The following is a 288,358-nucleotide window of genomic DNA, read 5'->3' on the forward strand; positions in this document are numbered from 1 at the left end:
AACTGAAAGAATGAGTTGAATGTCTCTCATCTTAAATCAGAAGCCAGAAATGATTAAAATTAGTGAGAGAAGGATGTCCAAAGCCTCTTGTACCAGTCAGCCCTATTGTGAGTCTAAGGAAAGGTTACTGAAGGAAACTGAAAGTGCTACTCTTTATTGCTGCCATGGAGAAAGTTGCAGTGAAACTACAGTGGAACTACTAAACCAGCCATTCCCTTGAGCCAAAATCTAATCCACAGCAAAGCCCTCTGTTCAATTCTATGCAGGTTGAGAGGTGAAGAAACTGCAGAACGAAAGCTGGCACAAGTTGGTTCCTGAGATTTCAGAAGCCGCCTGCATAACATAAAGTGCAAGGTGAAGCAGCAAGTGCTAATGTAGAACCTGCAGCAAATTACCCAGAAGACCTAGCTGATATAACTAATGAAGGTGGCTACACTAAACAATATGATGAGACAAAACAGTCTTCTATTAGAAGATGCCATCTAGGACTTTCATATCTAGAGAGAAGTCAATGCTTGACTCCAAAGCTTTAAAGGACAGGCTGACTTTCTTGTTAGGGTCTAACATGACTAGCGACTTTAAGTTGAAGCCAATGCTCATTTGCCATTCTGAAAATCCCAGGGCCCTTAAGAATTATGCTAAATCTACTATGATTTAGCATAATTTAGTGGACTTCCCTGGTGGCTCAGACGGTAAAGCATCTGCCTACAATGCAGGAGACCTGGGTTCAATCCCTGTGTTGGGAAGATCTCTTGGGGAAGGAAATGGTAACCCACTCCAGTATTCTTGCCTGGAAAATCCCATGGACAGAGGAACCTGGTAGGCTGCAGTCCATGGAGTTGCAAAGAGTCAGACACGATTGAGCAACTTCATTCACTCACTACTATGATTATGCACTATAAATAGAAAATTAAAGCCTGGATGACAGCACACCTGCTTACAACACAGTTTACTGAGATTTTCAGCCCACTGTTGAGATCTACTGTTCACAATAAAAGATTATTTCAAATTCAGTACTGCTCACTGACAATGCACCTGGTCATCCAGGAGCTCTGATGGAGATATACAAGGTGATTTATGTTGTTTTCACGCCTACTAACACAGTATCTGTATTACAGCCCATGGATCAAGAAGTAATTTTGACTTTCAAGTTTTACTAAAGAACTACATTTTGTAAGGCTATAACTGCCACACATAGTGATTTCTTTGATGGATGTGGGCAAAGTAATTTGAAAATCTTCTGGAAAGAATTAACTTTTCTAGATGATATTAAGAATACACCTAATTCGAACAGCCATCATTAAAAAGTCTACAAATAACAAATGCTGGAGAGGGTGTAAAGAAAAGGAAACATTCTGGCACTTTGGTGGGAATGTAAATTGGTGCAGCCACTATGGAAAACTAGATGGAGGTTCCTTAAAAAACATACAGTTGCCCATATGATCCAGCAATCCCACTCCTGGGTACATATATAGACAAAACAATAACTGGAAAAGATACATGTACCCCTATGTTCAGAGCAGCACTATTTACAGTAGCTAAGACATGGAAGCAACCTAAATGTCCACTGACAGAATGGATAAAAATGTGGTGTGTACACACGCACACACACACACAGACACAGGATGGAACAGTGCCATTTGCAGCAACATGAATGGACCTCGAGATGATCATACTAGGTGAAATCAGAAAGACAAATACCATATGATACCACTCACACTGGAAATCTAACATATGACACAGATGAACTTATTTCTGAAACAGAAAATTCACAGAGAACAGATTTGTAGTTGCCAAGGGGTAGGGAGGTTGAGGAGGGTTGGATTGGGAGTCTGGGACTAGAAGATGCAAACTATTATATATAGAATGGCTAAACAACAAGGTCTTACTCTATAGCACAGGCAATTATATTCAATAGCCTATAATAAATCATAATGGGAAAAAAACCCAAGAATATTCCTAATTCAGAAAGAGGTCAAAATATCAACATTAATAGGAACTTGGAAGAAGCTGACTCCAGCTCTCCTGGAGGACTTTGAGGGGTTCAAGGCTTCAGTAGACGAAGTGCGTGCAGGTGTGGTGGAAGTAGCAAAAGAACGGGCACTAGACGCAGAGCCTGAAGATGTGACGGAACTGTTGCAATCTCACACTAAAATGGCAACAAAGGATACTAGATGATGCAACAGCAGGGTTTGAGATGACTGACCCCAATTTTGAAAGAAACTCTCCTGTGGGTTAAATACTACCAAACAGCACTGCATGCTACAGATAAGTTGTTCATGAAGGGAAGAGCTGACCCATGTGGCAAACCTCACTGTTGCCTTATTTTAAGAAACTGCCACAGCCGTTCTAGCTTTCAGAAAGTACTCCCCTGATCCATCAGCAGCCATTAACACCGAGGCAAGACTCCCCACCACCCAAAATATTAGGATACGAAGAAGGCTTGAATGATGATTAGCATCTTTTAGTAATAAAGTACTTTAACATGAGGTTTGTAGGGTTTTTTTTCCTTAAGATACGTTATTGTACACTTAGTACACTACAGTACAGTACAATTTTTACATGCATTGGGAAACTAAATAACTCGTTGACTTCCATTACTGCAATATTCACTTTATTGCAATGGTCTGAATTAAACCTACCAGTAACTCTGAAGTGCGCCTGTAGCTGCTGCAGACATACATGGACCTGATACTAAGAAGATGGTATTTCCAAAACTATCCTATCATTTCCTTAGATCAGTAGCTAATTCCCCACCAAGTAGTATATGAAGAGACAAATATAAATTATGATACATCTAGAGAATGAATTACTGCTGGTCTATGAATGTGAGAGTTGGACTATAAGGAAAGCTGAGTGCTGAAGAATTGATGCTTCTGAACTGTGGTGCTGGAGAAGACTCTAAGAGTCCCCTGGACTGCAAAGAGATCCAACCAGTCCATCCTAAAGGAGATCAGTCCTGGGTGTTCACTGGAAGAACTGATGTTGAAGCTGAAACTCCAATACTTTGGCCACCTGATGCGAAGAGCGGACTCATTTGAAAAGACCCTGATGCTGGCAAAGATTGAGGGCAGGAGGAGAAGGGGATGACAGAGGATGAGATGGTTGGATGGCATCACCGACTCAATGGGCATGGGTTTGGGTGGACTCCCACAGTTGGTGATGGACAGGGAAGCCTGGCGTGCTACAGTTCATGGGGTTGCAAAGAGTCACATGACTGAGTGACTGAACTGAACAGTGCCAAGACAAATAGTGGGGTCACAGTCTTACTATTTTGCCATCGAAGATGCTGTATTCTCTGGCTATAGAAGGCTATTTGCTGCCTTCTCTGCCCTTATCTTTTTAAGAGCAATCCTTTGCTCTCCAATCCTTCTCTTCCCCACCCCATTTAGACCAGGTTTTCTTGTATTTCTCTATACTTACTCCTTATAATTTCATTCACTATGGTTTCAGTTGCCTCTTGTACACCAATGACTTCAAAGTCTGTTAAAATCATCTCTCCTCATAAGATACTCTTTAATTAAAAACATCTCACTTAAACTTGGTCATACCAAAAAGTTCTTTACTCATGCACTAAAAACAGAAATTCCTTGCTGGCTTCTGTATTTTATCACCATTGATGTTCATCTCCTCGAAACTGGCTAATATAATCCACTATGTCTGTCTTTCCTTCAGCCCCCACACCTAAGCCACTAATCAATTCTCCAATTATTCCTTTTAAAAACTTTTTGGGCTCCCTTTCTCACCACAGCTCCAGCGAATCACTTCATGCTTACAGATTCAAGCAGCATACACACTGGGTGGGTTGGCCCCAGCTCTAACATCACACTTCCTGAGCTATCTTTCACACAGCTGTCAAAATTTGTTCTTTAACCTAGATGTCCATTATCACGCAGACAGATAAAGGAACTGTAGTACATATACACAGTGGAATATTACTCAGCCATTAAAAAGGAATCCATGAGTCAGTTCTAATGATACGGATGAACCCAGAATCCATTATAGAGTGAAGTCAGTCAGAAAGAGCAATATTGCATAGGAACCTGGAATGTTAGGTCCATGAATCAAGGAAAATTGGAAGTGATCAAACAGGAGATGGCAAATTTTAGCAATCAGTGAACTAAAATAGACTGGAATGGGTGAATTTAACTTAGAGGACCATTATATCTACTACTGTGGGCAAGAATCCCTTAGAAGAAATGGAGTAGCCATCAGAGTCAACAAGAGTCTGAAATGCAGTACTTGGATGCAATCTCAAAAACGAGAGAAAGATCTCTGTTCGTTTACAAGGCAAACCATTCACTATCACAGAAATCCAAGTCTATGCCCTGAGCAGTAATGCTAAAGAACCTGAATGATTCTACAAAGACCTACAAGACCTTCTAGAACTAACACTCCAAAATGATGTCCTTTTCACTTTAAGGGACTGGAATGCAAAAGTAGGGAGTTAAGAAATACCTGGAGTAACAGGCAAATTTGGCCTTGGAGTACAGAATAAAGCAGGGCAAAGGCTAATACAGTTTTGCCAAGAGAACGCACTGGTCATAACAAACACCCTCTTCCAACAACACAAGAGAAGATTCTACACATGGACATCACTAGATGATCAATACCGAAATAAGACTGATTATATCCTTTGCACCCAAAGATGGAGCAGCTCTATACAGTCAGCAAAAGCAAGACCGGGAGCTGACTGTGGCTCAGATTATGAACTCCTTATTGCCAAATTCAGACTTAAATTGAAGAAAGTACGGAAAAATCACTAGATCATTGTTATGATGTAAATCAAATCCTTTATGATTATACAGTGGAAGTGACAAATAGATTCAAGGGATTAGATCTGATAGAGTATCTGAAGAACTATGGATGGAAGTTCGTGACATTGTACAGGAGACCATCCCCAAAAAAAGAAATGCAAAAAGCCAAAATGGTTGTCTGAGGAGGCCTTACAAATAGCTGAGAAAAGAGAGAAGTGAAAGGCAAAGGAGAAGAGGAAAGATATACCCATTTGAAAGCAGAGTTCCAAAGAACAGCAAAGAAGATAAAGCCTTCCTCAGTGATCAATGCAAAGAAATAAAGGAAAACAATAGAATGGGAAACTCTAGAGATCTCTTCAAGAAAATTAGAGATACCACAGGAACTCTTCATGCAAAGACAGGCACAATAAAGGATAGAAACGGTATGGACCTAACAGAAGCAGAAGATATTATGAAGAGGTGGCAAGAATACACAGAAGAACCATAAAAATAGATCTTCATGACCCAGATAATCACGATGGTGTGATCACTCACCTAGAGCCAGACATCTTGGAATGCAAAGTCAAGTGGGCTTTGGAAAACATTACTACAAAGCTAGTGGAGGTGATGGAATTCCAGTTGAGCTATTTCAAATCCTAAAAGATGATGCTGTGCAAGTGCTGCACTCAACATGCCAGCAAATCTGGAAAACTCAGCAGTGGCCACAGGACCGCAAAGGTCAGTTTTCATTCCAACCTCAAAGAAAGGCAATGCCAAAGAATGCTCAAACTACCACACAATTGCACTCATCTCACAAGTTAGTAAAATAATACTTAAAATTCCTCTGAGCCAGGCTTCAACAGTACGTGAACCGTGAACTCCCTGATGTTCAAGCTGGATTAAGAAAAGGCAGAGGAACCAGAGATCAAATTGCCAACATCCGCTGGCTCATCGAAAAAGAGAGCTCCAGAAAAATATTTACTTCTAATTTATTGACTATGCCAAAGCCTTTGACTGTGTGGACAACAAACTGTGGAAAATTCTTTAAGAGATGGGACTACCAGATGACCTGACCTGCCTCCTGAGAAACCTGTATGCAGGTCAGGAAGTAACAGTTAGAACTGGACATGAAACAACAGACTGGTTCCAAATTGGGAAAGGAGTACAACAAGGCTGTATGTTGTCACCATGCTTATTTAACTTATATGCAGAGTACATCATGAGAAACGCTGGGCTGGATGAAGCACAAGCTGGAATCAAGAATTCTGCAAGAAATATTAATAACCTCAGAAATGCAGATGACACCACCCTTATGACAGAAAAGCGAAGAAGAACTAACTAGTCTCTTGATGAAAGTGAAAGAGAGTGAAAAAGTTGGCTTAAAAGTCAACATTCAGGAAACTAAGATCATGGCATCTGATCCCATCACTTCATGGCAAATACATGGGGAAGCACTGGCAAAAGTGACACTTTATTTTCCTGGGCTCCAAAATCACTGCAGATGGTCACTGCAGCCATGAAATTAAGACGCTTGCTCCTTGGAAGAAAAGTTATGACCAACCCAGACAGCATATTAAAAAGCAGAGACATTACTTTGCCAACAAAGGTCCGTCTAGTCAAGGCTATGGTTTTTCCAGTGGTCATGTATGGATGTGAGAGTTTGACTATAGGGAAAACCGAGCGCCAAAGAACCGATGCTTTTGAACTGTGGTGTTGGAGAAGACTCTTGAAAGTCCCAAGGACTGCAAGGAGATCCAACCAGCCAATCATAAAGGAAGTCAGTCCTGAATATTCATTGGAAGGACTTATGCTGAAGCGGAAACTCCAATATGTTGGCCATCTAATGTGAAGAACTGACTCATTCAGGCCCTGATGCAGGGCAAGACTGAAGGTGGGAAGAGAAGGGGACGACAGAGGATGAGATGGTTGGGTGGCATCACCGACTCGATGGACATGAGCTTGAATAAACTCTGGGAGTTGGTGATGGACAGGGAGGCCTCATGTGCTGCAGCCCATGGGGTCACAAAGAGTCGGACACGACTGAGTGACTGAACTGAACTGAGTCAGAATGAGAAAAACAAATATTGTGTATTAATGTATATATATAGAATCTGCAAAGATGGTACTGGTGAACCTATTTACAGGGCAAAAATGGCAATGCAGACATAGAGAACAGACTTACGGACATGAGCTAGCAGAAGGGTGGGCTGAATGAAGAGAGTAATGGAAGGATATATACCACCATGTGTAAAACAGATAACCAATGAGACTCTGCTGTACGACTCAGGGATTCAAACCAGGACTCTCAAAACCTAGAGGGGTAAGACATGGGAGGGACATTAAAAAGGGAGAGGACATATACACCTATGGCTGACTCATGTTGATATATGGCAAAGGCCAACACAATATTAATACTGTGAGGTGATTTTCCTTCAATTAAATTTGAAAAAAGATACACTGCTTTCCTTTACTCCCATTTAGAACAGCAGAGCAGCTCTCTAGTAACTACCCACTCTGTACTGTACCTACTTTATCTCTCCCATTTCCAGTATGTAAAGACACTTATTTCTGTCTAGTTTTCCATCACTGGTTGATCTGCTCTGAGAATCTAATTAACACTGACCTGAATAAAAGAGAAATATAAATCAACAGTCCATACATTTTAAAGCAAAATATAATTTTTTTTTTACTGTTAGTCACTTGGATTAGTATGGATAATGGAGCATGAACTCTGTGGTTAGAAGTGAGGTACTGGATTTTTGCTTATTCTGACTGGCCTTCCCCACCACTGAAACATTAAGAACCTTGGCAACAGGGACTGGGTTTATTCTCTCATTTACTTTTTGCTACTCCACTCTCCTCCAAGCACAGTACCTTTCTTATTCAGAAGTTTGACAGTAACAGAATTTCCCATTATGAACTTAGTTCTCCCAGGGGACATAATAACACACTATAAATAGAAATTTGAATGAATAATAATGACAGATGACAAAAACACTGAAGGCTTTTGAAAACTCCTGTAACCTTTTGCTGTAACTGAATACATTATTCATATTCAAATTTTGTAGAATCTACATTATTTAGTTTTCAGGAAAAAAACCTGTGTTCTGACTCAAAACACTAAATATGGATAATTTTGCATTGAAGACATTGCATAAGGAAGATCAGGTTAAACTAAGTTTAACCTGCTTTTGTAAGGTGAAAAATCAGATTTACTGTTTTGTAACACAACAAAAGAACAGTAAAAATTCCATACCCTTTCAGACAATTCTGCCAATAAATAATAAAACCTTTATACATATTAAATGATACTACACTTTCCTAAATCATTCAATTGTCCCAAATGAAAGTTCTGAGATAGTTTAACAGATTACCAACTGACCTTTGCTCATTTGATGACTCCCCCTCCCCCAGCAGAATCTAGGCTCTGTGAGGGCAGGACATCCCTGCTCTATCCACGCTAGCATAGTAAACCGTGCTTGGAACATAGTAAATATACCAAATGTGTTTGTTGATGCTTTTGATACAAAATTTGCATAGATAGCCCTAATTTTGGAAAAAACAAATCATTTGTAAGGTCAGTAATCTATAGGTGACCCAAAGGGTTTTAAGGGACCAAGTTCAGAGTATGTGCAATATATGGAATGTTTCTGCAGCATTTAGAAAACTGACCTGTTTAGCAGTATTTTATTTCTACCTTTCAAAGATAAACTAATGTTAAGCCTACAAACTTAGTTGTTCCATTAACAAGTTTAGAGTTTTGACAATTATCATCAATATCATAACAAGGACTCATACATTCTTCTTTTAATGGTCAGTTAAAGGAACAGAAGTTTAGTTCTGTTTTCAATTTATTTCACTTCTCTCATGCAGTCGTAAAATACCAGATGTATGGATGCACTGTAACAAATCACAGAATAGATTAAAATTTTTTGAGTCTTATAAGTCACAATTTAAGGCTCATTGTTAGTTTGAGAGATAAAACTGCAAATACTGGTTTCCAAGACAAGGTCATAGGAGTATTTATAAAATACTAACAAACTCTACACTTCATGATTTTAAAGAGGCAGAATAATAGATGAGGATTAAATTCAATGAAAACAGATAAACTAGAATAAAAAATGTTGCAGTAAAAAGTACTGATTCTAAGTTTGCTGCCCCACATCTAAAGATGAGATGACTTTAAAAAAGGAAACATTTTCATAAATAGAGACTTTAAAACTTCCTACTCATAATATCCACATGTGGTAAAGACTATACATTTAAGAAAAAGAACTGAATCAACATGAGAGTTAAAACAGGGTTTTTACACTTTTCAGAAAAAAGTAAAATACCACTGTTTTCTCTAAAAACTTAAACCTTTCTCCAAGTATCCTTGGGGACATGAAAAAGAACTCAAATTTTTTGACTTATTTTAGTAACCCCGCCCCTCCGCTACACACCATTTAAGCACTAGAAAAGTCCATGATTTGCATTCCTAAGCTGCAGTTATTTTGTATGGGAGACAAATGGTGCATTTGCCAAACCCCAGCCCTATTTCTGTTAGCAAGATGCAAAATAAGAAACAACACAAATACTGACTTGGAGGATGACACTGGCCAAGTACTTCACTCTCTCTGTGCACGCATGCTAAGTTGCCTCAGTTGTGTCCGACTGTGAACCCATGGACTGTGGCCCACCAGGCTCCTCTGTCCATGGCTTTCTCCAGGTAAGAATACTGGAGTCGGTTGCCATGTCCTTCTCCAGGGGATCTTCCCAACCCAGGGATCGAACCCGCATCTCTTATGTTGCAGGGTTTTTACCACTAGCACCACCTGGGAAGCCCCTTTAAAGCCTATGAAATAGATGTTACTAACATTCTGTTTTACAGATAAAGCAACTGAGGAACCTACCCAGGCTTACATGCTAGGAGGTGGCAGAGCAGGGATTAGAAATCCAGGAAATATGGTTCCAGAGCCCATGTTCTTATTCACTACAGTAAACTGTCCACTCTGTATCCCTAACCCTTATCTATAATTAATGTACTGGTTCCCATCAGATCGACAGTTCTCAACTGGGACAATCTTGCCCTTCAATACCCCTCTCCCTCTTCCCTGAATCTAACTTAAGGACACCTGGCAATATCTGGAGATAATTCTGATTGTTGTCAACTTGGGGGTGGTATTACATTCAGTGGGTAGAGTCTAGAGATGGTGCTAAAAATCCCATAATATGAGAGGAAAACTCATTATCTAGCACACAACATTTAGAGTGCTGAGGCTGAAAAACCCTAAATGGAGTATAAATTCTAGGAGGGCAGGGTTCTAAGTTGATCTTGGTTGCTGTTCTATCATCAGATATAGAAATTACTTAAGTTTATCTGTTGACTATTTATCTGTTTTTAAGAGCCTAGAATTCAGCCTGGCACATAGCTGGTAGGCAACAAACATTTATTAAGGTACCTGAATTAATGGTGGTGCCCCCCAAAAGGACCAAAGAGATATAACAGGACATAACAAACTGAAGTGATTTCAATGCTCCACAATGCCACTTTTTTCAGATTTAATTTTCTCCCAACGACTATAAATAAAAACAATTCTGCCAAAACAAGTGGGTTAAGTGGGATTTCTGAGAGAACAACATTTTTTTCTTTAGATACATTGAACCTTTAAATACATGGAACTCTGCGAGTTAAATAGGTAAGGAATAAGATTTCTTTCTTTTTAAAATAAAAGCTTCTAAATGTCTCATTCAAACACCAAGTATCTAAGGGATTAACAGACATCCCTAAATTAGATGGTATTACTAATTAACTGCTGATATTCTCCAGCGGCTGGAAAATATTTTGAGAAAGTTTAAGATTCATTTACAGATTTCAAAAAAGAACGGAAATTACAGCACATCTGAGACAAAGACCCATTATATAAAAAGTAGTACTTGAGTCCACTTGATTAAAAGACTTTTATGACCATAAGTGTAACTGCATCCTCTAGTTTAAAAAAATCTGTTAAGTGTAACACCTGCTGAACTATTTTCAATTCTTCCTCCTATACCTCAAAGAGCTACTGAACACTACCCAGAAGGCATACGTTCGTAAGTAATATTGCTTGATTTACAGAACTCTTTCCAAAGGAAAAATTCAAAAGATGGTTATTGGATATTCAAACAATACTAAGAAAAATACCTGACATTTTTCTCTCATCATTTCTGTAATTAATAAATGAGTCTGGCTTGCCCAAACGTTAAATTATGAAACCACACTATGCAAAACGCACCTATCACATTTAAAAAGAAGTTAAACCCATATTTATTTAACTAGCACTGTTAAACATTACACAAAACACATTCAAGTGGCAAGTAATTATAATGCAAGCCCTTGCATGGCAATCCAAATTTATTGAACTACTGATGCTAAGTTATACAAAATTGCACCACTTTAATTAAGGCTTTTAGTTTACATTTGGCCACCTCAGAAGTAGTTGTAACATTAGGTTGGTCAATTTAAATACTGTGGCTCCCTGTTGGATAGACACACAATCTTTACACCCAAACGTTAATGCATACAAAGCAACAAGGCATTGTTAAATAAAACAGCAATAGTTACTGCAACTTAGGCCTTGTGACCAATTACACATGATTAAAATTACTTCCCACATTCACATCCACAGTACTCTTCCACCATTTAACATCTCAACCAAAACGTTACACATGGGAAACAATCACTAACAGGCAAAAATACTAAACCTGTATATTTGGTATTGCAAATACACTTATGCATGAGCAAGCAGGGGATTCACAGTGAGAATCTACAGCTGCAGAAGCCTGAAAATGATTTACAAAAATTGTTAAATCATTAAAAAATTGTTTGAAAATATACACTTCTTGTTGTAGACCCCCACTGTACACACAACTATAAACATTGTTCCCTATGTAAACAAAAAAGGAAACATATAATAAAAGATTTGAAAAGTCTGGACATTTCCTTCCCAACAGATATTAAAGGCAACGTCTTTAATCTAAGACATTATACCGAAAGGACTATCATATTTTAAAGACAAGATCACTGTCTCCACAGGTTTTTTAAAAATTAAAAAAACTATATAGCTGTGTTAATCAAAGCGCTTATTTGTACAATACAATGATAATGACCTTGAATTTCTTAAAAAAAATTACAATAAGCTACAAGTATCAAAGAAGCAAAGTTATCTGGAGTAGTCTATATAGGAGCTCTTTGGACTTTCTTTTATTATGCTAAAATAGTGGTGCTTTTAGGATTTACATTATTGTACTCTCCAATACAAAGTATGGGGTGTGTTAAAGTATACAGTACACCATTTTCATACATGTACAACATTGGTGGATGAAAAATGTCTCTTAGCAGTAATACTGGATTGTAGCCTCTGGTTTTACCAGCTGCATACTCTAGGACTATTATATAAGTAAAAATCTCTCTGTGATACTGGAAAGTGATTAGAATGTGCAAACTGATGTAGTAGGTTTCATCCGCCTCTTACAGGGTACCACCACAGAAAGTCCATTTAAGATGTTGGTAGGTTTAACAAAGTTGGAATGCTGGCACTGTTGAATTGGGCAACAGTTCTTCAGACCTGTCAAAAGGAGAAAATTAACTGAAAACACAGGTTGTAAACAGCACACTAAAGATCAAAAGGACATATTAATACAACAGTGCTAAAGTATCAGAAATAAATATAATACAGGTTCCTATCCTCATCATTACATTATGACCATGTACTATGATTCACAGCAAAGCACGGGTAGACATATTCTGCTGCCTTCCTGAAAGGCACTCAAGTGAAAGCTGAATGTACTTAAATGCAAATTTCTTTGTATTACCTCCCAAAGATTAAAAGCAGGAAAACTAAAAACAAAACCAAAACTCCATATTAAAATTTTACATCAAGTCGACTTGACTAGAATCAAACAGGCAGCAATACTACCAACATGGCTGGCCTATGAGAGTGTTTATAATCCTAGAATTACATCGTTGAGTACAGAATGCACATCTGACCAAGCTTTCCAAGACTTCTCTTCCCTACTCTTCCAGCAAGTGGCTAAAAAGCTGGTGTAGAGAAGTCAATAAAACAAATTTATTTCATGAAGGCTCTCTACAGTTGACAGTTATATAGATTTTTAATTCTATAAAACAGATCCTACTTACTTTAAGAGAAATGTCAGAAAAGGCTGTTATTACACTAAAATCTTATCTAAACTTAAAAGGGTAAAATCAGAATTTATCAGTCTGTCATTTATTTATTTACTTTGGATGATTTTCTGTACATACGCCTGGGCTAAAAAAATACTTCCTTTTTATATTGGTTTTCTGGGAATCAGACTTGCTCCAGAATGTTCATATAGATATGGCTGATGAAATAATTTCCACAAATGCTTTGAACTTTAAGCCCTCGTTTACAGACTGAACGAGTTTCCTAAGTTTTCTAAATCTTAGCAGACTGAATGGAGCAAACTGGAAAGGACAGATGGCAGAGTGAGCTCAGGCACAAGTGTGCTGTTAAGAATGGCCAAGTAGTTGGAAAGGAGAGGATATAAAAAATGAGAAGTTGTATCTCTAAGCACTAAGTCGTAAGTGGAGAGTAGGGACAAAACTCTACAAAACTACAGAATCAGAGTACTATGGTTGTACAGGGTCATTTAACATGGGAAGAAGCAGAGCTAGTCCAAAGTTCCCAACGGTAAGAATACAGTAGAAAAATATGGCTTAATGATACTTGGCAAACAGCAGCTAACAGATGAGGGTTTACCACGTGCCAGGTACTGAACTAACTGCTTTGAAAGTATTAACTCATTTGATATAACTGTTTCAAAAACTATGTTATAGTGATGTTTGCTCAATTTTCCTTTGTGGTCTCATCTCAAGATTGCATCCATGGTTCTCTTTGCCCAGGAACTCTTTACCCTCTAATTTCTACTTATCCATCAGATTTCAACTTAGATGCTCTCACTCTGAGACTTTCTCTGAATCCATAGTTCACATCTGACTGGTTTGGTGCCCCAATTAAATACTCTTGATAGTACCCATAACAGCATAGTGACTAATTATGGACTTTGGCAATCAGTTCAGAGTTCAAATTCTGAGCCATGTACTCAGATCATTAGATTCAATTCTGACTCTGCTATTCACTAACTATAGGGATTGAACAATCTTTCTGTGCCTCAGTTCACTCATCTGTAATATGGGAATTATAATAATTCTGCCACACAGAATTGTTCTGAGAATTCAACTAACATATAGGCAGTACTCTGTCTGCTACATGATGTCAGGGGTTTTAATTATCAGTATCATGCTGCATTTATTCCGCCAACAGCATTTATAATATTTTGCAACGGTTTGTTTGACTTTTACACTAGACCTTTATTAGCTTAAGGCAACAAAGAAGAGAGCAGAGAATATTGATTTTGATCATCACTATGTTGCCAGCACAAACCAGTGACCCACTGAGACGTGAGTGTATACTGGATAAACTCATTTAGAATACTTAAGTGGAATACCTTACTTCTCATGATCATATATAAGTGAAATAATTATTTCAATTACTAGGATATCATATTAACTCGTAAGAAGTAACCATTTGTTTTCTACAACAGAAAACTCTATACTTGCTTTTTTGACCTTTAATAAAGTTGAGGTTAAAAATTAGAGGAAACAAACAGAACAGAAGAAAGGATAAATTAACATACCTGGCTCAGAGCTACAATGCATTTAGTATATTAAAGCAGCTGACATGACGACTTTTTGCGGGCCTTCCCAGGCACTGGAGTTTTTCTGTTAATTTGTCGCACTAGGTCATAGAAGATCTGCAAACATTTATTAGTTTTTTATTTTAAATTGCAGGGAAACCACCACCCCCCCCCCCCACCCAAACTACAAGTGAAAGAGTACAATGAAAAAATTGAACTTTCCATAACTCTTCTCCAGAAAGCAAATATTCTGTTCATTTAAGGAACGAGAGTAAAGCCACGTATTCTTATAATTGTCAAGTGCTTTTCTGTTTATTTTTTGGGAGGGCTAACATCATTCTCCTTAAAGTAAATATTGAGTAGCTGCAGAAACCTTAGTTTAGTCAGAACATTTATCATCATCCAGAGAGAACAATCCTTTACTCTTCTTTGACTCTATGTATTCTTATTCTACAACATAATTTTAAGTTCCTCTTGAATTTGTCATCTTTTATGTAACATTGTTCATACATCTGAGGATTAAATCTGTCTTCCCCACCCCTATTCTTTTCCATCTAATTTCCATCTTCATTTTATGGTAAATTCTACTGTACCACCAGTGTTTAATAAAAGAGGCTCAAATAGTATTATTGCTTGTTAGCATGCTAATTAACATATTTAATTAACTTGGGGTTGTGTTAATACACACTCATTATTTTCCATTAATTCTGAAAGCTAAATTCCAAATCAAGAGTTCTATTACACCATACCTCATTAACATTTATTTTTGATTTTGCAGAGGATTCTAAGAATGCACAGTTGTTCCACTGTCGTGCTAGATTTTGACCTTGTTCCTTTCCTACAACTCTTTCATCTTCCAAGTCACACTTATTACCAACCAGAATCATTGGAACCTAAACGGGTAAAAACAAATAAGTAAATAAATATGCTACATAAATTCAAATCAAAATTCTAAGAGTCAACCATAAGGATTAGTTTTTATTTTATGCCAGAGAAAAACACTAAATTAATAAGGTGTGCTAAAACTGACAGTTAAATATAAAAGCATTAGCAATTAACTTAAGAACTTGTCACATAAATTTTTTAGAAAACTAGCTATGATCTACTTATAAAAGAGGGAGGAGAACCATGAAAATTGTATCAAAACAGACTTTTATTTTAGGCATCCTGAGCAGCATGCAGGATCTTAGCTCCCTGATCAGGGACTGAAGCCATGCCCTTGCAGTGGAAGCACAGACATAATCACTGGACTGCCAGGGAAGTTCCTCATAATGAACTAATTATAGCTTATAGTAAGAAAACACAAAACCTTTTTAAAAAGAAAATGCAAAAGGAAATTTCATAAAAAGTCAACATATTCCAAAATTTTAAAGTGTTTCTCCAAGGGACATAAATAAATTTCAGATTTTCTGGTTTCTTAACAAGTATTTATCAAATAAGTCATTCTCAATTTCATAACACAAAAAAGGAGAAATTTAGAAGGTAGATAAAATTTAAGGTAGAATTTTTAGCTTTTCATATAGTCTATGTTAAAAACCAAAAATTAAAATCATCTTAATTTACTAAACATCTAGACCATATGAAGCATGTTTTTGGACACTACAGGAAAAATAATCCTTATTCTGTAAAACTCCTACTAATCCTTTAGAGATTGGCTCTCTAAAGAAGTTTTGGAAAAAATCCAAACTAGAAAATCAAGATTTGTGGCTTTTTAAGGAACAGATATATAGTATTATACTAGTAAATACCTGTTTAATGTAACTGATCGAAAACCTACAGTAGTTACCAGAGACACTGGTAAACAGCTTTACCAACTAAAGCTGCTAAACTAAAGTATGTTAAAGAAAGAAAATGAAGTCTCTTAGTCGTACCCGACTCTTTGCAATCCCATGAACACTAGCCTGCATCAAGCTCCTCCGTCCATGGGATTTTCCAGGCAAGAGTACTGGAGTGGATTGCCATACCCTTCTCCAGGGAATCTTCCCGACCCAGGGATCGAACCCAAGTCTCCCGCATTGTAGATAGACGCTTTACCGTCTGAGCCACCAGGGAAGCCCTAAGTATGTTAAGGTCCCCCCAAAGGCGTCCTGCTTCAGAAGGCGAGGAAATGAGGATATTTCTAATTGGTGCTCTCAAGCTCTTGAAATAGTTGCTATAATTAAACTATACATAGTACAGTGCTTCTTAAAAGTATGATGCCCAGACCAGCAGCACCAATACCATCTGGAAATATGTTAGAAATGCAAATTTCTGAGCCCTATTCCAGACCTACTGAATCAGAAACTCTCAGAGTGGGACCTGGCAATCTGTTTTAACTAGCTTTACAGGTGATTCTGATGCAAGATGAATTTATATACATAGCGTGACGAGGAATTTTAAAAATCCTTTTGTAGTTTCCTACAGGGTTAAACTCCATTATGGTGTACTTGGAAGGGGCGTGTTACTTAACATTAGAATTGAATATATTTGTTGGCTTTCTTGCTTCTTCTGTCATAATTGCTTGAGATGTGTTCATGTGTTGTTCTGATTCCTATTAAAAAGGCTCTTAAATCTACCAGAACGTCATCTGCTCTATTAGTAATATTTGCCACCAACACCTCTCCCCCTTCTCCACCAAACACAAGATTCAAAAATATGAAGGGAAAAAAACAGGAAGGATATAAATTTTATTTTACACAGGAGGAAGATATTTCTCACTTTTTACATTTTGTACAGTGTTAAAGGTATGTTTTTCGCTTTCAAAGAAAAAGCTTTTGAAAAACAAACTCCTCAAAATAGATGAAGTTTAAATTGGATTTAAATTCAAACTTTTAAATCGGATATCAGCACAATAAGTGTTTGAAAGAAAATGTAGTTATTATGAAGCCAGCTTACATCATCCGTGTCTTTAACTCGAAGAATCTGTTCTCTCAGATCTTGTAAATCATTAAATGTGGACTGTGCTGTGATGGAATAAACTAATGCAAAGCCTTGTCCATTTTTCATGTACAAATCCCTCATTGCTGTGAATTGTTCCTACAGTTGAAAGAAAGAATCATTAAAAAAAAATAATGTTTTGACAGTTAATTTGACAATTTTCAAAGTCTATATTTAGAGCTCAAAGAAGAATGTAGTAGTGTTATGTAACATCTCTTAAAACTGTAGTCCGTGGCTATTTGAAAAATTGGTATTTCAAGAAATAAGTGTTTTATTTAAAAATAATACACCAGAGCAGGCTTATGTGCAGTAAATGCACTGAAGTGGAAATGTCCCATCTTCAAATGCTGCTTGAAGGCAGCTTTTCAAGCCACCATATGGAAGGCACCCAATCGAATCACCATTACTCACAGCTAGCTCACAATGCTCCAGCTCTCCGAGGTCCACCAGCAAGTTACCTACATGGTGACATTTTCCCACACTTCCTCCTTCACTAGACTGTAAGCTTTTGAGTGTAAGAATACAAGCCACGACACATATCAGGTACTCAAACATTAGATGAATGAATACCACACATCCAGAGTAAATCTTCCCTTCACCTTCAGATACCATCAGATCTAGCTGTTCTGTAAATATATTGAAGGATGAAAGGTACTATTCAAAATACTTCACACAGTCACTGAGGAATCTCAGGTATTTCCCACATAATTTAATATATGGATATATAGCCTAACTTTCTTTAAAAGTACTAGTGAAGCTATGAAAATTTTCATACAAATTTTCTACTTATTTCTTCAGTAAATAACCCATGCACACAAGAAAATAATTCAAGGGGATAAGGAAGACAGCTTTAAGACTTAATGCAAGCCTTACTGTTAAATAATGTTTATCTGTAAGTATACCAGCATTTATAAGGCCAACACTGCACAAGCTGTGCATACACTTGGGTAGTGCTTTACATACCGTTCCTGCAGTATCCAAGATTTCAAGCATACACTGCTGTGCATCTACTTCAACTTGCTAGGGGGGAAATTAAGGTAGATCTTCATTTTTTTTTCCTGTATATAAGACTACTTTAATATGTATAATATTAATATGATATTTAAAACAGACACAGATTACAGCAACTTTGATACTAATCTCAAGTAATACATGCTCTAACGAAACAGGAGAAAAAAATAGCTGGATAACTAACGTTTACTGACCCTCAAACTGCACTTAGTGTAAAAACCATGAGTTCTCAATTTAATATAAAGATATCTACAAGATATACAAGCTCCAATCTCAATGTGAATCACTCAGCACTTAATTCTGCAGAGGAAGTAATTTCAAATCAGCTCAAAAAATTTTTATTTAATGCAGTAATAGTTCCAATAATGTCAGAAGTAACTATCTTTATCAATTCTGCCATACTTTAGATATACTTTCCTTTTGCTTATAACTACATCCCCTTCACTATATTGGAACAAAATTTTTGGTAGCAAGGAAGAAGAGCTATCAAATAAATTATATATCCCTGTACCCTTTAAACCTAACATTTCCTAGGAAAAAAAGATACAGATGCAGAAAAAAGAGTAATGCTGCCTCAGAGCTGGGGTCCAGAAAGGGTTCCTAGTTTTGGCAGACTGTGGACACAGAAGAGGAATGGAAACAGTGTCTGCACCGCAGCAAGGGCCAGGCTGGCTGCTTTAAGGCGGCGGGTAATTCTCTCCCTTGTAAATTAAAAATGTCTGCATATTAAGTTTTATTGTCACGTGTTACAGAAATGAACAATAAACTTTTCTACTATTATGAGCAGTGGAATTTTCTCAAGGAGTTGTAAATAGGAAGGTTAGGGAGACTTTTGTACTTACATCTTTATATAAAAAGCAGGGAGCCTGAGAGTCATTCAGTCTTTGGTGGGCAGAAAGAGGGGAGAAACATGGAACTACCCACCTGAAGTGGATGTCTCAACTCTAAAGTCAAATTGTAACAAATTACAACTTGGGGGTCAGTGTAAACTTAAAATTCTTTGTGAGCAAGAAAGAAAGATAAAGCAAGAGTGATTAAGATTCTTGTAAGATGGTAAACATGCAATGCCAGGAAATAATCAGATGTGAGTTCTCCCCACTAATTTTATAAATTAACTCTGCTCCTCATCCTATACTCTATAGACAACATTTAATATTTATTAAGCTAAAAACAATAATTTATGTTTACAGTAAAATTGAAAGCAAAAGCCTTCTAAAGTAACATACCTTCCTATAAGAATCTTCTATCGTAGGATCATATTTTTCAACAAAAATTCCTTGAACAAACTGTACAGTCTGAAAAAAATTAACATACCATTATACTCCCTCAAAAAGAAAAATCCAAGTCTGCACATTCAAAAATATTAATTTCACATAAGTAGTTATACCACTGATAAAAAAAAAAATAACCACAACTACCTTCGAACATAAGTATTTGGTGGGAAAATTACCTCAGAAAGCTTTAAATATTAATAATCATAACGTTCCTTATTGGGTAGGTCTAAATTTAGAGCTCACATATTTAAAAACTGTTAAATGGTTCCTATTTCAGTTTTAGGGCTTCAATGTGAATTTCAGTTAGAAAGTGGCTAATTATTTGGTGAACACACACATGTGCACACTCACAATGCCTCTCCATCACTTTGAATATGTTCACAAATGAAAACACAGTTCATACTCCATTGTACACACTTCTCTGTTTGATCCAAGCAAGTCAAATTCTGTGCTGGGTGTTTATGTGACAAGCACGTGGCAAAGTAAGATGGTCAGTCTATCTTGAGGTGGGGCTTTACTAAACTCTGAACCATTCTCCAAGTTATTTCCCCTAAGTTTCTCCCCTTCCTACCTACCATTGTCAAGTTGTGTCTTCTTTCTTACTTTACTATTTTTTGATATAAAAAAACATGGTGGGACAGTCAAAGGTAAACTTCGAAAAAAGTTTTAAAAATATAGTTATTTAATTTTTATAACATAAAACTTATATTTTTTAAGCCAACTCACAATGAAATGGACCAAAATTTATTTCTATCTTGCTCTGAAATGCAGACAGACATAGACTTGTATGTGCTCAAGTCCAAACTGGGCTTAAGTCCAAACTGTATTCTGGTCTGGAACCCATGTTCCAGAGAGAATATGATCTCCCCAGATACAACTAAAAGTTGTCTAAATTACAAGAAAAAATATCATATTACTTCTAAAATCAATGAGATTTCACCTTAACAAAAAAATAAGCAAAGCCTAACACTCAACAGAAAAAGAACATGTCTTAAGTGTGAATAGCTTGGGTACAGTGAGAATGTCTTACCAGAGCAGATTTTCCAACGCCTCCCGAGCCAAGAACGACTAGCTTATACTCACGCATGGTGCAAACTTGTAAAAGCTAGTACCTTATTAAGAAAAAAAAAAAGAAAGAATTCTTAAATAATATCCTTGCATTCATGTGCTTCTTATATAAATAAAACATTCAAGCATTTATTTAAAATGACTACTATACCATACTAAGATGGAGCATTTCATAAACAAACTTAGTAAATAATGCTACTGGTAGGGCTCTTTATAAAACATCAGAAGAAGGAAATTGCAGAATTCTAGACATGATTCTTAGTCCTACCCTATATTCAGTTACTAGAAAATACTCTATCAAGAAAAACGGGGGTAGGGGGGAGAGGACTGAAAAACTGCATTAAGGGGCATTCTATTGGCTAAAAGATGGCAGTGATATACATGTTATCTCCTTTTCTGAACCACTTGTAATCCTGAATCACAAGTAGTTGAGGTCTACTAAGTACAAGGATATCCCCAATGAACAGCAAATAAAATTCCTGCCCTCAACTGAGCTAACTTTCTGGTAAAGATGAACAGTATAGAGGAGGGATTTGCAAACAAATCCAACTCCCTGTTTTTGCACATAAAGCTTCACTGAAATACAGCCACATCCATTCATTTGTATTGTCTGTGGCTGCTGTCTTGTAATGGCAGAGTTAAGTCCTTATACCAGAAGCTATCTGGTCCACAGAGTCTAAAATACTTACTATTAATACGAAGCATTCATAGAAAAAACTTGCTGGCCTCTGAGATACATAAATGGTAAATGAGTTAGCGGAGAAAGCTGACCAAGTATCTATTACTGAAGTTTGTGTGCCTGTGTGTCTGAGAGAAGGTTGAGGGTGGTGTTTGGATGGGGTGGCAAAGAGACCAAAAACGGTCAGGAATCAAAAGTAAATCTCAAGAACATGAGTGTCCAGACTGATAAAAGTCTACTGAGTATTCAGTATGATGAAACAGGGAAAATCAAATAAACATAAAACCCCAAAGAAACAACCCATACCAAGGCTCATCATTTTAAAATTTTAGCTTACTACTGAGAGGGAAAGAAGATCCTGCAAGTTTCCAGGATGGGGAATAACGTGAGAATACAAAGCTCCCACATTTCTAGAAAAAAAAAAATAATAATTTGCTAGTGGCTATGGTACAAAAGTAGCCACCAGACCAGGCTTTAAATCCTCTTCAATGAAGAGATGACAGTTCTTTACTTATAGTAACACAATACCAGGACTGGTCTGAACACATTTAACCCACCAATAACTATTTACTTTAGTAAATACACTTCTGTGACCAGCCTTTTATTGATACCTGCTTCCCTGGTGGCTCAGATGGTAAAGCGTCTGCCTGCAATGAGGGAGACCCAGGTTCGATTCCTGGGTCGGGAAGATCCCCTGGAGAAAGAAATGGCAATCCACTCCAGCACTCTTGCCTGGAAAATCCCATGGACAGAGGAGTCTGGTAGGCTACAGACCATGGGGTTGCAAAGAGTCGGAGTTCTTTATTTATAGTAACACAATACCAGGACTGGTCTGAACACATTTAACCCACCAATAACCAGTTACTTTAGTGAATATGCTTCTGTGACCAGCCTTTTATTGATAGCCTCTTACTTCTCAGTCAATTAAGAATGGACTCACTTTGACATATTTCTTTGTATTAAACCTCTTTATATGTTCTTTCTTTCTGGTCCATACTCTTGGAAGAAATCCTGTGTTTTATTTATCTGGTAGCTCAGATGGTAAAAGAATCTCCCAGCAATGCAGGAGACTTGGGTTCGATACCCTGGAGACGGAAGTGGCAACCCACTCCAGTATTCTTGCCTGGAGAATTTCATGGACAGAGGAGCCTGGAACAGGGCTACAGTCCATGGGGTTGCCAAAGGGTCGGACACGACTGAGCAACTAACACTACTACTATACGCCATCCTTTGATTTCTCCTTCGGATGCCGTGTTTAATACCAAGGATGACTTTTCAAAAATTTCTCCTTCACTTGTGCCTTTAAATACATGGATCACTTACTGTATTTTTCTCCATTCCTTAACTGGGCGGGGGGGGGGCGGTGGGGGGGGGGCGGTAGGGGGCCCTGGAAGAGACCAAATTTAAAAAATACCAAAAAAGTCAGTTGCTAACTTTCCCACTTACTAGTTCCTATATTTTATTTCTAAACTTAGTGAACTTATCATTTCCATAGACTTCTCTCCAGTACTGGAACACTCCTTAACTTTCGTGAACTGCACAGTTCTTACCAGATATTTCATGAAAAAAGATATAAATAAAAGCTGAACCACCTTTCTCTTTAAAGAATATCCCACATGGTAGTGTGCATTTAATTTATGACAAATAAGTTGTTTTCTGTAAATGTGTAACTGGTCAGGTTTATTTCTTTTAATGTAAAGTCATTTAAAAATAGGATTACTTAGGTGGTAATTCTATTCAGCTCCATGTAGACATTATCCAACCACCCAGACCTACATTAATATTTGAGAAATATTTAAAAATAAACTTAGGACTCTAATGAAAGACATCTTCAAATTTGTGTTTCTGAACCCAGCTAGACGGAACATGGTAACTTTGGGGTCAATAATTTATTAAACAGCATCCCAAAGAGCAAATCAACTAACTTTAACACAAACAGACTTATTTCCCTGAATCTTTTATCCTTTAGGCAGCTGGGCTGTGCCACTTATTGATTCACTTCTTTGCAAGTGTCATAACTTAAAAAAAGAGAGAGAGACTTCAGTGAACACCCAGAAAAATGCCAACAATCAGCAACTGTCTACCTTAACTGATGCTGCTTTTACAGTTGATAATTAATTCATTCCTGCCTTTGAAAGTTTGTGGATCTTTGGACTTTGAAATTCCCTAAAGACTCTGTAAGACTAGTAGTCTGCTCTGATCAGGGCAGGCAATATGAGACCAGGGTATCGTTTCCTTAATTAATCAATAACTTCAGCTATTGAATGGTATTGCTCATTCTTTGATTGTCCACTTAAGATCCTCCTCTGGCATCATTCCAAATGATGCCCTCAGACAAACAAGCGTACTGAATGGGCTGCCTGTGTCCAACTTGTTTGTTCTTAGATTTTCCTATCACATGAGTCAGTAACAACAATGATGGGTGCTCCAATAAGTTCCTTGAGCTCACACTGTTAAATCTGTTATTCTAGGATTTGTACCAAGTAGGTTTTTGTATAAGGCAATTTAGGCTTTTGATTTTGGCCTGGAGCGTACTATTTAATATGTATTTTTGCCATTAGTTCATAATTCTTCAGCTACTTGCTTTGCTTTTTGTTAGTCTACTTGTGCAAAATTTTGTCTCATGTTCTGTTTTGTCCTGAACTGTTTTGTTTACATTCACTGTATAAGGGAGAGCTGTTTGGAATGGATGGACACACAGGTCTGAAAAGCCTCCAGTGAAATTCTAACTGGCCCCAAGCACTAAAGGTTGAAGATGAGTACAATCAGTGACCAATTCAGGCAAAGGTGAGTGATGGGCCAAACTTCACTGTGGGTCACTCACTTTCATGACAGCATTACAGGGTCATGAACTGTGAGGCTGATTATGGGGCACCTTCCTAACTTCTGCTTGGTCAAGAGACCTGAAGATCTGTTTGTAAGAATACATTTGTTAAGAAGAAATTTTTAAACTCTTTCTGTGCTGCTATCATGGTGCACACGGAAGTCCCAGCTGATGCTCTCAAGAGCATCAATAATGCTGAAAGGAGAGGCAAGTATCAGGTTCTTACTAGGCTTGCTCCAGTCAGTTTCTGTGATAATATGATAATGAAGCATGATTACACTAGTGAATTTGAAATCAATGATTGCAGAGTTGAGAAAACTACTGTGAACCTCACAGGCAGGTCAAACAAGTGTGGAGTGATCAGGCCCTAGATCTGAGGTGCCACTGAAAGATCTAGAAAAATGGCAGAATAATATGCTCCTAACCCGTCAGTATGGTTTCACTGAACTGACAACTTCAGCTGGCATCACAGACAATGAAGAAGCAAGATAAAAACACAGGAGAGAAATTCCTGGGATCCTTTTTCTAGGGATAATACAAATATGAACATGCCTCAATGGAAAAAAAAAAATTAAAGCACACTTAGATCATATCATATTCCCTCATAGCTCAGTTGGTAAAGATCCGCCTGCAATGCAGGAAACCCCTTCTGCTTGATTCCTGGGTTAGGAAGATACCCTGGAGAAGGTACAGGCTACCCACTCCAGTATTCTTGGGCTTCCCTTATGGCTCAGCTGGTAAAGAATCCACCTGCAATGCAGGAGACCTGGGTTCGATCCCTGGGTTGGGAAGAGTTCCATGGACTGTATCGTCCACGGGGTCGCAAAGAGTCAGACATGACTGAACAACCTTTACTTTCATTTTCACTTTATATCATATTGAGGAATAATTTACATTCAGTAAACAAGCAGATCTTAAGTACACAGTTAAACGAATTTTGGCATATGGCAATACCCTCCAACCTCAAACACAACTCTCATTAACATTTAAAACACTTCCATTATCCAAACAGTTCCCAATGTATCTCTTTCCAGTTAATTACCCCAACACCATTTTTTTTTTTACTCTAGTGATCTCTCTCTTATTTGTCAAGGCCATACCTTTTCTAGGAAAAACTTCTGTGTCTTTTATAGACTTCCAATATAATCTTGACTCTTGCACTTTCATCGCTAAATTACAAAAATGGGGACTTTGACAACTACAGAGTAACAACAGGACTTATGGCCAACTTTTAAAATGTAAAAATTAACCCTTTCAGAGGAATTATAAACATAGAATAATTATGAGAAAAAAATAACATTCAATAATCAACTCCTCTAATTGGTATTCCAAAGATTCAAAATAAGATGACTAAGACAGCCTTCCTTTACTCCCCTGCTCAAACCTTTGGAAACCTACCCTCCCTGAACCACTGTCTCTTTATACTTCCCAAAATGCCTTTCTATTCCACTTACTCCTTGACCATACCACTGAAATGCACTACTTTTCTTGACAGTTTCTTAGCAAAGAAATCTCTCAAATTGCTAGAGTAGAAGTCAGAGTTGTAGAAACTGAATTTAAAAACTGGTCTAGAATTTAGTTGGAGTTACGTTTAAAGATTTTTCTAAATCTCAGGTAGACGAACAGAAATTTGTTGTAGAATCCCAACTGAATTACTAAGTACTTAATTTTATCATAGAAGAAAGAGATTAACAGGAGGAGGACAGTAAAGACCAGATTCAAACAGTCCAGCATATTTAAAAAGAAAACTGGCCTTGAGAGCAGAAAAATTTAGGAAATATACTATTTCAGGGGTAGACTGCTCAACATTTAACACTGTAAACAAAATGAACACAGGAAACAAAATATATTAACTTCAGGAAATTTTAAAGAGAGACATGTTCTTTCTGTAAATGGTCTAAAGACCTGAACAGGAAACTGAAAATGAAAAATTAGAAAATCTACAATAGTTAAGCATTTTCAGAGATCCTCACAAAGTAAACAAGCCAGAAAGAAAAACTAAACCAAAAGGTTTTTGTTTTCTAAGAAATGGGAAGCTGTGAACGAGGACACTTGTATATACTATAAAACGTAAACATTTCTGGGAATTACATTTCTTAATGAGATGACTAGGGTCCTTCTTTCTTCCCAGTTGCTTCATTTATCCAAAGTATTACTTATTGCTAGGATGAGACAGGTTCACCCATATTACTGCTTTATTAGTAATTTGTTCCTTCTATTTATTATTGATAAAAAGCATAGTATGGATATAGGTAATATTTTCTTTATCCATTCACCAGCTCATGGATATTTTGGTTTGTTTCCAGCTTGTGGAAATTATAAATGACACTTATCAGTTTAATTTTAGTAACACAAACAAGAATTTTAACTGTAGAGCCCTAAATTAACAAGAAATTGAAAACTTTTCAAATCTTCAAGTAGGAAATATGAAAATCATCAACAGACTTTCGAATACAAAAACAGTGACAAAACAAATTTAACTTACCAATAAGCAGCTTTCTAACAAGGAACACTGATAAGAAGGAACCACAAATGAAGTAAGTCATTCTCTTTCATTAATTTTTTTGCCAATATTTCCTTATATGGACAAAAAAGCAAAATATTCTTATTTAAATCCTACTAAATACCAACTCTTGGGATAGTATTTTCCTTAATAATAATTAAAAAAAGCCAAGATTGGAACTAATACCTATTTTTTAAATTTGTGCCTTCTACTACACCAGCTCTGAAAAACTGTTTACAGATTCTAAGCCAAAGATAAAAAGAGGATTTCATTATGAATGCCAACTCCGAATGGTTGGCAATGGCCATTAGTTCAGTTTTTAAAATTTCATGCATAATTTTAAGATAGGTAGAGTTATATCAGAATTTCAAAGGGGTTATGATAATTGTTGTTTGAGTCACTGAAAACAATTGTTCTCATTCACTGAACCCCAAAGAGGGACAATTTTGACAGCACAGCAGAGTGGTTCACAGCATCTACATTTTAAAACCTGATTTTGTATAATCTTTGGCAAGTCATGAAACCTTTTAGAGCTTCACTTTCCTTACAGGGAAAATGGAAACAGTAATGCCTATACGGTAAGGTTGTGAGATGGATATACAAGAACGTAAACTCCACAAAAATGACAATGTTTGTCTTTTCTTAATTCCCCAGAACCTCAAACAGTGACTGGCATATGAAATGTGGTAATTTCCCTCAAGAGTCCTTGCACATAGTAATAATCAGTAAAAGATAGCTTTAAAAATAATTGTAATAGCAATGGTCTGGGCTACTGCTCAATACATGTAGCAGAACTGATGCTCCCTCATCTGAGAATCACTGCTCTACCCTTTTACCTACTAGTTTAACAAAACACTAAGAAAGGAGGAGGACTACTGCTATTCAGTGTTTGTCTAGTTTATTAATAGAAAGTTTCTTCTAGGTAGGCAAAAAGATACAATGCATAGCCTTAAACTATTTTCCAATCATATGTGGGTTTCCATCCTTAATTTAGTCCTATTACTACAACCAGTTTAGAATATGTTAAAGACTAACTGAATTATATTATAAATTTAGCTATACTTACTATATTCCACGGAAATCTAAGAGGCATTTTTAAAATATATTTTAACATCTCTGAAACTGGAATGTATCTTATAGGAAACTCCCGCTGTTAATACAAAATGTAATATATATATTAATATATACTAATCTATCAGTATTTTGAATTATTTTAAAATGTAGTTTTTTTTCTGAGAGTTTTATTACTAATAAGCAGTAAATTTATAATACACAAATGAAAATTAAAGCCAGAAGGTGAAAGAGGAGTCATGGAGTTGTCTTGTAATTATAGCATGTTATTATAACTTAAAAATGGTGAAATCTATTAGAATTATAAAAAAAGGGGGGGAGTATACAAAGGCAGTCAGAAGGTATAAACCTGCAGTTATAAGTACATACTAAGGATATAATGTACAACAGGATAAAACTAACACTGCTTATGTTATATAAAAGTTCTTAACAGAGTAAATCTTAAGAGTTCTCATTACAAGGAAAAATACTTTTTTCTACTTTAATTTTCTATGTGTATAAGACAGTGGATGTTCACTAACTTGTGGTAATCATTTCACAATGTATCTAAGTCAATTCATTATGCTGAACACCTGAAACTTTTACAGCGCTGTACATCAATTTTATCTCAATAAAATCAGAAAAAAAAAGGTGGCCAATATAAACTCAAAAATGCCAAGTTTAGCCAATCACTCAACTCACAATGAATAATAATTATAAAATATTGATAAAAATATTTACTATTCTGTATTACGTATAATGGGCTTCCCACATGGTACAGTGGTAAAGAACCCACCTACCTATCAATGCAGGAGACGCAAGAGATATGGGTTTGATCCCTGGGTCAGGAAGATACCCTGGAGTAGGAAATGCCAACCCACTCCACTACTCTTGCCTGGAAAAGTCTAAGGACAGAGGAGCCTGGTGAGTAACAGTCCATGGGGTGGCAGAGTCAGACAGGACTGAGACTGCGCGCATGTGTGTGCACACGCACACATACTGCATACAATATCCTACATTGACAAGACCCAGGACACACCCAAGGTCAGACATTACTGCCCCTAACTAAGAACTACAAGCTTATACATCTAAAAATCACTGGGGAGGGAATTCCCTGGTGGTGCAGTGGTTAGAGTCTGTCTCGCAGTGCAGGGAACATGGGTTTGATCCCTGGTGGGGGAACTAAGATCCCAGATGCCATGGAGCAACTAAGCCTACACACCACAGCCAGAGAGCCCGCTCGCAGAAACTACTGAGCCCGCGCACCCCAACTATAGAGCCCACGTACCCCAACAAAAGATCCCGCGAGACAACCAGGATCTCATGCACCACAACTGAGGCCTGATGCAGTCAAACAAACAAACAAACCGAGGAAACTTTAAACACCATTACAAAATGAAAGACAGGTGCAGTAAAAAACCTCTTGGCTCTTTGGTTCATGTTGACATTTACTGAAGACCCACTCTAAACCAAGAATTGTGCTAAAACCTGAGAATTAAGAAAATCTAAGAAATGACACCCTCTATCAAGATTACTGTATTATAGCACTCAATATTCAAAAGGCATATGTGAGTACCTTCTACATGTTAGGCTTTGTTCCAGGCAAACAGAATAAAGCAGTGAATAAAATACCTTGCCCCCCAAATTTACAGTTGGGGGGGGGTGGGTTGAGACAAATAAAATCAACATAAAACATGGTAATTTGACAAGTACTATGGAGAAAAAAGTATAAAACTAGTTAAGGGAGATAGCAAGGAATGGAGAGATTATGTTAATCAGGGTGGTAATGAAGGACTTGAAGTCAAAGTACTATTTAGCTCAGTACTCAGTCATTTCAACAAACTGTTATCAAATCCTATTTTCAACAAAAGATTCTATCATCAGGCTTTGTTCTGCTCAGTATTTTTAAATCAACATCTTTGGTGAGATGATGTTCCATTAATTTGTGGCTGAACTTAAATATGAATTTGAGATAGTTATAGACATTTGTTTGGGATCCACAAGAGAGCTCAAGACTTCAATGTCCCTCCTTCCTTTGCTAATTGGGATATAAATGGGATTTCTGGTGGCTCAGACGGTAAAGCATCTGTCTGCAATGCAGGAGACCTGGGTTCGATCCTTGGGTTGGGAAGGTCCCCTGGAGAAGGAAATGTCAGCCCACTACAGTATTCTTGCCTGAAAAATCGCATGGACAGCGGAGCTTGATAGGCTACCATCCATGGGGTCGCAAAGAGTCGGACACAACTGAGCAACTTCACTTTCACTTTTCAAACATAGCTGGTCTTATGAGGTAGCATTATTCAATATGTACAAAATGCCCCTTGGTGATTTCCTTTGCTAACTGTATATAGGAGAATATTCATTATCCTTCACGGTAGAAGAAAATAACACAGGGATCAGGACAGAATGTTCTTGACTCACAAATACTTGGGATGCAGTCCTTAGGAGGGTAATGTCAGAAACATCTGAAGTATTTTCACACTATCTCAGCCCATAGTGACTGTTCCTCTTTCTGACAGGCTGCATCAAATACTTTCATTTCAGTTCAGTCGCTCAGTCGTGTCTGACTCTCTGCGACTCCATGAATCGCAGCACGCCAGGCCTCCCTGTCCATCACCATCTCCCGGAGTTCACTCAGACTCACGTCCATCAAGTCAGTGATGCCATCCAGCCATCTCATCCTCTGTCATCCCCTTCTCCTCCTGCCCCCAATCCCTCCCAGCATCAAAGTCTTTTCCAATGAGTCAACTCTTCGCATGAGGTGGCCAAAGGACTGAAGTTTCAGCTTTAGCATCATTCCTTCCAAAGAAATCCCAGGGTTGATCTCCTTCAGAATGGACTGGTTGGATCTCCTTGCAGTCCAAGGGACTCTGAGGAGTCTTCTCCAACACCACAGTTCAAAAGCATCAATTCTTCGGCGCTCAGCCTTCTTCACAGTCCAATTCTCACATCCATACATGACCATAGGAAAAACCATAGCCTTGACTAGACGGACCTTAGCCGGCAAATTAATGTCTCTGCTTTTGAATATACTATCTAGGTTGGTCATAACTTTTCTTCCAAGGAGTAAGTGTCTTTTAATTTCATGGCTGCAGTCACCATCTGCAGTGATTTTGGAGCCCAAAAAAATAACGTCTGACACGGTTTCCACTGTTTCCCCATCTATTTTCCATGAAGTGATGGGACCGGATGCCATGATCTTCGTTTTCTGAATGTTGAGCTTTAAGCCAACTTTTTCACTCTCCTCTTTCACTTTCACAAGGAGGCTTTTTAGCTCCTCTTCACTTTCTGCCATAAGGGTGGTGTCATCTGTATATCTGAGGTTATTGATATTTCTGCCGGCAATCTTGATTCCAGCTTGTGCTTCTTCCATCCCAGCATTTCTCATGATGTACTCTGCATAGAAGTTAAATAAGCAGGGTGACAATATACAGCCTTGACGTACTCCTTTTCCTATTTGGAACCAGTTTGTTGTTCCATGTCCAGTTCTAACTGTTGCCTCCTGACCTGCATACAGATTTCTCAAGAGGCAGGTTAGGTGGTCTGGTATTCCCATCTCTTTCAGAATTTTCCACAGTTTATGCTGATCCACACAGTCAAAGGCTTTGGCATAGTCAATAAAGCAGAAATAGATGTTTTTCTGGAACTCTCTTGCTTTTTCCATGATCCAGAGGATGTTGGCAATTTGATCTCTGGTTCCTCTGCCTTTTCTAAAACCAACTTGAACATCAGGGAGGTCACGGTTCACGTATTGCTGAAGCCTGGCTTGGAGAATTTTGAGCATTACTTTACTAGCATATGAGATGAGTGCAATTGTGCGGTAGTTTCAGTATTCTTTGGCATTGCCTTTCTTTGGGATTGGAATGAAAACTGACCTTTTCCAGTCCTGTGGCCACTGCTGAGTTTTCCAAATTTGCTGGCATATTGAGTGCAGCACTTTCACAACATCATCTTTCAGGATTTGAAACAGCTCTAGTGGAATTCCATCACCTTCACTAGCTTTGTTCATAGTGATGCTTTCTAAGATCCACTTGACTTCACTTTCCAAGATGTCTGGCTCTAGATTAGTGATCACATCACCATGATTATCTGGGTCGTGAAGATCGTTTTTGTACAGTTCTTCCGTGTATTCTTGCCACCTCTTAATATCTTCTGCTTCTGTTAGGTCAGGACTTGATTATACACTCTTGTTTTGCTTTCTAAGAGGAAACGAAAGGTTGTAGAAGGCAATATTATCTTGTGATTGAAGAGGCTTGGCTCTATTTTAGAAGCTGTAGGTATGTAAACGCCTCCAGCAGCAAGGTGTTACTATTAGGGAATAGTGTGGATTATGGCCAAATAAAGTGAACACTTATACAGCTAAAGTCATTCCAAATCTAAAAACTGTGACTTAGTGAAAACCAACACACTTATTTGAGTTATGGAGATTTTTACTCTGGGCCACCAGTTTCTTTACTTCTGGACTAGATGAACTCTAAGGTCCCTTTCAATTCCAAAATATTGTTACATCAAGTTTTGAAGAATTATAAAGAGAAACAATTTTTTAAAAGTATTCTATAGTTATACTCCTTCTTAATTAGTATAAAATGATATATCACTGTCCACTGAACAACATGGGTTTGAACCATGTGGGGTCCACTTATTTAAAAAAATAAATTTGTATCACACAATTGGAGGTGGGCTGACTCCTTAGGTGCTGAGGGCTGACTGTAAAGTTACACTTGAATTTTTGTCTGAACCTTCACATTATTCAAGGGCCAACTGTGAAATTCTGTTTTGGTAATAAAATTTAATGATAATGTAAATTTTTTTTCCTAACTACATAATGGAGGCTTAATATTATAGACATTTTAGAATTATCTTTCAAATATAATACAGATAAAGCTAAATAAAAAGGCTTGAAACAATAAGGACAATCTTCCTGTTCATTCGCTGTCCTATCTGTCAACACTACTGGGCACACAACCAAGGCAAGATGCAAAAGCCTTCTACATTTTCTTCTCCCTTCTGGCATGCTAGTCCAAAGTGTTTTGTGAGGTCAATCGAGGGTTCTTTCAAACTAATTTAAGATTAGGGCCTAGGCATGAGGTTCTCCCTCAGGAAATATACTTCAACTATCAACCCAAATGAAGAGGTTGGTTGTACAGGATTATACATATTGATTACAAGGATTAAGACTGGGAAGTAAACTATAAAGAAAAGCAAAAGGTCATTGCAAGAGAAAAGTTTGCATATAAAATATGCAAAAATGTGGACTGGGGACCAAATGTCACAGGGCTGACAGATAAAACCCTGAATAAAGGATTCTAATTAAAGATTGCTTTAATTCTATTCTGGATAAAATACAATACACCATCAAACCAAAGCAACTTGGTATATTAATCCAGTAACAAAATTTGTTTCCATAAAGTTACCATGAAAATGCTCGAAATCAAGATTATCTTAAAAAGCAAACACATATTCTTTTTTTTTTTTAATGATGGACCTATGTTTTAATAAACAAAACAACCCTATATTTTAAGAAGGTGAAACCAAACAAGTACTCAACTGACATTTTTAGAAACTTTCCTTAGCCAAGTATGGCCAATTCAGTTATCAATAAGGAAGTCATTTAGATAAGTTTGAGGACCAAAGTTAACTTCTCCTTATACCATAAAAGTAAAAACTATACTACCTTTGCAGTCCAGGGTTGTAAAACATGGATTCCAGAAATAAGAAGATCTAGAAAACTGGCTATTAATTCAATTTACCAGTGAGTTTTCACTGATTTCTAGGCTTGTGTTTTATCTATAAAACAGTGATTCCAATTTTCACAGAGTTAGTAGGCAGGTTAAATAAGAACACATAATGTCTATAAAAGCCTTAAATGTTAGTCATTACCATTTTTATTTTGGTGTTCTCTATTTGGTTCAGAAATGTTTGTCAAATTAAAGGATGACTTAAAGACTAATAATTCATTTCAGCAAAGGAAAGAATATTTAAAAATTTTTAAAGGCCACTAACAAGTTAACTATTTTTAGGTAAAATGCCATGTAAGTTAATTAGTTGTTGACAGATTATCATGAATTCCAATGGAAAATGAATTATACAAATCCTAACATTAAACACAAATTAAGGGTCTTCCCTGGTGGTCCAGTGAACACTCTGTGCTTCCACTGCAGGGGACACGGGCTCAATCCTTGGTTGGGGAACCAAAATCCTGATGCCATGCAGTGCAGCTAAAAAAATACATACATACATGAGATGCTCTGGGCATATATCCCAAAAAGTTCAATTAAAAAAAAATTAGTTTTTTATACTTGCCCTGTAGGAACTGTAACTTCGGTCGAAAAGAAAATGCTCTACAGCAGAACAGTATGAAAACCAACAACTTTTGGGTTCCAGACACTTCAGTTCAGTTCAGTTCAGTCACTCAGTCATGTCTGACTCTTTGCGACCCCATGAACTGCAGCACGCCAGGCCTCCCTGTCCATCACCAACTCCCGGAGTTCATTCAGATTCACATCCATCGAGTCAGTGATGCCATCCAGCCATCTCATCCTCTGTCGTCCCCTTCTCCTCCTGCCCCCAATCCCTCCCAGCATCAGTCTTTTCCAATGAGTCAACTCTTCGCAACTTACCTGCTCTTAACTCTATAATCTTATTCTTTAAATCAGTCTCATTAATACATGTAGAAAGTAGGTTATAGGAAAGTGAAAGAAAGAAAGTGAAGTTGCTCAGTCGTGTCCGACTCTTTGCGACCCCACGGACTGTAGCCTATCAGGATCCTCTGTCCTTGGGATTTTCCAGGCAAGAGTACTGGAGTGGGTTGCCATTTCCTTCTTCAGGGGATCTTCCCGACCCAGGGATCTAACCCAGGTCTCCCACATAAGCAGATGCTTTACCGTCTGAGTCACCAGGGAAGTCAGTTTATAAGAATCAATACTTTAAAAGTGATAGCAACATTTTATAATTCATTTCCATTAAAATATTAAGTCAAAAGGATCTCCAAATAGCTACAGTCAAATTAAAATTCCCTCAAAATTGCTGTGTGACACAGGGAGCTCAACCCAATGTTCTATGACAGCCCAGAGGGGTGGTAGAGGATGGGACAGAGGTTCAAGAGGGAGGGGACATATCTATACCTGTCGTTGATTCATGCTCATCTAAGGCAGAAACAAACACAACATTGTAAAACAATTACCCTCCAATTAAAAATAAATAAAAGTCTACTAAAACATTGGTAATTCAAGCGATTTTCCTATCCTCAAGGTGTTTAGCTACAACCCTCCCTACATACCCCTATCCCACTCCCATTTGAAATTCTGTGATCTTAAACTATAAAGGGCTAAGTAAAAACACTTAACTACTGGTTCCTAAAGTCAAGTGACACTACCTCTCCCACTGAACACTTTCTGGAAGAGATATTTGATTTCTCCTTTCTGCCTCCTACTCCCAAAGTAGTATTTTAGTAGCTAAAGAGGATTACTGTGCCCTCTTCTCACTCTTAAATAAAATTAACTAATTCAAATGTTGAAAGAATCTGGACTAATCTTTTAGACACAATGTTAGAATTCAAAACTCCTGATTAGAATAAAAAAATTTTTAGAGGAAAAATTAAGATGTCCAACCACTAGCTCATACCCTCTCTTAAAAATAAAACATCTGGAGCTTCTGGAACTAAAAGGTCCAGTGGTTAAGACTCTGCACCCCCAATGCAGGGGCACGGGTTTGATTCCTGGTAGGGGAACTAAGATCCTACATGTCTCACAACACAGCCAAAAAAACAAAACACCCTCCCAAACAAACAAAACCAAACAACTACTAACAGGGAACTGCAAAATAAACAGTAACTTAAAAATGAATACCACTGACATGAGAGGACAAATGGAAAATGTCTGCAATCTTACTAATTTTATACTCCAAGAAAAAGGCCTTTTTTGTAAACTAGATTTCTAAATCTACTCAAGCACAGAATTTGCAGACCATCAAACTGTTCATAGCATTTTCTCTAGCCTGACCGTATTTATAACACTTCACAGAGGAAAAAAATTCTTCCTTTCACACTTTTCATGGATTAATATTGTCTGTAAATGAAGCTTATTCCAACATACACTATGATGTGCAATTTAAGCAGTTTCCAGTTTTATTATTGAACTTTTTACTGCAGTTACCTTTCAGTTCAGTACTTGATGACATCTCTGAGAGAATATACTAACTAGAGTATAACTATTAGTAATCTGACAACTGCAGAAGAACCACATAAAGAAATCTTAATAGATTTCTTGTCAATACATGAGCAGGGCAGTTAAGTGAACCAAAAAAAAAAAAAAATCACAAAAAAGGAGATCCCAACAATGTTTCAAAAGCAGGCAAGAATAAATTAATGGGGGCTCAAGATCACCTTATTAGTTTCTACCAGCTGGATTTGTGTCCCCCCTGGTCCCCCAGGTCCTCGGACATGTCCTAAAAATTACCTGTCAGCTTTTTCCCTCTTGCCAGATCTAGCTGTAAATTGTAAATTCTATAGGCATACATAATGACTCAAAGATCTGCTGTGCTTGCCGAACTGAATGTAGGTAATGCAGTGTGGACACTGGCTTTATTATTTGCTACATATCTTAGAATTCCATACATACACATAACTAAGAGGCCTTAGCTAACTATATTTTAAATTGGAAAAAAAAAAACCAAAGGTAAAATAGGAAAATATAACAACAGTTAAAGAGCACAGATTTTAGATCAGATTACCCAGGTTAGAATGTTGGTTCTAACACATATTATTAGCTAAATGATCTTGGTCATGTTATTTAATCTCTCTGTGCCTCATTTCCTCATCTGAAAATGGGAAAAAATAGTACTTCTTTAAGCTAAAAAAATTCAAATAAAGTAACTTATTCCACGTAAAATGCTTAACACAATGGTACTTAAATTTTTTTTATACTATCTAGCTGTCTAGAGCGCTTAAAACCTGAAGCACCTGAAAGGCTTCAAAAGCACACTATAGTATACCAGAAAACCGTATACCCCAGGGAGTTGTCATTTGTCTCTCTTTTTCACCCCATTACCAAGTCTGATCCATTCTACCTTGATGTCTCTGAAATCAATTCCATTCTCTCCACTCCATTACCTCATAAGGGCTCTCATTATTTCTCATGTGGAAAAAGGGGGATACAGGATGCAAATATGAAGGGAAAACATTAATTTATTACACACTTGAATGTTCATGACCAGATGAGAGATGTTAGCTTTAATTGCAAAGATAAAGAGGCAGGGCATTCTAGAAACTTGAGAAAAAACAAATATGACAGCTATATTTCAGTAGCTTTTATATCCTAGAAGATGCTTTGTAAGTTTAGAACTTTAAAATGTTTATAGCATTTGTACTGTGTTAGCTCACAACCAAGTAGAATTTACAGAACAAAACACTATTGCACAGAAGAGAATTGACTGCCTATAAGGATATGCTTAGTCGTGTCCGACACTTTGTGACCCCATAGACTGCAGCCCATGAACCTCCTTGTCCAAGGAATTCCCCAAGCAATAATACTGGAGTGGGTAGACATTCCCTTTCCCTGGGTATCTTCCAGATCCAGGGACCAAACCCACGTCTTCCACTTGCAATGCAAGAGACCTGAGTTCAATTCCTGGGTTGGGAAGATCCCCTGGAAAAGGGGATGGCAACCCACTCTAGTCTTCTTGCCTGGGAAATCCCACAGACAGGGAAGCTTGGCGGAATACAGTCCATAGGGTTTTAAGAGTCGGTCATGAATTGCGAGACTAAACCACCACCAAGGATATGCTAGGCAAGGTTTCCCTAAATGGATACTTAATCCAGACCAGTGGATAGTTTAAGAAACAGGCAGATTCACGGGGAGATGAGGGCATTCTGGGAAAAAAAAGATTAGCATGAGAATTCATTACATCATGAGTACATGGGAAAGGGTGGCAGGTCAAAGAGGATGGGGACTCCTGACCTGTACTCTGTAAGAAACTGAGAAACAAAGAGTTTCCAAGTTGGGAATGAACATATGTGTTTTAAAAGAAAACAGAAAAAGAGTATTAGTTTTCTCAACTCTAGGAAGGAGTTTAGTACAGGTAAAAGATCACAACTTAAGTCAAGATAGTGACAGAAGGAATAAAGAGAATGGATACTTGAGAAATGTCTAAGTCAGAATCAAGAGAACATGGGGACAGACTAGAATGGGTGAGGAAAGGGAAATGAGATGTAGCATGATCAAACAAATGGACACAGAGGAACTAAAGAGCCTCTTGATGAAGGTGAAAGAGGAGAGTAAAAGCTGGCTTAGAACTCAACATTCAAAAACAAGATCATGGCATCTGGTCCCATCACTTCATGACAAATAAATGGTGAAAAATGGAAACAGAAAGAGACTTTATTTTCTTGGGCTCCAAAGTCACAGCAGAGAGTGACTGCAGCCATGAAATTAAAAGATACTTGTTCCTTGGGAGGACAAACCTAGACAGCATACTAAAAAGCAGAGACATCACATTGCCAACTAAGGTCCATACAGTCAAAGCTATGGTTTTTCCAGTAGTCATGTATGGATATGAGACTTGAACCATAAAGAAGGCTAAGCACTGAAGAATTGATGCTTTCAAACTGTGATGCTGGAGAACACTCTTGAGAGTCCCTTGGACAGAAAAGAGATCAAACTAGTCAATCCTAAAGGAAATCAACCCTGAAGATTCACTGGAAGGACTGATGCTGAAGCTCTAATAATTTGGCCATCTGATGCAAAGAACTGACTCACTGAAAAAGATCCTGATGCTGGGAAAGACTAAGGGCAGGAGGAGAAGGGGGCAATAGAATGAGATGGTTGGAAGGCATCAGCGACTCAAAGGACATGAGTTTGTGAGATAGGGAAGGACTCTGTCAAATAGTGAAGACAAGGAAGCCTGGTGTGCTGCAATCCATGGGGTCACAAAGAGTCAGATGCAACTTAACAACAACAAATCTCAATTTTAAGGTTTTATAATTTTAGTTGTAAACCTTTATCAAATGAACTCTGATAGAGTCTTTTGCCTGTTTATGAGAAACAGAAATATGAACAGAAAAAAATGCTGTACTAAACCAAAAACCATTCTAGGCTTAATGAGTTTCTCAGTATAAAACACGCAAGTGACTAGCTTGTATTGTACAACCAACCATAACATATAAAAATTATTTGCCTACACTGTGTCTTTGGACTTTGTCTTTTTCCTCTTTATCTTTTAGATGGGAGATTAAGCACCTTACATCCTATTTCTGATTTCTCTAGGAACAGATACAACTGCTATAGTGACACTATTGCCAGTGTTTATAGTGTTTATTTCATTTTTTTTTAAAGAAAGTCTAGCTTAAAAATAAAATGTATCTATTAAAAATCAACAAAAAACTACTATAAGCAAAACAGGGCAGATTTCTCTCTCATGTGAAAGGATATAGCTCTTCTCAACTTGTAAATGTTCCTGTTTTCTTGTCTTCTCAAGTTTTTTCAACATCCAGATCCCTCTTTACATTTCTACAGAAGATTTAATGTTGGATACACTTGTTTTAAGGGAACAAGTAATTTTTCTACAGCAATGTGGCCCAGGACATAAGCCTGCAAGTCTCACAAGGTGGCAAAAAGAACCATAAAAAGCTAAAATACCAAATGGAGTCTATTCACATTCTTAAAACAAGAAAAATAACAGAAGAATAATAACCAAAAAAAACCATCCCAGAAGGGCGTATTTTAGCCCTCAAATTAAGGACACTATTTAGTGCGTGTCCCAGAATAGTTTCTGTCCCACAATGGCTTAACTGCTGACAAAATTTCTAAGGATTTTTAGGAGCCACTTTAAGTTATACACCTGCTATTAAAGATATTCTCAGCCAAACTCTGATTTACATAACATGAACAGACACAAAAGCTAATTCCAGCACAGGAATGCCTATGCACACATTACCCTAGATGTTTCCTTACAAACACAGTCTCTGTTAATCCATGGTCCAAGCTTCAATCACTTGAAGAGGTAAATTTCAAGCTGCCTTGGACTTTGCTGTATCTTGTTAAAAAGTACATTTAAATAAAGCATTAACCATGTGACAGATGTTAAAAAATTTAGCACTATGTTCTGATAAAGGTACTACATCATACACATATTCCTAAATAGATAGTCAAATGCGTTTTTATTTGAACATTAAAGAATGTCTGTCCAAAATAAGTAATATTCAGAAACTTAACAAAAGCCCAAGTGTCCCAACACCCCTCTCCTCCTAAGCCAATCACCTAGTTACCAGGGATTTATTAAACTGTCCTAACAGTTATAGGGCTTTCGAGGAGGCTTAGTGGTCAACAATCTGCCTGCCAATGCAGGAGACATGGGTTGGATCCCTGGGTCAGGAAGACCCCCTGGAGAAAGAAATGGCAACTCACTCTAGCCTTCTTGCCTGGGAAATCCTGTGGAAGAGGAGACTGTAACCCCGGCAGGCTACAGTCCACGGGTTTGCAAAGAGTTGGACACAGCTTAGCGACTGAACAACAACAGTTACAAGCCAAAAAGACAGCTGCATCATAAAGGGGACTCAGGGTGACCAACAGTCTTGGTTTTAGCATTCCAAGTCTTGTGTCCCAGGAACTTCTCAGTCCAAGCAAAACAAGGTGGCTGGCCACCTTTGCTAGAACACATACTGATAGGAATTTTCTTCCTCTCATGTTTCATAGTTTTAAAGATGTGAAATTGTGGAAGCTTAGAAAAACTCTTGCAAATGTACTACAAAGCTTATCTTTTTTCACTATCATTTTTTTCTCTGAAACAAAACATGGAAATTAAAAGCAAACTGTGCCTAGCAGCACTTGTATGAGCCAAGTTTGAGTGTTTATGGTAACAAACAGTATTTGTACAGCCTTTACAATTTACAATGTATTTTGACATGACTTTTCTCATTTGGATAAAAATCCAAGGAATTTGTCATGAAGGAACAGTGTCCCTTGCTTAAGTAGGAAATTACAGCTTTCATCGAATTAGTATCTGAATACGTATTTAGTGCAAATGATCATGAGGATTACAAAGATGAATAAAACATGTTTGTTCTCAAGAAGCTTACAATTTTCTAAGAAAGATGAGACAAAAATCATGGAAACTGTGAGAAACACAACAATACTATGGAAACTGAGGAAAAGGTCAGGAACAGATTTATGAAGAAGATAGCAAATGACTAAAAGTTTTGGCACTAAGGAAAACATACCAGAGTAAAGTGAAAGCAAAGGCACAGAAGTCAGCAAAATGTAGGAATATGATTAGACTATAAGAGAAAGCACGGTCTGAGTGGATCTCAAGGTAAAGAACAAGACAGTAAAAACAGCGAGAGAGTCTACATACAGTTAAGCTAAAATGAAGATCTCTGAGTACTGGTCAAGAGATCTGACTCCTTTTGTAATCAACTGTAGTGGATATTTTGAAGAAAACTATACCAATATGGAGAAAATTAAAGGCACTTCCCTGTTTTAAAATTTATTAATTTTTAATTGAAGGATAACTGCTTTATGCTTTACAGTACTGTGTTGTCTGCCATACCTCAGCATGATTCAGCCATGCATGTGTGCGCCCAGTCACTCGCGTCGTGTCCAACTCTTCATGACCCCATGGACTGTAGCCCCACCAGGCTCCTCTGTCCCTGGGACTCTCCAGGCAAGAATACTGGAGTGGGTTGCCATGCCCTCCTCCAGGTGATCATCCCAACCCAGGGATCAAACCCAGGTCTCCTGCATCTTCCACACTGCAGGCAGTTTCTTTAGCACTAAGCCCCAGGGAAGCCCCATACATACATCCCCTCCCTCTTGAAGCTCCCTCTCACCCCCACCCCATCCCACCTCTGTTGTCACAAAGCCCTGGTTTGAGTTCTCTGAGTCACCCATCTGGTTTACATGCAGTGTTGTGCACGTCTCCATGCTGCTCTCTCCATTCGCCCCACCCTCTCCTCCCGCCCCCATTGTCCACGGGTCTGTTCTCTATGTCTGTCTCAACTGCCGCCCTGCAAATTGGCTCAACAGTATTGTTTTTCTTGATTCCATATATATATACTTTTTAAATGAATAAAAGGAGTTCTAACAGAAACCAGGATAATACATATAGAAAAGTTCAGCATTTTTTAAAATATGATTAATATATGGCCTACTTTTAAAATGCATGAATTGATCTGTAAGATAAAATCTATTAACCAACATGTTGAAAATCAAAATTAAGAGGTTAGAAGCAATATGCTGCCTAGAGGAAAGAAACTGCAAGAGACTGACAGAAGACACTTAAGACATTTCAGTTTTATTCCACAAGACCGTATGAATACGAAGCAGCTATTACATTCAGACAGAGAAGATACTAGACCCAGGCATCCTAGGCTCCCCCATCCTTTTTACAACAAGATGCTAACTTTCACACTTCACCATCTGGTATCCAAAGCATCCTGAGATTACTATTAATAACACTACCATAGAACATGGCACTTAGGGTACTTGCCTAAGATCGCATCTGTACTGACAAACGAGGCAAATATATGGGGCAGGCCATATTTTTTGGACTTCCCTGAAGCTCAAACAGTAAAGAATCTGCCTCCAATGCAGGAGACCTGGGTTCAATCCCTGGGTCAGGAAGATTCCTCTGGAGAAGGGAATGGCAATCCACTCCAATATTCTTGCTTAGAAAATCCCATAGACAGAAAAGCCTGGAGAGCTACAGTTCATGGGGTCGCAAACAGCCGGATACGTCTGAGCAACTAACACTTATTTCTTACATTTTTCCTCAAGCTGCTTTGAGTATACCTAAAGCGTTAAAGGGCTTCCCTGGTGGCTCAGATGGTAAAGAATCTGCCTGCAATGCAAGAGACCTGGGTTTGATCCCTGGGTTGGGAAGATCTGCTGAAGAAGGGCATGGCCACCCACTCCAATATTCTTGCCTGGAGAATCCCTAAGAACAGAGCAGCCTGGTGGGCTACAAGCTGTGGGGTCAAGAAGAGTTGGATATGACTGAGTGACTAAGCACATAGAAAGCATTAAAAAAATAATCAGTTAAGGCTTAAATACCTCATGGCCAGAGATCTATATATAATGTTAATTGCCCTATAACCCACACTTAACACAGAGCCTGGAATACAAAGGCAATTATTTGTTGAATGAATCAAAACCAGTTTCCAGCCCTAGAGCACAGGTTGGCTAACTCCAGCCCACAGGCCAAATTTTACCATGTCTGTCTTAGGTAAATAATGTTTTCTTGGAACACGGCCATGCAATTGCGTACTGTCTACAGTTACTCATACTAAATCAGCAGAGTTGAGTGGTTGTGACAGAGACTATATGGTCCACAAAGCCCAAGACATTTATTAACTGGCCCTTTACAGAAAGTTTGCTGATATTGTCCTGGAAGAGCTAAAGATAGATCTTGTCTATTAATTCACTGTTGGCAAAAAGGCTTTAGTTCAAACAGCTACTCAAAATATTAATGGCTACCAGGAGTGCAGTTGTTAATAATGATTTGGGACACAAAGGGAAAAGAGTACAGTTCTCAATAATCAATGTCTGTTATGGTTTAGGAAAAGGAGAAACAGGATTGTAAATAAAAAACCTTTGAAAACTTCTGCTATAGAATATTTCATATTGTCTGATAGTTTCACAAAGATGAGTTAGCTGCAAAATAATATGCAAAAACCTCAACAGAAAACCCCAAAAGGAATCGAGAATGGTCCGTGTAAATGCTTAGGACTGTCTCACAAACAACAATTTTGGTTCTGGTATGGTTGATGTTGCTCTATTTTACAACATTCAAGAGGCACCTTATTCACTTGGTCCACAGATTCAGTTGTTTATTTGTAAGGATGAAAAAAAGTATTATTAGGAGAACCTGAAGTAAGACTCCAACATATCCCAAAACTCCATCATGTTTTACATATAAAACTGAAAAGGGTATCTTGGGTAAAGTATATTCTTTACATGTGAAGCTAAATTTGATTTATTAAATCTTCTCACTTTGATTATGAAGTAGCTAATATAATAAACAGCCTAACAGTAAAGTATTCATGCCACTAGGGCTCTGCAAAGTTTTCTTTCATTTTATTTTTAAAAGTTCTTTGTTTCTTGGGCCTATGTCAAGTACTTGTGCCCCAGCTACCAAGGGAGTCTTCAAAACCTAGTACTTGGCATTTTCAGATTGTCCACCAAGACTCATTTAGGTCTGCGTGTTTTCAGATACTGAGTCTCTCTAAAGATAATGTGAACACCCACATCTGTATGTTCATATATGACATTTATAGTCAGATATTATGTTTCTGTCAGATGCAGCCTGGCCAAGGTATTGGCCATACCCTGGTGGGATAGAAAGTAAAGAGCCATGCATTCGATATTTAAGTGGCAAGGCACTGATGGGAATGGTTGGATGGGATGTCACAAGGTCAGATCAAATTTAAATCTTAAAGCCCCTAAAGTCTAGGAGAATTAAGTGATATTAGACCAGTGGTTATCAGTAACCTCTCTCAATATCATAGGAATTGGATATGTGTGTGTTTTTAAAAGTACTGATAATACCTCCTTTCCTCAAGATCCAAAGACCTATATCCCTTTTTTTTTGCTTCCAATTAAGTGTTCAAAATTTAGTACAGAAAGGTCTTTGTGTTCCTGAGGCCTCCAGAATATTTTAAACAGTTCTTAGTCATTCAAATAATCCATTCTTAACAGCTTAACTTCCACACATCACACGAAAGAAGACACCACCACTCCAAAGGGATGACTATTTGGAGGAGTAAGAAGGTTAACAAGATATTTTACTATGTTCCGAGTGAAGCCATATTTTCTCCAAGCCTCCTGAATTTGTGAGTCCAGAATTTAACACTTACACCAAAGGTGCTCAATACTGTTTGCTGAACAGGTTGCAGGATGAAATGATTACATCAACTACAAAGATATCCTCATTAGTTAGGGAAAGTATTTGTTTTCACGCATCTCGAGAAATCAGAAGTGAAGCTCTTTACTACCAGCAGACAGATTAGAATTCAAGTTAAGGGTAATGATTCCGGAACAAATCACATTCATTTCTATGAATGGAAAAATGTCACATTTATTTTAACATAGATATTTAGATTTTATAATACACTACCCCCCACAAGGATAGGAGAACACTTTTTAAATAGAACTTTACAGTCCGTTTCAATTTAAGGCTGAATTCAGAAATAAACCGAATTAGTCTTCTATGAGACAAGGGACAAATGACTACACAAATTTTTATTTCATTTTAGTGTTACCTTCCTGAGATTTTAATGACAAAGCTTAACATGACTGCCCCCAAATGCACTTGAAACCATAATAAGAATGCCATAATTTTAGACTGTGGGTTTATATAATTTGCATTATATTCTAAGTGAAATTTCAAGACCAGGGCACTCCTAATGGAAAATTTCCTAATAAATGTGCCACAAATTCAGAGGAGAAAAATTAACCAACTAGCAAAAGACAGTGGAAGCACAGGTACTTAACATAGTTTTCTCTAATAATGTCATTTTCTTAATCTAAGCAGCAGTTTATGTTAGCTAATGCCCACAATGGTGTATGTAGCTAGCTGTCTAATTTAATAGTTCTTCTTGTTACACTCTAGCCTCCTCAGTTTATTTACAGATGCACTTAGTACCCAGTAAAATAAAGAGCACTTAGACAAATAAAAGGCATGCCACATTTGGAAGCTATAAACAATGCTTACATTTGGCTTTTTCATATATTATTCCACTTACTAGTATAATTATTAGGTCAATAAGCACTTTTTAAAATTAAGTAGCTTTGAAACATGCCTGTCTTGGCAATTATGGATACAAGTCAATATCTTAAAAATAGCACACATGTTTGCATTCTTGGACATTAACATACACCAAATAAATGGATAAAGGCAATGAGGACTGAAGTTAGAGGTAATTAGGCTGCTAGAATAAGGTGAGCATACGTGGAAAACACAAAAAGTGGGCAGGTACTTCTTATGATCAATCCTGAGTTTCAAAGTAGGATCTTCAGATTTTTAAAATTCTTTCCTTGTCAATACCAAGTAATTCCACCAAAGATGTTACAACAGAGATTATGTTAGTCCTACAATATGCCTATTCTAACTTTCTCTTGTGCTCTTAGCTCACAATTAAATGTATTATATAATTCTTAGAAATCTATCAATTGGGAGACAAACTGCAGGGTATAAGACTTTCAAAATCAAAGAAGAAACCTTAGCTAAAATATGAGCTCTCAAGCATTACATTAAAAAAAAAAAAAAAAAAAACTACCACTTTCCAGGCACTAATATATACCCATGAATCTCTACTACTTTCAAACATTTAACTGGACTCAAATTAGGTGGTTCTCCCATACCTTTAAAGACTTTCACACCCTCAGCAGTGCCTTCCACCCTAAGTCTGTGTCAAAATGAACTCCTTGGCAGAGACTGTTTCTATACTAACTGCTTCAAAGTAACATTTTCAGACCCTGACGTCCTCACCAAAGACACAAAGTAATAAATAAAGCCTTTCCAACTATTTAAGACCCATTTCTCACAAAATTTGAAATCAGAAAATCTCTGAAACCTAAAGTTTAATTTAGTGGCAAAACCTGACCTATAGAAAATTTTTATACAGCAAGATTTTACCTAAGCACTGATGTGAAGCTATTTACAGTTTTTATTTATCCCATTTACTGTAATTATTCATGCTTCACTTTAGAAATATTAAGTGCTTGATTACTCTTACTAAAATTCTAAACAAACTTTCCCCAAAGTTCTGAATTCCTAATTACCTGGCACCTAATCTCCTTCTGGAGAAGGGAATGGCAATCCACTCCAGTATTCTTGCCTGGAGAATTCCATGGACAGAGAAGCCTGGTGGGCTACACAGTCTGCGGGGTTGCAAAGAGTCGGACATGACTGAGTGACTAACACAAGGGTTATAGGTAAAGTATTATGGACCTATAATCCATTTCATAAACATCTACTACAGCAAAATACTCCTGAACATACTTTTCACTTTTCTAATTTCTGTGTTGTCTACCTGGGGTTCACTGTTAGTCTAAAACTAACCCCTTCAATGTCATGTACACTCTCACCTCACTTTCAAGGTCATCTTGGACTACTAAAGTCTAAGAGTTTTCACTTCTTCCTTTGATTCTATAAGCACTCATCTATATCACTCATGTGGGTATTATCTGGAACTTCCATTTACATTTTGTGATGATTAAATTTTCATGTCTTTGCTAAGAATCTTTTGTGCATAATAACGCAATTTAATCATAACATACAGTAACTGAGAACAACTAGCTCTCAATTACAGGCAGTCAGATGAATGAGTCCTCAAGAGACAGATGCCCTAAATAATGAGGGATTATAGCTGGAAATAAATGTAACACTTAAAAAAATTCAGTGTAAGAAATAGCCTATGATGGGAATTGATAAGGACAAACCATTGAACACTGTATTCTCTCAACTAAAATTATACAATTTGTCAGACCAGCCATCATCAAAAATCTACAAACAATAAACGCTGGAGAGGGTGTGGAGAAAAGGGAACCCTATTGCACAGTTAGTGGAAATGTAAACTGGTACAGCCACTACGGAGAACAATATGGAGATTCCTTAAAAAACTAGGAATAAAATTACCAAATGACCCAATAACCCCACTACTGGGCATATACCCTAAGAAAACCATAACTGAAAAAGACACATGTACCCCAATGTTCACTGCAGCACTACTTACAACAGCTAGGGCGTGGAAGCGACCTAGATGTCCACTGACAGACGAACAGATAAAGAAGCTGTAGTACATACACACAGTGGAATATTACTCAGCCATAGAAGGAAATGCGTTTGTCAGTTCTAGTGAGGTGAATGAACCTAGAGCCTGTTATACAGAGTGAAGTCAGTCAGAAAGAGAAAAACGAATGCCGTATATTAACACACATATATATACAGAATCGAGAAATATGGTACTGATGAACCTATCTGCAGGGCAGGAATAGAGATGCAGACATAGAAAACAGACTTTGCACACAGCAGGGGAAGGAGGGGGGACAAAGAGAGTAAACACAGCAAAAGTACTCTCAACTCACACACATAGTGATCAAACTTTTACTCTAAAACCATAATTTCTAACTGATAGATAATATTGATTATCCTCTACAGAGGACCCTCTGGTGGACAAGATATATCAGTCACTAAAGCACCATATTGCTTTTCAAAGTGGAGTTTACCACTTTTGCTCAATAGCAGCCCTGCTCCTTAGAAAGAGAACTTCTTAATCACCATTCTCATTCTTTTTCTGTTTTACTTCCTGCCCTTTCACCTCTTAATTGCCTATTATCATTACTTTCATGTAAACAATGCTCTTTTGTATTTAAAAGCTTGCAAATCTAATCTTTTCTTTGTTGGTGGTGGTGGTTTAGTTGCCACGTCGTGTCCGACTCTTGCGATCTCATGGACTGTAGCCTGTGGTCCTCTGTCCATGGGATTCTCCAGGCAAGAGTACTGGAGTGGGTCGCCATTTTCTTCTCCAGGGGATCTTCCCGCCCCAGGAATCGAACCCAGGTCTCCTGCATTGCAGGCAGATGATTTACCAACTGAGCTATGAGGGAAGCCCTTTCTTTGTTGAAGGATGACCAAATACGAGACAGAGCTCTCAAAAAAAAGAGCTTAAGTATAAAAAAGCCTAAAACAGAGGGAATTTCAAACATTTGTTTAGTTAGCAAATAGAACTATATAAGCAATTGCAAGTGGCAACTTTGTGACTCGTTTGCATGTCCAGGACATAAAATATGATCTTCGTATGTTCTCTAATTCAGAACAGCCAGAATGGCTGACCAGTTAATTATTTAATATAGGGCATGAAAGCTTCCTATTAAACTCCCCTACCTTACTGCAGGATTAGCTCATGGAAGCAGAAATTCTAAATACCTAATCCCTGAAACTATTCTGAAGTTATTACCTTTTTACACTTCTCTAAACCACATCATATCCTCTCTCTGATACACACCCTGTTCTTTCAAGTAGTGATGTTCAGACTCAATACTCTGTTTCTTCACAGAACGTACCCATTATTTCCAGGGAAATAACTGGCACTAAATTTCCAAGAAACTAGGTACACTACAGACTATAATTTATGTATCTTACTTCTTTCATAATCTGAAATTACTTGAACTGCATGCAGGTTAGCTTAAAAATCCTTTAAAATTTGGAACAACTCTAAGACACGACTTTTATAAAAATGGTTGTTTAATGAGGTTTGTTCTTAAACAAACATAAAAAAGAAACAACTTTCTTCTAGAAGGTAAAAACATCATTTGTTTTGGAGAACTATCACGTCAAATTCTCAGGTCAAGGAGACATTACTAAGCTCGAAAGGGGAAAAAATACATAGCTTCACTGTATGAAAGCTACTGTGCTGTGCTTAGTCGCTCAGTCGTGTCCGACTCTTTCTGACCCCATGGACTGTAGCCCACCAGGCTCCTCTGTCCTGGGGATTCTCCAGGCAAGAATACTGGAGTGGGTGGCCATACCTCCTCCAGGGAATCTTCCCAACCCAGGGGTCAAACCCAGGTCTCCCACATTGAAGGCAGATTCTTTATTGTCTGAGTCACCAGATGAAAGCTACTACATATCCTAAAATTGTGAAAGACAACTATTAAAAATATATTCAAGGTTATGCCAAAACTTGAATACAGTAACCTATCTATGGTTAAGTCATCAGATGTACAAAACAAGTATTAAAACCAGAAAGTGGCTTAAAAAATTACATAATCTATTACTGTGATCAAGAATTGAATGAGAAGAATTCCCTGTTGGTCCAGGAAACCTGGCAGTTCAATGCCTGGCCCGGGAACTAAAATTCTGCAAGCAGTGAGATGTGGCCCCCCTCCCCCACAAATGTTGAATAGACTGCTCAACAGGAAAAAAAAAAACAAAAAAGAAACTAAACTTGCTTCACAGTGTTCATCTATGGTTCCTATTCTTCTCTTCCCCTACAACAAAAATCTGTTCAATATATTGTAAAGCATGGAAAAATGAATAATAACACACAAAAAAGTAATAACCAGACAAACAGATGGGAATATCTTAACAGCCTTTCAAATAAATGTTGATATTCTCTTTTGATGCTATACCAACCTCTATTAGCTGCAATATACTGGAATCTATAAATAAATCAATAAACCAATAAACCTTTTCAGTAAACCTTGTGTTCTCTTTAAGACTCAGTGGTCTAGCTAGAACTTTTGAAGGATTTCTTATCCCTGCATGATTTTCATGCACTGGTGACTTGGAATATACTTGCTTATAGAGTCATGTCGATCTTCAAATATTGACATATTTTATTACATAGTATTTTAAAAACCATGTTCATTAACATCACCAATATCATCAGAAAACCTTTTTTAAGATATTGAGAAACTGGGAAGCGCCGAGAGTCGTCCGCGGGGGACAGGACGTCTTGGTCCTCATGTCTAACCACGGAGACGTGAGCCTCCCACCCAAAGACCAGGTTAGGGCTCTGTCCCACAGGGGCAGCGCCGTGGAGATAAATTAAATGCTGGAGAGGGTGTGGAGAAAAGGGAACCCTCCTACACTGTTGGTGGGAATGCAAACTAGTACAGCCACTATGGAGAACAGTGTGGAGATTCCTTAAAAAATTGCAAACAGAACTACCTTATGACCCAGCAAGCCCACCGCTGGGCATACACACCGAGGAAACCAGAATGGAAAGAGACACATGTACCCCAATGTTCATCGCAGCACTGTTTATAATAGCCAGGACATGGAAGCAACCTAGACGTCCATCAGCAGATGAATGGATAAGAAAGCTGTGGTACATATACACAATGGAGTATTACTCAGCCGTTAAAAAGAATTCATTTGAATCAGTTCTGATGAGATGGATGAAACTGGAGCCGATTATACAGAGTGAAGTAAGCCATAAAGAAAAACACCAATACAGTATACTAACACATATATATGGAATTTAGAAAGATGGCAAAGATGACCCTGTATGCAAGACAGGAAAAAAGACACAGATGTGTATAACGGACTTTTGGACTCAGAGGGAGAGGGAGAGGGTGGGATGATTTGGGAGAATGGCATTCTAACATGTATATTATCATGTAAGAATCGAATCGCCAGTCTATGTCTGACGCAGGATACAGCATGCTTGGGGCTGGTGCATGGAGATGACCCAGAGAGATGTTATGGGGAGGGAGGTGGGAGGGGGGTTCATGTTTGGGAATGCATGTAAGAATTAAAGATTTTAAAATTAAAAAAAAAAAAGATATTGAGAAACTGTGAAGAGCACAGTTGCTAACTAACACAAATTTTACAAAATTTTAATTTTCACTTGAAAATTAGAACTTTAACCATTGCTTATAAAAACTGTCAATCTTTTCCTTTTAAAGCAACAGGTTCACTTTAGAGAAAATGTAATACCCAAGTCTGAAAAACTTCTTCAGTCTGTCAAGCATTCTTTTAAATAAAAACAGAGTTCATTAAAAAAGTGGCTGATTCAGCTTGCAACTCAAATAATCACACAAATGCTTTCCATAGAGACAACCATTATACTTCCGTAAGGAGTGAAAAAAAAAAAAAGTATTTTAAGCATACTTTCTATTTAGTCATAGTATACTAAAATGATGTGTATAAAGCTGATTCTTTTTTTATCTTCTTCATCAAGTGTGTTTAGGTTTTCTTTTTTCTTTTTTAAAGTGTGGGTATATGGCAATGAAGAATACAGACAATGACTGCTAATACAGTGGGGTACTCTGACCTGATTTAAGATGTCAAGCTTTATCGACTTTTGGTTTTGTACATTGGTACAGCTATCAATACAGTGAAAACGCAAAGGACATCTCAGTATTACTGTAAAAAGTTTTCTACTTGTAGACTCCCTGCAAATGTTGAGGCAATCCCCAGGATTCCTTCGACCATTCTTAGAAAACCACTGAGATAGACAATTTATTTGTTCACAATCACAATTTTCTTCCTTAGTTCTCATTCACACCTTAGTAGGAATCTTAAAAATTAAGTAACCTAATCTTTACTTGGCACTAGCAATGCTAAAGGTGAAGAGAAGCTTTATCATAAAGAACAAAAATACTACCCGTTAGTGTATTTTATAAACATTTATGAATAATACTGCACTGAATCCTTCATATCTCTAAGTAGTATATGCCATCTTTCCCACCAAGGAAGCAAAGAGGTTAGGAAAACTTTAGAAAAGAAGTACAAATTTTGCCTTAAAATTCACTGCACTGGTAAAAATTACAAGTGATATTAATTTTCTTCATTATACTTATCTGTATTCAAAGCACTTTACTGTAATATCTCAAGTTCAACAATTTCAAGAGCAGCACAATAATACACATGTTTATATACCTCATTACTATCCTTTGTTATTATCTGTACAGTACAGAAGTCAGGATTCCTGAGGGATTCCCCAGTTTTGCTATAGATACTGAAGAGCTTAACGATAACTACAAATTTTAGAAACAGCAGATGTAACTATGCAGGCATAATGTAGTCTCACTACAACCTTAAAGCACGAGGTAAAAGTTGGATGCAACATGCACACCACTTTGACACCAAGAAACTATTAATTAAACAAAAAGAGCTTTTATTTATAGTCCTTATTCCCAGTATCTAAGAACTTTTAGAAACTCCATTTTTTTTTTAGAACACAGTGACTTGAAAAATATATTCTAATAAGGAAAAATTATAGAAAATACAGATAATTAGAATTTTGAGTAACATTTTCCATTTCCTCTTTGGAAGCTTTTGCCAAAAACTGCTATTAAATGGACAAAACAGATTTTCTTTCATCTTTGTTTCTTTCCCAGAAGGCAAAGAAGAGGAAAGCAACAGGTAGAAGAAGTGATCCACCAATAGGGCAATTAGTCCACTGTATATTCTGAAAATAAAGTTACTTAGCAAAATGCTAAGTTTTAAACACAGGAAAGAAAACTGTTTTATTAAAAGTACTATTTACTGAAATAAATACTCAAAGCAACTACTGAAAAACTCAAGAAGCAGCTCTATCATGTAGTAAAAGTGATGATTTCAAGAAATCAGTAGTGATCAAAATTATGTACAAGTGATCAAAATTATGTGTAACTGGTTTAAATGGATGCTCTCTTCCTTTAATATCTTTAAGTCTACCTGCTCAAGTTAAAACCTCTCACCATCCACCACTGGACAAGACCACCTAGTGCACGCACAACTGCAAAATTACAAAACAGTCAGGAACCAGTCCAATATGAAATACAAAATCAGAACATTAGATAATTATTCTGTAAGTTTTTAATAGACTAAGATTCTTAACTTAAATGTGAACATATTTCTAGTACTTGAGCACCTCATATACAATTTTAGACTTACTAATATCCCAGAATATTGTTCTACACAGTAAATTCCAGATGGAAATTCTTCAGTTCATATGGCAAATATACACCCTTTTTCTTTTTTAGCCTCAGGGTATCTTGTGGGATCTTAGTTTCCTGACCAGGGACTGAACCCAGGCCCTGTGCAGTTAAAGTGTGGAGTTCTAGCCGCTGGACCGCCAGGGAATTCCCCCAGTATTTTTCCTTTTGGTAAGTAATTTAAATATTATTTAAAACCCTGATACATTTCCTCAAATTGTCATGTCTTTCTTTAATAAGTTTTAAGGCTGGCTCCTTTAAAAAAGTTTAAATATCTTGATCCATTATTGATACAATGAAAAATTCTTTAAGACATTACTGAAATAATAATCAGTTGCTATGTAGCATTTGACTAATATCGGTAATAAAGACACCAGTATTAGGAAGTATGGAGAACTGTATTTCTTTTTGTTAGTGGTGTACTTTAAAAAGTGATTTTAATTTTTTTAAGGCAGCAAAAAGTTCCTGGTAACTTTTCTTCTATAATATAAGATTAAAGGGACTGGTCTTAGAATCCAGTGATCAAATAGGTTCAAACAAACTACAAGATTAAACATCAAGCCAGTCTTCACTGCAAATAATTTCATTCTATTCCTTGTACCTACTGCTTCCATTGTATTCATAAAATTTCCAAAGGACTAATAAACGACTTAAAAGTCTTTTCACCACTTTTAAGTTCTCAAAAGGTAATAATTAGTACCTTTTAGTACTACTGCAAAATATTTTAAGAACACTGAAAAACATTAGGTTTTCAGCACAAGGGCAAGTCATTTGCAGATGTCTAATGTTACAATGAATCATTGCATCAGCCAAAATGTTTCTTAACTTTTTCTAAAAGAAATCCAATTTGAAAAGGGCAACTCTTATTAAGAGTCTTCAAAACTGATAGAAGAAAAAAAAAAATCAAGGCATAAATTTAGTTACAACCTTATATGGTCTTACAAAGTTTACAACCAATCTTTATCAAGATTTTCTATAGACTGAACATGTTACATCACTGCCATAATAGAAGACAGCTTTTGACTATTCAGTTCATAAATACTAAACTACTCCCCAGGTCGGTCAAATCTAAACACTACAGATCAATAACCACTCCCTCTTTACCAATACATAGCCAAAAAACACATTAAGTCTTTGGGAAAATGACACATTCATACCAATAAGATCCTGATATTCAATAATAAAACTGTCTACTTACACTTTTGGAAGAAAAATAAATGACATCTTTGAAAAATTAACCAAATTCTATTTGTATGAGGTCTATTCCCTATTTAATTTCACTGCCTTAATAAACACTGATCAAATACCTACAACAAAAGTCAAAGAAAACTGAACATGGATAATTTCTCACCCAAAGCTTAGACTTTATATTTAAAACAACATGTATAACTAGTTACTATGTTATCAATCTCCGCATCAGCCTTCTACCAATATTGAATTATATCAGAGGACACACTTGATAACACCCTCCTTACATGGCAGCTCCTTAGCATGGGGACTCTTTCACTTTATACAGCTAAGAGAAAATACTGAAATGCCACAGTACAAGATTGCTTTGAGGATAAAAATCAACCTGTAAAAATTAAAATGGCTCCAAAGCTAATGTGGAAATGTTTCTTTTTGAAGGAATACAAAGATCTCTTCAAATATCATCTCTTTTAAATATTCATTAGTTAATATCTAAATATAAATGCTAAACACTATGCACAGGCAAGGTTCTAGGAATGAAGATACAGTAGAGAATAAAACGGGTCAAGTTCCTACCCTCGTGGTACTTACATTTAACAAACCGGTATTATCTCTACGTTAAGATACTATGCCTGTGTTTCAGGGCATACAAACAATACATGGAGTTTATAATTTAGTGGGATAACAAAAAACAGGTAAAGTAACAGACGGGAGGAAGCGATACTTGTCATAGAAGACACGATACTATTTTCATAGGGTGGGGGAGGGTAGGGGTTAGGGGGCAGAAGGAACAACACTGTCATGAACCCACACCACATTTTAAAATAAAGTCAGTTTATTATTGGGTTCTTCAGTTGTATTCCCATACCTGGAACATTAAAACCAAACTGGATACAGGTGTTTCAAAGATTTACTTTCTGGCTTCTTCAGATAAGGGAGTCTCAGAATTTATTATGAATGACAGAAAGAAAATGCAAGTGAAACCACCTTCACAACAATGAAGAGACCAAAAGTATGGATGGGCTCAAATAAGACTATCATTCACGGCTCTGTGTTCTTAAAGTTATTTAATCATTCTGAATATCAACTTCCTCTCTTAAAATCTGGTAATGAAACTACCCAAAGGGTTCTTCTACACTGACTAAGGTACTTGATGGGACGTCTATCCTCTACAAAATGTAATAATTCACCATAAAAACGTCGTATTTTTTCCTCCAGATAGACTGCTGCTGCTGCTGCTAAGTCGCTTCAGTCATGTCCGACTCTATGTGACCCCATAGACGGCAGCCCACCAGGCTCCGCCGTCCCTGGGATTCTCCAGGCAAGAACACTGGGGTGGGTTGCCATTTACTGTCCTTCAAGTCAGCAGGGCCACTGACTAGTTATCTTATCCTTCTAGGCCTCAGTTTCCTCCACCGTAAGTTCAGAGGGTGGGAGTGGATGATCTAAATAGCCCTTTCCGGCCCTAAAAAGTCCCATGACTACATTATGACTCAAATACTATTCAAGGTTCAGTTTTCACGAGTGATACCAGCTTTAAGTTAAATTAACGTCTCCCCTTTTTAAGTTACCTCTTGCTAAGATTTTGTTGAGCAAGTCCAAATAGCATTCTAATTACAAAGAGGATAAAAAAACGAATCTTCGAGTTGAAAGCTTTAAGTTTTATAAGAATTATAAATTATATTTTAGATGTTTATATAGTAGATGCTATGCTACTAGCAAAACAAAAATCCAATCAGCTTGAATTTTAAAATATTAAAATCACAATCCTCATTCAGTGTCAACTTTCTACCCCGTTAAAACGTGATTTCCCATTACAGTAACACACAACTGCTCATCTTCACTCCGAACAAGAGCTGCAGGGCAAAAATGTTGTTCTAAACTAGTAAGAGGGAGCAAGCGAAGAGGAAGCAAATGGTCAGCTTAAACTCAGCAAGGACAGTCTTTTCTCCAAAAGCTATCGGTGTTTTCAGAAGGAAAACTAGGATGGTTAGATTCAATGGGGGTAGTTTTAAACAATATTCATGGCGCTGACAGTGTTAGGATTAGACACACAGAGATGTCCGAAAAAGAGAGGACGACAAACTTCCTGGATTTTCTTTCCCTCTGTAAGAGAAAGATTTCCTCTTCCTGACGATTGGAAAGGCCCCTTTAACAGTTTTTTCTCTTCGCGGTGGCTGCTGCCAGATTAGGTGGGGCTCCCTCCGCTGCCTTCCTCCTGCCACTTCCCGCAACAAATGGAGCAAACCAGCCCGGTTTCAGGCAAACTTTTCCCCTGTCAGGCTCGAGCCCGCAAGGCGCCGGGGAGTGGTTTCCCCCGAAAGCTCTCCGCCCCTGCTCGGGACTGGGGGAAGCTGAGTCTCCGCAAAAGACAACTTTCTGGTTTCCGTTCTAACTTCCACTCACACCCGGGAAGGAACCGAGGCGGCCGGCAAGGGGGCTCCGGGGCGGGGAGATGAGTCTTCCGGCGAGGGACGGCGGGCAGCTGAGAGGCAGCGGCGGCCGCGGCCAGAAAAGAGCAGGCGGGTGGGGGGGTCCTCGGGCTCTCACTTCCTCCGCCATATTTCAGACATTTGACCCCTTCCGCAAAGCGCGCTGTTCCCCCGCGGCGGCGGCTCGTCCCCGCCGGCCTGGGAGGCAGCGCGCTCGCCGCACCGGCGCCGGGCCCCAGCACCACCTGCCGCGCTGCAAGGCCGCCGTCGCCGCCGCCGCCGCCCCGGCCCCCTGACCGTCGCGCGCGCCCCGCCCGGCCCGCGCCGCACCCCATCAGCTCCCCTCCGCAGGCGCCCGGCCCCCGCCCCGCGCGGCCGCCGCCGCCGCTCCCCTCAGTGGCCACGCACGCACTCTGCCAACCTCTCGCGCTGTCACCGGGTGCCCGCAGCCAGCGTCGCCTCACGCTCCCTCCGGGTCGCTGCTCCCGGCGCCACGGCGGTGCTGCCGCTGCCGCTGCTGCTGCCGCCGCTGCCGCCGCCGCCGCCGCCGCCGCCGCCGCCGCTCCGGCTGGTTTACACGCCTGACTCTGGGCGAGGTTTGGCGGTGTCGCCTTGACGTCAGGCGTTCAGCCTCGCTCTCGCTTCCGTCCGCGGGCGGGGCGCGCGGGTGCGCGGCCCGGGAAGGGGCGGCACCGAAGGGCGGGGCGAGAGAGTCGAGGGGCGGGGCCACTCGTGCCGACGCCGGGCCCCTTTCGCCGCGTTTCGTCCTCGGTGTTTCTCTTCCTTCTCCACCTTGCCCTTTCGGCCTCGCCTTGACTTCTGAGACCTTAGTGGGTTTACGCTGGTGCCAAGGGCTTAGAAACCGTCCGAAACTCAAAAGATGCCTTTAGTGCAAACTGTAGTTTAATCACCGACGCCACCAAACAGTTGGTGCTCGCGTATTCCTTTGTGTTGGGGAAAATGGCCCGAGAAGTAACAGCGCTGTTTCCACACCTAGAGCTCCCGTGAAGGTGCCTAGGCCAGGGCACAGTCTTTTTCATTCTTGAAATGGTTTCTCCTGAAAGGTCAGGTGTCTTAATCTATTACAATTCTTTCCAAATTACGCCGTCAAACTCAGTTAATCAATACATAATCCCAAACAACTTTGTACCTAAATCAACTATATGAGTGAAATAAAGCGTGTATTTAAATGCATGACTCGAGCACTCTAAAAGAATTACCTATAGGGGTCCTTATGATGTGACTACTGGGCAACAGAAAGCACTTTCTCTTCCAAAATGCCTCGTTTCAAAAAGGGTGGGGACTTAACAGTGGAATTTACCACTATTAGAGAAAAGGCTAAAATACAACTACCCTTTACACAAGATGTTAGCTTTTATAAAATGGAGTTTTGGTGGACAAAAGTATTCAAACAGCAAAGTGCAGGGAGAATTTGGGATTGGGAGGTCATTAAAGATTTATTTTTGCTTAGTCCATAGTTTAACTGGACCCTGTTATAAAGCATTCTTGAAATAAATCTTTATGAATTTTTATAAATTTGGAAGATTAGCGAAAATATGATTACTTTTACTCTTTTTAAGAATACTAGTAATTGAAAACTAAGTTAAAGGAATAGATAAGAATGAACTATAATTATCCTTGGTTTTTTTGTATGTAAGTGCTTTCTAGATTTTTCATGATTTAGGTTGATGGAATATGTTACGTATTTTGGTTATTTGTTTCCTCAGAAAATCCTTTTAAAATGGAGATTTCAAAGGCAAGTGTCAGAGCAGTCTGTAGGAATTATTGTAAATTCTGAATGAATGAATCACCAATAAACTTAAATTTATTGACCTTTCAATTATTGCAGAAAACTTTGAAAAGTCTGAAAGCCTGAAACTGAGTTCATGGGAGCAATGTTACCTGGCTATACTGCTTTTTCCTTTCTCTCTCTCTTTTTAAACTCTTCGACCTTTGGGCAATTGATTTTCTTTTTTCCCCAGAAAGAGTAGGTTTTAGAAGATTGGAGCTAGAGTTATTTCGAGTTTGAGAGAATATGTAAAATAGTTTAATTAAAATATATTTGTAAGAAAAGAAAAGAAAAACATTTGTTTTCTTCTGTTAGACTGGAAATCCAGGCAAAGATCTTTTAAGCACTGAATTCATTTTTGGGTTTGAGTTCTTGAAAGCTCCTGTCACCTTAAAACCTGCACCATGATATTCCACTGGCAGCTTTAATAAGTCATGCGGGCAAACTGAACTCATCACCTTTGTCACCAAACAAGTTTCTTCTCCTTTGTTAATTATATCATCTTTTAAATTACCTTAAATTGTCTAATTTAAATTAGACTAAATTATCAGTCTTAAATCCTGATACTCCTTTTTCTGCCTTTCCTGAAGCCATCAGTCAATTGGCAGGTCTATCAGATAGTAATTCATTTCTCCCGAGACCGCGCTGTTTGGCTTGGCGTTTCTTCTCAACTCTTGGACTCTGGGGGCACCTTCCTGCCTTGTCTGTGGCCTCCTCTCTATTCCTACTGTCATCCTTTCTACACATTGTTGCCAGATATTACCTTAAAGCTTACTAAGCAAGCCACTCTCTTCCTAAGAGAGTATTCAGTTACTCCCCTGTCCTACTAAAATTAAAATCCTTGTATCTTATTTTTCCCTTCCACTTAAAAATGGCTTACAGTCAGAGTAGACTTCTCATCTTGCCCAGCCATAGTGCTTCCCCACCTCTCCGGTGTACAGAGGTGATTTCCTCTGCTTGGAATGCCCCTTCCTACCTCTGCCCTTCATTCAAGGTCCATTTACTTTCTCCAAGAAAGAGCATCTTTTCTGATAGTTCCAATTTAATGTGGTCTCTTCTCTACTGAATCCCCGTAACACTACTGCTCCCTTTTTTTGTTACTTATTTTCTACCTTCCTACTAGGGCAGTGGCTTGCAAACTTTTTATATAAAGCCAGATAGAAAATATTTAAGTTTTTGTGGGCCAGTTTTACAGCTACTCAACTCTGCCTTTGTTGTGCAAACAGCCATAGGATACATAAAGAATGAGTGTGACTATTTCTAATAAAACTTTATTTATGGATACTAATTTGAATTTCATACAATTCAAATATTTTTCTTTTTAAAAGTATCATTAAACATGTGAAAATTATTCTTAGCTCATGGCTGTAACAAAAACAGATGGTGGGCTGCCATTGTTTGCCTGGCTGTACTCAGGGCCAGCTTTGCAGGCATGTGATAGGGCTCTGTGCTTAGAAAGTCCCCATAATTGTTTCAGTGAGCTCTGATGTCATCATCTTGAAATTTTTAATGATATTTGAACAAAGAGGTCTGCATTGTCATTTTGTACTAGGTCCCTCAAATCATCTAGTGGGTCCTACTGGTACTGGGAGATAAAGTCTATAAGATAAGGATATATATTTCTCATGTTTGGCATGGTGGTTTTCCTCTAATAGGCAGTGATGGATTTTCGGTTCCTTAAGTACTGTGAAACAGTGGAGAACACCAGAGTCAGAGTTCAGCTCCACCCCTTACTAGCTGCATGTGATGGTGGTGCTCAATCATTCAGTCATGTCTGAATCTTTGTGACCCTATGGACTATAGCCCCCCAGGCTCCTCTGTCCATGGAATTTTCCAGGCAAGAATACTGGAGAGGGTTGCCATTTCCTACTCCAAGGGATCTTCCTAACCCAGGGATTGAACCACATCTCTTGCTATGGCAGGTAGATTCTTTACCACTGTGCCATCTGGGAAGCCAATTAGCAGCATAGTCTTGGGCAAATTCCTTAATTCTATCAAGGCATAGTTTTCTCAACTGCAACATGGGGATATATAACCTCTGCCTTACAAAACTGTTGTCAGATAGAGAAAATAACCATATCTTAGCTCCTGCGACTAGACGAAGAACCTCAAAATTAGGTTTCCCCTTTTTAGGGGAAGTGAATTAATAGTGTGCTCACCCATAATTCTTGCTGTATTAAACCTGATATTATATTTCTGATTTTCTATATACTTGCTCTCTTAAATGTTGTACTTCAAATACCATTTATACCTCATTAGTTTCATTTCAATGGTCCACATAAGTAAAGGTCTTATTGCAAATGCAAAATTAAATTTTAAAGAACCTTCACATTTACAACTTTCCTAATTAACAATTAATGATTATTTGCATTAACAAGAGTCATGCTGTTTAACTTCCAATTAAGCATGGTTATCAGTAGCATTGAGAATCATTAATGTTAAATATTATTATATTATTTCATTCACAAATTGATAATATTAAAATCTGATCCTTTCAAGACACTTTGTTACAAGTTTTTCTATTGTGTAAGTGTGTACGTGTGTGTGTGTGTGTGTGTGTGTAATATATGATTATATAAATGCAGTTCTGTTTCTTTGCAACACCCTGCATAGCTGGGGTTGCAGGTTGAGAAGGATAAGAAGGCTGTTTGTTGATACAATAGAGGAAAAACAATGACTTAAATCCCAGGTTAGTTTTGTTCTGTTTTCTTGGTTCATGATTGTGTTTCAAACTCTATGCAGTTATTTTAGAAATTCTAGCATTTAATCATGTGAGAGAATAGGCAAGCATATTAGACCATTGCTATTATAGGAAAACAACTTAGGACTCATACTCTCCTAGGGTAGTTTGTGTTTCTCTAAGATTTCTGGTTTGGGGAAACCTCATACTCATATATCGGAGAAGGCAATGGCACCCCACTCCAGTACTCTTGCCTGGAAAATCCCACGGGCGGAGGAGCCTGGTAGGCTGCAGTGCATGGGGTCGCGAAGAGTCCGATACGACTGAGCGACTTCACTTTCACTTTTCGCTGTCATGCATTGGAGAGGGAAATGGCAACCCACTCCAGTGTTCAGAATCCCAGGGACGGGGAAGCCTGGTGGGCTGCCATCTATGGGGTCGCACAGAGTCGGACATGACTGAAGCGACTTAGCAGCAGCAGTAGCAGCATACTTATATATAAGAAAAATGAGGTAGTTTGGCATGGTTTTACTCTAATAGCTATAACCACTTATTTGTCTCAAGATAGGTTTCAAATTCTGTCTGTACTCTATTTCAGTAGTTGTAGGCTCGACCACCAGGTCTGCCTACACCACGTCAAATAACTCTTAACAGTTCTATAATTTTGTCATTGATAATGTCTATAGTGTAAGGAACAGATTATACTTCAATTTTGTCCCCTTTCTTAAGCTATAGCTGAGAAAAACCGTACAAATGAAAATGACATTCCCAGAGCCACCATGTAAATGAATGTTGAAGCAGAAAACCACTGGAAGAGCCAGCTTCACAAAATTCCCCTTGTTGTGAAACTTTCGAAAGAAATTCAGAAAATCTTCAAAAACCACATAAAAGTACTTTCAGAATCTGGGCTTTCTCCAAATCAAACATCTAATAAAAGTATGCCAAAGATGCCCAAAAGTTAGGTGTCCTCTCAGACGATCATTATGACAGTCCTGGCTTCTATTCTCAATCACTCCCAAGTCCGGTGTATGAATCACATACTTAAGTAATGATGACCAATTCCAGAAGGTTGGTTTGAATAATAATCCATTATATAGATGAGACGGCCAAAGCTTAGAAAGGCAAAGTGACCAAGGCTATATATAAAAATGTGGGTAAAGTTGAAATGTATATCTTAGTTTGCCTACCTTCATCTGGCACCATGCTGCTGAGGCTGCTGCTAAGTCGCTTCAGTCGTGTCCGACTCTGTGTAACTCCATAGTCGGCAGCCCACCAGGCTCCACCGTCCCTGGGATTCTCCAGGCAAGAGTACTGGAGTGGGGTTTGGCACCATACTGTCCTGTTATTCCTTTATTAAGGCTGTTCTTTCAGCCAGAAAATCTCTTCTGTCTCTTTTGTAATTTTCTAAATCTTAGTCATCATTCAAGACCTTGTGGTTTCTTGCTTCTTTGAATTTCCTTAGTAATTATTGTTTTTAACACTCATTTGGTACTTATCAAACATTGCCTTACTTAAATTGCTTTTGTCTTCTCTCCGTCCTGAGATCTTTGAGAACCCAAACATATCTTAATATTTCTTTGTACTTACCAAACTGCTTGGCATCACATATTAGAAATAAAAATGTAGTTTGAGGGAACATCAATCTTGCCAATCTTGGTTGGATTCTCCAAGCTGATCAAAGTGGATTTGTGACCTCTGGCAGTTATTTAACCTTTCAGAGTTTCTTACTAGTAATCTTTAAAATGTACATAAAAGTATTTAAAATATAGTTTTGATATTTTAAAATAAGGGATCCTGTATAAAAATGGAAGTAATATAGAGTAACAATTAAGTGGATTGGTGCTGGAATCAGATTACAAGTTCAAATGGAGTTTCCATTCATCTTAGGGAACTTATTTCTGGTTCCTGTTTTCTCATTTGTAAAAGGAGTACACCAATAGAACCTATGTTATGGTTTTATTGTGAGGATTAAAAGAGTTAACAATGCAAATAGAATAGTACCCACCACAAACTAAGCACTCTATAAATGTTGGCTACGTCATCATGAAAAGATTCTCAATAAATGCTGGTTCGTACTGCATCCTCTGGCACAATAAAACTTTGTACAAACATAGTAAGAGTTCAACAAATGCTTGTTAAACTTTCCTTTTGCTCTTTTTATGACAGTCGAACATGACTTAGTGACTGAACAATGTGACAGTCCTCAGTGAAGGATTGGTTGTGTTCTAAACTTTCTTCACATCAACAGTTTGTAACTTGAAAATATTTATGGAATGGAAACAATGCTATAAAGTTTATAGTGTGGCTACCTTAAAATGTGACTTGATTATTAGAAAAGGTGAGGGAAAAAAAGGCTATTTTAATCCATTGACACTGAAAAACACAGTTCCAAAAGTACTATTTCAGCTGCTACTAATCAGCATTTATAACACTTTACCCTTAATTTTCAAGGCACCTTATTCTCATGGTTTTTTCTCTCCAGCTTTCTCATCTTCCCCTTTCTATTGCTATCCCTTCTTCCTCCTGACCTTTAAGGGTTGGAGTCCCCAGGGCTTGATCCCGGGCCCTTTTCTTCGTGGATACTTTCCTCTGGGCACTTCTAGTCTTTCCTATGACTTTGTATGCTACTTAAGTGCCAGTGGCTCATAGGTCTATATCTGCAGTTCAAACTTCTTTGCTGAGCTCCACATGCATAGAACCAATTGCCTCCACGAAACCTTTCCTTGGCTGACCTGCCCAAACATTCTCTTCCTCCAGGAATCCTCCTATCAACCAATAGTATCAGCTCCCTACAACTGAGAACTATCACTTCCCTTTGCCTTACTCCACAAATCAAATTCTTTACCAAGTCCTGTTGATTTTACAGTTGACCCTCGAATAATATGGGGGTTAGAGCCACTGACCCTCCACTCAGTCCAAAATCTGAGTATAATTTGTAGTTGGATCTCCTTATGAGTTGGGAGGGTCCTCTAGATCCTCAGTTCCTCATGGGCAGATTCACCCAACCTTAGGTACTATAGAGCTGTAGTTTTTACCCTTGGAAAAATATCTATATATAAGTGGCTCAGCACAGTTCAAACCCATGTTGTTCAAGGATCAGCTGTACTTCCTAAACCACTAAAATATGACCACTTTTCTCCATTTTCATTGTCTGGTTCAGTTATGTACTTTTGCCCTTCCTTCCATCCATTCACTAAAAGTGATCTTAATTTTTTAAGAAAACTTTTTGTAATGGAAAATTTCAGTTACACATAGAAGAATTAATGAGCCTCCATGTACACATCTTTCAATTCCAACATTTATCCTAATTTTTGCCACTCTTGTTTCATCTGTCCCCTCTTTTTTTTTTTTTCTGGTTGGAGTAGTTTAAGGAAAATCCTATAAATAATTTAGTATGTATTTCCCACAGATAGGAACATTTAAAAAATATAACCACAATGTCAGTATCATACCTAATAAACTTTTAAAAGATTCCTTAACAAAATATGATCCCCAGGCCAAATTTAAAATTTTCTGATTGTATTCAGGATGGCTCCTTACTGTTGATTTGTTCCATTTGTCATCCAAGCAAGTTCAAACACAATATTTAATTGAATATTATCTTAAATGTTAAATATTATCTTAAATCCTTTTTAATCTCTAATAGCTCTCTTCCTTTTGTTGAATGGATAACCATTTGTGGGTTTTTTTTGTGATGTGCCTTTTTTTTTTCATCTTTTAACTTCTGTATAAATAATATGACTTTTGGTGGATAACTGTGGCAAAATCCTATAGCTTTAGAAAAAAATCCTATAGCTTTGATATCACACATACTTATCTACAAATGCTAGACTGAGAAAATAAGGATCTTCCTTTCACATATTTACATTATGTCAAAAAATATGGAAGATGGATCAAAAACTATTTATTTATCTCAAAATCCAGGTAAGTGAATATACTGCATACTAGAACTTATCTCATTTGCTCCTTTAAAAAATCCTTTGAGTTGGATATTTTTATCCCTGTCTTCAGGTTAAGAAACAAATTGAGAGAGGCTAAGTAAAAAACATGGGACTATGGCCTCAGTCTGAAACAGGGTCAAAATCGAAGCCCCAGACTGTTTCCCAGAGGCTCATGGTCTCTCCATCCAGCCACACTGCTATAGTAATAAAGCAGTGAAAGGTGGTTTCAATAGGGAAAAACTATCAAAAGATAATTCTGGTAGATTCTTCACCCAGCTTTAGAAAAAATAATAAAAGAGTCCAAGTCCTACTTGAGTGTATATCAGGGGGAGTAGATTATTTTGATATAAGTTGAATGTGTATGAGAAAGTAACTACTCAGTGTAATCCCAATGAAAATTGGTAAAAGTCTGATAAAAGTCGAACAGTGACAGAAATAGCCTCCTAAGGGCATTTATCTCTCAGTGCCCTCTTGCTCTTGCTGATTCTGTCCATTTCTTTTTTCTTTTTAAATTATATCCTTTTGCCTTTTTAACACAGACTTTAACATCGTTAATATGCTTATACATTTCCTTCCTGCTTTTCTGTAGACCTCAGAACCACAGCTTCTTTTCACTAGGATCCCTTGCCCCTCCTAACTGTCTCTAAATTCTTCAGTGGCTTGTCATGTCCTTAATGCCTAAGAAGGCATGTCAAAGGGCTATGTTAGCCAAGGGAGAGAAATTATGTTTAAAATGTATTTGGCTTGAAAAATTCTGTTTCACCAGTGTGCGTGCATGTTCCTGCATTTACTCCAGCTGCGAGCTAGCCTGGCCTCCTCCTGCTTTTCTCCATGCTACTAGCTTAAGATGACACAAGAATCGCCCTGAAAAATCACACATTTATAATTGCTTCATGAATAGAGACATCCATAAACAACAAACAAAAAGCAAAGAATAACTGACCGATAGCCAAGAGAAGGAAAGTATTTACAATGTCTTGGTTAATGGGTATATTTCCCAAAGAACTGAAGTGTCAGGGAGAATAGACTATTTTGTTTTTAGAAGCATTGCTCACAATAGCCAAAAGGTGGAAGCAACTCAAATGTCCACTGACATATAGATGGAGAAACAAAATGTGGTGTGTACATACAATGGAATATTATTCAGCCTTAAAGGAAATTCTGAAACATATCATAGGTGAACCTTGAAGACAGTATTATGCAAAAGGAAATAAACCAGCCACCAAAAGACAAATTTGCATGAGTCCACTTATATGCGGTACCTAGAGTAGTCAAATTTATAGGGACAGAAAGTAAAATGGTGATTGTCAGAGGCTAGTGTTTAATGGGTACAGAGTTTTAATTTGGGAAGATGAAATTGTTCTAGAGATGGATGGTGGTGAAGGGTGCAGAGCAGTGTAAAGGTATTTAATGCCATGAAACTGCACACATAAAGGTGGTTAAACTGGTAGATTTTAGGTTACCCAAATTTTACTACGATTAAAAAAAAAACTGTTAAGAAACTGGACTCTGGATCAGAAAACCTGTGTTCAAATTATGACTCCTTCACTTCACTTAGCTTTGAGAATCCACACTATTTCTACATCTTGAGTTTGATTTGCTTCACCTAAAATCTGGATGAAGAAGAGTACATACTTAAATATATGATGGGGAGAGCAACAATTCCTAACTAAACCTGTTTCCTCTCTAAACAAACAAGCAAAGGCTTGTGAGAATTAAATATTTCTCTCTAATATCATTTATATTAATAAGTTGCTTTGCACATAGCACTCAATCAATGTTAGACACTGTAATTTTATGACCATTTATTTACATTTAGCTCACTTTTAAAGATTCTACTACTTCATCGCTCAGTCATGTCAAACTCTTTGTGACCCCATGGACTATATAGCCCATGGAATTCTCCAGGCCAGAATACTGGAGTGGTTAGCCTTTCCCTTCTCCAGGGGATCTTCCCAAACCCAGGGATCAAACCAAGGTCTCCCACGTTGCAGGTGGATTCTTTACCAGCTGAGCCACAAGGAAAGCCCAAGTTAGATGGGTAGATTTTCCTATGGGTTTTGGAAATTTACTCCAGATTTAGATCTCTTAATTATGTGGATCCAGGAAGGTGATTCAGGATCTAGATCAGCTGCAAAGGTAGCTGATCCAGAGATACTGACGAACAGCATGACATTTTGATGAGTTTGCAAAGTTTGGTGGAAAAAACAAAGATTTTGGAATTGTGTTAAAAGTATCCCCTTTATGTTTGGGAAATGAAATTTTCAGCCACTTTCTCTCAGCAAGGAAATAAGTAGCAAGGAAAATAATGTTGATTTTTGAATAATCTGAAACTTGAGATAGTTTTTCAACAGTTTTGTGGCATTTGCTGCATAATCCAAGAGATACTCTCCAAGTTGCAACCATGGGGAAATTTCCTCCAGCCTGGATCATGGCTCTCTGGAAAGCTGGCACTGAGGATACATCTGCTAACTTGAATAATTACAGAACTATAATTGTGAAATGTCTCAATTTTACACTCAGAATTATGATCTCTTTGTGAATCATTTTTCATCTATGTGTGTGTGTGTGTATAGAATAAACAGTAGAAAAAGCTGTGAAGTTGCTGCTTTTGGAAAAGGGTAAACCTGAATAATACAAAGGAGAAAGCGTGCCATGCTTTTTGCAAACAAATCCTCAACACTTCAACGTGACCACTGTCATCATTGCATTTTTAAAATTCTTTTTATTAAAAAACTTTTTTTTTTTTTTTGCCATCACTGCATTTTAAAGATGAGGAAACAGGCTCGGAACTTGCCTGTGTGAGCAGTGAACTGGAATTTAAATGCAGATTGGCGCCAATGCTGTGTTCTTTCTCTCAAACCACATTCTCCAAGCCAGAACTTCTTGCCGCTTGTTACTGTCATTGGAGTTAGTGTGACTAATGGAGCTGCTCAGGTTCTGAAATCATCTTCTGGAGACAACCACTGTCCCTGGATGATTGTGATGGTGGCTCTGCTTGCCAACCCACCCTCTGCTAAGGCGGGGAGCTGCCACGCAGAGGAAGTGAACCAAAGGGCACAATAAAGCCCCTCTCGCCCTGAAATATTTCTTCACCTCCTTCTTGACCTGAAATAGCCACTATTAAAGCCACTCAGTTTGGAAAACAAAAGGGCACTTGTCTTCAGAAAGCCCTAGTTAGAGTATATACCTGGGAGTCAGAAGCAGGCACTTCCAGTGCTTGCTCTCTCTCATTAGCACAGTTTATGACGTAAGCTTGTTGTCTCCTGGAAAGCCTAGAAAGACTACTTCTGGGAAAACACACTTGACAAGCAAGTGTCACCAGTGCCCCAGGAGCCCGGCAGGTCTGGGTAGGGATCCTGAAACCCACATAGTGATGGGGCCGACTGCGGACCCTGGGACAGTGTGGGCCTCAGTCACGGCTGCCTGGGATAATGATGGTCTGTTGGTTGTAAGTAGCAGATACCAGCCTGAGGTACCTTAAGCAGAAAGGGAGCAGATTAGAAGAATAAGGAGGTATCTCGGGGAATCCTAGAATTAAGGGGCAACCAAGTCTCAGGAAATTCCCTTGTGGCTCAGATGGTAAAGAATCTTGCCTGTAATGCAGGAGACCCAGGTTCAATCCCTGGGTTGGGAAGATCCCCTGGAGAAGGGCATGGCAACCCACTCCAGTATCCTTGCCTGAAAGTCTCACGGACAGAGGAGCCTAGTCCATGGGGTTGCAAAGAGTCGGACACGACTTAGCAGCTAAACCACTACAGACCTCAGGAAAAAGGAACCAAGGAAGGTTCTGAGATGACAGTGGTAGTTGGTAGGCGTCCCAGCCTATAGTAATCAGCGACTTTACTTGGCTCCTGATTCCAGTATATCTTGAGCCTCCAGTTAGAGTGAGAATACTGTGTTCAGCTTAGGTGATTGTTCACAGTTGACTTGATCAGCACTGGCTGTGGGGGCAGGAAGGGGCAGGGACCATACAGTGACAAGTTCACACAACAGAAACAGGAACCCTCCCCGTGGGCAGTTTCCAGAGAAGAGGGGCTGGGCTAACACTGTATTAGAGAACTACCACATATTCCTACAGTCGCAGATCTTCTTTGGGGAGTCATTCTGTATAGGGAGTTGCTTAGACAGAACAGTGTGAGGTGGTCAAGAGCGCTGGCTCTGGCGCTGTATTGCCTGAACTTGAATACCAGCACCATCACTACCTGGGCAACTCGCTTAAGTATTCTGTGTGTCTGTTTGCTTTTCTCTAGAGTGATGATAGTAATAGTTTTTACTACATGAGAACATTAGGATTAAATGAGCTAATACCAACAAAGAGCTTAAAACAGTGCCTGGCACACAATAAGCCCTGGATAAATCACTATTATTATCCAGCTTTTGAGGCATCATAATATTCATTGAAATTATCAAATGGGCTCTCCTCACTTTAAAAATACACAGTGGGGCTCTTTTAATATGTAACTTTAAGAAAGAAAGAGGAACACAATCAGATAAACACTTCATTATGAAATATCTATTTGGCTGAAATACCTATTTGGGGACTCAGGCATAAATACAGATGCAACAATATCAGATATCAAGAAAAGAAGTAAAACAAAGGAAAAAAAACAATAAAAGAAAAAATATGGATGAAACATCAAAAGCACAATCCACAAAGAAAAGAATTAATAAATTGGGCTTCACCAAAATTAAAAACTTAGGCTCTTTAAAAGGTGTCATTAACTGATTCATCATGTTCGACAGAAAACTACACAATTCTGTAAAGCAATTATCCTTCAATTAAGAAGTAAATAAATTAAAAAAAGAAAAAAAGAAAGTAGACTAAAATGGTAAAAAAAAAAAAAAGGTGCCATTAAAAGAAGGGACAAGCCAAATACTTCTAGAAATATTTGTAAATCATATATCTAATGAAGAACTTGATTCCAGAAGAAACGAGCACTTAAAATTCAATAATAATAATAGTAAGACAAACTGACTAATTGAAAAATGGGCAGAAGATTTGAAAGGTATTTCACCAGAAGCTATCTGAATGGCTAATACACACATGAAAAGATGCTTGAAATCCTTGTTTTGGGAAATGCAGATTAAAAATCACAGTAAGATACCAATATTAAACTCTTTGGAATGACAGTGATGAAGGGTGACTTTATCAAGTACAGGAGGTGTGGGGAAACTGGAATGCATTCACAGTACTGGTGAGAATATAAAACAATACATCCACTTTGGCAAATAGTTCGGCAATGTCTTAAACAGTAAAACATAAATTTAGCATATGAACCAGCCATTCCTTTCCTAGGTACATGCCTAAGAGAAATAAATAACGTGTTCACACAAAGACTTGTCTAAAAATGCTCACACAATCATTGTTCATAATAGCTAAAAAATGGATCAGGTGGCACTAGTGGTAAAGAACCCGCCTGCCAGTGCAGGAGATATAAGTGATGCAGGTTCAATCCCTGGATCAGGAAGATCCCCTGGAGAAGGAAATCGCAACCCACTCCAGAATTCTTGCCTGGAGAAGCCTATGGAAAGAGGAGCCTGGTGGGCTACAGTCCATAGCATTGCAAAGAGTCTAACACGACTAAAATGACTTAGCATGCTCACATGCATTGGCTCTTGGCAAAATATGGATACAATCTGAATGTCCATTGACTGGTTAAATTGAATGTGGTATTATTATATAATATTATTTAGCAATAAGAAGAAACATATTATTGATATGTGCACAACATAGGTGAATCTCAAAATTACCATGCAAAGTGAAAGAAGAAAGACACAAAAGATTATATATTGCATGATCCTATTTATATAAAATTTCTGGAAATGGTAAAGCTACAGAGACATATAAACAGAACAGTAATTGCCTGGGCTGGGCATGGGAGTGAGGATTAACTACAAATGGGAATGACAGAAATTTTGAAGGTGATAGAAAATGTTCTTAAGCTCAATTGCTGTGGTGGTTGTACAAATGCATGGATTTACCAAAATCATTGAAACATACACTTGTTAAAGGATGAATTTTATGGTACGTAAGTTATATCTCAATAAAGCTTCTTCTCTCTTCTATTCAGTCATTTTGACTGAGTTACCAGTAAAACCTATAGATAAAAATAATTAAGAAAGAAGAAATCTCTATTTTAGTCCAGCATTATTTGCTGAACCTCGTTTGGGCTTCATAATGTTTTATGCCCAGTCCCATTCCATCCCCTCACTGATCCACCCTAGTGTACTGGATTTCTCTTATCAGGACTGGTGACTCACAGACAGTGGAGTCTAAGCATTGAACACTAAGCATTGAAACTTTGGGAGGGAGTCTTTTAAGAACTATATTTACACAGCTCTAGCTATTCCCATTCTTATTTGCTATTGTACAGATTCAGGTATTACTGGGGTACAAGAAATCATTCTCCATGGAAAATGCTGATGTCTAGAGTTGCCTGCGAATACTCTGAAATTTTTCTGTCTCTTCAGTGTGTCATACCGCAGTAAGGGTGACAGGAAGAAAACAACTTTCAGATTGAGTACGACATCAAAAAGGCTTCTCCTGATACTAAAAAAAAAAAAAATCATCTGCTTGATAGCTATTTCCTGTGTCAAACTAAAACTATCAAATGTTTCTGCAGCTATCTGGGGGTTTGTTGTTTATTTCATGCCGATGCCAACACGTTAACACAAAGGACTGGAAGGGAGCAACATTCACTCATCCTCCCATCCATCCATCCATCCTCCCCCCATTCATTCATCCTTCCATCCATCATCTACACATTCAATAATGATTTCTTGAGTTCCAGCTGTGTATCATACACTCTGCTACCAAAGTTTCAAAAATGAGTAAGAAAGACATGGTCTTCACCCTTGCAGAGCTTAAAGTCTTTTTTGGATGACAGCTAAAGGCCAGCATAAAGACATTTTTCCACTTTCCAGGTTTTCTTGGGCTGGTCTTGGTTCCTTCATTGCCTGCACAAGTGGCATTTGTGGTGACTTGGTGACTAGGCAGTACCTCTGACAGTGAATGCAAGGAGACCCCTGTTGCTTGTAATGGTTTTTTACGCATTGGCAGTGGTCACTTTGATGGGCTTTGAAAGGACAGGCTTTGAAGCAGTCTGCTTGTTAATGGCAAGTGCAAAAGTCTTAGGGGTGATCACAAGAGGTCTTTAGGTGGTAGCTGTGGCCTCCAGCACCTCTGCAAATTACATGGAAGTCAAATGAAAGTAAGGATATTTTTAAGTGAAAATATGCCTTCTGTACTTACTTGGAAGTGTATTAGATCTGAAGGTAGCGATGAGAATTATTTATTTCTCAAATACTTCATATTTCTGTAATATGTAGTAAATCGAGATCACTCTACAACTCTGGCAGCATTTTCAGTTTAGTGGTGTGAGGTAGTACCCAATGTCATTATATAACATTATTTTTAGAAGGGGAAATTAAAAACAGTGTGTTCAGTTGGGGCTCTCCAGAGAAAAAGACAGTAAGTAATCACCCAGTTTATAACTAGGATCAAGAGGTAGAGTTCCAACGTTTACTCTGGAAGGAAACAATAAGAAAAAAATATAAAAATGGGACAGTGCTTCAGATAATGTTAGTTAAAACCTCATAAGAACATTGTATTTGCTGGATAGCATTTCTGGTCTAAACTGATTCTGCGTATGATAAAGTCTGAGGCTTCTTGAAGGAAATAATTTGCAGAAAGCCATGGAGTCTGATCTAGTTAAATACTCAGTCACATGGAACTGCTATGATAGTTCCTTTTCTCCTGCATCTCTGGAGATTCCCTCTATTGAAAGTACTTCCTTGTGGTCCGGGATGACCAACATATGGCAGACATGCCCACGCCCAGAGTACCGACTCACTATCACAGTTCTCTCCACTACTGAGCCTAGGTATGTCCTTAGCACCCCGACAAGCCCAGCATCCCAGTCCCCACTAACCAACCAGCTGGAATTAACATGTGAGATGAAACCTACTTGTCATCCTTGGACTAGAGACTGAGAACAGTGGCCTTAACTTTAAAAGGTTATAGTAGGATGAAAATGTGTCTCCTGGAAAGAAAGAGATTGCCTTGACCAGGAGTAAGAGCTTCATTTGGAGAGGGAAATGGCAACCCACTCCAGTATTCTTGCCTGGAGAATCTTATGGACAGAGGAGTCTGGCAGGCTACAGTCCACGGTGTTGCAGAGAGTCAGACACAACCAGGGCAATTTAGCACAAAAGAGCTTCTTTGCTATGAAACTAATTGCTGGTTCTGAAGAATCAGGAAAGAGAGTTTGAGTGAGGAAGACAACAATTATAGTGGCAAGGTGTGGCAGCGTGAGGGGCAGTCGTGGCCAGGAAGGCAGCACGGAGAAGAAGAGTAGGAAATCAGAGAAAAGAGCGGCTTATTTCACAGTTCCCTGGAGTCATGATGATCTGGCCCTGTCTCTCCTTAACACTATCCTGAGAAGTTTGGTGGAGAATGATTCAGGATGAGGGCTCTGAACAGTGAGTCACCTGCAACTTCCTGCCTTACCTGGACTTTTGGGAAGCCTTTTACTAAATAGTGGGCAGTGAGCCCAGCCCCTTCCACCTTGTGACAACTGACAGCACTCTGTTTTGAGGCAAATCTGAGTAAACAGTCTAACCTCCATGTGGCCATCATTCCAGTAAATAAAGCTTTTAGTGACCTCAGAGGTGGTGAGGTTTGTGGTTTTACTGTGAATGGCCTGAAGTCATGTGAGCACAGCCAGGCAAATCTGGGAATGTCCCTTTAAAGTCCTCTGATAAAGTAACTCAATGATGGGGATAACTTTCTTGGCCCATTTAATAATAGAATGATAAACACCTTAAGGCTATCTTGCAAATTGGCACTTTCTTTTTTAATCAGTTTGTAGCCCTGGGCAAATCTTTTTATTTCTTCATTTTCTTTTCTATAAAAAGGATACCTTTCATAAAAGAAAAGTAATAGCAAAATGCATTGAATATATACTGTCTGTAAGACATGGAGGTTGGCCCTGGGGAGTCATCCAAGAGGGAATAAGCAGGGCTTCCCAGTGGTTCAGTGGCAAAGATTTAGGTTGGAAAGGTGTTCAATAAGAGTTGGCACAGGATTTTCTTCTTTTTTATTTTTGATGGTGGAGAAATAAAAGGCTGATTCCACTTGTTCTCTTATGCATTATTCACGGATGAAAAAAAAAAACAGTGAGCTGGTAAATAGTTTGAAATGAATACATATGAGGCTGTGGTGTATGTTTTAAAGTGATAAAGCACTCAACCGCAATACATTAATGCTGAGAATGGTAAAACTTCCACCGACATAAGCCAGAGGTTGGGAACTAGTAACGAACAGAACGAGCAGAATACAGGTCTGACGTCTTTAAATCAAACTGTCTGGTCATTAGAACCAGGCTGCCAGTGTGAAAGAAACTTTAACCTTTTATCATGTTTAGACATTTATTCTTCTTTTGACACGAAGCTGAAGCACTAAGGAATTTTAGAGTAACAAGCTAAAAATAATCTTCTCTAGTCTCCTTTTCTTTTTGACAGTAGGATTCTAACCCAATTAACAAACTGACTTAAAGAAAAATAAATTTTGGTCAGTTTGGTTACTTTTTCCTTCTCCCTGCTATTGAATTTCACTATAATTAGCATTTTAAAAAATCTAACTTTAATCAAGAAAACAAAATTGAGGATGTAGGCTAGAACTTTTATTCTTGATTAATACACCTCTCATCTAATGGACTTCATATTTCTACAGTTTTACACACTTTTTTCCTCCCCTGGAACATGAAGAGTAACCCCAAGAGAAGAGACCCATTAGTAAGAATTCACTAGGTACACCTCTTCCTATTTGCCCTAAACATGAAGCAAATTGCCATATTTAAAATATATATTCTTAGTCTCATCTCACCTGAAATACATTGAAAACAAACAGAAATGGAAGAAATCATGTCACTGATATTTCATTCAAACACTTTTCTAAATTAAGAGTTTCAAACACACTACATAGCCTAATTGTGGTTGTATCATCATTTCTAATGCATTCAAAGAGTTTAAATAATTTACTGTAAACCACATAGTAACTTAAATAGCAAGGCTGAAACAGAGCCCAGAACTGGTGATTTCTGATGAGAAAGGGCACGTCTGCCCTACTGTATAAGATGTCATGTCACAGTGCTTGTCCAACTGTCCACAGCCACAGCCTGCAGACTCCTTTCGCAGTTCCTACTGAGTAGCTGCATTTGATTGCCAATGAAACCTTTACTTCCTCTTCTTATTTGCAGCACTAGACTGGTTCCTTTGTCATCAAAGCTACAGAATGTAAATCTGAATTTTAATGTGTATGATAAATACACAAACAGTATGTTTTTGTTTCACTAAAAGTGTTTCATTTATTTATTTATTTATTTGTGTGTGTGTGTTTCATTTAATTTTGCTTTTGAAGTATTTGATGGACATCATCTTTCAAATTTATTTTTGAAATACTCTCCTGTTGATTTGGAGGTCTGTGGCTATATTCTTTTGCCTTAGCTTGAAGCTCCTCCCTCCCTCCTTCCCTCTTTCTCTTTCTTTCTTCCTTTTTTCCTCTCGTTTCCTTCCTTCCTTTGTGGGATTTCTATTATTTGATAAAAATCCGCTAACAAAAACTTAGAAATCTAATAAGGGTCTCAGATGCTTAAATACTTTCCCTTAAAATGTGACTAACCTTGCTTCACATTGCATTCAATCTCAAGGGTCAAGTTCAGGCTAAATTATTTGGTGTCAAAAACAAAAACGATATCGCAAGTCTATTTACCAAATGTCTGGAGGATAAAGGAGTGGGTGAGGTGCCCTTTCTCTCTCTCTCACACACACACACTGGTAGCTCACTTGATAAATGGTTGGCAATTTTTGTGGTGAATACTCTAGGGCGTGCTATTTAAAACAGACCTTATTTAAGGCTTCTTTACTTGAAGTAGGTCATTCTATATTTTCCAACATTCTGATACAATATTCTCTACAAAATCCAAGGTTTTTAAGGTTAGAAATTAAATTCACTTCATCAAATAATGTGTTGATCAGTTTTTTACTCTAAATCTTTAAAAATTCTTATAGGTGTGAAAGAAATATGTCTTTATCAAATTTCTCTTCTATGTCAGGCACCTTACTCTGGTCTGGCCCCTGAAGGTAGACTTTGTAGGTTGAAATCCAAGTGCCGCCACCCTCACCTGCATGACTTGGACAAATTACTTAATCTTACATACCTTGATTTTGCTATCTGTGAAATGGAGATAATGACAGGACATAGTTCAGTTGTAGTTGTGAGTGTTAATTAGATAATACAGTACAATATTTAGCATAGTACCTGTCCTTAATCGACATTCATTCTTACTGTTGTAGCTACCTATCTCCACTTACATTAACAGCCTCGGTTTTTATTATTACTCTGTGAGACATTTATGTATTTATTTATGCATTTATTTATGCATCTATTTAACAGATGAGTAAATGCATAACCAGTGAAGTCTAGTAACTGACCCCAAGTCTCAGAACTTTGCGCTGAGTTGTTATTTGTGCTTCAACTATCTAGTTCCAAAGCTTATGCATCTCACTGCACTTTCTCCCTCTGCTTATGGACTGTGAATCATTACAGGATATTTTCTATATGATTTTTTAATTTTAGGATAAATTAATAAATTTGAATTTATCAGGCATTCGAACAACTAATTAATTCCTGTTACAGGAATATTTGTGGCTGTTCTAAACTTTTATTTTGTAAGAAAGAAATAGATGATAGAAAAAGTCAGTTTATAGAGAAATTTATCTGAAGAAGAAGGAGAAAAGAGAGGAGGAGAAGGAGGAGGAAACACATATAAGCATATACACACACCAGACATGAAAAATCCAAGGTATATTTCCAACTCGGGACAGATTCAAACCAATCTCTTGCCTCATTTACATTTTGCAAAATTATTTTGAAGGCATCACAATGCGGCTTGAAGAACACAGACTTTGGAACCATATAGAATTCATATAGTTAACTGAATCCCAGCTTAGTTGACTTCAGGAGCATCAGCCTCTGTTTTCTTATCTCTAAAATCAGGGCAATAGTACATACTTCATAGGTTTGTTGAGAAGATTAAATGAGACCGTTTTGTGAAATATCAGGGATAGTGTCTATGATAAACATAATGCTCAGTGGATGTCAGGCTATCATAGCATGCTTGTTGCTCAGTCATGTCCAAATCTTTGGGGCCGCATGGACTGTAGCCCACCAGGCTCCTCTGTCCATGGGATTCTCCAGGCAAGAACACTGGAGCGGGTAGCCATTCCCTTCTCCAGGGAATCTTCCTGACCCAGGGATCGAACCTGAGTCTCCTGCATTGCAGGTGGATTCTTTACCATCTGAGCCACCAGGAAAGCTCATGATGGTACATGCAGCTTTTATAATAATTTTTCAAGATTGTGTAAGAGTCTCAAAAGTCTTAACAGTGTTAAAGGATACTCAATATTAGTGAAATCACAACCTTGTGAAATTCTAGAGATGGATGGTAAATTAGAGAGCTTTATAGTTCAATTACATTGTTTTATGTTTGAGGAAATCAAGACCCAAAGAGACTAAGGGAATTGCCCCAAATCACACAGCTAATTATAATCAGAGTTGGGACTAGAACCTGGCCTCTTAATTAATGGTTGCCCTAATATTTTTAAAGTTCTGAGTGAATGATCATACCACTTGAGCAATAAATTACCAAATATGAATATCTGTGAACAGTTTAGGATTCCAATCAAAGGACATTTATAATAAATTTAGGCATATATTTAATGATAGCTATAATTATTATTGTGCTACATGATAACACAGCATAAATGGTAAGTAGTTCATTTTAGAGTGTCGTATTTATTTTGCACACCAAGCCAACAGAGTGAAAAATAAAATGAAGAGCAGGAAACTGCTCTGAGCGCCTTTTTGAAGACTTGTGAATCTGAGGCTTAGGTAGCTGTGGTTTTCTGACAAAAGGTAGAGGGGCTGAGAGGTGGTTTTGGAAGGAGAAGGGACAGGAAGCACTCTTGAATTCTTCTTCTCTTGGGAGGAGGGATAAGCACTCATCTACTTCTGTATTGATGGAGGAATCGGCCAGTGTTCTCTCCCTCTTTCCCCATCAGTTTCTTGCTGGGATCTGAAAGGTTCAACTGCCAGAACCAATCCTGGTAGAGTCAGAGTCAACACGCAGCGTGGAGTGAAGGACGAGCTTTGTTTTAGCAAAACCTGTTTTCTATTATCGCTGTGTCTGGACTCCCAAAAATTCATAGTCATTGCCCTGATATACTGAGGACCTCCAAAAACACGTGGGTCACAGAGCAGTCCCCCACCTCAGCCACGTGAGGGGACTTGGCTGCATAACTACCCCTGTGGTTCTTGAAGAAAACCCTAGGTGCTCCAGTTCCTTCTCTGACTGTCACCAGGAGTGGAGACCGCCCTGTCTCTACTCTCCATCAGGACTCACTCACATTCGCGCTCGAGGGAAAGGCCCTCAGCTCAAAGCTCTTTTCTCCACAGTGCTTCCCTGCTTCCTATCAGACATTCATCTGGAGGAGTCCCTGAAGCAGAATGTCTATTATTTACACTTGGGATAAATGAGTGTAATTAAAATGCTTTTCGAATTCTTGAACCAAGGGAAGGGACTTCTGAGGAGAATGGGGGAAATGAGAGAGAATGAGCAAGAAGTACATTTTGAGTACTGGGAGTTTCAGGGGAAAAGAAACCTTTACTGGGGGCCCTTGAGGGAAAATTTGGGCAACCAGACAGCAGGGATGAAAGAGAAAGGGTGCCGATAAACAGGGACGTGTTGACGTGCAGAGAAGGAAGGGAGAGTCTAAAGACCAGATTCTTTCTAGGACCTTCCTTTCCCTCCCTTCTGTCTCTTCCTGCTCTTCCTAAGGAAAAATTTAAAAATCTGATATTTAAATCTGGTTGAGTTCCTGACACACATCATTCCTGGAAGGGTATATACAAGTTGCTCACTCAAGGATGATTTGTACAAAGATCTTTGCAGAGACAAGCCCAGGATGGCTCTTGGGCAGTGGGTGAGTCTATGTCTTACAAAAGCGAATGAGGATGTTCTCTGTCTGTGCCTGGGTGCAGTGCAGCTGACTCTGTCACTAACAACACTTTCCCAGCACCTTGCTATTTGGGTGGAATTGGCGCTTATGTTCATTCATAGGCATCGAACTATCTTCCTGATTCAGGTCACTCAGACAGTGTTTGGGTAACTAAGTGGGCAGTTGGGAGAGCCGAGGTGAGCATTCACTTTAGCTCTGCACTCTGGGTCCCCTCTGAGCTTCACGACGTGGGCCTGGTGGCAACTCTAGCTTCCCACAGCTAATGCTACTGTCCTGGCCACCTTGCTGTGACTCCTGTTACTCAGGCTGTCATTTTTACTGTTCTTGCTTTACTCGCCCTTTTCCTGCCACCACGAGGAATGCTGTCAGTGTGAAGGCATTGGCTCAGCTTGGCTGACCCTGGAATCAGAAGAGAGATTTGCCCAAGAAGGCGATGGCTCGTCTTGTTGACCTGGGCTAGTCTTTTAAATGAGGGATATAAATGTAGGTTTTGGAACTGGGAAGACCTAGGTTTGAATCTTAGCGTTGGGTAATCCTGTGACCTTGGGCAAGTCATTCAAAATTTGGAACTCTCTTTACTCATAAGTTGGAGGCATTAATGTCTCTACACAGGCTTGTTGAGAAGCAGGAGCGCTTCATGAAGATCCCTGGATGTTGCAGACACTTAGTTGATGGTGACTGAGATTGGTGTTTAAATGGGCACGGTTCTTTTGGCCAATATGACAGAGAGAGCTCAGGGTTCCTGAAGCGGGCATGGAAACTAGGACACTCCTCAATACCCTGTTACAGTTGATTGATGATTTACGGATGGAGTCTAGGATCATCTCTGTGTCCAGGAAATATAGCTAACTTTAAGATCTTATTTCTAAGGCATTCCAGACAATAGGACTTTATGGAAAAAAAATTTTCACCATGAACAAATTAAGAAATCATTGAACTGTTGAACCCTTTCTTAATGAGCCCAGCTTGAGCACAAAAACAGCTAGTCTTTTCAGAGCTGGTCTTGTGGCTGTAGGGACCAAAGGCAGTGACTGACTCAGGTATGTTTAGTTCCTTGTCAGCAGGATTTATTGAGAGAGATGTATTATTAGTATTACATGGCCCTATTGTCTGAACCCCAAAACAATGGCATGGAGTCTATGGCCATGGCTGTATGTAGCCATGGAATTGTTGATTTGGAATCCATTTCTAAAATATGCCCAAAGAAAGATGGTGGGTCCCAGCCCTCATCTTCTTTGATGCAAGATAGGAAAGGAGTTCCTCAGAACAACAGCATCTTAAGGAGGGGCTCCACAACCTGGTAGGTGTTTGTTCTGGGATAACATCATATGCTGATACCAATACCGAAATCCAAACCAATACAAATGCCCTTACTAATCCTAATATTTTGTTAATGCTGGTGCCAATACTAATTCCAAAATTATTAAATGCCAACATTAATGCTTCTACTATTTTTTTGACACAAACTATCTAATACAAACTATCATTTACTGAGCCCTAAGTATATGTCAGACACTATGTCAAGAACTTTAGAATTATTATTACATTTAATACTCACAAGACTTTTTTGATGATAAAAGATATAATGCTTAGAATATACCAAGCATGCTTCTAGGCATTAAAGTTATTTACTTACTTAATTCTCCACACAACTCTAGAGACAGGTACAATTGTTGTTCTTGAGGATCAGGAAACTGAGGATCAGATTGGCTAAGAAAGTTACCCAAGCTCATACAGTTAAATATGTGGTAGAGGAAAGATTTACAATAGGTTTCTCTGACTCTAATGACCTGATCATAGCAAACACTCTCTTCCAACAACACAAGAGAAGACTCTACACATGGACATCACCAGATGGTCAATACTGAAATCAGACTGATTATAGTCTTTGCAGCCAAAGATGGAGAAGTTCTATACAGTCAGCAAAAACAAGACTGGGAGCTGACTGGCACAAACCATGAGCTCCTGATTGCCAAATTCAGACTTAAATTGAAGAAAGTAGGGAAAACCACTAGACCATTCAAGTATGACCTAAATCAAACCCCTTATGATTATACAGTGAAAGTGACAAATAGACTCAAGGGATTAGATCTGATAGAGTGCCTGAAGAACTACGGACGGAGGTTCATGACATTGTACAGGAGGCAGCAATCAAGACCATCCCCAAGGAAAAGAAATGCAAAAAGGCAAAGTGGTTGTATGAGGAGGCCTTACACGTAGCTGAGAAAAGAAGAGAAGTGAAAGGCAAATGTGAAAAGGAAAGATATACCCATTTGAATACAGAGTTCCAAAGAATAGCAAGGAGAGATAAGAAAGCCTTCCTCAGTGATCAATGCAAAGAAATAAAGGAAAACAATAGAATGGGAAAGACTAGAGATCTCTTCAAGAAAATTAGACATACCAAGGTAAAATTTCAAGCAAAGATGGGCATGATAAAGGACAGAAATGGTATGGACCTGACAGAAGCAGGAGATATTAAGAAGAGACGGCAAGAATACACAGAAGAACTATACAAAAAAGATCTTCACAACCCAGATAATCACGATGGTGTGATCACTCACCTAGAGTCAGACATCTTGGAATGCGAAGTCAAGTGGGCCTTAGGAAGCATCACTATGAACAAAGCTAGTGGAGGTGATGGAATTCCAGTTGAGCTATTTCAAATCCTAAAAGATGATGCTGTGAAAGTGAAGCACTCAATATACCAGTAAATTTGGAAAACTCAGCAGTGGCCACAGGACTGGAAGAGGACAGTTTTCATTCCAATCCCAAAGAAAGGCAATGCCAAAGAATGCTCAAACTACCACACAATTGCACTCATCTCACACACTAGTAAAGTAATGCTCAAAATTCACCAAGCCAGGCTTCAACAGTACGTGAACTGCGAACTTCCAGATGTTCAAGTTGGATTTAGAAAAGGCAGAGGAACCAGAGATCAAATTGCCAACATCCATTGGATCATCAAAAAAGCAAGAGCATTCCCGAAAAATATCTACTTCTGCTTTATTGATTATGCCAAAGCCTTTTATTGTGTGGACCATAACAAACTGTGGAAAATTCTTCAAGAGATGGGAATAGCAGACCACCTGACCTGCCTCTTGAGAAATCTGTATGCAGGTCAGGAGGTAACAGTTAGAACTGGACATGGAACAACAGACTGGTTCCAAATAAATAAAGGAGTGCATCAAGGGTATATATTGTCACCCTACTTATTTAACTTATATGCAGAGTACATCATGAGAAATGCTGGGCTGGGTGAAGCACAAACTGGAATCAAGATAGCCAGGAGAAATATCAATACCCTCAGATATGCAGATGACACCACCCTTATGGCAGAAAGTGAAGAAGAACTAAAGAGCCTCTTGATGAAGGTAAAAGAGGAGAGTGACAAAGTTGGCTTTAAACTCAACATTCAGAAACTAAGATCATGGCCTCTGGTCCCATCATTTCATGGCAGATAGATGGGGAAACAGTGACAGTCTTTATTTTTTAGGGCTCCAAAATCACTGCAGATGGTGACTGAAGCTATGAAATTAAAAGACACTTGCTCCTTGGAAGAAAAGTTATGACCAACCTAGATGGCATATTAAAAAGCAGAGACATTAATTTGCCAGCAAAGGTCTGTCTAGTCAAAGCTATGGTTTTTCCAGTAGTCATGTATGGAAGTGAGAGTTGGACTATAAAGAAAGCTGAGCACCAAGAATTGATGCTTTTGAGCTGTGGTGTTGGAGAAGACTCTTGAGAGTCCCTTGGACTGCAAGGAGATCCAACTAGTCAATCATAAAAGAAATCAGTCCTGAATATTCACTGGAAGGACTGATGCTAAAGCTGAAACTCCAATACTTTAGCCACCTGATGTGAAGAACTGGCTGATTTGAAAAGACCCTGATGCTGGGAAAGATTGAAGGCAGGAGGAGAAGGGGATGACACAGGATGAGATGGTGAGATGGCATGACTGATGCAATGGACATGAGTTTGAGTAAACTCTGGGAGTTGTGATAGACAGGGAAGCCTGGCATGCTGCAGTCAATGGGGTCACAAAGAGTTAGACACGACTGAGAAACTGAACTGAACTGAACTGAGCTAAACTGACTCTAAATCTGGCCTTGTGTGGTACATTTCTGTGTTTAGAATTGTCAGGGCACATTTATATATTTTCTGTATGTTTCTGCCTCTATTAATGCAATTAATGATACATTATCTCAACAAAATACATCTTTTACTAAAAGACAATTTTATCCTCAAGTTTTGTTCCACTTAAAACTATATTTTAAGTGAGAAATAGTTTCTCTTGGTTTTTCGTAATTTCACTGAGTTTACTGAAATTTAGGCTTCCAAAATTTTGTTAAGGCTGGGTTAGTGTCCATTTTTATAAACACCAAGGCTATCTTTTAAAATTTCCTATATTTTTGAAAAAACTTCAAGTATTTTTTTATGTGTGTGTGTGATGAGCACTTCATCATCTTTTACTTGGGTGTGTCTCTTTAACAGTAGACAAAGATACTACAACCGCTTCTTGAACTGTTCTTACGAAGTACCACTTCATGGCAGAATTTTCTTTCACTAAATTGGATTTTGGGGCGAGCTTAATGTTTATGGGGAATTTTTTAAAGAATGTGATTTTTACTATTTTTCTTAGTTTCATATTTGATTTTAATGTTCAGAAGGATACCTCAAAGAAAGTCTTTTATCTGCAGATCAGCCAAAACAGAATCTTTCCAAACTGAATACACAGCCATTTTCCTGAGTCTCAATGCACCCTCAGAGAGATCCTCAGGGGCTAGCTGGTAGTTCATTTTTCCTTTAATCCATACACTGGGTAGGGAAGATCCCCTGGAGAAGGAAATGGGAGCCCGCTCCAGTATTCTTGCCTGGATAATCCCATGGATGAGGAGCCTGGCAGGCTAGAGTCAGACATGACTTAGTGAATAAACCACTACCACCATGCACTGCCCTATCACTGCAATCTGATGTCATTCGTTATTTGCAATGGAATTAAGGTACAATGCAGGCTTCCCTGGATGACAGTGACTAGAATCAGATATCCATATATGACAGCTTTCACAAGGTTCTTGAACTGTGAAAGGAGCTAAAATCCAGGACCAATCCTGTCAAGTGTTCAAAACTGTCTTATAAACCAGAACTCCTGTGCGGTCTCTAATGAAATGCAGAAGTCATGAGGATTTTTTCATGATTTAAAGTAGGGTTCTTAACCTGGGAATCATAGATCCCCAAGGTATCTGTTTAGAATTAAGTAGACTTGATTGGAAAAAAAAAGAAAATCAAAACATATATTTATTTTCACTAATCTCTGGCTGAAATTTAGAATTTTCTTCCCTTATGAAGGCAGACCACAAACTACAGTAGTATTAATATTACCCATTGATAATACCTGTGATTCTGTCTTAGAAATCATAGGTATTTTCCCTTTGCTGCTGCTGCTGCTAAGTCGCTTCAGTCATTACATTACTGCTATTACCAATGTCACAAAATATCATTTATACCTGTCTCTAAAGTCACAGTAATTGCCAGATATTATTATACATTTTAAAATTGAATGTTTTAATAAGGAAGCACATATCTTAATATAATATTAAAAAATTTGTTGATAATTGTACTTTGATGTTATTGGCTTATAATCTTATTACTTTAATTTCATAGATTTGGAAATATTTTCCTAAAAGGGCTCCACTAGAGAAAGGGAACCCTCATAAATGTAGGGATATAAATTGGTGCAACCATTAGGGAAAATATTGTGGAAGTTACTTAAAAATCTAAAAATAGAACTATCATATGATCCAGCAATTCCACTTCTGGGTATATATCCAGGAAAATTGAAAACTTTAATTAGAAAAGATACATGTACCCCAGTGTTCATAGCATCACTATTTATAATAGCCAAAAACAGAGGCAACCCAAATGCCTAGCAAAAGATGATTGACTTAAGAAGATGTAGCATATATATATAATGGAATATTGTCAGCCATAAAAATGAATGAAATATTGCCATTTGTAGCAATATGTATGGACCTAGAGCAAATAATGCTTAGTAAAAGAAGTCAGACAAAGACAAATACTATATAATATCACTTATATGTGGACTCGAAAAAATAGTACAAATCCATCTATATACAAAACAGAAACAGACTCACAGACATAGAAACAAACTTATGGTTACCAAAGGGGAGCAGGAAGGTGGGGAGGGACAAATGAGGAGTATGAAATTAAGAGATACAAACTATTATATACCCAATAGAAAAGCAGCAAAGATTTACTAAATAGCACAGGGAGTCATACCTGAGGGTGCTTTGGTCAAACGTAGCCTATAAGCCAAACTCCCTGTGTGGTATCCAGAGAGCCTCATTTACCTTTCTAGCTTTCAACAAGGATGACTGACCCTCAGTCTAACAGGTCTGAGTCAGAACTCTTGAACATAAGGAAGACCAACCAGCCCATGGCCAGGGATGTGAACAGGCCCCAGTAGTCAATAGCCAAACAAGATATACTGTGTTTCTATCTACAGTATATCAGGCATGAATTCAGGTTCAGTTCAGTCGCTCAGTCGTGTCCGACTCTTTGCGACCCCATGAATTGCAGCACACCAGGCCACCTTGTCCATCACCAACTCCCGGAGTTCATTCAAACTCACGTCCATTGAGTCAGTGATGCCATCAAGTCATCTCATCCTCTGTTGTCCCCTTCTCCTCCTGCCCCCAATCCCTCCCAGCATCAGAGTCTTTTCCAATGAGTCAACTCTTCCCATGAGGTGGCCAAAGTACTGGAGTTTCAGCTTTAGCATCATTCCTTCCAAAGAACACCCAGGACTGATCTCCTTTAGAATGGACTGGTTGGACTTCCTTGCAGTCCAAGGGACTCTCAAGAGTCTTTTCCAACACCACAGTTCAATAGAATGGGAAAGACTAGAGATCTCTTTAAGAAAATTAGAGATACCAAGGGAACATTTCATGCAAAGATGGGCTCAATAAAGGACAGAAATGGTATGGACCTAACAGAAGCAGGAGATATTAAGAAGAGGTGGCAAGAATACACAGAAGAACTGTACAAAAAAGATCTTCAAGACCAAGATAATCACGATGGTGTGATCACTCACCTAGAGCCAGACATCCTGGAATGTGAAGTCAAGTGGGCCTTAGAAAGCATCACTACGAACAAAGCTAGTGAAGGTGATGGAATTCCAGTTGAGCTATTTCAAATCCTGAAAGATGATGCTGTGAAAGTGCTGCTCTCAATATGCCAGCAAATTTGGAAAAGTCAGCAGTGGCCACAGGACTGGAAAAGGTCAGTTTTCATTCCAATCCCAAAGAAAAGCAATGCTAAAGAATGCTCAAACTACCATACAATTGCACTCATCTCACACGCTAGTAAAGTAATGGATTCAGGTAGATTGTGGATTTCTGCAGAAGTCCTCCTGTACCAAGATTGAGGGGAATACGTAGTATGTATAATATGCTATGCAGTTTAAGTCCTTATTCTTCAAGATGCCTACAGGAGAATCTAGCTTTTACTTTTCCAAATTTAATATGTATCTGACAATATATCCAGAGGTTGTCTCTGAACTTGGGAATGGCTATTATCTTGAGAAAATCACCCCATTCTCTGATTACTCATTGGAAAAAGCATCTACTTAAAAGACTATAACCCTAAAATAGAAACAATTTGGGAAAATTATAGGTATCAATTAGGATTAAGATCTGCTGCATATAACTGGAAATGCCAAATCACAGTAGCTTAAACAAAATAGATATTTATCATATTTTCTCTTGTGTATAAAAAAGTCCGGAGGTAAGAAGTCTAGGAGCAGTACATCTCTATAAAGTTACCGTCCCAGTCTCCCTCTTTTTACTACTCCATTCTTACCAAGCAATGTCTAGTTTTATGATTCAATGCAGATGTTCTTGCCACCACATTTGCATTCAAGTAGCAAAAAGGGTTTGAGGAGAAAGATGTTCAATTTGGGACATCTTGGATTGAGGTGCCTGAAAATATCCAAGGAAGCGGTTAGAAATGCAGGCTCAAAGCTCAGAGGAATTGCCTGGTGAGAGGCACAGGACTAGGGGTTGACTCTATGTAAAGTGATGGGCACCAAAACCAGGGGTATGTGAGATGGCCCTGGTTGAGTGAATACCACTAAGAGAGGGCCAAGGAGAGAAACCTGGAAATACTAATAAAATCTAAAGAAAAATTTTCAGACAGAAAGATAAAAAGTTCTTCTCTCAGCCAACTTAGCTTCTTTTTAGCAGCCTTCTCAATAAGTAAGCCATTCAACATTTCTACTCATATTTCATTGACCAGAGCTTAGTCACACGGTCCCATGCAGGTTTAAGGCAGTATGAGAAATGTAATCTTATAACAAGGTGTCTTGTTGGCTCCAATTAAACTGGAATTTCATTTCTAAGGGAGAAAAGAGAGTGGATATTAGGTGGCAGCTATGATGACATTATATACATGGGGCCTTAAGTATACCCATATTCAGAGAAAGAGCATCGAACTAGCAGACAAATGCCCTGGGTCCTATCCCTGCATCCACTTTGTATCTGCAACACCTTCAACAAATGACTGAACTTCCTGAAAGGTTTAATCTTTTATTTTAAAATGCGGATGTGATCATTCCGGAGAAGGCGATGGCACCCCGCTCCGGTCCTCTTGCCTGGAAAATCCATGGACAGAGGAGCCTGATAGGCTGCAGTCCATGGGGTCGCTAAGAGTCGGACACAACTGAGCGACTTCACTTTCACTTTTTACTTTCATGCATTGGAGAAGGCAATGGCACCCCACTCCGGTGCTCTTGCCTGGAGAATCCCAGGGACGGGGAAGCCTGGTGAGCTGCCATCTATGGGGTCGCACAGAGTCGGACACGACTGAAGCTACTTAGCAGTGACCATTCTTTTCCTGGTGCTTCCTGTTTGTTGTGAAATTTAACTGAGGCAATGTTTGCGAAAGCATTTTTACAACTAACTATAAAAGGATTGCATACATGCAAGGTATGTTGTACCTGCAGGATGCCTGAAGCTATAATCAGAGAAGAGTAAGTGTAGCAGATCCCCCAGCAAACCAGCCATACCTGAAACCCTGAGCAAAGAAACAATCCCATCTCTATATTGACCTGTCAACTTCTGATAATGCATTTTCTAAGTCCAGGTGGAAATTAAATGGTTGTGTCATGGAACCATTAAATGATGCCAGCTACATGTCCTATAATTGTGACAAGGGTAAAGAAAGTGATTTTCAGTGATAATATCATGTATGATAAACAAGGCCTTAAATGCAAGGCTTGGTCACTGTTGAGAGGACAGGGTCAACTCTAACAGCAGAAGGATTTTAAAAGGCCTACAAAAGCACTGGGGATAAGAAGGTGAAGAATAGCATGGGCCTAGTTTCCACCAACAACTATCAAAGCTCCCAGAGGATTGCACTGCTGTTCCTGCCATGATCAAGAAACCATCTGTAAAATCAGCAGTCTTGCTTGAGGGCTTAACTCCAGCATTACACAGCTGCCACCTATATCAGATCCAGCATGATCCACACCTAAATGGTGCCCCATGCTCTTTCTGGCCTCACTTAACTCCATTCCAAAACCAATTCGCACACAATTGGATCTAACTGGTAGAGCCTCAGTTAACCCAGAACCCTAGTTTCAAGTAGCTTCCTAGGTGGTGCAATGGTGAGGAATCTGCCTGCAATGCAGGAGGGGCCGGTTCAATCCCTGGTGGAAAAGATTCCCTGGAGTGGGAAATGACAACCTACTCATGTATTCTTGCCTGGAAATTTCTCTAGAGAGGCCTGGCAAGCTACAGTCCTTGGGGTCGCAAAGAGCTGGATGTGACTAAACACACACACACACATCTAGCTTCAAGAATCTAAGAAATAGAGCTTTTGCCTTTACGACATATGAAGAGAAGCAATGTTGGTATATATTGCTATTATGGGCCAACTGTCAATCCAGTGTCTGTCAGAATGTGCACCTGTGACATGAAAATTGTTATGTGAGGTCCCAAAGTACTGGCTGCAAGTCTTAGAAATGAAACAATCTCAATGCAACATAATATAATTAGACCAGAGGAAATTCACTTTACTCAAATATGAATTAAATGAATAGGAAGAAAGCACAGGAAACATTCATGTATCAACACATATATTTGTAGCAAGTAACTTAAAGCATTTGCATTAGCATTAAATGCAAGTTAAGCATGTGGATGTTTCATTAAGGATATAATTTGCTCATAAGTATACATTTCTCTTTACTCATTAATCAGGACTAGAGCAACTTACTCATTTGAACATATTTATGCATATGACAAAATCACAGTGATTAAAGTTCAACAGGTGCATGGTGTTGATCTAATGAAATGTTATTGACTAGGAGATGTCCCGGTAGATATCTTTCTGCTTGAACAGCCATGCTAATGCAACAAAGATGCACAAAAGTAAGAATGGGCTAGAATCATAGAAAAATGGCCACAGTTCTTAATAATTCCAAAAATATTGTGGGAGAAAAATGTATTCATTAGAGAGAGAAAATACTTTTGTTGCTGCAGATCAGAGCAGCTTCTGAGAAGGGCAGGTTCTCTGTTTGATAATGCAGCACTTCCTCTGTAATAGAGCCATGACCTTCCACTGAGTAGTATATAGGAGAAGCAGACAAAGAAGGCCAGGGGATGGAAGGACTAGGTTGACATTTCTACAGATTGGCAGGGCTTTGTGTGAAGGTAGGAGAGAAGGGAATACTAGAGGGCAATGGGGCAGTGAGGAGATCTTTCTCTCTAAAACCTGCTTTGTTTTACCCTAAGAGAAGGTTCTCAACCTCTTTAGTCTCAAGTTCCTTTTAAAGTCTTAAAAATTATAGAGACCTCTGCAGTTTTTGTTTTTGTAATATTTATCATGTCAATCTAGATCAGCATAATTAACAAATTATGGGGAAGTAATGCTACATTTTAATACATTCAGTTCAGTTCAGTCGCTCAGTCGTGTCTGACTCTTTGCGACCCCATGAGTCGCAGCACGCCAGGCCTCTCTGTCCATCACCATCTCCTGGAGTTCACTCACACTCACATCCATTGAGTCAGTGATGCCATCCAGCCATCTCATCCTGGGTCGTCCCCTTCTTCTCCTGCCCCCAATCCCTCCCAGCATCACAGTCTTTTCCAATGAGTCAACTCTTCTCATGAGATGGCCAAAGTATTGGAGTTTCAGCTTTAGCATCATTCCTTCCAAAGAAATCCCAGGGTTGATCTCCTTCAGAATGGACTGGTTGGATCTCCTTGCAGTCTGAGCGACTCTCAAGAGTCTTCTCCAACACCACAGTTCAAAAGCATCAATTCTTCAGCACTCAGCCTTCTTCACAGTCCAACTCTCACAGCCATACATGACTATTGGAAAAACCATAACCTTGATTAGACGGACCTTAGTTGGCAAAATAATGTCTCTGCTTTTGAATATGCTATCTAGGTTGGTCATAACTTTTCTTCCAAGGAGTAAGCGTCTTTTAATTTCATGGCTGCAGTCACCATCTGCGGTGACTTTGGAGCCCAAAAAAATAAAGTCTGACACTGTTTCCACTGTTTCCCCATCAATTTCCCATGAAGTGATGGGACCAGATACCATGATCTTCATTTTCTGAATGTTGAGCCTTAAGCCAACTTTTTCACTCTCCTCTTTCACTTTCATCAAGAGGCTTTTTATTTCCTCTTCACTTTCTGCCATAAGGGTGGTGTCATCTGCATATCTGAGGTTATTGATATTTCTCCTGGCAATCTTGATTCCATCTTGTGTTTCTTCCAGCCCAGTGTTTCTCATGATGTACTCTGCATATAAGTTAAATAAGCAGGGTGACAATATACAGCCTTGACGTACTCCTTTTCCTATTTGGAACCAGTCTGTTGTTCCATGTCCAGTTCTAACTGTTGCTTCCTGGCCTGCACACAGATTTCTCAAGAGGCAGGTCAGGTGGTCTGGTATTCCCATCTCTCTCAGAATTTTCCACAGTTTATTGTGATCCACACAGTCAAAAGCTTTGGCATAGTCAATAAAGCAGAAATACATGTTTTTCTGGAACTCTCTTGCTTTTTCCATGATCCAGCGGATGTTGGCAATTTGATCTCTGGTTCCTCTGCCTTTTCTAAAACCAGCTTGAACATCTGGAAGTTCACGGTTCACCTATTGCTGAAGCCTGGCTTGGAGAATTTTGAGCATTGCTTTACTAGCATGTGAGATGAGTGCAATTGTGTGGTAGTTTGAGCATTCTTTGGCATTGCCTTTCTTTGGGATTGGAATGAAAACTGACCTCTTCCAGTCCTGTGGCCACTGCTGACTTTTCCAAATTTGCTGGCATATTGAGAGCAGCACTTTCACAGAATCATCTTTCAGGATTTGAAATAGCTCAACTGGAATTCCATCACCTTCACTAGCTTTGTTCGTAGTGATGCTTTCTAAGGCCCATTTGACTTCACATTCCAGGATGTCTGGCTCTAGGTGGGTGATCACACCATTGTGATTATCTTGGTCTTGAAGATCTTTTTTGTACAGTTCTTCTGTGTATTCTTGCCACCTCTTCTTAATATCTCCTGCTTCTGTTAGGTCCATACCATTTCTGTCCGTTATTGAGCCCATCTTTGCATGAAATGTTCCCTTGGTATCTCTAATTTCCTTGAAGAGATCTCTAGTCTTTCCCATTCTGTTCTTTTCCTCTATTTCTTTGCATTGATCGCTGAAGAAGGCTTTTTTTATCTCTTCTTGCTATTCTTTGGAACTCTGCATTCAGATGCTTATATCTTTCCTTTTCTCCTTTGCTTTTCGCTTCTCTTCTTTTCACAGCTATTTGTAGGGCCTCCCCAGACAGCCATTTTGCTTGTTTGCGTTTCTTTTCCATGGGGGTCCATGAATCAAGGCAAATTGGAAGTGATCAAACAATAGATGGCAAGAGTGAACATCGACATTCTAGGAATCAGCGAACTAAAATGGACTGGAATGGGTGAATTTAACTCAGATGACCATTATATATACTACTGCGGGCAGGAATCCCTCAGAAGAAATGGAGTAGCCATCATGGTCAACAAAAGAGTCTGGAATGCAGTACTTGGATGCAATCTCAAAAATGACAAAATGGTCTCTGTTCATCTCCAAGGCGAACCATTCAATAACATGGTAATCCAAGTCTATCTCCCAACCAGTAATGCTGAAGAAGCTGAAGTTGAATGGTTCTATGAAGACCTACAAGACCTTTTAGAACTAACACCCAAAGAAGATGTCCTTTTCATTATAGGGGACTGGAATGCAAAAGTAGGAAGTCAAGAAACACCTGGAGTAACAGGCAAATTTGGTCTTGGAATGCAGAATGAAGCAGGGCAAAGACTAATAGAGTTTTGCCAAGAAAATGCACTGGTCATAGCAAACACCCTCTTCCAACAACACAGGAGAAGACTCTACACATGGACATCACCAGATGGTCAACACTGAAATCAGATTGATTATATTCTCTGCAGCCAAAGATGGAGAAGCTTTATACAGTCAACCAAAACAAGACCAGGAGCTGATTGTGGCTCAGATCATGAAATCCTTATTTAATACATTACAATTGTACAATTCTTTTCTAGATTTGATTGGGTTTCAACTGGTTTCATCTACCTACCTCCCTTGTGGAAGCAGCATCACACAGTGGCTAATAAAGGGTCCTTGAGCTGGGATGCGGAGAAGGCAATGGCACCCCACTCCAGTACTCTTGCCTGGAAAATGCTATGGACGGAGGAGCCTGGTAGGCTGCAGTCCAGGGGGTCACTAAAAGTTGGACACGACTGAGCGACTTCACTTTCACCTTTCCCTTTCATGCACTGGAGAAGGAAATGGCAACCCACTCCAGTGTTCTTGCCTGGAGAATCCCAGGGACGGGGGAGCCTGGTGGGCTGCCGTCTATGTGGTTGCACCAAGTCAGACACGACTGAAGTGACTTAGCAGCAGCAGCAGAGCTGGGATGAGGCCAGTAAGAAAATGTCTTCAAACAAAATTTCCTTTTCAACAAGGATGGCCGAGGTACTCCTATGTCATAGTTTCCAACTGCTTGAGGTAGCCTGGGTAGTGTAGCGTTTGGGTAAGGGAAATCTTATCATTAAGCTTAATCCTAGAGAGAAAAGAATCTAAAAGGTGGGGTCCTTTTCCCTTGCATGTCTGGGAATGCTTGTTGATAGTGCTCTCCTGGAGATCAAGGCATTCATTATTACTGTGAATGGGCTTCAGGTTTATTTTCCATTCTATTTGTTCTCAATTATGGCTGCATAGTAGAAATGAGAGACAGAATTAGGAATTCCACCAGGGATGGAATGTGACAGCCACATTTGGCAAAGTTTCTTGGAGACTCAGAAATAAAGTGCATGTCTGAAGGAGATCAACCCTGGGATTTCTTTGGAAGGAATGATGCTGAAGCTGAAGCTTCAGTACTTTGGACACCTCATGCAAAGAGTTGACTCATTGGAAAAGACTGTGATGCTGGGAGGGATTGGGGGCAGGAGGAGAAGGGGACGACCCAGGATGTGATGGCTGGATGGCATCACGGACTCAATGGATGTGAGTCTGAGTGAACTCTGGGAGATGGTGATGGACAGGGAGGCTTGGCATGCTGCGATTCATGGGGTCGCGAAGAGTTCGACACGACTGAGCGACTGAACTGATGTTCTAAATGGGGACTTCCCAGGTGCTGTTAGTGGTAAAGAACCCGCCTGCCAATGCAGGTAGACGCAGGACATGTGGGTTCAGAGGAGGGCATGGCAGCCCACTCCAGTGTTCTTGCCCGGAGAATCCCATAGACAGGAGCCTGGCGGGCTATAGTCCGTAGGGTCGCAAAGAGTCAAATATTTCTGAATCTACTTAGCATACACGTATGCATGGATATCCTGAAAGAGCATCATTAGGAAAATCTTATAGTCTTAAGTTTTCTCCTGTGAATTCTTAGAAACACACAGAAATTATTTCTAGAGTGTGAAGAGTCTTCAACATTTCATAGCCTGATGTTTAGAATTTACTTTATCTGGTTTGATTTAGCCACAGCAGATTCCTACTCAAAATTAAAAAAGCCTCTCTTGTGAAGCAGAGAATTTTGTGTCAATAAGCAATGTTTCTGATTTATCACTGGGAGGATCCTGGTTGGGTTGACTATGGAAATCTTCTGATAGTTCAGAAAGCTTATCATGATCTTTTCTTTGACCTATTTTTTTCTTCGGTCCTCACCGTTAAAAAAAAGTCTTCTTCAGGACAGTCCCTCTGTCTTTATACTTTTGGTCACAGGATGATGAAAATATGTTTTTCCCACACCTTTATTTACTTGAATACACTCTCTTACACAAAGCTAGATCTTTCCCACAGTAAAAACTTAATTTTAATTCAGGATTTTTGAAAATAAGGTTCCTCTCACTTTCAAAAATAATTAGCCTAAATTTATTTTTTAACCTTACAGATTTCTATGTAATAATATATGTTCATTTTTGTTGAGGTCTAGATGTGGTTACATGTACAATTTTTTTTTTTTTTGGACTGTGCTGGGTTCTTTGTTGTGACACGTGGGATCTTTGTTGCCATGTGTTGGCTCTTTAGCTGTGGGCATGTGGGATCATAGTTTTCTGACTGGGGATCGAACCCAGGCCCCATGCATTGGGAGTGTGGAGTCTTAGCCACTGGATCTGTATTTTTTTTTACTGTTTTTTTTTTGGGGGGGGGGACTCTTGAATGAGTTTTCCATCTATCAAATGTGTTCTCGATGGTATTTTTGGTTTTGGTATAATCACTTAATGTGGAATAATGCCTCACCTGACAGTAACTCTGTTAAATCATGTCTCAATATTATTTTTGTAATTTTACTGAAATTTTTCTTTAACCCCTAAATATAGATTTTGATTCCCCAACACATTTTGTTTTTTGTTTTTTCAAAAAAATTTATTAATTTTTTAGTGAAGGATAATTGCTTTACAGAATTTTGCTGTTTTCTGTCAAACCTCAACGTGAATCAGCCATAGGTATACAAATATCCTCTCCCTTTTGAAACTCCCTCCCATCTCCCTCCCCATCCCATCCCCCTAGGTTGATACAGAGTTTCATGAGCCATACAGCAAGTTCCCATTCAGTTCAGTCGCTCAGTTGTGTCTGACTCTTTGCAACCCCATAAATTGCAGCACGCCAGGCCTCCCTGTCCATCGCCAACTCCCGGAGTTTACTCAAACTCATGTCTATCAAGTCGGTGATGCCATCCAGCCATCTCATCCTCTGTCGTCCCCTTCTCCTCCTGCTCCCAATCCCTCCCAGCACCAGAGTCTTTTCCAGTGAGTCAACTCTTCGCATGAGGTATCCAAAGTATTGGAGTTTCAGCTTTAGCTTTAGCCCTTCCAATGAACACCCAGGACTGATCTCCTTTACAATGGACTGGTTGGATCTCCTTGCAGTCCAAGGGACTCTCAAGAGTCTTCTCCAACATCACAGTTCAAAAGCATCAATTCTTTGGTGCTCAGCTTTCTTCACAGTCCAACTCTCACATTCATACATGACCACAGGAAAAACCATAGCCTTGACTAGATGGACTTTTGTTGGCAAAGTAATGTCTTTGCTTTTGAATATGCTATCTAGATTGGTCATAACTTTCCTTTCAAGGAGTAAGCATCTTTCAATTTCATGGCTGCAATCACTATCTGCAGTGATTTTGGAGCCCAAAAAATAAAGTCTGACACTGTTTCCACTGTTTCCCCATCTATTTCCCAAGAAGTGATGGGACCGGATGCCGTGATCTTAGTTCCCATTGATTATCTATTTTACATATGGTAATGTAAGTTTCCATGTTACTCTTTCCATACATCTCATGTTTTCTATGTTTTTGTATTTCAATTTGTATGCTGCTGCTGCTGCTAAGTCGCTTCAGTCATGTCCGACTCTGTGCGACCCCATAGACAGCAGCCCACCAGGCTCCCCTGTCCCTGAGATTCTACAGGCAAGAACACTGGAGTGGGTTGCCATTTCCTTCTCCAATGCATGAAAGTGAAAAGTGAAAGTAAAGTCGCTCAGTCGTGTCCAACTCTTCGTGATCCCATGGACTGCAGCCCACCAGGCTCCTCCATCCATGGGATTTTCCAGGCAAGAGTAGTGGAGTGGGGTGCCATTATGATATGGTTTATACAACTACTTGAAACAATGTGCTCATAGAACATCAAATAATGTTACGAGAAGGAAATGCATAGAACTAAAGTCCCCCTATATTTCATTGTGTTATTGAATTAATGGCAATCTCATTGACTGTGCTACTTTCCAAAGTGACCACAAACATCACTTCATATTACTAAGAAGAGAAACTGTCCTATAGAAATGAATACAAATAATTTCCAGAAAAGACACAGTCATTGTAAAGCACGTTTTAATTAGAAGCTAAAGCAAATAAGATGACATCACCCTTATGGCAGAAAGTGAAGAGGAGCTAAAAAGCCTCTTGATGAAAGTGAAAGAAGAGAGTGATGAAGTTGGCTTAAAGCTCAACATTCAGAAAATGAAGATCATGGCATCTAGTCCCATTACTTCATGGGAAATAGATGGGGAAACAGTAGAAACAGTGTCAGACTTTATTTTTTTGGGCTCCAAAATCACTGCAGATGGTGACTGCAGCCATGAAATTAAAAGATGCTTAATTCTTGGAAGAAAAGTTAGGACCAACCTAGATAGTATATTCAAGAGCAGAGACATTACTTTGCCGACTAAGGTCCGTCTAGTCAAGGCTATGGTTTTTCCTGTGGTCATGTATGGATGTGAGGGTTGGACTGTGAAGAAGGCTGAGCGCTGAAGAATTGATGCTTTTGAACTGTGGTGTTGGAGAAGACTCTTGAGAGTCCCTTGGACTGCAAGGAGATCCAACCAGTCCATTCTGACGGAGATCAACCCTGGGATTTCTTTGGAAGGAATGATGCTAAAGCTGAAGCTCCAGTACTTTGGACACCTCATGTGAAGAGTTGACTCATTGGAAAAGACTCTGATGCTGGGAGAGATGGGGGCAGGAGGAGAAGGGGACGACCCAGGATGAGATGGCTGGATAGCATCACGGACTCGATGGACGTGAGTCTGAGTGAACTCTGGGAGATGGTGATAGACAGGGAGGCCTGGCATGCTGCAATTCATGGGGTTGCAAAGAGTCAGACACGACTGAGCTACTGAACTGAACTGAACTGAACTAAAGCAAATAAAATCTGCAAATGAACCAATAAAAAAGAAAAGGATTTGCAAAATAAATCCTGTGATATACTCAGGGAAGAGCTGTATGACATTTCCTTTTCCTGTAATAATGGTACTCTATTTGGTTGACCAGCTGGCCAGTCAGTCCCTAAAGCCTTCATATCCTGTTTTCCAATTATAGGACTACAAATTAATGCATCTCCAGTGTTGAGCAATGGTATTTTGGATCATTTAACTAACTCCTTTGTACAGGTTACCTTCGTTTATTAGCACCATAAAAATGAGACTGACAGCAGCATTTACAGTCACTGCGAAGAGTAGCCTAATAAGCTGGTTGAGTCATAAACTCATTCTTTTCTGTTGCCCAGCATTTCTAGTGGAGCTGAAAGGTTGAAGAAAAATGAACCATACATTTTATAAACAGACAGATAAACGTGGTGATAGGTTGACTTTGACAATATCAAAGCTAGGATGAAAAATCATTTGTTCACCATATTTTAAAATTAAAGAAACCATTGCTTAAGAGTGAGGCTCAAATTTATATAATCAGGTAGAATCATGATATGTTTCAACTGGCAAATATACTGAAAATTATCTGGAGCCATAAATATTTGTACAATTTTTTTCCTCTTAGAAGAATGCCTCATAGGCAGTTTATTTTAAGCCATATTTCTATAATATTTTAATAATTTAAGAAAGATAAAGTTAGGTTATTAAATTTTTGTGTTGCCATTATTGTAACATTTGATAAATGAATAATATGAATACACTTGTACTCTGCCATTGACATAACTGGCATGGTAAAGTCTTCTTTTGTTTTAAGTGTTTAAATCATTGGGCTGGACAGTGTGGGAGAAACAACTGCATGCTGCATAATGAATTCTTCTTGATAGGATGATGCTTTCAAAGGAACTCAGATTTAAGCTCCCCTTTTCTGAGATTTGAATGGTCAAATTGGAAATCCAACATACAAATATGCCCTTTTCTTCCTTGTTCTAGAAGAAAGCACATTGTCAAATACTTTTTTTTCCCTCATAAGGAATAAGGTCTTATTATGGCTGGGGACAGTCATATTCACAAATAATATTAAATTTGGATTTTTGTTATACCACTGCCAAATGTAGTCACATGTAGAGTCTCATTGCCAGATGCATTCTACAATGTTAAATGTGTATCTTATCACTGGATTACATTCCCATGAATTATTGCTTTAGAGTAAATCTTGCAATTATCTTGTGACTATCACATTGTTCTGTGGGTGGGTGAGGTGCAAAGAGTGTTAAAAGTATGACATTGCCAAATGTTAACATTTATGTAATTTTTGTAACCTTGTTCAGGTATTTTTTTCTATTTTAATGAGACAAGGAACTCTAAAAGAGAAAAGAATGTGTCTTTTTTTTTTTTTACCTCTGAGAAATTTCAAGAATAAATACAAAGAAAAGATTGATGACCAAATGATATCCCTAGAAATAGTTATGTTTTTAGTTCTCATATAACTAAAATATAGTTCTATGTTTTTAGAGGACTGAAGTGATATTTGAGGAAAGGCAATTAGGGAGAAGTTGGAACCAATATATATATACATATATATGTACATACATACATATGTACATACATACATACATACATATATAAAAATAAAAAAAGAGAAAGGACTAAAACTATCAAAGTATAACCATTAGCTACTGAAGTGATATTTGAGGAAAGGCAATTAGGGAGAAGTTGGAACCAATATATATATACATATATATGTACATACATACATATGTACATACATACATACATACATACATATATAAAAATAAAAAAAGAGAAAGGACTAAAACTATCAAAGTATAACCATTAGCTAGCCATGATTTCAAGAAGCATTCTTCACCTTTTGATTATCCCAGCACTGCCAAGCACACGCCTACACAGTTTACTCTCCCCTGTTTAACCTGGGAGTGCCCTCTTTCAGCAAAACACAAATGCAATTAATGTGTGGACCCTAAACAGTGATAGTATTCTCAAGTTTAATACCAGGAATGCTATTTACTTCTTATAAACTGCTTAATCAAGCATCCAAATTGTAAATTATAAGAGGTGATATTTTTCTCACAAGTACTTTCTCTCATTGTGCCTGCAGTGTTTCTTATTCTTTTTTTTTTTGCTGCTGCTTCTTAGTTTCTTTTACATCTACCCGGTCCATGACATTTTGTTTCTTAGAGCTGGGCATATAGCCTATGTATGCTTGTGGTCCCAGATTTATATCTTATTTCCCCCTGATGGCAACAGCTGTGGTATCACCCCAGATGTTCAGAACTGATATACCAAGTTCTCAAAGTGTGGTCCCTAGACAAAGAGCATCAGCATCACCAAGGACTTGTGAGAAATGCAAAATTGGGCCCTCTACCCTAAAGAAGAGAAGGATGACCGAGGATGAGATAGCTGGATGGCATCACGGACTCAATGGACGTGAGTCTGAGTGAACTCCAGGAGATGGTGATGAACAGGGAGGCCTGGCGTGCTGCGATTCATGGGGTCGCAGAGTCAGACACGACTGAGCGACTGAACTGAACTGACCCTAAAGAATGGGAAATTCTAGACATGGGGCTCAGAAATCCGTCTTTGAATAAATTATCCAAAGTGATTCAAGTTTATTCCAATGCATGATAAAAAGTGAATATTCATGTTTTAATAGGAGGCAATATCTTTGCCCAAAGAAACAAATTTTTTCATAGAAGAATTTCACAGTTCAGGTTATTAAGGCCAAAAGGAAGTTATTCTTCTGTCTTCAGATTATAGCACTAACTCCACCTATCCATAAAATGAATGTTGCTTTGGGTGTAAATGCTAAAATAAATTATTTAAAGCTGCAGTCATTCAGGTGGTAGGCAGATAAGAATAGATATAGTTGCTTAAAAGTGGGCTGAGAATGGAGAAGGAAATGGCAGTATTCTTGCCTGGTGAACCCCATGGACAGAGGGGCCTGGCAGTCTACAGTCTATTGGGTCATAAGAGTCAGACACGACTTAGTGACTAAACCACCACCAGGCTGGGAAAGACTTGGTCTCTGATAATTGAAGTAGGGAAAAGATTGAAAGGAAATTTGCTACTGTTTTTGCAAACAGGGGCAAGCTTTGTTCTTTTTCTGCTCTTTTTGCTTTTGACCTTGAATGATTACAAGAATGGCTACAAAGCCCCTTAAAATTAAAGCTTATTTTACTACAAAGAATTTTTATGCAGTAACTTTAATGTTGAACTTAAATTGAACTAGATTCCACACTGCACACTGTTATTAACTTTCTTGGTAGTTTTATGTAAATGAATTAAATTTTCCCTCAATTTCTCTTTCAACTGTAGATCTTTTCAATCTATGGACATAGCATGGGAATAGAGACTGTTAATAAAAACTATGAAAAGTGTTTTGTATAACATGGTACTCTTTCTAAGACATGATCATGAATATCAGTGTGCAGATTATATTCACATAAAGCATATTTTCTCTTCTCTTTTTTTACACATATCACTTGGACAAACTGAAATTGGACAACCTAGGTAACCCTGGGGTTACCTATTACATACTAGCCAAATGATAACTGTGGTTGAGAGTTTAGGCACTATTTCTGGCTCTGGTTGTGTATTGCAATAATATGTAGATAAAAAAATGTATAAATGCACAGCCTTCTTAATAAGAACAAAATGTAAAGACAACTTCAATGGCTAATTGTTTGATGGGAACCAATCCCTTCTCCTTAATTTTCTCTGGGAACATGTAGCTGGCACACAGTAGTAGGCTTATGAATTGAATAATTGAATACTTTATTAAAATAATAGCAAATTAAACAAACAGGATTTAGTTAAAAACATGAGTGAGCTCTGGAAGCATATATTACAGGGACAGAAAAAAAGTGATTACCTAAGCGATCAAGGATATGAGGATCCATGAGATTTTCACATGATCTCCATAAAATCCATGAGATTTCCATAGATCTCCATAAAATCCATGAGATTTCCATAGAGTCCAATTTGATAAGTTATGTGCTTGCATTTTTTTACCTGCTTCTGAAAGGGTATTCAGAGAAAGAACAGTTTGAGGAGTAGAGGAGAATGATAAGAACACCAAGTTTCCCAGAAGCTGGCAAGGTAGCGACCATGGCTGAACTGCTTTTAATATCTTGCAGGGAAATCTAAGACAGCAGCTTCCCGTGAGGACCTAAAACTACTGGCATGTTGGTGACAGAGCAGTCAAATCAGTCCAATTTAGATCTGATTTATCTTGTAGTACAATAATTTTTTAATCTAGCGCTTTTCTTCTAATTCTGTCAAAGAAAGAAAGTGAAGTCACTCAGTCCTGTCCGACTCTTTGCAACCCCATGGACTGCAGCCTACCAGGCTCCTCCGTCCATGGGCTTCTCCAGGCAAGAGTACTGGAGTGGGGTGCCATTTCCTTCTCCAGGGGGATCTTCCCGACCCAGGGATCGAACCCAGGTCTCCCACATTGCAGGCAGACTCTTTAACCTCTGAGCCACCAGGGAAGCCTGGTGGAAAATTGCTGGTAGATGGATGGTTGTGCTAGGAAGTAATTTAATCATCTCTTGGACGTCACATTCTCAGTTCTAACTACCTTACGGTGCTACTGATGTGATAACACAAACAGTAGGTGATACAAGGAAGAGAGACTTTCCAGTTCAAGAGAGTGGGGTCTGCACCCTAGATGAACCACTTAATTAAACTTGTGGCATTGGATGTGTTACTTAACCTTTCTGAACCTCAGTTTCTTCATTTGTAAAACATGCTTAGTAATGCTAGCTTATTGTAAGCATTAACAGTGCTATGTGTGACTGGTTAGAATGGCCATCATAAAAAAAAGACCATAAATAATAAGCACTGGAGAGAGTATGGAGAAAAGGGAAACTTCCTACACTGTTAGGAATGTCAGTTGGTTTAGCCACCATGGAAAACAGTATGGAGGTTCCTCAAAAAACTAAAAATAGAGTTACCAAATGATCCAGCAATCCCACTCCTGGGCATATACAAAGTCAGAACTATAATTCAATAAGATACATGCACCCCTATGTTCATAGCAGCACTGTTTACAATAACCAAGACATGGAAGCAACCTAAGTGTCCATTGACAGATGAATGGATAAAGAACATGAGGTGTGTGTGTGTGTGTGTGTGTGTGTGTGTATACAGTGAACTATTACTCCACTGTAAAAAAGAATGAAATAATACCATTTGCAGAAACATGGATGGACCTAGAGATGATCATACTAAGTGAAGTAAATCAGATAAAGACAAATATCATGTTTTTAAAAATCATATCATTACTTACGTGTGAAATCTAAAAATGATACAATGAACTTATTCACAAAACAGAAACAGACTCACAGACATAGAAAACAATCTTATGGTTACCAAAGGAAAAGGTGGGGAGGTATAAATTAAGAGTTTGGGATTAACAGATACACACTTCCATAGAGAAATAGATAAATGAGGATTTTCTGTATAGCACAGGGAACTATATTCAATATCTTGTAATAATTTATAATGGAAAAGAATCTGAAAAAGAATATATATGCATATATACACATACCTGAATCACTTTGCTATACACCTGAAACTGGCAACATTGTAAATCGACTGTCCTTCAACAAAAAATTTTTAAACGCTGCGTGTGAGGCGTCTGCTGCCTCACAAGCTCTCAACACAATAAAAGCTACAACAGATTTTATTTTTAACATTATCTGTTACATCACATAAAGAGAAAATGCTCACAAATTCTGACCTGGGCATCTGGCATTTGCAGTTTTCAGTAGGATTTCTCAGTTGTGCATGGATCATAGTCCTGAGTCAACTTCTTAACTCCTGTGACAAGCCATCATAATGAAAAAAATTCTAAGTTTACGTGGAATGTATTTGTTAATCTGTGGTCAGATCTTTTGCAAGATTCCTTTGAAAGTCCTCAAAGAAAGAATTCATTTGGTATTTACACTTGAGCACTTACACTTTATGCCTTTTAAGAGTAAGCAACATCTGGAATCAAGGTCTAGTTATACAGTTTTGTTTTTTTTAAGCCAACAGATGACTCCTGCTGGCACTTGTCTGATGCGACTTGATTTAAGCCTGCAGGGTGATATCCCGGGGACCAGCCTCTGCCCCTTCACTTCCTCCTCTGGTGCAGCAGGCCCAGCTGACCTGTGCTGGGCGCCCTGGGTCTGGCCCCTGCTTGGCCCTCTTTCTCTCTCTCCAGGCTGTCCTGGCCCACTCCAGCTGCTTCCCATTCATTTCCTGGCTTCACAGCTTGCAGAGGGCTTGGGAATACTTCCCAAGTGAGGCAGCGATCAGTGTTCTTCACAGTGGGCAGTTTTCCTGCCATACGGAGCCTTCCTGCTGCAGCGCTGCCCACCTGCATGGCTGCTGGATGTGTCCCAGGCAGTCAGAGCTCAGAGCCCATGATGGAGCTGAGAGGAATTCCTGCCATGGGCTGTTGGGAGGCCACCCTCCTGCACACTTGGTGCAGGACACTGGAAATCCCCCCTGCCCTGCCTCCCACCTCCGACCCGAGGGGAAGCATCATCTCAGCAGATTTCTACACCGTTCCTCTTCTGCCCTGTTCCTATTTCCCCAAATGAGAGCCCCGAGGAAGGCCAGCAGGGCTGGGAATCAGCTAACCAGGGTTAAAGCATGAGAAACACCAGAGGTTCAAACAGGAAATAAGAACCAAGAGTGTTTTCAGATAGTTGACAGAACTCAGGATGAGCTGAACATTCACCCCTGTGGATAAGAGGAGCTAGCCTCTGCCTGCTGTGATCTTGGTGCCTCTGCGGGTGGACTCTAAAGGCTTCACGCCATGCCTGAAGCTCTAACTCCGAGCCCAGCTTCCTCTTTCCAGTAAAATCAGGGTGTGGTGCAGCATTTTCCAGAGTGTTCTGTGGAGGAAGAATCCCCTGAGATACTCCTTGAAGAAAGGTTTCCATGGTTGAACAACATTGTGCAATGCCACACACTGCCTCTGGCTCAGGGAAGATTTGCAGGGTGCCTGCATAGGCTGGAGGCTCTTAGAAGTTCTGCTTTACCCAGAGGTTCTGAAAGTTACTGAACCACAGAAAGCTTCTGTCAGCTAACACCTAATAACCACCAGTAAAATCAGTGTTCCATGAACACGCTGTTCTCTCACCCCCCAAGCACACACCCACCTCAGGGCCTTTGTCCTCACTGTTCCCTCTGCCTGGAATGCTGTTTCTCTGGATATTTGCATCACTAACTCCCTCCCCAGATTGAGGTCTCTGCTCAAGAGAGGTCTTCCAGGATGATGCTATTTTAAAAAGCCTCCTCTTTCACCCCTATCCAGTCATTTTCATTAATCCCTTTCCCTGCTTCATTATTTTTTTCATAGCACTTATAAGTCTTAGCACAGCAAGTCACTTATTTGTTTTTATGTAAGAATGGCTTCCCTGGTAGCTCAGACGGTAAAGCGTCTGCCTGCAATACAGGAGACCTGGGTTCGATCCCTGGGTCGGGAAGATCCTCTGGAGAAGGAAATGGCAACCCACTCCAGTATTCTTGCCTGGAGAATTCCATGGACAGAGGAGCCTGGTAGGCTACAGTCCATGGGATTGCAAAGAGTCAGACATGACTGAGCAATTTCACTTCACTTCACTTCAAGAATTAATTTAATTTGGATAAATCTAATGTAGTTTGGCTCAGACAGTAAAGCGTCTGCCTACAATGTGGGAGACCTGGGTTCCATCCCTGGGTTGGGAAGATCCTCTGGAGAAGGAAATGGCAACCCACTCCAGTACTCTTGCCTGGAAAATTCCATGGACAGAGGAGCCTGGTAGGCTACAATCTACAAGGTCGCAAAGAGTCGGGACATGACTGAGCGACTTCACCTCACCTCAGTGTAGTTTAAATTAAGCTCCATGAGGGCAGAGGCATTGCTTTGCCTGAGGTAGCTTCAGCTCTGGAATGGTGCTCAGTGCAAAGGTGACATCACAACAAATACTTGTCGAATGAATCCATGAAGAGTGGAAAAGGGCAAGTTATCTCAAGCGGAAAGCCTGTCATTAAACCCTGGCTATACTTCTTTCTTTCTTGATGTGACCTTGAGCAAATCCCTTCATTGCTTGGACCCTTGATTTCTTTATATAAAATGAGAAAAAAAATAACACCCATCCCATGTATCTTTCATCAGAAGGATCAAATGAGGGCTTGGCTATCATGGTACTCTGTAAAATGTTGGGACTGTCTTTGTTCAGGTTGCTAACAAAAGTACAGCTAGCTGGAGTGGTTTATATGGTGGCGGTGGTGGTGGTCGCTAAGTCATGTCTGATTCTTGCAACCCCATGGACTGTAGCCCGCCAAGCTCTTCTGTCCATGGGATTTTCCAGGCAAGAATACTGGAGTGGATTGCCATTTCCTTCTCCAGGAGATAGTCCCGACTCAGGAATTGAATCTGGGTCCCCTGCATTGCAGGCAGATTCTTTACCGATTGAGTTACGAGGGAAGTCCAAAAACAGACATATTTGACCGAACTGGGTCTTAGTTGTGGCACACGGGATCTAGTTCCCTGACCAGAGATGGAACCTGGACCCCCTGCATTGGGAGCTTGAGTCTTAGCCACTGGACCACCAGGGAGGCCCCACAGTTTTGGAGGCTGAGAAGTCTAAGATCAGAGTGTTGGCAGATCTGGTGTCTGGTGAGAACCTACTTCCTTGTTCATAGATGGCTTTTTTTCCTGTGTTCTCACAGGGCAGACAGTGGGAGGGAACTTTCCTGGAGTTTCTTTTATAAGTACACTAATTCCATTCATAAAGGCCCCACCCTCATGACCTAATCACCTTCCCAAGACCCCACTTCCGAATACAATTTCACTGGGGATTGGGTTTCAACATATGAATTTTAAGGGAAAAACAAACATTCAGACTATCCTGGCTAAGCAGATATAGATTGTTATTATCAAAGATAAAATACAGAAAATAAAAACCCCCATGGTGGTGATCAGATTTTCTGGGAGCATGAGGATAAGTCATTTTGACAGAATGGAAGGCGAGAGAGCAGGAAAAACCCAGAAAAGGTAATGTGACCTAGAGAGGAAAGACTCCTTGATATCACTATCAATCATAGGAAGCTGTGGGTATTTATGCGGTGGGGGTGGGCAGAAAGATGCACAAATAGAGGCTGGTGAATGCTGTGCTGCTTCTGATACTTTGCTTTTCAAACAAGGTTTATTTAATTCAGACGAAAGCCCTAGTAGGGTAAGTGTGTTTTATTTATAAGGTAACTGAAGTCAAAGGGATTTCACTACTGTACTCAGGGTTATATAGGATGTGTGAGTCCAGATCTAAATGCTGATCTGAGGCTATGTGACTGTGCAGTCTTGGCTCCCACAGAGTCTAAAAGAGTCTGCTCCTTGCCCTGTTTGGAGGTGTCCCTGTAAGAGCCAGGGCAAGGGCACCAGAGAACATCTGTTAGTCTCTTCCTCAGCTCTTAGAAAAAAAAATTGAGCTACAAATCTACAAATACTGCTGAGACCTAGACGACCCAGTGGAGTTGGCTCACTGCTGAAGGGAGCAGGGGAGTGAAAGAGGAAGGTAGGAAGTTGTTAAGATGTAGCACTGGTTTGGACTTTGTTTTTAGCGGAAATGTGCATATGTTCAGAAAGCGGAAATGGTGAGGCTGGGGTGTGTGGAGATTGAGGCTTGCTTTGTTTACTTGTATTATTTTCTGTTGTTAGGGCTAATTTCTTCTCGTATCTTATTTCTCTTTTTTTTTAATCACGTAGGGTTATTAATGTTTGCATTAACTAGTTATCTGTGTGTCTCCATCTGAGTCAATCTAAAAATCGTAAATGACTACAGTAACAATCTGGGAATGGAAGTGACTGAATGAGATCTAATATTCTTCTCTGTGTTACCAATGTTTACCTAATCAGGATTTAAATCTTTGAAAAACCTTAATGCATTTGGGTATTAAATTCAATGAAGTTTTCCTACAAGTCCAGCTGTTGGACTTGATGTTTGAAACTTGCCCCCACTGACGATGCTGGGAACTTTGCCCATAAAATTGGGGACCATGGTTGGAAATCAACTCTCAACATTTTTAGAACATGGAATAAAATGAGTATGATTAATGTAGTCACTACTCCATGGAGCTCATTTTCCTTATGAAAGTTGTCAGACTGAGTCTGGAGGGATGATTTGATTACATGAGTAAAGGGGCAAATCTGAGTAATGATCAGAATAATTCAGCCCCCAAACTTCTCACTTGAAATAAACAGGGAGCTGATATTTAGAGGTGAGATAGGGCAAAGGAAAATGTTTTTCTCTCATCTTTTGATTTTTTGGTTTCTTTTTTTTTTCTGAATAATGCTTTTAGTTTTCTCAGTTCAAGTGAATGGACATTCTATGTGTATTGGGGGCGCGGGTGAGGGGGAGTTGGGGAGAGAAAGAGCAAGCATTCCAAGCTCTGCAAAGCTTTTCTCCTTTAAGTCATGGACTCCCCGCTCCCTGGAAGGCCCCAGGCATATTCTGTCTCCCCGTCATCATGAGCAGAAGGACTAGGGGTGGGATCCCTGGCAGCAGACCCAGAGTTTGGATCTCGACTTCAGCACTTTCTTCTGGCCTTGATGCAGTTATTTATTTTTGGCAGCGCGAGCTTTCCACTAGTTGCGGTGTGCGGAGGTTACCCTCTAGTTTCCGTATGCAGGCTTCTCATCGCACTGACTTCTATCATTGTGGAGAACAGGCTCTAGGGCACTCCCGCTTCAGTAGTTAGGGCGTGTGGGCTCAGCAGTTGCCGCTGGCCTTGGTGCAGTTTTTAACCCGTCTCAGTTTTCTCATCTGCAAACGGGGATAATGACATTCCTTGTATTTCCAGGTTGTGATGAAACAAATTTCTAGGCTCAAGATGTAGCTGCTTCTAACTGGATGTCACCTCAGCAAACAGAAATGGAGATAACATCCTTGTAAACGTTCCTCTTGAACAGAAATGCAGGATATCCAGTCTATCAATCCGCAAACGCCAACCCAAGTCTGGGCCTTTCAGTCCAAACAAGGCAGACTATAAGGCTCCAGCCAATCAGATATTTTCTATTTGTCTTTCCTTGTTCCTTATTCTTTGTCCTATCAGAGCTTCCTGCCTTCTGCCCCTTTTTGCACTTCTTGGGATAGAAACTGTCCACTTCATGAAGTGTTAAATAAAGTTTGTTTGTATCACCTACATTGTCTTCCTTAATCATCTTTTAAATAGTTGTCATGAAGATTATATAAGGTAAGCATGTGGGGCATCTGACACATAGCAAGCATCCAGTAAATACTAGTCAGGGTTATTTTTACTACGAATACCCTCTCCATTCTCTGGGAGGATAGTCCTTTCTTGAGGGAAAGAACTGTTTTACTCCTCTTGTCGCCTCACATTATCCATACACTGTCACATCCGCAATGTGAATGGAATCCACATTTAATAAGATTGTGTGTTGCAATTAGCCCTCCAGCTTCCTGAAAATACTCTTGTTATAATCTGCATGTTCTCCTTGCAGGTATTGTCCAGTGTTAGAAAGAGGATTTGAATGCTCTTAAATTCATGGTGCATTTCTCAAAAGCATATCTTTCACATCTAAATGTCACCTTATTTTTTTGAACATGCATTTAGATAGATTGGATCCTACTGTTTTGTGGTCTTCCCTGGGAGCCTGATTTTTATGGAGCTGGTAGGGGTCCTGGGCATATGAAGAGATTTGCAGTTGTGGAAACCAGACAATTGATGTTCTAAACAGCTTTGCTGAGAAAACAGTCATTTCTGTTTCTTCTGGGTTACATTCTTGTCACCTGCTTTTCCATGAGATGGTCAGAGACAGGAAAATTGATTAGGAGGCTCATTGCTATTATTATTGATATCTTTGAAAAGCTTTGTAAATTGGGTATTTGCAAAGGAGAACTGCTTAAGAAACAGGACAATCATTCACGGTCTGTCTGAGACAAATAATTCTGTGGTACTGACTGCAAAAATCATTTAGGTTGCACAGATCAAGCTCCATGAACAGCATTTCATTACAGAAAGATGGGAAGAACTGTCTTATTAAAAAGCAATGTGATGGTAAGACAAGACTAAAGTGAGTCAAAAAAGAAATTACCAAGCAGGGATCAAGAAAGAAGAGGGAGGCTTGAACATGGATATATATGTCCAGATAAATTAATTCTATGGCCATTTGTTTATAATAATTATGCATAAATATTTGAATAATAATCACACCCCCAAATTAACTGAAAATCATACTCCATTCAATTGCATGAAGCAGTTTACATGTCCATTATCAACTGAGCCAAGGAACATGTAATGATGTGAAAAGGAAGAGCCCCATGAAATGTTTCCATAAAAACTGAGTTTTTCCTTCACTTACATTTACTTGTCAATTTTAAAGGAATCAAATTTCATTAACCATATAAATAAAGTATCCTGAAGGCACTAGCTACTGCTGTTTCTGAAAGCTACCCTATATTTAGAAACTTTCTGTGGCTTTCAGATAAATGTATTTCCTTTAGAAAAGCAATTCTCACAACCTAACCTAAGTGGACAGAGCAGGGGCTGTTTCTAATGAAACTAAGGAATTCGTGATGTCATCTGGTGTGTGGCAATCCCTCAATTAAGAGGGGAGGGTCAGAAAACGCAAAACCCTATGATTATACCAAGCAACTTGAAATGCATCAAAAGCTCATTATGCGTGATCAGTCTGCACCAAAATACAACCCTATAGAAAGTGAAAAGCTCTGCTCTTTTTATGTGACTTAGTTTTGGAAGCCAGCGGTGACAAACTTCACAGATCAGCAGCCTCCCAAAGCTTTGAGCAAATGTAGAAAACCACTTGTTAGTTCCTTCCCTCTAAGCAGCCCTCCCTGTGGCTCCACTTTGTTTTTAAACTTATTTTTGGTAAAAGTCAGGCTTACCAAGCTCTAAAGTACACGGAACCTCCTGCTGTCCATCCCAAGCGGCCCCAAGATGAAAAGTGGTGCATCACGTTTGACAAAGCAGAGGAAGGTTATTTTATTAATAGTTGGCACCAGAATTCCCCCTAGAAAGGGAAATGGATTTACTTTGAAAAATACCCTGATAAGAGCTGGGAGAGTAGGAGAGAGCCCCTGAGGGGCTAGGGTGTGGGCGGAATGTTTCTGAGACAAAGGGAGCAATTTGGCATAACTTCCCAGCGCTGCGTCAGGAGAGACAGGGGAGGGGCCGCAGCCACCAAGAGGGCGGAGAGTCGTTCTCCTCTGCTCACGTGACTCTTCCTTGCTTCCCTCCCGGACACAGCTTCGCTGAAATGACTAAACTGATTAAATATTTGATGCAAGTCTTTTTTTTTTTTTTTTTTGATGCAAGTCTTTTTAAAAAATAGAAACATGTATAAAGTAAGGGCTAGGCTTGTGTCTAGATAGACTAAGGAGAACACGAGTTAACTTGTGTGGACCCAAGAGTGGAGGCAAAGAACAACCTCCCAGAATAAGTGTTAAGAATTTTTTCGGATACTCACAGATTTAGATGGTTTTTTGAAATCTCTGAAGGGATTAGAGAACTCCTTATGGCACCTTGGTTAAACCAGCTACTTTATGGCCAGAATCACTACTTGGTGATACCCTCCTCACTGACGGGAAGCAACTGTCTTAAGCTACTTCGTGGAGAGGTATGTGGAAATGTGATGCAGTAAACACTGCATAGTTGATTTTGCAGTCTTTGAACTGGCTAGACTTCAAAACAATGCTAATTTAAGAGGCTGGCAGAGGAAAATAATGCTTTTAGTAGAATATCAAAGAAATTTAAGATCCCAGCCTTACATTTCATAAATGTCCAACACCACCAGTTTTTCAAAATCAATTCAAAATCCTGGCGAATAAGAGATAAATTCAGAACCGGATAAATTGGGTATCTAATAGTCCCAGGGAATTTTTTATTACCCATGTTGCTAAGATGCAGGTGAAGATGTACCCACAAATTGGTACCTTTGTACAAGATCATCATATCTGTTCTAGGATCAGATCTAGAGGACCACAGTATAAACCAATGGACAAAATATGTTTGATCCTGGCTCAGTGTGGAGAAGGAAATGTGTGGAGTGTGGAGGAGGAAACGGCAACCCACTCCAATGTTCTTGCCTGGAGAATCCCAGGGATGGCAGAGCCTGGTGGGCTGCCGTTTATGGGGTCGCACAGAGTCGGACAGACTGAAGCAACTCAGCAGCAGCGCGTCTTAGGGCTTCCCCGATAGCTCAGTTGGTAAAGAATCTGCCTGCAATGCAGGAGACCCGGTTTCAATTCCTGTGTAGGGAAGATCTGCTAGAGGAGGGATAGGCTACCACTCCAGTATTCTTGGGCTTCCCTTGTGGCTCAGGTGGCAAAGAATCCACCTGCAATGTGGGAGACCTGGGTTCGATCCCTGGGTAGGGAAGATCCTCCGGAGAAGGGAGGGAACCCGTAACAGTGTTCTGCTTTGGAGATTTCCATGGATTGTATAGCCCATGGGGTTGCAAAGAGTCAGACACGACTGCAACTTTCACTCACTTAGTGTGTCTTAGCACTTTGGGGATATAAAAATAATAGTAGTATATCACCTAAAGAAATGATCCAGTGTCATTATTTCTTCCAAATGGAATGACTGGACTCAAACTTTAAGATTGCATCATCTCTTGAGAAATGCCTTCTCTGACCATCGTTTACAAAGTTTTACCCTGCACATCACTCTTTGGATTTTCTTCAGGATACTTATCACCACCTAGAGCGAGCCTGTTCATTTAATTTTTAATCTGTTTTTGGTCTGTCTGCCAACCATTGTAATGTGGAGACCATGAAAGCAGGGAACTGACATTCTTTATTCATTTCTGTTTCTCAAGCTCCAGGATAATGCCTGTCATGTAATCAGAGCTCAATAAAGTATTTGTTGAATCACTTAATGAATTTCACCCAGCATCTAATCTGTAGAGATTATCAGAATCCTTATATGCCACTACAAATACAATGTGATTATTATTGTAAAGACATACTGAAGGATTCAATGACTGGTATTTTGATCTAATTCTTTTTGATTATCATCCTAATCTTAGATCATGTAAATGATCATCACATTATACCCATCAGGATACTTTGCAAGGAAAAAAATCAGAATTATGGTTGCTCTGCACTCAAAGTATCTAGAGGTACAATTAAGTGATATAACTGTAGAGTTCAGTTTTCAAATAGAGGGATGTTTTGATGTTCAGTTTTTGCTTTTAAGTTAATAGCAGTGTTAAATTATATCCTTGGGTCATTAGAAGGTTAGGTTCACTTTTTTTTAATTAAAAAAAGTTCAATAGTGGGAGTTGGATAATAATGACTATGAGATTGAGTAAGATTTAATATTACTTTTGATGTAAAATTTATTTGAAAATATAATTGTAAAAGAGAAAATATAATTGTGAATAGGGAAAGTATAAATTTATTTGAAATGACAGCAAATACCAAAAACATTCTTTGGTTATATATTACGGATAATTAAAAGAATATACAGTGGCCCCTTGGCCCTTGATTGTAGGGATTGTTTCCAGGATCCCCTACTCCTGTGATTACCAAAATCTGAAGATGTTCAAGTTCTGAAAGTCCATAGATACAGAGGCTGATTGTATTTCAGAACGCAGATGCGTTGTTTTGAAAGAGTTGAACATTTTTTGGATGATCTTACTTGTGATACATCGTCAGTAGTATCAGGGATTTCTTTTTTTAATGTAACTAGGCTCATTAGACAAAGTTTAAATTTTCTTCTATGTGTGCTATTTTTTCCATTTTCATATGAAAAGATTATCAAAGTACTCCTAAATTAAGCTAAGTGCATAAAAGAAATTTCCAGGAACTTTTAAAAATTTCCTTTCTGGAATTGGTGAGTATCTATTTATTACTGGTGGAGTAAAGAAAGAACTGTTTTCAAGTGTTTATTTACACACAAATTACTTTGGGTTTGTGTCTGAAAGAGTACTGTAATCATTTTAGTTATCTATTTCTGCATAACAAATCACCACAAAATTTAGTGGTTTAAAATAATAATAAGCATTTATCTCTCACAGTTTCTGTGAGGAATTAGGAGCAGCTTAGTTGAATGTTTTGCTGGAGGGGTGTTTTCATTAGGTTTCAGTCAAGATGTTGACCAGGGCTGCAGTCATCTGAAGGCATAACAGGGACAGGAGGCTCTGCTTCCAAGATGGTGCAGTCACATAGTTGGCAAATATGTGCTGGCTGTTGACAGGAAACCTCAGTTCCTCAAGCTGTGTACTGCTCCATAGGACTGCTTGAGTGTCTGTACAACACGTAGTTGACTTCCCGCAGAGCAAGTGATCAAGTAAGCAATGTGGAAGTTGCTATGTTTTTCTAAATCACCTAGCCCTAGAAGTCACACACCATCATTTCCACCATGTTCAACAAGTCACACAAACCAACCCTTATACAACAGGTCAAGGAACTACAAAAGAGCATAAATACCAGGAGGGGGAATCATTGGGGAAAAATCTTGAAGGCTAACTAACAGTGATTACTAGCGTTATCTTAAAATCCTCCACCAATTTTGAATTGGTTATCAACGTGCACTAAAAAGTGTTTTACAAATTATGGAGTAGTATAAAATTGGAAATAATATTTAACAAAAAGTCCTGATAAGTGTGTAAATATCATTTCTCCCCATGTATTTGAACAAAATATATCATCATGTTGCATAAAGCAAATAAGTAAATATTGTCAAATCTGTTTCATAAGATTATAAACATCCTTTATTTTTGATAGGGAATAAGGTCAGATAGGGAGAAGGCAGTGGAACCCCACTCCAGTACTCTTGCCTGGAGAATCCCAGGGATGGGGGAGCCTGGTGGGCTGCTGTCTATGGGGTCGCACAGAGTTGGACACGACTGAAGCGACTTAGCAGCAGCAAGGTCAGATAATTGAAAAAAAAAAAAAAAGATGGAAGAAGGGAACTATTGGAGAATAGAACAATAGGGCCCAAAGAAAGAAAAAAGTAGAAAAAGGCAAGGGAAAGGAATGGGGATAAAAGGGATGAGAGAAGACAAATGGGAGAGATAATAGCAGAAAACACAGAATACAAAGATATGGAAATAAAAAACCAAAGAAGTGTAGAAAAAAAGATGCTTTGTAAAAAAAGGGAGAAGAAAGAGGGAAAAGATCAGGAGGAAGAGAGAGAACGTTTTAAATAAAAAAGCAAAATAGAGATTAGCTTTCTTATTCTTTTCCTTTTTCAGAACCTTTTCCACCTCAGAACAGAGCCAGGGATTTGTAGCTTCTTTCTTAGTTTTTCTCAGTGTTTTTCCTGGCTTCTCTGGAGTTCCTTTTAAGGCTTGGTTTGCTTTAATGCTTGATTTTCAGCTTGTCACTCAGACTGGGCTGGCTAAGGGTGTCTGAAGAGAAGAGAGGAATGGCCAATGTGTTAAATCTCCAACTGGTAATTCTTACGGACACATTATCTTGTTAGATAATATTTTATCTAAAAGTATTAAAAATATATCAGAGAGAGAAAAAACAGGCACAAGAAAATGATTTTCTGAGAGAATTTTGGTTCTGTAAAGAATTATTACCATATTTGGCTTTGGTTCTCTTTGTGTATTTTCTGCAGATTAGTGTAGTTCATTTTGAGTTTTTGATTCAGGGTTCATTTTAGTTCAGGTTTCTGATTCAATTTATGTTTCTGTGATTGAACCAAAATTCCAGTTAAAAAAGTACTCAGTAGGCTAGATTCCTTCGCCAATACTTAAAAAAAAAAAAATCATGAGAACGTTCCAGAATACATTCTTCAATAATGTTTAACGTCTAGATTTAAGGGAAATTTGGATAAGCATTTTTCATATATTAAAATGCTAAATAATTAGATGGATTTTTTTTCATTTATTTTCAGTATACTTTCTGATGTACAAGTTAATTCACAAGGGGAAATTTAATCAAAGTAGTTCATAACAACATGCAATCTGCTTTGTAGACTCTTTGTAGTTTCTTGCCCCTCTCTTCCCAAAGTTGTTTTTCAAAAAGGTGTTTAAATTACAAAGTTTTTCAAATATATAATACATTCACAAAGTTCCAAATTCATCCCTGTTTGTAATTCACTTCTTGAGTTTGTGTTTAGGATCCTTCACTTGGGAAAATTCTCATCTTGTTATGTCTTCAGATATTGTCTCGTTCTCACTCTTTTCTCCTTCTGGAATTCTGATTTAGAGGCATGTTGCTTTCTCATCTTCAATGTCTTTTAACCTTTTTGTCATATGTTACATCTCTGCCTCTTTGTGCTTCTGTCTAGACAAGTTATTCTGATCTATCCTCCATTTCAAAAATGCCTTTTTAAAAAAAACTTTTATTGAAGCATAGTTGATTCACAGCACTGTGTTAATTTCAAGAGTACTGCAAAGTGAATCAGTTATACATATACAAATATCCACTCTTTTTTTTTAGGATATTTTTCCATAAAGGCCATTAATAGAGTATTGAGTAGAGTTCCCTGTGCTATACAGCAGGTTCTTATTAATTATCTATTTCGTATATAACAGTGTATATATGTCAGTCCCAATCACCCAGTTTATCCCTCCCCTCTTCCTGCCCTTGTTCCCTGGTAGCCATAAGTTTGTTTTCTACATCCATGCCTCTACTTCAGTTTTTACCAGTTCTTTCTTTAGCTGTGCCTAACATGCTGTTAAAACCATCCATTTAGTGTTTAAGTGGTTATAGTTGCCAGCTTTTGAGGTTCTATTTGATTTTTTAAAAAATTTTTGCTTGGTTATTTTGTATAGTTTGTTACATATTATCTGGATTGATTTTCACGCTTGACTTTAATAGCGTAATTCATAGGCATTTTGTAATCTGTGTCTGATAATTCTTATATCAGAGGTTTTGCCTCTCTGTTTCCGTTTTCTGTTATTTCTGCTGGTTTTGCTTTAGTTCTTTGTCTCCTGCATGACTGTGAGCTGCTCATTTTCTTTAGAGAATTATTTGTGAGCATTCTTTGAGGCCCTGGGTGATGGTGAGCTTTTCCAGTGTGAATTTATGTTTGCTTTGGTTGTGTGCCTGGGACCACTATCAGTTCTTTACTTTTTCTTGGATCATCCAGATTGTGTGAATTTGTAAATCCTCATGAGGGCTGGCTTGTCATTACAACTCATCAGGGGACTTCCTTTCCTTTATTCTTGCTTTCTTTAGGCCAGGAATTGTGGGACTTATTTTTGATTTTTTCTTGCACCAGAGGTTCATCCTTTTACCAGTCCTCTGGGAAATGAGTATGCTATTTGATTCCCCATGCAGGCTCAGGGCTTTGTCTTCAGTTCTTCCGCATTTCCTGAGGCAATGGAAACCAAGGCTGAAATAGACTAGGTTTGGCAAGCGCCCTCAGTGTCCTATTCACTTCTGGGTTTCCATCTCAATAATTTCTTCTTAACATTCCTTTGATGCTTTTAAGATTTTACTAATTTTGAGGGGGGAGATTTTACTAATATTTTATCTAGTATTTTCAGGTGAAGGATTGTTCCAGTTATTTAGCCCTCCTTAATACTGGAAATGGAAGTCCTGATAAAAATTCAACAAGTACAAAAGGGTATACAGTAATAAGTTTCTTGTTATTCCTGTCTTTCTGATCATCATCTCAGTAGGTACATAATGAGCATTTGATGAAATTCAGAGCTCATTTATACACTCACCCACTCACATATCCAGACTGTTAGAAAACTACAAATAGAAGGAAAAGTTTAAAATCCTGACAATAGTTTACATCATATTTTAGTGGTGAAAATTTGGAGGTATTCATTCTTGTTCTAGTTAAGAGCAAGACTAAGAGGCCTCTGGCACTTCTATTTAGTGTTATATTGGTAGTCCTAGCAAATGCATTAAGAAAAGGAAAAGAATTAAGATACTGAAAAGGAAGATAAAAATTTATTTGCAAAGGATGTGATTGTCTATAGAGAATTTAAAGACCATTGAAAAATTCAGCAGGTTTGTAAGACAGAATTGCATTCCTATATTGGTAATTATTATTTAGAAAATTAGTTGCTTCTAAATTATTATTTAGAAATTTTGTTGCTATTACATAACAGCAACAAAATAATAAGGTATGTTTGAATAAATCTAACAAAATAAACGTGATGCTTTATAGAGAAGATAGAACATCACTGAATCACATTAAAGAAGATCTGAATAAATAGAACTACATTCCATTTTTGTGAGAAGGAAGATTGAATATTATAATTCTGTCATTTTCTCCAAATCAAACTACAAATTCAGTGCTGTCTGTGGAACTTGCCAAACTGATACTAAAATTCATTAGAAAGAACAAAAGCTAAGCCAAATTTCGAAGAATAATTTGGGGAACTTATACCACCACATATCAAAGCTTGCTATAAACCTGGAAAAGTGAAAATGTTAGTCATTCAGTTGTGTCCAACTCTGCGATCCCATGGACTGGATAGCTCGCTGGTCTGTTTGTCCACGGGATTCAACAGGCAAGAATACTGGAGTGGGTAGCCATTCCCTTCTCCAGGGGATCTTCCCAACCCAGGGATTGAACCCAGGTCTCCTGCATTGCAGGCAGATTCTTGATCGTCTGAGCTACTATAAACCTAAGGCAACTAAAATAATAGCATATTTATGCAAAGATATACAAATAGAGTCATCCCTGAGTATATTCATGGGATATTGGTTCCAGAATGTCCCCAATACCAAAATTCACAGATGTGCAAGTGATTTATATAAAATGGCATAGCATTCGTGCATAATGTATGCACATCCTCCTGTGTATTTTAAATTACTGTAGATTACTTATAATATTGAATACAAAGTAAATACTATGTAAATAGCTGCTGATGCATGACAAATTCAAGTTTTGTTTTTTAGAACATTCTGGAATTTTTTCCCAAATATTTTAAATTCATGGTTGGTTTAATACCTTTCTATGGAATTTATGAATATAGAGGACCCACTATACATATATGTAACAGAATAGCATAGAAAAGAGCCGTATGCATATAGAGGTATAGCATGTGACATTACAGATAATTGGGAACAGAACTACTCAAAATATTGTCATGGAACAGATGGCTATCCACATAGAAGGGGAAATTATCATACCATATACTAAAGTGTTAATTCTAGGGGGTGACTTTAAGACCTAAATATGAAAGCCTTTAATATTTCAGGACATTTTGGGAGAAAATGTATGAAATATGTTTTTGACCTTGGGATAAGAAAGGATTTGTTGAATAACACAATCAAAAGCCTAGAGCATAAAGGCAAAGACTGATAAAATTAAAAGGACTTTGCTTAACAAAAGACACCATATCGAAGTTGATAGAAAAGCTCAGAATTGGAGAAAATGTTTATATCACATACCACTCATATAAGATTTATATTCGAACTATACAAAGTACTCCTACAAGTATAAAATTAAAATGTCAGCAAATCTACTAGAAAAATGAGCAAAGATATGAACAAGCTATTTAGAGACGTGGCTAATGTAGTGGGTAGTATAGCTCTAAGGAAAACCTATGAAATGTGTACAGAGTTTTCATCATAGCCCCGTGTATAATAGGAAAACATTGGAAATACCCTAAATGTCTATCAGCATAAGAATGAACAAATGAAAGTGTAATATATTCATAAACTGGAATACTATACTCCTATCAAAATAAGTAAACTAGAACTATAGACATCAGTAATTATAATTTTTTTTGAGTCAAAAAGCAAAGCAAAACCAAGCTGAAGAATGATAATATAGTATCATACATTTTGTATGTTGGTTGAAAAATACTGCATTGCTTGTGAGTTCTTCATAATTAATATTATAAACATGTCCATGCTAATGATAAACCTTTAACTCAGGATAATGGCTATATCTGAGTAGGGAGCAAGGGAAGGGCCTAAAGGGCCCATACTGATGAATTTCTATCCTCCCTCCAGTTACTTAAGTGTAGCAAAATGTTAGATTTGATAAAGATTAATGGTGAATAATACAGAGGTGTTTAATTTATACTATATTAACCATTAATTAAATATAAGATGTAAGTATAACATGGGCTTCCCTGGTAGCTCAGCTGGTAAAGAATCCATCTGCGATGCAGGAGACCCTGGTTCGATTCCTGGATCTGGAAGATTCCCCTGGAGAAAGAATAGGCTATGCACTTTAGTATTCATGGGCTTCCCTGGTGGCTCAGATGGTAAAGAAACTGCCTGTAATGTGGGTGACCTGCGTTTGATCCCTGGGTTGGGAAGATCCACTGGAGGAGGGCATGGCAACCCATTCTAGTATTCTTGCCTGGAGAATCCCCACGCACAGAGGAGACTGGTGGGCTACAGTCCACGGGGTCACAAAGAATCAGATATGACTGAGCAACTAAGCACAGCACAGCATAATATAAATTAAATATATGTAATACTTTTTTGTATGTTTGGCATATTTCATAAGAAATCATCAAATGGAACCCCATAGTCAATTAGGATGATTCAACACTGGAAAATATATTAATGTAATTCATTAATTAGTAAACTCAACTGGTAAATTAAAGAAGTGTTTAAGAATATATGAGCAAGAAATTGTAAGATTCATAAAGGAAACTCACAAAACTTTAACCAAAGACACCAGGCAAGATTGGAATAAACAGAGAAACTACTATGTCCTAAGATAAGACAACTCATATTATAAAATTACCAATCCTCTCCAAGGTGATATGGAGATAATGCAGTTCCAGTGGGAACTTCAATGCACTATTTCAAGTTAATAAGTAGAAGGGGAGCAGGACAATTGGCTATCCATGAAGAAAAGAGTAAAGTTTGTCTTATCTTACTTACCCAGCTTATAAAAATGTTTTTAATTGATTAAATAGCCCAATGTAAAAAGAAAAAAATTACAAAATCATTGGAAGGACATGTGGAAGAAGCCTTTATAAAATCCTGGAGTAAGAATTACTTTTTTGAGCATGATACTAGAACCTTTGTCTAACAGAGTCACAGAGATAGAGAACAGACTTAGGTTTCCAAGGGGGGCTGACAAGATGGATTTGGAGGTTGCAGTTAACAAATGTAAAGTATTCTATATAGACTGGATAAACAACAAGGTCCTACTGTATAATATATTAGGACTATATAGTATTGTAGAGTACAGTAACATATTAAATATCCTGTGATAAATCATAATGGAAAAGAAAATGGAAAAGTAGGTACATGTATGTATAAATGAATCACTTTGCTGTACAGCAGAAATTAACACAACATTGTAAATCAAATATACTTCAATTAAAAAAAGAATCATTTTCTATAAGGAAAAGACTGACAGATTTAACTCTATGAAAATGAAAACAATTTAGTACACTTTCAGTTCAGTTCAGTCGCTCAGTCGTGTCTGACTCTTTGCAACCCCATGAATCGCAGCACGCCAGGCCTCCCTGTCCATCACCAACTCCCGGAGTTCACTCAGACTCATGTCCATCGAGTCCGTGATGCCATCCAGCCATCTCATCCTGGGTCGTCCCCTTCTCCTCCTGCCCCCAATCCCTCCCAGCATCAGAGTCTTTTCCAATGAGTCAACTCTTCACATGAGGTGGCCAAAGTACTGGAGTTTCAGCTTTAGCATCATCCTTCCAAAGAAATCCCAGGGTTGATCTCCTTCAGAATGGACTGGTTGGATTTCCTTGCAGTCCAAGGGACTCTCAAGAGTCTTCTCCAACACCACAGTTCAAAAGCATCAATTCTTCGGTGCTCAGCCTTCTTCACAGTCCAACTCTCACATCCATACATGACCACAGGAAAAACCATAGCCTTGACTAGATGGACCTTACTTTAAGACAGATTAAAACAAAACAAAATGAAAACGTAGAGGTAGAGTGGAAGAAAATAATCACTGCAGATAAATGATTCCTGTCAGTCCTGGTCAATAAACTATAAATCACTAACATTTATCAGGCATTTCTCTCTGTGTCTGGCATTATTCTAAGTGCTTTTTAATTTTAAGCCATTCAAAATCCCACAGTAGCCCTATGGGATAGGTTCTAGCATCATCATTTTATAGGTGAGGAAACAAGTACAGAGAGGTTAATTAACTTCTCCAGTGTGATGTATCTGCTGAGGGTCAGAGATGGGATTTGAATCAAGTTGGGTTGGCTCCAGCTTCTGTTCTCTAAACTACTCTCCTGCTTATAAACCCAAAACAAAACCCCAAGAGAACAATAAACAAAAGAAAAAAGAAATTTCACAGAGGGAAAAATTCAGTGGTTTACAAATGTGTGAAAATATGCTCTTTGAAAAAAAAAAAAGAAAATATGCTCAACCTCATGAGTCATTCAAGAAAAGAAAAATAAAAGAACATGAAATGTCACCTTTTGCCCTCTAGAGTGGCTAAAAAGAAATTTTTTTTTTAAAGATTGTAATAGGGAGATAACATTAAAACTAAAGAATTAAAGTATGGTAATTGGTAAGGGTTGTAGATATTGACACATACTTTGGTGGTGCAAAATAGGTGGCTTTGACGTTTTAAGGAAGGCGGTTTGGCAGTATTAATCAAAATGAAATTCACACACCTTTAGATTAGCAATTTACTTTTTGGAATTTAGCTAACTATTCTTTCAGCAGTATACCCAGATGTGATACAGCTATACAGTAGTGTGACTGAAAAATTAGAAATAGTGCAGTAGATCTATACATTATGGGAAAATAGCCAAAGCAGAACATATATTTGGGTTAAAAAAATGCACAAGTCTGTGTCAAGAGCAAGCCCATCTGGATACTCTCTCAGACCAGTACTTTCCTAAGAGTCTCTGTGGTGGCTTTCTTGAATACCCCTGACTTTTCTAGTCTTGCCTTCAGTCTTTGTCCCTCCTTGTGAGGAATTAGTATTAAGTGCCTGCTGGGATCACCTGTTCTTAAGCCCCTCTGGACACAAGGATTCCTTCTTCAGCACATATTAGTCTGTCCCATGTCTAGCAGATTGTCTTCAGTGTTGCTAGTAAATGTTTGTACCTTTGCCCCAGTTCCGTTCCCACTGCTGATGTAGGTTTGCTCACATAGATGTGTTTTTATTTCCTGGATTGTTTCGATAAGATAATAGGAGAGAGACAGCTGGAAACGTGTTCAAGGCACCATATTACCTCTAATGTTTCTAATGTTTTTCACACCTTTTCCCCTCTTCCATTTCCTCTAACTACTTAGGGATATTTTGGGAATTGTAATGTCAAATAATTAAGCATTTGGAAGAGTGTATATTTGGAATTTTGCCAGAACCAATTAAAAAAGAAAAGTTTTTTTTAAAGCAAAATTTTGATAAAGTGATAGTATGTGATAAAAATGAATGAAAACTTGTTTAAGGAGCACAGTTTATCTTGCATAGTTAAAGTGGACTTATTTATCTGTCCACTTAGGATTGTGCAAGGATTTTAATTGAATACAGCTCTTTTACTGTGCCTGAAGGGACAGTCTGCACTAGAAGAATAAAAGGATCAGACTGTGATCTGAAACAGTGGCTAAAACAGGTCTATTTTTAAAGAGCATGTGGTTTGTGGTGATTATCATTCAATAAAGCCAGCAGGAAGCAAGGAGATGGAAATGGTCTTAATGAAGACAAGAAAGTGTTGTCACTCATTAATGGGGAGCATATCCATCATCCTCACAAATAATTAGAAATATTAAAATCATAACTGAAAGAGCATATGGGGAACTCTGCATTAAAAAAGTAAGTTCATGTTTGTATATTTCAGCTGAGTTTATAATGTACTTTCACATACATTATCTCATAGGATCCTTACAACCATCCATTTAAGGTATAGAATGTATTATTATCCCTATTGTGTAGAAGAAGAAATTGCTACTCAAGTGGTTAAATGATTTGAATAAGATCATACATTTAGTTATTAGAAATTCTTATATATAAAAGCTTTTACCTCAGATAAGTTCTTTTTTAATTATGAAACCTTCAGCAGCTGTAGGGCTAGATTAATACATGGTGATATTTTTGCACATTACTAATTTTTTTCACAGAAAAGACCAAACTAATGTAAATAGTTGAACTTTCATAATATTTCCACTGATAACTCAGTCACAATGACAGACCCTGAAATTGGCCATCAATTCTGAAATTCCTAAAAAAGCTAGGAGACATACCAAACTTCTTTTCCCCAGCCTAAAAGAACCTAGTAAAGTGAAAGAGAGCATAGGCTTATATGCTAATTGAAAACGTGGTATTTTATTCTTCACCTATTTATTTTCCATTTTGTTGATTTTCTTGGGAATATGTGTTTGTAGGTGAACAGGAGTAAGTTGGGAACATTTGATTAACAAGCATTTATTGGAAAACCATTATGTACATATCAAATAAAGTTTTCTTGCCTGGAGAATCCCAGGGACAGTGGAGCCTGTTGGGTGCCGTCTACGGGGTCACACAGAGTTGGACACGACTGACGCGACTTAGCAGTAGCAGCATGTTAATGGCTATCAGTTCAGTTCAGTTCAGTTGCTCAGTCGTGTCCGACTCTTTGCGACCCCATGAATCGCAGCACGCCAGGCCTCCCTGTCCATCATCAACTCCTGGAGTTCACTCAGACTCACGTCCATCGAGTCAGTGATGCCATCCAGCCATCTCATCCTCTGTCATCCCCTTCTCCTCCTGCCCCCAATCCCTCCCAGCATCAGAGTCTTTTCCAATGAGTCAACTCTTCCTATGAGGTGGCCAAAGTACTGGAGTTTCAGCTTTAGCATCATTCCTTCCAAAGAAATCCCAGGGCTGATCTCCTTCAGAATGGACTGGTTGGACCTCCTTGCAGTCCAAGGGACTCTCAAGAGTCTTCTCCAACACCACAGTTCAAAAGCATCACGTCTTCGGTGCTCAGCCTTCTTCTATAGCTGGGTGAAAATCATACTTTTAAAACTAATGTTACAAGAGTGAGACTGCCTCTGTCACTGATGGGGCCTATGACTAGTTAATAAATCAGGAGATGAAACAACAACAACAGAAGAAATGTACATAACACTTAATAAAGCGTGTGGGTGATTTAAGAGAAAAAAGAAGTTTAGTCATGATTCCTGAGAAATGTATAATGTAAATAGGTAGAAATAAAATGCAGGAGAACAAACACAAGATGATACATGAAGAAGTGTGAAATCATTTAGAACATATACATCACTAATAAGAGAAATGGTAGATGATTAAAGCAGAACCGGACCAGTCTTAGAAAACTATTTTGGTGAATGTTGAACAAAAATTTCAAATTGGTTTTAATCTAGGATTAATTGAGATGAGAGAGATTGATTTCTTTGGTGTGGCAGGAAGCATGGGGGACTGGGGAGGGATGGTAAGTACAAAGGGATTGCCAGAAAGATAAACACATATCTCTAGTTACTTGGAAAGTGATTTAAAGAAGTGAATCTGGAAAGACAAATTTAAATACACAATCTGTAACTCAGTTTTTCTTTTTAAACAAATCTTTTAAAAATGTTAGGGAAGGTTTGTTGTTTGAGAAGAACCATGTACCTTTTCTTCATGAAAAAGTTTGGAACTTGTTAATTGGTATTGATGATAATGGGGACCAGAGCTTAAATAAAACACAAGTAGCCAATATTTATGCATAACATATAAATAATCAGACACTTAACAGATTAGTGAAAAATACAAATGTCTCATTTCTCTAAGCTGACAAGTAGTTGAAGCAGCATGGACACGTTTTGGACTATATGTATTAATACTTCGGATATGCAGGTGCAGGCAAAAGAGGCAGTTGTGATAAGCTCTTGACTTGGAGTCGGTGGCCTAGATTTCATATCTTGGCTCTAATACTTAATGTATCTGTAACTTTGGGTAAGTTGCCTAGATATATTCAAAGTCGATGTTATAGGTTTCTGTGAGGATCAAATAAGAGAATGCATGTAAAATTACCTGGCATATTGTGGACACTCAATGCATTTTTCTATTTTTGTTGTTTTCCATAAGAAGTGATGGGTCTTTATAGAGAACGTTGTAAGATCTGGGTGGGACCAGAGATGAATATGGAACATCTCTCAGGTAAAGTGTGAAGCATGTCTTTTTTTATCCTTTCCATGGAAGCATTCAGTATGCTCCAGACCTCTAAACATTTCCTGTTTTCTGGAAATAGTGTGGGTGGAAATAGGCCTTCTCAGAGCCAATCACAAGGATTGACTTTTTATTGTACAGGGCAAACATTTATAGAAAATAGCTCCTTCCCCCTATAGAACTTAGTTTATTGTAGAAAATTTTGAATATCCAGAATGTGAAGACCATCTGTAATCACACTAGCCAGAGAAAACTATTTTGGTGTATTTTCTTCCAGTCTCTTTTATATCTAAATTGGAATCAACCATACATAGTTTTTGTAACCTGATTTTTTTCATCTTGCACTATCCAAAGCATATTCTTATGTCATTGTACGTACGAATTTTTAAAAACATAAAAAAATTTGTTTCTTCAATGGAAGAAAACCCAAAGGAAACCATTTTTTGAATGGTTATGTAGTTTTCTGTAGTGCAGCTCTATTAATAATTCATCTAATCTTTTCCTTTATTTCTGAGGCTGTTTAGAATATTTGCCATAATACATATCACTATATTGATATATAAATCTCTGATTTCTTTAAAATAATTTTAAAGAAATGGTATTATTATTTCAAAAATTAACCCCTCCCCCCAAAAATTAAAACCCCTTTAAGCCTCTTAACTCATATTGAAAAAAATTATCATATGGCAAGGTTGTACTCCTGTTATCAATGTATGAGACTCAGTATATTTCCTAGAACCCTAAGCATTTCTATGAAGGCTTCCTTCACAAGTGATTGCCACACCTATCTGTTTTGATTAATTTCTGGAAACCTTTACTAATGGTCATTTACTGAAAATCATCGCCATTGTAGACTTTTCATTTCTTGTTTATTTTCATTATAATTTGCATGTTTTCTTTTAAAAACAGCAAACCAGTAAAAATGCTAATAAAACTAAAATGGAGATTTAATTTCTTAGGTAAAATTGAGACAGGCTGACAAATTCAGACTTGTGGGAAGAAACTAGATGGACGGTTGCCTGGGAAATATTTTATGAGTCATTGCTTTTAAAACCTCCCAAGTCAGGAAGAAGGTGCTGATTAGTTGGAATGGGCGATCATATTGCCATTTCATATATCTCTAAAAATAGCACAATTTTGTGCATGTAGTACATGGTCCAAAATTAATTGATGATAAAATCACAAGATGAACTGCTTTAGGCAAATTTGGCCCCCTGACCTAGTCATGAACCTCTGTTAAGTAGGGTGAACACTCCTTTGCTAATCTTTTACACATTTGTATTTACCTGTGTGTATATGTCTGTCTCCTTCATTGGCTAGTGCAGTTCCTTGAGAAAGAGACTGAATTTCATATTGTTTTACACCTAGGACTGGAGAACAATATCTGTAATAAAATCATGCAGATGAATGATTACTTGATGGCTGGCTAGTAAATAACTTTTTTTTTTTAATTTTAAAATCTTTAATCCTTACATGCATTCCCAAACATGAACCCCCCTCCCACCTCCGTCCCCATAACATCTCTCTGGGTCATCCCCATGCACCAGCCCCAAGCATGCTGCGTCCTGCGTCAGACATAGACTGGCGATTCAATTCTTACATGAGAGTATACATGTTAGGATGTCATTCTCCCAAATCATCCCACCCTCTCCCTCTCCCTCTGAGTCCAAAAGTCCGTTATACACATCTGTGTCTTTTTTCCTGTCTTGCATACAGGGTCGTCATTGCCATCTTCCTAAATTCCATATATATGTGTTAGTATACTGTATTGGTGTTTTTCTTTCTGGCTTACTTCACTCTGTGTACATAACTTTTTGAGCATAATAGAAATGGAAGAAAACCCAAAGGAAATCATTAAAAGATTTGAATATAATAAATTTAAAATGTGTCTGTACTACCCTCTCCTCCATAAACATTCAAGCTCATAAACAAACTTACATGATGAGAAACTAATAGGGAAAAATAGGTTCAATAAATTTGACAGCAAGAGACTTAATGCCTTTACTGTATAAAGGACTCATAAATATCAATAAGAAAACTATTGAGTCCAATAGTTAAAGGGACAAAGGACAAGAATGTATATTTCACTAAAGGGAAAGTAGATATTAATAAATATTTAAAATGCATAACCTTGCTTTTTTCAATTTTTTAAATTGTGGTAAAATACACATAATATTTATCATCTTAATCACTTTTAAGTGAACAGTTCTGTGATCAACAGTTTTAACTGAAGAAGTACAGAACAAAATCAGATCTCATTTTTGATCATTAAGTGAAAAAAATTCTTTTTAAAAGAAAATGATAATAAAGCTAACAAAAGCAGAGTGTATAGGAGTGTATTTTAGTACAAGCTTTCTGGAAAGCAATTTAGAACTATGTATCAAAATCTTGAAAGATGTTTATACTCTTGACATAAGAGTCCCACTTTTACAGATTTAATCTAAAGAAACAATCTGAAATGTGAATAAAGATATTTATAATACTTGGTGCTATTTATGTTAACAAATTACTAGAAAAATTTTAAAAAATTCAAGTGAGAGGTAATTAAATACATTTAGGCCAGATAATAGATGCTTTATATATTGTTTAACATAATATTTATGGAAAAATTTTTAATAACATGACAAAACATGTAGAATTTGAAGTGAACATATTTATAAAGTAGACATTTATGCATACTTGGATGTATGCATGGAAAATTACTAGAAAGAAAGAAAGAAATATACCAGTCCATTAGCAAGAACTATTTCTGGATAGTAGAATTACAAATGATTTCTCCTTCATATTCTGTGTATTTTTGAGCTTTTAACAATGATAATGTATTGCAAATGTAACTTGAAGTTAGCAGTGAAGATTTATCTTAGAGAAGAAAGGTTAAAGAAAAGCCAGGAATAGGAACTATCCTGGTGGTCCAGTGGCTAAGACTGTGCTGGGGGGTGGTGTCTAGGGTTCGATCCCTGGCCAGGAAACTAAATCCTACATGCCACAATTAATAAGAGTTCACATGCATCAGTGAAGACTGAACATCCTGAGTGCTGCAACTAAGATCTGGCCCAGCAAAGAAATAAATACTCTTAAAAAGACAAAGAAGAAAGAAAGAAAAGCAAGGAATAAGCAAAAAGGTAGAAGAGGATTTGAGAACATTTGAAAGCTATGTGCTGCGGGAAAGAGTTAATAAGGGAGAGGGAAAGGGTCTGAGGAGAGACTCTCACTGGGGCTGAGGTCCGATGGCATAGGGTTGGGTGAGACCTGAGGGGGCAACCTCTTCCACTGGGGTGTGAAGCAAGATACAGAAGAGTTAGTCAGCAGGACTAAGGAATAAGGAAATGGAGAGATTCTTGCTTGATGACGTCTTTTTCCCTGAAGGATAAACAAGTGAGATTCTCTGTTGGGCTCTCCTATGAGACTTGAGAAACGTGTGAAGCTTTGAATTTGCTACTGAGCAGAAAGGAAGGAGTGCGTGTGTGATTTCCCTCCAAAACCCACTCCTTACTCTTATCCTTCTGGTCAACGATTGGCTCCAGTGAACCAAGACAAAAATCTGGAAATTATCTTCCCCACTCCTATTGCTCAACAGGGTTCTCACACTTCAACCTCTTTCATGTCTATGGAACCAGTCTTCTCTCTAACTCTTCTCCATTTTTTGCTGGAGTTGCTGCAGTAGATTCCAGACTAGTCTCTCTAGGCTCATGTGTCTCTTCTCATTCCCAATGCATCCATCATACTGTTTCCAGACCCATCTTTCAAAAACCCAATAAGACATTTTGTCATGACTCTGTTCAAAATACTTTAAGGTCTTCAGTGGCTGAGGAGCAGTCACATGCAGGACTTGGTGATGGAATAACATGGAGTGGGTGGAAGGAAGGAGTGTAAGATGATTCTTAGGTCACACAACTGGAGTGGTGGCTATAGAAAGTTACAGAAACAACCATTTTTAAAAAAGATGGTAAATTCCCACTTTGCTGTTGTTTTGGGTAACAGTTGTATTTTAAAAAATGCATTTGAGGAAACATGTCAGAAGTTTTTATGCCTCTAGGTTTTTGCATGCACCATTTCCTCTACCAGAAACATTCCTCACTCCCTTCTTCACTTGGCTGCTGCTGCTGCTGCTAAGTTACTTCAGTCGTGTCCGACTCTGTGCAACCCTATAGACGGCAGCCCACTAGGCTCCCCCGTCCCTGGGATTCTCCAGGCAAGAACACTGGAGTGGGTTCCCATTTCCTTCTCCAATGCACGAAAGTAAAAGTGAAAGTGAAGTCAGTCAGTTGTGTCAGACTCTTTGTGGCCCCATGGACTGTAGCCCACCAGGCTCCTTCTGCCCATGGGATTTTCCAGGCAAGAGTACTAGAGTGGGTTGCCATTGCCTTCTCCATTTTCACTTGGCTAATACTTAATATACAGACAAATGTTGTAAAAGCATTTCTGTATCATCAACTTTATACTAAATGCCTTACATTTATGATCACATTTAATCCTCACATGTGTATATTTGTTGCTTTCCTTTCTTTCCTAAACTATGAGCTTCCTGAGGGCAGGAAGGATTCCTTACATTCCTGAACCCTCAATCCAGAGCACAGTGCCCAGTATTCAGTAGGAGCTCCGGTAACTGTTGAATAAATGGAGGCATGAGAAAACCTAATGGGTTATATGATGGTTGAGGCCAGAAAATAGAGGATCTGGGCTAAACCTGTGCAGGAAGATTGGGGTCAGATCATGAAGACTGCTATATGCTAGGTTTAGAAATTTGCAAGCAGCAGTCACAAAATCCTTTATTCTTTTCACAACCATGAATATTACACTCTTCAAGTCTCAAACTCTGTAATGGGGACACTAACCAGAGGTGTGCTAGTATATGTTTAACAGTTTCTTCCTTCCCTTTCTGTGCCCAAAGCTCTGATTTGTTTTGTGTTTTGATTCCCATGGTATACCTGCTTCTGTGACAACCAGTCTTTAAAAAATTATATATATATATATATATATATATACCTATATAATTGAAATAGTTATGTACAATGTTATATTAGTTTCAGGTATGCCACATAGAACAACAGACTGGTTCAAAATAGGAAAAGGGGCACATCAAGGCTGTATATTGTCACCCTGCTTATTTAACTTACATGCAGAGTACATCATGAGAAACGCTGGACTGGAAGAAACACAAGCTGGAATCAAGATTGCCGGGAGAAATATCAATAACCTCAGATATGCAGATGACACCACCCTTATGGCAGAAACTGAAGAGGAGCTGAAAAGCCTCTTGATGAAAGTGAAAGAGGAGAGTGAAAAAGTTGGCTTAAAGCTCAACATTCAGAAAACGAAGATCATGGCATCTGGTCCCATCACTTCATGGGAAATAGATGGGGAAACAGTAGAAACAGTGTCAGACTTTATTTTTTTGGGCTCCAAAATCACTGCAGATGGTGATTGCAGCCACGAAATTAAAAGACGCTTACTCCTTGGAAGAAAAGTTATGACCAACCTAGATAGTATATTCAAAAGCAGAGACATTACTTTGCCAACTAAGGTCCGTCTAGTCAAGGCTATGGTTTTTCCTGTGGTCATGTATGGATGTGAGAGTTGGACTGTGAAGAAGGCTGAGCACCGAAGAATGGATGCTTGTGAACTGTGGTGTTGGAGAAGACTCTTGAGAGTCCCTTGGACTGCAAGGAGATCCAACCAGTCCATTCTGAAGGAGATCAACCCTGGGATTTCTTTGGAAGGAATGATGCTAAAGCTGAAGCTCCAGTACTTTGGCCTCCTCATGCGAAGAGTTGACTCATTGGAAAAGACTCTGATGCTGGGAGGGATTGGGGGCAGGAGGAGAAGGGGACGACCCAGGATGAGATGGCTGGATGGCATCACGGACTCGATGGATGTGAGTCTGAGTGAACTCTGGGAGTTGGTGATGGACAGGGAGGCCTGGCGTGCTGCGATTCATGGGGTCGCAAAGAGTCGGACACGACTGAGCGACTGAACTGAACTGAACTGATGCCACATAGTGATTTGACATTGGCATACATTATGAAATAATCACTACAATAAGTCTAGTAAATGTCTGTCTCCATACAAAATTATTACAATATTATTGACCATATTTCTTATCTGTCACAGCCAGTTTCAAGCTACCAGTGTGATGTTACTACTGAATATGGATGTAGAAAGAAATGCACAGTATTATACCATTAAAAAATATTCTCCCCACACATTACAATGGACACAAATGACTTGATGAGCACAGTATGTAAATATAGTATGTATGTATTTACACAGTATGTAAATGTAGTAAAATAATTAGTAAGTGATGAATTTTGAGTGTTTATTACATTTGATTTTAATATGTCTTTAAGTTTATATACACAGAAAGACTATACAAAAAAGAACTTCATGACCCAGATAACCACGATGATGTGATCACTCACATAGAGCCAGACATCCTGGAATGCAAAGTCAAGTGGCCCTAGAAAGCATCACTACAAACAAAGCTAATGGAGGTGATTTAATTCCAGCTGAGCTATTTCAAATCCTAAAAGATGGTGCTGTGAAAGTGCTGCACTCAGTATACCAGCAAATCTGGAAAACTCAGCAGTGGCCACAGGACTGGAAAAGGTCAGTTTTCATTCCAATCCCAAAGAAAGGCAATGCCAAAGAATGCTCAGACTACTGCACCATTGCACTCATCTCACATGCTAGCAAAGTAAAGCTCAAAATTCTCCAAGTCAGGCTTCAACAATATATGAACTGTGAACTTCCAGATGTTCAAGCTAGATTTAGAAAAGGCAGAGGAACCAGAGATCAAATTGCCAATATCCCCTGGATCATCAAAAAAGCGAGAGTTCCAGAAAACATCTACTTCTGCTTTATTGACTATGCCAAAGCCTCTGACTGTGTGGATCACAATAAACTTGTGGACAATTTTTAAAGAGATAGGAATACCAGATCACCTGACCTGCCTCCAGAGAAATCTGTATGCAGGTCAGGAAGCAACAGTTAGAACTGGACATGAACAACAGACTGGTTCCAAATTGGGAAAGGTGTACGTCAAGGCTGTATATTGTCACCCTGCTTATTTAACTTATATGCAGAGTACATCATGTGAAATACCGGGCTGGATGAAGCACAAGCTGGAATCAAGATTGCTCGGAGAAATATCAGTAACCTCAGATATACAGATGACACCACCCTTATGGCAGAAAGCAAAGAAGAACTGTAAGAGCCTCTTGATGAAAGTGAAAGAGGAGAGTGACAAAGCTGGCTTAAAACTCAGCATTCAGAAAATTAAGATCATGGCATCTAGTCCCATCACTTCATGGCAAATAGATGGAGAAACAGTGGAAATAGTGAGAGACTTTACTTTTTAGGGGCCCCAAATCACTGTAGATGGTGACTGCAGCCATGAAATTCAAAGATGCTTGTTCCTTGGAAGAAAAGCTATGACCAACCTGCTGCTGCTGCTAAGTCGCTTCAGTCGTGTCCAACTCTGTGCGACCCCATAGACGGTAGCCCACGAGGCTCCGCCGTCCCTGGGATTCTCCAGGCAAGAACACTGGAGTGGGTTGCCATTGCCTTCTCCAATGCATGAAAGTGAAAAGTGAAAGTGAAGTCACTGAGTTGTGTCAAACTCTCAGCGACCCCATGGACTGCAGCACACCAGGCTCTTCCGTCCATGGGATTTTCCAGGCAAGAGTACTGGAGTGGGGTGCCATTGCCTTCTCCTATGACCAACCTAGACAGCATATTAAAAAGCAGAGACATTACTTTGCCAGCAAAGGTCCATCTAGTCAAAGCTATGGTTTTTCCAGTAGTCATGTATGGATGTGAGAGTTGGACTATAAAGAAAGCTGAGCACTGAATAATTGATGCTTTTGAATTGTGGTGTTGGAGAAGACTCTTGAGAGTCCCTTGGACCGTAAAGGACATCCAACCAGTCCATCCTAAAGGAAATCAGTCCTGAATATTCATTGGAAGGACTGATGCTGAAACTAAAACTCCAATACTTTGGCCACCTGGTGTGGAAAACTAACTCATTGGAAAAGACCCTGATGCTGGGAAAGATTAAAGGTGGGAGGAGAAGGGGATGACAGAGGATGAGATGGTTGGATGGCGTCACTGACATGATGGATATGAGTTTGAGTAGGCTCTGGGAGTTGGTGATGGACAGGGAAGCCTGGCGTGCTGCAGTCCAGTGCTGGGTCGCAAAGAGTCGGACACAACTGAGCGACTGAACTGAACTGAAGTTTATATAATTTAATTTTTGCTAATAACTGTGTTTAATAGCTGCCTTACAAAATTCCCTAAATTTTAACAATTGGCTGTCTTGAGCAGATGGGAGCCAACTCCTCCGCACCATTGTCATTACTTCCTTTCCCTACAGGTCCTTCCAGCCAAATCTCCTGGGACCAGTCTTTCTTTTTCCTAAGCAGGGCACTTATTAGAAGCTCTGGGTCAGTAGCTTTTTGAGGTAGCATTAGCTCTCTCACTATGTTACTACGTTCTAATCTTTGTGATCCAGGTCCTCAGGACTCAAGTTTGTACTTTGTTTGCAACAACCAAGGAGTCATGGATACAACCATCCCTCCAGACAATGCTTTTTGTCCTGAATACTGGTTTCTCTCTGATGCCTTCTTTACTCAGGGTTGTTTGAGTCATATAAGATTTGCTCTTTAAAATGGGGCCCCATTCATATATGGACTGCTTGCCTGGCGATCACATGCCATATTGCTTTCTGTTGCTCACCTGCCCTGCTACTGCTTGGATATGTGCCCTGGCATGTGGACTTGCATTGGCTCTACTTCTTGGTTCTTCTATTCTGCATATGCTCTTACTTTGGGATCTACCTTTGGACTCAAGGTTCCTTTTGCTTCAATAACTGAAACCTGGCCTTATTCCATGATCTGATTATAGGGCTGTCTGGCTTCCTAGCTTTGGCCTTGCCAACCACAACTCAAATTCAAAAGCTGATAAAGAACAGCACGAGAAAATGAGCTGATTTAAGCAGGTGTTACTATTTTAGTGTGATTAATATCTGCCAATAGTGGCAAAAACCACCCCTCCCTTGCTTCTAAACAACTCCTGAAGATTCAAGAATGCTGAGAGTTCTGAAGGGGGCCTAGGTTAAGATAATGGAGCAACTGAATTCAACAAATGGTGGCTCCTCCCCAGCTTTCAGTTCAAAGAAGTTTCCGAAGAGACTGAGTAAACGTTGGGTCCTTTATCAATTGAGCTTTTCTTTGCTGCTGCCCAGAGGGAGGACGTGTGGGATAAATCTAGGCTAAGCACTAGATGGTTTTGAAATGCACAGGCTTATACTTTTCTGCTCTTTGAACCTAATAAAATCAAGGTTCTTCATTAAGAAAAGGGGTTTGGCTTTTTTATTTTTGTTCAATTGATATTATCACCAATAGTGATACAGAACTAAGGTGAATAGATTTCAGCCTTGAATATTCTTGAATGATTTAGGAAACTTGCAATTTGCAAAAAACTGCAAGGGAAAGGCATGCTAGAAAATTCAGTTGGATCTCAACTGAATAAATAAAAACTACAATAAAAACTTGTAGTTGTTAGTACAGGACTCATGCTGTTGGTTGGAGGTGAGGACTTAGTCCTGTGCCTCAGGTTTCACTGATGCTCCACCCCTGCTTTGAGGCAACTGGGGGCAGTTCCCAGTCCAGGAAAGGTTTCTGAGCTTATCACTGAACAGAGAGAGAGAAAGAAAGTGAAGTCTTTCAGTCGTGTCCTACCCTTGCCTGCCAGGCTCCTCTGTCCATGAAATTTTCCAGGCAAGAGTACTGGAGTGGATACTTCTCAAGGGGATATATCTCCAGGGGATATTCCCGACCCAGGGATTGAAGCCGGGTCTCAGACACTTTACTGACTGAGCCACCTGAACAGAGAGAATCCTTATTAACTCAAAGATTGATATTCCCACATTCCAGGAGAGCAGTTACATTTAATGAGATACTGACTATCTGTCCTGGAATAGCAAGTTGATTTTCTGAAGAATATTTTGATTCTCAGACTATTTCCATAGAAGGAGAATTATTAATACCTTAAGCTTTTTCCTGGACAAAGTAGGGTTAGTAACTGAGTGAAGTTAGAGTGCTTTCTGAATCTTATCTTCTTACTGAAGAAAAGATGCCCAGCAGGGTCAGCTTTATGGGCATGTGATGTGTACCCCCAAAGTCCTGCACTTAGAGGGGCTCTGTACTTTCATGCTGTTGCCATCTTGGAATTCTCAATTTTGAGCAGGAAGCCCCACATTTTCATTTTTCACTGGGCCCAGCAAATGGTAGAGCCAGGCCTGATGGCAAGAGAGATGAAGAAAGTCTTCCTAAAGAGTTTTTTTTTTTCTTTTTCCTGGAGCGCTGCAAGAATGCACCAGAGGAACACTGAAAACATGCCTTTTAAAAAGTTATAATTTTTATTTATCTATCCAGGCAAGAGTAAACTGAGAATATGGTAATCACAAGTAGTGTTATAAACATCCAAGTGTGTGTAATAACTAACATTTATATGGTGCTCATTTCTATGTGCCAGGCTTTGTATACATTAACTCTCTTAATTATCACTGTATCCCCATTTTACAGTTGAGAATATGAGGCCCAGAGAGGGTGAAAAATAACACCAAAGATCACATAGGTAAGTAAGTAGAAAAGCCTAGGTATAAACCAAAGCATTACGGCTTCAGAATGTTCTTAGTGTAATGTGCCTTCTTTCTACTAAATGGAATAATGACATTGCTGAGAGATGCTTTGTAATATTTCTTTTTATTCTGGTTATTATTTTTGAATTCAGGGAAAAGTGATGAGCTAGGGCCCTTTAAAGGCCTAAGCCAACATGCACTAATAGTGAAATGCACCATAGGGCAAACACATCTTTTCCTTTGGAACATCAACTACTGACTGTTTTATAAAGGGAAAAAGTACTGAACATATCACACTTCAGTGTCTCATGACTGACATTTGATTTTGACTTAAAAGATTTTTAACTACACTACTAAGCTTACATGCTAGAGACCACATGCTCATTCTTGGATGTTCATACTATACTTTATTCCTGTCAAGGAACTGGAGATTTGGCTCATACTTGTTGGATATGTTAAACGAGCCTGTGAAACCATATTTAAATTAAAGAGTCTTTCCTTGATTTCATTTTTTAAAATCTATGTAGGCATCAAAGCATATGGGTTGAAAGGATGGGCTCTAGTATCCTGTGGCTACTTTTCTGGCCCTGAGATGTGCTTCTGTATAAGGATTAAAAAAACACAACAACGTGGCTGCCGTGAGACTAGGAAGTACCTAGCACTTCTCAGAACATGGTTAACACTCAGTATAGATGAATCCGTTCAGTTCAGTTGCTCAGTCGTGTCCGACTCTTTGTGACCCCATGGACTGCAGCATGCCAGGCTTCCCTGTCCATCACCAACTCCCAGATTGTGCCTAAACTCATATCCATGGAGTTGATGATGCCATAATTGATTTATAAAAACTGGTATAGAATAGTGCAATTATATCTTGGGGATATAAATTCTCTGAGACTCATTTCATTCAGCATAAAATAAATGTAATAACACCCATTTCATAAGGTATTATAAGGATTAAATGTGTATGAAATGCTTAACATAGACCTAACATATAGTAAGTTCTTACTAAGTGGGAACTTCTATTATTCTCTTTGAACTTTTTGTCTGTAATGTAGGTCTAGGTCATTTCATGATAGAATTTTGGACCCAGTATAAAACCATTCTATTTTTAATAATATTTTTCACCTTTTTCTTCTTTGTAGGACACATTCTGTTAGGAGAATGAGATATATATTGGTTTTTACTGTGCAGCGATACTTTTTTGTAGTAACTATGCATTTAAAAAATACCTTTTGGAAAGATACGTTGGTCTTTTTCCAACAGTCCTCTTAAAAAGGACTATTAAAATAATGCATAGAAGAAATAACGTTCATTCATTATTAATACCTTGTAGCAGTGATTATATTAGCTCAGCCTGGCCATCGACCAGCCCTTAGCGCCCTTACTTCAAGCAGAGCTCAGGGAGCAGACAACAGAGGGAAGGCAAAGAGCATATCTTCTCCTATAAGCTCCAGATCTTGCTTCTGTACCTTCTGCTCGTCTCCACTGGCCTTTTTCTTTCCTTCTACCAATATGCAGGGGTGTATTCCACTTCACAAACAAGAAACAGAACCATTTTCCTCTCAGGCTTGTCACTCCATTGAAGAACTATTTCATCTTTCCCTTCTCTTTGACTGTTGAGCTTCAGCTAAAAGTGGGTTTCACTTCCTTAACATCTCCCATTCTTAACTGCTTTCTTTCACTGTCTTTCACCATTAGGACTTTCCAGAAATTTTAAGAACCCTGAACGCATTCAGTTCAGTTCAGTTCAGTCGCTCAGTCATGTCCAACTCTTTGAGACCCCATGAACTGCAGCATGCCAGGCCTCCCTGTCCATCACCAACTGCCGGAGTCTACCCAAACCCATGTCCATTGAGTCGGTGATGCCATCCATCTCATTCTCTGTCATCCCCTTCTCCTCCTGTCCCCAATCTTTCCCAGCATCAGGGGCTTTTCAAATGAGTCAGATCTTCACATCCAGTGGCCAAAATATTGCAGCATTAAGAACCTCTTAATCACCAAGGTGTTTGACCTTTTCCTAGTCTTCATTTTTCTTATATACATTGATACTGTTGAAGTCTTGATATTTTATTAGAGTCTGGGACATTGTTTGTCCCTGATTTTTTGACTTTTGATTTGCTCATAGAAAATGGCAGTGATGCCCACTTTGCATCATTGCAGTAATAACTAATGATGTTAAGCATCTTTTCATATTCCTGTATGTTATGCCCATTTTTTGATTGAGTTATTTGTTTGTTTTATATCAAGCTGTATGAAATGTTTGTCTGTTTTGGAGATCAATCCCTTCTTGGTAGCATTGTTTGAAAATATTTTCTCCAGCAATAAGTTGTCTCTTATTTTATTGTTTACTTTCCTGTGGTCATGTATGGATGTGAGAGTTGGACTGTGAAGAAGGCTGAGCACCGAAGAATTGATGCTTTTGAACTGTGGTGTTGGAGAAGACTCTTGAGAGTCCCTTGGACTGCAAGGAGATCCAACCAGTCCATTCTGAAGGAGATCAGCCCTGGGATTTCTTTGGAAGGAATGATGCTAAAGCTGAAACTCCAGTACTTTGGCCACCTCATGGGAAGAGTTGACTCACTGGAAAAAACTCTGATGCTAGGAGGGATTGGGGGCAGGAGGAGAAGGGGACGACCCAGGATGAGATGGCTGGATGGCATCACTGACTCGATGGACATGAGTCTGAGTGAACTCCGGGAGATGGTGATGAACAGGGAGGCCTGGCATGCTGCGATTCATGGGGTCGCAAAGAGTCAGACATGACTGAGCGACTGAACTGAACTGAACTTGCTGTGCAAAAGCTTTTAAATTGAATCAGGTCCTTTTGTTTGTTTACTTTTATTTCTATTACTTCAAGAGATGGATCAAAAAAATATTTCTGTGATTTCTGTCATAGTGTTCTGCCTATGTTTTTCTCTAAGAGTTTTACAGTATCTGATCTTATATTTAGCCTTTTAATTCATTTTGAGTTTATTTTTTCATGTGGTGTTAGAGAACGTTCTAATTTCATTCTTTTACGTGTAACTGTCCAGTTTTCCCCGCATCACTTGTTAAAGAGACTGTCTTTTCTCCATTGTGTATTCTTGCCTCCTTTGTCATAGATTAATTACCACAAATGCATGGGTTTATTTCTGGGTTTTCTCTTCTGTTCCATTGATTTATATGTCTGTTTTTGTGCATTATGATACTACTTTGATAACTGTAGCTTTGTAGTGTAGTCTGAAGCCAGGGAGCCTGATTCCTCCAACTCTGTTCTTCTTGCTAAAGATTGTTTTGGCTATTTGGGTTATTTAGTGTTTCCATGGAAATTAAATTTTTTTTGTTCTAGTTCTGTGAAAAATACCATTGGTAATTTGATAGGGATTGCACTGAATCTATAAGTCTTCCATTGAAAAAACATGGTATATCTTTCTATTTGTGTCATATACAGATTTCTTTATATCTTCAAACACATTTCTTACCACCTTTACAAGACTGAAAGATTCTTGAAGGTAGTGACCCATGTATTTATTTATCCCAGTACCCCAATGACGTCTTAGAGAATATCTTATAAACAGTAACTGCACAATAAATGTTGGAGGATTTTTCATAACTGAGGTTGGCTGAAGGACTGAAAACACTTTATTGTATTTTTAAAATATGTGACTTTTCCTGATTGTGACATATGAAGCCTTCTTCATACACATAAGATTGAGGAATTATTTTCTTCGTATTTAGGATGCTAGGATGCTTAATCTCTTACATAAATAACTTTTATTTGTGACCTCTAGAAACATTTCTCATTGCCTAAGTACCAGAAGCTGTTGGTTGTGGTGGATTTGTAATTGTTTGATGATCACCTTTATAATGTGAATACTCATATCTTCAGCAAAAATAGCATAAAGAATCAATGATTGTATTATAGAGAAAATAACAAAAGTTTGTTTCTGGAGCATTGCTTCATATTTTTTGACATTTTGTTGAAATAAGGAAACCGAAGCCCTATCTAAGCAATAGGACTCTGATAAAAACCTGAGAATAATCTTGTTGCAGAGTTAAAGTGAATTAGAAACTGGGCCAAGAGGAGAGCTTTAGTTCAGTTTCAAATATCTGACAAAATTGGGAAATTGGATAGAAGGAGTTTAGGAAATTGTACTGGATGAAAATGTACTGATGTTTTGTATTTGTTCCAACATAAAAGCATCTATTTCCCTCACGGAGAGATGGATACGTAATGGTCTCAAATCTAATGGAAGTGCTCATTTCCAGGGGTATTGTAGTTTTGAAATGGGTTTGTTTGAGGATTCTGGGTCTAATTTCATATTATTAAACTCTGAAATTACAGAAGCCTTTCTGCAGTATTCTGTGGGCTCCAGAATGGCCTTGCAGTGCACTGTGAGCTTGTTGGGTACAAAATTTGAAGGGCTTGTTGCAATGCAATTTCTTCTGTTGCAACCAGTGCTCTGTCTTCATTTTTGCCTTTCCTATGGACTGTTTCTTTCTCTGATGCGCGTCACAGCTTAGCCTGGATGATGGAATGGCAGCCACTGAAGTTTCAAAAGCAGGTAATAGGGCAGAGATTTCCCTGGTGGCTCAGATGGTAAAGAATCTGCCTGCAATGCAGGAAACCCGGGTTCAGTCCCTGCGTTGGGATGATCCCCTGAAGAAGGGGACAGCTACCACTCTAGTATTCTGGCCTGGAGAATCCCATGGATAGAGGAAGTTGGCCAGCTACAGTCCATGGGGTTGTAAAGAGTCGGTGAGAGACCACGCACACATGCACGACAAGGTCAAGGTTTGAAGGTAGACTTGTGTTTGAATGCGAATTCTGTCACCTAGGAGCTTTGTGGCCCTGGTTCAGTTGTCTAGCTTCTCAAGCGGCGTTTTCCTCACCTGCTGAACGACTCCATCAACATTAAGAGCTTAGTGTGGTGCCTGGCACAGAGAGCACACACTCAAAATGTATGCTAGTAGTATCACTAGCAACCAGAAATTAGTGTTTCTTCAAGAAAATAGCCTTGGGTTTATCCTGAGGATGATTTGGAAAAAAAAAAAAAAAGATTGTGTGGATGTGGACATTTTTCTTAGAAACATTTGTAGAGGAAACTTGGTGGTGTGTATCTAAAAGGCCTGCCCGACTTTGCCCAAAAGATACACATACCAGTACCTTCAAATAGATACACTAATGGTGTTATGGAGCCCCAGATACTGTCCACCAAATTCATTGTGGGCAGGAAGAGGATCTATTTTTAAGGGGAGCTAAGAGGACTGTAATTGGTTAAAAATAGGATTCTCCTCCATCTTCTCTGTGCTGCTTTTCACCCTCCACTTTTCTGTCCACCCCCACTTTTCCTGAATTCCTCTTATCACCTCTGTTCACTTCCCCCTTCTCTTTCTCTGCTTTAGAATTGGTACATATTGTGAAAGAGAAATTACTTGACACCATCCCCAGAAAGTCAGTGGTGGGGCTAATGCATTTTTAATCCTGAACACCTGGCCTCCTTTTATTTGGCTGCCAGAATGGGAAAGTTTTTTGATTATTCAAAAAAGTCCTCTTGCTGGTGCTCACAAATGACTAAAAAGGTTAATAAATTTCAGACTCTGCTTGGTAATCCAGGGCAATAGAACTCTGCAAACACAGACTTTTCTTTTTAAGTTGAATCTGACATTATGAAAAGCTACCCCTCTCTTCCCACACTCAAAGTATTTATCTAGGCTTTAAACACTGGGTAACAGAAGTGTGGCAAGGGAGCTAACATTAATCGTGGGTCTGCAATGCAGAGAGAATCTCACTTACATCACCTCATTTAGTGTTCATGACAGCCCCATGGGGAAAGCATCACAATTTCCATATTTCATAGGTGAGACCATGGGGGGCCTTCATTGTGCCCCATCAGAGAGGGACTCACCGCAGTGCAGTGTCCCTAAGCAATGGTGACCCCATGCAAAGTTTACCCATCTTACTGAAATGCCTTGATTCAAATGCCTCTCTGTCCTCCATGTAGTGTCGATTATGACAAGGCGTATCTCCCAATTCTGTCCACCTTCTGTAGTCAATCAGTTCTTGGGACCATGGTCAAGTGCAGAAACCATCTTTCGTAGGAAATGGTGATGGGAAATTGATATCCCCTCTTCCCAGCAGTATAACCACAACATTCATCTCCTCAAATCTCTTTCCTTTGCTCTGATTACATAGAGGCAGGTCTGCAGGTCCCTTGGTGTTGGGGTGGTGGAGATAGCAGGGGAGGGGATGAGAGTGGGTGATGTTATCTGTGTGGCTTTCACCTTCCTGTTCCTCAGCCTCCTTTCTGTATGATGGAAGAATAATAGTACTTACCTTTAGACTGTTTTGAAAAGCAAATGAGATAGTTTACACGGTAGGAAGTGCTCTCTATTATCTCTGTTTTCCAGATGGAGGAACTGACACCCAGATGAGTTAGATAACTGCCCAAAGTCACATAGCTAAGTAGTCTTTCAAAATCCATGCTCTTAGCCATTCTCTTGTGGTGGGACTTTTCAGCCTTTTTCATATCTTGGCACATGGAAAATTATATTACTCATATGACATGGGGGGAGAATGAATGGGGCAGCTCAAGCCTTGAGGTATTTGGTCTGTGGGGCTCCGACCACTCCAAGCTCCTGGTCAACTGGTTTTCTGCTGTACTGTTCCAGTACAGCAGAATCAGAGCTGCTACCCAGGCCAAGGATGTTAGTAAGTAAGTCTTCCTGGAGAAAATGAAGACTTATCTGGAAAGTTTAGTAAAATTTAGTAGTGAAGGGAGGGGGTGATAGTGGGTGAAAGGGACTGTTTAATTTTCTCTTCTGAAAAATGGAGACCACAAAAATATCTATTTCACAAGGTACTTAAAAACTAAATGATGGGAGGTACAAGGAAAAGCTTTTGTAAAATGTGATAATTTTAGCTTAAGGAAAAAGAATACAATACTTGAAATCATAAGAATGAGTTAGGCATAGTCGTTATAGAGATGGAATGTTTCAACTAACTATTGACTTGGGGAAAGTTACTATTTAATAGGACAGACCTCCCTCCCTTCCTTCCTTCATCTTAAACCAAATAAAAATGGACATTAGCTTCTTCCAAGTTTTCTTATAAGGTTGCACCTATTTTCATTATGTAACTAGAGCAAGTGGAAATAAGGTCAAGAATCCTATAAACCCAAGTAGTCCGGCGTTATCTGAGGAAATGGCATGCCAGGCTGTTTCTCTAACATGGGTGTCTCTGGTGAGGATTTGCTCTGACAGGCAAGGCAGTTAGGCACAAGCTGGACCCAGAAACAAAGTTTGGTCAGTGGAGGGGAGGGACCATCAGCCAGGTTGTCTCTTCCCAGGGCCTGATGTCCTGTGTTGACATTTTCTTTGCTGAGTTTACTGTAAAATTCAAGTAACTTGCACAAATGCATCAATATTTTAAAAGCTACCAATCCTACATATGAAAAAAGAAGGCTTATGATCTCCAATAATCTTTACTATAACACATATTCATTATTTATGAGCCCTCAAAGGAGAAATTCCCACTGTCTAGGAATCTAAATGCTATACTATGGTGGCTTTGGGATAGTTAGCCACCACACTTTTGCTTTGTAAAACCATCACCGAGTGACCTTAGCAGGTTAACTCTAAAAGTCATCAATGCTTTTTGTCTTTCATTATCTGGACCAAGCTAAAGGAGAGAATTTTCTCTGACGTGATATTCTTGTAGTCAGAGTTTTAACCAGATACCCTCCTTGAAATTTGACTCTGATGTTGTAATGCTCATTATTTCTTGGCGAAGCTGACTCATTCTTTGTGGCTGAATGCAAATGTCAGCTCCTCTGTGAACCAGGCCCTACACTTTGAGCCGGGTTAATTGATCTCATGGAACCTGGTATATGCCTCTATTACGGCATCATTACAACACGGTGTCTTAGCTATTCTTGTGTTTGTTTGCCCAATAAACTATGTGCTCCTTGGAGTAGGGGTGGTATAAGGATGGTTCTTGGTCTAGGAGGCACGCACTTGATGATTTTGGAATTAACGAGTGTATCTGTCATGGACAAAGGAGCCTGGTGGGCTGCCATCTATGGGGTCTCACAGAGTCGGACATGACTGAAGTGACTTAGCAGCAGCAGCTGTCATGGATATTATGTTTAAAATACAGATAAATTTGTGCACTTCTACAAACTCAGAAAAAAAAATGTTCAAGAGACTGTTGTCATCCAGATATGAACTGAAAAAAAAAACACAACAAACATCTCAAGAGTTTTAGGAAGTTGTCATCTTAAAATCTCACTAACTGGAGAGATTCAAGAAAGATACAACAATATGTCAAGATGAATGAGTGAGTTAATGAATGAGTGAAGATTTTTGTGTTAGTGTGTGTTTGATTTATTCCTATATTTAAAGGTGGAAGCCAGGGAAAAGGAAAGGGACAGGTTTGATATTTATTGGTTGACCTCTGACCGCTAAGTTGTATATTAGATGATTCGTATGATGTGATTTTCCTTTGGGTACAACTCCTCTTTTGGTTGGGTCATATTAGCTTCTTTTGTCAAATGGGAAAACTGAATTTTGCAGGTTCAATAATGTGAACAGTCACTCCATCTAGTAAGTGACTAAGCCAGAATCCAAACCTGTCTCAAAAAATTTCTTGTTTTTATTGTTCAGTGGCTAAGTTGTGTCTGATTTTTTGGAACCCCGTGAACTGCAGCATGCCAGGCTTCCCTGTCGTTCACTGTCACTCAGAGTTTGCTGAAACTCAGAAAGTTCTTAATGTATGTCTTTGTTGTTGCTGTTTAGTCGCTAAGTTGTGTCTGACTTCTTTGTGACCCCATGGACTGTAGCCTGCCAGGCTCCTCTGTCTGTGGGATTTTTCCAGGCAAGAATACTGGAGTGAGTTGCTATTTCCTTCTCCAGGGGATCTTCCTGACCCAGGGATCAAACCCACATCTCCTGTTTGGCAGGCAGATTCTTTACTACTGAGCCAGTAGTAGAGCCCAGTGTATGTCTATATATGTTAAAAAAAAAAAGGGTGGGGAAAAACTCAGCAGTTATTATGCTAATTTAGGACAGCCCTCACATTGTAGCCTACACTTTCCCCCCTTAAATATCTAAGCAAAAGGTGAGCCAGGTGGCGTTTGAAGTGGGCAACATGTGTGATGTTTCAGCAAGTGACTCAGAGTCAGAAACCTGGGTAGAGAGCCTGGCTCTCTTACTTTCTAGTGGGGTGTGTGTGTGTGTGTGTGTGTGTGTGTATGTTGTTTGCTCAGTCGTGTCTGACTCTTTGCAACTCCATGGACTGTAGCCCACCAGGCTCCTCTGTCCATGGGGATTCTCCAGGCAAGAGGACTGGAGTGGGTTGCCATGCCCTTCTCCAGGGGATCTTCCCAATCCAGGGATTGAACCCAGGTCTCCCACATTGTAGGCAGATACTTTACCATTTGAGCTACCTGGGAAGCCCCTTCTAGTACTGTGGACCTAGACAGATTATTTAACATCCTTGAGCCTCAGTCTCTCGAGTTATAAAATGTAAAAGCACAGTACTGATCAAATTTGTATCTCACAACACATGAGAATGAAATGAGAGAATGCACTCAGCACTCAACCAAGGGTTTGGCACACATTAATGCTCAATGCACTCTTGTCATAATTACTCAAATGCACTCTCTTTCTTGCCCAAAGTCAATAGAGACAATTGCTTGTCTTCCTACTTTCTTAATGTTCAGCAGTTGCAATCGTAGAGTAAGTGGAAGAGAAGTCTTTTGCTCTGTGACCTGCAATCAGAAAATGGGGTTTGGAATCATTTGATAGGAGTTTGGTTCCTGGCTCTGCATTGTGGCTTGGTGAGAAACTCAGTTTTGTTGTCTGTAATGTGGCGATCAAAACTGTATCTATCTTACAGAATTCTTGCCAGGCTTACTTGAAAGTGGTAAGATAAGGAGCACATGAAAGGGCACTAACCTGGTCTGAGAAGCGTGAGGAGAGTCTTCTTGAGGGCAGTGGAATACTTGTGGATCCAAGTGCAAAAAAGAGAGGAGTCTTGTAAACTAGGACACACGATTATACCAGTAATAATTATGTTATCATTTTAATAACATACTGACATTTAAACGTCTTTCAGACTACATTTTCCACGCTACTGGTTTCACTTTCTGACATAACCTCTGAATTTCATTAAATTTTTAGGGGGAGGAATACTGTGATTTTTTTGGGGGGGGGTGTTGTTGGACTGTAATTATCTCCACAATTTCATTGATCATTTTTCTGAAGGTGTTTCTAGTACAAGTTTATTATTTTGCAGTGTCTCAATTATCAGCTGTGTAATACAAGAATCTGAATAAATATAGACTGTAATTCTTTCCAGCCTTCATATTGAATGGGAGAGAGAAAATACACATACCTTAGATTTGATCCTGAGTTATTCCTTGGGTGTCAATAAGACACTGAAAAGCATATCACATTAACTTTCCAGGTCACTAGGGTTTTCATTAGACTGCTGGACTATAAATAGCTCCCCAATGATGGAGCGGAAATGATGTAACATTCCTTCTCTTCCCCAAGAGGGCTTAGCTATCAGAGAGCAACATTCATTTGCAAGTGTCTGGCTCTGTTGTGTGCTGAAGAGTTGGCTCATTGGAAAAGACCCTGATGCTGGGAGGGATTGGGGGCAGGAGGAGAAGGGGACGACTGAGGATGAGATGGCTGGATGGCATCACTGACTCGATGGACGTGAGTCTGAGTGAACTCCAGGAGTTGGTGATGGACAGGGAGGCCTGGCGTGCTGCGATTCATGGGGTCGCAAATAGTCGAACACGACTGAGCGAATGAACTGAACTGAACTGAACTGTGCATAAGGTCAAATTTTGGATTAACCTTTGAGTTGAAAAGAAAATAAAAAACCAACAAGGGTGTCTTCCTGAACATTTTCCTTCCTAGGGAAAACTATTTTATGTGGAATTTACCTACTATACCACATAAAAATTTTTAGCATGGAATATCTAGCAGAGTGTATAAATTTATTTCCCTTGAGTTGCTTAAATGTCATCATGTTTGGTACAAAATTGGAAATACCTTGTTCTGCAAATACTCTTGCCAGCGCTTCTCTGTCATGGTTTTATATACAACGGTGCCATCTGCATAGGAAAGGATAATAGAGTAACTACCTAGTGAATACAAACACAGAGCCAACCGCAAGAGTAATTCAGAGAACTTGTATTCTGTTTTGTTATCTTTTAAAGTCAGATTATCTGTCCAAAGAATTTGGAGAATTCCTTCTACTGTTTCCAACTGATTTTGTCTGAACTGTTTCTGTGAGATCCACTGAACCGGCTATCCTGGGATAAAGTGGATTTGTTGGAAGAATAAGTTGGAACAAACTGCTGCTTTGTTGATCTTACCAAGTTTTTACTAGACTGTAAGCTACCTGAGGGCACAGACTGTACTGCATTTGCCTTTGAATCGCTTCTGGGTCAGGAATATAGGGTGTGTGTGTGTGTGTGCTCAGTCATTTCAGTCATGTCTCTTAGTGACCCCATGGACTGTAGCCACCAGGCTCCACTGTCCAGGGGGTTCTCCAGGCAAGAATACTGGAATGGGTTGTCATGCCCTCCTCCAGGGCAGGAATGTAATAGGCATTCTCTGAATAGTTATTGAATTAATTTAATTTATTATAAAAGTCATTTCTGGGCCTCCTAAAAGTCAGACAGTGGTTGAAAAGCATATTCTTGGAAGTTCTTTTCTTTTTTTAAAAAATTAAGTCTGGTTTTCATATCCTAAAACTAGATGGGTAGCCATGTATGTTGTGGAAACATGGGTGTATATTTGTGATAGAAAATTAAGGGTTGTGATAAGGAAAGCAGCAGAAAAATGGTTTCAGTTCAGTTCAGTCGCTCAGCCGTGTCCGACTTTTTGCGACCCCATGAATTGCAGCACGCCTGGCCTCCCTGTCCATCACCAACTCCCAGAGTTCACTCAAACTCATGTCCATTGGTCTGTGATTCCATCCAGCCATCTCATCCTCTGTCGTCCCCTTCTCCTCCTGCCCCAAATCCCTCCCAGCATCAGAGTCTTTTCCAATGAGCCAACTCTTCACATGAGGTGGCCAAAGTATTGGAGTTTCAGCTTTAGCATGAGTCCTTCCAATGAACACCCAGGACTGATCTCTGGAATGGACTGGTTGGATCTCCTAAGGGACTCTCAAGCGTCTTCTCCAACACTACAGTTCAAAAGCATCAATTACATGTGGTAAATATGGTTAAAATGACCTGTTTGGTCTAACAGAGTCCATATATATTAAGAGTTTTTGAGAACTGTTCTCATGGCTTTGGTACATTATAGTGTTTGCTTTCCTTTTCTCTTCTGACAGTTTTATTATTAAGTCAGCCTGAAAATGAGGCAAGGAGATACATGTATGTGTAAACAAGAGGTCAGTGAAATTTCACAATGATGAGTTCTGCTTAGTGTGATGAATTATAATGGCTATTAATTGACAGCCTCATATGTGTAAGTCTTTAAATCAATAACATGTTTCATGCATGCAAAAACCTTTTGACTTAATCATTGTTTCCATTTTTAAAGATTAATAAATTGAGTTCAGAGATATTTAATAACTTGCTCGAATTTGCACAGTAAATGGCAGAGCTGAGATTCAAACCCCAAACTCTTTGACTAGTAAACTGATATTCTTCCTACGTGTTGTGTTCAATGCAGGAGGCGCCCGCGCATGGTGATTCTTAACAGTGTCAAAACATCTTTTTCTTTTGGGATACCACTTGCCTGTAATTATTACCTTTAGAGTCTTTCTTTGAGCCTTAAGGCCAGATTAATGCTTTGTTTGTGTACAGCAATAAAATATTACAATCTCAGCTTCCAGTACTGGCATCATTTCCAGGGAAGTCAGTAACTGGACAGAATTGAGTCACCTTGAATAAAAGAGAAAAAGTGAAGTGAGAGGGTGTTTAATGCTTTGTCTTCTTCTTCTTTTTTTTAATGCAACTAATTAAGCAATTTGAATTCTGAGTAGAAAGAAACAAATGAAAATGCTATTTCACTTTTCAAACTATATTGAATTACTATACTAGAATTTTTACCATCAGGCAGTAATGAACCAGCAAGATGGAAGAGCTGCAGGTGGAAGAGGTTGAGAAGGGTTCTGTGTTTTATCAGTTGATATGGGAGCCAAGGTGGTGTTTTGGCTGGGGAGGGAGTGACGGCATAAGAAAAGCATTAGCTAGTTTCTAGTTGGTCTCCTTTTCTATGCACACAAAATAAAGCCAAATTTAAATGATTTTTCAAAAACTGAAAAATCATTTAAATGTCTGGCTTTTGGTTCACATGCTGTTCTACTCAAAAGCAGGCAAAATAGCAAAACCAGTTCTGCTGAGATGGGCATCCAAATACTTAAGTTTCTTTTTACATTCTGTGCTAAGTATAGTGGTGAACCAAAGGAGCTCTCACCTTCATGGAGCTGATAGTCTAGACAAAAAAGACTTAGTTTCATATAACAGTATGTGAGGTCTTTCAAAGAGGCATCAGTCAAAGAAAATTCAGGAACTCAGCAGGAGAAAAATTGCATGCAAAAGGCCCCTGGAGAATTTTGCCCAAGGCAGGGAGTGTTCAGAGGGACTGTGGAAAGACAAGATAATGGAGAGGAAAAATAAGGGCTCCCAATGAAGTTTGCAACTAGTTAGAAGTAATAACATCAGTAGGAGACTGCAGTGCTCCAGTTGGGGCTGTTGGTGTTATTAAACAATAAAGAATGCCTGGGCATTAAAGACTCTGGTTGGAATGGGTACCATAGTGGTTTAATGCAAACTACCTTTTATTCAGGGGTGACTTGAGGCTGTGAACTTGTTACATTTGCTTTCTGTGAAGAGGCTTTCATAACAGTTAAAATACACATATACTTTATTTATGTGCCTTGAGGTGAAAGTAAGAGAATATGAACCATTGTGAAGTGAACACTTTCAGTGGCATTTAGGTTTTGCACAATGTTCTGTGCTGTTTTCATCACTCCAAGGGGGAACCTCATACATATTATGTGGTTGTTTCTCGCTCTCCCTTCTCACTGCCTCTGATAACTACCAATCTTTGATTTGTCTCTATGAATTTGCTTATTCTGGATATTTATTAAAAATGGAATCATAAAGTATACAATCTTTTGTGTGGCTTTTTTTCACTTGAAAGTGAAAATGTTTGACCATCAGTCGTGTCTGACTCTTTGTGACCCCAGGGACCATAGCCCGCCAGGCTCCTCTGTCCATAGGATGCTCCAGGCCAGAATACTGGAGTGGGTTGCCATTCCCTTCTCCCAGGGATCTTCCCAACCCAGGCATCGAACCCAGGTCTCCTGCATTGCAGGCAGATTCTTTACTATCTGAGCCACCAGGGAAGAGGCACCTTTTTTTTTTCCGCTTAGCATGATGTTATTTCAAGTTTCATCCGTGTTGTAGCGTGTGTCAGTACTTCATTTCTTTTCGTGGCTGAGTAATATTCCATTAATGTATATATCACATATTAATAGACGTTTGGGCTGCTCCTACATTTAGTTATTGTAAGAGTGCTTCTGTGAACAGGTGTCCATTTGAGCTGCTTAACAAAATACCACAGACCGAATCACTTATAACAACAGAAATTTATTGCCCTTTAGTGCTGGAGGTCTGGGATCAGGGTGCCAGCATGGTTGGGTGAGCACCCTTTTTTGTGTCATAGACTTCTTTTTGTATCCTCACATGGTAGAAGGGGCTAGGGAGCTCTTTGGAATCTCTTTTATAAGAACACTAATCTCATTCATGAGGGCTCCACCCTCATCTTCTAAAGGTCCCACCTTCTAACATCATTACATTGAGTGTTGGGATTCCAGCCTGTGATTTTGGGGAACATAAATAATCAGGCCATGCCAGGCCAAACAAGTGTGTACCTGGACTTGTTTGAACACATATTTTCAGTTCTTTTGAGAATATACATAGGAGTAGAATTACTGGGTCATTTGATAATTCTATGTTTAAATTATCAAACTGTTTTCTGGAACCACCAAACTGTTTCCCAAAAGGGCTGAACAATTTTACCTTCCCACCAGCAATGTAGAAGGTTCCAGATGGTTCACAGCCTTGCCAACATTTGTTATTTCTGTGTGTTTTTTTTTTTTCAAATTTTTATTATAGCTACCCTAATGGGTATGAAGTGGTACTTCATTGTGGTTTTGATCTACGTTTTCTTAATGATAGTATCTTTCTGTATGCTTGTTGACCATTTGTATATCTTCATGGGAGAAATGAGAAATGCCTATTCAAACCCTTTACCCACCTTTTAACTGGGTTGTTTTGTTGTTTTCATTGTTTAGCTGGCATACTAATTTTTGAGCCATGCACTCCAGCTGTTTCATGATGCAAATCCAATACTCACAGTAGTCTGAAATGTGGAGTGTGGGCAGGGAGAAGAGAAAGCAAAGAGCCCAGGAGCGGTGGGAAGGGTGTGTGGCTGAAAGGGTGTTGATACACAGCTTTATTTTCCTCAATGATTTATGAGTCTGATAACTCAGAAGAGGAAGTGATAGCTTTGGTATGGCACTTAGATGGAGATCCCTTTCTAGAATCTGTGACTTCAACTTTATTCTCACTGCTACTGTAAAGCTCAATAATAAAGGGCTACCATTTTTTAGTGAACTTCACACACATTATCTGAAACTTCATAGTCATGCCCCATTGGTGTTATTAGCCTAATTTTATAGATTAGAAGCACTGAGGCTTGGGGAGATTGACTAACTGGTTCAAGATCACACCTTGAAGGAGGTTGAATGAGTAGGGATTCCATTCTCACAGATACATGCCCTCTCGCATTACTCCACGAATGAGTTATCACTTGCTTGTATTATTATTTTAGTTTCCCAACCTTTTTCCATTTCTTTAGTATTACTTTCCTCAATTGAGTCTCCACACTGGTGACACTGGGTTTTTTTTCTAAAATGTAATTCTAAATTTTCTAAAACGTAATTCTTGTCATGCTGTGCTGTAGTGTCCTTAGTTGCTCACTGGTGTTTGCGAATCAGTCTTTGCGACCCCATGCACTGTAGCATGCCAGGCATGTCTGTCCATGGGGATTCTCCAGGCAAGAGTACTAGAGTGGGTTGTCATGCCCTCCTCCAGGGGATCTTCCCAGCCCAGGGATTGAACCCAGGTCTCCTTCATTGCCACTGATTCTTTACCAGCTGAGCCACCAGGGAAGCCCAAGAGTACTGGAGTGGGTAGCCTATCACTTCTCCAGGGGATCATGCCAACCCAGGAATCGAACCGGCGTCTCCTGCATTGCAGGCGGGTTCTTTACCAGCTGAGCTACCAGGGAAGCCAAATTCTTATCATGCCACAGGCTTAATGTCTTTTAATGGCTTGTCATTCTTCAAGATCCCTGTCTTATCTTTCAAGTTACCATCTCTTGCTTTCCTTATCTGTACCCTACCTTATAGTCAGAGGTAGGGTACATGTCAAACTACTCCCAATTTCTGGAATGTGTCAAGCTGTTTCATAATTTTGTGCTCAAAAGAGAGTTGTTTTTTTCTGGAATGTTTAAAAGCTCCCCTTGCCTCAAGTACCACCTTATGAACTTTTCCCTATGCTGTAAAATGTACAAATATTGGCAAATGAGGTGGTCAGGGGAAAGAGAGCAAGTTGTCATTATTTACATACCTCACCTTGACTACCTGGAATAGCCAAGAGAATCAGCTAGAAAACTAACAAGGCAGCTTAGTAGTCAGAGACAAGATTAAAAAAAACCCAAAACAATAGATCTCCCAATCTCTAGCAGAAACCAGTTAGAAAATGTAATGGCAGAAAGGATCCGATTCACTGAAGCAGAAAAAATTATAAAATACCTAGAAAGAGATTTAATAAAAATATGTAAATTCACATTTTTTAAAAGTTCTAAACTGTTACTGAAGGATAGAAAAATAACATCTGAATCCATGAAAATACACTCCATGTTTCTACACAGAAAGTTTAAGGTGGTGGTTATGAGCCTGAGGTCTGGCGGTGTGAGTTTGAATGCCATCTCCACCAATTCCTTCCTGGTCAAATCAGGAAAGTTGCTTCACTCTTCTAAGGCTTAACTTCCTTGTTTGTAAAAGGAGAGTAATAATATTAGTTAGCTCATGTATCAAGTATGAGAATCAAGTAAAATGATCTGACTAAATTAAATGATCTGTTTAGAGCATTCAGCCCAGTGCCAGGCACATAGTAAATACTTAATAGGTTATCTGTTATACTAAAGATGCCAGTTATCTTTAAGATACTCTGTGCATTTAATGCAACTCCAGTTGGGCATTTGTTTCTGTGTATGATTTGCAGTTTTATTGAGAGCTAATCTTTAGAGGGTATTTTTTGTTTATTTTCTCTTGTATTTTTGGAGTCATGTATCTTCTGAATTGTGGATAAGTCTCAACAGAGGTGTTTTGGTTTTGCATTTACTTTTGCTGGAGAGATATATGTCTCTCTTTCTCCCCTTTTTCATTCTTTCTTTTGTTCTTTTCATCCTATTTTTTCCTTCTTTCCTGCTTTAAGTTCATAAAGATATTCTCCTGTATGTTAAATCCTATAGGTTTTATTGTTTTACCTTTCAGACTTAGATTTATAATTCGTCTGGAAGAAGATGAGGTTATGGTGGAAGTTAAGTTTTATTTGTTTTTTTTTCTATGAAGATTGACCCAGCTGACCCAGAACTATTTATTGAGAAGGCTGTTCTTTCTCCACTGCTCTATAATGTTGTCTTGATCATACACCCATGAATATCTTCTGGACTCTCTGTTCCACTGAAAAATTTGTTATCCTTATGCCAATTCCATACTGTCTTAATGCTAACTCCTGATATCTGGTAGAGTAAGTCTTCCCACCTTCACCTTCAAGACTGTTTTGGCTATTTCTGAGCTTTTCCTTTCCATATAATCTTAGAATCGGCTTGTTAGCTTTCACATTAAAAAAAAGCTGCTGAGATTGTGAATTGGAATTGCAGAGTCTCTAGATCAATTGGGGGAAAATTGACATCTTTACAACATTAAATTTTCTCGTCCTTGAACATGGTACACTCCTACATTAATTTATATCTTCTTTATATTCTTCCAGAATGTTTCACAGTTTCCATGTGGAAGTTTTTTCCTACATACTTTGGTGCAGGCTTGAAGTTTCAACTTAACAAGGGGATATGTTTTTTTTCCAAGGGAGGTCTTGGGCTATGGTGAGCTTACCCATGACTACTCTGGAGTTGTAGACTGTGTTTCAGATACTTTTTCATTGACAACCATTTGCTAATCATAGCTCTTTAGGAGCTCGGTTCTTACAGGCCTGAGGTCTTATCTTTTACTCCTGCTTTCATGAAAACCTCAGGCCTCTGACCCCTGGGAGTCTACCTCTAACCAAGACTGACCTTTCCATTCTGGCTTTGCAATCTCTCTGTGTTTCTGGTACCTTTGAGTTTCTTCACCTTTTGAGCTTAGCTATGTATTGAAAACATTGTTACTATTATTATTTGGCTTTTAAAAGACAATATGTTATGTCTGCTCCCTATCCTTGCCTGCTCCACCCACCCTACCACCAAGTCCCAATCCCAGGTTCTGTTGAACTTGGGATTCAACAAGTTCAGGTCCCAGGTCTGTTGAACTTCCATGTTCTGCAGTGTGGTGGCCCTTTCTCTCTATGCCTTCTGTTTTGATCATAGTTGGCTGAGAAGTTCTAATGTTTAGAGTCAGAGAAGGAGTTTTCAATCAGGCTTAGAAGCCATATTTTTGGAAGGCTTCTGCAATACTACTTGCAACCTTGAAAAAAGTCCATTAATAGAATAGTTAAGTAAGTGAATGAGGGAGAGCTGAATATGAAAGTATGGAAAGGTTTTCAAGTCACATTACTAAATAAAAAGAAAATTTTCACAATAATATACATAGTATAAAGTAATTTATGTAAGTATAATTCAAAGCAACTCTCCCTTTAAAATATTTTTATAGCAATAGATTTGGAAGGCCACACACAAAACTGTTCATAGTAGCTACTTCTAACATGAGACTGAGGTGGAGGGTAGATGGAGAAAGGAGTCTCTCATGGAGTTTTTCATCTTCTTTTGTATTATGTGATTTGTTTGACTTCTTATTTGATCACAAGTAATACAATTTCTTTTTTTTAAATTGTTTATTTATTTGTTTGCTTTTGGTCTTTGTTGTAGTGTGTGGGTTTCTCTTTAGTTGCAGCTTGGGCTTAGTTACCCCAAGATATGTGGAATCTTAGTTCTTCAACCAGAGATTGAGCCTATTTCCACTGCACTGCAGGGCAGATTCTTAACCACAGGACTACCAGGGAAGTCCTCACAATTTCTATTACTTGTATAATTTAATAGTCAACCGTTTCACTTCTCCCAGCTCAGGCCCCAAGCCCTTGATGGCCTCCACAGCCTTGCCTTCTCCTCACTTGCTCGCCCATCATCTGCGCTCGTCACCTGGCTCTCCCTCTGTCCCTTGAGAGACCTCTTCTCCTTTTCACCGAGGGCCTTTGCCTTTCGCATTCTTTCCGCAGTGTTCTTCCCTCACCTCTTTGCCTAGGTCACTATGGCCCCTCCTTTGGTGGCTCTCAGTTTCTACAACACATCCTCAGTGCAGCCCTCCCTGGACTTCAGACCAGGTAATATTTCCTGTTCTATGCTACCCTGCTATATTTATCTTTTACAACAATTACTACAAGTTTAATGAAATAATTGATTTTGAGAGTCATTGTATAATGCTGAACAACTCCAGTAGAACATAAGCTTCATCCTTTCAGGGACAAGGGCTGTCTCATTTGCTGATTAATTCCCAGGGCCTAACAGAGCTCCTTGTACTTAGTAGGACCTTGAAACACACTTTTTGAAGGAATCAACAAGTAAGTGAATGAGACTTTTTTGAAATCTTGAGCATAGTTTCTGATTCCTTTCAATCCTTTCATGAAAACTTAGGGATCATGTTGGAAATATTGATTCCTTTTCTGTTCCTTTTTAGGACTGATTTGTGTATTGCAGGTAAAGTTGCAAGTTGTGCTTGTCTCCTGGCTCCCACGATACCTTGTTGGCTCCCATCCGACATCTTCAGCTTCAGATACAAGCTAGCCTTTTGTTGTCTCACTGGAGTTTCTCTGTTGGACAATTTACTGTCCATGGATCCTTATGAGAATATGCTGAAATTTCACTCCTAGTGTCATCAAGAGTGAAATGAACTAAATTTAACTCTAGAGAATGTGCTTTAATACATAAGAGCACAACCAAGTAACTGCTGTGTTGAGCAAAGGAGGAAATCAGTCACCATAAAGCTCATGCTGTAGGACAACTCATTTCCAAGCAAGATCGTAATGGGAGTCATCTAAACACAATTAAACTTTTATGATTTTTTTAAAGGACCATCAGACTATGATAAACATTTCATTTCACTTAACTAAAAGGTCAGAATTTTTGATGTTCCAGTTATAGGGGCAATATGTTTTGCATTTGTTCATCAGAACTTAATGGATAACTTCCGTTATAAAAAAGTTTCAGCCACGTTGAAACTCCTGATGGATGATCCCTAGTGGAAAATCCTTTTTGCTGCTCACCCTATAATTGGATGTTATGGCTATCCACACAATTCTTTCTAATGATTTCTGAAAAGGAAAGGCTGCTAGCTTGGATGTTTCATTTATTGCTTGTCAGAGGGCAATTTTTGAATGAATATCACCTTATAAGAAGCAGAACGCTTACATTCTCAGAGAAAAGTGATGATAATTGGACTTTACATATGTTTCCCTTTTTGAGACACCACAGAATTTGTTTATGACTATCTTTAGCATGAACAGGAAACTTACAATGAAACTCAAATGGAGGGGAATAAAGTTAAAATGTTATAAAACTCATGGAAAATCTGTTCCAAATGATCCAGTGGCTTTAAAAAGTCCATTTTAAAAACATGAGAATGATGAAGCATAGTGGTTTTGTTCAGTAGCAGGGAGGGGCATTGCTGTGCCAACCACACTTTCTGGTCCTATGACCAGCTGCTCATTTTTTGTCAGAAAAACAGCTGGGTGGGACCACAGCTAGTCTCTGGGTGTGGGGAGAAGTTTTTCTTCTGTGAGCAACTGACAAGTTTGTATTAAAGGATACACCAGGAATTCTGGCTCCTTAGCAGCCCCCTAACCCTAACCTTAACCTCAACACTAAATTTGGTTTCTAAACAAGACCGTTTATATGAGTAATCTGGGGAGACATTGTTCCAGGGAATTCACATCACCCCTTGAGAGGTCACCAAGCATTCTTCACCATTCTTAGTTCCTCTAGTGGTCGGATCTGCACCATAGGGGATGCTTATCCGTTGGGATAAGCCAGGGTATACTGCTGCAACAAAAAACCTGAAGTCAGCTGGCATTGTTTTAGGTTTTGCTGGTGGATGATGAAAAAATGTTTTCCTACACAGGAAGTCTGTTTGTCTTTCCCTCTGATCTGGAGACAGACAATGGTGGAGATGGTGGTTGCTCCATCTACCTGGTTCCTGGAGTGAGGAGATGAACAGTATGGCCCCCGTGACCTACATTGCAGATAAGTTTCTGTGACTATCCATTACCAAGATTTAGTGACATCACTGACTGATAGCACATCTCTTGCAGTATTATAGATGAATAGATGCATACTCATGCAGGTGAAACAGATGGCTTAGGACTGTAGTCAAGGGCTGGGGAAACCATGTCTGAGCTCTGTTAACACGGCAGGCTGATTCATGTGTGTCTGGCAGAGTCATGAAAAATCATTGATTGTTCCATCAGCTACTAAGTCTTCAGTCTGATGAGATCATTCTGATCCCACGCGACCCTCAGAGTGAACGCGATCTTTTGCAAAGAGAGCAAAATAACAGTTTTTGTGGGGGTTCAGCATTACAGGTAGGGTGAACAACCATTCCCATTTGCCTGGGACTGGGAGATTTCCCAGAACACAGGCCTATCAGTGGTAAAACCAGGCAAGTTCCAGGCTAACTGGATGAGTAGGTTACTCTAATTACTGAGGTGATATCTCCTAGCAACAATTAAGATTCATGTGGCATAGACTCCCACTGTAAGTTGCAATTTTTTTTCCATCATAATATTTATTACAGTGTGTTGTAAATGACCTAGACGTGCATATCTATCTGCCCACCAAACTCTGGGCTCCCAAGACCAAGGACTGTTTCCTTTCCACTTTATATTCGCAATATCTTGGATGGTGCCTGCCACTTCAAAAGAGCACAATAAATATTTATTGAATGGATGAATGGATGCTGTTTCTCTGTTATTTTTCATTCCCAAAACTGGTATGTTCTGATTGGCTTTTTCTCCTTTGAAGATCAGGTCTGCCTAGATAAATACAAAGCAGGGCAAGACTCTTCTCTGACTGCAGCTACAAGCTTGTGTAAAGCTTTCACTGTGACCCATAATGTGAAATTACACAAACTCAGCACTGAATTTCAGCATAAACTGATTCCTTATTAGACTGGCTGAATAATTGAATCTCCTTGTTTGACATTTGTTTAAAGACATGGGACAAATGGTGAATATTTGAAGCTGTGGAAACAGATGTTAAAAATTCAGTCTAGCTGTTTCTGGTAACTGGGACTATTGTGACTGAAGACCCAAGCTTCCAGGTCTGTCCCCACCTTTGGGAATGCAGAACAGCATGCCCACCCCACCCCACCAAATGCCCTCCAAACCAGAGGCAGGAGGAAAGTCTCCATGGGCACGCCTCCTGATGGACTACGTTCATGCCCAGTTAAGGGCAGCAAACAGTGGGCTGAGAAACTTGGTCTGGAGAACTAGAGCCAGGTCTCTTCCAGTTGAATATTTTCCTAACAGGCCTTAGAGGTGTGCTGAGAAAGAGTTTGATTGTTCTTGATTTACAGACTAAATCCTTAGACATTTTTGTTTTCATTAATTAACCACGATGAGTGACTCCTTAGTGACTAAACTTTCCTTTTCTTTTTTGTCTGTGCTGGGTCTTTGTTGTGTTGCCTGGGGCTCTTTTGTTGCTGTTCGCAGGCTTTCTCTAGATGCAGAGAGTGAGGCTACTCTTGTGGAGCTCAGGATCTGGAGTATCACGGCTTCAGAAGTTGCAGCTCACTAACTCTATCTAGTTCTGTCTAGACAGCCCATGCTCTAGACAGAAGTTTTAGTTCTGAGAACTAAGAACTAAGCTAAGGCTTAATTGCCCTGTGGCATGTGGGATCTTAGTTCTCAGAACAGGAATGAAACCCATGTCTCCTGCATTGGCAGGCGGATTCTTAAGCACTGAACCACCAGGGGAATCTTGACTAAGCTTTTCTGAGAAGTGATTTAAATTCTAGAAGGAGGTCCTGTGGAGTAGTGGGAAGATCACTAAACTTGTATTAAGAGGACCTAAAAAACATATCCTCAGTTTCTTCATCTGTAAAATGTGTTTAATAATATCTACCTTTCTTACTTTATGAGATAGCTTGTGGGGGTCAAAGGAGATAAAGCCAGTGAAAACAGTCTGAAGACTGTAAAATGCATAATGAATATAAGATGTATATTTTCTCTCTCTTATGAATTCACCTGATTCTTCTATAACAAAACTTATCTAAACTTGCCTCTGCTTTAATATTTCCTTTTGTAATCAATTATACTTCAATAAAAAAACAAAGGGGGAAAACCCCCCCTTCCTTTTATTTATTTTTCTCATCACAGAAAGATAATAGTCTGTGCCTTATAGGTGTGTTTTCTTTATGACAGAGGAAGACACAGGTACCATGATCTTACTTGTATATGTATGTACTAGTTCATGTCCAAGATCATGCAGCTAAATGTTCAGTTTAAACACAAGTGTGTCTATCTCACTGCCCATGAAATTTCTATCACATTGTATTACCGTCCAGATTTTAAAGGGTTTCCCACCATTTTTTAAAATATCATGGCTTTGGTATACAAGTTCATTTTGGGCTTTATCACATTATTTTCTAGATTTTGATTATATATCTTCACCATTTGTCACTCCAGACTGAAATATCCTACTGCCTATTCTGGCAGTCCTTTCCTTTTCCTTGCTTTTGTTTGGACCTGTCTTGAGATATAACAGCTAAAGTTGCATGTACTATTCCAGGTGCAGGCCCTCCTGGGTTGGGTACCAGGGCAGGAGAATGTTTCCAGATGTATTGCCAAAGCTTATCATGGAACTTAGGTTATCATGAGCTGTTTTGGCTGAAGTAGGGCGGCTCCAATGGAACATCCTCCAGCTTCAGCCAGCAGCCGTGTGGCCAGGCATTAGGGAACATGATGTCTTAAGGTCTCTGAAATTCTTTCATTTATTTATTCAGCAGGTTTTTTTTAAAAAAGTACGGATCCAGTGCCAATCTCTGGTCTATTTGCTGTGGGTAGGATAGAGAATAAAACACCCCAAATCGCTGTCTTCCTGGACCAAATCCAGCAGTGTGAGGAGACAGCTGACAGATACAGAAATGTAATGTCAGGTGATAAGCACTATGTAGAAGAATAAAGTTGGGTGAGAGGAAAAGGGGAAGGCTGGGCAGAGGGCTTTGCTTTTGACATGGAATGGTCAGTGACATCGCCGATAAGGTGACATTTGAACAGAAACTTGAAGGCAATAAAGGTTACTTCAAGGAAGAGCAGTCTAGGCAGAGAGAACGTACAAAGGTCGCAGGGCAGTTTTGTGCCATGTTTGAGGTATGCTGGCACAGCTGGAGCTAAGTGAGTGAGGGGGAAATGAGATGAGACAAGTTCAGAGCTTCAAGGTCTGAAGGGCGGATCATGCATGGTCTTATACGTTTTGGTGAAGTTCTCAGGATTTTATTATAGGCAAAGAACTGATCTGATTGGACTTATTTTAAGACACTCATTCTGTGTACCCTGAGAATTGACTATGGGAAAGCAATGAGGCCAGTTAGCCAGCTACTGTAATAATCCAGATGAGGGGTGGCAATGGCTTGGTTCAGGGTGATGGCTGAGGTGAGGGCCAGATGTCACTGAGTCCTGGGAATAGACTGGATATGACAGAAAGAAGAATTACTGTTGACTCCAAGGTTTTCAGCTTGAGAAACCGCAAAAATTGGATGAACGAAGTTGCCTTTTATTGAGAGGAGGAATACTATGGGAGGCATGTTTTGTGTGTGTGTGTTTGTAGGTGGTAGGAGGGACTTAGGAAATCTATTTTGTGTATTCGAAGTCTGAGATGCTTCCATGGAAGAATTTCAAGGAGACAGCTAGATATGAGTATGAAGTGTTTGGAGGAGAGGTTTGGGCTGGCTTTAGAAGTTTGAGGCTAAATGAGATCACCTAGACAGACAGATATATCCGTAAGAAAGAGGCCAGAGCACTGCCCTTGGAGGACTCCAACATACTAGATAGAATTTGGGGAGATAGCTGGAACCAGTAAAGAGAAGCAGTCACTTAAAAACTATCCTGCCAGGATTATTTTTGTAATCTGGTTAATAAACAATCAAAACAAACAAACAAAAAAACTATTCTGGCGACTGTGTAGCAGCAGCTACTGTAAATACTGGGCTTATATATTAGAGATCTACTCCAGGGTGGGGGGAGGGGCATCAGGGAAGATTTACGCTTGTGCATATGGCTGCTACACAGGATTGTTGTGATAAAGCACACACACAAGAGCCCTTTCTTATCATTACCAGATCTATAGGAGATTGGCAGTCACTGCCAAAAATCAGGATGAATTAGTTTATATCAGGGGAATTTGCTTAACTGAATTGAATCGAAAAGATCATATATTCCTGATGAATGAGTGAAAGTCACACAGTTGTGTCCAACTCTTTGTGACCCGATGGAATATACAGTCCATGGAATTCTCCAGGCCAGAATACCGGATTGGGCAGCTGTTCCTTTCTCCAGGGGATCTTCCTGACCCAGGGATCAAACCCAGGTCTCCCACTTTGCAGGCGGATTCTTTAGTGTCTGAGCCACCAGGGAAGTCCATATTCCTAATAATATATCTATAATATGATAGAAACAAAGAGCTCTCGATACTGTAGATACACAAACCATAAGCGTGTGCATTTATGAATCTCCAAGATTAGACATAGCACAATGCGTATTAGCAAAATCATCTGTGTGTGCATGTTAGTCACTCAGTCGTGTCTGACTCTTTGTGACTCCCGCCGGGCTCCTCCGTCCATGGAATTCCCCCAGCGAGAATACTGGAGTGGGTTGCCATTCCCTTCTCCACGGGATCTTTCCAACCCAGGGAATGAACCTGGGTCTCCTGCATTGCAGGCAAATTCTTTACCGTCTGAATCTATGTAATACACATAAACAAAGTTTGGGCTTCGGAACACTTTTTCTTCTGATTGCAATTGGTATTTCATTTTCTAATATAGGTCACCCCATAAAAAGCTTGTTTACCCCATGATGTATCTCAGGTGTGAATCTAAGTATTCAATTTTCAGTTCTCAAGCATGTTAACAGTTTTCTTCAGTTGCAGTTCTGGACAGCAGCAACTGCTTCATCTGATAGGCAATCAAAGCCATCTGTGCAAGATGGGTGAAATACCAGTAAATTTAAAAAAATATTCTGCTTTCATCCTATGGACTCTCGCATTCCTGCCCCCTACACTGTCACCATACCATCCCTAATCTGGCCACCTAGGAGTTCAGAAGGAGAGGTAGAGTCAGAGGACAAAGGTATCAAATTCTTGGTTAAGCTGGAAACGTCTTGATTCTTGTATTAAGATTTGAAAGAATAGTAGCAGAGATAAGGCTTCTTTGGGCTGGGTCCCAGAAGGGAGAATTGGAGAGGGAGTGGGAGGGGGTGGTGCTGGGACACTAATGAGCTGAGAAGTGGCCATAACTTGCACCCCTACTTCATTATCTCCAAAGATGCGAGGGGTGGGGGTACAATGCTGTGAATTACCAAACCTCACATGTATTCGAACCTCATGCTCTGAGTCCTAGAAAGAGCTCATTATTTCCCCTGACGTAATTTCAGAGGAGGAACGCCGGGTTGGGTCTGTCACCAGTGAGACCACCAGGGATGTCCAGCTGAGGGGTGGTGCTAGCGGGAGTGTTAGCCTTGGTGGAAGAAGCACAGTGGCTTTGAGCCTTCTCCATGGAGCACTAGCCTTCTTTAGATGAATGCTCTTCTCTCCATGTGGCAGGCAGTAGAATGGGCTTGCTGCCCTTGACAGGCCCAGCAGGGCCTCTTTTTGATTGTGTTCATCTTCATTCTTTCATATGCTGTCTTGGAGAGCTTTCTTTGTGCCACAAATGTAGATTTAATACCTGCTTCTTTGTCTTCCAGTGCTATCTCTGTTATAGTGTTTACTTTACTGCGCTGTATCTACTTATCTGTCTCCCCTACTAGATTATGAGCTTTTTGAGAACAAAGACCAAGTTACAATTGTCTTTATATTTTCTAACACCCAGGATAGTGCCTGGGTCATGGTAGGTAATCAATGACTTGTTATATTATAAAGGAAACCAGATGGGTTCACTTTATGCGATGAGTGTTCCATTACCTGGTGTGAGTAACTGGAGTAGGTAAAGGAGAGTGACTTGGGTAAGAAATGAAACACTTTCTGCTCAAAGGACATTAAATAACATTAATTAACCACCTACACCATATCTTCTCATCTTCATTTCCATTCCTTCAAATAACAGATTGAAGCCTCTTTTCTCTGGAAAGTCTTTGCTGATTATCCTTCTTAGAATCTGCCAGTCAGTCTCCTCCTCCCTATAGCATTTCCTGTTATCATTTTGTAGCCATAAATATATATTCCTAGATTTTGGGAGGGCTCTAAAATCACTGCGGATGGTGACTGCAGCCATGAAATCAGAAGATGATTGCTTTTTGGCAGGAAAGCCATGACAAACCTAGACAGTGTGTTGAAAAGCAGAGACGTTACTCTGCCGACAAAGGTCCGTATAGTCGAGGCTATGGTCTTCCCAGTGGGTACTTACAGTCATGAGAGCTGGACTGAAAAGAAGGCAGAGAGCCAAAGAATTGATGCCTTCAAACTGTGGTGCTAGAAAAGACTCCTGAAAGCCCCTTCGATAGCAAGGGGATAAATCTAGTCAATCTTAAGGGAAATCAACCCTGAATACTCCTTGGAAGGGCTAATGCTGAAGCTCCAGTATTTTGGTCATCTGATGCGAACATCTGACTCATTGGAAAAGTCCCCATTGCTGGGAAAGACTGAGGGCAGAGGGAGAAGAGGGCATCAGAGGATGCAATGGCTGGATGGCATCACTGATACAATGGACACGAACTTGGGAAAACTTCAGGAGATAGTGAGGGACAGAGAGGCCTGGCGTGTTGTAGTCCATGGAATTGCAAAGAGTTGGACATGACTGGGTGACTGAACAACAATGACTTAGAATCAAATAAAATATAATCATGATCAATAACATGTCAACAAGATAAAGCTGCAGCTGTAATCCTCTCAAATAATTTAACATGCCCCAAATGCTATAAAACTGTCATAAATGCACACTGATTATCCAAGAATATCTGGATTATGTAAAATCTATGCAAGAACATAAAATTAAAATCTGCTTTATTATGAAAAATTTCCCCGAACTAATATACACATTAAAATGAATATTTTCAACACATTTGTTCTGCTTTTAAATTATAAATGGAATATTGGAGGATTATTTAGGTAGTTAGAAGTGAAGTGAAGTGAAGTGAAGTCACTCAATCGTGTCTGACTCTTTGCGACCCCGTGGACTGCAGCCTCCCAGGCTCCTCCGTCCATGGGATTTTCCAGGCAAGAGTACTGGAGTGGGGTGCCATTTCCTTCTCCAGGGGATCTTCCTGACTCAGGGACTGAACCCAGGTCTCCCACATTGCAGGCAGACGCTTTGCCCTCTAAGCCACAAGGGAAGTTTAGAAGTCTTTTAATACAAGTAGTGGCTCCCCCGGTGGCTCAGATGGTAAAGTATCCAGCTGCAATGCAGGAGACCTGGGTTCAGTCCCTGGGTTGGGAAGATCCCCTGGAGAAGGGAATGGCTACTCTCTCCAGTATTCTTGCCTGGAGAATCCTTTGGACGGAGGAGCCTAGCAGGCCACAGTCCATGGGCTCACAGTGTCAGGTATGAGCAGCTAAGCACAGTACAAGTCAGCAAGTTAGAAGTTAGGCCTCCTTGCCCTTCATAGGTTGTCCTCTCCAAAGCAGGATCTTCCAACTCATTCACTTGGCCCTGTAGTCACAACTGAATTAGCAGGCTTAACAAATGCTTCCTGCAGTTTCTGATAATAGTAGTGTTTCTTTTCTCCTCATAAAAACTGACCCAGTATTCCTAACCTTCTTCCTCTCCTTTTCATTTTCTTTGTTTAAAGCTAAAGGCCTAGTTGCTCAGTAGAAGACCAAAGCAGAGTCAAGGGAAGACATGGAATAGCCCCAAATCACTCAAGTGCCATTTCCTTCTAGAAATGAGTCTTTCTTGATTTAATTTTTATTGTAAAAGCAATAAAACAATTCCTGACTGTGAATAAACTCCAAAGGGGGGGGAAAAAAAGACCTTCTGAAACATCTATGATATGATTTCTAAGAAGTCTGGCTGTGTTTTATTAAAATTCAATAAAACAACAAAAATGTATTGAAGGCCTATTGTGTGCCAGGCCTGATGTGGGGCTCAGAGGAGACTGAGATGAAAACGACACAGTTTGGCCTTCAGGGAGTCCAGGTGAGGTTGGGAGTTTAGAAAGCAGCACTTGAGCCTAGTCATTGGCACTTCCTGTAAGATGACAGTGGACTTGGGGGAGACTCCCTGGGGCACTTTGGTCATGTGACCAAGGGCTTTTGATTGATACTGATCTACAATCAAGTTTGGTAAGAGGAAGGACCTTTAACAGAAACTGTTTAACAAGAAGCCTCTGTGTTTTTCTAGTGAGATTTGAGTATTAAAATTTGCTTCATGTTTAATTAAGAAAAATCTCATAATCCCACTGAAAACATGATTAACATGTTTGGTGAAGGCGGATATTATAGGCAATAGGGAATTCAATTAAGAAAATACAAGGGTGAAACAATAATGTTGAGAAAAAGATATCCTTAGCCTTGTAAGTGTGAAACATATTAATATTATTCAGTTCAGTTCAGTTCAGTCACTCAGTCATGTCTGACTCTTTGCAACCCCATAAACCACAGCATGCCAGGCCACCCTGTCCATCACCAACTCCCGGAGTCCACCCAAACCCATGTTCATCAAATCGATGATGCCATCCAACCATCTCATCCTCTGTCATCCCCTTCTTCTCCTGCCCTCAATCTTTCCCAGCATCAGGGTCTTTTCAAATAAGTCAACTCTTCACATGAGGTGGCCAAGTATCGGCGTTTCAGCTTCAACATCAGTCCTTCCAATGAACACCCAGGACTGATCTCCTTTAGGATGGACTGGTTGGATCTCCTTGCAGTCCAAGGGGCTCTCAAGAGTCTTCTCCAACACCACAGTTCAAAAGCATCAATTCTTCGGTGCTCAGCTTTCTTCACAGTCCAACTCTCACATCCATACATGACTACTGGAAAAACCATAGCCTTGACTAGACAGACCTTAGTCAGCAAAGTAATGTCTCTGCTTTTGAATATGCTGTCTAGGTTGGTCATAACTTTCCTTCCAAGGAGCAAGTGTCTTTTAATTTCATGGCTGCAATCATGATCCACAGTGATTTTGGAGCCCAGAAAAATAGTCAGCCACTGTTTCCATGGTTTCCCCATTTATCTTCCATTAAGTGATGGGACCGGATGCCATGAATTAGTTTTCTGAATGTTGAGCTGTAAGCCAACTTTTTCACTCTTCTCTTTCACTTTCATCAAGAGGCTTTTTAGTTCTTTTTCACTTTCTGCCATAAGGGTGGTGTCATCTGCATATCTGAGGTTATTGATAATTTCTCCCGACGATCTTGATTCCAGCTTGTGCTTCCTCCAGCCCAGCGTTTCTCATGATGTACTCTGCATAGAAGTTAAATAAGCAGGTGACAATATACAGCCTTGATGTACTCCTTTTCCTATTCGGAACCAGTCTGTTGTTCCATGTCCAGTTCTTCCTGTTGCTTCCTGACCTGCATACAGGTTTCTCAAGAGGCAGGTCAGGTGGTCTGATATGCCCATCTCTTTCAGAATTTTCCACAGTTTCTTGTGATCCACACAGTCAAAGGCTTTGGCATAGTCAATAAAGCAGAAATAGATGTTTTTCTGGACCTCTCTTGCTTTTTCAATGATCCAGCAGATGTTGGCAATTTGATGTCTGGTTCCTCTGCCTTTTCTAAAACCAGCTTGAACATCTGGAAGTTCACGGTTCACGTATTGCTGAAGCCTGGCTTGGAGAATTTTAAGCATTACTTTACTAGCGTGGAGCCAAATTGCATGGACTAGTCTGGATTTGTGTGATGTAGCTATTATTTGTCTCAGTGTTTTTAGGAGACAACTAGCCCCACACGTCAGTGAAAATAATAAATACCCGTGTGTGGCAGTGTTTGGGAGAAATGAGTAGCATCAGGGATAAGATTATTTCCAAATAATCTATCAAAAAACAAGACATGCAAGCAAATAATTAGTGGATGCAATTCAGATGCTGGTGATTATATTGAATACTTTTTGTCTGAAAAGTGGTTGCTTCGTGGCAGACTTATCCACTTTTTTTTGACTTATAAAATAATTCTCAAGTGACTTTTCAAAAAGATGAATCCAATTAGAAACAAGACCTCGAAGGTTTTCTATTTCTCAGGGCCTGCATAGTCCTGTTCTGGAACCATTGGTAGTTTAGTTATTAAGTTGTTTCTGACTCTTGTGACCCCATGGACTGTAGCCCACCAGGCTTCTCTGTCCATGGGATTGCCCAGGCAAGTGGGCTGCCATGACCTCCTCCAGGGGATCTTCCTGACCCAGAAATTGAACCCAGGTCTCTTTCACTGTAGGTGGATTCTTCACCATCTGAGCCACCAGGGAAGCCCTTGGAACCGTTGGTCTGAGCTTATTTTACATATATTTTGCATAGAATGCACTTCTAAAAATAAAGAATGACCTCAGAGGAAAACTAAGCAAAACCAAGAGTTGTCTCCACAAGCATAGTGCTCTAGAAGTCAAAATAATAATAATTAAGTGCAGATAATTAAGAAGCAGATGCAACAGCTAGAATCCCCTCAAGTCTCCACTGTAATCCCTTCCTATCTACCAACTGCCTGGTCTCTCCTCCCTTCAGTTTAGGTCACTTGGTCTCCCTAGTTACTTGAACTAGTCAGACGTCTCCTCACCAGGTCCCCTTCAATAGCTTCCTTTGGTACTCAGAAGAAGGCCAAATTCTTTAGCATGGCACACGAAACTTCTGGCTTTTGAGGTTCATCTCCCACCATCACAGCACACACCCTGTGCTCTCACCTCATTGCACCCTTCACAGAAAGTGCCTTACTCATAACTTCCTGCTTTGCATATAGTACACCTTCTGCCTAGAAAGCAGTTCAAGTATCACCTCTTCTGTGAGATCTTTCCCAATTACTCCAGGAAAAGGAGTGGTCCTTCTCTGTGTGAGGTAATTCTACTATAGCACTTTTCAATGGCAACCCACTCCAGTGTTCTTGCCTCGAGAGTCCCATGGACAGAGGAGCCTGGCAGGCTACAGTCCATGGTGTTGCAAGAGTCAGACATGACTTAGCAACTAAACCACCACGACCACTTTTCAAACACATCATCGCTGTTTATCAAACTGAAACTTTTCATGCGTTGATTGCCACCAAGTCCCCAAAGTCTGAGTTGGAAAAAATAGATGCCAAGTACTACGATATTTCAAAGTGAGATGCTAGACAGCATGTGCCAGGCTCGCAAAGAAGATGCTTTAAAACTGGTTTCGTGAGCTCATTATCTACTTCCAGGATATCAAAAAGCTGCAGATCAGAGTGGGAGCGAAGTCTCCTTCCAAGAGCATTGATAATGTGTGCTGTATGGTCTCTCCCCTGGCCACCAGAGAGGAAATGGAGGAGGACTTCCCTCCCTTTGCAAATCAGGACCATTCAAGAGGAAAACAGAAATCCATGAGGTTTGACGGCAAAGGGACAGTCACTGATTCTGTGCTGAAAATACTGAGGGCAAGAGAGATCAGGGCTGGAGCCACCTGCTGCTGGCATGGCAAAGAGAGACAAGTCTTCACAGGGAATAAGCTACAGTTCATTCATGATTACTGGCAAGAGCTTGAGTATCTTATTGTCTAGAGATGGGACTCATAGGAGCGAAACAAGCTGGAGCCATTTTTTAATCCTGCTAAAGAAGATGGCCAAAAAGAGAGCTGTGACTCTGGTAGAAGAGGTGTGATCCTGGATGGTCTGAGTCGGAGAGAGGAATCGGAGGTCAGAAGAGAGGCATTGCCCATATCTAGCGGCTATTCAGAAGGCTTTAATGGATGTACTCTGAGGATCCCATGAAAGCACCCCATCATAAAAAGTCAGCATAGAAACCTCCAAGGTCAGAGAGTACCTCTGCAGATGATAAGTGTTAGAGATGTGAGAAACCTCCCATTTCGTTTCTACTAGGTTGGGGAGGGGCAATTGCCCTGATCCTCTGGGTAGAAGGCTGGCTCAGGGACAGAGTGCTTTCATATGGACATTCAACCAAACCTTCTGTCTTTAGGCCTCCCCCGCCCACCCCGTCCCCTGCCCCCACCGATCCCCACTTTCAGAGGTATGTGGAACCTCTCATTCCTAAGCCTTTCTGGGGTTTTGTAGCCCAGAGCAGCTTATTTCTGTGCTTCTCCCAAAACTGTTTCAGTTCCTTGACTTTCCAGCTCCCAGTATTCTGCTGTTTTTGCTTCCTCTTTGTCCTTGTGTGTTTATGCCTTAAACAAAATCCTTTTACCTCACTTGGGTGTGGGGCAGGGGAGGCTGGGAGAAATCTATGACAAATATGAGTGTTCAATCCACCGTGTATAATTTGAAATATATGTAACTTTTATAATAAGAAAAAATAGTTGTTGTTATAAAAAAGAATTGAGTTGGAGATATAAAACATATATGTCCATATTTATATACATATAAAGTTAATAATACAAAGCAACTCATTGCTGTTTTGCAAAATAAACCAGGCAGACAATGGTTCAGAGTTTTGATAAAGTATCCATCACTAGAGGCTGAGGTTATTAGAGAAGGCTCCCTGGCAGACTCTGAATAATGGGTAGAATTTGGATTCTTTAAGGGAGTAGGTCTCTATTTAATTCATTTCTTTATTAACAATCATGTATAAATCAGGATATTATCTACTGTGGTAGCCATTGCTTTGAGCATCTCAACATACATTTTCCCTTGTTATCCTTCATTTTGATGAGATGAATTCTCACTTGGAGAGAGGGAAGTGAGCACAACAGAGAGAAACAGAGCCCGAAGGCAGAGAACCCTATTGATCAGACTTGAGCCTGATCCAGCTCCACCTAAAGCCAGAATGTTCTGGACTTCTAAGTTGCAAGAGCCAAAAAATTTCTATCCCCACTCCCACCTCGCCACTTTTGTTTTCTAAGTTAGTTTTAGTTGGCTCTCAGTTACTTGCATCAGAAAGAATCCTGACTAATATGATAGGTAATGAGATGGTGTTTAACTGAATTTTAGAACACCACCACCATGGCTAGAGTTAGACCTCAATGGATAGTCTAAATTGGAATTATATCTTGCAACTTGTTTCTCATTAAGCTTATTGGTGTTAATAATTACTATCCTTTGACTCAAGGCAGTACAGGAACAGATGAGTGTCTGCATTTTCCCTTTGGAGCTTGTTATTTTTCTCATAACAGATGAATTATTTGTAAGCAAAAATTAAAGATAAAAATCAATTCCCATCATCTTCAAGAGGATGTGGTGAGTATATCCCTAGAGATAGGAGGGCTGCCAGGTAATTCATCTATAGAGGGCCGCTGGAAGGCAGAGCCCACCAAGCTCCCAGAATTCATAGTTTTATGCTTGCAGATGAGAAGTTTTTGCTGCAGCAGCCAGAGCAAAGATAGCAAATCTCTAGGCAAATTACTTCATAACAGCTAACTAATGCCAGCTAATTAATAAATAAGGACACACTGTGGATCTACTATTGTTTTCAGTGCTTTTTGTGTACCACCACAAACCTGATTATACTGCTATTGTCATCCCTCCCATTTTCCAGATGAGAAAAATTAAGGCAAAAAATGGCTAAGCCTGGATAGGCAGCCAGGCAGTCTGATGCTGATGTGGCATGTTCTGAGTCACTCTGCTACATTGCTCGAGGGCATGAGTCAATTTACAAAAGCATCCTTGTGTTGTAACAGCAAGTCTTGGTCTCCACTGACAAAGCAGGGGGATTGGGATTTGAGGCAAGAGACAGAATTACCCGGATAATCAGGAAAAGGGAGAAATTCAAATTCTGCATAAAATGCATTTCTTCATTAACTTTAATGATGGTGGATTATTCTCGTGAGATTTTATATAGTCTTACTAAACAAAAAAAGGCTTGATTACATTTCCAAATTTCTATCTGGAATTTCCAAATTTCTATCACCTCTCTTTGTGATATTGTGATATGTACTTAGTTGCTCAGTCATGTCCAACTCTTTGCAACCTTTTGGACTGGCTCCTCTGTCTGTGGGCTTTTTCAGGTAAGAATACTGGAGTGGGTTGCCATTTTCCTCCTCCAGGGGATCTTCCTGACCGAGGGATCAAAGACAAATCTTCTGTGTCTCCTGCACTGCAGGCAGATTCTTAACCCACTGAGCCATTGGGGAAACCACTTTGTGATATTCAAGTTTTATCCACATACCCTATTATTGAGACAGACTGTTCATTACTGGCTTGCAATCTCCCCCAAACCCCTAGACTTGCATCCCCACCCTCTTTTTGCTAACAGCTCCTGGTTATGTGCAGACATCATATGGTCACCCCTTGTTCTGCAGGACAGGGAAATCCTTGCCTTGGCTGACAAGGCCCTGAATGAACAGGCCCCCTTCAGCAGCTCTCTGAGTCTATCTCTGACCACTCTCTCCCTGGTTCACTTTGCTTTAGTTGTACTGGCCTCCCTTTTGGACCACGAATACCCCAGAACTGTCCTCCTCAGCACTGGCTATTCTCTCTTCTCAAATGCTTTCCCCTTACATAGCTCCCTGCTTCTTTCAAGACTACTCAGATGTCCCCTTCTTATGAGGTCCTTGATCACCTTATTTAAATACATTTCCAGTCCCTGTTACTCTGCTCTAATTCTTCTTTTATCCACAGCACTTATTAGTTTCTAACATGCTACTTGACTTTAAAAATTATGTTTGTTTGTTGTTTCTATATCCTTCTGGAATGTATACTTTCTGAAGACAAAGATACTTGTTTACGTGTTCATTGATGTTTCTCATGTGCCTAGAAAAGTGCATAGCCTGTAAGAGCCAATAAATAAATATTTGTTGAGTGAGTGAACAAATGAATGATTAAATACCAGAGGGTTCTGGGAAATATTTTCCTCCTGATAAGAGGAAGAAAGTAGAGACTCTTTGCTCTTCTCTGTAGCCTATTTTCTGCCTTTGAGACCCATTGCATGAGATTATGATGTCTGAGCTGCTTTAGCTTTCTCACGACTTAGGAAGAGCCTAAGAGAACCACAGCCCTGCCCCTGAGCTCTGCCTGTGCTCAGTTACTGAACCCACACTCGCCAAGAAACGTCTCCAGATTTCTTGCTTGCGAAAAAATTAAATCCTTTCTTTTAAAGTTAACTATTAGCCTGGCGGACTATACTCCATGGGGTCATAAAAGAGTCAGACTTGACTTAGTGACTAAACAACAACATTCCTTAGGCATGCTCTTACTTGCAGCTAAAAGCATCCTCAACTGATGCAATAATCGCATGGTAAAAAAGAAAGAAATTTGGTTTTTAATTCTGCTTCCTGGCATAGAGCTCCTAAAACCCTTGGAATTTCCCTAGTGATAAGGAGATAGAAATGTCTTCTGTTTTAATGGGGTGACTGAAACCAAGGGTTATAGTGTGAAAGGGTTGTCTCATTTTGTGGATCATCAGCTTCCTGAAGAATCTTTACTAAAATAGACTGTGAGAGTGAGAGCTTGGTGGCAGTACCCTTGGATGTGAATTCTGCAGAGTAGAAGAGCATGTTTGAGCTGAGATCCTAAAAGAGGAACTAGCCAGGAATAAAGAGAAGAATGGGAAGAAGAGATTATAAGCAGAGACAATGAAACAGGGAACTAACTTAAAATACTGAGTGCTTACTGTGCCAAGCATGGTACTGGTACTTTAATAGTAGGATTTAAAGTGCTATTTGTGATATCCTTATGAGTAGGTACTATTATTATCCTAGTTTATAGATGAGCTAACTGAGGACTGGAGAGGTTAAGTCAGTTGCCTAGAATCACAGCTTATAATTGGTGGATCTAAGATTCAAACCAATTTGAGAGTACATAATAGATGTACACACTATCCAAGATATTGGTAACAATGAGCAAAACACAATTCACCTGCCCCTTCCCCCATGAAGCTATTGTTTTGATGCTCTATTACAGAAGTGAATCGAGGGCAGAAACACCTGGCATATTTAGGGAGCCAATGGCTCCTGCATCTCCAAAGGAATCTTGGGGACTTGCTGCCATATTTGGTGGAGATCAGTTGGACCGTTGGAATGCCAAAGTGGGTTCCCTGAGATTGCCTTTGGGCTTTAGGGACATTTGTACCACATGTTTAAAAATGGATAAAAATTTATTTTCATTTTAAAATTTCTTACAAGTATTTAATCTGTCATGAGAGAAAAACAAGTCCCAAAGAGGAAAATGCACACAGTGCTGTACTCTATGTCCAAAAAAGAAAGTGAATACTTATCTGCTGCCAATATGCTTAGTTAGGGTAGACAAGAGAGGTACCATTTAAAATTATGGTTTTGAAAAAAGCCACTGAAGGAAATGGTCAGAGATCTATTCCAGGTGTTTTTTCTAATACATATTTTTTATAAGGTCTGTTTTATAAGAAGAGGAACTCAGACAAAAGTGGGAATATTATAAAATATAGTTTTATAGTAGATTTAGCAATGTATTTGTTTAAAACTTGTCATTCCTGCAAAGCAGAGAGGTTAAGTTTTATAATAGTGGCCACAACTATTTTTGTTTTTTTAGGAACGTTATTTAAATTGCCTTCCCTTTTCTAGCCAATTTGCTGAAGTAAAAGTATATCAGGAGATTAATATACTTTTATTTATAGAATAATAATACTTTATGACTGCTGAGCTGATCACATATGCTAGTTCATGAAATCCTCCCAATCCTGTGTGATATAAATTATAGTTTATATCTCTTTACATATGGGAAATTGTGGTTGAGGAAATTTATATGATCTCCCCAAGATCGCAGTGGTATTGCTGGAACCTGAACTTGGGAATTCTGACTACAGCTCTTGACCTGATTGGGTCAGACCTACTGGGTACAGTATTAAGAGAGTGGGCTCCAGTGTCAGTTGGATTTTAGATTGTTCCTTAACTGTACCTTTACAAATGATTTAACCTTTTCAATCCTCAGTTTCCTCTTCTGTAAAATGGAGCCAATACTACCTACGTCATAGTTTTGTGGTGAGGAGTGAATGTTTATTACTAACTGTAAAGTGCTTATTTGGCACACAGTCTATGTTAAGTGAATGGGTTTTAGTATTATGGATAAAGAATAAAGGAGAAAAGTATTGCCTTAATAGTGTCTTCTTATTTGGAAGGAAATATTAAAAACAATGGTTCTCAACTGAGGGCAATTTTGCTGCCCATGAACTTTTGGTGATGTCTGGAGATATTTTTGGTTGTAACTGAGAGGTGCTGAGACCAGGCAGGTAGAGTGGGTGAGAGTAAGGATATGCCAAACATCCTACAATGCTCAGGTTAGCCCCCACAACAAGGAATTATCTGGTCCAAATGTCCTCAGTGCCCAGGTTGAGAGACCCTGGATTAAAACAGCAAGGACTTGTTGAGTCTATACTTTTTTTTAAAAACGGAAGTACAGTTGATCACAATGTTTAAAGTTATGATGTTGTAGATTGGGTATATACTTTTAATGAGGTGTGTAAACACCACTTCTCCAAGCACAGAAAAATCTGAAAATTGGAGGCCATATATTATCTTGGCCAGTAGAGAACACAAATGGCAACCCACTCCAGTGTTCTTGCCGGAGAATCCCAGGGATGGGGGAGCCCGGTGGCCTGCCGTCTATGGGGTCGCGCAGAGTCAGACACGACTGAAGTGACTCAGCAGCAGCAGCAGCATCAGAGAACACAAAAATGAGTGTAAGGAAATGACATAGCTTATGTTGGACATATGAGTAGAGTGATAATCTGAAGTTTCTAATTGGAAAATTCAACAGTTTAAAAAAGTTCTTTGTGGTTTAGAGGGGACAATTCTTAAAACTGTCAACTTATAATTATTGAAAAAATAAATTTTCACATGAGACAGCTCAAATTCATTAGCAAATGGCCTTAGCTAGCTTTCCATCATTCTTCAAACACTTTTCAACTTTAGTATCACCAATAAGATATGATTTAATATTGTTAAAAAAGGAATTTTTGTCTAAGTGAAAAAACATAATTTAGATTTGTTAGTATAAAGACCAAAATGCAGTATTTTCCTATTAGAAACAGAAGACAATACTTGTCATGATGATTTTAGCTCCTTTAACTTGAATATTAAAAAAACTAATTATATTATAAAAATTGAATCCCACACACCAATTCTCTTAAATTATATTGATCATGATGAACTGATTTCTTCAGATTTATGACTTGAATAATTTATTCTTGTGCAACTCATCTCACATTAGTGGCTTTTGCAAAGTAGTACAGAAAAGCAATCTTTTGCCAACTTCTATTCACGTTTGAAGAAAAATTTCCTGTATGTATGGCAAAACCTGTCACCACAGAGCCCAGAGATGTCAGTTTAATACATTGACACAAAGACATAGGGAACATTTATAAAGGAAGGTTACTTTTTCCTGGAAAATATTAAAGAAAGAGGCATTGTTGCAGTTAAGCACAGCCTTACCACCAGGATTGTGCCCTGAATGCTCTTCCAGGAAGGATCTCAGAAGTGTTGTCCATATAATCAACCAGGGGCTGGCCATATGCTTCCCTGGTCCTACCAGGGCCAACTTGCCACATGGTTAGAGGTAAGAACTAGGTGTAGCATTGAAAGGTATTGTCCATTCATTTGTCCATTCAAAGTGCATTTTTTTCTTTTCAGCTTTATGAGGTATAATTGGCAATTAAAAAACTATATACATTTGGACTTGTCGGTGGTACAGCGGATGAGAATCCACATGCCCATGCAGAGGACACGGCGGGTTCGATCCCTGATCTGGGAAGATTCCACGTGCTGCAGAGCAACTGAGCCTGTTGTCGGCAACTACTGAGCCCCTGTGGTGCAGCTACTGAAGCCTGCATGCCTAGAGCCTGTGCTCTACAGGAGAAGCCTCCACATGAGAAGTCCAGGAACCGAATGCAGAGTAGCCTCCACTTGCCTCAACTAGAGAAAGCCTGTGCACAGCAACCAAGACCCAGCTCAACCAAAAAAAAAAAAAAGAAAAAAAAATTTAAAGTGTATATATTTAAGATATAGAATTTGCTGATTTGATATATGTAAACATTGTGAAATATTCCCTACAATTAAGCTAACTGACATATCCATCGCCTCCCATAGTTGCCATTTTCTTTTTGTGAGTGCATGGCGCAGTTGATATGTTTCTCTCAATCATCTAATATGTGCCAAGCCCTGCGTTTGTGCTGGCAACAAAAAGTGAAGAGGGCAGAAGAGAGGACAGCTTAAGGAGGAACCACCTGGCTTTTTCCCTGTCTCTCATAAAGTTTATAGGTTGCTGAGGAAAACTATTAAACAGATAATTAGACAAACCGTTTTTTACACATCCATAAATACAACAAGTAAAGCGTGTTGAGGCAGTCTGAACATGGATTGGAAAAGAATTTCCAGATACAGAGCGTTTCAGAAAGGAGTGAATTTATTAAGAACAGAGAGCAGATGTAATTTGGGCACTGCAAGCACATTGGGCCTGACAGACCAGGGAGAGTGGATTCTTTTCGTGGATTAGTAGCCAATGTTGATAGCCTCAAGTTAAAGATAATTACTGCTGGAAAGTTGCCACTAGGTGATTGGTTGGGGCACTATAGGGTGACTACTGGGGGGTGGGCATTCTTGCCTAATTTGGGGTCAGAAAGCCTGCTGGTGATGACTAGGGGGCTTGTGGCAATGATTACAAAGGGGCTCAGTCAGTTCTGGAGATGACCTTGTTTCTGGACTCCACTTCTGTGGCCTTGGTGCAAGACTTTGCACCTGTGGCTTTGGAGCAGGACTCGACCGACACAGGGTATTATGAGAAAGAATGCTAGAAGAACTAATTTAACCTAGGAGCTCAGAGGAGGTAGCTGGTAGGTTCAATTTTGCTGTGTTAAAACAAACAACACAAGCAAACAAAAAACAAAGGTATGGCTCATAGTTGATTGTTTAGTTGTTCAGTTGTGTCTGACTCTTTTGCAACTCCATGAACTGTAGCCCACCATGTTTTTCTGTCCATGGGATTTCCCAGGCAAGAATGCTGGCGTGGGTTGTTAAATTGACAAGCAGTGCAATTCAGATATAAAATATTCCTAATGAAGTGCGAAGTTCTAGGCCTTTAAAAGACAGAATTCTGCAGGTGGTGGTGATTTTTACCATTAAGCTAATAGAGCAAACCAGAGTCGACAGGATACGAAAAAGCTCTGGCTTTAGTTAGTTACTGAATCACTCTGTGAAAGAGCTGGTTTGAAGGAAGGGTGAGGCTGGTGAATGGGCAAAGAACCAGGAGAGACAAACAGGTCTGGGAGATAAATTCGGAAGGAGTAAAGCACAAGCAAGAGGTAAACAGACAATGTGACAGGCTCAGAAACACACGAGCCCCAGAGGCAAACTGGCAGTAAGGTCACAGGAAATGAAGAGTGCTCTGAAGCAGCAGGAAGTGGCGCCCTGGGTGGACCCGAGTGCCGGAATCTGACCTGGACAGGAAGTGAAGGGCATCATCTGAGGAGCAGGAAGGGGAGATTATTTTTTTGTGTTGGTTGTAGTGAGGAAAATAAGCGTCGGTTACATAAACCTTGCTAAAGCTTTCATCCTGTTTGGGGTTTGAGGCAGCTTGAAGCTTCTCTAACAAAGTAATTTGGTCTTGTCTTTGGACAAGAAATTGCTCTGGGGCTTTGTATCGCCTTGGCTCCCTTTTGGGAGACAGAAGATATCTGCCTTGGATTCATATCAGAAGAAAATAAGGACCTCCTACCTCTCGTCTCATGACAAAATGATCTGTATATGGCACTTGGTTGAGATATGTCTATCTTGTGTTATAATAAGATGAGGGGTTGTGGAGTGGGAAATATTTAAGTTGTTTGTTGGAGATTATATTGCTAATTCAGCATTGTTTACACTGGAGAAGGAAAATGGTGGAAGAAGCCACCTCTTTCCCTGGGGTAAATGGAAGAGGTGAACACACTGAGAAGTTAAAATGAAGAGAGAAATATGCAAACAAACTTTTAAAAAAAACCAATTGTAAACAATGTGGTATGATGGAAGATGGGAAGCATTAACTTAAATGGGGTAATTAGAGGAGACAAAATAAGGGGAATGATGTGAAGGATCTACCTATCTGTAGAGACTAGAAGCTCCTTCAAATATTTCTTTTCAGGTGACTGTGGGACTTTAAATCTTTCAGGATTTTAATGAGATGCTCAGACTGTATGTCTTACACACACACCAGCACACATGCCTTGAGAAGGAACCACCTGGCTTTTCCCTGCTCTCATAAAGTTTACAGGTTGCTGGGGGAAAACTATTAAACAGATAATTAGACAAACAGTTTTTTTTACACATCCATAAATACAACAGGAAAAAGTACAGTGCTTTTCCCTCTGAAGGGAGGTGTGTTCTTGGCTGTCATTTAAAAAGTAGCTCCTAGTATATTTTACTTTCCCCTTAGAAGCTCTGGAGAACAGTTGGCAAATAGAAATAGTACACAGAAATAGCATGGCTTCCTGGAACTTAGGAGGAAGGAAATGGGTGGTTTCTTTAATTACTATAGTGTGTGTGTGTGCGTGTGTACACGTGTGTGTGTGTCCCTGTGATAACCAAAGATAGCATTCTGGCTTATATCCTCAGGAGGGAAGGTCAATCTGGAAATTAATGGATTTGGAAGTATATATTTGGTTGTGTTGAATTTGCTAGGTTAAGTAAGACAATAATGTGTATTCAATATCCTGGCTAGATCGGAAAGGGTGGACTGAAATTTTTCTCTGATATTTAATCATTTTAAATTCAAGAACATTATTATTTACATATGAAGAGCTAATGACTCTAATGAAGGCACAAAAAGCTTATTTACAGCAAAGGTGTTAGTGGGGTGACAAGAGGAGTGTTGATAAGGCCTTAATTAATTGATTTTGTTAATTATTCTTTTCTGCCGAGTGTTAGAGTCCTTTTGGTAAAAAGCAGTAGAAACAAGAATTTTGCTGCAAGCTATTTTAACTCAGTAGTAGTAGCAAAACTTCTTGGCCATTTCAAGATATTTTGGGATCCTTTTTTTGTCCTCTTATATGCTGAAATTGTGGACTTTGTAAAACTGAAGAACTAAACATATTTCTATGTGGACACTTATTTATGAGCTGTGTGATTTAGCCAAGGTCTGGGCTTAAAAGGCATTTTAGGGAAACTGGAAATAAATTAGATGACAAATTTGAATTGAAATAAAAATTAAAAATATGTTCCATAGCAGTGCCATGTATTAATATTTATTTTTTCAGGCTCCGTAAAGACCTTGACTAGTCATAAATATATCCTTTCTCCTGGGTGCAGGAAGTTTAACTTTTCTGTAGACTTATACTGCTTTGCGTTTCTTTGAAAGTCATGATACTGAAAAAATCCAAAAATCCTCAGGAGATTCTGTGTAAATGCAAGCTGCAAAAGATTTTCATCTTTTCTCCATCCCACTATTGTCCTATATCTTCACTGATTTGGAGGAAATTGTGATTGAGGGCATGGCTATCATTATTAAGCATGTATTAGCTGCAGGCACTGTGTTGGATATTCACATACATTATTTAATAAAGCCCCCATTTTACAGATGGGACAGCTCACAAGTAATAAATAGCATAAAACCAGAAGATGAGTCTAGATCTTTTGTGTGTGTATGTCATTTCTTGACTTAATCCTTGAATGCCTTAAATTGCTGAGGCCTTATTTCCCTGATGAGACTGTCAGTTGCTAGAAGGCAAGGATCTTATATTTTAGTCTGCATAGATTAGGCTGGCAATAGTTATACCCTTCTGTTGAAATGAAAAATCAAATGTCAAAGAATTTTGTAAAAAGGTTAAATAAGGTGTAAAGAAAGAAACAAATCCCAAGAGATTAGTTTCTCAAATCATGACACGAATGCCATACAACACTGGTTCATGAACCAGTGACGCCCCCACAGTGTCAGGTAAAGCGTGGGGGTTCCTTAGGTTGTCAGGATACTGGGTGTCTCCATGCACTTAGTGGGTGGTGGCTGGGGTGTCAAAAGTCCTGTAGAATGTGGGACAGTCCCACAAGATTGCCAGGCCCCAAATGCCACTAGTGAGTGCCTCTGCTGACTAGCAGCCCCTGGCCTAGCGGCCTAGTGATGGAAAATGTGGACCCAGAAGGCAGACTGGGTTCCGACCGAGCTCCATCCCTTGCTGGCTGTGTCAGTCACATCACTTTAACTCTGTGCTCTCTACTCCTGGCACACAGTGCTGGATAACGTCAGCTCTTACTCACTCGCCTCCAGGAGAATGTCCCTGAGCAAGACACAGTCTTTGAGAAGTGACTGAATTTACTAGACTAACAGTAACAGTGTAAGAATCAAGATGTATTCAGAATGGTGCTTCTCAGATCTTAGTTTACTTACAAATGTCCTAGTGAAGTGAAAGTGTTAGACACTCAGTCGTGTCCAACTCTTTGTGATCCCATGGACTGTAGCTTGCCAGTCTCCTACAAATCTTGTGAAATGCAGATTCTGATTTAGGAGGTCTGGGGTAGGGCCTGAGAGTTTGCATTTCTGACAAGCTTGTGATGCTGGTGGTGGTGTTAGTGGCCTGCAGTTTGAGTGGTAAGATTCTAAACCTGGGGGAGAAGCTCACTTAATAAATCCAATGAGCAAGCATTTATTGCCTATCTGTTGGTACCTTAATTTACAGAGGTGGAGGTGGGCTATAAAGAGTATTGAATTTGATTTCTTCACATAGGGCACTCTATCTGTTTGTCATTTTTATTATTACCACCCCCCACCCCCCTACCCCCTGCCACATACACACAGACAGAGAATATTGTCCATGGAAAACTAACAGAAACTTTTTCTTAGGGGAAAAAGGCAGAAAAATAGTTCCTATCTGAAAATCCTCACTAAGAATAAAAGGCCACTTTTTGTCCCCAAATAATTTTAGATATTGTAGCTAAATAAAGGGAAAATTTGGCTGCCATTCTTTAGATGCAGGTGTAAGCCTTGCATATCTCAGAACTAGTGTGAGCTGTGTGTGTTTTGAGTGTATTGTGTGTGTGCTGCTGCGCACGTGAATGTGTGAGCTGGGAAGTGTATGAGGTCTTTGCTAGACAAATGCTTTTAAAAACATTGCTGGAGAAGGGAGATCTAATTACCCACCCCCTACTTCCCCGTGAAGATTAAAGTTCTAAGTTAAGGGGCAGGGGTTCCAAAGGCAGCTTTGACTGGGAACTTTGCATATTTTAGGCAGTGGAAGTTATTTGAATATAGTCATTGAGAGAAGAGACTACTTATTATCCACTTAAAATACTTCCCGACTGCAGCATGGTGTTGTACGGAAGCCAAAGTAATTGGCTCTGCATTTGGCCAGCTGATTTAGCAAGAAATTTTGCAAATTATGCAGTCCTTACAGATGGTGCTGTTGGGTTTGTTAGAATGTTTTAAAACAGTGACACACTTGACCAAGAACTGAATTTCCAGCCTCTCAGAGGTACCTTCAGCCAATCCTAGACTATTTCCACCGCGGGGGCTGAAGACCAGAAATAGACCTTTCCTGCAACCTTATGATAAATGATTTCCTTTAAAAACCACTTGTATAATAAAATAACTCGGTGGTAAACTTGGCCAAGGGAAACTCCTGGAACTTTTCTGTATCTTTGGTTATCTCTGAGTTGCTTGAATCACACTTTAAAATGGTTCTTAATTGACTTTCTGGTGCTCTGCCTGAGGTCAGGGAGGAGCCTGTGTTTCTAGAAGGGAGATGGGTGTGCTCTGCCAGGGTGAAGTGTAACTCCCTGAAAGCCTAAGAGGAAGGTCTATGCCTGATGTGTAGAGTAAGAACAGCTGGAGCCTCTGGCTTTCTCTGGGAAGAGATTTCTAAATTTGCCTCTTAGAAGCTATTAGAAAGTTCAAAGTACTGTGTCATCTTCATAGGCCCAATTCCTGCTCAGATCTTTGCAACAGGGACTCGTCCTGATCTTTGCTTGTTTTCTTGGTTTCTGTTCATATCGTCACCTTTTATCCATCTCTCTCAGTGCCCTTTTGGTGGTGCTTATTTTGGCTTTACGTAAGCAGCATCTCTGGACGCATGAAAGAGGCAGATAAAATTCCCCTGGGTTACTGAATTGCCCTTTATCTATTTTTAGCCATGCAAGGAATTTACCGTGGCCCACAGCAAAACTCGATCACTCCAAGCCAGTGAGCAAATTCTGAGTGTTTTTAAACCTCTCCCTGAGGCATTTGGCATAGGCTAAACTTAAAGGCACATGATTCAGTCATTGATTATTCAAGATATACCACACTTAGTTTTCTGTGATCACAAACTGTCACTCTCAGCTAGACACTCAGCTCTGGCTCCTAATTTTGTGTTGGAAGCTACATAAACCCTATTGTGTCCTGTGCGCATGTGTGGCTCTGGCAATGCAGAAATGGCAACAGGGAAGTATCCGGTGCCCACTAAGGGACTAACGACAGATAATTTGCTCTCTTTCAGTCAAGTGACCTTTCTTAAGACAGCCCTTGGCCTGTAGCCTGGGCTCTTTGACCCTTGTATATCTGCCATCTCTTCCATTCCTAGGGACCTTCCATGAGAGTCGACAATGTTTCACCTAGGGCCTAAAGATTTTTTTTAATAAATGAGTTTGAAGGAGGCATTCATTCATTTGTTGATTGATTGACTTATTCATTCAACAGACATTCATTGATGAATTCCTATATTCCAGCTTGGAAACCTGGAATGGGGGATCCTCAACTTTTCATAGGAATACATGCCTATGACCTGCCATTCTGGCTACAAGAGCTCCCTTGTACCTCCGTCACTTCTTGGGAACATGCCCTTCTAGCATGGTGAGCTCTGCACTCCTATCCAGGTGAGCTCATTTTCTTTGTCTCTGCACTTCTGCTAGCAAAGGAATCCCTCCCCTTTCTGAATATCACTAGATTCTGTTACTTCTTTTTTTAAATTCAGGGTCAAACTGAAGGTTAAGAAGATAGTTGTCTTACTGTATGACCTGTGATGTGCCCACTTGGCTAGGCTGAATTACATCCTCCAGAATTCCCTTCCAGTATGTTTCTGGTGATGGTGGGCTATAAGGGAGAGTCTTTAGCAAAAAAATGGAGAATGAAAGGGAGGCGGGCAGCTATTTTGTAGCACGCATATACCTTCTCCCAATTGTTCAACAAAGCACCAATCTAGATGCTATGGTGAAGGTATTTTGAGATGTAATCAAAGCTCAGAATCAGTTGACTTTAATCATAAGGGAGATTGCTCTCAGTAACTCAATCAGAGGAAAGCTTTTTTCTTACAGTTTTACTGAGATATAATTGACACAGCACTATGTAAGTTTAAGGTGTATAGCATAATGATTTGACATACATACATTGTGAAAGATTACCACAATAAGTTAATATCCATTATTCCATATAGATACAAATTTTTTTGTTTTTGTTTTTTCCTTGTGATGAGAACTCTTAAGAGCTACTATCTTAACTTTCAAATATACCATACAGCAGTGTTAACTGTGGTCAACATATTGTATGTCACACCCCCAGTACAGAAGTTTGGACCTTTTGACCAGCTTTTTCCAGTTCAGAGAAGGCATTTAAAAAGAGGGGTTAGACCCTTCCTGAAATCAGAAAGTCCATGTAGCAGAGCTGGAAAATTCTAGACGGCTTCCACAGGATACCATCATCACCAAATTCATTCCTGGGGGTGTCCCAGCCTACTTGTGATGTCCCTTCTCGACGCCCTGTCCTGTGGGTGTCAGATTTGCTGAGCCAGCTCCTACAATTTTGTAAGACAATTCTTTGTAATAAATAAATGGACAGATTAAAAAAATAAAAACTTCTCACTGGTTATGCTTCTCTTGTTAAACTCTGACAGATATAAGAACTAGAGAAACCACTGCTTGCTTGTCATGACGTTAGCAATTGAAACCTAGATGGCCACCGGTATTCATTCATTTATTCACAACTATGCTAAGGTTTCCACTGTTTCCCCATCTATTTCCCATGAAGTGATGGGACCAGATGCCGTGATCTTCATTTTCTGAATGTTGAGCTTTAAGCCAACTTTTTCACTCTCCTCTTTCACTTTCATCAAGAGGCTTTTTAGCTTCTCTTCACTTTCTGCCATAAGGGTGGTGTCATCTGCATATCTGAGGTTGTTGATATTTCTCTCGGCAATCTTGATTCCAGCTTGTGTTTCTTCCAGTCCAGCGTTTCTCATGATGTACTCTGCATATCACTTCATGGGAAATAGATGGGGAAACAGTAGAAACAGTGTCAGACTTTATTTTTTTGGGCTCCAAAATCACTGCAGATGATGACTGCAGCCATGAAATTAAAAGACGCTTACTCCTTGGAAGAAAAGTTATGACCGACCTAGATAGTATATTCAAAAGCAGAGACATTGCTTTGCCGACTAAGGTCCGTCTAGTCAAGGCTATGGTTTTTCCTGTGGTCATGTATGGACGTGAGAGATGGACTGTGAAGAAGGCTGAGCGCCAAAGAATTGATGCTTTTGAACTGTGGTGTTGGAGAAGACTCTTGAGAGTCCCTTGGACTGCAAGGAGATCCAACCAGTCCATTCTGAAGGAGATTGACTCTGGGATTTCTTTGGAAGGAATGATGTTAAAGCTGAAGCTCCAGTACTTTGGCCACCTCATGCGAAGAGTTGACTCATTGGAAAAGACTCTGATGCTGGGAGGGATTGGGGGCAGGAGGAGAAGGGGACGGCTGAGGATGAGATGGCTGGATGGCATCACAGACTCGATGGACTCACGTCTAAGTGAACTCTGGGAGATGGTAATGGACAGGGAGGCCTGGCATGCTGCGATTCATGGGGTCGCAAAGAGTTGGACACGACTAAGCGACTGAACTGAACTGAACTGATGCTAAGGTTGGCAGTATAGCAATCAGCAAGGCAGACATGGACCCTGCCCTTGGAGGGCAGATCTAGCAGGAAAACGGATGTTCAACGTATTTACAAGGATAATAATAAGGTGAGCATGGAACAGTTAGAAGGTATAAATTGCGAGACTCTGCGTAGTCTAACGTGTCAGAGAAGGGAAGTAAGGGCCTGAGAGAAAGGGCTAGAGAGGATGAAAGCAAATAAAAGGAGTTCAAGCATTTCTTTAGAGTTGTTCATGGTGGCAGAAGAGATGTGGCTGGAAGGTAAGCCATAGAGGGCCCTGCAAACCAAGATAATGATGTCTGATGCCCTGAGGGACAAACATTTTTGTTTAAAAATCTTCACATTTAGAATCCTATTTTTTAAAAATTATATCACAATATGGTTTCATTTTGAGCCTTTAAAATTCCTGTGGCGTTAGTATGTTTGCTCCTGTCACTGCTGACTTCTTTTCCGCTTTTTTTCTATAGCCTTCTTATATAACACAGGATGGTCTTTTTATAAGACAAGCATCAGTTGGCTATTGGTATTTTAACTCATTCTCCTGCTTTGGGCTTTAAATTCTCACTGCACACTTCTTGAGGGAAAAAGAAAATGGAATCTGAACTCTTCCTATTAATTTACCGGACCATTCCCTTGTCTTAACGTTTATTTTTGGTTCTCTGAAGACTCATGGCAAAGGCTTCTCGAGGGTGGGCAGTTCCCCTGTCCTCATAGTTCCAGGGCCTTCTGATACCACCTGAGGCCGGGGGAGCTCAGCCCTTCCTTGGGCTGTTAAGCCTTTCTGCCTGCTCAACACCATGATGCTCTAAGGACTTCGTTAAGTAATTGAGCCACATGTTATCCTTGAAAAGTGGGGCAGTAAATACCGTCAATTCCGTTGGCTAGAGAGATAAGAAAAATTGAAGTGGAGATGCCAGAAGGTATGTGAAAAAACCAGTCACAAGTCTGAGGTAGGCTGTAGTGAGAGCTTGGATTCAAATTCTGTCTTTCTTTGCTCTCCTTCATTTTTCAACCCCCTTTCCCAGGTCTCCCCTCTGGCTGTGTTTGGGAAAGGAGTTAGGTAGAGAAGGTGAACCAAATTTTTAAGGCAGACTGACTTGGGTCGAAAGTCTGGTTTCACTGTAGCCTATTTCTTTATTTGTAAAATGGGAATAATATCAACTACTTGTCAAATGGCAAGTGCAAAGCAACTAGCTCAGTGCAAGGCACACAGGTGGGGCTCAGTACATCTGGGGTATTAAGTATTACGATCTTGAAAAGGGGACTTTGCTAGAGGTGGAGGGAGCAAACAACTACATAGGCTTTTACTGAACAGATTATTTTTACCCTTTGTACTCAGTTAAAAATTTTTAAATTTAATTCTTATTTTTGGCTGTGCTGGGTCTTTGCTGCTGTGTGAGTGCTTTCTTTAGTTTCAGAGAGCAGGGGGTTGCTCTCTAGTTGCTGCGTGCAGGCTTCTCACTGTGGTGGCTTCTCTTGTTGCAGAGAATGGGCGCTAGGGCGCGTGGGCTTCAGTAGTTGAGGTTCTCCAGCTCTGAAGTGGTCCTGGAGCTTAGTTGCCCCCAATATGTGGGATCTTCCTGGACCAAGGATTGAACCTGTGTCCCCTGCAATGTGAGGTGGAATCTTAACCACTGGACCATCAAGGAAGACTCCTTTGTCCTCGTTTTTATACAAGGTGTAAGAAGCATCATTTACTTTGAGAGCAGTGCCTGGTCTCTCAAGGTCCAAATCAGGAGTCACGACAGACAAGCAAGTTCATGGGTTGTAAGGACACTTGTAGAACGTGCCCATCCTCGTTTAAAAGTGAATTGGAGATAACAAGGCTTACTGTGATAATTGTTTCATAATATATGCATATATCAAATCATGATGTTGCATACCTTTAATACAATGTTGTCAACATCTATTGCAATCAAACTGGCAGAAAAAAGAGAAACTATACTTACCGTAAAAATAGCAGTCAATTGGGGTGAGAAAAGTTTGGAAATAGGTAGTGGTGATGGCTGTACAACACTGAATGTCATCAACGCCACTAAATTTTATACTTGAAAGTGGTTAAAATGCTAAATTTTATGTTAGGTATATTTTACCACAATAAAAAAAAAAAATGAATTGGAGAAAGGCTACTAGCTTGTGTCTGAATAGCTCTTCCTTTTACTCCCAAATGTAGGCTAGCTTGCTACTAATGTGACCCACTTCTGAACTGAACTGTGTGGGGACTATTTGCAAAATTATTCCAGAATGTGAATTAGGAGGGTCCACAGCTAAACTCCTCGTTTTCCTGATGAGGAGTTGGACACCCTGAACACACTCAAACAGGCCATTCTTTCTCTGACAGGGCCTTTGCATATGCTCGGCCCTCTGCCATGGATGCCCTTCCCCACTTTGATAAATCCTATTTCTCTTTCTGGCTCCGTGTGAAACATCACTTTATCCAGAAAGCCTTCCCCTGTCCTCCTAACATGTTATCTCAGCCTGTTGTGTTATTTCTTAGTAACCAACACTGTTTTGAAATGCTCACTCCACTTGTAATTACTCTGTAGTATGTCTGAGTTTCAGGCATGAGGGCAGGGCTTTGGTCTGTCCTGTCCACCATTGTTTCTCAAGAACTCAGCGTAGTGCCTGGCATATTTATGGACATGGAACAACAGACTGGTTCCAAATAGGAAAAGGAGTACGTCAAGGCTGTATATTGTCACCCTGCTTATTTAACTTATATGCAGAGTACATCATGAGAAACGCTGGACTGGAAGAAACACAAGCTGGAATCTAGATTGCCGGGAGAAATATCAATAACCTCAGATATGCAGATGACACCACCCTTATGCAGAAAGTGAAGAGGAACTAAAAAGCCTCTTGATGAAAGTGAAAGAGGAGAGTGAAAAAGTTGGCTTAAAGCTCAACATTCAGAAAACGAAGATCATGGCATCTGGTCCCATCACTTCATGGGAAATAGATGGGGAAACAGTGGAGACAGTGTCAGACTTTATTTTTTTGGGCTCCAAAATCACTGCAGATGGTGATTGCAGCCATGAAATTAAAAGACGCTTACTCCTTAGAAGAAAAGTTATGACCAACCAAGGTAGCATATTGAAAAGCAGAGACATTACTTTGCCGACTAAGGTCTGTCTAGTCAAGGCTATGGTTTTCCCTGTGGTCATGTATGGATGTGAGAGTTGGACTGTGAAGAAGGCTGAGTGCTGAAGAATTGATGCTTTTGAACTGTAGTGTTGGAGAAGACTCTTGAGAGTCCCTTGGACTGCAAGGAGATCCAACCAGTCCATTCTGAAGGAGATCAGCCCTGGGATTTCTTTGGAAGGAATGATGCTAAAGCTGAAACTCCAGTACTTTGGCCACCTCATGTGAAGAGTTAACTCAGTGGAAAAGACTCTGATGCTGGGAGGGATTAGGGGCAGAAGAAGGGGACGACAGAGGATGAGATGGCTGGATGGCATCACTGACTCGACGGACGTGAATCTGAGTGAACTCCGGGACTTGGTGATGGACAGGGAGGCCTGGCGTGCTGCGATTCATGGGGTCACAAAGAGTCGGACACGACTGAACGACTGAACTGAACTGAACTGACTGATGTCTGAGTTTCACGCATGAGGGTAGGGCTTTGGTCTGTCCTGTCCACCGTTGCTTCTCAAGAACTCAGCATAGTGCCTGGCATATTTGTGTTCATTAAAGAAAAAAAAAAAGCACTAAAAATAAAATCAACCTTGTCTTCCCTCATAGGAAGACATGCGGTAATGCGAAATTGTTCCAGTTCAGTCAATATCTACTGACCCTGAGTTTATCATAAACTGAATGATGTTAATGATATATCTTTATGTGTATTAACAGGCAAGAGTGGCTGGGGAAGTAGAGCAGACGTTGCCTTTAATCCACTGAGCCTGACCTAGGCACTAGTTGAAGTCTCAAGGAAATGCACAAAGAAGCTAGGTGCTGGGGTGGGGGCTGAACCTGACTGCCCACACCTGCACTGCCTGTGTAGGATCAACGCTAAATCAGGAGCAGAGGGGTTATAGGTTTGACACAAGGGGATGCTTTCTGGTGTGATATTAAGGATTGTTAAAAATGGGTTGGAATATAGAGGAAGCCTTCCCCAGAGGCTTCAGAAAACAGGCCAGAGTTCCATTTCAGCTGGTTATTTTGGGCCTACCACAGGCAGCAGGTTAGACTAGACAGCTACTTATAAAGTCCCATTGTTCCATCCCTCTGACCCATAATAAAGCTATAGACACTGCTGTTGCTGATAAACCTGCCAGGACACACACAAACAGGCCAGTCCTGGGGCTGTATCTGTTGCTAGTTTCTTATCTACTGAACATTCTGAATTCACCTTTTGTTTGGAAAAATTACCTCAGTCTTTGAGCACTGAAGCTCTTTCTAGAAAAGACTAGTTCTGTATCTGAAAGTAAGAACTGCAATGCATACCAATTTAACTCTTGGGTTGATACTCACCTAAGTAGAGGATTAAAAAAAATAAACTGCCACTTGGAATAATTCCCAGCATACAAAGAAAACGATCTGGACACTGCTGTGTGTCCTGTTCAGGAAGCAGGGGACGCATCTTCTCTTTCTCTGGTTTTAAAGTAAGGGAAGGGATTGGTCTTAAATATGCAAATGAATCTAATTTAATTAACTTTTATGACCACAGCTCCTTTGAGATAACCATGGGAGCCAATTAGATTCCATTAAAATTCAGCCATTTCCTCCAAGCTTCAATGAGACACCCTTGCCTCTTCTAAGAAGAAACAACAACAAAAAAAATTGAAAAGATCTAATCAGAAATAACAAAAGAGAGTAAGTTGTCTGTAGCAGCTCAACAATTTGGTCTTTCCAGAAGCTGCTTACACAGTCATTTGCTCCAGTTCATTGCCCCAAGCCTGGCGCCACATGCAGCAATGCGAAATCATTCCAGGTCAGTCATGTAACTGCTGACCCTGAGTTTATCATAAACTGAAGCAGTGAAAGGTAAAGGAATGATATTTCATACTTTAGGGCGGAAACTCAAATTTCGTGAGGGAGAGGGAAAATTGCTTTGACCCTATCAGGTCAGAAACATAGAGGAGCTTAGGCCACTTAATCCTTTGTTGCCCTGTTTTGTAATATTCTGTGCTTTTTCTTCCCCTGATCACAAATGTGACACATATTTATAATTAAAAAAAAAATGGAAAATACAGAAAGGCTAAACGATGCTGTACATATCTAGAAAGAACTTGGAAGGCTCTCTTCTGTAATTTTGCTCACTTCTTTCCCCCTTACTAAGCAAATTTTAGAGGAGTGTGTTTGGGAAGGATCAGGAGGGCGTAATGAGGGCTTGAAATGGGGGGTATCATATTCCAATTCCTTCCTTTCCCTTTCAATCTATATCCCACGCCACTTACCTCTCTGGTCTCTAACACTATGTAATTACACAGCTGCCAATGGTTTTTGAATCCTGGCCTCTAAACCACTTTCTGTGGTTAGAAAAATGTATGGTGGGTCCACCAATTGTTTGATCCGCCCTGAAAGTGCCTTGAGATGGGTTCAGCTAAATGTGTCATTGGGTTCCTGGTAGTTGTGTTGCCTGCTATTAGTTCTAGAAACATTTCATGTCGTATGACTACAGTATTGCAATTAATTTTAGCATGAACAGAGGAGATATTTCTATTTCTTCATAGAAAGCTATGCACTCGCAAGCTGTCTCTAAAACAAATATATGAATGTATGGTGAAACCACCACAATACTGTAATTAGCCTCCAATTACAATAAATTTATAGAAAAAAGAAAGAAAGGAAAAAAAAGAAAAAAACAAAGATATGCAAAGAGCAGGTCACAGTGCCCAGCATTATACGATTATATAATTGTGTAGGCTATTAATTAGGAGGTAAAGTTTCTGTAACAGGGTTTTTAATCAAGTGGGTTTAAGAACACAAATTTTATATCTCCCTTAGATTTTAAAAACAATAAAGTACTGAAGTTCTAACAAAGGCACACAATTATAAAATAACTAGAAAGAAAAGAGATGACGATGTAGAAAATAGACACACGTCAGTGGTTCTAAGAGAAAGAAGAAATAAAGGTAATAAAAAACAAAGCCAAATCTTTTATTTTTCACTAATAGTTTCACCTGTCTTTGTTTTCAAGAATTTCAGCTTAACTGGGTGTCAGAATAATTCCCTCTGACATGCCCTAGTGCAAGGCTGAATCACTTTGTGCCTGGACTCTTGGAATTTCAGTAGCTACCATCTATTGTGCTCTTACCATTGATACATGCCAGGCACTATATTCTAAAGCATGCCTCAGTTTATCGTAGCCCTTATAGCAATAATCTGAAGTTGACTGTACCATTTAGGGCGACTGAATATCTAATATTCATTATCCCCTCTTCTTTTTTGCTAACAGAACCAAATTTTTCATCGGGTATTAGTGTATCCAACTAAATACTCACTTTACCAGCCCACTAAGTGGCTTTGTGATCCAGTTCTCATCCGATAATGAAATGTAAGCAGAAGTTTGTAGGAGATGGGGGGGCTTCTTGGAAGTTTTATTCTTTCCGGATGAAACAGGACACACAGACTAGAGTAACGCTCTTAGCCTATCCCCACTTTTTTGTGCCTTAGGTATAAATGTGATGGCTGGAGCTGCCTTTGGTATAAAAGTGATGGACCAGTAGTAGCCATCTTGGAAACATAAAGCAAGGAGCCAACATGCTAAGAAAGGTAGAGTTAAAAGGCAGAAAAATCTGGGATCCTGATGGTATTGTTAAACAGACAAACTGTGTCCAGCAACTGTTTACCACTGTACTTCCAGTTATGTAAAAAAAAATAATTTTTGAAGCCATTGTTAGTGGCCATTCAATTATTTGCAGACAAATGCATTCCAAGTCCCATTTTTCAGATAAGGAAACCAAAGGCTATTTGTAATAAGTAACTTGAAAAATTTATATAAAATTTGTATGGGGGCTCTCACTCACATATTCTCATTCTAGAGCTTACTCTCTTAGACATAATACAGTATCACATCCCCACCCACTGTGTTAGGTTGCAAGATCTATTCATAAGCTTCTCAGGAAACTTGAACCTCCTTCTGACTCTGCCTTTTCAGACATGCCAGTGTTAAGTATTAACCTTGTCTGAACAACACACATCAGTCTCTTACCATCAGCTTTACTATGATGAAAGCCAGATCTAACCATCTCATTTTCTTGCTTAGAATCCTCAACAATACTTCTTCCTCTACAGCCTGGATGTAACTGCAACTGTCTTTAGTGTAATGTAAGTAAGATAATTGGTACAGGCAAGTAGATTGCAAGAAACTCAGTTGTGTCGGTGTGTTAATTACCTCGGAGAAGGCAATGGCGCCCCACTCCAGTATCTACTGCTGTGTAACACATTGCTCCAAAACTTAGCAGGCTGAAAACAACAAACCCTATTTCTTACACAGTGTTTGAGTGCAGGGAGTCTGGGAGCATCTTAGCTGAGTGGTTCTCACTCAGATCTTTTATGAGGTTTCAGTCAAGATGTCTATGGGGACTTCAGTCATCTGAATACTTGACTGGAGCTGGAGAATCCACTTCAAATAGGCTTATTCACATGGTTGTTGCACTTTCCCACCACGTGCTCCTCTCCTCACAACATGCCAGCAGATTTCCTCCAGAGCAAGTGACCCAAGAGAGCCAGAGTCACAGTGTGTTTTATGACAGACATGGAAAGGCATGGTATCACTTCTGTACTGTTCTGTTGGTTATATCTTCCAGACTGGATAGAGTGTGGGAGGGGACTACATGGGTGGGTGCCAAGAAGCAAGGATCACTGGGGGACATCTTGCTGGCTGATGAACTCAGGTAGCGTTGGGACAAAATGGTAGTATTACCATCCAGCTTCAGCCAGTTGTCACTATGGTGGGACACAGGTCCTATGTTGCTGGATTTTTCCATTTCTCACATAAAGCCAGAAAAATAGATTTCTAAGTTAAATCCCATGATAGTAAATGTTGGCTTTAGGATTTTAGAAAATCTAGTGTGGGCCAAACAAAACACAAATGCCATCTAGATATAGTCTGTGAGCTGCCAGTTTGCACCCTATCTGGCCCATACTGTGGAAGGAATGTGTAAATGCAGTTTCAATCTCTGTCTGGAGCGATACTTCTAAGAAGGTTCAGAATACAAGTGCGGGCTTCCCCAGGAATGTATACCATGATAATTTAGTAATGTCTGCCATGGGTGAAGGCAGGGAGAGTGAGGACATAGGTGCCTCAGTCTGGTACACATGACCATACAATTTATTGCCCAAACCAAGATACTTTTGAGAGTAAAAGGGAGTGCTATCATAATTCCACTAAAATAGTATTTAACAGTATAATAAATGAAATTGTGCCATAAATTGGAACTAACTCAGAGAAACCAGGATATACAGTCACCATCCACACAGCCCTTCGTGAAATCACCCCAGTGTCCTCTGTCTCCTGAGTTCATTAGGGCGATATCAGAGACTCATTGTTCTCAGAGCACATGCATGCTTCTAAACCCCACTGCCTACAATCCTCTGTCCCCGTTCATCCTCTTTCCTCCTCATCCTTCCTCCCTGGTTTCCTCTTAGACTTCAACATCTCCAAGTCCCATCAGAAGTGTTATTTTATCTGTTGTTTTTACCTCCTACCCTTCTTTCCAGGCTAATTGCTCTTTTACCAGAGTTTTCATAAAATTTTGTACATGTCTTTAATGAAGCATTTATTGCACTAATCCACATACAGGGACCATGTATTATTTAATTAGGACTCTCATACCTATCTCAGTGTCTGGCACAAAGAGGATGCTTAATAATCATTAATTAAAATTTTGTTTAGAATCTCACCTCCATTCTTTTTCTTTAACACCCTCTGCAGGAGGTAATAATGAAGATTAAAATGTCAAGTAGGCAACAAAAGGAGGTAATGTAGGAACAGAGAAAATCCACAAACCTGATCATTGGGTCTTGGATTACTGACCATTAACCTAATTAGTGCTTGTAGTAATTTAGAATTCTTCTCTTGCTTTTCACTTCTAAATGAACAGAAGCTGTTTCATTGAGGATGAGCTTCTATCTTAATAGTTAGACTGAGTACTATTGCCTGTACTATAGAGACAGTGAGTGTGTGTGTGTGCTTTATAAAAGCTTTCTCCCTCAGAAGTTCGTAACTAAGAAGTGAAAATCAACCCCAGGCCTACACAGGACAGGAAGGAGGATTTATCTTCTCATGTACACATCTAACACTCCCTGATGCTCATGTGCATTGTCTATAAACCTCTGGGGGCAGGGGGAAGAGAAACTGATGCAGAGCAATGTTCTGCATAAACTCTCATGAATGAAATTAAGTTACAAGATATTAGTCCCGTGGGACTTAGATGTGTTTGTTGGAGGTGGGTAGGTTAATGGTAGGAAACCATTAAATCTACTAGACTGTTATTAATTTTAATCTTAAAGCCTGAGATAAAGCAGAGCAAATGATATCACATGGCACGTTTTCTTTGGTGGGATTTCATTTGGTCTCCTTTTGAATTAGAGGGAGGACCCAGAAAACTTGGACGTGGTTCTGGATCTGGTCCTTCTTGGCAGAGTAATTCAAAGTAAGTCATATACAAATAAACCTATCTGTGAAACAGAATAGAGACATAGAAAACGGGCTGGTGGTTACCAAGGAGGAGGTGGGTGGGAGAGGCTTGGATTGGGATTTTGGGGATTGGCAGATGCAGACTGGTATATATAGAATGGATAAATAACAAGGGGCTACTATATAGCACAGGAAACTGTATTCAAAATCCTGTGATAAACCATAATGGAAAAATATGAAAAAGACTGTATACATGTATAACTGAATCGCTTTGCTGTATAGCAGTAATTAACACAACATTGTAATTCAACTATTCTTCAATAAAAAATAAAAAAAATAAAGTTACAATTTCTCTCTGAATCATCTTCCTATTTGAGATGGGGCTACTAATAACACTTATTTCACAGGGTTAAATGGAATAAGGTATGTGAAAGGACTCTGTGGATTGGGATGATGTATACCAATGGTAGTTAGGACTATTTTTCGGCTGATTTGCCGGCAGCAGTGATGGAGCGAGTGGGAGGGAGGACAGAATGGAGAACCATACTTAAGCCGCCCGCCCCCAGGTTGCTGGTGACTGAAACCCTGGTTTATCCTATGACAGCAAGGTTAATAATAACACCCAGTAAAGAGTGAGTGCTTGAAAATTTGTCTGGGACAGGCTGGGTTTGCCAGGGAGGGTTGGTCCTGACATCACTTACTTTAAACCTGTGGTTGCCAGTCAGGTTGTGCTCTATTATCCCCTGCTTTTTGGAAAGGGTGAGTCTAAATTGGAATCGTCTTGCCTCTGTTTAAGCCGTTTCTGCTGAGTCCCATAGCGCTGATTATAGTTCTTACCTTCTTCAATAGGCTGTTTCATTCTTGACTCACCTCCAGACTCATAAATATTCTTCAGAGAACACAGAGGTTTTAAAAGGTGCTTGTCTATTAACCCTGTGCCTTAACGTGCCCTGTGTAATAGCCAGAACACAGTATCTTTCCTGCTTTATTGTCTCTAACATGTGCAGGAGCGAAAACCTTGACAGGCTTTTTTTTAGAAGAGTTTCTTTGCAGTTGTATGACCTTGGGCGATTTCTTCAACTACAGAAAGAGGGATAATAATAACGAATGTGGAGGCTGTTGTGAGCATGAGCAACGACGTGAGGAAGAGCACCTGGTTTGCAGGAAATATCCAGTTACATAATGGCTATTATTATTACTCACAATAATCACATTAAAGGCATTCAGAACAAAACATTTGTAATGAGTCCTGGAAAGATTAATTTATACTTAATAGTCAAGAGGCTGTCTGACAGTATTTTCCAGGTACTGACTCAGAGGAAAGTGCTGCCTAGAGGGAGAGACAAATGTCAGCACACAAAAAATTCTGAATCTGAACAATATATTAGATGGAGACATTTCAGTACATTGAAAAACTGTTACAGAAAATGATCCAAGATGGACTGAGTGTGTTTACAGTGATTTTTTTTTTCAGTTGAGTAGTTTGCCTGGGTGTCACTCTATAATGTGTTGAAAACACATGGACACTGGGAGGACAAGAAGGGTGGGACAAATTGGGAGGGTAGGCATCGATATATATAGACTACCAGGTGTAAAATAGCTAGTGGGAAGCTGCTATAGTACACGGAGCTCACCTTGGTGCTCTGTGATGACCTAGAGGGGTGGGATGGGAAAGGGGAGGGAGCGAGACTCAAGAGGGAGGGGATATATGTATACACACAGCTGATTCACTTTGTTGTACAGCAAAAATTAACGTAACATTGTAAAGCATTTTACTCCAATAAAAAAAAAGAAAACAGCGTTACTTGATGTTGTATCATGACTGTGGAATGCCACATTATTTGCATCAGAAGCAACCAGTGTCCTATTTCCAGCTGGTTTTTAGGCAAGCTCTCTGCTGCTGCTGCTGCTGCTGCTGCTGCTGCTGCTGCTGCTGAGCTGCTTCAGTTGTGTCCGACTCTGTGCAGCCCTATGGACTGCAGCCTGCCAGACTCCTCTGTCCGTGGAATTTTCTAGGCAAGAGTAGCAGAATGGGTTGCCATGTCCTCCTCCAGGGGATCTTCCCAACTGAGAGATCAAACTCAGGTCTCCTGCACTGTAGGCAGATTCTTTACCCTGAGCTACCAGGGAAGCCCAGGCAAGATCTCTGCTGCTGCTGCTGCTGCTAAGTCGCTTCAGTCGTGTCCGACTCTGTGCGACGCCATGGACGGCAGCCCACCAGGGTCCCCCGTCCCTGGGATTCTCCAGGCAAGAACACTGGAGTGGGTTGCCAATTTCCTACTCCAGTGCATGAAAGTGAAAAGTGAAAGTAAAGTCTCTCAGTCGTGTCTGACTCTTCGCAACCCTATGGACTGTAGCCTGCCAGGCTCCTCCGTCCATGGGATTTTCCAGGCAAGAGTACTCGAGTGGGGTGCCATTGCCTTCTCTGGCAAGATCTCTACGGCTGGCCAAATATATACTACCTCCGTCACTCACCAGTGCTAGACCTTATGCTCAGAGTTTCATTTCTTAACGACTTTGATTCTTATTAAAATGGTAATATCCTTATTGTCATCAATCATTGACACATTTTTATGAGAGAGTTTGAGTCCTGCTTGAAGATTAAACTTACCCGAGGAGAAGGCTCTTAGGAAAGCTGGGGGTTGTGGAGGGAAGCTGTCACTATGCAGGAGGAGAGAGGGAGGCATGGAGGCTGGGTAGGAGAGGGGCAGCCAGTCTAAGACTGTTCTCTCAAGAGAAGCCAGTTGAGTCATCTTGTGCCCTTAATGCAGCTTTGTTTTCCATGTCCCTTCTCCAGCACTGAACCTAGTGGGAAGAAACAGTGCTTGCCCTCCCCCACTGGCTTTGAATCTAGTGGGAAGAAACGGTGCTTGTATTGATACTTAGACGGAACACAGATTTCTCCTTTTATTCTATTTGTTCTAGGAACCAGGAACCAGAAAGAACAGGTATTAATCTTATTAGCAAGGAAAGGAGGCCTCATGAGTGGTGAGAAACTGCACTTCTAACTTATTTGTAAGGCCTGGCATTTTGATGTAAATTGTCTCCAAAGTTTAAAAAATATTGAATAAAATGATAAAAAGTAATGAAGAATTTTTAATAGCCTAAGGTGGATAATGTAGTTCCTCTGGTAGGAAAATTATGATGTAATGTTAAAACATTCTTCATGAAGGCTTTTTTTTTAATGAAGCAGGAAGTAACAAAGACTGAGTTGAGAAAAAAAATTGTTGTGGAATAATATATGATGTTGAGGTTTCATAGGCTGTGATAAATGCTTCAAAGAGCTATAGATAAAATATGAAACCTGAAAGTAGATTTATATTAATTTTTATTTATCACAGTCTGAAATTGTTTTTGCATATTTATTTACTCATTTATATCAGGCTTCCCACTAGATTCAAAGCCAGTGGGGGAGGGCAAGCACAGAGAAATAGAGGACACTATTTCTCTGTCCTCCTACCATCTAGCTCTGTGATCGGACTATATTTGTGGGATGATGAATTTATAGTTCAGCATCATCCACTGGCTCAAAATTACTCATTTTCTAAATCCACCTTATTATAAATGCTAAAATAAGGTATCTGAAGATTGTTCAAACAACAAAACAAATTTCTATCCTGACCTGAAATCATATATGATAATCACAAAAATATTCTTCAATAGACAGATTAGTATGGCTATATATTTTCAACAACTCCCATTTTAAAATAAATTATTCAACATTATTAGATTACTTATAAATGATATCAATCAATTAACACTGCAGGGCTGAGATTTGAAGGAATTTTTAGAGGCCAGATTGGTAAAACTTTAACTCTTTATACTCTTCAGAAAGGATTAAAGAAATTTAGGCTCTCACCAGGCTTGACTTCCTCTCTTCAGCTGCTGCTGAAGATTAAATTAATGTGCATATCAGCTGGGCTGACCATTCTAACACTGCTGGATGTAGGCAGAGGTCAGAGTTTGGACAAGGAGCTTGGCCCTGAAGCACCCCTGCCCCTCACCATTAGAAGAGTGAAGTCTGGCACATTTTGATCCACAGTGATGAATCAAATACCACAGAGCTGACTGCTGAAGACTCCCTTTTATGTAGACGTCCCTGCCAGGCCTTTACATATTGAAGTGAGTCACTGTCATCTGTGGCAGCTTTGCTCTTCATTTGCTTGATGTGTTTCATTTGCATTTGGAGGTATTAAGAATCACAGTTTGATCTATTGTGTCTATTGCCACACGTTTATACTTTGGGGTTTCTGCATCCCTATAAAAATATGATGTTTAAAGAAAGACACGAAAGGACAATTATTATCCATCCTGCATTGCTTGTTGTTTCTACAGACAGTAAGACAAAAGATTTACCCTTCAAAATCATCTCTATATTAGTGTGGCTAGTTTGTTCTGGTTTGCCAGGAAATTTCCCGATTTTGGAATGGAATGACCCAAATCCCTAAGACTCTTTCAGTCCTGGGCAAGCCGAGAAGGTTGCTCATCCTCTCCCCAGTTGAATTGTTCAGAGGACTTTATCAGGGTTTCTTGAAACCAGAGCATGCAATAGATTTAGAGTCCAGAATTGCATTTTAAAGGGTAATAAATCCCCACCATGGCAAAGAACCATAAGTCAACAAGCAGTAAAAATATATACATTTTAAGAAATTGTCTTGTGTGGAGTTCTTTGAAGTACTACTCTTTGGAGCCACTCCAGGATTTAAACATTAGGTGCGTCACTTCTTTTCGGTCCCAAGAATATAGGTTCAAGTTATCCAGAAGCATTTGAAGTTGTTTAGAGAACTGTGAAGAACTTCACCAGGCTAACCAAATTATACATGGGTTCAAGATTGACTCCAAAGGGGCCGATAAAGATAGTGTCCATATCAAAGGCAGTAGTGATGTCTTTGATAGAATGAATCACTGCTGCAAAAAAACAATCTTATGTGAGAACCAGCTTTCCCCTCCCCTCAAATAGAATTGATCTGTTCTTTGGAAAATGCTCTTAGCCTTTCGTCTTCAGTTATGGAGGCATGAATGCTGAAGGAGGGAATTGCTAGAAGTCATGACTGTCAGATATGGAGGACATTGTGTCCATGGGTGAGCACCCTAATCCTGTACATGTTAATTCCTTGGACCTCTGAACTTATCAGTCTGATTTTCCAATACCTTCTTTTTTTTTTTTTCCTAAATATTTATTTATTTGGCTGCCTTGGGTTTTAGTTGCAAGATCTTTTGTTGTGGCACACGGACTTTTCAGTTGTGGCACACAGCCTCCAGGGCGTGTGGACTTAATTGCTCCATGTTATGTAGGATCTTCATTAACAGACTGCTAGTGACTATATAGGAGAAAGCAATGGCACCCCACTCCAGTACTCTTGCCTGGAAAATCCCATGGATGGAGGAGCCTGGAAGGCTGCAGTCCGTGGGGTCACTGAGGGTCGTACACGACTGAACAACTTCACTTTCACTTTTCACTTTCATGCATTGGAGAAGGAAACGGCAACCCACTCCAGTGTTCTTGCCTGGAGAATCCCAGGGATGGGGGGAGCCTGGTGGGCTGCTGTCTATGGGGTTGCACAGAGTTGGACACGACTGAAGCGACTTAGCAGCAGCAGCATGTAGGATCTTAGTTCTCCCACCAAGGATCAAACCTGTGCCCCCTGCATTGCAAGGCAGATTCTTAACCATTGGACCACCAGGGAAGTCCCCTCCAGTTCCTTATTTTTGATTGACACCTAACTGATTTCTGAAGAGTGGAGGCACTATGGCATAGCAGAATCAGCAAAGGTTTAGAGTCAGATAGACAGGGTTTAATGAGGTTTCCAGGTGGCGCAGTGGTAAAAATCCGCCTGCCAATGCAGGAGATGCAAGAGACACTGGTTCAAACAGCAGCCCACTCCAGTATTCTTACCTGGAAAATCCCCATGGACAGAGGAGCCTGGTGGGCTACAGTCCATGGGATCACTAACAGTGGGACAAAACTGAGTGCACTAGCAGACTGGGTTTAAATCCTGGGCCCACCCAGTACTAACTATATAAACTATAAGAAAGTCTCTTGACTTCTTTGAGTCTCAGTTTATCATCTATGACATAGGTTTAAAGATTCTTCTCCTAATTGTTATGAGGTCAATATAAGATAATATATGTGAAAATGTTTAAGTTGGTGCTGAAATTATACTAAAAGAATAAATAAACCCACAAAATGATTTGTAGACTATCTTTGGGTACCTGCATGTCAGAGATGGTCTTTAGGGGCTGCTGGTTTGGTAAATGTTGGCCATGAGATAGGAAGCACTTTAGGAGTCAAAGACTACAGGATCTACCCAGGGCTGTACCCCTAACACTCTTGGGCTTTGGTTTCCACTGAGCACAGGTATCCACTTCCCTGATGGCTTGGCAGGTAAAAAATCACCTGCAATGCAGGAGACACAGGAGATGCAGGTTTGACCCCTGGGTCGGGAAGATCCCTTGGAGGAGGAAACAACAACCCCCTCCAGTATTCTTGCCTCAAAAATCCCACGGATAGAAGGGCTTGGCTGGCTATAATCCGTGGGGTTGCACAGAGTCAGACACAACTGAGTGACTAAGCACGCATGAGCACAAGTATGAAGGCTGTGTCAAGCGATTCCTATCATCCTTGCTCTTCTCTAATTCCATGAATCTATTAAGCCTAGAGAATGTGAATTTGAGGTGCATCTGTGTTCTAGAGCAACTATTGTACCATGGAGCACATTATATTCTACAGAAGCTGTCATTCCACAGGTTTGGGTTCTGCCTCAGGAAGAGTGGTCCCCTGAAGCCCTGCGTGCCATTCAACATGACCTGTGCATCCTTTCCCCATTCGCCAGCTACAGCTGTTTGGAAACCTATCGCATAGTGGACCTGTTGGATTCTCTTGCTGGACATTTGAGATTGAATATGGAGAGGCTAGGGAATAGACAGTGATGTTGTTCCTGGAAGTCCACCATGGAGGTGTTTGGAGGCTGAGAATAAGAGCATTTTGTGAAAGCCGTGATGGATCATGTGAAGACAGAATGGAAGGAGGCAATCTAGGGGCAGGTTTGATGAAGAGAGAGAGGGAGGGGGACAGAAAGATGGAGAATAACTTTTTAGGTCCTTCTTTATTCCACTCACCTACAGGCCTTGATGTTCCTTTTATACTGCTCTTCTGTGAGATTTCCTATATTCTCTTTCACGTAAAGCAGATTTGAATGACTGTTCTGTTCTTTATGTCTAACTATGCTCTAAGACAGATGGCAACATAGACTGGGAGTTGGTAGTACAGACTGGGAAATCTCTGACTGGGATTTTGTCTTATTTCCTCTTGGAACAAGAATTTGGCACAGCATTCTACACAAAGTAGGGCAAAGTAGCTACTCAATGAATTTTTACTGAAATAATATGAAAATCGTGTATTTGTATGTGAATAGTGTCACTGATGGCATTTATGCCAAAGGGTTAATTATGCTTCAGGAAGCATTTTTCCTGGATCCTCCCAACTGGGCAAGAAAGGTTATTAAGCCTGGTCTTCACTGTGTTTCTAGCACCTATTCAGGATCTGGTTTGCTGTAGGCTTTATTTTAAAATGTCTGTTGAGCTGAATGGCCCAGAATTGCTTTACATATTGTGAAAATATAAAAAGATATATAATTTATAGCTGCTCTACATAAGCAGCTTGCAGTGCAGTTGGGAAGATACAAGAAAAACAAACAGAAAACATGGCGATTTGCAAAGGATTTCAAATAGCTCAGAGAATGGAAGGTCAGGGAGGTCTAACATGCTTAGAGAAGGTTTGTGGAAGAACAGGAGGTTGAGTTACTTGAGAGCTGGGTGGGACTTGGCAAGGCAGAGCTCGGTGGGGAGGCGGAGAAGAGGCTAAGCCAAGGCCTGGGGGTGGTAATGAGAGTCCCGCAATACTCACACTGACAGTTTAACAATTCACATTAAGAAATCGGAGACAGAATGTCCAAATATGGGAGGCAATACAGGGTTTGGCTAAGAGTGCTGACCCTGGAGTTGGACTTTCTAGATTCAAGTCCCAGCTCCACACCTACCTCTTCCCATTTCTGCGTCTGTGAGGTAAGGCAATTTACTCACTGTTTCTGTTCCTCAGTTTCCTCACTGATAAAATTGGGGATGATGGTAGTAATATCCATCTCATAGGGGTGTTCTAGAGTGTTGTAGGCATTAAAGGAGAATGCTATTTGTAAAGTTCCTAGATTAGTGTCTGGCACTTAGTAAACATAATGTCAGCCATTATCATCTGTTGCTCTAATCACACCTAAAAGTAGTTTTCAATGAAAAGAACTACTCTTCATTTTGAACTGCATGGTGAATAACAAATCTCTTGGTTATGTAGGAAGCCAGGGAATTTCTGAGCTGCTGCTGAACTCATGGTACACTGGTTGGGATTGGTTTACGGTAGAAAGAACACTGAATAAATAGAAGCCAGTGGAAGCTCTTGAGAGCCGGGGGAGGAGTTTGGATTTGGTGCCTAACTGCTAGGGCCCAACTGCTCTCTCTGAGCTGGGAAGCGATATGATGAAAGCGAGAGATGGAGAAACAGGGGTAGGAGATCCAGTGAGGACAGGAAGGAGCTATTGCAATAATTAGGTGTTAGGTGATGCAGGCCAGGGCCAGAGCTGTGGCTGTGAGACAGAAATGCAGTGGGAAATCCAAGAGACTTCAAAGGGAGGTTTTCATTTCTCACCACTGCGGCTGCTCTGCCTTGGCCCAGGCCACCATCATCTCTTGCTTGGATTATTGCATCTCCTCTAACCTCTCTCTGCTTCTGGCCTCACCTCCTGCAGTCTTCTCTCAAGACAGTCACGCCTTTGCACATACTGTCCAACAGCTCCAGCCTTGCTCAGAGGACAAGCTGAACTCCTCACCAGAATCTACAAGGGCTGTACCCAATGGGCTCCCGTTACCTCTGACTCCACCCTCTACTTGGTGCCTACTTGTCCCTCCACTCCATGAAGCTATCTTCACTGTTGGTCCTCAGGCACATGGGACCTGGTCCTGCCCCAGGGAACTTGCCAGTGTCTGTTCTTCCCCTAAACAGCCGCAGAGCTAATTCCCTCATCTCCTTTCAGTCTCTGCTCAAATGTCATCTTATTAATGACATCTTCCTTGACCACCCTTCTGAAAATAGCAACCTTTCTCCATTCACTTTGACACTTTCTGTCCACCTTACTCTGCTTGGCTTTTCCTTCCCTATCACCACCTGACACGAGTTCTTTATTTGTTGTCTAATTTCTCCACTAGGATACTAGCTCTATAAGGACAGATATCTTTGACTGGCTTGCTCACTGATGCATCTGCAGAACCTAGAACAGTGCCTGGCATATAGGAGGTGCTTAGTAAATATGGGTTGAATCGAATGTGCGTCTAACAAGTCATCAGATTTGCTGTGTCAGCAGTTCCAGGTGCTCCCTTAGATATGGCCTCATTTACTGCTTGCAAGGACTCTGTCAGAAAGTACTGTCTTCATTGTTTTACAAAGGACAATATCATACCAAGGCACGGAGACAGAGCACAGAGTTGGTGAGTGACACAGGAGATGTGTCCATTCCTCTGACCTTGGTGCTGTGTATGGTTAAGCTGGGATGGGGAGGGAGGGGTCAGCCAGGCACCAAGGCTTCCAGCCCCTGAGCTGTGGAAGAGCAACAGAACTGCCAACAGAAATGGGAATGCAGGGAAAGAAGACAAGCATTCCAGAAAAAGAAGAGTGGAGTACTGAAATGTTGGATCAAGTAAAGTCAGGGAGAAATCCTTACTCTTGAGTAGGAAGACTAAATAATATATTATTTGTGACCTTTCTGAGAGTCAAAGTGGGCACTATTAATTAAGCTGGAATGACAGACATAAATGAGACTGTCCCAGCAAAGGGGTCAAGTGATCACCCTGGAGTAAAGGAACTGGAGAGTTGATGAGAGATCCTGTCTAGAGATGTGGGTGTTTCTCTTCAAGAGGAACACAGGAGAAGCCATGAGGATGGGTATCTCATCAGCAGGTTGAGGGAAGAGGGGACTGTCAAGACCAGCTTCTGGACCCTCCCACAGACAAAAGTAAGAGGAGAAGGAGGAGTCTGTGAAAAACCCAGCAGAACCAGAAGGGAGATGAGGTACAGAGGTCAGAAGGGCGGTGGACAGGAAGGAGGGGCAGTGGGTGGAAGCCACATTTTGCAGGGCAACTTAAAAGTAGGTCAGCTAGATCTTGGCAACAAAACAAGATTAGAGAATCACTTGCTTTTTGATTTTGATTTTGTAATTGTCATCTGTCTCTACAGAGTGCTAAAAGGCATTTAATTAAAGCAGATTAAAATTAATTTTGATTTGAGGGCTTTTTTTTTTTTTTTTGCTGCTGCTGCCCTCATTATATTTTGAGACTCTTTGGGGTGCTTTCCAAAACTGGATGAGGGTCTGGGGCCCCAGCCTGAAGTTTTCTTATGCCTCTGCATGACCTGAGTCACTAAAAGATCCTATATTTAGAGTGTCATTGACACAGATAAAATCTGGGTCCCAGGTGGAAGATACAAAAGCAAAAGGGGATACTTTCATGATTTCTTTGGGGTCAGGAAGATTGAAAATTGAGTTTCTGAAATCTGATATTTCTTGGTAAACTAGAAATTTACCTTAAATTTACCTTGATAGCTTAATTATCAGTTCAAGTAGATGTATTCCTAACCTAGCCCCTTAACTTCAATGAAGAAAGGGCATGACTGTGTCTTTGTGTATGTGTGCGGGGGAGGGGCAGCCAGTCAACAAACAAAACCTTAGTTCAAAACATTGAAATGATAGCAATGACAAAAATGCTGGTGAAGTATACCTAACAATAAAGTTGTTTATCAACCGGTTGTTTGTAATGTAATGTAATGTAATGATTAAGAAGTGAGAGTTAGGTCACTAACTACAACAATTTTGTCTACCCAATCATAGTCCACCTGACTCAAGCCACCAGGGGTCTTCTCCAGGTAGAAAGTATATGTGAATAGCACATGGTTTATGTTTAATATTTTTAATTATAATTTTTATTTAATTTTTTTTGTTCTTAGGTATAATTTCATTTATCTATTAAAATTAATTTTTATTGGGGTATAGTCGCTTTGCTGACACATGGTTTAGAGTTCTCAGTTCATCTGACAGTGAAGGCACGTGACCAGGACCCTGGAAACAGAATCTATTCTGTGCATTCTCTGAAAGGAAGTCTTAATAACCATGTCTGGTAGCAGCATCAGGCAGAGGATACAGAGCAAGCTTTCCCCATAGTTTCTTTTTATCACAGCAAAAGTGTGACTGGGCTGAAATCACAGTGGCATGTAACTCCTGGAAACCAAAAGGAATAAAGTCTCACAGGAATTCAAAGGGAATAAAATCATTAACATTGAGCCAAAGCCTGCTGGCATGCATCACAGAAATCAAATAGATATAGAGGGCTCCTCTGAGAGGAGGAAATGCATGACTTCAGGCTACTTCTGCACAAGATGCTAACATCAATACCTCGAACTGGTTTCACAGAAGCAGTCTATCTGAAGCTGGCTGTCAGGCTACATCTGATGAATGTTTGCAGCCAAGGCTGACCTTGAGCAGAATGGAGTAGGGCTTGGTTTTAGCACACCCATCCAGCCTTGGCCCTTCTCAACCCTACCTTAAAGAATAAGTCCCCTTAAAGAGCTTCATGGAAGGCTTTACATTTAAAATGATAGCTTCTCAGAGGCATATGGTATAGCATTTCTGTGTTCAATGCTTCCTTTTCCCTTTCATCACCTTCCTCCCTCCTCCTCTCCTGTTGTTCCCATCTGTTTTATTTTCATGGTTTTTCTTTTTTGTTCTCTTTTACCATTCTTTTCCTTTCCTGAGATAAGAAACTGGAAGAGAGAAAGAGAAGGAGGGAAGGGGAGAAGACGGACAAGGTTGTAAACCTGTAGTGTTTGTTGATTCCAGAGGTTTCTTGTATTGCTGGAGTTTATTTTTTTCTCATAGTGTTTGTTGTTGGCAGGATTAAATGTGAAGTACTTAGCCCAGTGCCTGTAGTGCAGTTAAGGTCTTAATAAACACTAGTTGTTACTTAACAGTTTGCTCTTGGAATAATATCTTTATATCTAGGGCATTCCATTTGAGTGGGGATTTCTTCAGCTGTCTTAAAAAGTTCCATTTTCTGGAACTCTTTCAGGGTAATTGATGTATGTGTGTTCATGCGTGCATGTGCACACACACACACACAGAGACGTACACACACAGAGACGTACACACACAGAGACGTACACACACAGAGACGTACACACACATTTCCCTTCTTTTAAAGAAGGATCACAATGCAGAGGAAAGCCTTCACCTTGGTCTAGTAAAAAGATTTCTGAAAGTTTTTGATTGCCATGACTGTCAACTCCACATACATACAACCACATAAAAGAAAAGACACATTTTCAATAAGCAATACTCGTCTTCACTATTTGCACTACTGTGTTCTGCTCTGGTCCGTTCTCTTTCATCAGAAAAATAAGGCTTATTACAAACTGAATTATTTCATAATGGGTCTATAATGGGTATCACCTGGAGTGAGGGAAATCAAGGTCTCATAGATATATAGGACTTTGCTGCATCCCACTGGCTTTGTCCTCACTCTGAGCCCACCACCCTTACCCTGATGCCTCAGACTCATCAGTCTCAATTCTTCCATTTACTCCTTTTTTGTCTTCCAAGTTAAGAAACACCAAATCAGAAATGCCTTTTCTTTCTTTTTCTAGTCTCCCCTTCCTATACATCCCTTTCTTTTTCTTTCCCTCTCACACTGCTTCTACTCCCTAGCAAAAAATGATCATTTTTAGCTGCTGATTTTTGAATAACAATGATAAAAATAATAACAATGAAAATGCTAGGAGCAGTCACAATACAATGACAGCTAACAGTCAGTTCGTGGCTACTTTGTGTTAGATATTCATCTAAGTGTGTTACAAGTTTTAACTGATTTAATACTCATAACCACTCTCTCCGTAGCTGACTATCCTATAATTACTTTGAAAGAAGCATTACAAGCTCTTTTCTTTCAACATCTAGTCAGAACAAGGAGAGTCTAGGCTAAATACTTAATCAAATAGAAATGCTGATAATATTATGGAACAAACCATTTGTTTTCATAAACCCTGATCTGGAAACAGTAGCTAAAGATCATGACCACAAACTGAGAATCAGGAAGCCTGAGGCTTAGTGTGTTGCTATGCTTAGGCTGAAATTCTTCTTGATATATAGCAAACTTTTGAAGGAAAGCATGTTATAAAACTTTAGTCTCATGTAAACATCCACCTAGAACAAGTTATTGTACCATTTGTTGTTTGATGGTTGTTTTAATGCCATTTAGTAATTTTGAGTAATTATTTATTAATGCTCTCTTTAGTAACTAATTTTTTAAAATATAACATATAACAATTTTTCTCTGATTATAAAAGTAATAGCATGTTCACTATTATGGTTCTAGAACATGCAAATGTAAAAATAAAAATATCAAATGACCTCAAGTCCCATCATTCATCTTCATATTTTGGTGTAGTATATGTCAGGCTTTGAGGCATGTTTTGTTTGGCCTACACATTATTTTAAAATGTTTTTCATATAAAAACCTAGACTTCTAGCATCTCTTGATGCCGAAAATATCATCAGTATCTGACAACACTGGGGCCGCATTCCTGCAGGGCAGCAGATGATGGGATCTGAGAGCAGCTGCCTCTGGGGCAGGGTGAAAGTGAAAGTGAAGTCCCTCAGTCGTGTCCAACTCTTTGCGACCCTACGGACTGCAGCCTACCAGACTCCTCCATCCATGGGGGTTTCCAGGCAAGAATACTGAAATGGGTTGGCATTTCCTTCTCCAGGAGATCTTCCCGACCCAGGGATTGAACCCAGGTCTCAGGCATTGCAGGCAGACGCTTTACCGACTGAGTCACCAGGGAAGTTGGGGCAGGGTAGGGCCCACATATTTCATCCCTCCTAGTCCCTACCACTCCTATTTTTCCAACATTCAGCTTTGTTCACTTGCTATTCTCAAGCCCTGGGAGGGCATTTGCGTTTTCTCTCTTCTCATTTAAAAATAATGCTTACCCAATATTTCAGGTCCAAAGCTGTACTTTCTGTGGGTGGTGGCCATGGTAACAAAGTGATGAGTAGGAGGGAATGGCCTCTCTTTGCTGGAGAAGGTCAGAGAGCAGAGGTCTTCAACTTCTGACTTCTGCTTTGTCTCCTGGTGTATTTAAAATTTAAACAAGTTCTACATCTAGAGGACTCATTTCCTTAAACACTTCCCAAATCTATTATGCATGTTATTTATGTAACTTTGGCCATACTCCTATGAATAATAAGAGTGACTTTTTTCATGCTAAGAAACTACTTCCTCCTTCTGTGCTTTCACACACCGCTTAACAGTAAAGAGAGCCCAGCAAGACCGAGGTCACTTCTCCTTAAACCCTTGGTTTCTCTTTAGACCTAGGTCTTGGCATTTGACCCAGCCACAATGATATTATAAACATTTCTCCCTGTCATTAAAATTATTTATGAAAATTAATTCTAGTGGATGAACAATGTTCACATATACAGATATATCCCATTTTCTTGCCCTTCCTTTTTTTAAAAAATTTTTTATAATTTTGGCTGTGATGGGTCTCCGTTGCTGCATGAGGGCTTCTCTAGTTGCAGCTAGAGGGGCTAAGGGGGCCACTCTTTGTTGCGGTGTGCAGGATTCTCTTTGTGGTGGCTTCTCTTATTGCCAAGCACAGGCTCTAGGAGCCCAGGCTCAGTAGTTGAAGCTTTTGGGCTCTAGAGTGCAGCCTCAGTAGTTGTGATTCATGGGCTTAGTTTCTCCATTATTGTTCAGTCGGTCCGTTGTGTCTGACTCTTTGTGACTCCATGGACTGCAGCATGCCTGGCTTCCCTGTCATTCACCATCTCTCAGAGCTTTCTCAAACTCATGTCCATTGAATCAGTGATGCCATCCAATGATTTCATGCTCTGTTGTTCCCTTCTCCTCCTGCCTTCAATCTGTCCCAGCATCAGGGTCTTTTCCAATGAGTTGGCTCTTCACATCAGGTGGCCAAAGTATTGGAGCATCAACTTCAGCTTCAGCATTAGTCCTTCCAATGAATATTCAGGACTGATTTCTTTTAGCATAGACTGGTTGGATCTCCTTGCAGTCCAAGGGACTCTCAAGAGTCTTCTCCAACACCACAGTTCAAAAGCATCAGTTCTTTGGCACTCAGTCTTCTCATGGTCCAACTCTCACATCCATACATGACTACTGGAAAAACCATAGCTTTGACTAGATGGACCTTTGTTGGCAAAGTAATGTCTCTGCTTTTTAATATGCTGTCTAGGTTTGTCATAGTTTTTCTTCCAGGGAGCAAGTATCTTTTAATTTCATGGTTGCCGTCACTATCTGCAGTGATTTTGGAGCCCAAGAATATAAAGTCTGTCACTGTTTCCATTGTTTCCCCATGAATTTGCCATGAAGTGATGGGACTGGATGCCGTGATCTTAGTTTTCTGAATTTTGACTCTTATGCCAGCTTTTCCACTTTCCTCTTTCACCTTCATCAAGAGAAGAGGCTCTTTGGCTCTTCTTCGCTTTCTGCCATAAGGGTAGCTGCTCCAAGGCATATGGAATCTTCCTAAACCAGGGGTTGAAACTGTATCTTCTGCACTGGCAGGTGGGTTCTTATCCACTGTACCACAGGGAAGTCCCTGCCCTTCCTAATGGGTGAAGTTTCAGTATCAGGCAGGTCCAGTGAGAAGACATGTTCATTAGGAGGAAGAGAGGAGACAAGAGGTGGTAGGGATAGGATACCAACAAATAATGAGATTCTAGAACTGGTTACTTTAAGACACAGAAATTTCAGATGAGCAGAGTCCAAAAAGTAGAGTTCCAAAATCCACAGGGTAAATGACAAATGGGGCCAAGACACCCTGTCATAGACCTACAAGGAGGTCAGGGAGCAGATGACCAAGGAGTGAGGAAGCCAGTGGATGGGAAAGTGAACCCACAGTAACCTCTGAGCAAATTCAGTCATAATTTTCATTTTTATTTTGTTTAGTTTTTCTTTTTTTAGTGAGATCCCCATTCCTCCCAGGTCAATTTCAGAGAGTTGATGCAGGGTGTATAATAATTTATCCATTCCTCTAAAGTTGAACTTTTAGGTGTTTCCAGTTTTCCACTTCTATAAATACTGTGATGAAATCTCAGTGCATAAGACTGCATGTTTGGGGTTATCACTTCAGGATAGATTCGTGAAAATGAAAGTACTCATTCTGGGCTATATCAACACAGTGTTTCCATAAAGGCTGTTTGCATTTATTCTCCCAGGAACAGTGTTTTTATCTTCTTCTTTGACCCCTTTAAATAAACTTGGCCCACCCACATAAATGTTTGAATGAAAAGTGGCCACTGCTATCTGTACTCCATATCTGGAATTTCTCTAAGCCACTGGCTTTCAGATTTTTTTGACCATGACTCACAGTGAGAAGTAAAATTTACAAAGTGACTTAACATATATATGCATATAACTGAAACAAAAGTTTCACAGAACAGTCACTTGCCCTTCTTCTGTGTGATGTACTTTGGTAAGTCCATTCTATTCTAGTTTACTTAAAATAAGCTCATCATGACCCATTAAATTGATGTAATAACTCACCAATGGGTCATTACTCTGAATTTGAAAAACCACTCTGGGACAACTTCTGTTTTACAACTTGACTTCTTAGGACTTCAACTTCTCTCTTTTCTCTGCTCATTTAAGCCCCAGGATTCCATTCTTCACTGGTCATTTTAAACTGATAACTTGTTTTGGATCTGCTCACTTGGATTTGACCACCACAAAGGCATGACTTTTAGACTACACCCTTTATCTTGGGCATTCAGTCCCAGTTGTGCCTCATTCAGCTCCCTCAGGACCTATCCTGGGCTGGCATGATCTCGTGATGGTTCTCTCTTGAAAGGAATGGGAAATTTGATAGGAAATGAGAGTTCTTGTCACACTGTGCAACAGAACTGAGCACCATCACTGATACAGAGAGATCTTGTCTAGACCCCTCTCAGCCCAGATATCCACATGTTGACTCTCTCACTTCCTTCAGTCTGCGCAAATGTCATCTCCTTAGAGAGACATCTCCTGCGGCATCTCAAATAGAATTCTGGTCATTCTCTGTTACCCCCACCTTGCTTTAACTTCTCTTTTTAGTTTTCACTGAAGGTCCGACTATACCTTGTTTGGAAACATAGAATATAAATGCAGGAAGCGATTTACAGGCCAGATCTGATTCAGCCCCCCAATTTTACAGGGAGAAGATGCAAGCTCAGAGAGGTAAGTAAATATTCCATGGCAACCTAGCTTATTTATTCAAAGCTGGACCAGAAATCAGAGTCTTGTTAGTTCCTTACTGGTTTATGGTACTGTCCTAATCCATGCTGTGGTCTTTATGATGACATTTGGGGGGTGTGATTTTTGTTCCATAATAAACTCTTGGGTGCATTGTGTTAGACTGCATTAGACTCAGTAATAAATAGGTAGTGTGAAAATGTTCTGCTGTTTCTCACTGGAAGCATTACTTAGTCCAGTGGTCTTTATTCTCCTCAAATTTTAAGCATCCACTTCCTTACTCCTTGGTCATCTACTGCCTTGACCTCTTTTCAGGTTTCATTTTACAAAGAAGGAAACTGAGGCATAGAGAGGTAAGTAACATAACTATTACCCCAGTAAATCTAACCTATGACATCAAAGGAAGCACAACCTCAGTTAACCTAGACTGCAACATCAACGGAAAAATGTTAAGTACAAAAATCCAGAGGACCAACTAGGTTGGTAGCCAGAAATTTCAAATGGCCTAAGACTTGAGTTTAAGGCTCCAACAAGGCACAGACTTTAATGACAAATGAAATCAGTAGAAGACGAAGGCTTGTGTCACAGGATTTGATAAAGGAAAGAGGGATTCTCCAGGCAAGAATAATGGAGTGGGTTGCCATGCCCTTCTTCAAAGTAAATTCATATTGTGCAGTTATTGCCACCACCCATCTCCACAGTTTGTTTCATCTTACAAAACTGAGACTCTGTATTCTTAAATAATAACCTCTCATTCCCCTCTCCCCCAGCTTCTGCAACCACCATTTTACTTTCTGTCTCTATGATTTTAACTACTCTAAGTACCTCACATAATCAGGATCATTGTGACTGGCTTATTTAGCATAATATTCTCACGTTTCATCCATGTTGTAACATGTCATAATTTCCTTCCTTTTTAAGGCTGAATAAAATTCCATTATAAGTGTATACCACATTTTGCTATTCATCCATCCATAGACATGTGTGTTGCTTCCGTGTTTTAGCTATTGTAAATAATGCTTCTGTGAACATGGGTGTACACATATCTGAGACCCTATTTTCAATTCTTTTGAGTATATACCCAGAATGGAACTGCTAGGTCATAGGCTAATTCTGTTCTTAATTTTTTGAAGAACTGCCATATTGTTTTCCACAACACTGTTCTGTTTTACATCCCCGTCAACAGGGCGCAGGAATTCCAGTATTGGAATAGTTGGTGCTATTCCAATAGCACCAACACTTCCTATTTTCTGTGTTTCTGATAGTAGCCATTTTAATGGCTGTGAGGTAGTGGCTGTTAATTAATTTTAATGCAAATACTGGGGGTAAGAAATTGCCCAAGGTCATATAGCTTGTAAGTAGCAGAGTTGGGATTCAAATCCATGTCCAGATATCTTTCAGTATGTTTGTCTGTCCTTCCCCTTTTCCTCAGCTATGATACTACTGTTAGACATTTAAGGTACTCAACAGAGCCAAATTTGTTCTTTTAAAAAACTATCAGCTATTAGGAAGACAGACAAAAAAATTGTTTTCAGTCAATATCATAGAAAGCATGTACCTAACCTATCTAAAGGTTAGTTTCAAGCGTGTACCTGAACTATCTAAAGGCATGTACCTGAACTAACTAAACTCTCAAAAGGTTTATGGAGTTAAAGTGCCTCGTGACCATGGAGTTTAATCAGTTCAGGTTTCCCATCTTATAGACGAGAAAACGGAGGCCAGTGGATTTCTTTGTTGTCAAGTATTACTGAAATTTCTATTTGCCAATAATGAGGTTAAGAGCCAAACCAATTGAGTTTAGTCACAAGACAGGTGGGACTGTGTAAATTTATATAATTCAATTAAAATCAGAGAGCTGAAAGGGACCTCCAGGTCTCTTACAATAATGTATCCATCTGCCTCTATCACAGAGAATTTAAAGAAGGTGTCTTTTTCTTCACAGCCTACTGTGAAGGCAATTCAGTCACTTCCTTTATGAGCCATCAGAGCATTTTTCACACCTCTTAATCTAGTGACATTTTCACATGTAAATGTGGAACATTCTATATGTCTATTTAAAAACTAATAACTTTTCTTAAAGGTGTTTAAGATTGTTGTCTGAAAATTAGAAGCCGCCTTAAAAGTAAATTGGAGCATTACCAGGCAACTGAAAGGATCATAATAAGTAATCTGGAGTATATTTTCACAATATAGAAATAATCTAAGCCCTAGGTTTCAAAAGTAAATAACTAGGGTGAAAGATGGTCATCCAAAGATGGTCATGTAGGTTTTCTACAACCTGGGAAGAAAATATAGTGCTAATTTGTTAGACTCATTTTGGGATGCTCCAGAACTCAATGAAAAAAATGTTTACTAAAAGCCTCTTATATGTCAGCTACCCAGTAAGGAGCTTTGAGAATATCAGTTCAGTTCAGTCACTCAGTTGTGTCCAACTCTTTGTGACCCCATGGACTGCAGCATGCCAGGCCTCCCTGTCCATCACCAACTCCCGGAATTTACTCCAACTCATGTCCATTGAGTTGGTGATGCCATTCAACCATCTCATCCTCTGTCATCCCCTTCTCCTCCCACCTTCCATCTTTCCCAGCGTCAGGGTCTTTTCAAATGAGTCAGTTCTTCATATCAGGTGGCCAAAGTATTGGAGTTTCAGCTTCAGCATCAGTCCTTCCAGTGAATATTCAGGACTGATTTCCTTTAGGATGGACTGGTTGGATCTCCTTGCAGTCCAAGGGACTGTCAAGAGTCTTCTCCAGCACCACAGTTCAAAAGCATCAGTTCTTCGGCGCTCAGCTTTCTTTATAGTCCAACTCTCACATCCATACACGACTACTGGAAAAACCATAGTTTTAGCTAGACTGACCTTTGTTGGCAAAATAATGTCTCTGCTTTTTAATATGCTGTCTAGGTTGGTCTCCCCTTTCACTTTCATCAAGAGGCTCTTTAGTTCTTCTTTGCTTTCTGCTGTAAGGGTGGTGTCATCTGCATATCAGAGGTTATTGAAATTTCTCCCAGCAATCATGATTGCAGCTTGTGCTTCATCCAACCCAGCGTTTCTCATGATGTACTCTGCATAGAAGTTAAATAAGCAGGGTGACAATATACAGCCTTGACGTACTCCTTTTCCTATTTGGAATCAGTCTGTTGTTCCATGTCCAGTTCTGACTATTGCTTCCTGACCTGCATCCAGATTTCTCAAAAGGCAGGTCAGGTGGTCTGGTATTCCCATCTCTTGAAGAATTTTCTACAGTTTGTTGTGGTCCACTCAGTCAAAGGCTTTGGCATAGTCAATAAAGCAAAAGTAGATGTTTTTCTGAAATTCTCTTGCTTTTCCAATGATCCAGTGGATGTAGGCAATTGATCTCTGGTTCCTCAGCCTTTTCCAAATCCAGCTTGAACATCTGGAAGTTTACAGTTCACGTACTGTTGAAGCCTGGCTTGGAGAATTTTGAGCATTACTTTACTAGCATGTGAGATGAGTGCAATTGTGCCGTAGTTAAGCATTCTTTGGCATTGTCCGTCTTTGGGATTGGAATGAAAACTGAACTTTTCCAGTCCTGTGGCCACTGCTGAGTTTTCCAAATTTGCTGGCATATTGAGTGCAGCACTTTCACAGCATCATCTCCCAGGATTTGAAATAGCTCAACTGGAATTCCATCACCTCCATGAGCTTTGTTCATAGTGAGGCTTCCTAAGGCTCACTTGACTTCACATTTTAGGATGTCTGGCTCTATGTGAGTGATCATACGATGATTATCTGGGTCATGAAGATCTTTTTTGTACAGTTCTTCTCTGTATTCTTGCCACCTCTTCTTAATGTCTTCTGCTTCTGTTAGGTCCATAGCATTTCTGTCCTTTATTGTGCCCATCTTTGTCCCCAGGTGTCAGACATGACTGAGAAACTTCAGTTTCCTTTGCATGAAATGTTCCCTTGGTATCTCTAATTTTCTTGAAGAGATCTCTAGTCTTTCCCATTCTATTGTTTCCCTATATTTCTTTGCACTGATCACCGAGGAAGGCTTTCTTATCTCTCCTTGCTATTCTTTGCAACTCTGCATTCAAAGAATATAATGACAACCAAATATAAGCCCTGACTTCAAGGAGCTTGACAACCAGTTAGGAAGATAACAAAGCTACACAAGTACCTCTAAAAGATAAAGTGAAAAGTGGTATCAGGTCCACAGAAATGCATTGTAGATAGAATAAGGCTTGGCAGGGAATCAGAGAACTTCCTTTGAAGGATGAACAAGATTTCGACAGGCAGAAATAGGGGAAAGTTTATGTATCCAGGAAGTACAGTGTGAACAGAGACCCACAGATGAACAATGTCTCATACAAACCTGTTTCAAGTACTGCACATACTTTAAGAGGAGATTCTCCTCTTGGGAATCTCCCCTATCATCTCTCTCTCTATTCAAATCCTAACAACTGAGGACTTACATAAAAATATTTAAAATGGTTGTGTTAAGATGGTGAAAATGTTGATAAATTGATTCTCTTTCTTTTCTTAGTTTTTAGTTTTGCTTTTCTTTGGAAATGATATTATCTTATAGCTGCTGGTGCTGCTGTTTAGTCAATATATCATGTCCGACCCTGCAACCTCATGGACTATAGCCTGTCAGGCTCCTCCATCCATGGGATTTCCCAGGTAAGAATACTGGAGTGGGTTGTCATTCCTCCTCCAGGGGATCTTGCTGACCCCGGGATTGAACCAAGGTCTCCTGGTTGGCAGGCAGATTCTTTACTACTGAGCCACCTGGGAAGCCATATTATAGAAAAATTATTTGTTTGTTTGTTTGTTTTAAAGATATTGTACATATCTCCCAAGGTCAGCTCAAATCCTTGCTCCCCCTGACTATTCTTGACTACACTGTAATGTTTAATTTGAATTGGAAATGTTAATATGAGCTCCTGATTTAAGGTATATGTGTATGTGGTGGTGGTGGTTTAGTTGCTAAGTCGAGTCTGACTCTCTGTGACCCCATGGACTATGGCCCATCAGGTTCCTTAGTCTGTGGGATTTTCCAGACAAGAATACTGGAATGGGTTGCCATTTCCTTCTCTCCAGGGGATCTTCTTGACCCAAGGATCGAACCTGCGTCTGCTGCATTGCAAGTGGTCTCCTGCATATCAGGCAGATTCTTTACCTCTGAGCCATCAGGGAAACCCTGTCTGTACGTATGTGTGTATATGTATGGGCTCCATCTCCTGTAAAAGCCTAGAGGCAGCAATACCTCAGAAGCAATGAGCACACCTAGTGCACAGGTGTTATACTAAATATCACTTTCCACTAAACTGAGCCAAGACTCTTTGGGGATCTGGGGCAGAGAAACATAACTTAGTTTGGGTAAGCCCGGGTATCCCCCAGTTCCAGAAAGGAAGAAAATCCTCCAGGACTAACAGGGGCCTATTAAGGAGTCAGTTTGAAGGGGCTCCTGTTTACTAAATTTGGGACAATTTGGGCATTGAAAAGAAAAAATGAGGAGAGAGAGAGAAGAGCAGGAGGAAGATGAGGAAGAGCAACTGGAATAGCAGCAGCTCATTATTCATTTAGTGGTGGTGGTGGTTTAGCTGCTAAGTCGTGTCTGACTCTTGTAATCCCACGGACTGTAAATAGCCTGCCAGGCTCCTCTGTCCATGGGATTCACCAGGCAAGAATACTGGAGTGGGTTGCCATTTCCTTCTCCAGGGGATCTTCCCAACCCAGGAATTGAACCTGGGTCTCCTCCATTGCAGGCAGATTCTTTACCAACTGAGCTACAAGGGAAGTCCCATTCATTCAGTGTTGGCTCTTATTTTGACAATCGTATATAAAGGGAAGGAAGTAAACATTTACCTTGTCTATTTAGGAGGAACTGTAGTTTTTTTCTGGTTGAGGAGAGAAAGACTTCCTCCCTAAAAAAATGCTAGGTAATAAATATTTTAATTTGAACCCAATGAAATTATTGATATCAATCCATTTTTAATCTATAAAACCTCACCTGGTTCAACCAAATATGCAATAAAAGAGTTAGAAAAATCAACACTTTGCAACCCCAGTGAAATAACTGATTCAGATCAGAATCATCAAGAGATGTTGAAATGATTCTTTGAAAACTTGTTGGTGCAAAAGCACATTCCCCTGGTGCCAAAGGCTCTCTGCTTAGATTACTTGCTTGTTGTTAAAGTGAAAACACACCTTTACATCTGAGTGGTGAGATCTGGCTGTCATCACTTTAACTGGTGACGTTTAGCTTTGCTAATGGCAAGACAAGATAGCACCGTGCTTCTCCTCTTCTGATATAATTTGAAATTCACAGCATGACCTATGAAGCATTCTAGCCAAAAAGAAGTCTAAGTTACATGTTGGTCATTCCCTATTTGCCCTTATAAATTCATTTGGTACCTCTCCATTCTGCTCTGTGCCCCCAGTGATGCCCTTCTGCACAATGAATCACTCAGGCTCAGGCTTCCTCACATTTTGGCTTCTAATTAGATGTGGCCAGTGGAGAAGGAAATGGCAACCCACTCCAGTGTTCTTGCCTGGAGAATCCCGGGGACAGGGGAGCCTGGTGGGCTGCCGTCTATGGGGTCGCACAGAGTCGGACACGACTGAGCGACTTGGCCGCAGCAGCAGCAGCAGTGGAGGCTCTGGCCCAGATGTGAAGGACAAGGGAGACCAATTTGGGGTGTTTATTCCTTATCACCTCACTCTTCACCTGGGCGCACTCTTGGTGTTGCTGTGTTCCTTTTACATCTGCGCCTCCGGCTGGGGCCCCTCTTCTAAAGCCCTGGCTCCTGCTATGCTTCAGTGACACTGCTCCACCTCCAGCAGGGTAGTTCCCGCGTGCTTCCCCACCACTGTGCTCTCTGGCCTGTCCGCATGTCTGTGAACAGTCCCTGCACTCAGCTCCCTTCAGTTAAACTCTTTGTGCCATCTGCTTCCAGTCAGGACCTGGACTGATTTGGCCAAGATCTGATCAGGCTTTCACTTCAGCAAGACACCAAGACTAGAAAAACAAGCTAAACAACAATTTGAAATGATAATCAGACAAATCCAGAATTTGGGACAGTTTATAAGAGAGCTGGTTTGGTGTCTTCAAAGGTCAATATTATTTTAAAAATGATGAAAGACACTTCCAGATTAAAATAAGCTAAGGAGACATAACTACCAAGTATGAAACATGAACCTGGTTTATAAAAACAGCTTTTGGTATTTGGGGAAAAAATTGGGAAATTTTTAATGCCAACTGGATTTTAGATGATATTAAAGAACTATGGCAACCCACTCCAGAACCCTTGCCTGGAAAATCCCATGGATGGAGGAGCCTGGTAGGCTGCAGTCCATGGGGTCGCTAAGTAGGACATGACTGAGCGACTTCACTTTCATGCACTGGAGAAGGAAATGACAACCCACTCCAGTGTTCTTGCCTGGAGGATCCCAGGGACGGGGGAGCCTGGTGGGCTGCCGTCTATGGGGTCGCACAGAGTCGGACACAACTGAAGCGACTTAGCGAAAAAAAAGAAAAAGAACTATTATTAGTAATCTTAGATATGATAAAGCTATTGTGGGTTTTAGGCAAATATCCTTTTTAAGAGGAGTATGCTGAAGTACTTAGGGTAAAGTAGAGTAAAATATTTAGGTAGAAAATAATATTACAGAACATTAATGGTTGTTACATCTAACTGATGGGGATATGGTGTTTCTTGTTATTTCAACTTTTCTGTGTATTTTAAAATTTCATACAAAGTAGTGGAAAACATTAATAAAGAAAACAAAATTTCTGCCAACTCCTCAAAAATGATTTCTCCCTTTCTCAAATGTCTTTTTTTTTCTTTTTATAGTGTTCATTAGCTGTTTGTAACTTGTAACCAGGCTATCAGTTCTTTGAAGATGAAGACTGAGTTCTGTACTTGTTTTTATACCATACAGAGGCTTGTATAAAAGTTTAATATATTTAAGCCTGACTCTTTATGACAAACATAGGCATATGAGGTCAGAAGATTTCTATTTCTGTTTTCATTAATGGAAGGGAAAAGGCACAAGAAGTTGGATAGGATGCAGAGAAGGGCAATTTAAACACTTTCTTGAAATTTTCAGAGAGCAGGCTTGAGATCCCTTCCTGTGGGCAATGAAAGTCATACGAAGATAGACAGCATGGAGCCTGCGTCTTCACAATATCAATGAAAAGTTTTGTAACCTTAGCAAACCTTTAGAGGGACCGACTCAAAAACAAACAAACAAACAAACAAAAAAACAACGATTCAGGTGAGCAAACTTAAGAGTCTACTCAAGGTAGAGAGAAATCAGTATTAGGTTAAGCCTGAACTGAGAAAAGTCAATTTTGAGTGATCTGGTTAACTGAATCTAGTTTTGTATTTAACTCAATTTAAATTGCATGTCAACACATAAAAACTAATGTCATTTTCTTCCTGGCTAACATTCAATTCTTTTGGAATGTGAATTTCTTTATAGAAAAAGCATTACTGAGTGGAAACACAGACAATTTTTATTCATTTAATAGTGCTTAAAAGAATCCAGGTGCTTGCTGAGAACCTAAGAAAAAATTGCCCCTTATTGATTTCTGTTGTTGTCTTTTACTGTTCTATGGAGGTAGGCTTGCAAACATCTCAGCTTTCATAACCTGTATGCCCTTTAAACCTACTGGAAACTCCACAGTGGGCCAGGGCAGATATATAAGCTCTCAGTCAGCTGAGTAGATGGGCTGTGTGTATGTGTGTGTGTGTGACAAACCCTTCTATTTGCTCACCTAACAGCCATCTCCCACCTTATTTCTAGCTAAGAGAACCCTGATTTTCAGCTCTCAGGTACTCAGTTTGTGTCATCATAACCCTATTGATTTGCCAATCTTTGGTTGAAAACTGGGCACATGACACCGTCAGGCCAAGGAGATAGGAGCTGGGAAATATTCTGTAAGGTTTCTAGATGTTTCTTTACTTTTCAAAAAAGATGTTTTAAGAAGTAGACCCATTCTGTCTCTAGATATTATTGTGTGATGATGTCATGCAGTGATAACCCACTCTCCAAAAACAAAGAGCCCTGATTTGTGGCATTTGCCTATTTCCATTTCTGTGGTATAAATTCTCTCATAATGACTGACTTCAAGCTACCAGTAGCTCAACAGCTGACTGGCAAATTTAGCAACTGGCTCCTGGGAGCCTGAGGTTACTGACTCCAGCCCACCACTGATTGTTCAGAGCTGCTGTGCCCATACTAGGGAAGGGATAGACAACATGGTAGCAACGCCAGAGCAGAAAGCTGAGAAACTATAGGTCCTTAGTGACAACTTGAGCCATGGAATTAGCCAAGCCTGGAATCTTCCCATTTCTGGACTTCTTGTTACATGAGTTAATAAACATGCTTAAATGAAGTGGGTTAGTTGGTCTGTATGTGTAGTGAACCTGGGCTTGACCTGGCTGGTACAGATGTCCATGGGGTCCCATCTAGTGGAGGGAGGGGAGCACAGCAGGGGCAAAACTAAGCACTGGATCATGGAAACCCTTATCCAGTTGGTGGTCAGGAAGGGGAGTGGCAGAGGGTCATGGAGGAGGGCTATGCAGGTTGAAACAGGATGCTGGCCAGCTGCTGAGAGGAACAGGATGGTGGCTGAGGGCCAGCGAGGCTGTCAGCGTTCTTGCCAAAGAGGCTGAAGTTCAGGGCAATGCTCCAGCAAGAACAGGCACTGGAATGGGAGTCAGGAAGCCAGGCGGATGCCCAGGCTTTGGAAGGGCTTCCCTGCCTGACGCTGCACAGCATTGCGCTTTAGGGTGGCGAGAAAGGTGAAGCCTAGAGGAAGGGGAAAGCATGGAGAGAGACAGCAGTACAACTCCAGAGTTCTAGACTACATACTCATCAAGGAGTGGGGAAACGTCCAGCAAGGCAGAGTCAGAATTCACTCAGACCCTGACCAGCTAAGATGTAAGATTGGGGTGTTCAGTAACTGCCACAGATCAGGCTGAGAAAGCAGAAGGAACCAGAATCTTCTCCAAAGCCTGTCTCAGCACATCTGCTTGGTGACAATAAAGAAATGCTGCTTACATTCCTTCCTAGACCTTGAAAAGGGGCATCGCTCATCCCCCTTCCCATCCCCTACTGTCAGTCTCTGGGGTCCTGAAATGTTCACGGCTGAGACTGATGTTTGGCCTTCTGCGAAGAAGTCCATCCTCCACTGTGTGGGGAAATCTGGTGGCCTGCCTGTGGCAGATGTGCTTTCATTCCTCTTATGAAATGCCTCTCACTTACACTTTAATGTTTTCTGTTACTCCTTTACTCCATTTCTTTATTTTCTTTCCCTGTCCATCTGATAACCTATCCACAGACTCATTCTTCTTCAGTGCCATTCATTGAATAATGACCTAAGAAGAACTTGCATAATTGAATTGTATTGAGGAAGTAAGTTCAGAAAGATTGAAAACTGATGTGTCAACAACATTCTCTGGGGATTTTTAGAACATTACTTTCCTCTATGGTTTAGCTTGGATGCCAAAGGGCAGGAAATTGACTTCCTTTGCACACTGTTACTGTTGGAAGTCCTGGTCAGTAGCCTTAATTTTCCTCAGTGGGGTGAGTTCTGTGACAATGTCATCATTAGGGAATAATTAGGGATGGACTCAAACAGGAGGAAACCTTTAACAGTGAAGTTCTCTCATGATTATGCTCCTTTCCTATCTGTGTAGTGAAGTTTGGTTTGTTTCAGGAGTTGCTTCTCCCAATTAAATGAGATGCTTCAGAGTGAATAAAAGAAATGCTTTTCTGCAATGCAAACCCATGATAAGCAAAGTCAAAACACAGTTATAAAGGGGGAAATATCTGGAGCTCATTTCACACACAACGGCTAATTTTCTTTATACGTAAAAAGTTCATGTAAAGAAACCAAAAAGAAAAAGACCAATAGCCAACCCCCTCCAAAATGTGAAAACAGATAGTCCCATAGAAAAGGGGACACAAATCTTTAAAAAATATATTTTAAAAAACAGACTTCATAATAAGAGAACTGGAAATTAAATTTATACAAACTCCCATTTTTTCATGAATTAGATTGGTAATGATAAAAACATTACAAGCTGTGTTGGTAAGAGTGTGAGAGGACAGGTGCTCTCATATGTAACTGGTGGGAGAATAAGTTGCTACAAACTAATGAAGGATTATTTGGAAATAGCCTTCAAAGTTATGAGTATCTATATGCTTTGATGGGCTTCCCAGGTGGCTCAGTAGTAAAGAATCCACCTCCAAAGCAGGTGCCTCAGGAGACATGGGTTCAGTCCCTGGGTACGGAAGATCCCCTGGAGGAGGAAATGGAAACCCATTCCAGTATTCTTGCCAGGATCATCTCATGGACAGAGGAGCCTGGTGGGCTATAGTTCATGAGTCACAAAGAGTCAGACTTGACTGAGTGACTGAGCAATTAGGCATATGCTTTGATGAATCAAAGTCCGTTCTAGAAATTTACCCTACAGATTTCTTCACAGATATAGGTAATGACAAGTTTCTAAGGATTGCATTGCAGCATTATTTGTAATAGAAAAAGACTGGTAACAATCCAAATATCAATCAGTAGAAGATTAAATAAATTATGGCATATCCATATAATGGCATATGAATGCAGCCATAAACAACATGGGTACTCTTTATGTACACACATTGAAAGATCTCCAAGATATTCTGTAAGAAACGAATCGCCAGTCTAGGTTCGATGTAGGATACAGGATGCTTGGGGCTGGTGCACTGGGATGACCCAGAGAGATGGTATGGGGAGGGAGGTGGGAGGGGGGTTCAGGATTGGGAACTCATGTACACCCGTGGTGGATTCATGTTGATGTATGGCAAAACCAATACAGTATTGTAAAGTAAAATAAAGTAAAAATTAAAAAAAAAAGAAAATTAAGGTGCAGAAAGCTGGGTAACAGAAGAGGAGAAAAAAGAATACTTCTGAACTGATTCTAGATTTGCTTGTCTGTACATAAAGCATGTCCAGGGGGATAGCCAAGACGTTGATTACAATCAGTCCCTTAGAGGAGAAGAATTGGGTGCCTGGGGGTAGGGTAGAAGAGAGTTTTTTAAATTTTTTACTTTGTATCTCTTTTGTTCTTTTAATGAATGTGCTGCCAATTCAAATTAGAAAAGAATACTTTTTAATAAGAGCAATGCTCTGACACAGACTAAATCTGTAACGACCTAAATTCACTCAGTCTGTACTGGATCCTCAATTTTTCCATTCAGTCTCTTTTCGAATTGACTTTCGTGGCCATCCATGCTCCACGTATGCTTTCCCCTGCTCCTCTATGCGCCATACATTTTCCGTCTCCGCTTCTGACCTCAGTTTGTCTCTTGATTTCCCCTGAAGTTCTCAAGTAACAACCATTACAGGTGAGCATAACTGTAGACCCTCTTTTTCTGTGTGCCAGACCTGGGGCAATTGCCTCAGTCCTTCCTTCAACACCTCTTCCCCTAGAGAATGGGAAAGAATGTACTGGTTGGGAGTTAAGGAGGAAGCAGCAACCTTTCCAGGGAACCAGGCAACTGATGGAGCTCTGGTTAGTAACCTATACCTGTATACATGTTGCTGCTGGTGGGCGATGCTATTTAAGAACTGGAATTGCAGAGAGGGATAACCATACACATGGAAAAGCAAGAACAGTCTACCTTATGGAATGTGCAGGAATGAGAGTTGGAGATTTGGGTTCAAATTCTGGCTCTGCCACTTACTGGTTATGTGACTTTAGGCAAGTTTCCTCAGCCTTACTTGTCTCCTCTATAAAAGGGGTTCTATAATGGTTAATGTGGCTAAGACTGTAGCAGTTCATCAAAATCCATTCTTATTTTCTTTTATAGTAATAGACATATAGCTAGGCACATGGCTACTAACTTATTTCTAAGTTTGCCTTACTGTCAGGAGTGGCCAAGGGATGAATCCCCTGCCAGAGCAATGTGAGCAGAAGTGCGGTGTGAAACATAAGACACCTCCGTGCTCTTTCCCCATTCTACAAGATTGAAACCACAGCACCCTAACTTTGACCACGGAGCTGAGGACAAGGCCATAGGTAAGAAAGCAATGGCTTGGAAAATCCTGGATTTCCGAATGAATACATGGAGCAGACCTGTGGCCCACCTGGAATACATGTCCACTGTTACAAGAGAGAGGGTCTCTGACTTCTTTAAGCCATTTCATTATTGTTGAGTGTCCTTGTTACAACAGCCTAGCCTTACCTTCAGAGAAGGCAATGGCACCCCACTCCAGTACTCTTGCCTAGAAAATCCAATGGACGGAGGAGCCTGGTGGGCTGCAGTCCATGGGGTCGCGAAGAGTCGGATACAACTGAGCGACTTCACTTTCACTTTTCTGCACTGGAGAAGGAAATGGCAACCCATTCCAGTGTTCTTGCCTGGAGAATCCCAGGGATGGGGTCACACAGAGTCGGACACGACTGAAGCGACTTAGCAGCAGCAGTTAAGCTGATACAGTTAAGGCTATGTTGTAAGTAATAGAATGCCCAACTCAAACTAGGTAAACTGATAAATGCTGTAATTTGACTCCCATATAACAGAGAATTTAAGAAGTGGGGAAAACTTTATAGAGTTGAGTCAGTGCGCAATGACATCATCAGAGGACAGATTTCTTCCTATCCCTTTGCTTTGCCTTTTGTGGAGTCAGCATCACCCTATGGCTGGTTCTGAATGACTATGGTGATTCTAGTCTTCACAGTAACTTAGCACAGTTTCTAGGAAGAGAGAGATGAGGAAAGGAGAGGAGGAGAGGGACAACTGAGCTTCTTTCCAATACTCCCAGCAAACTTCTTATTGACCCAATATCAGCCACATGTCTTTCCTGAATTGCTTATACTGATCAGCTTAAGCCCATCCACTTGTCCCACCTCCTAGGAGTAGGGCAGGTCAGCTTCTCTAGAATATATGGACTATGTGGAGGAGGTGTGGGCACCCTAACAGAATTGGAAAGGTTACCAAGAAAACAGGGACTGGACCTTGTCCACTACAGGGAGATAGCGATTGTTTTGAACATTAAACTGAATGATATATTATACATCAAGGGCCTAGCACAGTGCTTGGCTCATAGTAGGTGGTCAACGATTGTGGATTTACTCCTCCTTCCTGGATCTAGCTGGCTATGCTACAAAGTGTTAGGGGGTTAGAAAAGATCCCCTTTGGGTAGCTTGGGGCTCTGTATTTGGAGGACCAGTTAAACAGGATTGTGATGTGCATACACACACGCAAACACACAAATATCTCTCAGTTCCAATATTTTTGTCACTGGAGCAATTACTGGGGGGGAGTGGCCCATGCCTGTCACCATCACCTGACACTAAGGGAATGGATGAAAGGAGGCTTGGCACCACCCTTTCAAAGGCTCCCTTCCGCTGTGGGTTATAGATGTTTACTGGTAGGGCAGTTTATAAAGACCCAGGTTTGAGATTCCAGAAGGGGCTGCCTGCCCAGTATCTTATGTTACTTGTGCTGCTTCAGGCAGAATATTGACTGGCAAATGTATCTGGGCTCTGCTATTGGCTTTCTGCCTCAATTCACTTGCTAGAGACTATACGGCTTAATGAAAAGGTTCTGGGCTTGAGGCTAAGACTCCACTTTCCCATCGTGGGATCTTGTGTAAATATATAATTTAATTCTTTATGCCTCAGTGTCTTCGTCTATAAAACAGGGCCTTAGCTCTTGTTCTGCTAATCTTTTAGGTTGTAAGCTCAAAGAATAATGTATTCAACAGCACTTTGTAGATAGAAAAATTTTCAGTAAAAGAAGTTAGCAGACACAATGATGGAAATATTAGGCTGGTGCATAAATTTCTCCATACTAAGGGCTAACCCTTCCCTGGGGGTTTGGGAAATAAAACTAACTGAGAAAGAACAGGTCAAGTGGGATATTTTTGATCATAGAGATAGAGGACAAAGATAGGTTTAATGAACAATTATGTACTGACTGCTTAAATGTGTTTGTTATAGGTATTATGTTTACATGTTAGCTAATTTAATCTTTTTAATAATCCTGTGAGGTAAATATTATTATGAGAGCTTTACAGATGGGGAGACCAAAGCTGAGAGTGGCAGTGTCAGGACCAATATACATGTTTAAAGAGTTGCAGGTCAGGATTTTGAAAGTCTATTTAGCTACTTAGACAAGTGAGGCCATCAGTTGATTCAGGCAAGAAAGAAGTGACCACCCAGATACTGCAGCCAGGTGGACTAGCTTATACAAGGAGACAGTCATTCAGGGGCTTATCATAATGTTTTCACTTGCCTATACATCTATCTAATCCACAAACATTTTCTGAGCACCGCTTATGGAACAGGAACTGTGCCAGATTTGGATAAAACAACGAACAACATACAGGTCCTGAAGGGTTCGAGAAACATCGGTGCAGTTGAATAGCTTGTCAGACATCCATTTATCCTTAGTTCAATCCTGTTAGGAAAATTGCTCCTATTGCTTGGCCAATATTAAAGTTTTAAACATTATTGTTCTGTAGAAATGGGCTGCTTACACTGCTTCCTGCTGGAGAATGGCTGAGTTCATAATAACTGAAGATCATATAACTCAATGATTTCGTTTCAGAGGCAACTGCACAATGGTTTTGAAATGGTAATAATTGCCTACTGCTCAGGGGATTATCTTATTGTCTGGCAATGGTTACGAAGACAGTGGGGTTTTAAGAGGCTATTCAATAAGAGTGGCAGAAGGAACTATCTTTTATTTTTCCCTGAATGATTCTCAAAGTGAGAATCTAATTCAGAGCCTGTAGAGGTCTGAAAGAACTTCTCTGATGAATTCAAAGTCCTTAATGCTGAAAGGAAACTGAGTTATAGAACAATATAGAAAACTGAAGGTGTGGCTCACATTTTAGGGCAGTGCTGTTTGCTTTCAGAGATCCTGAAGAATGGAGACAAGTAGGGTAATACCCACAATTAAAACAGCCACTGAACTAATAATGCTTTGTATCTTAGTTTAAATGAGCTGTCCCATCTTCTTTGCCAAGAATTATGCAAATAAGCATCCCAGTCTGAAAATACTACAATTGTATCTGTCTGTACTAATGTCATTTGATGAAAGTTTCTTTTGGAGAGAGAACCTTACTTTGTTAATCATCTACTAAGAACCAGAGGTGTTATGTATTTTGCTTATTGAACACTCACCACAACTTTGTGATTTGCATTTTCACCATTTTATAAAGCTCTTTCCCTTACTCAGGTTCATTGGTTCACTCAACACATTTTTATTGAGTGCCTACTATGTTCCAGACATGTTTTAGGTGCTGGGAATAACAGTGAAAAAAGCCTACCACTATTCCTGCCTCATGGAGTTTTTATTTGGTGGGTAGAGAGAGAGCTAGACAAACTGATAATGTGCAAAGTTTTGAGAGCTCAGGGTTATGCAGAAAGCTCTGAGGGTGAGAGGAATAGGAATACTAAGCGGCAAGGGTAGCAGGATTTCGTGAATATATAGGATGATCAGAATGTTAGCTGTATGTTGCCAAGTAAGAAATTACCCCAGTCCTTATGGCTTAACACACACATACATAAACGTATTAATTTATAGTGTCTGTGTATTAGGAACTGGGAAAGGCTTAGCTGGTGTCTCTGCTTCAAGTCTCTCCAGAGATTCCATTCAGTGTGTCTGCTGGAAGAGCTGGCAGGATTTAGTTAATTTCAGGCTGATAGACTGAGGGTCTCTGTTCTTTGCAGGCTCTTGGCTGGAAGCCTCCCTTAGTCCCTGCCACCCGGGCTTCTCTATATGGTGGTTGGCCTCCCACAGAGTAGCAGGCAAAGGAGAGATGAGTGTGTCCAAGATGCAGACCACAGTCTTCTTGTGACACACTCTCGGAGGTGACACCCATCGCCACTGTCTAGTTCTATTCGCTAGAGGCACGACACTAAATTCAGCCCACATGCAAGTGCTGGGAATTGTATAAGGGTATGAATACCAGGAGGTGGAGATCATCTTAGACACTGTCTACCACATTTAGGTAACCTTTCTAAAGAGAGGACATTTGAACAGAAACCCAAAGGAGGTGAGTGAGCAAGCATGGGTACCGGGGAGAAGAGCATTTTAGGCAGAGGAGTAGCTAGTGCAAAGGCTGAGGCGGCAGGATGAGGTTGGGAAATTAGCACTGGATTAGACAATGTAGTTTCATGTGGATCATTGTGGGCAACTTGGATTTCACTTTGAGACAAGAAGGCTTTGGAAGGTTTTGAGCAGAGGAGTGACATGATGTGACCTGACTCTTGTTTGAAGAGGATCACACTCTAGTTGCCGAGTGTGGGGGGAGCAGGCACTGGGACTAGTTAGGAAGCTGCTGCAGTAACCCAGTGGTGATCATGGCTTAGACCAGGTTGAGAGTACTGGAAATGGCAAGCGATTGGATGCGGATGTTTTTCCTGATAGAGCTGACAGGATTTGCTGATGGTTTAGATGTGGAATATGAAGAAACTGAGGAGTCAATGGTGACTGAAGGTCTTTGGACTTAGCAACTGAAAGAAAAGAGTTACCCGTTACTAGGCTGAAAAACACTGATGAACAAGCAGGTTTTGAGAGAGAAAGGATCAGTCAGGGTGTTCATACATGTTATCATATACTGTTCAGACATCCAACTGGAGATGCTGAGTTGGCAACTGGATCTATAAACTGCTCAGGAGAGCAGAATGGACTATAAACACACGTTTGGAAATTCCCAACATAATAGAGCATTTAAACCAATGCACTGAATGAAAATACTGAAGAAATGAGAGTAGGTTGAGAAGGGGAAAGTCCTATAAATTGAAACCCTCGGGCACTCCAAAATTTAGAAATTAGAAAGATAAGATCAGCAAAGGAAACTGAAAAAGAGTAAATAGGAAGGGAAAGGGATACCAAGAGAGAGGAGTGCCCTTAGAGCCAAGTGGAGAACATGCTTCAGAGGAGAGAGGGTGCTCAGCTGGGTCAACTATTGCCTTTGGGTCATGCAGGAGTGGATGAGAACTGATCACAGACTTGGGAACGTGGGAGTTATGGTGGCCTTGATGAGAGCTGTTTTAGGGGAGCAGGAGAAGGGAAAGAGAGCAAGTGGAGAAGGTGGGAGCTGAGGCTCCTGGGACCAATTGATGTCTTTTAACAATTTGTTCATGGAACCACTTGCAACAAGCTCCAGTGGTTCTTATGAAACACACAGATTTGGGGTCCCCACTCCAGAAGCTCAGTGGATGGCCCCCTTGGATCTTCACTTTTACCAAGTCCCGCCAGTGATTCTGAGGCACGTTGAAATTTGAGAACCCATGTCCATTCTGTGCACTTTTTCCTACATCTGATTAAGTTGCTATCAGATTTAAGATACTGTAAGTATGTTCCATTTGTATAACCTAAATGGTTATTTGTCCTGGAGGCATTCGTATGGATGGTCATTTGTCCAGGAGGTTTTCCTATATTTCCCTTCAGGGTTTTTATTTTTCTGAAAAAAAAAAATTTTTTTTTAAAGAAAACCTAAGCACAGAAATTCTACAATCCCAAAGAATAGTAGATAAATAAATCTCCCTTCCATACTGGTTCTTAGGAAACTCATTAATTCTGAAATCCTCAAAATCAACATGTTAGTTTCCCAAGGGCTCTAGAAACAGAAAGACAAAATTCATGCAGATTCAGGCAGATTCAGTATTTTGTGGATTGCTGAAGTGCTTAATTTACTGAGCCTCTCCACTGAGAAGGATGGAAGAACTGTTGTAGTCAGGTCTTTGGGGAAGGCTGAGGGCCTCTGGGCTGCCTTATCACTAGAGCAAAGGCTGCACTGTTCAGCAGTGTCTGGAGGTTGTTCTTTTTTGCCCTGATGACACTTTGGTCCTAGGATCAGATATGTTTCAAAAAGAACCATGCAGTGTAAGAGGAAAAGCTGCTGCTGCTGCTAAGTTGCTTCAGTCGTGTCTGACTCTGTGTGACCCCATAGACGGCAGCCCACCAGGCTCTGCCATCCCTGGGATTCTCCAGGCAAGAACACTGGAGTGGGTTTCCATTTCCTTCTCCAATGCGTGAAAGTGAAAAGTAAAAGTGAAGTCGCTCAGTCGCGTCTGACTCTTCGTGACCCCATGGACTGTAGCCTACCAGGCTCCTCCGTCCATGGGATTTTCCAGGCAAGAGTACTCGAGTGGGGTGCCATTGCCTTCTCTGAAGAGGAAAAGAGGCAGTGCCAGTTTAAACTGAAGTTTTCTCCCCACGTACTACACAGAAGAAGGGGCTCAAAGGATTTAGGTTTGGGGAAGAGGGTGTTCTAAATTGTCGGTCCTTTTCTCCTCAATCCCTCTTTTTATTACAACCCCCTTCCAAGGCCTACAGACTTGTGCCCATGTCCCCTCCCTCTGGAATCTCCACTCTTCTCATAAGAGACGTTATTACCCTTTGGTTCTTTCTCATACCTTGTAAACCCAAGATACTTGATGCCAATTGAGTTGGCATTTTGGCTCCAGAGGGAATGGAATGTGGTGAAATCTAATCCTGTTGATGGCTCCAATTCCATCTTCCCTTTTGTGAGAGCCGCTACTGATCTCCCACCTAGTTTACTTAAGCAAGAGACAGTTGACAACATTTTTCTTAGAGGTAGACCAACATAGCTAGTAGAGGTATATAGAAATTATATTCCAGTTACTTCTATGTGTATTTATGTGGCCAAGGAAGTTTAAAATATGGAAGAGACTAAAGAAAAACATCTTGAAAGTGGTGCTCATAACTCTAGTCATGGGTCTGTATTTAAATATAAGTTCCCCAAATGACTGAAGTGAGTCAAAGCCATGATGTAAACAGACAAAAAAAAAAAATAGAAGGTAAATAAACATAACATAGAAGATCCCAACAAAACTGTACTAACCCAGCAGCTCCTAGGCAAACAATAGTTTCCCACCAAGCTAAAATATCATCTGTGAAAAAAGTGGAGGGAGAGGAAGGCTAGAGAAGATTGCAGGTGAGCTTGCAAATGCTCCATGAAGACAAAAGGACAAGCACCATCAAAATTCCAAGACCAGAGGATATAAGAATATGGACAAAAACTGGGCTTCCCCAAGGATGTCTCCACAAAAAAAGAAAGCTGCCAGTTGAGCAGAGCACCTAACTTCAGCCCCATGTATAGAAAAACCGGTGGCCCTGGCATACAGACAATGAACAGTAGCTTCTGGAGTGGTAGTTACAAGTGAACATGTGGGCACCACTCATCAGAAGGAGTACACAGATATATTTGGTGTCAATGTTCCTCAATTTGGGGACAGTCCTTTTTTGCGTAACACTTGCGGTTCTCCTGTTGAGGCAACGTCTCCAGGAAGACCTGTGATCTTTGAGATCCATCTTATTAATGTATGATGTCACAGTGGATAATGCTAGTGGGTAGTCTGCAATATTAACTGCATTTTTCCTTTACATATTTGCACCAACTGCTCTTTTAACAGAAAATGCAAAACTGCACAAGTTAACATCATTTGGGTACTTAAAACTATTAGGACTAGAACATTGGTTGTAGTCAATGGAAAACTTAGATGTTTAGGCTGATTTCTTTGCTCAGTAGTCACTCTGTTTTTATCAAATGGGGTCAAGTTAGTTTCTCTTCATAATATATGTAGCTAAAAAATATACAGAATTCTAACCTTTTCTTTCTTTGGTGAGCAGATTTGTCAAGTGTTTCTCAAATGTACTTCTTTTTCTTAAAAGATGCAGCAGCGACACTAAATAGACAGTAATTGTTGCATAATTAATGTGTAGCAGGTGGACCCAGCAATTTCAGTTTGGAATCTCTGCTCCTTCATCCTTAACTGCCTTGCCGTGTCATACTCCCACCACTGCTTCCATCATGCCCCCAGACCTCCCTCAATGCTTGTAAATAGCACAGTGGACACAATTTAACTTGCCTTTGAGGGCAGCTCTTAAATTAACTGCAAAGAGGGGAAGACAGGCACTCTCAGCTAAATATATATGTATGCACATGTGCAAGCACTCACATTTGTTTTCCTCAAGCCTCATTCTTGAGGCTCTTTATTACTTGTTCAGTTCAATACACCGTCTCTAATGCCCTGCATCCCCATCTAACACCTGCTTGTTAATTTCATTCACTTTTCAGCTAGTCTTTTAGCAAGTTAAGGCAATCCACTCAAGAATTATAAAAGGACTTTTTTTTTTCCCTTGATCCTTTTACTAACACTAATCCCATACCTACCATATGCTTTCCAAGATACTGGTTCCCACCCTTTTGTTAACTTCTCTTGTGTATCACCCAAGGTCAAGTTTCCTTTGTTCAGTACAGACTATACCATCAACTAAGGGTGGGCTGGTATGGGATGAATATCTGAAAGCAATACTTCCTGCTGGCTGGGAAGCATCACTTCACCTGCGCATGCTGACAGTGGGGACAGGCTTGGCCAGAGCATCATTAGTGGTCAAGGTTTTCTCAGGGGTGGCAGGTCTTTTCCTGTGCCTTACATTCAGGATTGAAGGGCTACATGAAGTTGTCACAATTTCACTTCTTAAATTTTCTTCTTTTCTACCTCCTCCTAACAGCTTTGAAAATTTTTAAATTGCAAATTAAAGATCTGGCTTTGCTTTCCTGGTAACTAGCTATAAAACCTTGTGCAACATATGTGACTACTCTGACCCTCAATTTTCTCATTTGTTGAATCCCTTGGACTGTAAGGAGATCAAACCAATCAATCCTAAAGGAAATCAACCCTGAATATTCATTGAAAGGACTGATGTTCTGAACCTGAAGCTCCGATACTTTGGCCACCTGATGCAAAGCGCTGACTCATTGAAAAAGACCCTGGTGCTGGGAAAGATAGAAGGCAGGAGAAGGGGATGAAAGGGGATGAAAGAGGGGGAGATGATTGGAAGGCATCACTGACTCAATGGACGTGAGTTTGAGCAAGCTCCAGGAGATGGTGAAGGACAGGGAAGCCTGGTGTGATGCAGTCCATGGGGTTGCAAAGAGTCAGACATGACTGAAAAGTAACAACATTCTAATGTGCCTTTCAGCACTGATATTCTGAGCCAGCATATATGCCCAGTGCATATAAAAGTTATGTTTATGCCATCTTGTAGTCTATTAAGTGTAAGGAGGTAAAATGGCTTTAGGAGAAAGATCTGGTCTGCCTCAGAGCTTGTCATCACTCAGCAGGATAAGAGGAACAGCTGCTCAAACAGCTCCCATTTATTGAGAACCTACTGTATGCTGGTACTATATGTTGGACTTCCTGGTAGCTCAGATGATAAAGCATCTGCCTACAATGCAGAAGACGGGTTCAATCCCTGAGTCAAGAAGATCCTCTGGAGAAGGAAATGGCAACCCACTCCAGTACTCTTGGCTGGAAAATCCGGTGGACGAAGGAGCGTGGTGGGCTACAGTTCATGGGGTCACAAAGAGTCGGACACGACTGAGTGACGTCACTCACTCACTGTATGTTGCGCAATCAGATTTTTACACACAAACTTTTTCATAGAATTCCCAGAGCAACTCCAAGAGGCAGACATTGTTACTACTATTACTAAACCTGTTTTATAGGAAAGGTTAGTAGCTCTTTCAAGATCATAAGGCGTTTGGCATAGCTGGAGTCTGGCCACCAAGCACGTGTTTTTAACCATTCTGCTACCCTACTGCCCAGTTCACTTACTATTTGACATTGCCAGCCCATTTCTAAAAGCCAGTTCACAGCTTCCATCTTGGAATCAGGAGTTCTGAGATCCTTTCTTGACTCCATTGTTTACTGAGTCTTCAGGCAAACTGTGTAACTTCTTCGAGCCTCAGATTCCTCAACTGTAAAAGAAGAAAACAAGACGTGTCTGTGGTTGTCTGCTTCCCTGTCTGGCTACCTGCACCCCAGGCTCTGGGACCAACCCTTCCTCTATGGGAAGGGCTTTAAAGATTTCTGGTTCCATGCTGAAGGGGATTCAATACCAACCATGGTTCCTGCGGGCCTGGTTAATCAGTTGTAGTAAGTGGGCCTCTACCCTGAACGCAACATGGTAGAGTTGTCAGAATAGGTCCTGGGACCATATTGCTTGTGTTTTTATTTCAGCTCTGCCCTACTAACGAGCTTGGTCAAGTTTCCTCATCTTTTTGTAACTCAATTTTCTATCTGTAAAATGGGGAGGATAATAGTAGTGATTTCAGAGGTTGTGAAGATTTAGTAAATTAAAAAATGTAAAGTACATATAGCAGTACCTGGCAATTAGTGTTTGCTATTGTCATCATTATTAGAGCTTGTGCGATTTATAGTTCATACTATTATACACAAATGGCATCATTATATATTTCTATTATGATTAACTTATTATTATTTACTAATTAAATCCGTGCTGGGTTGCCTCAGGTCTTTCCTGGATAACGTGCCCAGTCTCTCCAGGGCTGCAGCCCTCATCACAATCATGTGCTGGGGCAAGATTCTGCAACCCCTTGTCTGAGGTGGGGTGTTGCAATCTGCTGAGGATATCCTTCATGTTGGTTGTTCTCTCACATCTCTGAATATCACTTGCTCTAGTGTTCCCCAAGATGGTGCCCTGGTGGCATGTGTTGCCCCCTCCCCTGTTCCCTGGAGCCCGTTCTGCCCTGTGCCACACATTTCCGCAATGCTGGTGCTGTGGGCATTTCGACTAGGCCCCGAGCCAGTACAATATGTGTGTTCAGAAGTTACCACTTCACCTTGATGCAGCCTTATAAAATGACTGTAAAGCATGGTGTATGTAAAATAGGCATGAGATCAGACTTCTATACTTTTTTTGGGTAACAGCCTTATTGAGATATAACTCATATATCATGTAATTCACCCTTTTTAAGTATGAAATTCAGTTCTTGGGTATAGGCACAGAATTGTACATCTATCATCACAATAGATTTTATGACATTTTCATCACCCCTCTCCTCTCCAAAAAAAAAAAAAAAAAATCACCTATTCTTCAGTATTTGGGCTTCATAGATGGCGCTAGTGCTAAAGAACTTGCTTGCCAACGCAGGAGATGTAAGAGACTCTGATTGGATTGCTGAGTCAGGAAGATTCCCTGGAGGTCGGTATGGCAACTCACTCCAGTGTTCTTGCCTGGAGAATCCCATGGACAGAGGAGCCCAGCGGGCTATGGTCCATACGGTTGCAAAGAGTTGGACACGACTGACTGACTGACTTGCACGCACACACTCTTCAGTATTTACCCCTTAGTTCCCCAGCCCCAGGTAACCACTAACCAACTTTCTGTCTGCAGAGCTGCCTATTCTGGACCTTTTGTATAAGTGGGATCGTAAACTATGTGGCCTTTTGTGGCTGACTTCATTTAGCATAATGTTTTTAAGGTTCATCCTTATTGTAGCGTGCGTCACTGTGTCGTTCCTTTTTATTGCCAAGTAATATTCATACTTCTCTACTTTTAATTCAGTAGTTACCTTTGACCCTCTCCCCACATTCCGAAGGGCTAGTGAGGAATTCAACTCCTTGGTCTTGGGGTTTCCACTGGAGGCTGTGTCAAGGTTCCAGGCTCTCAAGCAGAGCTGACACATTCTAGGGCCCAGAAAGGCATCAGCCATCTGGCCACACAGGTTACTGGCAAGATGCCACTGTCTCTCCCTTTGCAGCCTTTAAGGGCCTCCCTTCTGCCATCTTTGCGCCATCTTTAGTGCATGGAGGCCGTTGTTGTGGTTGGAGAAGCCTGGGCCAGTGGTCTGCCCCTTGGTACACTGATTGTCTCTCTGAGGTCCTGCTGGGCTCTTGGGGGCACTGGCAGGACGTAAGGCAGGACACAGATGGCCCTAGACTTTGTTTCCCCCAGCAAGCCAGAGAGACTCTCATTTTAGACAGGGGATATTCCTCACCAGATTTAACTATATTCTTCTTAATGCCTCTTAAAATAAAATTTAGATATTGCAGCCTCAAACTTTCCCCGAGGCAAGAGAGCAGAGAACCTGTACTCACATGAATGAGGGCCTCAACGGGGAAAAACAGAAGGGAAAACACAAATTTATCTAAAAAAGTAATCTTGTATCAGAGTACATTTCTCATTGTTCAGATCTCCTCACTAGAAAGGCCCATAAAGCGATGGAGCATTTTATCCCATCACACCTTTACTTATTCCCAGTCCAGTCATTGCTGGCTCTTTCCTGTGCCACTAGCCCAGCTGCCACTGCATACTAACAGCTCTTTGACCCTCACAAGCCGCTGACTTCTGTGAGGACAAGGTGGGTGGCAACCTTGATTCTGCTGTGTGAATTTTTCCTTTAACAGTATAAAACAGCTACCTCTTTTTTGCAGTAGAATGAAAATGATCTATGCTATTAGAAATGTAGGATTTCTGCTATATATTTCTATTACACATTTTTCTATTTCTATGACATAGTTCTATTATATATTACTGATAGAAATTTCTATTTTAACTATCTAATATACCGAGTTTTGGTCTCAGGATTCCTTTATATTCTTAAAAATTGAGGATTCCAAAGGGTTTTTGTCTTTTGGGGATTATAGCTATGAATATTAACTATACTAGAAATAAAAACTAAGACATTAAAAAACACATATTATTAATTCATTTGAAAACAATAAACCCATTATAGGTAAATTAACATTTTTTAAATAAAATATGTATTTATTTTCCAAAACAAAAAATCAGTGAGTGGCACAGCATTATTTTATATATATATATTTAATATATTTAATTTTTATTTTTACTTTATATTACTTTACAATACTGTATTGGTTTTGCCATATATTGACATGAATCCACCACAGGTGTACATGCGTTATGTTTTATATTTTTTGCAAATATTTTTAATGTCTCACTTGATAAAAGACAAACTGTATTTTTATATTGGCATCTGCATTCAATCTGGTAGATGTTTCTATTGAAGTATATGAAGAAAATCTGGTGTCATGGAGGTATGCATTTGGAAAAGGGAGGAATATTTTAGTAGCTTTTTTTGGATAATTATAGATATGACCACAAATCTCAGCAAGAGGTAGTTTCTTAAATGTTACTTGTCAATAAATATTGCCAGATGTTTTCTTTGAAATAACAAGCTCATTTTGTTCATTTTCAAGAAAATGTCTGCCAAATTCCTAAATCTGAATAAGTTGCTTTTTCAAGTAAAAATGATGTTTCATGAAAAAAATGGTTAGTTCAGCTTGTAACTCAAACAATAACACAAGCATTTATCTTGGCGATACCCGTTCCACCTTAGTATGGAGCTGATGTGCCTCTGTGTCTGTCTTAGTTTGTCAGAGTATTACTAAGACCCATCCTGAAGTGTTGAGGTTTAATGAAATTAGTGACTTTTAATGTTTCATCGAGGACATTCTTAAGTAAATTTAGCTTTCTTTCCTTTTGATTTGCGAGTTTGTGCTGGTGAAGAAAATGGTGTCTGTTGGGTACAGTCTGGTGCTCCTGCTTCAACATGTATTAAGGGACTGTCAGTTTGAGCCACTGTTACTTTTGCATCATCAATATAAGTGTCTACATAGTGTAAAAGGCAAATCATTCTTTAAACACTATTATGAAAGTAGTTTTGATCTCTTGGATTCCCCTGCAGAGTTCCCCAGGACTTCACGGATCACACTTTGAGACACAAAGGAAATGAAAGAAGCCAAGGGAAGAGAGTGTTCTTGCTTTGTGAGTGTTCCTTATTGCCGCCTAGGACCTGGTGTTCTGTGTGTGCCCTGACCTGTCCCGGCACCTGCTCCCCTCCTCTTCTGTTCTGGGTTCTCCATGATGTAACATGACAACATCTTTGGGAGCTCCAGGCATTGAGCCTTTTAACTTGCTCTGTTTCCAGCCTCTGTAGTGGTGCCGGGAAGGGTGGTGGTGTAAAACTCTTTTATTTTCCCTTTCCTTCCAACACTAAGAATCTACTAATGAAAATACTGGTAAAATCCCCCCAAACTTCAAAATTATTGAAAAAAAAAATCTAGAAATAAAACTAATCAGAAGTGTATATCCTACTCCTTGTGGTTTTGAAAGCATTTGTCCCTTACAGAGGCCATATTGATTAACCTTGAACATTTTTCCTACATGCTTTATTTTCACTGGATTGAAATAGAAGAATTTGGAAAAAAAAAAAATCCCTGGCTTTCTATGCTGTCCATAGGAATGGTCTGAAGGACAGCCTTTCCCTTGCGCCACCACATGTAAATGGATCTGGAAGCTTTGAACTGTGAGTCTGTTGGGCCCCTTCCAAACTCCTAATGGCTTGTTTTATATAAAAACATGATGCTTGGCAACTTGTATGAGAGATCTAATCCCATATTATGTTACTACAACTAGGTTCAAGACTATATGTGGAAAGCAAAAATATTTAAACATGATAGAGGATAATTAATATGATTAAGTACATTCAGTTATTTCTAACTCATATGTTAGAATAAACTTTTATTTAAATATAAAATTCTCTTTTGCTATTCGAGTGTTTAAACAAGAAAATTCATATGTTTCGAAAGCATAAAATCTGGCAGTTTTCTAAGAGTCCAAGACTGTATGTTGTTTTTTTAAAAAATTCATCCATTTATTAAAAACAATATTTATCAAGTGCCTACTGTGTGCCAAACATTGTTCTAGCTGTGGGGATGAAGCAGAGAATAAGAGACACAGTTTTTGCGCTCATGAAGACTATAATCTAGAAGGAGACAAAAAATGACAAACAACTAAATAAGCAAGATAATTTCAGAAAATGATGAGCATTTGAAGGAAATAACACAGGGTGTATGGATAATGAATCACAGGGGAAATGAGGTGGTCAGAGAAGGCCTCCCTAGGGAGGTGACATCTGAGCTGAGACCTGAATGCTGAGAAGCCAATTATAAGAGCCAGGTCGAAAAGTATTTGAAGCAGAGGGAACATCAGGTACAGAGGCCCTAAGGTGGGAATACATTTGATGCTTTTGGGGAGTAAAGTGAAGGTGGTACAACTTGAGTACAGTAAGAAGGGCATGGGTACAAGATGAGGTCAGGTCATGCAGAGCCCTGTAAGCCATGGGCAGGCACGTGGATATTATAAGCAAAATAGGAAGCAATTGGAAGGTTTTAAAATAGGGAGTGACGTAACCTATGTGTTTTCAAGAGACCACCCTGGGTGTGGTGTGGAAGATGGATTGTAGCAGGGAGTGCAGTGGGGGGTGGGGGGGTTATGGCAATGGGTTGGCTGTATGGCAGAAATGGAGAGAAGATGAGTTTGAAGATATAGTTTAGAGGTAGAACCAGAAGTGGGCATCAAGGATACCTAGATTTTATTTTATTTGGCTTGAGTTACTAGATGGATGGTGACATTAGAAATTGAGATGTGTATGACAGGGAAAGGTCTGAAAGCCTTTCTTTATCATGTCTTTCATTTCCACTGATGTAACAGGTGTGCTGCAGCTCCAAGCATAGCGTCCGTACTCTGGATGGGAGAAGGAGGAAGCTGAAAGTAGGAAGAGGGTGGTGTCTATGTCAGGGAAGCAAAAAATTTTGCAGAGATCCTCAGTAGACCCCTACTTTTATCTCATTGATCAAAGTTAAGTCAGGTGACCACCTCTAGCTGCAAGGGAGGCTGAGCTCTTTAGCTGGACACATTGTTTCTCTAAATAAAACAAGGTATTTTAATAAGGAGTAAGGGTTGAATGGATATTATGGAAGCAGACAACTAGCAGTGTCACCAGGGATAAATAATGTTTAAGGTCCTTGTTGAATGTTCAAATGGGAAAGTCAAACAAAACTGGAAAGTAAAGTCTGATTTTCAAGGGAGGGCAGAGCTGATAACAATTTGGAAGTCATTAGCATGTAGACCATTCTGAAAGTTAACAAGGTAGATGAGATCAACTAGGGAGAGAGTAGAGTTGGAAATTTATTATTTTGTATTTACTACTGTGACCTGCTCTAATTAATTTTATTCAACAAAATTTTAATGTACATTTTCTGTGTGTCAACAACTGTTTCAGACTCTCAGGGCACAAAGGTGAAGCCTTCATAGAGCTTAGGGTTAGAACAGGAAGAAAACAAATCAGTTTTAGTAAATGATACACGACAACATACATGAAAAATAAATTCATTTATATAGGTTGGTATCACCAATCTGAATTATGACAGTAGTTCTACTGCAGATCCATATTTTAAGTAAGAATTTAATTTATCTTGAGTGACTTGACATTCATCTGTCTCTATATGTCCATCTGCATATTTTAATTTAGAAATGCATTAAGAAAACCCTGAATTATTTAATATGACCAAATGTTAATCTTAGTAAATTATGCTAAGTAAATATGCTGATGTTAAAATTAATATAATACATTATGGAATCTGAAGTTAATTTTGAAGTTTAGACTAGGATGATCAGGGAATTATTTGTCAGATGACCCTGGTTTAGATTGGGGCTAAACAAGCGTTTGTTGACTTAACTGCCACCGATAATTTCATTTGGAAATGTCATGGGTGTTTCAAACTTAGCATGTCCCAAACTGAGTTCTTTATCTTACCTACCTCTCATTCCTTCCTCTATGTCTTGTTTTTCTATAGTTCTTTTGAAGCGAGTGTCACTACTATTCTTTTGGCTTGAGCCAGAACTCTAGGTATCATTCTAAACAGCCATTTCCCTCACTCTACTCTATCAGTAAAACTTCTGATACCTTTAAATACATCTTGAATCTTTACATCTCCTCCACCTTGGATCATCATCATCTTACTCACACTCTATAGTCATACCCCTTGGAAATCCGTCTCTATAGCTAGAGTGATGTTACTTAGCTATAGTGTCTAATTCACTATGCTGATTAAAACCCAGAAAAAGCTCAGCATTCTGTAAAAATGATGACTTGCAGTAAAATAAATTAAAAACATCAGGCTAACCTGAGATAATGAGGCCCTTTAATTGCAGGACTTTTCAGAGCCTTCAGTATGTTGATATATATATAAGCCTTCACATATGCATTATGAATCACTCAGCAGAGGTAACATTGGGAATATTTCCAGACACAAGTTTCAGTAAAGCTATTATTTTGAAGAACACCTCGTGAATTACCTCTGTGAACACCAGTACTTTATATAACTTGGCTTAGGAAATTTTGTCCACAGAAAGAAACCTAGTTGTCTTAAGGTGGTGTGTAAGACTTCCCATAACTTGGTTCTCACCTTCCTTATGAAGCTCATTTTTGACCACTCCCTATCTTTAACTTCCTGTCTAATAATAGAAAACCACATCCAGTTCTTGTGTACAATATGCTCCTTGTGACTTTGCTCAAGCTCTTCCCTCTGGAACACCTTTCTCCATCTGGCTAACTCTACTCATCCTTCAGCTCTCGGTTCAGAGACATCCCTCGAAGTACCTGTCCTCTGAGATCAGCACAACACAAAAAGAAAATTGTTTATGTGTCTTTCCCCCCAGTTGGGGAAATAAAGATTAAGAGATCACGCTGTGATAATGATGTTGGTGGTGATGATAGCAAAATTCATCTCACTCACTAGATACCAGGCTCTGTATATGAATTATCTTATTTAATATCCACAAAACTCCCATGAAGTAGGTATTATTAATATTCTCATTTTGCAGATAAAAAGTTAGGGCTTAGAAAGACTGAGGAACTTGCCTGAGGCTATATAGTTAGCAAATGATGACCTCAAGTGAGAATTAAGAGAGCCAGAGGCTGCCCCTTTTGGCACCGTGTCTACAATACCAGCTTGGCACCTGGCAGTAGATACTTGATAAGTGCTTGTTGATCTAAACTAGTGTGTGTGTGTCCCACACATAAGGATGTTGGACACAATGTAGAAAATAGAAGCATTTGCTGTTAACTTTCATTTCTGGCAAAAGTGGCCGTGGAAAAGGAGGCATGGAACGAACAACAGTTCATGTATCAAATTCCCATCAACTTGCTTATTGTCTTATCATCAGATGTACGTTTCAGGAGTGGCCAATGCCTATTTTACATCTGTGTTAGTTTTTGCAGGATAAAAAGCAAATTAGTGTTTAATGGGAACTAATAATGTCACCTAATTGAGTAATATCTAATGAATCTTTTCAATCAAAACCCAGTGGGTATTTCTAGTCAGAAATGAGTTTGGGAAATATTTTATCTCAAAATATTTTCATACGTGAAAAATATGTATGAGTTTGTGAGAGATGTTGACTATCTAAAGTAATTTTGAGAGTATGAGTCACTTATCCTGAGCCTGGAACTTGACAGTTGCTTTGGAGAGTTACGAGTTTATGATAGTTTCTGCACTTTAGAATTTTGCTATGTGCTTTGGAGTATCAGACGTATCTTACAGTCTATCTTTAAACTTTTTTTTTAATAAGGAGAAGTTCAAATTATTATTTTGTTGTACTCTATGAGGATCAAGAGTCATCATAATATGACTGTAATTTGAAATATGAGTAATAAATATATGGAATGGTGATTGCTATAAGCTGATTCTTTGCTTCTTAATTAAATTTTGAGATGATAGAAACACTGAAAACAATGTAATAGCTTATAAATTATAAAAAGGATTGGTAACTCCCATAATATATGTCATATGATTTTGTTTGAGGTATGTATTTTGTGTTAGATCAAGTTGGTCACTGTTTAGAATAAAGACCTGCATGACTTTCTATTCCAAATTAAACTATAAATGTAAATGCTTGTAAATGCTTGGGCTTTTTTTTCTGTTTCATATGTGGCCTATCACTTTGGATAAATTATTTAATTTCTTTATGTTAGAATTCTTTCATCATGAAGGGGAAGGTTTCTTATTCCCCATTCCTTTTTTTTTTTTTGGATTAACCACTCACTATTTCCCTAAACTCACTAGGAGTTAATGCCAGGGGTTATGGGCATTCTCACTGTGGGCATGTTCTTGCTTCATGTTCAGCTCTTGCTCTTTCATACATGTATTCTCATGAATGTCTGCTAGTTTACCTGGAAAAGACCTCTCAACACCATCAGAGTCAGTAAATCTGATTGTCTCATTCTTCAGTCTTAGCTATTGTTGGGGTCATGTGTTAATGCTTGTATGTAACCAGAAAATATCTGTGTAGTGCGATTTCTTTATTCTTGTGTGATACCATAGCACAAGTCAATAGACTTAGGGAGCTCTATGCTTTTGAGGAGGAAAGAGAGGGGTTTTAATTTTTTTTCTTTAGTTAAATGTTATAAAATCTTTAAAGCTTAAATTCAAATAATTGTTGGGTTAAATAAAATCCATCAACTCACAGTATTTTTCCTGTTTTTATTCACTAGTGGCAACAGAAGCCTAAAAAAAGAAGCTCCATAAAGTAAGATATAAGATTTGGGTTAGGGTTATCAGGTAATTGTTCCTTTTTGCCCTGCTCCCAAATTATTTTTAGTCCTGGGCCTCTCAACCCAAGGTAATCTGTGAGGCAGCTTTAACATTTTGTCAGAAGTTAGTAGTCTCCCCTCTTCTTTGTCCTCCCTATCTTATTGGCAAATATTTCTGTGATGACCCAATAATGCTTCCTGTTAAACTGCACAAATGATTCATTTAATTCAACATTTAGCTTTTGATCCTATTTGGAAATACATAGTTGAAAGCGATTCCATTCATTAGCTGATGCGTTTTTCCCTCTGCTAACCATTTTCAAGTCATTTCACTGTTAATTTTGGCTGAGGGAAAAGAAACAGCTCTTTGAAACTCCTTCTAGTCATGGGAGGAGTTTTATGAGTCTGATATGGAGGGCAAAAGCATGGCTTGGCTGATTTTCAGATCTCTCCACCCTTGCCTACCTCTGCAATAGAGATTGGAGAGGCTGAATAGTCACTGTTCTTACCTCCCCTGAAGCAAGGGGTGGCCTTCGAACAGAGTTCCAGCCAGTGCAGCATAAGTGGAATTCTGCTGAGAAGGGTTTTGGGAAGGGTCTTTTATTTCCTGAAAAGAGCAGCTAGAAGCTTCCAGTTTATTTTTAGGTCTTAAGCATGGTTATGATGCTTGGATCTGTAACAGTCATCTTGTGACTGTGAGACAATGAGGCAATGTACTGAAAATGGTAGAGCCGAATTACAGGAGAAAAACTTGATTTTTATTACATCATGGAGCCCCACACTACACAAAACTGCTTCCCTATAGATATTATATAGGCAGAACAAATCCTTTCATGGTGATTTTAAGATGTAGCTACAAATTCCTTGACACTCCTCCCATCAAAGATGTAGCCTAATTCCTCTTCCCTTGAATATAGGGCGGCCTTAATGACTTCTTCCAATAAATAGAATGCAGTAGGAGTGATAATGAATGACTCCACAAGTCATAAAAGGTGGTGCAGTTTCTGTTTTGTCATCAGTCCCTCTCTCACTTGTGCAGTTGAGAACCTTGGGTTGACATGTCAGAAGTCAGTCTAGGGACTGGTGGTCCTGTGGCTAAGACTCCACGCTTCCAATGCAGGGGGCCTGAGTTCAACTCCTGGTCGGGGAACTAGATCCTACATGGCACAACTAAAACCTGGTACAACCAAAAAAAAAAAAAAAAAGAAGTAGTCTACACTGAAGCTGCCATGCTGGAGAAACCATTCCAGAAGACCACACAGAGATTGAGATACCCAAGGAGCCCCAGCTGTCCCAGCCTGAACTCTCTTTTCACCAAGAACTGACAAATACATGAGTGAATCAGCCTTCAAAGGGTTCTAGTCCCTAGTCTTCAAGCTTCCCTTGCTGATGCCAAGGAGAGCAAATAAGCCCCCCCACCCCCAACCTCCACCCAGCCAAAGCTCTTCTCACATTGCAGATTCATGAGTAAATAGATGTTAAGCCACTAAATTTGGGGCAGGGTCAAACAACTGGAACACTCTATTTTTTTTATCGTTGTTATTTGGATGTTCTGTTACCTGCAGCCAAAAGCATACACATCTGAAACGCTTAGTTGTATAGAAGATGAAGAAAGCTAAAATGACCCTTTTAAATGACTAGATGTTCCAGTTATTCATTCTAGTCCTCTCTTAGCCTGGCCATGGGTATCAAATTAATTATAGTACCGATCTCAACAGCTTTCCATTGAAATAGATGCTAATTTAGTTATATAAAGTTTTTATAGGATCGGGCTAGTAGAAATACAGAAAAAGAAAAATTTAAATTCAGGTTAGCATATTGCTGTTTCATGCTCTTCTGGTATTTTGCTAACAACAACAAAAAATAAGAATAGCTGTCTCACTGGCAGATAAAGCTTGTCTGAGTCCCCAACTTCATCAAAATCCCATCAGTGTTTCTTAATGAAACACTCCTAGCATTTGACAGCTTTGTTCTTTCATTGATATTTGCAGCTTTTTAAATAGATGAATATTTAATGTCATGTTTAATAGACCAGATTCTTTGAAGCAAAATCCCATTAGTTAGTGCTCACTTTTTAGAGTGGATGGTCACTAATTACTATTAAATTTATTTAGAAGTTTTAATATATGATTTTTATCAAACTCATGTATAAATCCAGCATATAGAAACCAATAGGATTGTTCTAGATTAATATTCATACATGGAAGCTGCAGTATAAATTAAAAAGTCTTTTATCCCAAAATAACATAATGGTATTTCTAATGATGGAAATTCCTAATCAGCTTTGCAATATAGTTTGAGCAATTTTCTTATCCCATTGCACAGAAATTTTAAACCTAAAGGAACAAAATGTAACTCCTGAAAGCTGGTTGCACAAAAGCCAGTTTCACTGTTGTGTGTTTGTTTACTCAATGTCCACATCCTTAGCCTGTTGGCAAATTCGCAGCGGGGTGGAGCAGCGCATGTGTCATTGTGCTGATGCTATGTGGTGGGATGGGTGTGGAAGCTGGGTTGGGGAAGCAGAGGGGTCCTTGCAAAAAGAAGTTACATAAGTGATATCATATGCAGACGCAGCCTCTGGGGTTTAAAAATAACTGGGCAGGGAGTGTCGGCCTTTCTTGGATCTGACTCGCTGACTTACTATCCTTAAGGGTCAGACCTATATTCCTGGGTGGGCTGAGAATCTGTTCAAGTGCACTCAGTTCCCAATAGCAACCCTACATAATACCTTAAAGAGCCTGGGAATGTTTTTTGTCTCATGACAGCAAGGTGCTGCCTGCAAAAACCAAACCAATGTCTCAATGAAAAGCCAAAACAGTTTGGACAGATGTTTCATGCTGTGCCTCAAATGTGGTTGTTTCCAGCATGTTTCCTTCAATGAATGGAAACACAGAAAAACAGAAAAGATGACTGCTTTTGCACGGCAGGTCTAAAGCAGATTTTATAAAGCACTAATTTCCTATCCTAACCTTCTTCTCCCTATCCATCTTTTTTTGGAAACTGAATTATTGATGTATGAGATGATGCCTTGTATTCACACTATCTGATATTTTTAGATTTTTTACTTGTGAAAAATAAGTTGCTCCTGCATATATACCTTGGTGTCAGAGATTCTGTGGGGGCCAGTGTCATAATTTAATTGGTACTGAGCCCCCATCTAGCATCCAAGAAAATAAATATAAAGAGGACAGTTGTGAAAGACACTGGGAGCAGTGGAATACGGGTGAAATTTTTGAAAGTTCAGAAAATAACCTAAATACATATTAGATCTGCCATTTGCCTTTGGTAACACAGCCCTGAGCATCCTCATCTGTCAATCACTTGAGATCCTCAAGTCATGTGTGTGTGTATGCTCAGTCTCTCAGTCATGTCTGACTCTTTGCAACCCCATGGACTGTAGTTCACCAGGCTCCTCTGTCCATGGAATTCCCCAGGCAAGAACCCTGGAGTGGGTTGCCATTCCTCCTTCAGGGGATCCTCCCGACCCAGGGATCAAACCCAGGTATCTTGCGTCTCCTGCATTGGCAGGTGGATTCTTTACCCCTGCACCACCTGGGAAGCCCCATGTCTTAGGGAGAGGCAGGTATTCCTGCTCTATGGCACTGTGTGCTCTGAACCTCACTTGGTGGTATCCTCTGCATCAGAACCCTTAGCTTTAGTCCCTGAGCTCCTTCAAGGCCTTCTCCTAGCTAATGCCTTTCCTAGAGTTTCCCAGGTGCCTGAAACTTACCCCCATTTCTCCTGCTTCTTGGTTTAGCAGAGAGAGCCCATCAATTCCTCTCTAATGCTCTTGCCTCTTCCTGATGTCCTGTATGCCATCAGAAATTAGGAAACAATCTCTCATTCATATAAATGATAACTTTCAGAAGCATGACCTATTCAAGCCGACTCCTTCCAGAGGCCTGAGTTCTTTCATTCACTGAAGCAGTAGTTCTCAAAGTATTAGTCATCTTTTAAAATCTTCATTCCCACTGAATGAAGCTCTTTCTGGTGGGGCAGGGAGTCTGCATGTGTAACAAGCTTCTTACTTAGGCAGCCAATTCCATCTCAATTCCAATTTATCTCAAGATAAAGTGCAGAGAGATAATTTCATCCCTCTACACATCAAGATTACAATTTCTTCTTAAGGATGAGAATGCCTTTTCACCCTCACAGTTTGGAAACCTCAGGAAAAGTCTGCCAATTTCAACAACCGGGACACACCCAACTTGCAGCAGTCTCAAAACAACTGCCCTTGTGCTCCATGGGGAAACTTGAAGCTGAGAGCTCCACCTGACCTTTCATCCTCGGCCTTGGCCAGCCTTCCCATGCACCTTTGAGGAGCTCCCTCCTCACAGCAGCTGTGTTCTCTACTCTGGTCTTCTCACTGCTCTGTGCCTCCTCTCCTTAACCACTGCTGTCTTACCACACCACACACTCAGCCCAATTCCCCTTCCCTCTGGACTTCTACTCAGTGGTAAATCCCCTTCCAGCAGTTCCTGCAGCCTCTGGCCTCAACTGAAGTCTGGTTCTCCCTAAGGATGCTCTTTCCTCTCTAGTCTTCCCGAATGCTGGCTGCCCTCTATCCTACTCCCATTATGAGCTGGTGGCAGTGAATGTGTGATAGAGTTGGGAAGGGATTGGCAACTTTATCTGTAAAGGACCAGATAGCAAATATTTTTGTGGCCCATACAGTCTGTTATAACTACTCAAGGTTACCAGCCATTGTAGCGCCAAAGCAATCTCGGGCAGTAAGTAACAGGAAAAAGAAAGTTTCAATCAAGCTTTATTTAATGAAATGTGAATTTCATGTAATTTTCACATGTCATAAAGTAGTATTATTATTTTGAAAACATTTTCAACCATTTAAAAATGTAAAAGCCATTCTCAGCTCATGGGCTGTACAGAAACAGGGGATGGGCTGGGTTTGGCCCATGGATTGTTGTTTGTTGACTGCTGATCTAAACCAGTGCTTCTCAAACTTTAATGTACATACATCTCAGTAGAAAGTCCGACTCTTTGTGACCCCATGGACTATACAGTCCATGGAATTCTCTAGGCCAGAATACTGGAGTGAGTAGCCTTTCCCTCTCCAGGGGATCTTCCCACCCCAGCAATAGAGCTGGGGTCTCCTGCATTGCAGGCAGATTCTTTACCAACTGAGCAATCAGGGAAGCCCCGATACACCTCACTAGGGGGTCATGTTAAATACAGACTCTGATTCAATAGACCTGGGGTGGAACCTGAGCTATGCATTTCTAACAAGTGACCAGGTGAGCACACCACCCTTTGAGTAGCAAGGTACTACAACCATGTGTAGAAACTTGTTCTTTATAAAGACATTAAATACAGTTTAAAGATATATGAAAATGCTCATACTGTAATTCTTATTGGAAGGGCTGTGTGGAAACTGTGGTAGCTGAGAAAGCAGGCTTTCAAACCAAACAGACTCCCACTTAGCAGCTATGTGAATCTGGACACACTTCTTAATCTTTCTCAGTTTCCATTTCTGTAAAACAAGGTAATGATAATCTCTACTTCAGATGGTTGCTTTGAATTTTAACATGTGCTAGCAAGTGCTTGATAAATGTTAGCCATTATTATTTTTAACTTTAAAAAGCAAGACATGATTTAGATAACAAAATAATAACTTTAATCTTAGTGCTTTGGGGGATTTCCTTGCTTTCTGTTTTTGGAAAACATTTGCAAGGGTCATGCCCATTCTTTCATTCAAGAAACGTTTGCCGAGGGGCTCCTTCTCCTGCCAGGCATTGTGCTTACTGGATCTGCTAAAGATGAGTGAAATGTAAGCTCACATAAGTGGAGGAGATGGAAACAGAAAGCAATTTCAGCCTAAAATAAGTGCTGTAGGAGAATGGATACAGAGGGCTTGGCGAAGGGAGGAGAAAGAATGTTCTCCCTGCTATAAGGAGAGGTCAGAGGGATTCCACGCAGAAGGTGACTCTTCAGCAGGACTTAAGGGATGAATATGGATCTGCCTGAGGGAAGAGGATAAACAAAGGCAATGGAGCATTCAGAGGGAGTTTAGGGAAACTGGCCCCCAGGGATGTGTGGGGAAGGCCAGGGAGAGAGCCCTGACCAACCAAAACAGATGTAGGCCTTTATGTCATAGATGCTTGGACTGGCTGGGTTATCAGTTCTGGGCAGGTCATTATCCCTTTGTGGGAAACATCCAAATGTTACCATAATACAAGATAGCAAGGACTTGGAGAAAAGACAGTGTCAGAAAATCCTTGACCACTTTTGCTGGAGTCACGGAAAGACTGAGGAGCCCTCATGCTGAGTCGAGGAATCACAGCCTGTGTGGTTTGTCCGTAAGGACTACAATAGACTGGATAAAAATTCCCTACTTCTTGGGTCCTACCATTTTAGGGCCAAGGAAAATGGCCTTTGTAAGTAGTCCCCTGGGAATGTACTTGGCTAATTATCTGCCATCTGTTACAGAAGGGACTTGGTGTGGTGCTGTGAGGGCTACTGAATACAGTCTGGCATCTGTCACAGAGAGTTTAGCCCCTCGTGCTAAGCTGTCATAGCAGTCAGTTTGGGAAATAAAAGCATAGAAGTCACTGCACCACAGGGCAAAGGGAGCAAACAGCCTTGTAGAACTTCATAGGAAGAGGAAAGTTTATAAGGAATTTGGACATGGAGTGGGAGCTCCAGGTGTGCTTCGTGGAGGAAGCAGCACTTGAACTGGCCTGAGACTGTTTCTGTCTCTGGGAGTTTTCTTCAGAATCTCTGGCTTGTTGCAGGTAGGGAGGGGACTGAGGTCTGCCTGTGTAAATAACTAACTTCAGTCAGTGGCATAAGAACTGATGGTGGTAGGGCCCCAAAGCTGCCATCGGAAAGGACACTGAACCTCTGCAAAGCAAAACTTGCAGTCAAAGAAAATTTGGATGACAGCCCAGAATTAAAATTTAGAGATGGTTCTTGGCAATATCTCTTCTGTCTTCACTTACTGATTCCCTGAGACCTTCTGTTCTCCATAGCAAGCTTCTAAACTAGAAGGTCATGTGTGAGAAGTAGCAGGCCCCGTAGCAAGGCAGGATGGAAGGAGGGAGGGTATTTCCCCTCAGCTGGCCATTTGCATCCTGCTGTTCATTGTCCTAAGGGGCAGACTACTGATCTCAGCCTGCTCTCCTCTCTGTTTATCCCTTCATTCTCAGTGGTACAGGATGGACTTTCTACCCTAATACTCTTCTAAACCATGTTGATCTTTTTGAATGGGTTTTTCTCCATCTTACCTGTCTTGAATTGAGATTTAGCCACACCTGGGCCTACTTGGTGACCCTAAATGGCCCCAGCGGAGTTCCTTGGCCCAAACGAGGATTTGTGCATGGGGCTTGGAGCTGGTAAGAGGGCATTGAGAAGGCCACCACAGGGCTTCCCAGACCAGCCTGTGGACTAGGTTTATGCTCAGTGGAGAGGGGTTTAAAAGGAGAAGATAAAGGTGTTTTTTTGTTTGTTTTTTGTTTTACAAGGAATTCTTTGAGCGAGCTGAAATCAAGATCACCAGGAGAAATATCAATAACCTCAGATATGCAGATGACACCACTCTTATGGCAGAAAGCGAAAAAGAACTAAAGAGCCTCTTGATGAAAGTGAAAGAGGAGAATGAAAAAGTTGGCTTAAAGCTCAACATTCAGAAAACGAAGATTGTGGCATCTGGTCCCATGACTTCATGGCAAATAGATGGGGAAACAGTGGAAACAGTGTCTGACTTTATTTTTGGGGGCTCCAAAATCACGGCAGATGGTGATTGCAGCCATGAAATTAAAAGACACTTGCTCCTTGGAAGAAAAGTTATGAGTAACCTAGACAGCATATTCAAAATCAGAGACATTACTTTGCCAACAAAGGTCTGTCTAGTCAAGGCTATGGTTTTTCCAGTGGTTGTGTATAGACGTGAGAGTTGGGCTATAAAGAAAGCTGAGCACAAAAGAATGGATGCTTGTGAACTGTGGTGTTGGAGAAGACTCTTGAGAGTCCCTTGGACTGCAAGGAGATCCAACAAGTCCATCCTAAAGGAAATCAGTCCTGGGTGTTCATTGGAAGGACTGATGTTGAAGCTGAAACTCCAATACTTTGGCCATCTGATGTGGAAAGCTGACTCATTTGAAAAGACCCTGATGCTGGAAAAGACTGAGGGCAGGAAGAAAAGGGGACAATGGAGGATGAGATGGTTGGATGGCATCACCGACACAATGGACATGGGTTTGGGTGGACTCTGGGAGTTGGTGATGGACAGGGAGGCCTGGTGTGCTGCGGTTCATGGGGTCGCAAGGAGTCAGACGACTGAGCAACTGAACTGAACTTTGAGACAAATGGGGATCAACAGTCTCACCTTCTAGGACCAGGTGAGAAAATGCTCCTCAGAGTGCACCCAGACATTGTTAATCACTTCCTGAGTTCTGTCTTCCCGAGTCCTGAACACTTAACATGGGCTCACGTTGGGTCTTTTCATAGTATGAAGGGAAAGGGACATTTTTCCTATTTTCCTCTTTTGAAGAGAATTTTTCCACCTCAACAGTTGCTGTTTGGGGATCTCTGAAAACTGCTTCCTGGGCAGGCAAGCAAATTCTTAAGAAGGGCTGCAATGAGATACTGCTCCAAACGGACGCTTATGTAGCATACAACCCTGATGCGGCTGGGGTACAAGAATATAAAAAGCCTGTTTGTGAACACGCTTGAGGTGCCCTTGGATGCCCCCAATAGAAGCATGGAAGAAAAGACTGCTGAGATCCCTCCTTAGTGGTGAGGAGAGCACATTAATAAAATGTGAGTTGTTATTGTAACCTCATTTGTGTCCACTGTCTGGGAAGACTAGAGGAATGAGTTACATCCGTAAATGTACATATACACATATGAAATTGATACTGAAAGCTCTGTTACTCAACTTAGTCACAAAAAACTGCAGCAGCATAGGTCTCTGTGAACAGGTGCCCCATTTGGTATGGGTGTGAATCAGCAAACCTGTGGTTATTTCTCAGTTTCCTAAACCATTCTTGCCGATAAGTAGCAGGAGGGCACAAGGCTCTTCCCTTATCACATAGGGAACACAGTTAGCTGGATTTGTATTTGTAGGTGATCTGTCTTGCCTGCTAGAATGTATTATAGCCAGGACTTCGTAATTTTGTTCAGTGCCTCAAACCATGCCTGACACATTGTAGGTGCATTTGTGAATGAATGAACACTTGGGTTTTATGTATGAAACTCAAACCATTGCTCTCTTTTCTATGTTGCTACGACTTCTGCCCAAAATACCTTGAGTCCCTGGAAGATGGAATATTCCACCCTCTCTGTGTAGAGATACTGGGTGGTTCCCAGGGCACTGGGTCAGCATGTGGGTGTGGATTCTTGTATGGACACAGGCTCTGGGCTTAGCAGACAGTCCCAAAGGCTCGGAGGAAATTTCAGGCAGAATACCATGAAGTTCATCTTCCTTTAAACCTCTTATTTTTTCCATTAATGAAAATAACACATGCTTGTTAAATACAGTTTGAAAATGGCAGAAAAATACAAAAGTGGAAAAATTATCCATAATCCCTCTACCTCAATACAAAACCATCCTTCTTTTTCTCCTAGATTAGGGAAACAGCTTTGAAACCTGCACTTTTCCCTCCAATCTAGTCATAGGGCCAGGGAGAAATCATTCTAAAACACAGACCTTAAAACACTTCAAAGGCTTCCTGTTGCCCTCAGTGTCCAAACTCCTCAGTAGCATTGGCTCTGCTTGTCTCTTCAGCTTCCTATACTCTGAGCCCTATCATGTTATACTAGTGCCAAATGGAATTTCCTTTAATTCTTTAAACAAGCCACATCTTCTCTTGCTGCCTCTGGTCTTTTTCACAAGCTGTTCACTCTGCTTGAAATCCTCTCCACCTTTCTTGGGTCTTTTCCTCTGTTTACTTGCCTGTATTTATCTTTCTCATCTTTTCTCTTTCGGGTGCAGAATTTAGATACTACCATCCCCTAAAACTATAGAAAATATAAAAATACTTCTGCTATATAAAACTACATAAAGTATAAAAATACTTCTGCTATATAAAACTATATAAAGTATATAAAAAAATTTCTGCTTCATTGACTACGCTAAAGCCTTTGACTGTGTGGATCACAACAAACTGTGGAAACTTCTTAAAGAGATGGGAATATAGACCACCTGACCTGCCTCCTGAGAAACCTGTATGCAGGCCAAGAAGCAACCGTTAGAACCAGACATGGAACAATGGACTGGTTCCAAATAGGGAAAGGAGTACGTCAAGGCTGTATATTGTCACACTGCTTATTTAACTTATATGCAGAACACACCATGCAAAATACTGAACTGGATGAAGCACAAGCTGGAATCAAGATTGCAGGAAGAAATATCAATAAACTCAGACATGCAGATGATGCCACTCTTGTGGTAGAAAGCGAAGAGGAACTAAAAAGCTTCTTGATGAAGGTGAAAAAGGAGAGTGAAAATGTTGGCTTAAACAGTGACAGGATTTACTTTTTTGGGCTCCAAAATCACTGCAGATGGTGACAGCAGCCATGAAATTCAAAGACGCTTGGTCCTTGGAAGAAAAGCTATGACAACCCTAGACAGCATATCAAAAAGCAGAGACAGTACTTTGCCAACGAATGTCCATTAGTCAAAGCTGTGGTTTTTCCAGTAGTCATGTATGTATGTGAGAGTTGGACCATAAAGAAAGCTGAGTGATGAAGAATTGATGCTTTTAAACTGTGGTGTTGGAGAAGACTCTTGGACTGCAAGGAGATCCAATCAGTCCATCCTAAAGGAAATCAGCCCTGAATATTCATTGGAAGGACTGATGCTGAAGCTGAAGCTCCAATACTTGGGCCACGTGATACGAACTGACTCATTAGAAAAGACCCTAATGCTGGGAAAGATTGAAGGTAGGAGGAGAAGGGGATGACAGAGGACAAGATGGTTAGATGGCATCACCGACTCAATGGACATGAGTTTGAGGAAGCTCCGGGAGATGGTGATGGACAGGGAAGCCTGGCGTGCTGCAGTCCATGGGTTGCAAAGAGTCGGACAGGACTGAGTGACTGAACAACAACAAATACCCTGAAACACCCTCCCCTATTTCCTTACTAAATCTGAGTTTGGTGGTCTTCCCTAAAATCTTTCCCATCCTGAGGCTCCACATGGTATTTAGCCTTTCTCTGTGAGGGCATCTCTTTATTCTCAAGCACAGCCCAGCACCTTGTTCATGTCACACAGCTCAAGAAGTATTTGTTGAACTGAATTTAAATGGAACCATTGTTTACGTTCTTAGAAATATCTCCCCTTAACCTTTGCTTTAATTATATTGTGCTTTCCATTTTCCATAATCATGTAAATTATGTTAGAGGCCATATCGTATACAGATTCTAATCTTACTTTTTAACATTTTACAAATTATGTCCAGTTTTACTCTGGCTTCATAAACTGTATCAGTACTTTGGCCACCTCATGCGAAGAGGAAAAGACTCATTGGAAAAGACTTTGATGCTGGGAGGGATTGGGGGCAGGAGGAGAAGGGGACAACCGAGGATGAGATGGCTGGATGGCATCATGGACTCGATTGGACGCGAGTCTGAGTGAACTCCGGGAGTTGGTGATGGACAGGGAGGCCTGACATGCTGTGATTCATGGGGTCGCAAAGAGTCGGACACGACTGAGTGAATGAACTGAACTGAACTGAACGCACTATTTGATCAGGTGCATGTACTCTGATTAATTTCTGTTCTATTTTTGGACATTTGAGATTATTTTTCCTGCTACAATTTGTTAATAATTTGGTTATAAGTATCTTTGTTTATCTTTGGGCTTAAAGCCTTTTTGTATTTTGAATTATTTCCTTAAAACATCCAATGTAAAATGTTAAGGTCAAAAGGCGTTTAAAGTTCTTAATACATGTTGCTTAACTGCTTTGGCAAACTGTTATTTTTCACTTCATATTCCCACCAGCAATTTATGTGAGCAGTCATTTCATTCATCCTCACCAAAGTCACTTCCTTTTCAACCATTAAAAGCTTTCAAAGAACGTGTAACTCCCAAAGGCAGCCCTAAGGACACAGGGACAGCATTTGTCCCTCTTCTCACTCTCTTCCCCAGGCAGTGTCTCAGTTTTAGTTTTGGAATGTAGACTTGCCTAATTCTGACCCCACTAGGCTCTATAATCACTCTGAGCGTCTGTTTACTCCTGTCAGGGAAGTGAGAGAGTTTTAAATTTTCTGTTTATTTTATTATAAATCCTTTAGCTGGACTCAAGGCAACCTCTACCCTCATTTCCCACACTTCCACCAACACACACTCTCTCTCACACACACATAGTGCACGCTCACTCATGAATAACTTGTGGTCCACCTGAGGGCAATATCCACTGAGCCCCCCTTCCACTCTCTTTGTCTTTTTCCTGGCTCTCTGATTCCTTTGCTCATCCCTCTAGTTCCTACTTTTCTCCTCATTTCTTCCTTTCCTCCCCTTTCCTTCCTTTCTTTACTCAGTTACTCAACAAATTTATCAAGCACCTACTATACCAACCATAAGTGCTGGGATACATAGAAAATAAGGCAGTAGTAGTTTTTGCCTTCACAGAATTGTACTCTGTTGGGGAAGAGATTAAAAACAACAAGCAAACCTATGTATTGAAAGTTACACAGTGTGAAGGGCATTGTAAACGAAACAGACAAAGAACGAGTTAGAGAATATTGGAAAAAATCTCTAGGTAGAATAATCACCTTCCTTCTTCAGTTCAGTTCAGTCTCTCAGTCGTGTCCGACTCTTTGCAACCCCATGAATTGCAGCACACCAGGCCTCCCTGTCCATCACGAACTCCCAGAGTTCACCCAAACTCTTGTCCATTGAGTCGGTGATGCCATCCAGCCATCTCATCCTCTGTTGTCCCCTTCTCCCCCTGCACCCAATCCCTCCCAGCATCAGAGTCTTTTCCAATGAGTCAACTCTTCACATCAGGTGGCCAAAGTATTGGAGCTTCACCTTTAGTATCAGTCCTTCCAAAGAACACCCAGGACTGATTTCCTTTAGGATGGACTGGTTGGATCTCCTTGCAGTCCAAGGGACTCTCAAGAGTCTTCTCCAACACCACAGTTCAAAAGCATCAATTCTTTGGCACTCAGCTTTCTTCACAGTCCAACTCTCACATCCATACATGACTACTGGAAAAACCATAGCTTTGACTAGTTGGACCTTTGTTGGCAAAATAATGTCTCTAGTTTTGAATATGCTATCTAGGTTGATCATAATTTTCCTTCCAAGGAGTAAGCGTCTTTTAATTTCATAGCTGCAATCACCATCTGCGGTGATTTTGGAGCCCCCCAAAATAAAGTCTGACACTGTTTCCACTTAGCCCCTATCTGTATCTGTGCTTTCTTTTCTTCAGTTTCTGGTTTATTTATTTACTATCGGTCTCAAATGTAAGCTCCAGGAGGGCAAGGATTTTGCAGTTCACCACTGAGCCTGGCCCACTGCAGGTTCTCAATAAGTATTTCCTGGACAAGTTCTTAGCATATGTTAAACTGGGGCCTGAGGATGCGAAAGAGCCCTTGGTGAAGTCAGGTGGTGTCAGAGGCTCCAGGTGGAGGAAACAGTAGGTGCAGAGGGCTCTGAGGCAGGGAAAAGGGACAGAGAGCAGCCTAGAGAGGCTGGGTCAGGGTGAGCAAAGGGGCCAGTGGCACCAAACAATGACATTTGGCTGGCATGCAGGGCCCCTATCATGCCAGGCCTTGTAGGCTGTGGTCAGGAGTTTGATATCATTCCAAGGGCAATGGGAAGCCACTAAAAGCTTTGCTTTGACATGATACTGAGATATGCCTCCCTGCATTGGCACAGTTCAGTTCAGTTCAGTTGCTCAGTCACGTCCAACTCTTTACGACCCCATGAACTGCAGCACACCAGGCCTCCCTGTCCATCACCAACTCCTGGAGTCCACCCAAACCCACGTCCATTGAGTCAGTGATGCCATCCAACCATCTCATACTCTGTCATCCCCTTCTCCTCTTGCCCTCAATCTTTCCCAGCATCAGGGTCTTTTCAAATGAGTCAGCTTTCCGCATCAGATGGCCAAAGTACTGGAGTTTCAGCTTCAACATCAGTCCTTCCAATGAACACCCAGGACTGATTTCCTTTAGGATGGACTTGTTGGATCTCCTTGCAGTCCAAGGGACTCTCAAGAGTCTTCTCCAACACCATAGTTCAAAAGCATCAATTCTTCTGTGCTCAGCTTTCTTTATCGTCCAACTCTCACATCTATACACGACCACTGGAAAAACCATATCCTTGACTAGATGGACCTTTGTTGACAAAGTAATTTCTCTGCTTTTTAATATACTGTCTAGGTTGGTCATAAATTTCCTTCCAAGAAGTAAGCATCTTTTAATTTCATGGCTGCAATCACCATCTGCAGTGATTTTGGAGCTCAAAAAAATAAAAGTCAGCCACTGTTTCTACTGTTTCCCCATCTATTTGCTGTAAAGTGATGGGACCAGATGCCATGATCTTCGTTTTCTGAATGTTGAGCTTTAAGCCAACTTTTTCATTCTCCTCTTTCACTTTCATCAAGAGGCTCTTTAGTTCTTCTTCACTTTCTGCCATAAGGGTGGTGTCATCTGCATATCTGAAGTTATTGATATTTCTCCCGGCAATCTTGATTCCAGTTTGTGCTTCCTTCAGCCCATATAACTAAAATATTTGTGTGTGGTAGGGAGGGTAGGATGGGGATAATTCATGTGGTGAGTTCTTGTACATATCTCTCCTCACCCTGTGACCCATATTCTCCCTGTTGGGTGTGGAGGACTAGACTCCTTCCAAGCCTATTGTTTTGGGACCCAGTCATTACCAGGCAACAAACATAAGACTACACTCCCCTCATTAACATATGTCCTTATGTTTTGATGTCCATATTTCCTCTCGTGAGAGGGGAAGCCTTACTCCTGAAGTGGAGTCCAGAGCTGGCTGCCATTTTTAAGATGACAGTGGATCCCATACAGATTTGGTAATCTGAGGGAAATCATTTATATTTCTGCGGTCTTAACATGAATGTGGAATCATGGCTTTCCCTTGAACTCTGCCATTTGGTCTGATGGAATGGAATTTTGCCCAGCTTGGTTCATTTCTACTAGACTTGTTTGGGGTCTAGTTGAGTCTTGCTGTGAGGAGTCAGGCCCTGTAAGCACAGGAGAGGCTCCCCACAAGGAGAGCTTTTGAGAGCTCTGCTAATGGAAAGGCCTGCTGCCTCCCAGCCCTTGTCATCGAATGACCTTCTTTGGGGGCGCTTTCCTTCTGGCCTCTGAATCCTGTGACTTTGGTGCTCTCTCCTTTCAGCAATCCTGACACCTGACACAGCTTTTGGCTTCTTCCACGGGTAACTCTGCCTGTCACTGATCATTTTGGGGCAAACTATCTCCTCACCCGCTTACTTGCTTGGATTCCATTTGCCTTGCCCTTCCCGTTAGGGAAGCCCCGCCATTCCCATGCAGCATTTGTCAGTTCCCCTCAGGGAAGCCATGTTGTCCCTGAGAGACAAGGACAGGGATCCCTATTTCCCTTTGCCCAAACCTGGGAATCCATGGAATTGACAGAGCTGGAAGGTGCGTAAGTAGCACAGAATAAAACAGATGGTGCGAGTGGACACTGAGCAACTGGAAGACTCAGGAGACTGTAACACAAGGCACATTAGAGATGCCATTTCCCTCACTTCCTGGAGCGGGCATGGAGATGGAGGGGATCCTTTTTCTCTTTTGATTGTGAGCAAAGGGCCCTGCATAAATCTGATTATTGTAATTGAGTTAAATTTGCAACAGACTCAGTCTGGCACATATTTAATAGGATACCTAATTGTTACTGGGTTTCGTGGCACTTAGGCACACCCTGTAAGCAGTTTGCTGCTGTATTATTTCTTTTATTTGGCTAGACCCCCTTTGTTTTTCTCATCTCATTTTACTTCTCTAGCATCTATAATTGGCAGTGATGGTATTCCACCATGGTGCTATTTTAATTTCACATGAGCACATCACACTTGATAGCCATTATTATCCTGCAGAGGAAATTAGACACAGAGTCCATACACATAATTAACCAGTGGAAAAGGCCAGTACCGTGTTCTGATCCTGGTGTTCTGACTTCAGCCCACGCTCTTCCAACATTATTGTGTGCTGTTGCATAATTACTCTCTCCTAGTGTACCTGCTCCAGCGTTCTTGCCTGGAGAATCCCAGGGACGGGGGAACCTGGTGGGCTGCCGTCTATGGGGTCACACAGAGTCGGACACGACTGAAGTGACTTAGCAGCAGCAGCAGTGTACCTGAAGGTCTTAGGATCTCATCTGCCAGCAGTAGGAGGAGTGATCCAGGCAAAGTAAGGACATTTTTGCCCTTAATTGAAACAGAGCTTTGGATTCCAGGATCTGCTGATGTTAGGGTAGGAGGGTGGGAAGGGTGATGTAAAGTTTAAAGGAGGTGGGATTGACACACAACCCCAGTGTTCTATATTTTCCCTACTCCCACTCCATCCCTGCACCTAAAAATTGTAGAACAGGTCTATTACCAGGGTCATTCTTGTGATACATCAGGAAGAAGAAATTCTCTGGCCAAAGAATGGCTCTCCCCCGACCCCAGCTTACTTGCTTATTGCTCAGTGAGACAGCATTTTATTCCAAAACTAGAGTAAAAAAGTAGAGAGATGGGTATATAAATCTCTTGGTATGTGATTGTAGGGGAATGCCTTAGGAGGGTGGTGGGCAGGTGGAGCAGTTAGGGGTGTGTGGTGGGGAGGGAGAATGAAGAGAAGGTGAATTTCCCCATTCACCGATGTTGTAACATGGTCCTTAACATTACAGAAAGATTAATCTCCTTGATAGTCTTCTCTGTTTTCAAGTGCCATGCCTAGTCCTTTGGGAATAGGAGTTTTCTCCACTTATTTCCTACCATGGAACTTCCATTAATTGGCTTGCCAAGGACAGGGGTCACACTATCTCTGATGGCAATCAGAATTGCTCCATAGCCAATGGAATAAGCTGCTTACTTCCGATGGATGGAACAGCAGTGGGAATTTGTACTCTGCTTTGTGGCGGTCACGTGAATGCTTTATTTTTCCTGTGTACAACTGCAGAGAAGGTGACAAGCAAGTGTGAAAAGATACTAAAGCCAGTTGAGCAATCTGTTCTTTGCAAGCTTGGGAGTCCTGAATAAAAAGCTAGTACTTCAGAATAGGTCATGTCATGGTTGCTACGGTAACCAACAAACATATTTGGCATCCAGAGGCCCTGACCCTGAAGAGGATGATGGCTTTTGTTATGATATTTGTGAACTCCGCTTCATCTGTTTCTCCACTATTTATTTTCAAAGTTGTTAATAGTAACGAATTACTCATTACCTGCAGTTCATCTTTGCTCGGGTTTGGTGCTAACCCAGGCCCCCACCTCCCTCGCTGCTGTGGTCAGTGTCTGGTGTGTGGTTCTGACCTCTCTCGTAGCCTGCAGAGGTTTATGGAAACCACGGACAAGCAAAAGGAGACCAGAGTTCTGCTGTGTGACTTTAAACCCTGGGGCCCCTCAGTTCTATTTATAAAGGAAATAAAAATACCTACCCTACTGACCTTATAGGATTCTTTGCAAATATATAAAGCTTTAGATGTAAAGATAATTTGAAAATATTTAGCAGATTATATTCACTTAAAAGGAGCGTAATATTTTAACATTTCAGTCTTCACATAGAATGCTAATTACAGATGACTAATGTTTGCTCCTAAGTGTCAATCCTAACTGAGTGATAGAGGCTGCCTCTGTGTTGAGAATTTCAAGGCTGCAGCTAAGCTCAGCTGACAATAGCGGCAATCATTTAGTGACGTCTGCTATGTGTGCAGGAGGGAGATGTGGCATCACAAGTACTGTGTATTTGCTACCTTGGTTTAGGACGTTCCTCCATTGCTCCTTGGGCTGCATCTGGAAGCTGAGCATTCATTACTGCTCTGCAGCTTGTTTGGTGCTGGTCTGCCAGACTGATTCACGGGAGAGAAATACTAGTATTTCAGGCTGAAATCTGTAATGATTTTCATTTTCCCAAACAACATTTTGATTTCTTGCCAGTAAAAGTGAAATGTGTTTATCACTGGAAAATTGACAAATAACAGAGTAGCAGACAGAGACAGTAAGAACAGCTCATAATCTCATCATTCTTGGGCAACTTAATATTTTGGTTACAGATTTCTCACCTTTCATCTGATTTATTAACATTTTAAAATAACCATTGGGTGCTGTATGGAAAATGGATTGTAGGCAGGCAGTGTCGATGCAGGGAGACCAGTTGGGAGCCTCTTACAAAAGTCTAGGAAATAGATGCTGGTGTCCTGGGCTGAGAGCTGACCATGGAGATAGTGAAAGGTTATTGGACTGAGCACATATGTTTTGAACACAGAGACAAAGGAACCTACTGATGGACTGGATTTAAGGAAGGAAGGCATGAAAACAGATTTCTAGTCCCTTTTCTGGTGCAATGATGACCCAGGTACAGAGGTGGAGAACAATGAGAAAGAAGTGTGCGGGGGAGGCATGGTGGTGGAAACCAGGAGTATAAATTTCATACCCCAATCAAGATTTTGAGTAGGCAATTGGATGTATGGTGAGAGCTCTGGGGAAGAAGATGGGACTGGAGACTTTAACTTGAGGCTCATCAGTCTAGAGAGGATGGAGAAGAGATGACTGGTCTAGGGAAGTTAAATTCAGATGGAGAGGAAGACTGAGCACGGAGACCTGAGGGCGTCCAAAATGTATCTATTGGAAAGTAGGGGAGGATGCAGCATAGGAGATCAGCCAGTGACTAGCAGGAAGTCTAGGAGAGGGTGCAGCATGTGGTACCAAGGATAGAAGGCAGTTCAAGAGAAAAAGTGCTCCCTCTCTCTTTGCACGTACAGCACATCTATATGTTACATGTATGTACGTATGCATATTTTCACAGACTGTTTTCACATAAATATAGTTTTTTTTCATTTATCATGAGCATTTCCTCATTCTTTTAAAAAATGCTCTAAAATATTATTTAAAGTATTCTATCCCTATGGTTGTAACTTTAAAAAGAAAAAAATCCTGTGTGTACATCTTGCGTTCCTTTAGATTCAATTCCCTGAAGTGGAATTACTGGTGGATATAAACATCTGTAAGGCTTTTGATCCATGCTTCAGAAAGGTTGTACCAAGGCTGTACATTCCAACCGCAAAAAAATTGAAACCAAGTAATTGGCAACAACTGTTACCATCAGTAAAAAAAGAAAAAATATACAATGCTATCTAGTTGTTTTTCCCATATGTGTCACTTGATTAATGGAGGCTGAGCATACTTCAAGGTAAGGCTTCTTGTGTGCAGTCTGAGTGGTGAACAAGTTGATCCTGTACCCAAACATTTCAAATATGAAGAAAATGAATGTAAACCTCACCCAAGTCAGCCATTCAGGGCAGGAGAGCTGGGGAGGAGGAGGAAAGCTGGTTCCGGGCCAGTTTCTCTGGTGAGGGGTGGAGTAGATCTTGGTCAGCAGCACGGAGATTGTGTGGTTCCCACCGCTCACTTGCAGGGCCTCCTCCCCTCCCAGCCTGACTTCCTGTGGCCCAGTCTGGGAAAGGGCGTGGTCACCAATAGGCAGAAGTAACTCTCAGAAGCCCAGCAGTGACAGCCCAGCTGTGGTAGGTGGTGGAGTCCCTGTTGCCCCGTGAACAACTGCCCCAATTGCCCAACTAAACAACACACAGAGGGATGCGAGGCGGATTGCCCCACGTGCAGCGTCCCTTGCTGACTGGGTGGAGCCATTTCAGTTCTGACAGGCCTGGCCTCTGGGTAGAGACCTTAAGTATCCTCCACCCAGCCTTTCTGGGCATCTGTCCAGCTGAAGTGGAAAGACCCTCCGTGTTGTGAAACTGCAGCAGGGCTCGGCATCTTTCTGTTGGTCTGCTGCATTGCAGAGGACAATTGCGCCACACTGTTAGGCTCTCCGTGTGGAAACTACAGACACTGAGGTGATAGGAATCTGAAGAATGTGTGGGACACAAAGATAGGTCGAAAATGGGAATTGTGGCAATCCTGTGTGTGCTATCTCACATTTCATAACCATGCCAATAAAAACAGGAAATATTAAAAAAAAATGCAACCCTAAAGATAAAGAGAAAGCGTCACTGTCCTTTGCCTTCTGGATGGCACTGACACACGTAATGTCTTCTGTAGTAGCCAAGAAAGAATTCCTGAGACAGAACTACCATGGAAGTTAGCACACGCTCCAAGTCCAAAGGAAACATTCTCTGAGAAGTTAAAAATGGACACAGAAAGTTTTAAATGGAAATAAGACTGATACTCAAGTTTCTTCAGATGTTTTCCTTTTGAAATTACAAAATAACACATCTCATTATAAACCAACTCATGGAGAAATGTATAATGTAAAGCTTGTCTTCCCTTGCTCCCTCAGATGTAATTTCTGGTCTCCAATAGTTTGGTGTGTATTTCTCAGAAGTTTGTTCATGCATTTGCAAGCATTTGTGTAAGAGTATATTATATGGCTGATGTAGATAGAATATGTTTATCAAAGTGCCAACACATAGTGCTCCATAACATATGCCCAAATATATAGTTTTGAAAATGAGATTATACTACACAAATTCTGCAACTTGTCTAAAATTTTAAACCCGCTTTCTCTCTGCCTCTTCACAGGTGGTTTACTTCAATCCATGCTTTATAAAAACAAAATCTTTGTGTGCCAAAGACTACCAGATTCACTCATTCAACTACTTGTTGCCTGCCAACTACGTCTCAGGCACCATCAAGCTGATAACTTATTCCAGTGAATTCTTAGACTGTTTATTTTCTTTGGAGAGGTATTCTACACACTGGGAAGAGCAAAGTTTTGGATCCGGAAGAGCAGAGCTCTGAAATCACATTCACTGAAGTTTTAATGTAGGTGCTGCCTTTATCTGGGTGATTTTAGGCAACTTTCTTCATCTCTAAGTCTGTAAGATGAAGTTAAAAGCAAGGCAGGATGATTAAGTGAAAAACGTATGTGAAGCATTGAGCACAATGTATAGGCATTTGACAAATGTTAGCTCCCTTTCCCCCATCACCTCTTAATTTGTCACTTTTAACATTCCACCTTTTACAATTCCACCTTTTGAATTGTTAAATGTTCTATCTCTTGAATTAGGCAATAAACTCTATAGGTTAGAAGCCACATCTTATATTGCTTGACAAACCCCAAAGCATCCATCACGGTGCCCTGCGTGTGGGAGATGATGAATAAATGTTTGCTGTTAGATTGATTGACGGTTTCTTGACAAGGTTAAAGCTGAAGGACGTACTGCTCTCTGGAGTCAGGCACATAGCAATGAGCTTCAAAGAAGAAAATGAGCCTCAGCTCTTGGAGGAAGGCCATTGCCTAGCACCTTGGGGAGACATGGTGCTGATATGGAGGAGCAGGACGCTGGACCAGCTCTGCTGTATGGGTTGCAGATCCTGTTGGCTATTACAGAACAGTTATGCAGTCCTACGAGGAATTCCTGATCACCCCACCATGACCAAATTCATTTAGCCAAGCATTTCAACAGGCTGTCACTGTGGCACATGGATTGACGGCACATGGATTGCACAGCTGTTATTGTATGCTTACAAGGGAAATTAGGAGTAATTAATGGGCTGGGGATCAATAGCAGTACTATCTTGCAGGGAACGATTTAATTTTCTTTCTGCATTAGGGAAATGCAAAGATTTCACAGTTAGAAAAGATGGATCCGAGTCATAGATATGAGCTGCTGAATTTCTCAGCTTATATAAAAATTTTAACTTTTAGTTTCTATTCACTTTTTGAAAGGGTAATGAACAGAAGCACATGGTGGTTGTTGTTCAGTTGCCCAGTGTGTCTGACTCTTTGTGACCCCATGGACTGCAGCACGCCAGGCCTCCCTGTCCCTCACCATCTCCTGAGGTTTGCCCAAGTTCATGTCCATTGCTTCGGTGATGCCATCCAGCCATCTCATCCTCTGATGCCCTCTTCTTCATCTACTCTCAATCTTTCCCAGCATCAGGGACTTTTCCAATGAGCCAGCTGTTTCGCATCAGATGACCAAACTACTGGAGTTTCAGCTTCAGCATCAGTCCTTCCAATGAGTATTCAGAGTTGATTTCCCTTAAGATTTACTGGTTTGATCTCCTTACTGTCCAAGGGACTCTAAGAAGTCTTCTCTAGCGCCACAGTTCAAAGGCATCAATTCTTTGACGCTCCACCTTCTTTATGGTCCACCTCTCACAACTGTACATGACCACTGGGAAGACCAAGGCACATGGTGTGTCAGTACAAAATGGTACAGAATGGTTGCTCCCTAGAAGCAACCACTATTGCTAGTGTCTTGAGTGTTCTTCCAGAAATGATGCCCTCTGTGTGTGTGTGTTTGTGTGTGTCTGTATGTGTGTGTGTATGTATGTGTGTGTGTGTCTATGTGTCTTAGCTAGAAAGAGTTTCAAGAACCCAAGGACTTCCTGGAGGTCTGCTATGTCTTTTGGTTCATCCCTGTATCTCTGGTGGCTAACACAGAGGCCAGCTGGTATTGTCCAAAATTCATTGTCAATAATTATGTTCATTGACAGACTAGATCTATTTTAATCTATGACTCATGAGATCTATTTTAATCAATGACTGACTAGATCTATTTTAGCAGATTTGCATTAGCTTGGTACATCTTTATTGTGAATTAACAAAAGTCATACAATTTGACATGTCCGGAGAATAACGAGTGAGTGAAAATCACTCAGTCGTGTCTGACTCTTTGCGACCCCATATAGTCCATGGAATTCTCCAGCCCAGAATACTGGAGTGGGTAGCCTTTTCCTTATCTAGGAGATCTTCCCAACCCAGGGATCGAACCCAGGTCTCCTGCATTGTGGACAGATTCTTTACCAGCTGAGCCACAAGGGAAGCCCTGGAGAACAGAGTATCTTAATTAATTTTAATGTACTAGTACAATAGTTTAAAACCACTGATGCAGAAACTGCCTGTTTGAATGTTCTCTAATGACTGAGGGAGCTCTTTGGAAACTATGTACCACTTGAGTTTAAATAAGGGTTGGCTAATCTAGCAAAAAAGAACATTAAAAAATATGTCAGAACACACATGCATATTAGTGTGCTTATTGAAAGCTGCTACTCTGGGAGACTGTATACTTTAATTGTCTCTGGGTTCATAAACCACCTATTACTATGGCTGCTGCTACATTTATTATTACTATTGCCACTACTACCAAGATTACTGTTTATTTAGTAAATAGTATGTATCAGCACCATGGAAGTATTTTATGCACATTATCTCATCTCATAGCAACATTATCAAGTAGGTATCATCACCATCTGCTTTCATAGATGAGGAAACTGAGACACAAAATGATTTCATAACTTGCTTATATTCACAAAGCTCATGCAATAGTGGAATGGCAGGGGGACTGGGGCCCAGCTTGATTTCAGAGCACATACATCTGATCAATACTTCAACGTCACATCTCATTTTTGACTAGAAATGGAGCATTCTTATTGATTAACCTTCCTCTTTGCCAGATTTAATTCCAAATGATGTTTGATTCTATCAACAAATGAAATCCATCTTCAAAAAGAATGATGCTTTGTTAGCGCTGTGGCTTTTCAAAAGATATTGTGTCAGTTGCTAAAGTCAATTCAAAGAGAGGAACTCCCAAAATGGTTTGCATCATTAAAATGAGTGATCAGCTTCCTAAGTTTTCGATTTTGAAATGGGCAATACCCATTTATGTGTATATACACGCATTTTTTTTTTTAATCCATCCTTACATTTGTTGTCGTGTCTCATGTATTCACTTAAATAACAGGGAACTTGGGGAGTTTCCCATTAAAAGTTTCATAATTAGAAAACACCAAATTGCTTGTATTTCTTCACATTTCATCACTGGGGCTTTATAATCCAGATAGTCCTAGGCAAATCTGTGAATTATGCAAAATGTATTTTGCCACATCCCTAACTTTCAGCACTTCCTTTTAATTATTTCTCCATCTACTCTCTCCTCTCCTCACTCAAAAACGTTCAGCGAGCATCAGCAATCACATGTAGAGCAAGTTCAAGGTCCCATTCTGTCCTGTCCTTTCTGAGTGCTCTTTTCGTGTGCTGCAAAGTTATTCTTCTTTTTAGCTTTTGGACCAAAATTCTGTTCTTATAGGATCACCAATAGTAATTTTAGAAGAAAAGATAGCAGAGGAAAACTAATCCACAGCAAGGGGTGAATGACTGACAGCTAAATACGGAGGTCATGGCAGTAGTACAGGCATTCGGAAAGAGAAATTGATTAGGCCAAGAGGAGTATATTCATTCTGGGCTAAATAACGTTCTTGTCCTTCCTCCACTATAACAGATCCTACATGGGGACCTTTCTTGTCCTACCTCAACTAAAGCTTATCTTACATTTCTGGTTGGACATTAGCTTAGTCTAAGACAACCCTAGATACCTGCTTCCCACTTTTGGAGTCTTGTGAAGACACTTACTTTGGTTGGCAAAGGACACAGATGGAGAGGTGAGAGGATGCAAGTCTTCCAAGGAGTCTTCAGATGAATCCATGAGAAACACACTGACTTTATTACTCTGCACAAGACTGTTTGTTGTGGTGGTCATGATTGTTTGTTTTGGTTTTTAATAGGGAGAAACTGACAACCTTCAATCGTCTTTACTTTGTTGCCTCTAACAAGGCTTTTGACTTACTGGATGTCTGCGGTTCCCTGACACACCAACTTTTCTGCCAGTTTCAAAGTGAAATAGTATTTGGGGCATGCCACCTAGTGGCGAGAGCTTTTGGTTGATTGCTCATTGGAAGAAAGGAAACCAAACCTTAGTCAGTCAGTCTCCTTGGCCTAAAGCCACATAGAGGCCATCTGGGTCATCCTTTAGCTTTTATGTAAGCAGGCAAGTACATCACCTTTTCTATGGACCCGAGACAGAAAAGACAGGCAGATCAAAGCTGCTGGGGCTCAGAAGCCCACCGACTCCCAATTCCCTGGTGAAATTTAAACTTTGGCAGCCCGCCTGCCTGGGGACACAAACTTTTATCCTCACAGGTTTTTTGGCAGTCCCAGTAACAAATGCTAGGGAGGCCATAAGGCTCTCTCTGAGTCTTAACCTCAACTTACTTCCTGTCCTCTCTCTGACCTCTTTTCCTTCCTCCCTCCCCTTACCCGCCTTGGCTTGCTCCACATTCCCTTCTGTGTTTACTGCTTTTCTGCTATGGTCTATCCCTAAGGATCACCATATAATACTTTTTAAAACTTGCCATAATTTCCTTTGAATGTTCCTTAAATTTCATGTTTACTTTTTCTCCCTTTATTATATATCTGTTATGTTCTGTGTTCCTGCATAAGGCAGTTTTCACATTCATAATCACATTTAACGTGCATGGGGTCCCTTTACCACCTATGAAGCCCTGTGATGTTATTTTGCAAAAGAGGAAATTGAGGTGAGAAGTTAAGCAGCTTGTCCAAGAATGCACAATCTGTAAGGGGGACACAGAGAAAGAAAACTTTGCTCCTTGGATCTACAGCCTTGTGGCCACGTCCTGGTGTCTTCATAGATCCCAAGCATGAACATGGCTTCTCTTGAGCACTTTTCTTTGTCTTCAAGATGTGAATAGAGAGAACCCTCCACAAGGAGGCTAGTGTAAACCTGAGAGCCGAGGTGAGGAATTTGAAATAGGGTATGAGAAAGTGGAAACAGAACTAGCTAGGGAGGGACTCTTGGATTTTCATAGCCCCAAGAATAGTAATTGCTAACTGCTCTGTATGTGAAAGTCAAAGTCACTCAGTTGTGTCCAACTCTTTGAAACCCCATAGATTGTAGCCCTCTAGGCTCCTCTGTCCATGGAATTCTCCAGGCAAGAATACTGAGGGATCTTCCCGACCCAGGTCTCCTGCATTGCAGGTAGATTCTTTACCATCTGAGCCTGTATTCATTCCCCATTTTATTCTCATAAAATTCTATGAAGTATATACTGATATCATCTTATTTTAAGGCTAGGGCAGTAGTTGGTCCAAGGTCATCCTGCTGGTAGGTGGCTGGGGAAGAATTAGAATCCAGTTTGACTGACTCCAAAGTCTTCTCAACTGCTGTACAAACTTCCTTTCCATGTCAACTAGATCTAAGAATTTGATAGTGATATGGTCACAGGTCTTAAGCCTGGTTTTGACGGTATGTCTGCAGGGACCCATGGGACAGATGAATGAAGACGGAGAGAATGGGACAGAATAGGGGACTAAAGTGAAACAAAGCCCAGGGAGCGGGGAGGGGCGGGAAGCCTGAAAAAAATGCCAGTTGCAATGAAACTAACCTCTGGGGAAGATGGGCTGATAATCTTCAATGCAAAGAGTTTTAGAGGAAATGTTGATCCACTGAAAAGGTTAAAATTGGGGGTTTTCTTGTTTTGTTAGCAAAGGATAAATATATGAATTGCTGTTCAGTTCAGTTCAGTCACTCAGTCGTGTCCGACTCTTTGCGACCCCATGACCTGCAGCACGCCAGGCCTCCCTGTCCATCACCAACTCCTTGAGTCCACCCAAACCCATGTCTATTGAGTTGGTGATGCCATCCAACCATCTCGTCTTCTGTTGTCCCCTTCTCCTCCTGCCTTCAATCTTTCCCAGCATCAGGGTCTTTTCAAATGAGTCAGTTCTTTGCATCAGGTGGCCAAAGTATTGGAGTTTCAGCTTCAACATCAGTCTTACCAATGAACACCCAGGACTGATCTCCTTTAGGATAGACTGGTTGGATCTCCTTGCAGTCCAAGGGACTCTCAAGAGTCTTCTCCAACACCACAGTTCAGAAGCATCAATTCTTTGGCGCTCAGCTTTCTTTATAGTCCAACTCTCACATCCATACATGACTACTGGAAAAACCATAGCCTTGACTAGATGGACTTTTGTTGACAAAGTAATGTCTCTGCTTTTTAATATGCTGTCTAGGTTGGTCATAACTTTCCTTCCAAGGAGTAAGCGTCTTTTAATTTCATGGCTGTAATCACCATCCACAGTGATTTTGGAGCCCAGAAAAATAAAGTCAGCCACAGTTTCCCCATCTATTTGCCATGAAGTGATGGGACTGGGTGCCATGATCTTTGTTTTCTGAATATTGAGCTTTAAGCCAACTTTTTCACTAATTGCTGAAATGGCTTTTCCTCCATACAATGCTAGTACATTTTCCAAACATGATTAACTCGAAATACTCGTATTACTTATCATAAAACCAATGGAATAGTCTTTCACACTAATTATTTCACATATTTATGCAAGATGAATAGAAATATTAATTTTCAGGGACTGTGTCCATTTAGACTGCTCCTGTCTTGGTTTCTTAATCACTGAAATAAAATAGATAACACTCTCTACTTCACAGGCATTGTGAAAATTAATGAGTAAATACTTAGAACTTGGGGAGGAATTGAAGGAGTATGTCAGTATATGCTATTATTATATCCTCATTCCTATTCTGAAGTCATAATGCTCTGACGGTGACACTGATAGTCATCACCATGGAAACCAATGATATATGCTATCTTTTGCTCTGGGGCCTCTTTCCATCCTCCAGGCAGTTGCAGAGACTGCTGCAAAAATAAGATTAACTCCCTCTTCTTACTGTTTTTAAGTTCTTTCACTGGTTTACAAATGCCATCTCTACTAAACTTTTCCTTCAGTGCTTCCCTACACCTCCACCACCATCTTTCTATTCTAGATTAGCCCCCACTCATTTCCCTGAGGGTAATTCTGGGCAGCACGCTTTTCTATTCCTTTGTTCTCTTCTATTTTAGTCTTCCTTTCCTCCTTGTAGGTGGAAACAACTTCCAATGATTCACCAAGGTGTCCTTTATCCTTATTAATGTTTGCATGGAGAAGCCAAGCCAACTTAAAGTCATGAACTTTGTTATTGTGGCCAGTTACTGAGATTTCAATGTCTGTGTGGTGTTTTGCTTCAGTTATTAAGAACCTACCATAAATAAATGGCTTAAACTAATTCTTAAAGCTGAGTGCAATCAAATTAATACTAGTTACTTCACCTATGGGGATATCCACCTTAATGGATATTTAGGTTGTCTCTATTAACATTTTGTAAGTGAGTTCAATTAGATTTTTGAAAATCTGATATTCTTTGTTTCTTGAGAGATTATTTGGCACATTAAAGTATTCATTACAACATTTAATCTGGAGCAATGAAACGTATGAATTCCCTAGTGAATATTTCAAATGTGTTTCCATACTACCAAGTATTTTTCAGTTATCAAACTAATGCAGTGAAACCTGACCCTACAGTAACAGAAAATGGTATCTTGCTTTGAAGAGAACATCCTGAACCACTTCTATTGAAACTTGCTGTCAGTAGTCATTTTTTCAGTGTTAAATTGTCCCCCCACTTCTTTTCCCTTCCCTCCTTTTGAGTCACTTAAGATGAAAAACAGGAAAAGAAGGTAGGCTGATTTAAGTTTTCCCATCCTTCAGATAATCCTCTTTAAACCATTCTCTTTCACTTTAGTTTCTCCTTCTCAGCAGGGGGCTAGCATCTAAGCGGCTGACGTCTTGCTTTGGAGTAGCTGTGAGGATGTGAAAAGCACTACAAAACTGTAGGAGCCTCTGGCTAAGCCTCTTTGACAGGAAGGAAGGACTGGGCACTGGGCTGTGAAGTGTGTGCCCTGAGGACAAGTTTCCCTGTCTTTAAACTCTCTGTACCTGGTGTGGTTCTAATTCAAGCAGGCCCCGGTAAAGAGCAGGCCTGTATGTTTCATGAAGTTCCAGGCAGCCCCCGGTTCTGGGGACCAGCTGGGATTGTCAGGCAGGATTTGAGGCGCTGTCCTTCCCTTAGCTTGCCAATCTGGGACTGGAAGTGAAAGCCTTGAGTTGATGTTTATGTCTGGCTTAACCCCCTGTGCCCATACGTACTTCCTCCCTCTCTCTGCCAGGTGACCTCCCTCTCACTGCTGGTTCTCATCTCAAATGCTAAGCTGAAGGTAGAATAGGTCCCTGCTTTGCTCTGCCATATCCTGGGATTTTCTGGGGGCAGGTAACCAGAGGCCAGGCTGGCTGAAGCCTCATTTAGTTCTTTTGGTTTTGAGGGCACAAACGAACTAGAATGAGTTGAACCTAAAGTTAAATTAAACCAGAGTACAGAAAGACTTTTGCTTGGTGGTCTCTATGGTAACCTTCCCTTTTAGAATAAGGAACAAGTGAGTGGAAGTGGCTCTCATGGCTCACAGTGGCCCCAAGTTCTTCAGCATTTTCTGCATTTCCCTTCCGTCTCCCTTACTGGAATGAACCCTGTGACACTCCATGTCAGGCACTGTATTAAGTGCTTTACATACATCTCAATGGCATACCTAAAATAATTACTGTGATTATTACTTTTAATAAACACTATTATTATGTGTTGTTGTTATTTCATTTTTACAGGTGAAACAGGTTCACTAACCCTTATACCTCAGAGCTTGATACATATTGAGGGCTCAGGAATGTTTATTTAACCGAAATTTGACCAATTCTAAGGAGTTAGTCCCATCATGGTGGAAATCCTTGACTAGGATGAAGGCAAGTGTTTTTTTAAGAGTGTCGAGATAGAGGGGATTCCCTGGCTTGGTGGTCCAGTGGTTAGGATTTGGCATTTTTCACTGCAGGGGCCTAATGGGGAACTAAGACCCACATGCTGTGCAGTGTGACAAAAATTTAAAAAATTATTTAAAAAAAGAGAGTATGGAGATATTGACTCATCATTAGTCTAGGAGTTTTGGTGAGGGGGTACTTTTTCATGATCCTTTTAGAGTTCTTGGCTAGGCCTGAAAATTAAACTGACAAAGACAGATGAACATACCAAAAAAAAAAACCCACAAAGCATTACAGATTTATTGAATGTAAGTTTTATGTGACATGGGAGCCCGTGATAATGAGAAGAGGATCTGAAGAAATGGACCTATGTAGTTTTATGCTGGGTTTGATGAAGTAGGGTCAGTGTAGAAATATGATCGGTTAGGGCAGAAGAAGAAGCCTGTATAGTAAACTGGAGCAGACTTAGCAAGGTCTGTTTGTTGGGATTCTTTAAGGGTCCATTTGTCTTCAGAGATAATCATGCTTCTTTCCCCTGGGTATAGGGAAGGTACTTCTCACATAAGGGTTTTATGATTTTCCAGGGAGATTGCTATGGAGGGAGAACATCAGAGTGACCTTCCTATTTCTGTTTTCTCAAACTCCCTTCAGGTGAAAATGTTCAATATACCAAGGTGCCATATTTTGGGTTAGCAAGTCCTGAACCCCTCAGGGTCAGTCAGTTTTCTTTTAGCTGCTGCCTGATTATAGAGTGTCTGGAAAAATCCCTTCCGGTTACTTTATAATACTCAGATTTGTTAGGTTCTATTTCAGCACATCCCAGCGTGTTCATAGGTGCAGCTTGTAAAGATGTCTGTGTGGCCCAATACATTGGCTTCAATCAGGAAAGACGGTTTCTTCACTGCGGGGCGTCCTCCCACCTTTAATATGCTAATATGCATTGAAAATCTCCTAAAGGGGGACATAAATAGTTCATCGATTCTAAGCAGCACTTTCCTCCCACATTTTATCATCTCCAAAGCTAGGATGCTTCTCATGGACAGAGGCATCTTCCAGTGGCTGTTGGTCAAGCAGCAGTTGTTGGTGGAGGTCACTGCGTGGGCACATGTGAACTTGTCACAGCTGTTGTTGTCGTATGTCATGAATTAGGAACATTCTTAGAACAACATATGTACATTTAATTGCTCTTTAAAATGTCTTTATAAAGATCACATCATGATTTGGCACTGGAATGAAATGTTACTGTGTATGCCAGGAGGTTTGAAAACAGAGCGGTGGGGGTGTATGTATGATGTTACAGCAGCCAAAATTCATCATACAGGGTTAAGAGCAAAGCCATATTTTCTTGCAAAACAATAATCAAGTGCTTGATAGAACTTAAAGGAAAATACCAAGTGGTGGAGGATATATTTTGTTACTGTGTTGTCCTTGCTGTTGAGTCACTAAGTTGTGTCTGATTCTTTTGCAATCCCCTGGACTGTAGCCCACCAGGCTCTACCGTCTATGGGATTTTCCAGGAAGGAATACTGGAGTGGGTTGCCATTTCCTTCTCCAGGGGATCTTCCTGACCCAGGGATTGAACCCGTGTCTCCTGTATTGCAGGCAAATTCTTTACCATTTAGCTACCAGAGACTGAGGTAGGGGTAAAAGGATTGCCTGTCACTTGCCAGAGAGCAATGCAACAAAATTCAGGAGAACTGCTAAATCCCTGGAAGAGCAGAATGGCCTGGTTTAATTGGCACTGCTTTTTCTTTTTAGTGGTACATAAGCAATCCTTTATAGGTTTGATGAAATATGTTAATGTGAAACATTTCCAATCTTATTCAACCACAGATTCTTGTTTCCTCAGGAACATCTCTTGGAACTTGTGTTCTGTGAACTATAATTTAATAATATCTACCACTTATGATTGGCCAGTCATATTTAAATACTTCACGTACATTAACAAATGACTCCTCACTACCATCTCATGAGGCAGGCACTATTATCTCTATGTTGCAAATAGAGGAAAGCAAGGTATGGGGAGACTGAGAAACTTGCCTTAAATTACACAGCCAGTGTAGCAGAGCCAGGATTCAAACACAGGCAGGTGCCCAGTGTGTGAGTATTTTACTTCCACAGCATATAGTAGGGGAACCTGTCCGAGCCACAGACTGGGAGAGAAGAGTGCTGCCAATCTGACCCATGGTTAAAAAATGAGTAAGTACCACAACTCCTACTGACTCTTAAAATATTCAGCAGGAATCTACAAGGGGAAAAACAAAGATCTCCTTGCTCTTTGTTGATACTGTGAATACATTATTTCCTTTTGTATATACCTAGACAATCTGCACTCCCCCCAGGTTATTAAGATTAAGAAAGAAAGTCACTCTCGGTGGAAGATGGAAGCATTACAAATTTAACCTGAATAAAATACCAGGAACAAGACAAATAAATATCAGCCCCAATTCAGGTCATACGTGAATGCTCTGAAAGGGTCAATGGACCTTACAGGTTGCTGCTCCAATGAAGGGTAAGCTAGTGCTTCTTTTTCACAAAGTTGGATGGTGGGGCAGGATTTACAGAAGTTAGACTACTTTGTGCCACCCTTCCCATCTTTTGACTAGCTACATCTTGTGAGATAAATTTCAGTGAACCAGATGGACTTGCTGCTAGGTTTAACAATCTCCTATTAGCTTAGCCTCTAGGGAAGAAGCAGGTGACAGAAGGATTTAGGCAATGAAATGAAGCTGAGAACAAAGGTGGTATCATTGCTTGGAGCTGCGATGCTGTTCAGGCCCAATAAGCTTAAATTTCCCAGGCAGGTGACTGTGAGGATGATTCTGCATAATCCATCTCCTAAGAGATTTTGAACTCTGCAGTGGGTTTTCTCCACATGTGAGCTGCTTCCTGAGATTAGTTTGGCCTTCCTGAGATCCGTCTGGCCTTATAGAAGCAGCAAGTGAATACAGCAACTGCTACCTTATGGTAATTTAAGGAAATTATACTCTTTAGGAGATAACATGCTATTCAGTTGCTATTTATCCGTGCCAGCTGGGTAAGAAAGGAAGATGATTCATAGCCAATCCAGTGGGACCAGTGAGAGGCTTGATTACACCTTGGTTCCAGGCTGTCTTGTGGAGCAAATGCCTTGGCATATGTGGGTTCCAGAAAGACCGGAATGATTACACACAGTCCAAGATTTAATGTGGGATTGAGTTTTCTGAGAGAGAACACACAGGTGTTAGGCTAGTTGTAGACAGATCTTTTTTGTTCATTAACCAAGGAGATGAAAGATGGATTCTACTTTAATATGTGAATTGCAGCTCCAAAAGAAATCATATGGAAATGGCTATCTTTATGGCAGCTGGCTAAATGGCAGCTAAATAAAAACGGAGACATTACAATATCCGAGTTAAGAGAAAGCTTACAAATGGAAAATTCTAGTGTATTACAATAACTCATCCTTGCATACAAGAGCTGCTCCATACATATATCATGATACAAACCAGTTGGTAATAAAATTTTGACAGGGTTCATTACACTAAGTTTATAAACCGAGCTTCCGGGCTTACGCATTAGGGATACTCTTTGTTCTGGAAAGCTACAAACTAGGACTTGATAAGAAAGTACTAGAAAGTGTCCAGCTGTTAGCTATTATCATGTTTCCTTTGAACATACTATACAAAGCTTGTATAGTTGCAGGGAGAGTATCTGAGGAGATTAAAAACCATGGTTACATTAACGCACACCTGTCTCAGGGAAACTGCATTCACCTTTCTCTCACAATGTATGCTCCCTGCAGCTTCTCTGCATCATCTGGCAGGCTGCTTTTGGAATCTGTAGCGCCTCAAGTCACTTTCAGCACTGTTGGAGAATAGAAGCCATTAAATAGCCGAACTGATGCTAGAGACAAAACAGTGAATAATCCATTTGAGCGCCAGTCAAGAATGCGTGTGGCAGCTCAAACCTCCTCAAGCACAAATATTTTTCAGGAGGTAGAATGACATCTAGATAACTACTGTTTCAAAGTGATGTGAATTGTCTTCAATAAAATGAGATCTGAAATTCCCCACCCATATGGAAATCATCTGAGTTTAGCAAAAACATTTTCAAATACTAATGAGGTGGCATGAAATATTGATTGTATTACAAGCTTTCTTAATTTTCATTTTATTTTTTTAACTTACTACTGAAAGCAAAGATAATCATTTCAAGAACTTTTTAACCAGGTCTGCAAAACCTGGGCAGATCCTCTGAATGGCCAGCCTCTTACGGGGCAGAGTTTTCAGAGGTAACAGGACAAACAGCCAGGAGGTACAGATTCCTACTTAGGCCACAGAAAATGACTGATCTGTTCAACTTTTCAACTCTCCACCTTAGTTGTGTGCTGGAAACAAGCTGCCGTCTTTCCTTCACACAGGAGGTGATGAGGGCTGGGGGAAGGGGAGAGCCTAGCTTCAGGAAATGGTGCTTTCAGTGTTAAGAGTAAGGGCTGTTCGGCCAGTCATAAAGGAAACATTCAGCCCTGTTGTGCTCTTCTGGAGTGAAGACCTGGAGTTCTTCAGGTAGGTGTGGACGAGATGTTATTCACGGGGAATACTGATTTTCAAACAGACAAAGTTAATACAGCACTTCATTATTTGGATATAGCCAAACTGTTCCTCGTGGCAAGATAAAGAAGAGAGTAAGTAACTTTCACAGCACATCATGGAACATGGATCTCCTTCTAGGGCAAGGCAGTTGCCAATTTACACAGATGCTTATTTCATAATGACTGATGGTTATGGTTGGGTGAGCTCTCAAAGCAATCCTAGTGACCTCATTTATAAAACGGGAGTGGGGAGGTGGAAGGTGGGATGAGATGTTTTTTAGGTCTCTTCTGTGATTCATTTTGAATCAGAGAAATAAAGAGAAGACAAATTGCATCTTTTTATTTAAGTGATCCCTTATTTATTCCTTTCCCTTCACGTCCCAGAAACGAAGTTTTCGCATAACTGAAGTGAGGATGAATCTTAGAATTTGTTTTCTTGGGTACTCAATATATTTTCTATAATATAATCTTCCTAGATTATATTCTGCATTCTTTCACATATCTCCATATGTGAAGATTACTCTGGGTCAGCAATCAATCATGAGCATGTTCTTAATCCCTTTGTGCCTCAGTTTTCTTGGCAATAAAATGGTAGTAATAATATTTCTAATTTATAAGGTTATTGTGAGGATTAAAAAAGTTAATAAATGTAAAACTCCTTAGATGAGTACTTGGCATATAGTATAGGGTGCATTATTATTATTACTATTATTTTATATTATCAGAGTTTTCTGAATCTTTACCATTTACTTCTGACTTCCCTAGGAGTGCAGTAGGGGATAGATGGGGCAGGAACACTGCAGTTTAGGAAACATTGCAACCTTCCAGGATCTTATAATCTAATATACACAAGAAATGACACATTTAAAACTACATGGAGTAACATGCTACAGTATGTAATCAGAATCAAATGCTGGTTTCAGTAGCAGCAGTAAAGAATGAGATTAAATGGGTTTATGCTCTTCAGGGAGAAGGTTGAGTTTGAGCTGAGTGGAAGAACAGGCAGGATGAGTTGGATGAAGTAAAGTGAGGAGGGCATTCCTGGTGAGAACAACATGCAAGAAAGCAGAGAGACCAGAAAGAGTGTGAGTTGGTCTTGGGGCAGTGGGAGACAGAGCTGGCAAAGCAGGTGAGTGGAACAGAATGGAGCTTCATTATGGTAGTTCCAGAAAGTTCTCTGTACTTAAAGGATTCTCTGCCTTATGGAGTGGAAAACAGAGGAGGACAGCAAATTTCTGAGTGAAGAACAGAACAACAGACAAAGGCTTTGAGAAGACTCTCATGGTTCAGAGGCTGGAGGCTAAGTCTGTGGAGATGACTGAGGAGGTGGCTGCTCTGCCTGTGGCAGTGTGAGGAGAGGGGGGCCAGTCTGGGGGATGGCAGAGGGGAGAAGAAGAAAGAAAAAGACTGAAGTGGCATTTTGAGGAAAAAGTAGGCAAGTTAGCAAGGCCTATCTGTTAACTGACTGGACTGAGGAAATGAAGTAGAGGTAAGTCAAAGGTTATTACAAATATTCAAATCTCTAGATCTGGGAATTAGAGATCCCATAGAAAACTGGAGGAGAATTGATTAAAAGAGGAGAGAAGCAAATGAGGAGCCTGGTGTTGTATAAATATGGTTGGCAATGACAATATGACCTCCAATAATGATAGTTGATACATGTCATTTACTATGTACCAGACACTCTGTGTTTTACACTGTAAATTCATTTAATCCTCATGGAAACTGTTTGGGATAGGTACTTTTATTATTCCCCTTTTATGAAGGACAAGAGGTTGAATAGTTAATATGGTTTATGCAGTTAAACTGGGATTTAAACCCAAGCCATCTGATTCTAGTGCTTGCGCTAGACCACCACTGTGCTTAGTATGCTCAGGAAGTCCAAACTCTGACAGGAAGTGAAGACTGAAAACAACAGTTGGGATTGTCAGCACAGAGGTGTTAATTGCAGTTATGAGAGTGGATTAGCTTTCTGAAGTAGAAAGCAGGCAGATAGGAGAGCAGATGGCCAAGAATGCATCCTGGGGGAGGCCCACACTGAGAAGTCGAGGACAGGAACGTGCAGAGCGTGCAGAGCCTCCGTGAGGGTGAACAGACCAGAGGACAGGCTGCTGGCTTAGCCTTGGAAGGACTGGTTCAGGGACGGGTCTGGGGATGGAAATCAGGGCTAAGGAGAAAAAGGTTCCTCACAGACTAAATGGAGAAATGATAGTTTCGTCAGGGAAATGAAGAAGAAAGGGCAGGATGGTCGAGTGAAAGGATTTCTTTTCTTGTTTTTCCAGAATAAGAGAGACTAATAAGAGAGACTTATACTTCAAGAGGGTTTCCCTGGCAGCTCAGCTAGTAAAGAATCCACCTGCCATGCAGGAGACCCCAGTTTGATTCCTGGATTGGGAAGACCCCCTGGAGAAGGTAGGCTACTCTCTCCAGTACTCTTGGGCTTCCCTGGTGGCTCAGCTGGTACAGAATCTGCCTGCAGTGTGCGAGACCTGGGTTCGATCCCTGGGTTGGGAAGGTCCCCTGGAGAAGGGAAAGGCTACCCTCCCCAGTATTCTGACCTGGAGACTTCCATGGACTATATAGTCCATGGGGTTACAAAGAGTCGGGCACGACTGAGCGACTTTCACTTTCATACTTCAAGAAGCCAGAGGCAACAAGGAGAATGTAATGTGGAAAAGGAAGGGCATACATATAGGGAAGAAAAGATCCTACAGGAGTTTTAAAAGGAGAGAATCAATGCCTTTTACTTAAGTGTGAGGAGAGGACTATTGGATTGTCAAGTCTCAGGATTGGAAATGGTCCTTAAAATCTGGTCACTTGTCTAGTCCTTGAGATAGATGCAGGGTATTGAGGAAGATAAACTTGAACATGCCACACCCCTCCCCAAATTTATTTATTTAACAAATACATATATGTGCTATCTCTACTTATATGTCTCTTGGGCATCTTCGTATTAATGAATCCCAATGACCACCAATTTCTCACCCTTGCATCTGGTCCTTGCATGTGCACCTTGCATCTAAGAATTTCCTCCTTCATTCTTTTAGTTGTTTAGGCTAAAACCTTTGGCCTCACTTTAGTGTTTCTGTTCCTCTCACATATGGCCTCCAATTCACCAGTGAGTCTTGTCCAATATATATTTAAGATTTATCAATAATCAGCTCATGTCTCACTATCTCCACTGATACTATCCTAGTCTAAGCTACTGACAATGTTTGTCTGGACTAGCATGGTTTCCTGGCTTCCACCAACCCTAGACCTTGTACAGTCTGTTTTCCTCACAGTAACAAGGGTAGTTCTTTAACAATGTCAACTGCATAATGATACTCTGATGTCTAGAACCCTACAGTGGATTCTTGTCTGTCTCAGAATAAATGCAAAGTCCTTGCCGTGCCTACAAGGTCACACCTATCATATCCCCACAGGCTTCCTCTACTCCAGCTACATGAGCATTCCTGAAAAAAAAAAAAACGAGGATGTTCTCATCTCAGGGCCTTTGCATATGCTGCTCCTATGCCTTGATTCATTCATTCAATTGTTTGGGTTCCTATTATTCTATTCAAGGTAACTTATCATAAACAAATGGAAAAAGAATCCTGCCCTTGCCCTGCTTACATTTCCAACATGTCTGCACTTATCACTCCTTTGGCACAGCTTTGCTGACCACCTGATCTAAAACAGCAATCCTTTGCCACCACCCCATTGTTCCATATTCCCCTGTCCTCATTTTACTTAGTAACACCTGTACCCTTCTGATATATCATGTTATTATTTCATTGCTTATTACCTATATCCTCCCAGTAGGATGCAAGCCCCTTGGCAAGAACTTTGCTTGTTTCAGTCTTTGCTGTAGTTCTAGAATATGACTAAGCTCATAAGATATTTTCAGATATTTGCCAAATAATTAATACATATGCACTATTAATTTATAAACCCATATTTTCAATTCTGAAAATATTTCTAGCATTTTTTTCCTTTTTCTTGTTTTCAACTCCTATATTATGTCAGATTTTGGACCTCTTTGACTGTAGATTTTTATGTCTTTTATGTCTTTTCATGGATTTATTTTTCTTTTTGAGCCAACTTCCAGGAGGTGTCCTCAATTTTATTTTCTAGCTCTTTATATGGCATTTTACGATTCTGCTATAATGTCTTGAGTTTCTACGAGTTCCTTTATGTTCTCCCATTGTATTGGTATAATCATTTTAACTTACAAGCTGGACTGAATAGGATAAAGCGTAAATCAGGTTTATTCTTTCCCATTTCTTCCTGTTAAATCCTCTTTCTGGACAGAATCTCATCTAGGTCCCAAACTTTTTTAGTCACTCAGAAAAAAAATCCCTTGTTTGCTTGTAGTCACAAAACAGCCTCCAATTAGTGATTTTAAAGTTCTCACCCTTTTCCCTTCCTCCTGCCTCTCTCCACCCAGACATGTGCCTGACTGGGGAGAGATGCATAACTGATTTCTCTCCTTCAATGTTGTACCTTCCTTCTCTTCCTTATGTTCTAGATGCTGTTTCGGACCTTTTCAGGACCAGGCTCAAAAAGAGAGAGGATTAAATGAAAAAAAGACCTTTTGTAGCTTGTGCAGTTTGTAACCTGATGATTTCCTCTGACGGGGCAGGTGCCAATTGCTGGCTCTGTCCCTCAAAGGATGTATTGGAGGTGTGCCCACCTGACCACAGCTCTCTTGGTGCAGGTGGGGCTGTACAGCAGTAGCCACCACAATACCACCCTCAGCACCTGGACTTCTGGCCATCCACTGTTGGGTCACATTTCCCCTCCAATCTTAGGTAGAAGTGAACATGATGACTGTCAGTTGGCTCCCTCTCATCTGTTCAACTTGGCTCACTAGGAAACTCAAACAGTCTTGCCCTACTGTGGGCAGAAATGTAGTCTGTTCCTAACGCAGCCGCCTCTCATCATTCTGCCATTAAACCAGAAAACTTAGCTGCGATCTTTCACTATTTTGTGTGTCCCAGGCAGGAATGAGATAATAGCGTTTCTGTTTCATAGAGTCCAAAGAGGCTCTCCACATCAGGCTCTCCAAATATTCCCTTGAAGCTCTTCTCACTCATCTTGAGGTAATGGAAAGCATTGCTTCTCTCCAAAAGGAGGTCCAAGGTACATTGTTTAGAGCATAGCATGTAGAGAAAACTGGAAAATTGAGTAGCATAAATATTATTTTTTCTCCAATCAGAAGAAGAAAAGAAAATTTCTGACATTGTAGCTCTGGAAGCTGCCTAGTGGTTCACTTGATACTGTGGGTAGCAGAAATGTCCCATTAGCCGCAAGGAGACAGGCAGCCCTGACGCATCACTTTAGTTCTGAGATCTGTATCTCTTACCCACAGCGTTCTAGACCAGGCATAATATATGCCTCCGGTACTCATACAGACAGGAAATAATACAAAAAGAAATATTATGACAGATAATCAGTATTTCTATTGATTTTTTGAGGGGCCATTAGAGAATAGTTATCAGAAGTATGATCACGGGCATCAAACAAACTTCCATTTGAGTTTTAGCTCTGCCACCTATTAGTATGTGACCGCAAGCAAATTACTGAGCATCTCATCATTTTTTGCTGTTGTTGTTCAGTTGCTAAGTTGTGTTCAATTCTTTGTGACCCCAGTTTTAACTGCCCCTAGATGTTAGCAGCATCATGTCCTTTGTAGATAATAGAGTTGTCTGTGTGCTGCATTGCCTATTGGTAAGTTGGCACCATGGACATCATTGCTATCTAAGGCTGGGAACTACCTTTCCCAGAATCCCCCTTCCTAGTGGTTCCAGGTTAGAGTTTGTGAGACTTTGAATTTGTGACTTGTGCAAGACTTGGAAGGTATATGAAGGGAATCCATTGTTTCGGGGATAATAGTTGCCAAGGATCATCAGGGCTTCACCAGACACAGGGGCTCAGAGCCCTCTTCATGAGCTCTCACTCTGTGGTTTTGACAGCATTCTCAGAGCTCTTCCATGAGCTAAAATTCTCTACACACACTCCAGGGCTTCAGGCTGAAGTCACCAGTGACTCTTCATTCCTTCAGCTGCCACCTTCTAGACCTTTACTTCCCCAGCTCCTCTCTATTTATGAAAGCTGTCATTTCTATATGAAGTTCCTTATTCCTATACCACTTATAGTGGCTCTGTTTTCCTGACAGAACCATTCTGATACAGTATATATAGTCCTAAGACATGTATCAAGCACTCTAAATATTAGATGATAATAGTAACACTAATCATAAAAGGTATTGTTTACAATAAATTTGAGATGAACAGATTAATGATGTTCGAAATGGGTGAAGAAGTGAAGTGAAGTCACTCAGTCATGTCCGATTCTTTGCAACCCCATGGACTGTAGGCTACCAGGCTCCTCCGTCCCTGGGATTCTTCAGGCGGGAATACTGGAGTGGGTTGCCATTTCCTTCTCCAGGAGATCTTCCCAACCAAGGGATCGAACCTGGGTCTCCCGTATTGCAGGCAGACGCTTTACCATCTGAGCCACCAGGGAAGAAATGGGTGAAGGGGGTCAAAAGTTACAATCTTCTAGTTATAAAATAAGTCATGGGGATGTGATGTACCATATGGCAACTATAATCAATAACACTATATTGCAATTTCAAAGCTGATGAAAGAGTAGTTCTTAAAAGATCTCATCATAAGATGAAAAATTTTGCAATTATGTATGGGGATGGATGTCAACATTGTGGTGATTGTCTTGCAGTTTATACACTTATCACGTCATCATGTTGTTCACCTAAAACTAATGTAATGTCATATGGCAATTACACATCAATAAGAAAAAAAAATTGTTAACCCATGTGAGTTCTACTGTTTAGGAACAGCAAACATGAGAAGCTGTATAAAAGGAGACCATTCTTAATGCCTAATAACAAAAACTGCTCATTTCTATAACACTTTTCAATTCACGACGTGTTTGCACATACCTTACTGCATTTGTCTAAGAAAAAGCATATATTTGAAACATTTACTTTCTTCATAGTAAAAGCCCATGATCAAGAGAATAGTACAACTACAATAACAGAGTGATTTATATTGGAAAAAGAACACTTATTTGAAACATGGATTTGTTCCACAGAGTTCTCTCTCATCAGAAGAGAATGAAGCTGCCCTCTGGCTCATGTGTTCTCTAGTGCTAAGGTGTGAGCCTTGGATCACAAGGAAGTAGTAACAAACACTAACAACTGTCTACAGAGTTGCAGAGTTCAGCTTTCCAATTAATATATTGAACACACACTTTATGACATGTATATGTGCTATCGTGCTTCATGGTACTAAGTTGCTTCAGTCATGTTCAACTCTTTGCAATGCTATGGACTGTAGCCCTCCAGGCTCTTCTGCCTATGCGATTCTCCAGGCAAGAACACTGGTGTGGGTTGTCATGTCCTCCTCCAGGGGATCTTCCTGACCCAGGGATCAAACTTGCATCTCCTGTGGCTCCCGCATTGCAGGTGGATTCTTTACCACTGAGCCACTGGGGAATTAGGCATAAATGGTAGTACGAGTTTATAAATGACTATAATTGTAATTAATTTTAGGGAGCCAATATTTTTTCTCTTTTGGGCTCACTAATATTGATAATTTTCCTTAATGCTCTGTTTTATACACCTATAGGTAGAAAGATGAGTTCTGGGCCCAGATCCTCAGATTATTTGTTTTCCTTGCTCCCCTCTAGAGTAGGGGTTCCTGTGCTCTTCTCCTGTCTAATTCCCATCCTTCTTCTGCCTTTTGTCCAATTACCCTCATCAGAATGTCCTGCTGGCCCCTGGATCTGGCTTCCTTAATTGCCTTGCACCAACTCTGCTTGAATCTCTGGAAATACAAGGCTAGGAATGATATTCTGTGGAGGCCAAGTATAATACCATGCCACATGGTAAGGCAGGGGAGATCAGCATAGGGAATGAAAAGCGCACAGCAAAATCCAGGCTTAGTGCCTGAATGAAGGGAGCCAAGTGCTGTCGGGCACCCTTCTTCACTCCTGAAGGTTTGGGGTCTAAGACTCTAATAGCTGCATTGAGACTAGCTGTCAGTGGGAACAGACATTTTTTGGCCTATGGCTTCAAATATATGCTACTTGTTAGAACACTGACTCTGTAGTGAGAAGATGCTTACAGTGACGCACTGTCCATATCCTGCTGCTATTGGCTGTGTTGAGCTTGGCTCAACAAATATAAATAATATAATAAAGTATAAAGTAAAAATAATTATATTTTAAATTAAAGTAAAATTGTATTTAAATATATAATTTATAAAATTATATTTAAATTAAATTAAAAAGTATTAATAATATAATAATAGAATAATACAATAATATAGCTCAGCAGGCTATATCCTGCTTTAAGCCCCTTTAGGGATTACCTTCACTGCAGACAGCCACCATGTCCAAGGCCATACACTTCCTAAGGAGGCCAATAGGGTCCAGTGCAGGACAACTCTGATGGGCCATGCTTGTTTTGGACTCCCTATGGAGTTGGCTGAGGCTGTGGTGAGGCTGGCCTTGCAGCTGAACTGCTCACTCCTGCTCCCTTGCTCTTCCTCTATAGGTGTGGAACCCCAGGGCCCTCATTAATAAACATTTGGCACACATAACTACATCTCAGAGTCTACTTCCCAGAGAACCCAATCTGCTCATCATATCACCAGTATTGTTGATATCTCTATTTTGCCATTGTTGCCTCTGCCTTTCTCTTTGACCTTTTCAATTTATACCCATTTTCCTCATTTACTGTCATTTTTTAGAGTTTTAAGAGGGACTGGATACAAATGAGGAGAAGGCAATGGCAACCCACTCCTGTACTCTTGCCTGGAAACTTCCATGGGTGGAGGAGCCTGGTAGGCTGCAGTCCCTGGGGTTGCTGCGAGTCGGACACGACTGAGTGGCTTTACTTTCACTTTTCAATTTCATGCATCGGAGAAAGAAATGGCAATCCACTCCAGTATTCTTGCCTGGAGAATCCCAGGGACGGGGGAGCCTGGTGGGCTGCCATCTATGGGGTCGCACAGAGTCGGACACGACTGAAGCGACTTAGCAGCAGTAGCAGGAGATAAATGAAAATGTTGAATCCACCGCTGTGCAAGTCAGAGTTAAATTGCAGAGGACATAATTTATTCTAGCAATTCAAAACAGAAAAAGTATTTTTAGTGCATTCAGTGTTGAGGCAGATTTATTGCAATGATGGCCCCAATTTTTTCATTCTTCCTTTATAATGTGATTTTGTAACTCCTCACATCAAAGGATTTGAGTCTGCTTCCTTCTCACTGAACCTGGCTTTGGCCTATGGAATGTGGTAGAAATGGTGTGCTGTTTCTAAGACGAATCCTCAAGAGCCTTGTACACCTTGTTCTTCCTCTTGGAACTCCATGAGAACAGTCCAGTCTAGGCTGCTAGAAGATGAGGGCCCACATGGAGCAGTGATGAGTTGTCCCAGCTGAGGCCATCTGAGACCAGTCAGCTTCTGGCTAGCCCATCAGCTGACCACAAACACGTGAGCAAGCTCAG

The 288,358-nt window shown here is 40.1% G+C and overlaps 1 protein-coding gene and 2 long non-coding RNA genes across 5 annotated transcripts; 2 read left to right on the top strand and 1 right to left on the bottom strand.

Annotated features, from left to right (window-relative positions):
• Positions 1 to 11,076: 11,076 nt before the first annotated feature.
• RAP1B (RAP1B, member of RAS oncogene family) lies at positions 11,077 to 111,117 on the bottom strand. 3 transcript variants are annotated; one of them, XM_069584690.1, is made up of 10 exons: positions 111,005 to 111,117; positions 103,265 to 103,344; positions 57,220 to 57,855; positions 20,664 to 20,745; positions 19,586 to 19,654; positions 18,312 to 18,368; positions 17,307 to 17,447; positions 15,182 to 15,325; positions 14,433 to 14,549; positions 11,077 to 12,322 (listed from the first exon to the last, which is right to left on the bottom strand). In XM_069584690.1, exons 4-9 carry the CDS (start codon positions 20,718 to 20,720, stop codon positions 14,463 to 14,465), a joined length of 555 nt encoding a protein of 184 aa, XP_069440791.1. In that variant the 5' UTR covers positions 20,721 to 20,745; positions 57,220 to 57,855; positions 103,265 to 103,344; positions 111,005 to 111,117; the 3' UTR covers positions 11,077 to 12,322; positions 14,433 to 14,462. The 3 variants fall into 3 exon arrangements, with proteins under 3 accessions (XP_069440791.1, XP_069440792.1, XP_069440793.1); XM_069584691.1 differs by lacking the exons at positions 103,265 to 103,344; positions 111,005 to 111,117 and having other exon boundaries at positions 57,211 to 57,482; XM_069584692.1 differs by lacking the exons at positions 57,220 to 57,855; positions 103,265 to 103,344; positions 111,005 to 111,117 and adding an exon at positions 21,718 to 21,792.
• LOC138437414 (uncharacterized) lies at positions 106,827 to 108,699 on the top strand. Its single transcript, XR_011255948.1, has 2 exons — positions 106,827 to 107,072; positions 108,358 to 108,699. It is a non-coding gene; the product is annotated as an uncharacterized lncRNA (long non-coding RNA).
• On the top strand, positions 110,507 to 180,253 carry LOC138437416 (uncharacterized). Its single transcript, XR_011255951.1, has 2 exons — positions 110,507 to 111,154; positions 176,301 to 180,253. It is a non-coding gene; the product is annotated as an uncharacterized lncRNA (long non-coding RNA).
• The last annotated feature ends 108,105 nt before the right edge of the window (positions 180,254 to 288,358 follow it).

This window comes from Ovis canadensis, chromosome 3 (assembly GCF_042477335.2).
Source record: "Ovis canadensis isolate MfBH-ARS-UI-01 breed Bighorn chromosome 3, ARS-UI_OviCan_v2, whole genome shotgun sequence".
NCBI lineage: Eukaryota > Metazoa > Chordata > Mammalia > Artiodactyla > Bovidae > Ovis > Ovis canadensis.

Excerpts from the sequence above, each read along its gene's own strand:
- RAP1B (XM_069584690.1), bottom strand. The coding sequence starts at position 20,720 with ATGCGTGAGTATAAGCTAGTCGTTCTTGGCTCGGGAGGCGTTGGAAAA. Across the intron at positions 19,655-20,663 it reads GCGTTGGAAAATCTGCTCTG|ACTGTACAGTTTGTTCAAGG; the intron begins GTAAGACATTCT and ends AATTTTTTTCAG. Across the intron at positions 17,448-18,311 it reads TCTTGGATACTGCAGGAACG|GAACAATTCACAGCAATGAG; the intron begins GTATGTAAAGCA and ends TTTCAACTGTAG.